The sequence below is a fragment of the Homalodisca vitripennis genome, chromosome 6 (genome assembly GCF_021130785.1).
Source record: "Homalodisca vitripennis isolate AUS2020 chromosome 6, UT_GWSS_2.1, whole genome shotgun sequence".
NCBI lineage: Eukaryota > Metazoa > Arthropoda > Insecta > Hemiptera > Cicadellidae > Homalodisca > Homalodisca vitripennis.
This window is the reverse complement of record NC_060212.1, coordinates 13,033,309-13,321,666: the sequence shown is the minus strand read 5'-3', so window position 1 is coordinate 13,321,666 and position 288,358 is coordinate 13,033,309. Positions and strand designations below refer to the sequence as shown.

The 288,358-nt window shown below is 34.4% G+C and overlaps 9 protein-coding genes across 12 annotated transcripts; 5 read left to right on the top strand and 4 right to left on the bottom strand.

Moving 5' to 3' along the window:
* Positions 1-118,970: 118,970 nt before the first annotated feature.
* Positions 118,971-145,347, top strand: LOC124364118 (irregular chiasm C-roughest protein-like). The gene is given in 12 exon segments (XM_046819323.1): positions 118,971-119,213; positions 120,254-120,486; positions 124,744-124,962; positions 127,977-128,060; positions 128,062-128,106; positions 128,108-128,231; positions 129,871-129,998; positions 133,818-134,090; positions 135,276-135,417; positions 135,972-136,085; positions 140,699-140,919; positions 143,980-145,347. Coding segments are annotated over 12 exon segments (2,139 nt in total). The 5' UTR covers positions 118,971-118,981; the 3' UTR covers positions 144,304-145,347.
* Positions 145,348-145,497: 150 nt separating this feature from the next.
* LOC124364117 (proteasome subunit beta type-4-like) lies at positions 145,498-161,756 on the bottom strand. The gene is made up of 6 exons (XM_046819322.1): positions 161,502-161,756; positions 155,750-155,956; positions 154,962-155,108; positions 152,847-153,045; positions 151,526-151,618; positions 145,498-145,592 (listed from the first exon to the last, which is right to left on the bottom strand). Exons 1-5 carry the CDS (start codon positions 161,630-161,632, stop codon positions 151,529-151,531), a joined length of 774 nt encoding a protein of 257 aa, XP_046675278.1. The 5' UTR covers positions 161,633-161,756; the 3' UTR covers positions 145,498-145,592; positions 151,526-151,528.
* On the top strand, positions 149,537-150,349 carry LOC124365299 (jerky protein homolog-like). The gene has a single exon (XM_046821268.1). The coding sequence runs from the start codon at positions 149,537-149,539 to the stop codon at positions 150,347-150,349; it is 813 nt and encodes a 270-aa protein (XP_046677224.1).
* A 6,063-nt stretch (positions 161,757-167,819) lies between the features above and the next one.
* On the top strand, positions 167,820-179,710 carry LOC124364115 (B9 domain-containing protein 2). The gene is made up of 4 exons (XM_046819316.1): positions 167,820-167,935; positions 176,365-176,490; positions 178,975-179,109; positions 179,531-179,710. The coding sequence occupies exons 1-4, from the start codon at positions 167,848-167,850 to the stop codon at positions 179,707-179,709; spliced, it is 528 nt and encodes a 175-aa protein (XP_046675272.1). The 5' UTR covers positions 167,820-167,847; the 3' UTR covers position 179,710.
* Positions 179,711-179,858: 148 nt separating this feature from the next.
* Positions 179,859-196,237, top strand: LOC124364114 (tectonic-3). The gene is made up of 6 exons (XM_046819315.1): positions 179,859-180,173; positions 181,022-181,252; positions 183,320-183,479; positions 187,245-187,426; positions 187,906-188,412; positions 195,063-196,237. The coding sequence occupies exons 1-6, from the start codon at positions 179,880-179,882 to the stop codon at positions 195,525-195,527; spliced, it is 1,839 nt and encodes a 612-aa protein (XP_046675271.1). The 5' UTR covers positions 179,859-179,879; the 3' UTR covers positions 195,528-196,237.
* Positions 196,238-196,608: 371 nt separating this feature from the next.
* LOC124365298 (putative GTP-binding protein 6) lies at positions 196,609-198,507 on the bottom strand (the record flags this gene model as incomplete). The annotated part of the gene is made up of 1 exon (XM_046821267.1): positions 196,609-198,507. A coding segment is annotated over one exon (1,620 nt), but the record flags the coding sequence as incomplete, so codon positions are not given.
* Positions 198,501-212,124, bottom strand: LOC124364116 (transmembrane protein 141). 4 transcript variants are annotated; one of them, XM_046819320.1, is made up of 3 exons: positions 211,966-212,124; positions 204,647-204,672; positions 198,501-199,137 (listed from the first exon to the last, which is right to left on the bottom strand). In XM_046819320.1, the coding sequence occupies exon 3, from the start codon at positions 198,893-198,895 to the stop codon at positions 198,560-198,562; it is 336 nt and encodes a 111-aa protein (XP_046675276.1). In that variant the 5' UTR covers positions 198,896-199,137; positions 204,647-204,672; positions 211,966-212,124; the 3' UTR covers positions 198,501-198,559. The 4 variants fall into 4 exon arrangements, with proteins under 4 accessions (XP_046675276.1, XP_046675275.1, XP_046675277.1 ...); XM_046819319.1 differs by lacking the exon at positions 204,647-204,672 and adding an exon at positions 203,812-203,983; XM_046819321.1 differs by lacking the exon at positions 204,647-204,672 and adding an exon at positions 203,812-203,980.
* Positions 212,125-216,793: 4,669 nt separating this feature from the next.
* Positions 216,794-266,565, top strand: LOC124364113 (kelch-like protein diablo). Its single transcript, XM_046819314.1, has 12 exons — positions 216,794-217,050; positions 225,421-225,472; positions 232,973-233,214; positions 244,346-244,530; positions 245,275-245,438; positions 251,122-251,280; positions 252,171-252,381; positions 253,468-253,651; positions 255,006-255,149; positions 258,844-258,977; positions 264,283-264,491; positions 266,105-266,565. Exons 3-12 carry the CDS (start codon positions 233,033-233,035, stop codon positions 266,294-266,296), a joined length of 1,764 nt encoding a protein of 587 aa, XP_046675270.1. The 5' UTR covers positions 216,794-217,050; positions 225,421-225,472; positions 232,973-233,032; the 3' UTR covers positions 266,297-266,565.
* A 5,559-nt stretch (positions 266,566-272,124) lies between these two features.
* LOC124365148 (polymerase delta-interacting protein 2-like) lies at positions 272,125-273,383 on the bottom strand. The gene has a single exon (XM_046821101.1). The coding sequence runs from the start codon at positions 273,164-273,166 to the stop codon at positions 272,174-272,176; it is 993 nt and encodes a 330-aa protein (XP_046677057.1). The 5' UTR covers positions 273,167-273,383; the 3' UTR covers positions 272,125-272,173.
* Positions 273,384-288,358: the final 14,975 nt, after the last annotated feature.

The following is a 288,358-nucleotide window of genomic DNA, read 5'->3' as shown; positions in this document are numbered from 1 at the left end:
CAGTACAGTTGTGGGTCAGGTACTGCTGGTACTGTGTTTGCAGTACATAATACACAGAAAGTAAGTGTCAGTACAGTTGTGGGTCAGGTACTGTTGGTGCTGTGTTTGCAGTACATAATACACAGAAAGTAAGTGTCAGTACAGTTGTGGGTCAGGTACTGTTGGTGCTGTGTTTGCAGTACATAATACACAGAAAGTAAGTGTCAGTACAGTTGTGGGTCAGGTACTGTTGGTGCTGTGTTTGCAGTACATAATACACAGAATGTGAGTGTCAGTACACTTGTGTGGGTCAGGTACTGCTGGTGCTGATGTTTGCAGTACATAATACACAGAATGTGAGTGTCAGTACACTTGTGGGTCAGGTACTGCTGGTGCTGATGTTTGCAGTACATAATACACAGAATGTGAGTGTCAGCACACTTGTGGGTCAGGTACTGCTGGTACTGATGTTTGCAGTACATCATTCGCAGAAAGTGAGTGTCAGTACAGTTGTGGGTCAGGTACTGCTGGTACTGATGTTTGCAGTACATCATTCGCAGAAAGTGAGTGTCAGTACAGTTGTGGGTCAGGTACTGCTGGTACTGATGTTTGCAGTACATCATTCGCAGAAAGTGAGTGTCAGTACAGTTGTGGGTCAGGTACTGCTGGTACTGATGTTTGCAGTACATCATTCGCAGAAAGTGAGTGTCAGTACAGTTGTGGGTCAGGTACTGCTGGTACTGATGTTTGCAGTACATCATTCGCAGAATGTGAGTGTCAGTACAGTTGTGGGTCAGGTACTGCTGGTGCTGATGTTTGCAGTACATCATTCGCAGAATGTGAGTGTCAGTACACTTGTGGGTCAGGTACTGCTGGTGCTGATGTTTGCAGTACATCATTCGCAGAATGTGAGTGTCAGTACACTTGTGGGTCAGGTACTGTTGGTGCTGATGTTTGCAGTACATCATTCGCAGAAGGTGAGTGTCAGTACAGTTGTGGGTCAGGTACTGCTGGTACTGATGTTTGCAGTACATCATTCGCAGAAAGTGAGTGTCAGTACAGTTGTGGGTCAGGTACTGCTGGTGCTGATGTTTGCAGTACATCATTCGCAGAAAGTGAGTGTCAGTACAGTTGTGGGTCAGGTACTGCTGGTACTGATGTTTGCAGTACATCATTCGCAGAATGTGAGTGTCAGTACACTTGTGGGTCAGGTACTGCTGGTGCTGATGTTTGCAGTACAATCATTCGCAGAAGGTGAGTGTCAGTACAGTTGTGTGTCAGGTACTGCTGGTACTGATGTTTGCAGTACATCATTCGCAGAAGGTGAGTGTCAGTACAGTTGTGGGTCAGGTACTGCTGGTGCTGATGTTTGCAGTACATCATTCGCAGAAAGTGAGTGTCAGTACAGTTGTGGGTCAGGTACTGCTGGTGCTGATGTTTGCAGTACATCATTCGCAGAATGTGAGTGTCAGTACACTTGTGGGTCAGGTACTGTTGGTGCTGATGTTTGCAGTACATCATTCGCAGAAAGTGAGTGTCAGTACAGTTGTGGGTCAGGTACTGCTGGTACTGATGTTTGCAGTACATCATTCGCAGAAAGTGAGTGTCAGTACACTTGTGGGTCAGGTACTGCTGGTACTGATGTTTGCAGTACATCATTCGCAGAAAGTGAGTGTCAGTACAGTTGTGTGTCAGGTACTGCTGGTACTGATGTTTGCAGTACATCATTCGCAGAAAGTGAGTGTCAGTACAGTTGTGGGTCAGGTACTGCTGGTGCTGATGTTTGCAGTACATCATTCGCAGAAGGTGAGTGTCAGTACAGTTGTGGGTCAGGTACTGCTGGTACTGATGTTTGCAGTACATCATTCGCAGAAGGTGAGTGTCAGTACAGTTGTGGGTCAGGTACTGCTGGTGCTGATGTTTGCAGTACATCATTCGCAGAAGGTGAGTGTCAGTACAGTTGTGGGTCAGGTACTGTTGGTGCTGATGTTTGCAGTACATCATTCGCAGAAGGTGAGTGTCAGTACAGTTGTGGGTCAGGTACTGCTGGTACTGATGTTTGCAGTACATCATTCGCAGAAAGTGAGTGTCAGTACAGTTGTGGGTCAGGTACTGCTGGTGCTGATGTTTGCAGTACATCATTCGCAGAATGTGAGTGTCAGTACACTTGTGGGTCAGGTACTGCTGGTACTGATGTTTGCTGTAAATCATTCGCAGCAGAAGGTGAGTGTCAGTACAGTTGTGTGTCAGGTACTGCTGGTGCTGTGTTTGCAGTACATAATACACAGAATGAGTGTCAGTAAGTTGTGGGTCAGGTACTGTGTGCTGTGTTTGCAGTACATAATACACAGAATGTGAGTGTCAGTACAGTTGTGTGTCAGTACTGTGTTTGCAGTACATAATACACAGAATGTGAGTGTCAGTACAGTTGTGGGTCAGGTACTGCTGGTGCTGATGTTTGCAGTACATAATACACAGAATGTGAGTGTCAGTACAGTTGTGGGTCAGGTACTGCTGGTACGGATGTTTGCAGTACATCATTCGCAGAAAGTGAGTGTCAGTACAGTTGTGGGTCAGGTACTGCTGGTGCTGATGTTTGCAGTACATCATTCGCAGAAAGTGAGTGTCAGTACAGTTGTGGGTCAGGTACTGTTGGTGCTGATGTTTGCAGTACATCATTCGCAGAAGGTGAGTGTCAGTACAGTTGTGGGTCAGGTACTGCTGGTGCTGATGTTTGCAGTACATCATTCGCAGAAAGTGAGTGTCAGTACAGTTGTGGGTCAGGTACTGCTGGTGCTGATGTTTGCAGTACATCATTCGCAGAAAGTGAGTGTCAGTACAGTTGTGGGTCAGGTACTGCTGGTACTGATGTTTGCAGTACATCATTCGCAGAATGTGAGTGTCAGTACAGTTGTGGGTCAGGTACTGCTGGTACTGATGTTTGCAGTACATCATTCGCAGAAGGTGAGTGTCAGTACAGTTGTGGGTCAGGTACTGCTGGTACTGATGTTTGCAGTACATCATTCGCAGAAAGTGAGTGTCAGTACAGTTGTGGGTCAGGTACTGCTGGTACTGATGTTTGCAGTACATCATTCGCAGAAAGTGAGTGTCAGTACAGTTGTGGGTCAGGTACTATTGGTACTGATGTTTGCAGTAAATCATTCGCAGAAGGTGAGTGTCAGTACAGTTTTGGGTCAGGTACTGCTGGTACTGATGTTTGCAGTACATCATTCGCAGAAAGTGAGTGTCAGTACAGTTTTGGGTCAGGTACTGTTGGTGCTGATGTTTGCAGTACATCATTCGCAGAAGGTGAGTGTCAGTACAGTTGTGGGTCAGGTACTGTTGGTGCTGATGTTTGCAGTACATCATTCGCAGAAGGTGAGTGTCAGTACAGTTGTGGGTCAGGTACTGTTGGTGCTGATGTTTGCAGTAAATCATTCGCAGAAGGTGAGTGTCAGTACAGTTGTGGGTCAGGTACTGTTGGTGCTGATGTTTGCAGTAAATCATTCGCAGAAGGTGAGTGTCAGTACAGTTTTGGGTCAGGTACTGTTGGTACTGATGTTTGCAGTAAATCATTCGCAGAAGGTGAGTGTCAGTACAGTTGTGGGTCAGGTACTGTTGGTGCTGATGTTTGCAGTAAATCATTCGCAGAAGGTGAGTGTCAGTACAGTTGTGGGTCAGGTACTGTTGGTGCTGATGTTTGCAGTAAATCATTCGCAGAAGGTGAGTGTCAGTACAGTTTTGGGTCAGGTACTGTTGGTGCTGATGTTTGCAGTAAATCATTCGCAGAAGGTGAGTGTCAGTACAGTTGTGGGTCAGGTACTGTTGGTGCTGATGTTTGCAGTAAATCATTCGCAGAAGGTGAGTGTCAGTACAGTTTTGGGTCAGGTACTGTTGGTGCTGATGTTTGCAGTAAATCATTCGCAGAAGGTGAGTGTCAGTACAGTTTTGGGTCAGGTACTGTTGGTGCTGATGTTTGCAGTAAATCATTCGCAGAAGGTGAGTGTCAGTACAGTTTTGGGTCAGGTACTGTTGGTGCTGATGTTTGCAGTAAATCATTCGCAGAAGGTGAGTGTCAGTACATCATTAATTTACAAATTATAGTCCACGAGCCGGGAGTCAAATTAAACTGCATAAGTACATGACCTAGTTCTTCCTTAAATCGATGTAAATATTTCATCCCAGTAATAAATCCTTCAGCCGCGCTTGTTTTTTGTAGCGTTTGAAAGAGAGGATATGGAAGGGTTAAAATATTAAAAATATATTTTCTTTCTTAGTTCTTGTGTTTTTAGCTGATCATATCTGAATTGAAATTTTTGACACGTAAATGAAAATAAATTATATCGTACCTGAAATTTGATCATCTCCGTCTCATTATTTTGTTGGCTCACAGCTATACAGCCACAAGTAACCCAACAAACTTCTCAGATGGTTTCCTCTCATCAAAATAATGAAAAAAGTTTATACAAACATACGAGTATGTCCGGAAACGCTTTGTTAGCGAGCTACGGCTAGTGAAAGACTTCAACGGATTTTCTAGGAAAGGACGGAAATGAAGCGAAACTGATGTTTTTATGGGTAACTGAAGTTTATCTTCAGACATTTCAAATGTATTAAGCTAAAACATGGTCTTGTTATTTTTGGGATTGAATAAATATGACTTCTTGTAATGTATAGGTGATTTTAATTATGATTTCTATTCCTAAAACATATATACAGTAATTATACAATCAGTTTTGTTTGTTGTTTCCTGTCTTACAATCAGCGATGGAAAATTTCCGAAATAGATTCCAGTTTCATATGCAATACTGAATTAAAATGAATTGTAACATAAATTAAGTAAAAAAAGCAAAGAACTGTATACACGTTGTAGTGGTGTTCTAATTAAAACTTATGAAGAATAAGTAAACAAACAATATAAGTATTAATAATAATAAATACTTGAAAATGAATTGTAAATGGTAGAAGACATGATCCAAGTGGTGTCTGTACATAAGTTTGGTATCCAGTTGAGAGCAGTTTAATCAGATTACAATCTAGAGTATCTGAAACAAGCATCCGCCTGCCTACCCTGTATATACACACAAGGATCTGTTGTTATTGAGAGCTCTTAAATTACCTGCTCCTGGTGTTTGATAATGAAAGGTGGGAGCGGTTCTTGGAAAAATATCCGGTGTTTGCTCTTATTCCAGTTTTGTTTGGGGAGTACCTTGCTTCTGGTGTCGATTTGACTGGGCGAATCACGTTCAACTTTGCATAAGTAGAAAGGTTTAAGAATTTAGATAGTTGAATTTTAAAAACAATATCACAATCAAAATATATACGGATGTACACTGCTTTTGCCGTATTTCAGGATTAATGTTGGGCGTTTAAAAATAGTGGGTAGTTTATTGCCATAGTATTAAAATAGCTTTTTGAATTTACAATACACTTACTATCAAATTCGGTGGTATCGAAGGTATAGAAATAAAAGAAAAATAATTTTTCTGTGATGCACTAAAAGAAACCACTTAAATACAAGTCAGGGACCTCGTTTGCATAGCAAAATTATTATTTAATATATTTAAAATTTAAGAGTGAATATAAAATTGATGTCTCTGTTTCAATGCATATGGACGTTTTAGACATTATACAACACTGAAAAGACACGTTCAAATTCGTATAATCGTTATTACATGTAAGGTAAGAGTAATCTACACAATTCGTTGCGCAACAGGCTTTAGAGGTTAAATCCAAAAAATTATAGTATATAGCTAATGTCATTATTGATAGGTAGAACGGCAGAAGTTATATGACAATTATTGTACATAATTGTAATTTCTAAGTATAATACAATGTTTCATGGCGATACTTTTAACGTGTCCTACGTATGAGTAAGGGTTTTGTCAGGGTAACGTCTGTTGAACTGATATTAGCTGGTCTTATCTAATCTCTCTCGTTATCTCCGTTTATCGCAGAAGATATTCGCGCACAATATCCTCATTAACGTCAATATATTGTAAAAGACACCACGTTTTGCTTACCGTTATGTGTTGACAGTAGTATGAGTTTGGTGGTTGGTTGACAATACACTTTCACAAATACTTTCATTTTGTCACAGAAGTGATTTTTTGGTGGATGGGGTGGTGCAGAGTGAGTTCAGGTAGGCATCGTAATATCCGTGATGTGTAAAGTAGACTGACCGTAAGTGTAATACGTAAGAACCAAAAGTACAGAATAAAATCCTCTAGCAAAGGGTGACATTTATGATTCTCTTTCGTCCTTCCTTAGGCTTTATGGAGTTAATCTAAAGCGATTAGCAATAAGAGATCCTGGTTGTCTTCATAACCTTTTTTATAACTGTAAAAATTATCTAAAACGTCTTAATGAGTTTAGACATGACACGATAACACGATCCCACTAAAAATGAATGTTTAACATTTTGTTGAACTACAATAGATAAAATAACATATTTTAAAACAAAACCTTTGTTAAAGGGGTTTTAAAATGAGAAGAGACTTAACTGTTATAAGCATTTAACTTGAAACTGTAATGATACTTCCAGACAATCTAATTAAGAAACCAAATAAACAAAATACTGTATTTCCAAAATGTAAATACATAATTAACAATCATATGTAACGTACAAAATACAATACACACTCATACAGAACGATGTTGTATGACAAAGTAATATAATGTTATTCGTCCATGTGGATATCCACCTCTTTAGCGTACTGCTGTGTAGAGGTGGTAACAGGGTATTATAATGTGCAATGTGCCAGAAACTCCCAACAAAATATCAAGAATACAACCATAGGCATAAACCAAGAGTACTAAATATACATTAATACCTTGTTAAACATTTTATCAGACTTAAGAAATAACTCGACACAGTATAAAACTTGAAAAAATAATTTAGATGTACATCAAAATAAGGATACTATATATACATATACATATATACACACATACACACACATAAAAAAACTGTAATCTGTTTAAACCATAAAGATATACATGACTTAACGTAAGAAAACTATGACGTAAAGAATAATTATTATCATCAGAAGGAGTAGTAATAATTAAAAAAAAAAAAAAAAAAACAGTAGGAACAATTTATTTATACTACTTATTCGTCCACTAAAGTGTAAAGCAAGAGATTTTGGAGCATCTTAAACAATTGTTCCAAGGTATAACGAATTTGGCTCTGAAGTTTTCTAGGAATAGTATAATAGTATAACTATAAACAACAAAATATGGTTGATTTTATTTTAGTTGAAATAATTATATTAGTATATACACTGTTACTAGAAAATATTAAATATAATTTTACTCAATTATAAACACATTCAAAGAAAAATGTCATAGAATTTGCCATAGCATGTTTTATGTAGGTTGTGCCCATTTAAAGTGGAATTTACCTCATCACCCATTGCCTTTGCAATGGATAAAAGTTTTGGTTATTACGGTGAAAGGTATAATGATTTTTACAAATCTTGAACTTCGTCCACTTCATGACGACTTAAACAAAAGTCTCTACCCGGAATAAACAAAAGCACAGGTCTAGGTGCGCAGATAAGCACAAATTTTATCATTCCAGATGTTACATTTTCAAAGACACTCAACGTTTACATATTGTTTACAGCTTTGATGTGACTGAAGCCTCTTGTGTGGGAAGTAAAACTTGTTATAAACATTGTTTATATTCACCGTATAAAATTTAATTTACGTCACAGAGCAGCTTCAAGGGAAGCACTTGATCCCATTATGTTAAAACAATATAAACAACGTCTTAGCTCGTCTCAGCAATTTAGGCATGTGGCGCCACCACTGCATGTGAATGTTCTGCAAACAGGAGATAATGTCAGAAAATATTTATCCAAGATTGATGAAAATAATCTTTTACACTAAATGTTATTAAATGTTTTTAAGAAACAATTTATTTATTGGTAAACCAAATGTAAGAGAAATGCAATTTAGTCTGCAATTATAACACAGTTATATTTTATAATAGTGTTTTTGAATATTTGAAGTATCTGAGATTATACATAAATAGGTATTTTGGATGGATTGTTCTTCACAATATTGTCATACATTAATCTAAGGAGGGTAAATTAATCTTTGAATTACACGAATCATTACACAAAAAATAAATTGTTTTTGTTAAAATACTATCGGACAAGAAAAGATCTTGCGGGACATATAATATTGTTAATTCAGTTGTAACGAATCAAATGAATCATGTATATCTCTATAACCTTAAAAAGTTATAGGTTTAATGAAAATTATTTGTTTGTATTAAATCAGTTGTATGACCACTGCTTCTTGATATTTATGTAGAAATAGTTGCAGAAGATCCTGAAAACAGTGTTTTTAGAATAACTCGTTCTCCTCAGTTTGGAGTCATGGATTTTAGAACACATCTAATGACGCGAGTTTCAAAACAAAATACACTGAAAGCTCAAACACTGTCCTACGCGAGGATCTTCATCCTTTCATCTCCATCCAACGAATTCTTCTCCGTCACGGCTCCCGAGGGAATAGCGTATTATTAAATACAGAAATACAAGGATTTAATCAAAATTCCTCCATCACATAACTCCATTCTGATAAAAAGTTAAGGCACTACGGTCAAAACGATTAGTGATATCATCTCAATAACTTGATAGTAACAGTAATGCTAATTGAATGACCACCATTAATCACAAGCAACAGTGTATCTGTACAGTGAAAATACATAACCGGCGGGCGGTGAAACACATTACAGAGTTTTCTCTTTGAATAGTTCAAAGGGAACACAAAAACTGCAACGGACCTCTCTACAGAAGCTTGTACAACAAAGCTAATTCACTTTGGATTTTGAAAGCGTCCTTTGTATGAACATTCACGATTGTAGCACAGCATTTGTTGTTACGACATTGTGCTACTCACATATACGGTTACTTCTTTTCATTCTTCCGAAGTTCAGGAGAAGATTACAACTGTATATAACTGTGAGTGGTAAAGTTTATGAAAGCTCTAATAACAATCTGGTGGACAACCATGATCCGCACTTTATGAATATCACAGCTTGTATAATACAGATGGAAACTATGTTCTATTCACGACCATTGACTCCTGTGTAGTGAGTGTAATATATCTTCCTTACCGATTTTCCCCTTCCTGCTGCTCCAGAACCTTATCTCCAACCAGTTACAGACATTAGGTACCTTATTTAGTTGCTTTTCCAAAACCTGTAGCACCGTTAACAGTTGAATGGAATATTATAGTTAAACAATTATCCTAATGACAACGGTAATAGTTACAGTTCCTCTATCGTACATTTAGCGAATTTGACACAAAAAAGTAAACTTGCGGATGGTTATAATTTTATGGAATTATCAAAGATTTTTAGTATGGTTTTTTTCTGATAAAGGTTTCGGAAAGTGTTAAAGGAAAATATTAGGGAGGTGAGCGCACACAGTGCGACTAATTTTTAACCCTCAGCTTGTTTCAAAATCTCAATAAATAAAGCAATACTGTGATGTGGGGCTACGATTCATTGAAGGTTTTGGTTGAGTATATACATTTGAAAAACAATTTAATCAACTAAATGTAACACCAACAATGTTTGCTTCTAGAATTAAGTTTTGGAATATACTAGTGTTAGTTGAAAACATAGGTTTAACATGTAAAATATACATAAAAGAAACAATACTTTAAGGTAAGGCGGACTGGGAAAAATGTGGCAGAACTTTAGCTCAATGAGCTACAGACTGTGTAACAACTCGCCTCAACTTTCTATATACTTGGTAAACTTTGTAACGTTTTTGTGATATGTTTTGTAAAGTATTAACGAGCTGGAAGAACTAGAATTGTTCTAAAAATAAGATAATATGAACCTTAGGTAAAAAAAAACTTTAACACACAGAGCTAAAAACTGTTTGTAACAACTCGCCTCAAACTTTCTATATACTTGGTAAACTTTGTAACGTTTTGTGATATGTTTTGTAAAGTATTAACGAGCTGGGAAGAACTAGGTAATTGTCTGAAAATAAGATAATATGAACCTTAGGTAAAAAAAAACTTTAACACACAGAGCTAAAAAACTGTGTAACAACTCGCCTCAACTTTTCTATATACTTGGTAAACTTTGTAACGTTTTTGTGATATGTTTTGTAAAGTTATTAACGAGCTGGAAGAACTAGAATTGTTCTGAAATAAGATAATATGAACCTTAGGTAAAAAAAAACTTTAACACCACAGAGCTAAAAACTGTGTAACAACTCGCCTCAACTTTCTATATACTTGGTAAACTTTGTAACGTTTTTGTGATATGTTTTGTAAAGTATTAACGAGCTGGAAGAACTAGAATTGTTCTGAAAATAAGATAATATAAACCTTAGGTAAAAAAATCTTTAACACACAGAACTAAAAACTGTGTAACAACTCGCCTCAACTTTCTATATAAAGGTAAAACTTTTGTAACGTTTTTGTGATATGTTTTGTAAAGAATTAACGAGGTGGAAGAACTAGAATTGTTCTGAAAATAAGATAATATGAACCTTAGGTAAAAAAAAAACTTTAACACACAGAGCTAAAAACTGTGTAACAACTCGCCTCAACTTTCTATATACTTGGTAAACTTTGTAACGTTTTTGTGATATGTTTTGTAAAGTATTAACGAGCTGGAAGAACTAGAATTGTTCTGAATAATAAGATAATATAAACCTTAGGTAAAAAAATCTTTAACACACAGAACTAAAAACTGTGTAACAACTCGCCTCAACTTTCTATATACTTGGTAAACTTTGTAACGTTTTTGTGATATGTTTTGTAAAGTATTAACGAGCTGGAAGAACTAGAATTGTTCTGAAAATAAGATAATATGAACCTTAGGTAAAAAAAAAACTTTAACACAGTAACTTTCACACACTAACTGATAAAAAGTAACATGTCAAAACCAGTTATTGGTATTCCCAGGACTTCCTAATGTGCTTCGGTCGGATAAAACAAAACCTAATAATGCTATGTTAATCATGGTTGTTGATATTTGTTGATTCTTGTAATAACTTGTTTTATGTTTTTGTATCCTAAATTATAAAAAATAACTAGTCAGTGAATGTTTTGTCTGCCTTACAATAACTTTAAATGTAACTTAAACCGTGGGGGTTTTATAAAACAATTCAAAATTTTATTGGGCACCAAATATGATAAAGTAGTATTGGAGACATCTAGTTTGCATCATCCTTCTTCTTTTTAAAGTAGCTTTAAAATAAAGTGTCACTTGCTAGGGGTTAATATTTAACAATTTTGACTTTTAAAATACCTACCCTATTTGGAATGTGGAGGGGGTGATTAACAATTTTCATGCGTCAAAAAGTCCTCAGTTGGTCATATAAACATCCCCAAAGTTAATGACTTAATCTATATTCATAAGAAAGTTAATAAGGTGACGGTCTGGAGGGGGTCGAGTGGGACTTTAAAGACACCCGGTATACACTATTTGAAAGTTTGCTAAAACTAATAACGACTAAATTACAGCATTGATTTTTTTCTGTAGTTCTATATAATTCCAATTTAATTTAATTATATTTAATGAAGTGAGAACATGAATATGCTTCAGTAGAGTTCTGACAAACTGGAGAATATGACACTCTGGAATGTCAATACATTCTACTTAACACACAATACTTTCCACTGTTTCTTGTTGATATGAACTTCCTACCTACCTAACTTTGTTGTTGGGTTGCAGTAAGTATGAACTTAAGAAGACAAGACGCTTTTCAGAGTTGAAATTTTAAGATGCAAAAATACTCTCACAGTTTTAGCATTAACGTCGCTGAGTGGCACCAACTTCAAGTCACTGAAGCCATTAGTGTACAAAAATTACATACCGTTATTATATGCTTGTATATTTAAGTAGAGCATTTAACCGCTACAGTGACCAATGACAAGTATATTATTTAATGTATTTGTGGAAGTTTCAGTACAGAAAAACTGTTGACCAAATTTATTATACGTCTATATAAATGAAAGAGTTATTTGAAATCAAACTGACTACCTATAAGTCAAATAATACGGTAATACACATCAGTAAATTTCATTCTTTTAATGTCGCAATCGCTTTATTGGTTTTATATATTTTTACTCCTAATTATAATTTAATAACAATTCATGAGTATAGTAGAAAATATTTAGAAAGTTCACGTAGTAATTAATGTGACGTGATGACAGGATTTGCCATCGTTATGTGTTACAAAATGTATAACACAACGTTTCGAGGATTAGAATCTATCTTCTTCGTCAGGTGGCAGAGGTATTAGTACATACAAAAATAAAGAACAGAAAGCAGGGAAAGAAAAGGGTTCAAACCTACCCAAAAGTTGCTTGGAGTCCAGTCCAGGCGTTGTCACTGCAGAGGATGCAAGTCCCGAGCACAAGTCACGAGTACGAGAAACACAATCACACATCACACCGGCACGGATGTAAGTGGGATACTGTAAAGTGTTATCCCTTTTGTAACATATAACGATGGCAAAAGTCCGAAATCCTGTCAAAGATCCCATCATAAATAACAAAATTTAAACAAAGAAAAAGTGCTTTGAATCAATAAAACAATTGATGACTCACTTATATTCCACAAACTTTTCTAAAACTGGAAAAAATAAATTCTAAAAGTAAACAATTACAACATTTCAGAAAAGTTATGTGATGCTGCTGCTATGCTTAAAAATTTTCGTCTACTTAATGGTTTAATCGACTAGAGTTTTTAATATTTAAGATTTAATAATATACAGTACTTCTTTAAATTTTTAATTTTCTTAATAAATTAGGGAATCTTATCTTTTACAATGACTTAGGTCATGTAATGACAAATTATCTTTACCCTTTACAATATGAGACAAGATAAGGAACCCAGTGCGTGTCGGGAAATGTAGATATAAATATTATATAAATAATTGACTTCATATTTAAGTAAACACATATAAGTGTTTCTTATTAATAAATATTCACTGTATAATGTGTCGAATCTTTGTTTTACACAATTTTATTAAGAACTTTTGCGTTGATTATTTAGTAATGTTACAGTAAATAAATCCATTAAAATAAAATCTCACCTTTAAAATATCGTTCGCCTTTGGTGAATTCAATTTTAGTGTATTATAAAAATTAACAGGGCACTATTTTGTACTAAATCGAGAAAGAAATCTCTGATTTTTTGAATATTTGTATTACAAGAACCTTAAAATGAGATTGATAGAAGTTTAAATTTTAACTTCCGCAAAAAAATAAAAGTTCCTTCATTTTAGGGTAGGGTTAATTAAGACAGGGCTTTATGGCCCTAAATCGCCCTTTTGTATATATAATACAAATACAGTCATTTGAATTTGAATTTTTTTAGGATCGGGGGCTGAAGTTTTCCATGTTATAACCCCCCCCTTCCATGTTATAGCTTGATATATTTCTGTTCAAAAGTTAATGATAGGGAGGAGGCTTTAGGGACACCAGGTATTTGAAACATTAAACAATTATATTTAAAAAACTTCGTCCCCAAGTACGTTTCAACTCAAATGCAGTTTATTTCGTAGAAACGAATTTACAGCATAATTATAAATATATAAGCTCAGTTTTAAGTTTATTAGTAGATAATGTCTATTATAACAAATTTTTTAATATTAAGTTAACAAGTAGATTAAGAATAACTTTACTGATTGAGCTACATCATTCTGTGAGTTTTTAAGTAATCAGCTGTTTTAAACTAAACATAATTACTCTCATAATATCATCACTGAAAATTTGGAAACCGAAATAACTTATGGTTTATGTTATGTATTACGAGTATGTATTTTCAGTATTTTTCAATTCTGATTAAAATATTAGAGAATGCTCAGAATAAGAAAATTATACAAAAAATACAGCAATTTAGTATTTAAATGTAGTGAAAACTACTAAACGTAATTGAAGCGTTTGAATAAATTTGGATAATTATTGTTTCGTTTTTGCTAAGCTTAGAAGCTGTTGTCATCTTCTACGTTTCCTGTTCAAAAAGCGTCAAAGCTCTACTAACACTAATACTATTTTCATATGTAATACGTAGTGAAGTAAACGAAAAACTTTTCTGAGCTATACACAAATATTTAAAAATAGTAAATAAGATTATTTAGTTACTCAGTCATATGACTTTTTAATCACCAGTGATAAAAACACGTATTGACAAACAGTCAGACACTAAATAAATCAAGATGGTATATCATGTTATCATAGTAACATTGACATAAAGTTATGTTATTTGTATCGAGATTGTATTAAGTGAACAAACAGGTAATAACAATTCATTAGAGCTTGAGAGAGGAGGTTAACACAATTACTACGTAACTTCAGATATAATACGTAGCCCTCCAAAACCTCAGTGTGGAGAGCAATCAACCACCCATGTTACACGGAAAACAATTTTCACAGAGAAACCGAAATACCTAGAATTAGTAATTATATTACTTAGTTTATTGAACTGTGACTGTCAGAAATATGAAAACACATACCAGCAAACATATAGATACTACTGTAATTAAATCGAGGGTAATATTAATTTCATGGCAAATGTATAATTATTTAACTGAAATGGACAATAATTGATATTTCACCTTAAAAGTCATCCTCAGAAACTCTTGTTCTGCTATCAGCTAAATGAGATTCCAACCTTCTGCTATAAATGTGTTTTTCAACGGACATGATTTAATTACTCGATCATCAGGTCCTCTGGAATTGTGATCATTTGTCTTATATATACTATTTCATTGGCACAAGCAAGTGAGCCGTAAGAACGGGCCAACAGATTTATGCTGACAGGGGGATCGTCACATCCTTGAAATAAAAAAAAAGATAATTCTTACGTCACCAATAATGCTTGAACTCTTTAATCTCAGGTCAACAGTTATGGATGAGGTAACACGTTATAATGTATGATACGATGCTACTTTATTTACTAGTTTAAAATATAAAAGGCCTAATATTTCTTTTACTACAAGGTACGTCACACCATGTGTTAAGGTTGCATGGAATCTTTCAAAATCATTCCCATCCATCAAATCATTCCCATCCATCAGATCAAAACCATTCGTTCATTTCATTCTCCTGCGGATGTTGTCCTGTGGACAGAAAATTAAAAAAAAAAAAGAATTTGATACAAAAATGAAGTATCACAGGATTCATTTGTGTAGAAATGCATTTTCAAGAAAAATTTTAAAATCTACACATAAACTATTTCCCATGATATATTAGCACATGTTTCATTCCCATTGTTGTTTAATAATTTGGGTTTAAATAATAATAGTCTACAATATCAAGTTGATCACCATCATAAAATGATGTTGTGTGTGTTAGAATAGTTGGATCGTGTTAATGTATCACATGTCTTTAGTCTGTTTGTCTTTAGTCTGATCTTTAGTCTGTGAATCTTTAGTCTGTCTTTAGTCTGACTGTCTTTAGTCTGTTTCCAAATGTATTTATTCTGCTATTTTCTCATTGTCATCATGTATACCTTTAAGGCCACTTTAAATATACTCGCTAACACTCAGCTAAACCCATGAGGTGACATGCACAATAATCGAACTTAGTGTTCCTCAGATACTGCACAAATGAAGCTTCAAGCAACATTTCAAGTTTGTAGGCTAGTTAGATAGACAGACAGAAAGAAATTAATCGTTTCAAGCCCTACGAGTGATAATGCTTCACTAACGCTCAGCATATAACACAAATTCTCTGTTTTATTGAATGTACCGAGTTTGAAACTCAGTGATGAAACACTTAGTTTATTCTTATTGTACCGTTGCCTCATATTAGTAACTTAAGTTTTACTTCTTTTCATCAGACCAATCACAACATTTTCTCCGAAGTATCAATCAGAAATAAACTCTAGAAGTCTTACTGACAAGATTTTTGTAGAGTTTTGACGTCTCTAAGTAAAATTATACACAATATAAGATGTGAAAAGTTCGGATTAGTTAGGTGATTGCGGTGTGACAGACATCATCCTCCAACTTATTCGAGAAATCACTGATACTTTTATTTATTTTTGTCGTCTCAGTGTTCCCCATTTAGAAATGAAACTTCATTGACAATTTCCGTTTTAGAGGTCAGTTCGTGTTCAAGAAATCGTGCGAACTAACAGACATTAAACTTGTCAAGGCCCACGATTTGGCTTCACTGAAGTTCAGCCAATTAACAACAAGTTGTGGTATAGAATATGATATAATTACTTTTATTCTACACTAAACAATCTATGCCCTTTCTATATCCATTGTAAGTTATATTTAGAGCTTTTGTATACTTTTGTACTACTTATAGAATAGAATATCCTACTCAGTTATAAGTTATCAACAGGAATGCATTTAATAAAGTATAGAGTTTAGTGACTCGAGTACGTTCTTATTATATTTTACTTTATAGTTTTGCAATTATTTGGTGAATATTGTGTAATTTATTGTTTGTAAAAATGCAAAATATCCTTATTTTCTGAAATATAAAAATAAGTAATGTCCCAGAAGGAGTTTATTTTAAGTGCTAGAACTTTTTAACTTGAAAATGAAGCTGGTAAAACGTGTTACGCTGCTAATCGCTGTAAAGCTCGGAGGACTGGGGGATATGTTGTACTCACCAGTAAAAGAAAGAAAGGCAGGCGAAAATTGTCTTGGAAGAATATATGAAGAGGATAATAAGGCGTAGAATATACAAGTTGAGCATTCTTTCTAACGATTTGAAAGTTACATACATACCTTGAGGAGAATATGCCTGATTTTCCTGAAAGAAATTTTGAGCAACCCTGTCCTAATAATAAAATCAATTGTCATTAGGGGAGTTAGAGCGGAATTTGTAATAATTATTAAAAGGCTCAGGAATTTAGGATATTCTATTAATACTGATGAGACTTGAAGTAGAGCTTACCACTCTATGAAGTACGAATGGCAAGGCAGACAGATAGACAGACAGACAGACAGGAAGGCAGAAGTGAAAGCTTCGTTAAAGCTCAGCCAATTATTGTTACTGTAGCACCGGACAATTGTTACTTAGACCTTTTGTTACAATACGACAGAAGAGTGAGAGGCTCATGTTTAGGACAATTAATTTATTAGTGTCAGTTAACCCTAGAGCTGGCAATGGTTGTTCCTGAAATGCCACAGTATTTTAGATTGATATGTAATGGGTTTTTTAGACAAGTATTTATACCAATCAACTTACTCCAAATGTAACATATTATACATGATTTTTTTCAGAAAAGACTACAGAATCTAAATATGCATAAAGAAATTAGATAAATTAGAAAAAAAACACAAAAATTTTGTTTTACTTTCAAAAAATTTTTTTTAAAAACTTTTTTACCAAAATATTCCGTTGCCTAGCAAAGTTCCTGTGTATCAAGTAAGAAATCTGAGATATACATTTTACTCCAAAATGTTATGCTTATTTCGGAAATATATAGTTGTTGCACTTTAAATGCATAAAATTATACTTATAGTAGTTTATAAAAAAATCCGTACCCGTATTTTATTTTACGAGGCACGTCCAGAAAGTAAGTGTACTGGTACTCTCACAGCTGTAGGGAATAATTTTTCGACATATTAGCAACACTGCCGCATAGCTTGACTACTCCCCTTCAAAACGAGGCCAATTTGAGGTTAATGTGTTGAAAATTCTTGACGCAGTACCATCTCTCGCGAAAAATGTCGATCGTATCTCCCGCCAAGTTCGAAATTCGTGCCGTCATTCGCTACCTCGTTGTGAAGGGAAAAGCTCCGGTTGAAATTTATAATGAGGTGAAAACTGTATAGACTGCTTCTTAGTTTCATAGTGTAGTGGGTAACCAAAGTTTCATCTCCAGTAACAATAGAGTAGAGAAAATCATCGCCTTCAAGTTCGTAGCGTTCCAAAAGCTCTTTGTAGCTCTGCACTCAATTCAACTTGTGCTGTTCTGTCAGCTGTTTTGGGACCCATCTCGCAGACAATTTCCGATATCCGAGTGTTTCTGTGATTGTTTCGTGTATCTGGGATATGCGGAAACATCGCAGAAAGTTCATCTAACGTCAATCTGCGATCGTCACGGACCGCAATCTCGTTTTGTTCCCAAGTTCGTCAATCACAATTGAAGGTCTTCCACTCATCTGATCGTCATGATTCAGAATCTAACTAAATAGTTGATTAATGAAATAAAAAAAAAACAAAAAAAAAAAAAAAACAACCTATACGAAGTATGCGGCAACGACTGATCAAATACGATGAAACAAACGTTGTGTAACAAGCGCTACAGTTGTCGTCAGCTGTCAACCGATTGACTAGTGCGGGGCGGAATAACATTTTGCATTTTGCAATGTACAAAGAGAATGTAACATAAAAGCAAAGACCAACAAAACCGGTATCAATATGTAGATTGATTCCTCTTCTTTACATTGGTGTGAGATAAAACGTGATTGGTTATTAATTACACGTTCACGAGTCATGAAAACAAAACAGTGCAAATGGACCGCATATGCGGCGATTGCCAGTTCTAGGGTTAAGAAACTTACAGGAATATATTGGTTTTAGGAATCCCTAAATACATTGTTGATTTGATTTAAATTATTTATAAAAAATTATTTAAAAGAACATTTTTTAAAGAAAAAATTTATACGAAATACTAAACCTCCATAAGCACAAATTGTTCGTTTATTGTTAATTTATAACATCGGTTGAATTCCAGCTAATTAACACATCTAAAGCAGTTGAACACAAAGCAATGAGACCACAAATATAATACAAGTATTGATGATTCGTGGAATACATGAGATGACTGTTAACACCGAAATGTAATCCTGTGTTCAATTCTGACAGATGTCGAAACCCACACAAAAACTCTTTCTGTAACGCTTTTTGGGCGTTTATTCCTAATTAATAATTCTGAGAAAATATTGTATATTGATTTGATGAAACGAAGTAAAACCAATCCTCATGTATAATAAGTATTGCCATGTGACGTAATGTGATTGACAATCAAATAATGTTTACGGTTAACAATTTCTTATGATTTATTTTTTTTTATTGTCGATGAAGTAGTACCACAACGCAATATTCTGAGAGTAAATAAAAAATAAGTATATTTTGAAATGTTTGGATTTTTCCAAGAAAACGTAAGTGTCATCTGCACGAATGTGCGAAGTTGCAGCGGAGTGCTCTATTTGTGTCAGAAACAGACTGTCACCAGTTTGATAGCATGGAGACCGCTCTACTCTCTATGCCCAATAACACAATTCAGTACATACATTACATTTCAATTCTGAACGTAATGATAGCATAAATTCAATTATGTCATTAAGAAGCAGAATCTGTAGAAATAAATCGAACGCCGGATTTGTAAAGATCGTAAAGATAACAAAGATTTACCATAATATTAATAACGTAGAAAAGTTTAGTTTCGTCATGAAAATTCAGTATATAATACTGTGCAATTCAAGTTATCCGTTTTTATTAAGACAAAATTAATATGTACTACTTTTATTGCAATTAAAATTCTAATTCACTTGTTTCAAAAAGTTGTGTGATAAACGTGTGTTTTTTTTTAGATTTAGCTGTCTTGTATTTAGACAATAAATAAGAAAATAAAACATTGAAATGGATTTTAACAGTGATAAACAACGAATATATGATTGAATATTTTCAGAACTTGTTTTGAGAATAAAGAAAAGTCACAAAGTGAGGGTCTATAATAAAGAAATCTGAAATAAAATCAGTCTTTTTGGGCAGATTATGTATTATCTAGAAAATACCGATAGGGTACCAAGAATGGTCCTGTTAATTACCTTTCGTAAAATTAACAACCTTTTCTAACGAATTTTTCTTTTTTATAGATAACACATTGATATATTGATAACACGTAGATTGCGCATCGGCCATACCTATCTATCTCACAGTTGCCAACGGCACTGTGTAGCGGGTACAACAGTTATCTTAAGATAACCGGATCAAGCAAGTTCGAGCGTGGCTGCTGCTTGGATGGGTGACCGCTGAGCGATCCTGTCCTTGGAAGCAGTCCGCCTGCCCGGCCGTTGGTGGTGGTTCGGAGGTCGCCTTTTAGCCGTTGGTCCTAAGGCCTAACTTCGCCTGGTAAAATAAAGTATCTTTACTTTAATTTTTACTTAGTTTCTTCATGAAACGTGGGGAATCTTCAGTTCTACTATCCTTTAACAGACAGAAGGATTTTTGTCAATTGCCATAAATATTAAAGAACTCCTTGGAGATGAAGTGACCAATATAGCGAAACTATTTAGATATCTTAAGCTTAACTCTTCAATCTCAAAAATATGCTAATTCCTTACCAGTACTTGACGTAGATTAGTTCGTATTGGGTTGGTCTCCTTTACAGTCCATCTCTAAAATCTATTGTTAATTATTTATACATTTTATTTAGTTATACATTTACGTATTTCACTTTACTGTTAATGGGCTAATTCTCTAAACATATGCGCACCGTGATTTAATACTCCCGTCACATGAGTAGGTATCAAATATGCTATCGGGCAATTGTAACCTCTGTGTTTTCGCCCCCCCCCCCCCAAATAAAAAAATGGTTATTCCTTATATTACATATTTTTACCACGAGCTCCTCAAATGTCCTGTCTGTCCAATTAGAGAGATAGTAATGGGGAACTCCTGTGAATTCAGTAAGGCAAACTGAATTGAATTTGTTAATCAAGCTAAAAGTTTTTCGGGCCTTGATTGGATAGTCAAACGCTCGTTCAAATGTTTCATACTAACATGCATATGGACTTCTAACTAGATCATTTACTACCAAAATTTACTGTCATGTCAATTTAAGATAATGGTATGACGTCCTTAAATATATTATGGTCCATATGTTTTTAACTGTCAAAACTTATTCAAATCATTCTGGAATATTATATCATGGATTACATTATATACTTTGAGTAATGCCTATGTATATCAAATAAATGTTTAGGACAGTGATATAATTAATTGTTAAAACAAATATTTATTGCATTACAAAATATGCATAACATACTTACATTTGAGATTACCCCACACAAGAGTAAAATTTAAACCTGTACAGAAAAAAACAAAATGAGAGGTGTCTTATTTTTGAGTTAAAATTCACTTATATTCTTAAGAATCAAAAAATATTTAGCATACACTTGTTAAGTAGAAAATTATATAAACGAGATATGGTTAAATAAAAGTATGTTTAATACTCACTCATGGGCAATCCTTAAGAGTATTCCTTTCTCTCAATTTAAATCGATTACTTATGTTTTGAAAACTTCTCTTCATTGCTCTCCCTTTAAAGTAGCGGGAGCATGTAAACTAACAAACGAACAAAATATGGTGATTGACATATTTAAATCATAACATAAAATACAGGACTTGTACGGCTAAAATCAAATATTGACAAGACTCAGCCCTGCTCAAAGGTCAGAATAAGCACAAATGAAACAACGATAAACAATGCCCTGATGCAAGCATCAAGCATTATGTGAGAGGAAATTTCAATACTTTATTGATTTTCTAATTCTTTCATATGAATGATTAAAGCATGGATGTCCTCTGGATATGCGTTTGTCAACAAAACATGTAAATCTTACCGAATGATTTAATAGTTAATATGAACTAAAGTATTAGATATGCAAAATGAAATTGAAATATTATTATATAAAGAATTCATATCACCAAACATAACTTTATATATACAGGTAATGTAACCACAAATGATGTACAATCCAAATCGCTGTGTCATGATGCAAGTTTAATTTTCACTGTAATGTCCATCCCAACAGAGAGAGTGGTGAAGCAGCGGTTTTGAGCAAACTGCTCACCCAGTGTCCAACGCCAGCTGCGAGTCAACAAACAAAGCTTCTCTCAGCAAACAACTGTCGCTTGCGGTGTATGTTTGGAGCTGTGCGACGACATACATCTGGTATCTTGCTGGCCGAGTAAAACAGGCGGCGCAGAAATATGCGCGCACTCAAACATGTATTTATAGAGCAAAGTTTGAGTGATTATTCTCACATCCTTGAGGCTAATTCAAGCGGATTCCCAAAAAATATTGGCAATAAGTATTTGAGTATTATTCACTAAAGTTCGTTATGCGTGGTGTTTCACAATTCTATCACAAAAGTCGTTCCGGCCCACAAGTTTTGTAATGTAATCTCTTATTACCAGTTACAATTGAAATAAAATCAATATTAATTTAATCAAACGGGCATAATGTGTTTGCATGAAAAATATATTGCTTGGAAAGGATAAAGTATATAACTTGAATACTCACGCCACACGGGACATAAACAAATACACAATGGTAAATTCACTAATCCTCCATCATCCTTAGAAAATTCTACAAAATTGCAGCGCAGGAATTAATTGTACAAGTTGGGTGCCTCCCAGTCAATTTGAAAATACACGTGTTAGTATGAGCTTATGAAATAGAGTAGGCCTAGAGTTTCAAACTGGTTTAGAGCCTTCGGCGTTTGTGCATTTTTATATATTCTGGTGGACTGTTGACGGATTAAGATGGCAAAATCTGAGAAGACAGGAGTCCATAAGCTATTGTTTGGTGTCTTCCAGTTACCAACCAGTGTACCAACTTTTTCCACTAGTTTCAGATGTGAGTAAGTCTCAACCTCTGGCCAAGGTGCATGTAGACAAACATAACAAAATCCATTATTTAGTGTCTTGGCGGAGTCTACAGTGAAAAATCTTTGAAAGCTATCTTATTAAACTCTCACTACTTTGGAGTTATACGGATCACCTTTTTAAGTTTGAATTCTTTGAGAATTGAAAGTGCAATTCGTGTTTGACGCGCTAAAATCTAGTTGACGCAGATAAAAATTTGAACAAACCATTATTTTGTCAAAGCGAAATTTATGTAAATAAGTCTTCTGAAAGACTTCATGTGCCATGAAAACCTATATCAAGGCCATGTTGTTGAGCTTACGTTGCATACACCAGACATTGGAAAACCTTTGTACCAAGAAGTACAATTCATTTCCTCCCGCAATCTGTACTTTAACAGTCAAACTAAGAAGAAATATAAAATATTGGACAGTACAGAAGTCTGACATATACTGACACTGTTCACTCCCTGGGGCAGATTGAAAGATTACTACAGATGTATCTTGTGTCGGTCATGTATGTTGTGATAAGTCCAACTCGGTATCATACTATCACAGATTGCCTGGATTCATAAATAAAAGTTTAGAATAATACTTTTATGCGAATTCTATAGTGAAGCACATTCAAATTACACGTTGTAACTGAAACAGTTTTCTTTCTAAACGATGATAAATACTAAAAAAATTAATTCAAAGTAGGCTACTAATGTAAATAAAAAAACGTTTTAGAATAACTGACTTAAAAAGCATAGTACGAGTATCTTAGCTGAATTAAATCAATAATATGGGGTTTTATTCTCATTTTACTATAATCGAAAATGGCCCATGTACATCTGTACAATGGATAACACTGTAATGAGCTTTATGTTCAGAATATTAATCACTTGATTCCTGTCTGTCGATTTCAGCGTGTAATATGAACTCATTGGGAGCGTTAATTACACCTGTAGTGTACATGTATTTGGTCATCAAACTATTAAACACATTTTTCAAATAACAGTTCTGGATGCTTTTATCTATTACCATGTATATTATATATTGAATATGTATCCCAATTTTAAATGAATTCCTCAAGCCCCTCCCCCCTGAAATTTTTAAAGGCATAAAATTGCACCTAATAATTTGTTTTAAGCTAAAACACATTTATGAGGACAAATTCAATAATATCATAGGAGTAGATTCCAGAACCCTTGTTTTTGAGGGGACCCCTGATTAACATTAAATATGTTAATGACTTATTCAATGCATCAATGAGCCTGTTTAAAATGTCCATAATGAAGTTGTATTTTTTTAATACGTTGAATGATTTGGCAATGTTATAGATTGATGTCAGCTATAGTAGACAATTAATTAATTAACAAAACTTGCTATTTGCTTTAGTTTTATCAAATTGTATAAATTTAAGGTAATATTATTGTTTTTATTATTTTTGAAATATTATACGTTTTATTGCTGTTACTCAGTTTTATATCTAATTATTATTGTTATTTCACTATCTTAACGAAGCCTTACATGAATATTTTATTGCGTCACCAATTTAATTAGAGAAATTTGAAAATGAGAACTTCCTTAGGGTAGCATTTTTTTAATATCACGTGAAGCAAGCTACAAAATTGCAAAAAATAAGGTAAATAGAGCACCCTGAAGCCAAAAAAATTACGGGTGTTACGTTTTATAATTTCTCAGTCTAGATAAAGTAATATTGTAGAAGTTAAGAGAACCACATCTCTGTAATTTACTTTGTATGGCTTTCCATATGTGGAACTTCGAAATTGATTCCTGATTATATACTGCTCAAGCCATTAAAAATGATAGTGCCAGCTCATTTAATAAAAAATTGATTCTGTAGATTCGGAAAAACACAAAAATGTAAAACATATCATATTGTACAGCCCTCCCATTTTGAACTCGGTTTATAAAATCCTGTCAAATATTCTGCTTGTTTTCTTGATCTTAGTGTAAAAATATTTAGGGTTATGATCAATTTTGTTTTTTGGAAAAACTCCAATCAAACGTTATGAATTTGTCTCAGTCTAATTTTTATTCAGGTCAATATGCTAATTTAAAGGGAACAAATGATTTTAATGCACAATTCTAAATTAGATATAGTGACAGATAGCCCAGCTAAATCGTTATGCTATAAGTGTTTAACGAAATGTAACATGTATTATGTATTGTATTTCGTTTATAAATAACTAAACTGTGATGTTCGGATTTATTAATAATTATAATAATACATTTATGTAATACCTTGCAGTGTTTTAGAGTCCACGAAGATTACAGTCTACTTTCCTTGCAGCAAAAGGTCGAAATAAATTCTTATATTTTAAATATAACATGGCAAGTAGTGATCCTCATTAGCATTATTTTTCTTACAGTTTGGAAGAGGAAAGACTCGGAGAAAATTCTCCAGTAATTGTGCATAATGTTATAAATTTAAACAAGGAACACTCTATTCGTGTTCATTATTAAACCGACCATTAATTATTCAGTGTCCATTATTTCATGTTGCCAATGGCGCAATGTAGCGGGTACAACAGTTATCGCAACGTAACCGGATCCAGTAACATCGAGCATGGCTGCTGCTTGGATGGGTGACCGCTGAGCGATCCTGTCCTTGCAAGCAGCCCGTCTGCCCGGCCGTTGGTGGTGGTTTGGAAGTAACTTTTAAGCCGTTGGTCCACAGGTTAAATGTAGAGAGGGCTTCTTAGCCCTGACTTTGCCTGGTAAAATAAAATGTCTTTAATTTTTACTTAGTTTCTTCATGAACGTGGAGAATCTCCAGTTTTAATGTGTGTGGTCCAGCCTTTAACAGATAAAGGTTCAATTCCTGGACAGCATGGCTGATCCCATGTATACTACCAAAACTAGTTTTTCTGCTTCAAAAATCTTTAGAATAGTGTTCTGATTCGACATGAACTCACTTATAAAGCCCTATGTAATTTAAACAATTAGGTTGACCTTATGTGAAATAATTTCGTTGTTGTGTTCGTGGAGACAAATACACGATGGTGGACATCGATGCCCGACTTCAACAACAACCTCATCGCCTCTTTGTGACTAGAACGGAGATTACGCAAATCCTCACTTATCTGTGGTTCTAGTTCGTGAGAACTCCCCTTGTAGCGATTGCTCTGAGCATTTACCTTCGAGGGCTTCTGATCGGTCGGGATACTAGATGAACAAGGCAGATGAGGGAATAGGCATCTAAAAGTTGCGTACCTAAACATGATGTCTCTAAATAGTGGGTTTGATTCAAAGAGCTCACTTGTACGTGACTGATTTTGATGTTCTTTCGGTTGGTAAAACATGGCTCAATGCTGTCTGGCCCACTAACAACTATAATCTACCAGGTTACAATATACTGAGGAAGGACCGAGTTGATACAAGGACCCAACATGACAACCGGTACAACATGAGGAATTGTACTTTGGCATGGATTTACTCCTGGTAGTGGTGTCATACATTTGTGGAGTTTATAGACCTCCTAGTTTTGACATACATTCTTCTTGAGCCTTTAATTTGCTCTTTCTTCGCTATGAGTTTCTTCATGAACGTGGAGAATCTCCAGTTTAAATGTGTGTCCGTCCAGCCTTTAACAGATAAAGGTTCAATTCCTGGACAGCATGGCTGATCCCATGTATACTACCAAAACTAGTTTTTCTGCTTCAAAAATCTTTAGAATAGTGTTCTGATTCGACATGAACTCACTTATAAAGCCCTATGTAATTTAAACAATTAGGTTGACCTTATGTGAAATAATTTCGTTGTTGTGTTCGTGGAGACAAATACACGATGGTGGACATCGATGCCCGACTTCAACAACAACCTCATCGCCTCTTTGTGAATAGAACGGAGATTACGCAAATCCTCACTTATCTGTGGTTCTAGTTCGTGAGAACTCCCCTTGTAGCGATTGCTCTGAGCATTTACCTTCGAGGGCTTCTGATCGGTCGGGGATACTAGATGAACAAGGCAGATGAGGGAATAGGCATCTAAAAGTTGCGTACCTAAACATGATGTCTCTAAATAGTGGGTTTGATTCAAAGAGCTCACTTGTACGTGACTGATTTTGATGTTCTTTCGGTTGGTAAAACATGGCTCAATACTGTCTGGCCCCTCTAACAACTATAATCTACCAGGTTACAATATACTGAGGAAGGACCGAGTTGATACAAGGACCCAACATGACAACCGGTACAAACATGAGGAATTGTACCTTGGAATGGATTTACCTCTGGTAGTGGTGTCATACATTTGTGGAGTTTATAGACCTCCTAGTTTTTGACATACATTCTTCTTGAGCCTTTAATTTGCTCTTTCTTCGCTGAATTTGCTGTTCCAATAAATCATTTAGGAGATAATACATACTTGCTCTCAAAAACAACCAATGAGGCTAAGTATTTAAACTGGCTTTTTGAGGGAAACAAATTCAAACATGTTAAGGCATCCTCAGACACTTTGTTAGACCACATTATCGTGGACAGATCGGCTGAGGTCAAGGGGACAGATGTTATTAATGCATATGCATCAAAGGTGAGGGGTTAAAGATGACGGACTTGTTCACTACACTATTGTATATTCAGAGGAAAGGAGAAACCAAAGAAGACAATGTACAGAGACTTCTGTAAAACAACTTTTTACAGATGGTTAAAGTGAATGATATTGAAACATTTCTTTGGATCAAAATATTGATATTGTATCACAGGAAGATATTAATTACAATAGTAACAAGGAAGAAGGCACTTTGAGAAAATATAGAAATAAATGTGAACATTTCCTAAAAAGCAAGCCAAGGAAAACATATAGGAAATCCAGAGACAGTACCTATTGGGGCGGATATACAAGCATAAGATACGAACTCAATATTTTGATCAGGCAAAGAAAAAGAGTTTCTTTCTGGTGCTCTTAGTGATAGTAAAAGTTAAAAAAATATGTGGGAATGCTTAAAGAAAGGTGATTGGAGCATGATCGTACTTCTAGATGACTCGAAGGCTTTTGATTCGATAAACCACAAGTTACTAATGGAAAAAGTGCATCATTATAGCTTTGGAGTGGGAGCAATTCAGTAGGTACAATCGTACTTAGCAAACAGAAGACGAAGTTCAAGAGTGAGATATCAACTGCTCTTAAGAGAGAGAGCGAGGTGTACTTCAGGGGAGCTGCTTAGGGCCTATACGTTTCAACCTTTATACATCAGAACTTGTGTCCAGAGCTGCACGCCACATTTATACGCTGATGATTGTCAGCTGAAATTCCTATGATCCTGAAAGATTTCAGAATGCCATTTTCCAAATTAACACTGACCTTGAAAAGATTTTGTTTTGGTCCTTCGAAAATAGCCTCAAACTACACATAGGGAAGTGTTCTGTGTTACATACAGCCCCACAAAACCACATACAGGAAATACAGTAATGGTGGTTTAGGTGTCACTTTTGGCGGCGGGAGTCTATCAATTTGTGATAAGATCAAAACTCTTGGAGTCGTTTTAGACAGTGAACTCTCTTTTGCAGACCACGTGTCTTATAATATGAGGGGTTTAGACGTTTGTTGACTGAGACTATAGAACTCCAACTCATGCAGTCTTTAGACATAAGTTTTCTATTATTGTTACCCTGCATATGGGTAACATGACGCTGAGGTATGTGTTTGCTCTGAGACGAAAAGATCATGTGTTACAGTATCGTGATGCTGTTAACATCCTTCGCATGGGTGACTTCTGCAAGCTGCACAAACTGCAGGACTCACAAAGTCCTCCTACTCAGGGAGCCCCAGTACCTGACTGAGAGACTGCGGTATCGGTATGAGGTCTCGCATCGTGTCAGCCGCGACCGGAAGCTTCACTTCAGTAGAGTTTGTAAAAATAATGTAAAAGATGGAGGTAAAAATTAAGATTTGACTTGAATTAGCCTAAAAACCAGTTTGTTACTGAGGAACCGCTTGTAAATAAAGGAATTACATTTTATCTATTATTTATTTAGTTCACATAAAATGTCAAAAAATAATACAGTTAATAGTTTCGCACACCTCAGCCAGTTCCGCGAACAAGGAGGGTGGGTGAGGGTGGCCGTGGGTGGCGAGGGGGAGGGGGTGTCTGAGGGAGGATACTGGAGGCTAAATATCTCCCGTCAGTGTAGCGCTGTTCTCCGTGGCGAGGAGCTGTGCTTTGCGGTACAAGTTTTAGCCGACGACTTACGTATTCTGGTGTAGTGATACCAAATATTCTAATCAGTGACGTAACTCCTTCAAGAATTCTTTTTAGTTTCTTGAATACTTACATACAATATTTAAGCTTATCAAAGTGGTTAAAATTAAAAACATTCTTTTTGTGAAACTATATAAATTGAGATAATAAATGTATCTATACTATCTAATTTTTAATAAAAATAACTATATTCATAACAATAATTCATTTTTTTAAATATTAAACTATTTGACAAAAATCAAAGTTTTTCTCAACATAGCAATACAGTTTATGTGAAGTAAATGATTTTAGCTACCAAGACTCAAAATAACAGTTCGTGGACGTCGTTTGTACGAAGAAACTGTGTTTCGACTAGTGATGGTTTATTAATTTACAATATGCAAAACCTGTGAACCTTGTATAATCAGTACGATTATGTTTTGACGAAAAAATGTACGAACAGTTTTTGTAAGTTTAGTAGACCAGACAGTAATGGTGACATAAAAAATGTAATTCATATAAAGAAAATTCATTCTTTCTTTCAAAAATTTATTGATGAGGTCTTGCAGGTAAATTAGTAATATCAATATGAGATTTTATTATAAAATGATGGATCAAGCCTCGTGCAAACTTAAAATGTGCCAGTCTACTACCGTACGATGGACTCAAGGCCTGGGGTAAGATGAGTGTACAGTCTTGGCCGACTGTTGTGATCTTGTGTCTGACTGTACTTGTGTTTGATCGTCTTTCAATTATCCACAGCCTCCTGGATAACCATCAGCATCAAGTAAGTAATCAGATCAGAGAAATATTGTATTTTTCATACTTAGCGTCTTATAGATGTATAAGATAAAGACATTTTAGTACTCTTAGAATAAAAAAATGTGAAACCTCCTTACATATTGTTTTATCCCCTTTATTTTTCATTCTTATTTAATCGATATGTATGATTAAAACAGTTAAGGTTTATACTGAAAAAATTGGAAATCCAAGATATTGCAAGTCACTCTCTACATTCTTGTACTCTCATGAAGAAAAATAACTAAACACAATAATCCAAATTCAAATCAATTTTTTATATCTAGTCTTGCTTTATGTATTGAGGATTACATTTTAATCCTATAGAAGTGAAAGATAAATAAATTGATTAACAAAGGACAAGAACAGATATTGTGAATATTGCGATTCAATAGGTGGATAAAACAGTTTCACAGGTAGAGATTATATTGTAAAATAACTACAATTAATTTAATCTAATAATTTACAAGTATAATTAACAATTTCATAGCGTTATTATAATAATCCCATCTCTGTTCTAAATCCGAGTTTCGAGAATTTCACCAGCTTACAATCTCAAGAACATGATTACAATAAGAGATTGTTAGCCTTTGTAAAATTATAATTTTAAAGAGTTTTATACATTTAGAATGCATACATAAGTGTTTTTTTTTTTATTATTTATTGATATCTCATAGGGTGCGTGATCTTCGTTCAGTTTAAAGTTTCAGTATGGCAACTTTTAAAAATAAAAATAAAAACATTTTAAGATATAATAATCAATATAATAATTTAAAACGATGGGCTGTTAAACTGATGTAATATTATAATCCAATTCTTTGTTTAAAGTTTGTTTTTGACGATAGAAGGATTGTTAAGGATACATGATTTTTCTGGATATTTGCCATTGTTCAGTGATACAAAAAATCAGTAACACTACGTTTTGAGATCTGCAGTCCGATCTCTTCTTCAGGATCGCAGAAGCAACTAAAGTTTTATTTTCATTGAATTTATAGAGTCAATTTCTGTGTTTCCTCTGTAAACATTTACTTAAGGACAATATTTTAAGATGAATGGAGCTTACTAAATACTTACTAAGCTCAATTAGTAAGTACTAATAGTACTAAATAGTGGGACGATTCTGTTCAAGAATAGTTATAAATAAATCAAACAATATTTTAATATGACAGACGTACATAATGTAAACCAATTTTCAGTGTATAACACAAAACCAGAATTATTACTGAAGAAAGAACTCGATCGTGAGCCACCGTACTTTTGGTGGAGGAAATTGAAAAGGTTAAAATATAAAATCATAATTATTTTCCATATTGTATTTGTTCGGGTTTTATATATTCAAAACCCGGCCGTCGGATACATAAGCAGTAGCTGACGCACAACGAGATATAGAGAGTGCAAGTCCCAACTGGGTCTGTATGTGGTTTGGTAACGCTGGTTTAAAATGTACTTACGTCTGTCGCTTGGATTTACGTATTCCTTTTGTTACCCTGCCGTTTCAAACTCCATCAAAGCAAACTACCAATTTATTCCTTTATCGACAAGTTTCTCTTTCGTTTAAAGAAAAATCCCTTTAGACAAAACACATTGGCTCTCGGCTCCTGAAATATTAAATCCACCTTCCTTCCGACTTCACCATATTGTTGATTTAAGTTAATATTTTATATAAAACAAATTCAAATTCAAAAGAGTTTATTTAAATTTTGGTAACAAAACTAGCTATGCTCAAGTAAACATATGAAACGTCAAATTAGCACCATTACATCATTTTGTAACAAGTCAATCATTAACAAATTCTAATGCTATACTACCTTAAGATACTAACGGTATTTATGGCTGCGAGTAAATAAAAACTTGAAATTACATTATTTTTACTCCTTTAAAAATTCCTCAACCGTGTAATAGGTCCGGTCAAGGAGATCGTGTTTAAGGGAAACTTTGAATTTGTTGTTGGAATTTTGAATTTTAAAATGTGGGGGAAGCTTGTTATAAAATTTCAGACCTGAGTAGTAAACCCCAGCTTCATATAAGGTTAATCGGTGGACTGGATACTGAAGGTCAATTGTATCAGCTGATATTTATGTTCATACTGGTTATTGAATTTTATTGAATATTTTATGTACATGCAGAGAGTTTCATAAATATATAGGGAGGAAATACAAAGTCATAATTCTACATTGAACAAACATGGTTTGCAGGACTGCCTGTATATCAGCTGAAACATTGTCCGAATAATTCTTTTTTGAAAAAGAAAATCTTATTACAGTCTACCCAGTTTCCCCAGAAACACCAATCCATATCTCAGGTGCTAGTAGACATAGGCGTAGTAGACAGTCCAGAAAGTTTCAGGATTAACGACTTGAGAAAATGTATTCATATTCAAAACAGTTGTATAACAAATTCATTATTGTTTCATTTCATAACAGTAGATAATCTCGTGTATAGCCTATTTGATGTAAGTTCAGCTTTGAAATAGTTCAGAAGAGATAATTATATTTTATTTATATTAATATTTGTTTAAGAGCATAGTATTTGCGATCGAATATAGTTGTACAAAATAACATAGAGTTGTGGTAATTATTACTAACTGAGTGATAAATATGCCTGGTGCCAAGTCTGTCACTTGAGTGATTCAGTTGTTGTAGCACTTAACAGCGAGGTAACACAAGAGATAGTGAAGTGCCTAACGTTGGTATAGGATTGAAAGTAAACCCCTTTACAGTATCGACTCTCCTTCACGGTAAACGTCATCAGTAAACAACATGTTTTTGTTTTCCCAGTAAAATTACTAAAGTGTCATTAACTCATATCAACTAAACTGAACGAGTACCAGTTTAAAGTGCCACAACACTAATATTCCTCATTAATTGCCTGAGCGTTAGCAGAACCTATCGCCTATCACTGGAGGGGTTGGAAAAATTAAATTTCTGTCTGTCCATACGCCTGTATGTTCGCAAGAAATGTCGAAAACAAACTCACCTCTGGATTTAAATTTTAGATTGTACTTCATTTCTATACATGCAACATCCAGTTCCATAGCGGTGCATGACACTCATATGATGTGGCTGAGGAACTATGGTGACAACGAGAAAATCGCAGAATCATTAGAGTTGTAAACAAACTGAGTACAATCATATGAGATTTTCACATATGGCGTAGTAACAAATGTAGCCTAAAAATGAGATATAGATTGGAAATTTTGTATGCAACCCTAGCAAAGCCTTTCGCGAGGAGTGTTGTGGGGTACTTTTACTTTTTAACACCCCTCCCCCAACCCAAACACCCAACACCCCAACCCTAACCCAAACATATACAACATCACTTGCAGACTTGGTGTGTAAACCTTTAAACCCATTATGAAACCCAACTTGATGAAAAAGCTTGTAAATATATCATGTAGCAGAATATCTCAACAAATCTTTCACCTCTTTTTGCTAACGTAAAATTTAGAATGAAACGTGATTATTAAATAGGCAAGAACATTGGTGCACATTAATTCATGGAATTTGGCTGATGGTAACTGATGCCTATCACTCAAAAATCTAGGACAGTTTATATTTTGTCTGTAGTAGGGATGTAAACATTTTCTGCATCATTGTTTGTACGTTTGTCCGCAGTACATCTCGAATATGAAATAAACTGAAGACTTGAAAATTTTGCATTCAACCTAAGTGAAGCCTGTTACGCAATACATGGTGTGTCATATTTTAATTTTTATTACGTCATACCAAATTAATGAGTTTTACAGAATGTTTATAAGTGTGTAGACGAATTATCAAATTCGAACTGTTCATCTAGGGAAGTCTCAATAAATTTATTAAAGTTTCATTTCTAAATACATTTTACATATATGCCACTTGAGTACATTAATAATGTACTAAGTGATGAAGGGGGTGGAGGAGTTAACCCGCTTCCTATTTTATAACTTTTTATGAACAAAAAGATTAATAGAAAATGTTTCTACCGCAAAGATTCATGTATCTGAAACAAACTGATTACAGATTAAGATATTGATAATCAATAATAGATGCTAGATAAATTAAATAAAAAAATAAATAAAACCACTAGTAATTTATATTTGCTAGAACAAAGATGACCATAATATATTCCTGTTTAATCTACTCAGTTATACTGTAAACCTAATGAATTCCTTAGAGACTTTCAACTTAGCTAACGCTACAATATCGAAAATATCGGCCCGGGTAGGTTATATCCGCTCAAATTCGTAATGAAAATACATTTATATGTAAATAAATATATTTTAGATTACACTCTAGTGCCACTGCAACTATAAATAATTTGTACGTATTTTCGTAAGAGTTTAATATAAATATGTTATAATTATAGAAGTACCATTGTCTTTGTTCTTCGGAATAATTTTCGGTTCCACAATAAAATATTCTACAATAAAAGAGTTTAGAGTTCAAATACCATTTAAACTTTGATCACAACGTATAATTATTAGAGAAAGTTTGAAATATTAATGGTAGACGTATTTTAGGTGAAAAATATAGGATAATTATACAAAATCTGGTTTTAAATATGCTTAATTAACTCAGATATGAGCTTTGAATACATAGCTACGACTTTTACATGTATCACGATAAATATAAAATAATAAGTAAGGCTCAATGTTAAAATTAGATATATTCAGAAAAATAAAGTGCAATGGCTATTAGAATCTCACAATTATAGTTTATACAATGAATGTTTTATGTTTATAAATAAAAATGATAATAGTAATATAAAATACAAGAAAAATATTTTACAACTGATTTAATAAAGAAATGATGGAGTTTAAAACATATTTTTTTACGATACCTAATAGAATCTCGGTCAGTTGCTATCGTTATATGTTAAAGATGTATAACACTACGTTTCGAGGATTGAAATGTACTCTCCTTCTCAGGTGTAAAAAACCTTATATATAAACATATACTTAAATCCTTATATCGTGCTGCAATACAACAAGTGTCATCATAACCAACAACAGCTTCAAGTCCAGACAAGAGAAAGTGAACCTGAACGTTGTCTCTGTAGAGAAGTCAAGAGCACAAACAACGCAGCACAAGCACACAAGTAAAAGTGGGACAACTAACAAGACAGTTCATGTCGGCATTTCCTTTTTATAGCGGCATTTATTCTCCAGGCGGCGATATCGCGGCGTGTTTCCGACATAACGAGACAGAAAGGCGATCGCAGGAGGGCAATTTTCAAGTGACAACTTCTTTTGGCGGGCTATGGATGCACGTTATGCCCGGGGAAAAACTTTCGTTTCACGTCACGGAGTGAAGCGTCACGCTTATTCGCTCTGTAGCCGCTAGGGTTGGGACTCTCGCGGCCATTTGATAGGACGGGCGTTTCTCCGTTCAGTGGCTATCAAGGCGTGCTAGTGAGAGGGTACTCTCACTCCTTATTGAAGATACTACTTCTTTTGGCGGGCAATGAATTGGTTTGAATAAATCTACGATCTACTAATTTATTTATTAATGAATTAAACATAAAGTTGATTAACTTACTGCATTATTTAATAGCAGTATTTAAATCTCAACAGATTCTAAATTGAATTTAAAAAATGTATTCATTCAAATAATAATGATAAATACAACTTATACCTGTACATGTTCATCATTAAAACAATAACGATTCAATGTCGTAAAAGAAACTGCATTGAACACAAAGCACCAGGAATAGATGGGCTCAGATTTACAGGAATAACAGAAATTTTACTCTTTTATAATATTTATAGAAAACACTGCAAACAAAAAAACAGATGTCAACCGTAAGTAATTTATTTCCAATACAAATAAAGTTTTCCTTTTAATAACTTGCAACATAATTATACACTACTTTAATGCACTTTTCTCGTAATAAAAAATAAGGGCTATTTATTTATGAAAAGTATTGTTGTTCTGGCATGGCATTGCACAAATGTTGGTTTCATTTAATAGCTGATAATAAATTAAGAGGAAACCAAACTTACATTTCCGTCAGCCAATTTACGTATGTCTTAAACATCAATGTATTTAGCTTTTCAATATTATTCTGTCTTCAATACCACTAAGTACTAAGTTTCAATTATATATTTTACCGTCACTGAATTATAACAAAACCTCATACAGACAGACAGATAGAACCTAGTCATGGTAGGCCTATACATTATAGGAGAAAATGATTTTATTATCTAAAGAGTAAGCTGGCAAAATAGTGGCTGATACTTACGTACCAAACAGTATATAGATTGGGATAGATTCATTACATTTGTATAAACGCGAATAGCCTAATTTAATTTCAATAACAATAAATTACCTTAAGTAAGCTACCAAGATGCACAACAAAATGCAAACAGACTGATTTTGTTTACCACTATTTTCCTAAAACTTCAATATTATTAGACTTTACGAAAACCTTTGTGTGCAAGGTAGTAGCAAAAGCGATGTGAAAAATACAAACAAACTCCACATACAAACCAATGGTTTTGTTTCTTGTTTATTCAAATCGGGTAAACAATGAAACGTGTTTTACTTGTCATATAAACTAAAGACTAAATATCTGTTTCTATTTGTATTTGAATAAAATTTTTACAGTTTTGCTGCGTAAAGGTATATGAAGAAATTGTTTTTCCCTAACAACTTGTTTGGTTATTATATCTATTTTATCGTTTATTGTTCTAAATTTTTACGAATATTTAAACTTGTTAAGCTTTTTAAATCTAAAACAATGCCATATTAATAAAATATTCCTTCGAAATTTATTCAACAATACCTACATAATTTTTAAAAGTTAAATGAAACTGCTAAATTTGTAATATGGGTCACTAATGTAGTTTAATTGAAACATATTATTGTAAAAATATTAGTAATACAAAAAGAAGTAATTTACTTTAGCACTGAAGTCATAAATATTTTTCTGTGTTTCAGGAGGTGAACTCGTCTGAAGAAAAACGTCTGGAAAAAAAGCAGTTCAGGTAAAACGATAAGGCACTAACAAATGTATTAGGTTTAGAACACGAGAAAAACTATGCACTTGCCAGACTAAAAGCAAGCTCCTGCACAAACGACGCGTCAATCCTCGTGCTCAAGAAAACTCCCCACTCCACCTTTTCCAGAGTTTCCGAAATAACTAATTGGACTCGGGAAAGAAGGAAAGATCTCTACCAATAATAATAGTCCTGTTGGCTCTCAATCTCAATCAACGTATCGAAGCATGGCACTAAACACAACTAGCAAGAAAAGTCAACAACAATTTATCACTAAACATCACACTGATGACTCACATGATATCTCGAAAGTCTGCTCGTAGCCATTTATCGTTCACATCCTCTAAATTCACACGGCTCTCTTAATTCCACCCAAACTTTTCCCATGAAAATATGAGTCATGCATTCAAACCTTTTTATATATATCCAACGAAGGCAGTAGAGATGACGTAATTAATCGAACTTAGAAGATAACATTCGTGCAGTTTCATTTTCTAAACAATATTATTAGAAGTTCATGAAGATATTATGTCAAGATTTTATAAAGGTGTCTTATAACATATGCGTGATGCTGTTGAGTGAAATGTCGATTGGAAATTTTAAAAGGTCGTGTCATTCCATTAAATAAATAATCACCAGGAAGCCTCCAAAACCGAGAAAGAAGTCGCCTACTGAACATTGCTAACCGGACATAAACTATATATGGAAGGAAGGGTTGATTAAATTATAATGTTGAGTTTATCTCCAGTTCATCTTCCTCTTATTGCAGCGTGTGCTCTCTGACGGTATCTCAGACTTGACCCCTGGCATCTGGAGTTACTTTCGTCTGAAGAAATTTAATAAAGTCGGCGATGAAAAAGCTCAAAACGAACCTTTATATCGTTTCGACAGTGGTGGCTTCTGCAGCTACACATCCGATGGTCTATATCCCCGGATAATCTACTGTTGAATATTCACTGATCACTATTATGGAATGTTTTTCTTCTGTTGACAGGTAACAGGACCAGCTCTAGACATAGGTTTGTTCCCGCCACGGTTGCCAGTGGTCTGACAGTGACGGCGGTAGTCTACCACAGTCAGCGGCGGCTTCTGCAGCTACACATCCGATGGTCTATATACCCTGGGTAATCTACTGTTCAATCATCACTGGTCACTATTATGGAATGTTTTTCTTCTGGTGATAGGTAACAGGACCAGCTCTAGACATAGGTTTGTTCCCGCCACGGTTGCCAGTGGTCTGACAGTGACGGCGGTAGTCTACCACAGTCAGCGGCGGCTTCTGCAGCTACACATCCGATGGTCTATATCTCCGGGATAATCTACTGTTCAATCATCACTGATCAATGTTATGGAATGTTTTTCCTTCTGTTGACAGGTAACAGGACCAGCTCTAGACATAGGTTTTTTGTTTACCCCGCTACCGGTTGCCAGTTGGTCTGACAGTGACGGCGGTAGTCTACAACAGTCAGCGGCGGCTTCTGCAGCTACACATCCGCTGGTCTATATCCGCGGGTAATCTACTGTTCAATCATCACTGATCACTATTATGGAATGTTTTTCTTCTGGTGACAGATAACAGGACCAGCTCTAGACAGAGTTTTGTTCCCGCCACGGTTGCCAGTGGTCTGACAGTGACGGCGGTAGTCTACAACAGTCAGCGGCGGCTTCTGCTGTGGGGGGGGGGGGGGGTGGGGAAACGGCGCTGAACGCTTCACGCTGAACACTGAATCAACCCCTCCCAACACCGTAGCTGCATTACGTGTAAAAACACATGAGTTAAACTGACATAGAATAAGTTTAAGTACTATATTTTAATAACATATGTCATTTCATATTATTATTTCATTATTTTTATGGATATCAGAACTATGAGTCCTCCCCAATCCCCTATAGGGGAGTCAGCCTTTTCTTAGAAAAATAAAAAATAATAGTAACATCTGTGATGTAAATGTTTATCAAAATCATTTTCCAGTGTTTTGACTTAATATTTGTAATTTTATATAGTTTATGACCCTTTAATTATTTTTTTAATAACGAGGAAAATCACGTAGTTCTAAATTAGACGTTTAAAAATATCCATTATATACACTAATATAACTAAATAGTTGCTTCTAGTACACTAAGAAACAGAAAATTTTCTCATACTTTCTTATATTACATACTCTATTTAAATGAGAATATAAACAATTTAAGTCTATTGAAATGCGTAGCTGTAAATAATATATGTATATTAACACCAAATATAGTTGTCTCCGATCTGTGCTCATATAATCCTCTTCATCACATTAATAGACCTTCCTTTATAATATTCTGTTTTATATCCAAAGAAATCATATATTAGTAGTTATGAGCGGTTTCAAACTTTAGATAGATGCAAGTTTTACTTTGCATCAATTAAACTACTTAAACTATTTTTTCTTAATCTGAAGAAAACACAGTTAGGTAAATAAATATAATTTGAAAATAATGTTAAATGTTAAAACAACGTCAGAAAATCTTTATGTTGATCCAATGTTACAAAAGCGACGTAGATGTTGGGCATCAATGATTTGTATATACGAGCAGTAATGGTACCGCCACTTGAATTAATGTGTACCGCATGAACTGCTTTCCGACTCTAAGCCTGTTTCTTTTATCGGTACACCTTTCTTCGAACTTGTCCCACATAAATAAATTTATCCTAATAAAATTATAAATGTGAGAATGGCGTTGTTTTTTTTCTTTCACGCGTAAACTATTCAACCGTTTGTACTGAAATCTTTTCATGGAAATCGTTGTGGAACCTGGGATGAAAGATAGGCTTATTATTATTTCTAGAATTCCTTCGGTATACGCCCCACTGGTCTTTAAAGTAGCGAAAAATCCCATCTTAGTCCATAAAGTTGTGAAATATTAATGAAATAACCTCTGTCACCTACTGTGTAAACATTTTTTGATGCCAGCACAATCAAATGGGTTCGAATCATCATCAGTTGGTTCCTTTTACCCTGTTGGGTGATTGCGTTTAAGGATCAAGAATATATTCACAACAAAATTATGATAATTTCATCATTAACTGCAGAAGTTAATTGCCTGTTTCCATCTGTTTGGATCTCTATGTGCAGATTCTTTACATACTACTTGGTCGTAATAGCATTAATGTGTACAAGTTAAACTCCAAAAATACCAACTAACCTTAAATTTGATAATAATTTAAAGATCTCCACCACAAATTAATTGTGTTTTTCTCTGAACGTATCATTCCAAAATATAAAGCACAGGATTTCAATGTTATAGATAGATATATTACAAAAGTATACTATGACTGTATTAGTAGAAAATGTAGGAAGAAAGGTTTTGCTAAAAGGATAATCTAAGAAATATTGCATTATGATCCTAATCTTCTTAGGGTGGTAAAATCCTCTTAGAGAAATATCATAGATTTGTATTATTCTAGCTTTGAGAAGGATTATCTTCAAACGCTCCTTAAGTCTGAACATTGAACATTCTAAGCTTTGTCAGCGTTACATGTATGTTTAATTGAGTCCTACACTGTTGTTGTCGTTGTTGCTGCTAGCTCGTGTTGCGTTCTCACTAACAGAGATAAACACATGATACACGAATATTTGTATATACTGCTATACAAAACAATATAATAAATTAGAACTAATAAGAAGATATTATCTAGAATACACTAATTTCTTAATTATTTGAATCACGAAAAATATGTTATTACTGCAGGAACGAACAATCCCTATTCTGCTATTTTGTCGTTATCATCATGTTACCCTAAAGACCAACGTAAAAATATTCACAAACAATCGATTAAATTCACATCTAGTAACTTGCGCCATCACGGTACTCAGTGTTCCTCATATATAAATAAACAATCACGAACAATTTCATGGCTGTAGGTAAGTTTTCGAGATATCCTGTGGACAAATAGACAGAAATCAAATGTTTCCAGTCCCACGAGTGATAGGCTTCGCTAAAGCTCAGCCAATAAATTATTTGTATCATTTTGTTTTTGTATGAACACCCCTGCGTTACAAACGTTTGAAATGTATGATTAAGTCCTTAATTTATTGTTATTTTGAAAAATTATGAATTAAAAACTATACTTGGATCATATTTTTGTAGTGAAAATCGATTTGAGGGTCACTATGGCTATGATATTTCAGTAATGTGTGGAGTAACTAGTCAAACTATATCGCTTTCATCAAATGTCACATTTCATAAGCTGCAATATGAAAATCTAGGTATGTGGCAATCATTATTAGACCTGCTGTTGTTATATGTGCTTACTGTTTTACAGAATTATATTTGTTATAGAGTGTAAGTCGCTTAGCCACTAGTACAGGCACTTAAATGAGGAAAATCTAACGCTTCGTCTCACGAACATATAGCGCCGGTTTTGAAGGACTTTCACCCCCAACACATCCACCGTCCAGCTCCATCGGGAGTGGTTCTTCTCAATGATATATTATGTCACATCAAAAAACGTCAAAGAAATTAAGGTACAATAGGGTGAAAGAATTTAGTAAGATATAAAATTGATTGAAAGAATTGATAACCACAATACTGACGTCTTTTACTTTTTTTTAGTTTTCCTGATCACACTAACAAAGCCAAAATCTTGAAATATGTTGTCTTCGCTGTTGGGAGCAATCAATATTCAACAATAGTAAACAATACCAATTCTTGTTATCAGTTTATTTAAAACGCTTCACTTTCGATCCACTGACTTTAGAGGCCGAGTGACTTGAAGATAGCTGCTTTACTAAGTGACACAAAGTCGTTGAGGGTATTGGAAAACTAAGGAGTTGGTAATGAGTTGGTAACCTCACACCCACGAGGAGTTGATGGACAAACTACGCGACTCTATGAACCACTTCCCAACTTCCTTCTGTCACACTTTTCCCAGTAGAAAAATGATACGTGTGTCTCAAATAATTCAAATATATATATATATATATATATATATATATATATATAAAAATGAATGTTTGTGTGTTTGTCTTTTATGGAATCGTGAACTATTTGACCGATCGTTATGAAAATTTGTATGTATATGTATTTTTTGATGGAGAAGGTTTATATTCTATGCCCATTGGTGTAATTCGCCACCAGGCAGTGCTACAAAACATAAAAGTTTTCAAAGCGCCTGCAAGTTATAAACTGCAATCACGACACAGTTACGTATATTAAGTAGCCAAAAACTATTTGAAGGCGCTAAGATGGTGTATATTTGTCTTAAAAATAAATTATTGATTGAATTTAAAACTTGAATAGAAGACCACTTTATAATAAAGTACATGTAAGGGCACAAATATAAAAACATAAACTATTGACAGATTTTCCTGATCGTGGCAACAAAGCCAAATCTACATCGGTGTTGTAAACATAATTCGCTTGAACCAGAAGTGCTCAACCACGGGCAAAGCCTACGATAAGCGTGCGAAGCCGCGGGAAACAGCTAGTTTGGTATAAATATGTGTTAGCTTTAACTCTGACTACGAAAACGTGACCACGGCGCACATTTTCAATTATTTCTGTTTTTTTTATAATTAGGATATACCGTACAACCAAGCAAGTTAATAAGGGAGCTATGACCGAGCGGTCTGAAACGTTAGACTTTTGACCTGGTTCAGAGATAGCACAGGTTCAAGTCATGTCTGTGACCAGAACACTTTTTATCAGTAACATCGGGCTTTTTTCCATACCAACCCTGCTCTTTTTTCTCTTTTGCAAAATCCTCGCACTGGCTCTTGTCATATCTGTGAGAAAGCACTTGTTATCAGTACCATGGGCTTTTTACTACCCTCCTCTTTATTCTATTTTGTAAAAGTCTCACACAGGGCAGACTAAGGCTTAAATTTATATCGGGCTCTTTTAAATATCGTTGGATGGTGCAAAATTTGTCATTTAATATCATACGCTCTAAAAGAACGAATCATAAAATATATTGTACACTATATAGCACTCGTAATATATTTAACTTTAAATTCAAAATTCTTGGAAATAATAATCATATTTGTGTGTATTAGTAATTGATAATATATATTTAAATTGAATAATCCCAAACAAATGAAACATTTAATTATGTTCTCAAACCAAAAGCCTTTGACACTATGGATTAATAAACATACTAAGTACCCAGGTATAATTTGTAACAGATTTATCTATGCATAGCTATTTGTTACGGAGCAACTTCTTGTCGATTTTGTAAGATTGTCACCTCTTGATGGTATGCTGAAATCTCATATGAAATAATAATTTCTTGATCTACTTCCTTCCCACACCAGGCGTATAGTGGGAACTACTTGGACATTGTTATAGTGTTCAGATTGCCAATAATCAACAGTACTCATTGGTGCTATAGTCGGAAAAATGGAAAATAGTTAGCTTTTATAAGATAAGTTATAGAATAGGTTTTATAAGACAATTATAATATTGCTGATAAAATGCGGTTTACGTGTAAGCATGAAACAATAGCGACCCGCAGAGAACAGATACTTGTGATTGAGTTATTTAATTTTCATGTAGGTGACGAACACTCAGGACTGTAGTGGTGTAGACATACTATTCTTCATTACAGAAGGAAATCGCAGTAAATAAAATGGTTGGAAAATTAGCTAAGACCAAATTTTATGTAGCTAAGGCGTTTTAAGATTTTGGAAGATTGGTTTAATAAAGTATCAACGATCATATTTGTTCTAGTTTACCGGCAGTCGTTATCGAGGATATAAAAGGATGAGCCGTTGGAGTCAATTGAGCGAGGCTTAACTGGGTTTCAAGTCTCATCACGGTTCTAGTTTTAACGTGACGATTGTTCTATTGGAATGGAACTAAGTTAACTTTACAACTAAGATTAAAGTTCCTTAACTACACGCAATTAGCTTTAAAACCCATTTGTTCGTCATCAGCAAGGATAGTTAGCCTGCGAAGTTTCCCAGGCTTTCTTCTTGCTTAAGACTTTGAAACTTCTACCGGATATCTTTAGTAACTTTAAGAACTGTATTACTTAAGAGTATTTTAGAGGTTAGTGCAGCTTTTAATTAATACTAGTTAATATTTAAAAAATAATACTGTATTTATATTTTAAGAATAATAGTATTATTCAAAATTATGATATTATCAATTTTTTTATTTTCTTACAGCGATTGTAAGCATTTAGAACTATTATTTTTTACATTTGGTATGAATCAAAAGCTCCTGCAATTTTGAGATACGTTTTTGGGATTTGAAATACATCGAAATACAGGAGATAACTTAAATAACTGTTGGGTTAAACCTACGTAGTTCAAAAGTGTCAATATTATTATTATGGGAGTATTTCTGATTGGTTTGATACATGTTTTATTAAAAGCAAGTTATACTAAGTCAATTTTACACAATCATTAGCCAATCAAATACCAGCTGATTGGTTACAAACATTAAATGCCTTTTTTAAGTTTTGTGGTTAAGTTAAGTTAAGATGTGTTCATTGAACACGAAAGGCCTCACAAAAATAAAATTTAATAATTATTGGAGTGTTTGTTTATAAATTAAGTATTAAATGCCTTGTGAAGTTGTGCTTTCCATACAATAAGTGTTGGAAAGATATTGCAATATTGTAATTAGCGGGAAAATAAATAAATAAAATAAATAAATAAATAACGTCTTTATTTGAAGTGATTTTCAACATTACATTGTTGTTTTTCAAAATAACTCAAGTCATACATTTTCAATCAAGGCACATACAAATCTATCTATCATCATCCGAGAAATACAAAATTAAACTAATCAAACAGATAATACATTACACTAAACGGCTATTTAGGGGTGAAACACTCCTCCTCCAAAGCCAGTCTGAGATTGTTTTTAAACGAGGAATATCCATAAGTCTTTAGACTGTGAGGGACGCTGTTGTATATCTGGGGGCCAAAGTATCTATGGGGAACGCCACTTTTATGCTATTGTAGTATGTGAGAGTGATATTTTTGTTCTTTAATTGAACACTGCTATGCAATTAAATTTAATTCAGTTTTAGATATAAAATAGTAGGTTTAAATCCCTACAACCACCATACAAAAGAAGAAATTCTCTTTTTAACATAAATTATTGTTAAACATGTTACAAAAAGTGTGTATTTAAGTTTCTTGAAATTGGCTTCCTTTGGAATTGTGAGGCGCTGGATAGCTGTAGGAATTAGGACAGAGGTACCAACCTCTTCCTCATTAGCACTGAACTAGCGTGTACCTCAAATATGGCTACTTCCGTTTAAACATTATTATGACCTAAAATATTATACTATAAAAGGTTTCTCTAAGAATATAACGATGCCGACTAGGATTACTGACCACTGGTATAAAATAGTTCATGCGATACTGAAATAGTTTGGGCTATTCAATTTTAATAGCATTTCATTTTGGATTGAAATTCAATCCAATTCTAAAATTACTATTGGTACCTGAATTTTGAGCCCAGGTACAGACCTGACACACTGCTCCTTGAACTTAAACAAATATGCATCCGGGAATTGGAATTCCTTCCAGAGACCAGCACTTACAGATTATGGAAGTACATTTGACTTGTATTAAATACTAAAATAACGCAGACTGTAACTAAATAACGTTCGAGGTATGCAAATTATATAACTACACTAAACACTATATTTATACTGTTTGATGATTGCCTTCACGTATATAATAAAAATGATGCTAAATTGTATAGTATCCTATACACGGAACTTTGACAACACAAACATGCAGAGTACGAAGCTGCTGTGTTTGGTTTCACCAAGATATTACTTCCGGTGCTGAGTTCAGCCACCAATTCAGTTGTGGTAGTTTCCGTTACAAACTTCGGTTTCACCTAGATATTACTTCCGGTGCTGATTCAGCCATAATTAAGTTGAGTGGGTTGTAGTTTCCGTTACAAACTTCGGTTTCAAACTAGGTATTACTTCCGGTGCTGAGTTCAGCCACCAATTCAGTTGTGGTAGTTTCCGTTACAAACTTCGGTTTCACCTAGATATTACTTCCGGTGCTGAGTTCAGCCACTAATTCAGTTGTGGTAGTTTCCGTTACAAACTTCGGTTTCACCTAGATATTACTTTCCGGTGCTGAGTTCAGCCACTAATTCAGTTGTGGTAGTTTCCGTTACAAACTTCGGTTTCACCTAGATATTACTTCCGGTGCTGAGTTCAGCCACCAATTCAGTTGCGGTAGCTTCCGTTACAAACTTCGGTTTCACCTAGATATTACTTCCGGTACTGAGTTCAGCCACCAATTCAGTTGTGGTAGTTTCCGTTACAAACAAACGCAGTTCTACATTAAATAAAATTTGATGAAACCATGCAATAGTTTATCTAAGAACTTAAACTAGTTGGTTTAATACTTTAAAATACCATTAAAAAAATATATATAGTTATTGAATATCAAAAAGAAAAATTAGAATTTTTTAACCCATTTTAATTATTTGACTGATAGGTGAACCAATTCGTATTTAACGTAAAAGATTACAGTCACATACACATTCAATCAAATTATCACTTTTAGACTTTTGTTGTTTTGTGTTAGATAGGAGTCCGCAATATAAGACGTTTGCGTAGTATTAGATTAGCGAGTCAGTTAGTACGTGTCCTCCAAAAAGCATATTTGTAGGATTGTATAGTAATGATCTGTTTGCTTTTATACAAACGCGTTAAGTGTACGCCATACAACGTGTCGTATAACAGAATTCACTAAGAAAGCATCATTAGTTTAACTTTATAGTTCATATCATTCTTTCGATATCCTGCTGACACACATACGGGTAAGAAATGTTTACATCCCCTCGGCTAAAAAGCATTGAAGCGCTAACAATGCAGTGATAGCCTACTGAGAGATAGGTTTCAATGACTAACTCATTCTTTTCTATTGTAGAAATAATGAAGCTTCATGTAAAGGCCTATAGGTCAGTTCTTTTTTGAAATATGGTGCTGACCGACAGACAGAAAAAAATTATCCAGATCCCCGAGTGATGGACTTCGCTTACGCTAAACAAGTAACTAAAACATTCAGATATGTACCACCAACAACATGGAAACCTCGATTTTCCTAAATATAGGGAAGGAATTTATTTATTTAAACGTTAAATAGGTTTTTATAACATTATTATAAATATTTAAATCATCACTACTATATAAGGGAATATACGATTGTTTTTGTAAAAAGGGTTGTAAGCTTCGATCCTTGTACCGAATGGACGAAACACAGGAGGCTGGATATCTCTGAGGATGTAGTAAACAATAGTCGATATTGCATAGTTTACGTATAAATTAATTGTGGTAAATAACATATACAAGCACCACTTTTAGATGTTAAATAAAAATATGACTTACCATGTTTGCTGGTAAAATAGGGTTTAATGAACTTAAATGATATTTAAGGTTGGCCTAGTTGTTCTAATGTTCTTTAGATTTTTTTTCTTACGAACTTATTAGTTTAATAAAACATTAAAATTGACTTCACTTCAGTTTGATGTCGACTAACACGTGAGGCGTCAGCATCTTGACTCGACAGTGCAGCTGTATTCGCAGAAAGGAAGATTAGAAGACTAGAACATGAATACTGGAAGTACTCGAAGTTGAACAAGAAGTGGAACAAGAACTTTATCTCTAAGTTATACTCAAACTCGCCTGAAACAAAATTGCGACGGGATTAGCCATTTATTGCGACAACTTATAATCACGACAACGTGGTCTCGTCAGAAGGACATTACAACAGCTAATACCCAATTTAATCTGACGAATAAAACTCTATCGCAGGTAAGTTACTTTATTACTTACAAATTTACTTTTTAGTTCATTGAAAATAGATGTCTCGCTTGAAAGGGATAATTTATAATACGAAACACTTAAATTTTACTTACGGACAAGGCACGCGAGGTGTTAACCGCGGTGAGCTGTTAACGGCAACAAAGTTCAAAAGAGAAAGATGATGACCCGTCCCAGTTAGGTTATTGATCTACCAAGAATTAAGTTCCTTGAACATCGGAGGAAAAAATACTAATCAGGAACGAATAAGAGGGTTGCGAATACCATTTATGCTCCGGGTGTCTTACAAGTTACACTCCCTCCCCCCATTATCTTTCTTATGAATTGAGATGAAGTGATTTACTTTTGGGACATGTTTATATGATCAAGTGAAGACATTTTTGAGGTATGGAAAATTGTTGACTCCTCTCTCTCCAAAATGGGATTGTCTGGGGCTAGTTAAAATTCTTAAATAGTAACCCCTATCAAACTAAAGGTATTATAAAAAGAAGAAGGATGCAACATACTAGAGGTCTGTAATGTTACTCTAACAAATTTGGTGGCCAATTAGAGTTTGAATTGTTTTGTAAAACCCCCGCGATTTAAGTTATATATATAAAGTGATTGTAAGGTAGAAAAAACATTCACTTACTAATAATTTTGTGAACTTTTAACAACAAATCGTAACACAAGTTATTAAAACTATTAACAAACATTATAGCTGACTTCTACTTTCCAGGTATAGGTCAAACTAGCTGAGCAGTTAAACTGAAAAGCCATAGGCTTTCAGCTTTCGGAAATGAATAATATAAAATTGACACGGTGGAAAGCCTTTGTAAAATTTAATTTTAAAGCATAAACCTCATGTCGCAGACACTGGAAATATAAATAATAAATAAATGTATTGTATTTCTATTGTGTAATTAATTGGGCAAGAAACAGCCGGCTCTTTATAGGTAATCATAATGGTTGCTGAGATCTCCTCTTAAAATACATAGAAGGTACATAAATATTACTCAAAGAGAACGAGCTTCTTATATTACACTTTATAACTCTGTAGGACCAGGGAAATACAATTTAATTATCTTCACAGCATTGAAAAATATGTTGGACAAGAACATAAATTAATCTTTCAAAGTCGTAAACAAACGAGTTTTTTAACGAGTTTCTGAACAAAGAGAAAACTGTCAATGCCTGTATCTTCAAAGTCGTATTAATGTTTAGCGGTTTTAAAAGCTATAGCATTATTTACACAGAAGCTATTTCGCTATACATGGCAGTGAAATTGCTGAGCGTGTGTGAGGTATAATTTACACACGCTAAGTACGTTTTAGACAAAGGAAGTAGGTTTCCGGGTATTTCTCATCGTTAAGTTAATATAAGAAACAAGAAAGATTATGTTTATAAATTTTCAATCTGATCTCTTCCTCAGATATGTTACTTAACATATATCTAAAACCTAGGTAAAAAACAAATTCTATCAGAGCATTATGCATGATAGGAAACTTAAGATCCACGATAAACATGCTGCGTGTCAACTTCACACTCACTATTTCTAGAACATGCACCTAATAAAACAAATACTATTTATTTATTAAAACGCATTGAATAATATAATCGTGATAGTTTTCAACTGAACAACCAACCACTTACTCTGACAGTTGGTTCATTTCAATGACAAGAGCCAATTATTTACAGAGGAAATTCAATTAAAGTGGTGAACCTTAGTTAAAGCTTATCCTACTTAGTACCAATAGCAAAATAAATATAATAACAGTTTAAGAATAAATTTAGAGAGTTATAAAAAGTGTGAAAATTAGCTTACGACTGAAATGTGATAATACTGATGCGAGAAAATCCTTGAATAAATTTAACAAGCACAGAAGCGGGAAATTTATTACATTAACAAAACAACCAGAACAAACTCACCTGTACACTTTTGTCAAATGTTTGACGAAGAATCCATTTATACAGGGTATAAATTACGTCCTGATACGCCTGGATATATTCCAAACAGATTGAGATATCAATGTCCAATCTTTTACCATTCTTATTAAATTACTTTTTTCGATTTTTTGAGGGTTGAAAAAGTTTAACCTCTTTTCAAAACCTTACAATTTTAAATTTCAACCCTTATCTCGTGATGTATCATATTAAAGGTCTGTTCAATGGAAACATAATGGCATTAAAAAAACATCTTACCACGATACTAGAAAAATTTATAAAACAAAGGAATATATCCTAGCTCATCAGGATTTAATTTCCACCCTGTATAAGAAATATTGAGTTTGGTGATGGTGAGCTTGTCACTGTGTGGGAGTTTACTAAGTATCGTTAGTAGTAGAGTAGTGAATACTATCATATGAAGTTATATTCGGTGGATTGGTTGGTAAGACTGTCATTACGTTTTATCGGACCCCTCCCCTATACTCCGTCTGATATCAGATTGTTAGTATCTAGACAAGATTAACTCAAATGTTGTTAGCTGAGTGTTAGCAAAACTCTTCAAATCAGGGAAATATCTCGAGAGTAAACTAATCTATTAACTTGAAATTTGGTTTATTTTCCTTATATAAGCGGTTCTGGAAAAGTTCTTCTTCTCTCTCTTCAGGCCTGGTCTCTCTCTCTCTCTCTCTCTCTCTCTCTCTCTCTCTCTCTCTCTCTCTCTCTGCCTCGTCTGTCTGTTTCCGCTGGATATCTGCAGACCAAAAAACTTAAAATTTTGCGTAACAGCGTAATTTATACAACATCTTATCTTGCTGCGTCGTGTTTGATAATGGAATCTCTATGGAATTTGGTTGAGCTTTTTCGCTTAACTAACTCAAGTCAATCTCGAGAACGAGTTCCTCAGTAAATTTTGGATGCATTTTATTTCTATACGTACAAGATTCATTTCGATAAATGTGCATGTATACCCATGGATTTGGCCGAGCGTCATTGAAGTCTATCGTTCAACACATTGGGAAGCCTGTTGTGCGACACATGGTGTGGCGTCCTACTACCATGTATTTATACAGGATTTAATTACAGTCTTTCAATATTTTATTGTAATACCATCTGATGATTTGTATTGTGTACATATATTAATACAAACCTTATTTATAGTTCAACATTTGTGTAACAAAACATTTTTATACGAACCTAAACTGTACATTTGATTAAATTACGGTTTGAAATAAACTATTTATGAAAAAAATAAAGAAAGTTTTTTTACATCGATATGACCAAACATAAACTCTGTAAGGATATCAAAACTTGTACTTTTTACTGTCCTATATTTATGTTGAAAAATAAAATAATATTTGCTATCATAATCAATTAATATTCTTTGTTTAAAAAGTTTCATATAAAGCAGAACTAAAAAGTCTATTATATTATAATAACACATTTAAAAGTTAAATGAATTGAAATCTTTGATTTAATTTAATTAGTAAGAAGAAACCAGATACAAGAAATAAGAGGTTATGTGATATGTTCATATGTTTGAGTGAATTGAAACAAACTAAACCACATTTCCAACTGTTCATTGTAAGAATGAGTCGGTTATTTGCTGAAAGTAAACGCTAGGTGAGCGTACGCTTGAAAGAAACCACTTTCAGTTTCCTGGTATTCATTGAAAATGCTAGAGCGCGCATTTAAACTAAACATCAAGTTTTACATTGAGTAAAGTTTCTTTTTCAGGTGTACCGACTGCTTTTCAGTGAAGCATGTTTCCACAATGAAATATCAAATCTATATAAATATCAAATTATCACAATCTTAAGGGGAAAAACTATACCAGATAATACTACAATGAGCGTTTGTGTTATGAATCGCACACAATCGAAATTAACATAAACTAGATATAATAGCCGTTAAATGGTTGCTTGCTGAAAAAAATACGATTAAGTTTTAAGAAAATCAAAAATGTTATTTAAGGTAAACAAGGATGTGTAACTTTTATAAGTTTATTCTTTATAATTGATAGAAGCATTTTCTGGTTAACGAGACACGTGTGCTTTTTTTAGGAAGTCAGAGAAGACTGACACACAATACATATTAATAATAAAAGATGAAGTATATAATTTTAAGAATCGTTTTTCAAGCAAGTTTTCAAAACTATATTAATTACATTTTTTTTAACATAGGGGGAATGCATTTGCGCTACTTCTTTCAGAAGCTAGGGGTCAGCCAGACATCCGTCTTCACGCTTCTGATGAAGGATAACATGTACATGAGTGGTGACTGCATTCCAGGCGTCCTCACTCTGCAGCATCATCTCCACAATGGTCTCTGCCGAAACAACGCCAACTGTGGTGGCGAGCGTTCGCATGGCCTCGGTGAAGCGTCTGCAAGCGAAGAAGGTGTGATGAACATCATCATCTTCCTCCGGGCAGTAAGCACACCGAGGCGACCTGACTTTTCCCATCCTTTAGAGGTACTTCTTAAAGTAACCGTGCCCCGTCAGGAACTGACACAGGTAGAAATCTATCTCCCCGTGGCCACGATCTATCCAGGATTGAAGCTCTCGAATGAGACGGAAGGTCCAGCGACCGTCCGATCCTTCCGTCCACCTCCGCTGCCAAACCTGCAGAGTCTCCACCCTGGCAGCAGCCAAGGCATCCTCTCTACCCCGCTCGGCAGCCTCCCGGAAGACGGTCTGTCTCGCGATGGCCAGCAGATCAATAGGAATAACCCCAGCCACGACCGCCACGGCCGAACCGGAAACGGTGCGATAGGCGCAGGCGACCCTAAGTGCCGCTCTTCTCTGTACCGATAACAGCTTTTGACTGTATCGCCTTATCCTCATGACACCTGCCCAAACCTCTGCGCCATACAGGAGGGTTGAGTTTACAGTAGACATGAGGAGGCGTCTCGTACTTGACTTAGGGCTTCCGACGTTAGCCATCAGCCTGCCGAGAGACATAACCACCCTAGAGGCTTTGTCACATACCGCCTGAATGTGCTCCCAATACCGAAGGCGGCAGTCGAGTAACACACCCAGGTACTTCGCCGCAGTCCTTGTCCGAACCTCGACACCCCCACATTCATAGAGATCAGAGTGGGGATTCTCCGTCGAGTGAGCATAACGATTTCGGTCTTGGCGACCGCCAGCTCAAGTCCATGGCTCGTCATCCAGGCATTGACCCGAATAATTACCTGATTAAGGCGTAACTGTGCCAAGTCCGGAGTCCTCGCCGTGATGACTGCAGCCACGTCATCAGCATAACCTACGAGGAAGACGTCGTGGGGCATCTCGAGGCGAAGCAAACCATCGTATGAAAAATTCCATAGGTCTGTGCCGAGAATAGATCCTTGAGCCGCACCGGCAGTGCCTCTTTCGTTTTCCTTCCGTCTTTGGTTTCATACAACAGCCGACGGTTCTTCAATTATGTCACATTAATTACATATTGCTGTGACATAATTTATTGACAGTCACGTGTAGTAAGGCTATTTGATATTGCTAAAAGAGTAATTATATAAGGCGTGGTCTATGTGAAAGAACATATACATCCAATACCAATATAGCTAATAACGAACTAAATTATTTTAATGTCTAATCTCAAAGTCTTTAAAAATAGACGTACGTTCCGACAAATCGATACACTACCCCTTTTAAAGTCTTTGTTTAATAAGTTCTTAAACTTTTCAGTTATTGAAGTTGTAAATTTTGTGAAATAAATAATACGGATTAGAATAAGCTAAGTACAGCAGAAGGCACTATTGCTACTATACTTATCAAAGATTTAATTACAAATAAAAAAAAATTTCAACCACGTATTTATAATTTAAAATGTACAAAGGTCTATTAAAGTTTAAAATGTTAAAATGCAGCTTTTACACATGAAAGATAGATTGTATGAGTGTGTTTGTAAGTATAAAAATGTTTTACATATATATAAATGTTTTATTTATATATATATATATATATATATATATATATATATATATATAAATAACATTCGAAATTACGTGGGTATAGGTAGTTAATTAAAAATGTCACTATTCCGTCGAAAAAGAAAATAAATTCTGTATTTGTTTCTTCTTTCTTTCTTTTACAGTAGTGGCATCCCAAAAAGGTTGAAACCCAAAATGTTTTATATCAGCAGAACTATATACTATTATATTCGTGAATGCATAGAGAATGTATCGTCATTTCTCATTAAATACAGTAGCACAAACACCTGCCCCCCCCCCACTGTCAAAGATTAACCGAGAATTGATTCCATATCTATCGGCCGACAAATGTACCATCTTCCGTTTCAGTTAACGATGTTGTTGATCTCATTGAAACCTTTCGTTTTTATCGATACGTTTAGTACTCGATCGTGCACTTTTCCAGTATATCGCAATGAATACTATCTTTAACATATATTTTATATTTCTCATAAAGACTAATTTACACACAAATAATGCGCTGAGAACTATTAAAATCCATGTAATATATTTAATTTACTCAGGCTATTGCTTAAATCTTAAAACTACAAAAGGGAAATTTCAGTAGAATGTATTAATAATGGGTTTAATATTTTTCAATACTATCAAATCCACGGTTTTCTATGCCATCGTTACATAAAATTACGTATTTTGTCGTACCTTACTTGACAACTAATCTCATTTTGAAGCAGATAGGGCTTCTTACTCACAATGACTCAGCTAGGCGGGGTCTTCCACTTTATTCGTATTTGCTTTTAATAACATAATACACGTACTGGAAATCCCTCCAGTACGTCCAATACAAACATCGATTTTATTGAGATTGCATAATATGTTAGCTCTATACGTATAAAAGTAACTAATATAATAATGGACATATACCTAGTTAGAACTTATCAAAGTTTATTACTAGTAAAAGTAAAATTATTCAGTGTAAATATAAATGTTAACTCAAATAAATTTTTTGTCATTCGTCAAATTAAAATAGTAAACTTTATATCTTGATAATGGTACTAAAATATTAGTATATTTTGGGTGTTATACTAGGTATTTAAATATATAGTTCTGCTGAATTAAATGAAGTAACAGGAAATAAAAGTAAATATATTTAAAATAAAAACCCCATTCAGTTGCTAATTAAATATAATCCGTGTGTATGCTAAAGTAATTTTCAACCACTAAGGAGGGTTCTTTCTGGCTGGCTTATACCTTCAAGTTGAAAATAAACTGGGAACAGTAAAATACGATGTACATCTGGGAAACTCGAATACGAAACTGCGTTTCTGGATATCAGTCCTGTTTTTCAGCCTCTGGGATGTTCTGATAATCTGATAAAAAGGGAACTTACCTTATCAATCCTTGTTTTTTATCTTTTAATTCGGTTTAGAGGTCGAAATATTATCAGTATTAAGATTATGGAAACTTCAGTTTTCCTTATAACATGAATTATTACACGTTTAAGCGTTTTTTTGCAGTAGAGAATTCAACGGAGAATTATAGGAATTCGAAGGGAGGGAGAGTGGAAGTGTTTCACATGAAATGACTTATGAGTTATGTAAGATCCACTTGTTTAAAATATCGCATTACCAGTTGCTACGTGAATTATTATTCCTCTGTTATTATTTCAATATCTATTATATTATTTCAAGTGGTAGTCCTTAAATTAGTATTAAAATTCAAATCTATCACTGCAGTAGTTTCTTTATAAACCGGAAAGTAAACGTATTAACGAATCCTGTTCTTTGTACGTTGCGTAAGGCTTTCTATTTGCTATTAAGACGACATTGTTATTAAAAATGCCATAAGTACCATAACAGAAGATGTTAGAAAAATATCTTAAACGGAAATAAAATTTTTAATATAAATTAAAAAAAATCACCTGTTATGCAGTGTTTATCGTAATTATAGCTCATTAAAAATTGTATTAAAACAGTTTAATTAAGAAGTTACTTACTTAATAACAAAATATATTGTTCTAGAGAGGTTGCTAGCTTCTAAAACTGTAAAAGAATGTTTAAATTTTTTATTTATATAATGACAACTATATACAGCTACTAATATTAGAGTTGGTAACCAAGAATGGCAGTTAAAAGATGTACTAAAATAGTTTACTACTGTTTAAAAACTTATTAAAAGATTTCCGCATTCAGTAAAGCACAAAGCAAGTAATTAGTCACTTACAAAGCCACCCTATTATCAATTAAGCCAAAAGGTGTTTAATTGACAAACAATGAAGTTTCATTACGCTGGACTTTCATGTTAACCCAATCAAACACTATGTCCAGAAAAATAGACAGAGACAATGAATGCCCTTTGGGTTACTTCAGCAATCAATTACATTTCTTACCTTCATTCGGGTTGAGACATTATTAATTAAAATTTTCACTGAACCATTGCAATTACTTTTTGTTTACAAACTGATTGAAAGTTTCTAACATTTTGATGTGAAGTATTTTAAACTTGCCTTTAGTTAGTGGTTCAAGAATGCATATGAAATCGAATAAACCAATACGGTGGAGTATCGAAAACCCGACAGAATGGGTTATCGCGCAGATCAACAGACAGCTACCCCAAACGTACTGACAGTCCGCCGAAGCGCTTCTTCGTCTTTCCCCGCTAGAGCAACCCAAGCGAAACCTTTCGTCCTGCGCTAGAGAAATCCGAGCGCCTCTATCCCCTCGCCCGCTAGGGCAATCCAAGCGGAACCTTTCGCCCTGCGCTAGAGATATCTGACCACCTCTTTGTCTTTCCCTGCTAGAGCAATCCAAGCGGAACCTTTCGTCCTGCGCTAGAGAAATCCGAGCACCTCTTTGTCTTTCCCCGCTAGAGCAACCCAAGCGAAACCTTTCGTCCTGCGCTAGAGAAATCCGAGCACCTCTTTGTCTTTCCCCGCTAGAGCAACCCAAGCGAAACCTTTCGTCCTGCGCTAGAGAAATCCGAGCGCCCCTATCCCCTCGCCCGCTAGGGCAATCCCAAGCGGAACCTTTCGTCCTGCGCTAGAGAAATCCGAGCACCTCTTTGACTTTCCCCGCTAGAGCAATCCAAGCGGAACCTTTCGTCCTGCGCTAGAGAAATCCGAGCACCTCTTTGTCTTTCCCTACTAGAGAAATCCGAGCGGAACCTTAGTTCTTTTACTAGACTCTTTCCCAACGCTTTTGTTTCCAAATTCCCATTGTTCATACTCCTCCTCATACCCTACTTGGAGCCTGGGCTGTGATGATACTGAGCGTTCGTATTGAGTCTCTGCTCTCAATCTGAGCCTTTGCTTTCACCATTCTAACTACCTTCTCCCGACCCCTGGAATACTTTACCCCATTTCACGACTGAGACTTTCTGGGTCGGTTACGATACGAAAAGTCGTTACAATATTATTATTCTACAATAATAATAATGTACTGGGCAAGTAAAATTATTCACCCTATGTTTTATATTAACTTATAATTAAAATATTAACAATAATAATTTTATCCGTTCATTGTTATCACTTGTTTTTATATATAGTTCATATTTAAATTCACACGCCAATTTTGAATCAAATTACATTTCATTCTATACGTTAAAAACTAATGCTGAAAATAAAATATAATATCATTGAACATATAATATAGTAATAAATGAAAATATTTGCAACCCGTGGCTTCACAAGCAATTTTAAAAATCAAAGGCTTCTCTTAGTTATAGCATTTATGAAATAATCTGATGGAGCTCTACAATTTTTAAAACATAAAAAGAAGGAAACTGGAATTTTACCAACATTTTCAATCGTTTAGAGATACAATACAATCAGTAACACTACGTTTAGAGATCTACAGTCTGATCTCTTCTTCACGTTAATAACTAATAATTCACAACTAACTAATTCATGACTACAATCTAGGTTAAAGTAAACAAACAAAACCAGAGCGTCCAATCCAAATCAGCCATTTTGTGTGTCTACTCCATGCACACTAACTCTAAAACATGCGCTTTATATAATCTAAACACTAATTATTGAAACTGAACCACAGAATACAGATCACAATAGGTCTGCTCTCACAGGCCAACTAAAAAGAACGGAAATTGAGGTTCAATACATTAGATTGTTTATACGTAATAGTAACGTTGTCTTTGCAATCATCAGCATAACGCTAAAGATCAACCATTGTAAAAGTATTCAATATATTCTAAAATATAAATGTAAACAAATGTTTCTAGCAGTTTCGTGAACTTCAATTGAAAGCGGAAACAGCTCTCAGGTAACTTTGAATTAAGTAGCAGAAACATAACACTCGTACCATTAAAAACACATTGGTAGCAGTAGCAACACACTCGTAGCAGTAGTAACACACTCGTGGCAGTAGCAGCACACTCGTACCAGTAGCAATACACTCGTAGCAGTAAAAACACATTGGTAGCAGTAGCAATACACTCGTACCAGTAGCAACACACTCGTAGCAGTAAAAACACATTGGTAGCAGTAGCAATACACTCGTAGCAGTAGCAACACACGCTAAAGATCAACCATTGTAAAAGTATTCAATATATTCTAAAATATAAATGTAAACAAATGTTTCTAGCAGTTTCGTGAACTTCAATTGAAAGCGGAAACAGCTCTCAGGTAACTTTTAATTAATTAGCAGAAACATAACACTCGTACCATTAAAAACACATTGGTACCAGTAGCAACACACTCGTAGCAGTAAAAACGCATTGGTAGCAGTAGCAGCACACTCGTACCCATAGTAGCAACACACTCGTAGCAGTAAAAACACATTGGTAGCAGTAGCAAGACACTCGTAGCAGTAGCAACACACTCGTAGCAGTAAAACACATTGGTAGCAGTAGCAATACACTCGTAGCAGTAGCAACACACTCGTACTTGTAGCAGTAGCAGTAGCAATACACTCGCACTAGTAGTAGCAATACTCTAGTAGCAGTAAAATACACATTGGTAGCAGTAGCAATACACTCGTAGCAGTAAAAACACACTCGTACCAGTAGCAACACACTCGTAGCAGTAGCAACACACTCGTACCAGTAGCAATACACTTGTAGCAGTAGCAAAACACTCGTACCAGTATCAAAACACTCAAAGCAGTAGCAACACACTCGTAGCAGTAGCAATAAACTCGTAGCAGTAAAAACACATTGGTAGCAGTAGCAATACACTCGTAGCAGTAAAACACATTGGTAGCAGTAGCAATACACTCTAGCAGTAGCAATACACTCGTAGCAGTAAAACACATTGGTAGCAATAGCAATACAGAGGCTATTTCAGAGTGATTGTTACTTATTAATTTTCAGCTTTATCCTGAAACCAGAGAAACATGATTACAAATCAAACTCGTTTAGTGTTGTTACTTAAGCAATATAAGGAGAGTCAATGCAGACTTGTCCAGGAGGGTATTTCACTGAATTTTATCTTGAATACATTGATAATAATGTTTTACTTTATATATTTCAAAAACAAAACGTTTTTATTAAAACTAAAATCTTATATTTATACAATTTTCGGAATACCTAATGCTTTAAAAGTTAATTACTGGTAACAGTAAAATCTGAATAAAAGGTATAAAATAGTACTTTGGCTAGTAATAATATATCCAAATAGAATTTCACTTAGTATAATATAAAGTATCCAACAAATAATTTGTTCAAATTAAATATTTAATGAAATCTAAATAAATCAGTTTGATACGTTTACACGAGCTGAATAAAGTACCAGGTACAATCAGCAGAATAAATATCGATGATTGATTTCACATTGTTAGACACTGATTGGATTGCTTTCTGTGAAATCTATGATTTCAGTTTTGTCTGAAATTGAAAATTTGCCATAATGGTCCTACATTCAATGTGTTCTTTATATTTGCTTCATTTCAAACGTAACATATAAAACAATGTTTAAATATTATAAAAAGATAAATTTTAATTTTTGAGGATCTGTTGGCTGTTTAATTTAAGGTGTATTTTGGACAGTTTGCATTATATTTCAGAAAAGGCCTAATTGATTGTGATACTGATACACTGAGATGAGTGAAGTTTTGTGCAAGTTTATTTCCACACACGTGTGACAGATTTGTAACCGAGTTGTCTTCTTAAATTGGAAATATAATAATCGATCCTTTGTGAATTATTAGTGTTAATTTGAGTCTACCGTTATTACAACAAATTTGCTATGGATCCATGAAGGCTTAAATAATTGATACGTTTGCTTCTGCGTGATTCTTATCAGAAAAGGTAAATGCAATTAGAAATTTTCGCACGCAGTTTTGCAGGTTTTGCACCTATATGTGCACTTCTGGTTCGATTGAATTATATTTCCAACACTAATTTTGAGTTTGCCTTGTTGCCACGATTAAGAAATTACGCCAAAAGGTTTTTAATTATGGCCATTGTAATTTACTTCGTTCTTAATATTTTTGGTTTTGTTTTCCTTTCTGGTCAAGAAAATATATAACAAATATCAGAGAAGCTTACTTTTTTCTAAGATGAAAGAGGTAAAAGAGAACTAAGATGGATTTTAAATGTCTTTAAATTTATAGTAAAAGTTCTGTTATATTTTATAACATTTAGAGCTAGAATTGGTACATTAATTCAAAAGTCCAGTAGACTTCCATAAAACATAATTCTTGCCTACTACTTCAAAGGGAGTCTTCGGTGTTAAATTCCGACCTTCTTATTTTTCAAGGCATTTCCTAAGGTAGATTAGTTTTCGCTTAATCGCTGAAATCTAAAACAGCATCCAAAATTAAGGTTACTTAATAGAACATTTATTCACTAAAAATGTAAACAAATGAAAATGATAGACAATGTTTACAAAGAACAGTTGATTAAATTTGATAAGCTCATTCAACTAGTATTACATAACTTTAGATACCGAGATGGGATTTTTTTTAAATTAAAAGAATAGCGTAATCCAATTGGATTTCCGAAATAAGCATATGCATATATTCATGCCAGGAGCGTCAAAAATCTCCATTGGCAATTTCAGTACAATCGGTTGAGTAGATTACGCGTGAAAACAAAACAAAAAAAGGCACTTTCGCATTTATCATATTATTAGGATATTGGTACTCCAATAAATTAGTTTTAATTATATAGGAAATCGTAATTCTGTCAATCCTTAACATATTTGGTTAAATTTTATATTCTAGCTTTCTCTAAACAGTGACCCTCATTAATTTATTTTGAATTAGGAAAATGTCTAAGAGTCCATAAAGTGTATCAAGATTTGAAAATTCCCGCCACTTTGAAAATACATGATGTAATATATCTACGCTAATTCACTGTTCTATATAATGGTAATCACAATGAGTGTGCCAAAAGTAATTTCCCCTAACATAAACAGAGATAGAAGCACAAAAAAGCATTTTCTGGTAAAGGATCCATTTTATATTTTTATTTTGACACTCAGAAACAATTTATGATATATTGGCAGCCAATTATAGAGTGTAAGCACTTAATACAACTCAAAAATGGGTAGATAAAGGAAGATAATAAGATTTGGATTTTATAATTTGAAACTAATCTAATTTAGTTTTATTAAAGTAAAATGCACAGATTATAACCATTTCTCCCTTGAAATTTGAATCAAACTGTTGTAGTAGATATCACCGGATGTGGTGATACTCAACTCTCTGAAGCGGTGTTTACAGTGTGAATCAAACTAAAGCAACTAACGACATCCGTTTGGCACTAGTAAACTAAACCACCACATATAAACTTTATTGCTCACAGCGAAAGTTCTGATAGCTGTCAGATTATAACTTTGTGGTCAAACTTTAGCTGTATCCCCATTTAACTTGCTGTTCGTTTTTCGAGATCGTTGCAGCGGTTTCCCATCTTCTGGTGAGAGTTCTGCAACTCTGTCACCCAGCTTCAGCTTCACCAATAAACATCTAACATAATCTAAATCCGTATTGATTCTCTCATCTGTGTTTTTATTAATGAATTTTGAGAGGCTGAAAGAGTTTGGTCATGTATTTCTTCATACCCATTTCTACGAACAGAAGACAAAAAAGCGTTTTCCTCAAACATGAGTCACACTTCCAAGACTACGAACAGCACGCGAACGAATAATGTCATTAGCAAGGAAAACAGTTTCACACCTTTCCTATATTGCAATAAAAAGGTTTGTAAAGATCTCAATATGAAAATAGATTTACGGCAAGTTTAACTTCAACTGAGCAGGCCGAAACGTGCAATCAGATAAGACAGGACGATGTAGATAAGAGGTCTGGACTCATCGGCGATTTGATAGTTATTCAAACAACTTGCAATTAAACACGCCAGAATATAACTATCATACATCAGTACATGTTTTGTTTGTGTTTTCAGTGCGTCATTTCCACTTTATAATTGTTTATGTGTGCCTGAGGGCACGTTTATTAGACTGGACCAAACCAATTATCAATCAAAATTGAACCACCTTCGGATATAATTAATTAATGTTAAAAATCATTCAAAATTGATATGGTGAATATTGAGTCAGCAAGGAGCGTTTTCAAAATATATTGAACACATTGAAAATATACTAAATAGTCTAATATTAATTTTTACATATTAATGTTTATTTGTTATGAAATACATTTTAACCAAATGTAAATACAGTATTGGATCAGATAGATTCCTACAGTATTGCTACAGTCGGTGATTCAGATGTCAAGAAGAACACTTTACCAGACAAGTTTGCAATGTTAGCACACAACTAAATGTCTCTAGTCGGTGTTTATGAGGTCAAGAAGAAACACTTTACCAGACAAGTTTGCAATGTTAGAACGCAACTGAATGTCACTAGTCGGTGTTTCTGATGTCAAGAAGAACACTTTACGAGACAAGTTTGCAATGTTAGCACACAAATGAACGTCTCTAGTCGGTGTTTCTGATGTCAAGAAGAAAATTGTACTAGACAAGTTTGCAATGTTAGCACACAAATGAACGTCTCTAGTCGGTGTTTATGAGGTCAAGAAAAACACTTTACCAGACAAGTTTGCAATGTTAGAACGCAACTGAATGTCACTAGTCGGTGTTTCTGATGTCAAGAAGAACACTTTACGAGACAAGTTTGTAATGTTAGCACACAAATGAACGTCTCTAGTCGGTGATTCTGATGTCAAGAAGAACACTTTAACAGACAAGTTTGCAATGTTAGCACACAAATGAACGTCTCTAGTCGGTGATTCTGATGTCAAGAAGAACACACTTTACCAGACAAGTTTGCAATGTTAGAACGCAACTAAATGTCTCTAGTCGGTGTTTCTGATGTCAAGAAGAACACTTTACCAGACAAGTTTGCAATGTTAGCACACAAATGAACGTCTCTAGTCGGTGTTTCTGATGTCAAGAAGAAAATTGTACTAGACAAGTTTGAAATGCTTGCACACAACTGAGTAATGATGCAAATATTGCAGCTTGTGTCCGACTTGTGTGGGGTTGTGTTAAAAAGAAAGAGGCTGAAAATAGCTGTGCAGAGCACAATACTGCTCAGTGTGGACAAGACTTACTTAGTTATGTCGCATAGTGCGATGAGAATGGAGGTTGAAGACATTTCATGGGACTTAAAAAAGAGATATAATTTTTGGCAAGACAAAATGAGTATGGTACAAGAAAGGAGACGTCGGGGAATCCGAAAAGAGAGGCAGGGTAAATGAAAATCTGAATTTCGGCCTTATTTGAGGGATGAAGAGATATCTGGCCATGGCAATTTCAGTTTGGAATTGGCGGAATATGGGTTGAGCGAGGAAATTTAATGTTCGTGGTGCAGTAAGGAAGAGAGCTCTGGACATGTATCATGGTGTATAGAGACGCAGGAGGAAATTCGGGGGGAAATTCGAGGGATGTTGAGAGAAAAGGAAGTGGAAGACTAGAAGTGTCCGTGGTTAGTGAAGACTTGCTCGAGTGTTTGTGAAAATTGGTGGCATGTGGGAAGTATAAAAATAACGAGAAAACCTTAATTGGCTTTCCAGATTCTAAGAAGTGGAAGTATGGACTTAAGTAAGTAAGTTGTTATGATTTAAAAGCAGGATAAAGCTAATGCTTGTAAGGACCAGATTAATGTTCCGAATCATTGATCAGCTTGCTTTAGGACTTGAATATTGTAAGCAGTGTAAGAATTCTCTGAATTGTGATGGATCAATCCTCTCATTGTGATTGAATCAGACCATTGATTGTGATTGAATTCTCAGAAAGCAGGCGTAAGCTTTGTAGAACACAAAGGGATTAGGAGGAAGCAAGGCTGAAGGAAAGGGGCTGAAATACAGTGATCAATGTATTGCAAAGATGATCACGTGACAAAGCTAGAGCTAGCTTATGATATGTATTTCTCTATTTACTAACATAGATAACTCGCATTGATGAACATATTTTTAAGTACAGACTAGAATTAACTACAGTTTCAGTCTAAATTACAGGTATATTGAAGTTAATTAAATTTTCTGTGCTGTTCAATGCGAAACGACAATAAACTAAATATTACTTACACTAGACTGTTTGTTGAAATGTGTTTAGGACTCGACTCAAAGTGACTGTAAATTGAGGACCATTACTGTCTCAAGGAAAACAGTTTATTAAATTTACACAACTTGCTCGTAACATGACAGTTGAGTTGTCTGTAATGAAATTACTATATCCAATATGTTTTGCATTTCAGAGAGGCTCACTGTAACATTGACAGTATGTTTACGTATGTATCATGTAATTATTTTAACTGAGAATCCTGGTACATCAAATTATTGAAATTTGAATATATTGATTTTATAAAGGTTTTGTGCAAATTGTTTAGAAATAGGTAAATAGCAATAATTGCTTCATGTAAAATAATACATTGGACAAATTTAATACGTTTTAGGTCAGTTTTGTTATTATTAAACTCTAGAAACACATTACAGAGAGAATTCTTCATCCAACCATATTCACTTCTTGTTGTTTTTATTTGATTAATTTGATTATATCGCAACTGCTGGTGTCTCAGTATTTATTTTGGCAAGAATCGAGTTTAAATATTTTATAATGTATACATTTTTGGACTTTCAGAAATGTTCGATGGCTAAATTTTATTATAATACGTTAGTACTAAATTAACAATATAATTAAATTACTTAAAAAAAAACACATAACACACACATTTTCACATAACCTCTTTTATATATATATATATATATATATATATATATATATATATATATATATATATAATATATATTATAATATACATTATATATATTATATATATTATAATATATATTATATTATATATATATTATATATATTATAATATATATTATATTATATATATATATATATATATTATAATATATATTATATATATACATTTTATATATATATATATATATCCTAATAAAGTCATATAGAACCTCTTGATTTACAACAAAAACTACTACAGGAAAATTGTTTTTATCGCTACCGACCATTAGTAAGCATTTTTAAAATACTTTCTTACCTTTTAAAATACACATGTCATTAATGCTGTATTTACTTGCTATTTCAAAATAAACTGTCAGTTCGCCAACGATAGGTATTCCTTTGTACCGCGTTCTTCATTGATTACGTTAAACAGGAATTTTATTTAATTCAAATATAATCACAAATTCCGGAGATTAAATCCATTCAAAATTTACTTTAATTTTGCATTTATTTCTGACTTATTCAACAAATATACAAATTTTTACAATTCTTCAAGTTTTAAATATAAAATTTATTCACTCATAAAAACTGTATGAATCGTCTGGCTATATTCCAAAATAAAAAATAAAAACATTCAACTAAACGTTTTTGACAAATTACTTCAACTGCTTTACAAAATTTGATCAAAGACTGTAATTTCTATTAAAATTTACTTTGAAAAAATAAAATAATAAAATTTAAATTGATTCAAAATTAAATACTAGTGAACATTTTAACAACATTTATAAAAACTATAAAATTCATTCAAAAGGCCAAATGTAAACGTTTTAAAAGTTCAACGAATTCAAAACCGAAAAGATCCAAAACGTTTAAAATTAAAAGGTTAAAAAAAATTAATTACAACGCTCTCCCGGAATCAAAGACTTTCGTTACACATTGACTATAATTATACGATCCAACGAACGATCCGCTTACAAATATTAGGTAGAAGTTCTTGCCTGATTCGAAGAAAAGGGTCTAGTCATGGCCCAATTTTCGCTACAATTTTACCATATGGAACGCATTCAAGAAATTGACTTTCCTTTTATGTAGCTGTCCTTTTTTATTGTCGTGTGCATTCTTGATGTTTGCCTTACACAAGCTGGAATAAGTCTTTGTAATCTCATCACTAGTATACTGAGTAAATATTACCAAAATCAATTTCAGAGCTTTAAAATTTATTTTAACTGCCCAGCTTTCCATACTACTCGTATAGCTTACAGATAGACACAATGTAATTAATTTTACTTTTTTAACTCTATAAGAAATATCAGTCCTCTTGTGATTTTTAATTAGATTAATAAATTAACGTAAATGATTTTACCCTCACTGGCGGCTCCTTAACAATAAACAAAAGTCGAATTTTCTACTTCTTTTAGTACATACTCAACATGAGCTAGCGCCTGGCTTAATAGGCAATTACAAAAATACTTTTTTACCGTCACATTGTCATGTGTTCAAAATAATATCATGTCAAAAATAAATTCTCATTTTAAATGGCTGCTTAATTATCTGAGAAGCATTTATGGAAAAGACTAGTCATATTTTCAGTTCTTTTTGTGTGCGTAGTTTAATTTAGAATAAACATTTCATGGTTTGTTAACCAACTCCAGCTAATGTATAGGTATAAGTTGTATATTATGAAATAACTAGACTCTAATAGTAGGAACTCAAGGATGTAAATCCCCAATAAACACTCTACACTAATAACTTACCAAAATTAAAAGTGTATTTATGGAATAAAAGATAGTAACACTCTAAAATGTTATTTAGATAAAAGAGCTTTGGTTGAAAGTATATTAAAATTAATTAAATTCTAGGATGGTATGCCACATCATGTATTATTTGTGAAATTGGTTTGAAATTGGATAGTATCAATCCGATTATATTTTGTGAAATGGAATGAACATATTGAACTTTGCACATTCTGTGAGTATTCATATGGGTTTGAAACTTTCCAATACTATACTGTTAAAAGTTTACCTAAATTAAACACTCAGTGAATATTGAATTCACTAAATATTTACTTATATTATAAATACATCTAAACATAAAAATATACAAACTTAAACCTAGTCTGGCTTAAAAAATAATTATATATAAATCTGTCACTAATTTACACGTTCACAATACCACTATTAACTATATAGTATGATTATTTATACGAGTCTATTTAAAAAATTAAAAAATATTAAAATATATATAGTATACAAAAAATTATAAAAACTATAGTAAAAAATTATTAGCACACTTTTTACTGTCTTGATCTCAAGTATTACCACTAATTCTGTCGCTGCTATCATGTTCACTTCTGGAGCTCAACTCACTCGCTGCGTTTCTAAAATCCCTTATATTGGCACTTAAAGGACATTCAAATTAAAGAACTTACTAGTCAAGTACTGGAAGGTAACAGTGCCCACCCACCACTCATGTAGCATGGGCGGTGACGAGCCTGATCGAAGGAACTGACCCAACCCACTGAGCGCTCTCTCTCCAACGAACCTATTCATCTATTATGCCTTTTTTATTGTCAGGGATCTCGAATTTTCGGTCACATACCCTTCTATTAGAGATTGGCCTGTTTATCTCGAACATTCTCCCACATTTTCGTACCAATACTTAGTAATTTATTAAATGAGGAGAACACTTAATTATTCTTGAACTACAACTATTACTGTACTTTTTAATGGTATATGTAACTGATAAAATTAATTGTGTTCAAAACTAATGTCAATATTTTTTCAGAAACAACGTTAGAGGACTATGTGAGGAAATTTGTTAATCAAAGTTCTCATGCTTTTACAAAAAATTTCAAAAGACTGAATTTCTAGAGTTACGTTAAATAGGGTGCATCTTATAACCTTTTGGATGCTGTGGAAATAAAAGTACATTAGTCTTACTTAGCATGTATAAATCCAAGGTAACTCTTTTTAGTGGTTTCTGCTTCTTGTTAAAATAAAAAAAACAAAAAACAAAACAGTCTATGCTCAACAATAAAAAGATCATCTTTGTTCTTGATTACAAATATACACTAAAATATTATCAGCTGTGTGTTAGCTAAGCATGTTCATTGACGGGCTGAAAATATTTAATCCCTATCTGTATGTATTTATGATATCTTTATTAGAGTTATATAATGGTGCACTTCTGTCAATTGGATTTGGCTAAGCATTAGCGAACATTTTTACATTGGTTTTATGTTTTTATATATACCGTGTAAGTATACCGAATCGGGAATAAATAAATTTGATAACAAATTGGCGAAAATGCGAAACAGTAACACAATATTGTAATGAAATGAGTTATATATACTTGAAATTTCCCATGAAACTCAGCGAAGTTATTGGACCATAAACATGTTCATATACTTAGCCGTCTTGTAAACTTATCGACTTGAGAACCCTTGGCCCAATTTACTTTATGGATAATGCTCAACGATTATAATACACGTCGAAGTCACAGGCACAACGGCGGTTTACCAGAAATCTTTTGTCAATGCACAATAGCTTCTTATAAACCGATGCTGGGTTAACAAGCACTGGTCGCAAACGGTTTGAAATTTTTGTCGACATGGCTGTAGAGACCGGAATTATAATCTTTAGATTACACCGTCAAGAAATAATATTCAAATACGACACATGAAAACCACGTTTAAAGTGATTTAAAATAGCGATATTATTTCTATATATACATCATAACCAGATCCGATGGCCGCCCGGTCTAAGTCTTCGGATTATGGATATAAGTTATTCAAAGAAAATGTTTATCCTGTCTGTTAATGAAATAATTTTAATTGACTGATCGTTTTTTTGGCAAATGGTATCTCAGAGTCAGCCTTGAAAATTGTCCTTCTGTCTGTCCTGCTTATTCGGAGGATATTAAGTGAACTAATTGATGATGGTATATGTTCCCCCTATCGAATTTGGTTCAGCACTAGCAGATATTTTGATTTGGGTAGTTTTCCAAATATATCTTCTATCTGTTAGTCCTTCTATATGAGGGGTGTCATAATTTCTTTTCTACTTGTTTGTTTGTCTGACCACAGTATATACGAAGATGAATGTGTTATAGGATGTAAAATTCCCGCATTATATTTGATAAGATACTTGCATATGCCAGAGGCTTACCAGGACAGACATTACGTGCTGAAAATTATTGTTTGGCGCTTTAAGGGTCCTTCATATGAAAGCGTGTTGAGTGAAAAATATTACTCTGAAATAGAGACCAAGGTTATGTTAATCATCAGCATTGCAAGTTTCATCAATAAGAAAGGAGTTATGTAGGTACAAAATGATACTTCAACGTTTTACTCTTTTAGCTCGATAAACTTTAGATCAAGTAGTTACGATTTATTAAGAGAAAAGGCGTTTTATACTCAAGTTATAATAATGATTTATTTATTTTACAAGGTTTGGTATAGCATAATACCTGTTAGGCAAATATACTTGCCCAATCATCCAGTATATGGACAGCAAGAATAGAACAAAATGTATAAGTATTAAGAGTTTAAACATAATTATATAAAGTATAATACATTAAAGCAAAGAGTCCAGCTTTACATAAAACATATTAAATGACGTTGGCATTCAGTGGCGTCAAAAATTCAATTATGAGTTTAAAGATCAATGATATTTCTCACACACAAAATGAGATTTAAAAATTTTGCTCATGACGCAGCGATGGTGGGAAGGTTTGATTCAATGCGAATTTTGAGTTTAACACCAGTTAAAGCACGTAAGAGGAAGGGTGAACTGGAGCTAAACTCAACATTTGCATTTACTTATGAGTTGTATTTTGTTACGATAGATCTTTGCTTTTTATAACTTTTTTTATACTTTTGCATTCTTTACTTTCATCATCAATGCTAGACTAGTCCGCATATTCTATTTAATTGACAAATGTTTTCAATTCTGTGAGAATTAAACTTTTAAAAGGATCAACGCACGTGTATTATAAGTCTAGACACTTAAAAAACTTACTACTTGTTTTGAGTTTTTGAACTCCTAATTAATATAAAAGAGTCAACAAATTTCCAACACTTGTTGTAAGTTAAAAACGTTAAAAAGTTAAAAGTTAATTTTTTTCTTCAAATTATTTTTACGATTTTTAATAGCAAGAAACACCTAGTGGAAACGAATCTTAGAGTATATGGTTGGCGTATTTTTCTACCTTTTTGTTTTCTGAACATTAAGAGCGTAATGTTTTCCTGGACAAGAGTTACTTTTAGGTTTCAAAAATAAATTGTATATACACGTAATATTTTTATTTAAGTTTTTGTATATAGTGTTTATAACTTGGAGAAGACATTTAGTAGATTTAGTGAAGTAAATCAGTTGTTTATTTATTTTTTGAATTTTTACTATTATCCTTAGATAATATTATTTATTAAAAATGTCACAGTGTGCGGCTGACTTGTTAATATCTGTAGCCCTGGCATGTCAAACAGCATGCCACCTGTATTAAACTGCATTTCATGCTTTAAGCCTGAGGTAAGATTAAAAAGCTTGTCTCATCTCATTCTCTATTAAGTCATACTGCCTACACGAGTACAAAGGAGCTCACTTGCAAAGATAATTCTTTTCAGCATCTTGAAATCTGCCTCCTTACCTCATTAACTTTGTTTATAATGGGGTCTTTTTAAAGGAAAATTACCAATTAACTTGTTCCTTAGAGCTCAAGATTGTTTAGGTAACCTTTATCCTGAATAACGTTTTGAAAGAGCTCTCTTGAACAATATCGTTCTTAGAGAATAATGTCCTTCCTAGGAATTTGAGTTGCACTAGTCACAAAATATGTACTTGAGTCACTAAATTGATGATGAAATGTGTTCTTATACATAATTTATATAGTATTATTTGTAACAATATAATATACTGGAGTGTGCAGTATTATAATAATCTAAAATACATTTGTTAAACACCTCCCCCACAAAATGTATTTCAGTTTGTACTAAACAAATTGATCTCTCATTATTTCGTTTAGCTTTGTATGTTTCTTCTATTCATGTTATGTTTTTTATGATTAATTTTTTGTGATAAGTTGAATTTGCCAAGGCACACAAGATTCCATCTTATTCTCTATGTCACTATACATTTTTTGACCACCATACTGAATGTATGACGCATAATTTAATTGCTATCACTCCATAACGCCCTTCGTGAATTGCGCTGAATTTCCTGTTTCTTCAAAGTGGATGGAACAAATTAAACGGTTCTGTCTCATTTAATCCGTATTTAAATTGATAGTTTAATTGTTTTCTCAGAGGAAAGAAAGATGAAATCTTCAAATACGTGTCTCTTTTCAGCCCATCCCCTCTCTCAACAAGCAATAATTTTTTTTATATAGTTAGCCTCTTCTAGAATGTCACTAGCAATTAATCTAGATCAAAGTTTATGTATTATATGTTATAAGTATGTTATGTTTGATTTATGATATTAGAAACCTCTTTTTCAAAGCTGGAGGTTACGGTTGTAGTGCTAGAATTAGCCGAGACAGCGCGTCTGCTGTTGAATTACTGCTTCCTGGAGTACACTTGATACCGTAATCAAAAGTACTCAAAGCTATACATAATCTGTTTAACCTTGAGCAAAACATTTTGGAAGTTCATGCTTATCAAGAAATATATAGTCCTAAGATTTGTGGTGGCAGAAAAGTTTAAGATTTGTACCATATAAAAACTGGTAGAACTTATCTACTCCAAACATTATGAAAAGAGCTTTTTTTCAATTACAGAATAATTTTTATATCAACCGATGATAAAGTTCTCGATGCCGCTGCTATGGGCTTCTGACTGCCATGTTTAAACTCGTCCATTATTATCCCTGCAATACCATGGTCTTATGTAAGTGAAAGTGATACGTCAATTTGTACTGTGAGCCTCGACCTTCTTTATACTGGTGGGAGGGGGGGTTAGCAATAAAACAAACCTCATTTAACAAAATGTAAATATGCGCCATGTCATTGAGATCTAGAACTAAAACATAGGTCCGGATACGGCTGTCCTTACACCCCCCCCCACCTTCCTGTCTTATTGTTTCAAATGACATGCTGAGATACCACAGGAAATGCCGACATTGGTGATCCTGTTAGTGATTTTCTTATTGACTTTCACTTCCGATGGTGTGACGTGTGTGTCTGCTCTTGAGTTCTGTGCAGTGACCTCACCTGCGTGCCTTGGTTTTAATTACGTGTTCATTATGTTTATGTATTAATTTCTGATACAACTGAAGAAGAGGGTTGATTTAAACCTGCGAAACGCAGTGTTATACATTTTGTAACATATAATTACGGCATCCAAAATCCTGTTACGGAATACTTTCTAACCCCCCATGGCCAATAGCAAACTTTAATCAAAGAAAGTGAGATTTTTATATCTATTGGAACAGCAAAGGTTGGGCCAAAGGCTTTTTAAGGCTTTGCTGATTTCTCGCAACAAAAGTTACCTCGACTCATTATGCTAATTAGGTAGTTTTGTTCTCCCAATTTGGAGAGTATATTTAATGGTTGAGTATTGCCTGGTCGATGTGGATTAATTTCAATAAAATTACATACGTTGTGTAAATAATAAGTGTATCTTTTATTGAAATTCATATTCGATCATACTGTTAATAATTCATAATGACCTGATAGAACAGAGTATCAAAGAATCCGATAAAGCATTATTACATACTTATCAATTATCAAACCAAAACCAGGGTTCTTTCTAGGACTAAGAGGAAAACATATACCAAGTTTTAATCTGTAAGTCCAATATATCAAGAGTTCTAAAATGGTCAATTGTCTTTTTATTGTATAAAAATGTTAATATAACTTGTTGTTACTGAATTATGAGTAGTACCAATAAGAAAAAGAAATTCTAGAGACAATTTATGTAACAAATTCCAGGTTTGCGATACACAAAATAAACAAATGAGTAATTATGGCAATGTGAATGTCACGTTATAGCAGTCTAATTGTGAAATTAATAAGAAAATTCTTAGCAATTTAATTATTCACCTCAGCTGATACTTTGATGTTGTAGTACCATCAGCCAAGCAAAAGCTAGGTACTTTAACCTGCTAGACCTTTCTGTGTAATGCTCAACTACCTTCAATCAAAGAAATAAGAAACAAGAAATAAATTATGACTGTGTCAAAATTACAAAACAAGTTAACCAATCCTATTAACATAGCTCATCTTAACACAGTCACAGTTTCTGTTAAACGGCTGTTTATTGAAATGAGAGGGTTAATTTCCAGTTACAACCATTGAAAATTAACTGTTACTTGTGCTCCAGTGCTAATCATTATCAAAACTTAGCTGTTAGGGAGAGCCCTAAGTATTTTTAAATATTTACTTACTGGAAAAATTTATTTTTGATTTAAATGTGTACGAAACGCAATTCTTCGTGAAAGCAATATAAATGATACACACGCATTATACAATATATTTTTACATTACATTTTTTATATTTTTAACATAAAGAGAGAGATACATTCACTGAAGCATAAATATCTGAGTATGTTAATAATGCTCTCACAGTTCTCGTACAATGCTGAACGTTTCCTCTGAATATCTGATATATGCCTGGAATTCCTGGAAATGCCGGACTGTGTATGGGCTGTCTCACTGATCTGTCAATATGTTGCGAGTGTCCAGCTGGCTTCCTGTGGTGAATAATACAACATTTGAATATTCAACGACCAAACTTTGTAATATGGACTGGTGGATAAAAAAATCTTTGTTTAAAGTTTATTATTGAATATGGATGATCTGTACGGATGGTTTAAATAATTCACCAACGCTAATGTTCAAAATTAAAAATACTTAGTTTTGATAGTTAAGAGTCCTCTTCAGTTATCAAAAAAGGCATAATGTTAAGTATTCAAATATAAGTAAGCCTTAGTATTTAATATATTAATATATAATATATTGTCCCGTAACTCTCTGGACAAAGGTATAATTTATTTCTCATCATTTCTCTGGTCAAGATCAACGCATTTCACCATTTGAAATTATGGATCTTCGATTCTTAGTTTCCCATCTGTCTGTCTGTATGCGTGTTTTTTTATTAAAAAATTAATATCTTAAAAACCAATAAATTAAATTATACCAAATTTTGACTCAAATGTTTATGACAACAAGGCCAGTTATTGAAAAACACAACCTCTTCACTGTCTCTTTGTAATTACTCTATACTGAGTATATACTGTGCCTACTTGACTGGTATATATGAGATAATTGATTAAATACACCCAAAGTCGTTCTATTCCGACCGATAAAGTCGCTGGTCTCACATCCAAGGTTGATGGCCTGCTCGATCTGCCCGTCAAAGTCAACGAGATTCAAAGAGTAATAACACAAAAAGAATATTACTTTAAAAAAAATGTGCGGAGATTCAGGCAGGCCGAAGTAATTTGAATCTCCAGCGAGTAGAGGGGAAATCTTTTACTTTGAGATCGGCGTTTGAGAAATATAGCGTAAACGTCCAGAGACTCCCGGAGAACCTCTTCTACTGGGAAAGTTCGTGATAAGAATCTTGATTTGGTTTTGTTCACTCAGTACAGACGGGTTGCAATTATTGCCAGTCATGAGAAACCCAAGCCTTCCCGGATCGTGCTTGATTCAAAGACTACAGATAATGCAATAATAAAAGATTTCTCCAGCTAAAATGTGCGTCTCATTGACTAAGTATTAGCGCTATTCAATTTTTAATAGAGATGAGATAAAAACAGTTGTATTCACTGAAAGTATTATTTAAAAATTTTAGCAAATTTAACTTGATGGTGTTTGTGTGTTATACTGCAAGTTTAGTGTTTCTGTGAGTATCTTCACATAGGATATTGGAATTTATCTTCCTTGACGTTGTAGGACCACTTGTTCACACAGAAATAACGAAGAGACAGACACTGGCGTGCCTTAATGAACCGTACTTCCTTAGGTTATGGCCCGAACTGACAAGACAGAACACGTGTATATTGTAAAATTTGTTATAGGAAATAATGAAGTAATAATAATGTTCCTAACCTGGAAACCTTTTGTCCCTAAGCCCTCAGGGCTCGCGCTATCTGGCCTTCGCAGAACTAATGTCTAGACCGCGTGACGGTCTTGATCAGCCTTTTTTGCGTAGAGGATGTCCTTGATGAAGTGCGACAAACAGGTCCAGTGTTTTTGATCCTCGAGCATCACTTGGCAGACCGAGTCTTCCAAAAAAGCTCCAACAGTGTGTGTTGCCTCGAGGCGGGGGCTTTCCCAACTCGAGCAGCGGAAGAAAGTGTGTTCCGCGATGTCGGGAACGCCCGGGCAATAGATGCAGTCTGGTGACTTGGTTTGGCCCACACGAAGCAAGTAAGCCTGGAAGTACCCATGTCCACTCAAGAATTAGGTGAGGTAGTAGTCCACTTCACCTTGCAGCTGTTCCACCCAAGGTTGAACCTGCGGGGTGACCCTTGCGGTCCATCTTCCCAGGGATGAAAGTTAAGGATGAATAAAGGGTTGCTCATTCCGCTTCAAGTGTGCTGCTTCGTATTAAAGGTTGATGCATCAGCTATTTCTATCTGTAAAAGCCTATATTATAAATTTAAACCGTCACAATAAAAGTTAAGGATGAATAAAGGGTTGCTTATTCCGCTTCAATGTGCTGCCCCGTGTTAAAGGTTAATACACCAGCTATTTCCATCTGTAAACGTCCATATTATAAATTTAAGACGCCACAATAAAAGTTAAGGATGAATCAACCCATATAATAATGCTGACAAAAAACAAACATGTGTTATTTATTTGTATGAATGTAATACAAATATTAGCCGATTCTTGATTTATTTGGTTTTTCTTCACGATTTTTAAAGTCATAACACAAGTAGAACGACAAATTTATTGAGGTTTCAAATGTTTTTTTACTCCTTAATGAAATTCAAGGAACTCAACCTGGGAATTTCTGGATTCTTCACAATCGTACACTGATACCCACACCCCGAGAGAGATTCACGTTTCGTTCGTTTAAAAGTGGTGAATATTTAAAACCTGTATTTTCTCCTCAGTTTTTCTTGGAGATGCGTGATAAAAGCACACAGCATGTCTAAAATTAACAATATTTAAATAGCCTATGAGTCAAACGATATTCTTTGTAAAAACGTGATGTGAACGAATATGCAAAAACCTGTTTTTCAGTTTAATCTGAATGAGTTGATATGTTTACTGATAAACACTCGTGGTTCAGGAAATTGACAATTGAAAGCGAATTGATACACATTCGCTCACATTTCTCGTTAAATGATAAAGTTTCTGCTTGAAAATGTATTGGATGCCTGAAATTCCAGGAAATGAGCTGAATCTCCCCATCGCCAATATGTTATGTTATCCAGCTGAATTCCTGTGGGACGAAGCATACAGATATTGAATCTGAACATTCTTCCTGTCGAACTTCAAGGGAATGGAAATCCAAACTATGGTCGAAAACCCATACTAACTTATTATTAACTTAAATTACCTTAATAAAACAAATTTTTACTAATTTGTGTTTCTAATACGTAGGTGACATAGTGCACGTGGAATGATAGTGAACGAAAAGATAACGATTATTATTTTATTGAAATATTTACTTTTAAAAAAATAGTCTATTCTGAAATTTTATCAACTTTAAAATCAAAAGAATTGATTTTGAGACTCAAAATATTTTAAGTAAACTTTAACACCATACAATTTTTCTTTAATGTCAAAGTTTTTATGTTGTGACAATATAAAACCTAGATCCCACAATTCAGTTTTGAAAAATAACCAATTCTAACCCAAGGGAATAACAAAACTTATAACTTTCAAGAATTTATATTAAAAAACCCCGCAATGATTAGAACGTAATTTGAACCGTCGTTTGCTGTGTGACAGGTTTTAGATGAAAATTATACAAATGTTTAAAACATTTTTACACTTCAAATCAAAATTTATGAATAAAATCGTTAGATTTATGGCTGAGTGTTAGCAAAGCCTTAATTGATTTGATAAGTTTAATTTCTGTCTGTCAATCCGTCAGCACATCTTTAGAAATTTTGCATGAAGTTTCAATTGTATATAAGCAGCATCGAGTGACGATGTTGCACGTCACTCCATTAAATTTGATTAATCAAGAAAAAATATGAATATGCCAAAATATTCTCTTGCTTCAAAATGTAAATGAAAATAGAGTACCACAATAAAATCAAGTGTTTACAGGGAAGTGATACTTACAAGATTATAACTATTAATTTCTTAAAATTGGTTTTGTTATACTGATGGCGAGAGAAAAGAAGTTACCTGGATTCTGGCCTATCTGAAATTTTCAGGCGCTACTACTAGTATGTTGTCGCGCCTTGTTTCTTAATTCCATTATTGTTTCACTGTTCCATTGCTAGGATAAACAATTCGCAGGGTTGGCTGTGGGGCGAAGCGCCTGAAATAATCGCGCGGCAACACATTAGTATACAGCTGTGCGCCAGCACGGGCCAGGTCGCTTCTTTTCTCTCGCCACCAGTATATAGGTTACAGATGGTGATGCTATTCGGTTTTGGGCAGAACAGTTCTGACTGAGGAGATTGTGCGCAAACTGTCAATAGTAGTGTTTCCACGTCTCGTTATTATTAATCAATAAATCGATATAACGGATTATCAAAGGAATAAAAGAACGTAACGAAAAGAGTTTGGCACAGAAGTACACCCTTTTACTTTTTAACCCCAAAATAAATAGTGTTCTTTGACCAAGAACATCCTACGTAACAAGTTTCAAATCTCTATGAATATTCTTGCACAACTAGACAAACGTATGAAAAACTACACGATTTTTTTAATGACTTATCGGGTTATTATATTATGTGGTTGGTCGGGGAATGCACACCTATTGTGAATTGTATCCTGTAGTTCAGTTTTAATAATTGATGTTGTGTTTTTCTTTTTATTAAGTGCATTTTTTAGAGTTAGCAAAATCTGATAAATGACAGAGTGGTAGTGATTCCTGACGTATGCATGTCACACAACGCTCTAATATGACTTGTTTATTTTAGCCTAGTTTGTAATTATGTGTTAGGTTAGTTATTTACCTAATGACGAGATCAGATTGCAGATCTCAAAACTTACTGTTACTGGATTTTCTTATCAATGAACGATGGCAAATGTCCGGAAAAAATCTTGTTTCCTTCATAATCCTTCCATAGTCAAAAACAAACTTGAAACAAAGAAAGGTGGTGAGGTTGCTGGAATAATTACCTACATACCCGCGTTAATGGCCGTCAATTGAATATTATTTCCATCTCTGTTATACAAGAGTCATTTGTTCAGAAAGTGTGAACATTATTGCCTATTGCTGGGCAAACACGTTGTTCGTCACCACAGCTTCATCATTACGTGAAAGCTTCTGTAGTGAGCTCTGCCGCAGCTTTACGGTGCCTTTGTATCCAATCAAAGAGAATACAATTCCACATGTTTCACAGCTCACAGAGTGCATGCTTTCAAAGTGAAAGTTTAGTTTTAATTCTGTGTTTCATAAACCAAATAATAAAAGCTATCTAGTTTCCTTTTCTATGAGAGTCGTGAAGGAGGAGAAGGTCTCCAGTCCCATTCACCTTGATTGCAGTCTCTTACTATTCTCAAATAACTTAACCTCGTATTATTCACGTATGCTATTCGACTAATTTAATCAGAAAATACAGTTTCTTACTTTGACTAGCATCATTCGTGGCTTTTAATATTTTATTACGATTGAGATTCCAAAAGAAAATTCGGTATATTTGTGTCTGTTGAGTACATTGAAACATTTTTCAGCAGAATATATTACTCCTTGAAGTTCAAAATTTAAATCACGTGTCCCATTATACTTAGAGAATGATAAAGGTAAAAACGATAATTTAATTTGTATATGTATATCATTCTTAAAACACTATGCTTATAAGTTAAATCTGGAAGTGAAGATCTTTTATTGAATGGAATCGTGTGCCTCAGTCACTTCATCTGTATAGAGAAACTTTATCTGCGCTCCATCTTTAAGTCTAACAAGATATAACAAAAGGGTGTTGCAAATATCTCAAAAACTGTATAACACAGACTTGATTTTTGACACTTACCTAACGTTAAATTTCATCATATTTTAATTCATAATGGTAGAATACTTTTTGAAATAACACATATTTCAACTGAAATTAACATTTTTCTTTTGATGATTCAAGGCAAAAATTATTGGATATCCCTCACCTCACTGATGCCAGATTGTCTTGGATATTCAAAAACTCCACAGAATACAATTAAAATACACGAATTTTCACACTGAAAATTGTCTTTGCTGTTTTAATTTTGTGATGCTATCTTCCCAGATATTATGCCTTAATAAGAAGATCCTCGCTAATAAAGTCACTCTTTTGAAAAATAAATGTACGCTTAATTCATCTATGCACTGGTTTACTCCTCCCTCAGTGATCACTGGAATGCAGTTTCAACTCTCTTATTCAACCTCATTCTTAACCATAGTAGCTTCACTAATCTCGTGGCTTCCACCTCACTAACTCGCGGAATTAGGAGTTTGGGCAGCACGAGTTTCGAGAATCCGCGATGACTATTGAGTTCCCTGTTTGTGAAGTTCGACCTTAAGGTTCGTTTTGAAGTGGTAAGCGGCGGTTGTATCTTCCAGTTTAGTATTAAAATCGGCGTAATATGCATGACGTTCTCTTTTTGTACAAGTTGCTCAACTCCAAATTTTACTATCCGGATCTTCTTGCCTCGGTGCATATTAGATGCTCCTGTCACACCCGTACGCAGCATCTTTTCGAGAGTTGTCATTGCTCTACATCCTACATACCAATGGCGCAGTGTAGAGGGTACAATAGTTATCGCAAGATAACTGGATTAAGCAACGTTGATCATGGCTGCTGCTTGGATGGATGACCGCTGAGCGATCCAGTCCTTGCAGGCATACCGCCTGCCCGGCTGTTGGTGGTGGTTCGGAAGTCACCTTTAAGCCGTTGGTCCCCAGGTTAAGGGTTTCTCAGCCCTAACTCCGCAATAAACATTGATTGATTGATTGATTTATGGTTAAACACTGGAAGTGATAAATCCATTCCAAATATGTATTTATGTATAATTAATACAATGCTGCTTACTATTGCATATCAAATGACAAATGTTTGAAGTTTGGTGCACCAATAAAAATAGTGTTTATTTTAAACAGTTTCAATAAATTTTAATCTAAAATCTTTTCGAACATGTTAATAGAATGTCTATTTGGAACTTAACAGGATAATATCTTTGATATTACGTTGCAAAGGTTTATCCCACGTTTGCATAACACATGTGTACATTGACCCAAGCATATGCATACATTACTGAGATAAGTTCTAGATACCTTGTTTATATTAAAACACAACGGGATCCTATATTTTCCCTACAGCCGTTCCGAGAGGTAAATTAAATTCCACACGGTGGATATCAATAACGTTAAAATGTTTTAAGTCCCCACATAAGAGGCTTTGGTCACAGCGGAACTGTTCCACCAAATCTACATCATTCCAACATTTTAATCAACATTTTACACATTGAATGTCTTCTTAAAACCAAAATATGTACTTATTTATCCATGCACTTAAAAGTAAGTTTTTAATTTTTCGGATAGAAAGCCGTAAAATGGTCGCACTTCATGATTTGTTTAAAGTGAAAAGGTACCCTATCATTTCAAATTGGCACAACCTAGGATAACATGGCAAATCATTTGACGTTTTCATTTTTTTTAATTTGGTAAAATGTTAAAAACATTGTGCCAACATTGGAGGGAAACTGCAATCAATGTTTTTTAATAAAAAAATTCATGAAAATGTCAAGCAAAAATAAAGGAAAATTCAAACATTTGTGTTGCTTGTAATTTAGTTTTTCCAAATTTCATATCTAAAATTTAAATTATTCTCGTCGTACTCAGACAAATCCCATAGAGGAACATTATCAAACACGACGTTACCTTGAGGAAGTTATGTTATATTCAAAAGTACCTAGATTTTTCGTTTTTGAGATATCCAGCGGAAAACAGATGAAAAGACAGACAGACAGTAGAAATGAAAATTTTCTTGCCTAATTCTAGTGATAGGCTTCGCTAACGCTCAGACGATAAATTCCAGGTGGTATTTCCAAATGATGCTTGAAGGTCTTGATCGGTTTGGATATGCAGAACATTTCCGAAATTTCTATCATAACTCCAATTGCTGTAATCTAATCTGTAAATGAAAATATACCAAAAACATGATTTATTTGAAATCAGTAGATCAAGTTTTATGCAGATAATATGGTGTATATGTCATCAAATACTGACAGAGCTGTCGATTGCTGATATCGAGGTGACGAAGTAGAAGCTCACACAATCACAACAGTTCAATGACAACGTCACAATAGAAGGCTCAACGTGTCACATGGCTTATTGAAACTGTTTCTGTAATTGCTTGATGAACTGTTGATTCAAACATGGGTACTGGTGTTAAAGTGCTTTTAAAGAACTTAAAGTGCTTTGAAACAAAAATCGCTCGTGTCAGAACCTTGAATTGGGATACAATCATTACGAGTTCTCAACAAATTCTTCAATACTATTTAACTCTATAATTGACTGTATGGTTTCGTTTACAAGTCCCACCATACTTCATTAAAATGTTGAATTCTATTCAAAAAAGGTACCAAAATCTATAAAGTATACAACAGATTCTTTCTCTTTTGTAAAAGATTGAGGTACGGACTTAAAATTTTTATTTTCTTGAATCTTACACGTTTGAATATACAGTGTTAGTTAAAAGTATGGATACACTTGTTCAGTTTTTGATGGATAAAGATGAAGAGATGGAACTCTTGAAACCTTTCTAGGAAATAAAAGTGAACTTTTCAGTCACTGATACAAACAACTTCGACCATTTCCAAATCAAAGCTTATTTTGGAGAAATGGTTAGCTTTGTTTCCTAGAGGGCCTCTCCACTGGGACACCTAGATAGCTCTAGTTTCCACAGTTCTTTATCAAGCAAGACCTTTCAATATATAGCATTATAACTATCAGTGCATTCAAAAGCCTAGAATTTGAGAACCAACGATTTTTCCCTAAAACTAAAAAATATATTTGAAAATTGACCAAAAATATATAGGTCGAATAGTTTGTCAGTGCTGAATCAATACAGGAGTTTCTGAAATCCGTGTTACCCTATATGTAACCAACATAAGATTCAACGGTATGGTTCATTTCTTATAGTTATTTACAGAAAAATTGTTTTTCTTAGTTTTCAACACTTTCTATCAGTTTTTCAGTGAAAGTATTTCATTTTTATTTAGAAAGTGTTTTGACAACTTGGCAATGAACCAAACAAACTTTAATAAAAGCAAACATATTTCCCACAGATTTTGGAACCTGGAATTTAAGAGATCTATGTTATCCCATATAAAAACATAAGATAACATTAACACAGTGTATTTTTTTATTTTTACTTGAAAACGTTTTGGTTTTATTCTGTTTTTCGGTCTGTGCTAGCAGCTAAAATACATTTATAAATGTATTGTACTGTAATTTTATAAATGTATTTTGATAGCTTCGTAAAGAAATAAGCATTTTATCTACGTAAAATTTAAACTTTAAACATTTCACAGAAATCATTAATTCAAGAAGAGCAGTATGCATATCTACACTGCAGATTATGCTATTGCTTGCAAAATTCAAGTTTCTAAAATCTTAAAATGTCCCATTTATGTAAAATTAAATGTGATCTTCCAGCCAAATCAACATGCACTTAGCATTTCCCAAATAAAACTAGAATACAAATAAATACCTAATAGAATACCAAACCCCCTCCCCCAGCCATAAATACCAATATCAATCACCGAGAGCACGTAGTTTGAGGGCTCTCATGAACCGTTGATCCCCGCGTATATTCTCTGTAAGCTCTGTCTCTGGCACTCCAGATTATAATCTCATGAAGCTTATTTCAGCTGGAAACACAGCATATGTATCAGCGACAAGAATTTGATCACGTTTCCTGTAATTTACAATTTATTAAAAAAATATGTATAATAATTAACACTTTTAATCCCTATTCATTTCTTTCATTATAGTAAGTTTTTATTTATATTCTTACTTTGATATTTATTTTAATTAATACGCTCTAAATTATTAAGATACTGTGTATTTGAACAAATAAAATCATATACAGAGGATTGGAATGCATCATCTTCTTCTAGTGTTCGAAATACCATATTTTCCTATGATTTTACATCTGATAAGGATGAATTTCAATTCTACAAACAGTGTTTTTGTTACTTAAAACGATGACAATGTCAGAAATGTGGTGTACCCTTTAAAATGATCCATTATTGATCATACACTTTAATATTATAATTAAAAAATTATATTAATTATAAAATAAGGGAGTTATAAAATTCACTTGTTTCATCCATATATGTGTACAATTTTTACTTAACATCGAGCAAAAATTTGTTTAATGGGATCAGTTAAACCAAACATTCTTATCGTCCCTTAAAATAACTTATTGAATCGAAACGTTTCCTATGAAGACAAACAGGATTGTTTTGAATTTCAATAAATTACATTGTGGGTGACGAACAAACACCCCCTTATCTGAGTCACGTGACAGTGTTCTGTGTGGATCAAATAGATTTTAAAAAAAAACAGGATATTACGATCTGATCCTTTGTGTCTCCATATACTGGTGAAGTAAAAAAAAATCGTTCACAGATTTTCAAACCATTAATCTATAGGGTTTTTTATATAAGGTGTCTCAAATCAATTGTGACATTACATATAATCCTACAATAGACATAAAATGCATCGCACTAACCATTTAAAAAAAAGGTTTTTTAAAATATTCTTTATAAGTTTTTAAGACGAACATATGCTGAAATCCTAATGTAAGGGTTTATACATCTAACATATATATAGTTATGCATACTAATGTTAAGCCTGTGTAAGCCAAATTATTTTATGAGAACAAATCTTAATTATTTTTTTCTTTAAAAATGGCGGCCGAAAATCGGGAAAATACAGTAGATATCACACCATATTGATAGTAGATGCAAAGATAAGTAGTTTGTACCGTTATTTTCTGACAAAATACAGTTTATTTTTTAATAAATATTACAATTTTACTTTGACAACTTTATTACCTAGGACCCGACTGCATTATTGAAATGGTACCGATGTCCGTCTGATTATAACTCGATTACAGGTGTAAGAGATTTGAAAAATTAAACATAGATTCCTCCCGTTACGAGAAAGTTCCTATTGATTTTTGAGCCAGAGCTGAAATGACAATTCATTAGTATGTCTGTATATCTATGTGATACCTCTTCATATATAAAGGTCATAGATACTTGAAAAATACATTCCTCTTGATCTCTAATGATTCTCCCTACTGGGATCTAAAGTTTCATATTTCGTAGATATGCTGGAAGGGGTTGGGCAATGCAGATGTTGACTTTAGTTCTTTTTTCAATTTCCTCTCGCATAAAGCAACGTTTAAAATTTGACGCTGTCACAGACTTTCTGGAATCTGGAGTTCACGTCCTGAAGAGATTCGAACAGATCAAGAAGACATGCACAGTGAACTGCTAACGTATTCGTGACCCCAGAATATCTAGACAATAGACAATAGACAATAGACAATAGACAATATTATTTATTTCCTTTAAGACATTTTACAATGTAATTGGATACGTCAAATACAAGAAGAGATCTAGAGCTAGACCTACAAAAGAGATCTATCTGAATTATCCAGTAGTCATCCATTGTAATCTAATGGAAGAGGTATTCTCATTACCTCTGCATCAGATGCACAATTGAGTGCACTATGAAACAAAACCTTACAATAATAGTCGCACAGAAGCAGATGCATTCACGTCTTTGAATGCATCAGTCATAGAGTCTCTAATGTATAAAACATTGTTTCAAAAATAACAAAAAAAGACTTAAAGCAACAGGAAAGTACTGTACAACAAAGGATGAATCAGAACAGAGAGAAAATAAACCACCTCCCTTTCTACTATCTACTGCAAATGTTACAACGCGTATGTAACATAGTAATATTGTAATTTCGAAAGTGTCTTTGTTTGTTGCTCACGCGCAAACTGTTCAACTGATTGTACTGTACTAACCAATATTGGCCTATACTATTTCGAAAGTCCCTCTGGGCTACGACCCTCTTGTCTTTCAAGTAGTAAAAACGCCATCTTCGTCCCTAAAGTTGTGAAATATTAAATGAAAGTGCCTGTCTAGTGTAGTCAACTGTTCTGTGTAAATACTGTTGTATAAGAGCACAAACACATTTTTTAATTAGTTTTAACCACTATTTTCAATTTGTTTACATTTATAGTGTGTCAATTCAAGTAGGGAGTAACCATTAGTTTTCACACCGTTTTTAGATTTCAGCAGTTTGATAAGTACTCATGCACCTTATAAAATGTCCTAAAACATAAGGTCTGAATTTGACATCTAGTCTCTGATGATGTAAATGAAAGTTCTCTGGGCTCTGTTTTTGAACTAATGTACCAATTCAAGCTCTAAATGTTCTGAATTATTAAAAACATCCTTCAGTTAAACAAGAAACAAACACCTTAGAACACCTTAGTCATTGTTTAAATACGTTTAACTGTACATTTTTAACAAATATTAAGTATATAACACCAATTTACAATAAATTTTACTATAAATTTTAAGACTTTTATACAAACTATCTTAGTGTCTTTTTACAAACGTAGAGTTATCAGATATGTGTATATATGTATATTTTGTTGATCGGGAAACAAGGCAAAAAACAATCAAGTATGTAACAAAAATATTGAAAAACTAATTAAATTAAAATAGCCATAAGTAAACACCTTTTCAAGTATTTTTTTGATCTTAGCAACAATGCAAAATCAACATTGGTTTCTGAAATATAACTCACTCGAATCAGAAGTGCTCCTACAGGCGCAAAACCTACGAATTTGGGTGGGAAGCTGCGAGTAACTGATATTACATTATAAATGAGCATTTATTATACATGAATTATAAATTTAACCTCTGACGTTCCTTATTATAGCGACGCGACGGTACTACCTCAGGTATCCACGCATCAGCGTTTCGTTGTACGAAGGACGAGATAAGCAGGGCTGTAATCAGTGAGTTAATAAATCTCAGCAAAAACCGGACGAGGATAATTTTAACAGCAGCAGGTTTATAAAATACAGTGTAGTGTTTCTGCCAAGCACTATCTAGGACAAACGGGTAGATCAGTCAGAACTCTTCTTAAAGAACACTTTTTATATAGTACTGCTACAGTTGCTTATACAATGTGGACACAAATGCTGCAGTAAAATTCAAAACATAGAAATAATACAAAAGTCAAATAAGCACTCCCTCTTTTATTGTAGATGATTGCTTTCTGTTGTTTTGTACTAGAGTCTTTCCTCTTGTGTTGTATGAGTGCCTGTTTGTTTGTATTAGTACCTGCTTATGATCTTTCACATCCCTAGCTGATCGAATAAGGTGCAGCCCATATACGGTCTTTACTTTTTAGTCCTGATATAACTCTAATTACAAGTTTTTTAAAGAAGAAGATTCTTATTTATTTTAAATTAAATTTATTAATATATTGATTTTTATGTACCACGTAAGAGGAAATACCATAAGAAATATGTGAGTAAATATGTGAAAAAACATGTTTCTCTTGATAGTTGCAGTATTAAATAAATATGACATATTCTTAAGAGCATGTAAACCTGAACTTATTTATAAACATAAAATTTCTTCAAAAATATTCCTGTATAAGTTTGTTGATATCCGATAGGCTAATTGGGATGTCTCAGCCACGAAGCCAAATTGCCGCGATTTATATCCCCAAGGATTAATTATGCTTAAGATAATAATAATTAATCCGAGAATTCCAGTAATTATTAATTTTTAATGAATAATAAATTGCTAATGAAAGATATTTAGTTAATTCCTTTCAATTTCCGATAAATAATACCATTGTAAAGTTGCACTTGCACTTCTTGTAAAGCAGTTTTTATTTTATTAATTATTGTCCCGTCTCAAAGCTAATTTAAGGTTAGGGTTGTTTAAGGTGGGTTTGTGGTAAAGATTTTCAGAAACAATAATTTGTGCCTGTTTCGTCATAGTCAAGATCATTTCAAGCTTATCAGTTTACATGGTTATCAGTAGTTAAAAGAAGGTATCTTCTTAGTTTTGACACTTCAACATTTTAAGAAGGAAGTGGTTAGGAGTAGGACTGTAGGAGCATGGTTTCAAAAGGCTGTGTCTAATCTCAGTCAGAGATATATTTTCTCTTGCATAGATCGGAACACTGGATTGTTATAATACATGATTGTTATCAGCTCTGAAGAATAAGATTCATTTATTAGTATAACTTTACTTCGGTGTAATCACAATCACGTTAACTTAAACAAAGGAGTCCAGGACATAGCTGACACAGGATAGCTTACATAGTATTGCATAAGGCACACAATTAAATTTTTGTGACGCCACGAGTAGTGAAAAATTGTATTTGAGAGGTACAATAGCTGTTGCTGACATTGCAATCCGAGCTCTAATCATCAATACACAAATCTTTTTCATAGCACAAGAACGAGTGAAAAATTTATATTTTATAAGATAAAGCCTATTTTTACACGAATTGATATATAATTTTCCGTAGAAGAATAAAACAACAGATTTGGTGGAACGTTGAAATAGAAGGTTGCAAAAACGAATCAAAATAATTATAAATTAATTGATTCATATATTATACGTTATAGTACTCCAACCTACAGACACGTAAGTAACAGTTAAATCGACGTCAGCCAGCAAGTAGAATTCAGTTAAATTATTTTTTCATGCTAGGAACATTTTTCTTTATGCATGTTCAGCTAAACTCCCATGTACTCCTTGAGGTCCACGAGAATTTTCTTTACTTGGGGAGCTCTTAGATTGATTTCAGGAGGAACTAGGTAATTTGCTTATGTATTGTAAATAGACTCTTTGCCCCATGACTATGGTAATGGTAATGTTTTACTACTGTTTACTTGTCAGAAGTAACCACACTATACCCTAACTACTATTTTGCAGTGCTCGGCGAATTCTTCCAAAAATACTGATAATTAAACACTCAACGAATAGTAGATAACAATATTTAATACATTTGTAAAGCTTCATCATCACAATCCCTTCTGGAAAAACAATTTACATTCCCTTTTCTCTAATATTATCTTTTGTCCTAATACTAATGTTATCAAAATTCCTTTCGTTGGTCATGACTGATTGTGTGGAGTAGCTACATAACATTTGTAGAAATTTCTCAGTTTCATTTTATATGTAATAATTTGTTCTATATTTATTACTTCTAAAAAATATCAATGCGGAATAAAATATGTCAAGTAAAATCGTCAATTGCTCCGTGTTTTTAGAGACACGAAAGGGCTATAAATTGTTTGAGCTCAGTAAACACAGTCCCCTCTTGGGTTCCGAGAAATTCTTATCTACTCGCATTCTGACAATTATGTTCTGTAGTACTGCAACATCAGTAGCATCATAACTCAATGATGTACTATAGTGCTGCAATATAAGTAGAATCATAACTAGATGATGTACTATAGTACTGCAACATCAGTCGAATCATAACTAGATGATGTACGATAGTACTGCAACATCAGTAGAATCATAACTAGATGATGTACTATAGTACTGCAACATCTGTGGCAGCATAACTAGATGATGTACTATAGTACTGCAACATCAGTGGCAGCATAACTCGATGATGTACTATAGTACTGCAACATCAGTGGCAGCATAACTCGATGATGCACTATAGTACTGCAACATCAGTAGCAGCACAACTCGATAATGTACTATACTACTGAAACATCGGTAGCAGCATAACTCGTTGATGCACTATAGTACTGCAACATCGGTAGCAGCATAACTCGATGATGCACTATAGTACTGCAACATCGGTAGCAGCAGGACTCGATGATGCACTATAGTACTGCAACATCGGTAGCAGCAGGACTCGATGATGCACTATAGTACTGCAACATCGGTAGCAGCAGGACTCGATGATGCACTATAGTACTGCTACATCGGTAGCAGCAGGACTCGATGATGCACTATAGTACTGCTACAATCGGTAGCAGCAGGACTCGATGATGCACTATAGTACTGCAACATCGGTAGCAGCAGGACTCGATGATGCACTATAGTACTGCTACATCGATAGCAGCAGGACTCGATGATGCACTATAGTACTGCAACATCGGTAGCAGCAGGACTCGATGATGCACTATAGTACTGCTACATCGGTAGCAGCAGGACTCGATGATGCACTATAGTACTGCTACATATCGGTAGCAGCAGGACTCGATGATGCACTATAGTACTGCTACATCGGTAGCAGCAGGACTCGATGATGCACTATAGTACTGCTACATCGGTAGCAGCAGGACTCGATGATGCACTATAGTACTGCTACATCGGTAGCAGCAGGACTCGATGATGCACTATAGTACTGCTACATCGGTAGCAGCAGGACTCGATGATGCACTATAGTACTGCTACATCGGTAGCAGCAGGACTCGATGATGCACTATAGTACTGCTACAATCGGTAGCAGCAGGACTCGATGATGCACTATAGTACTGCAACATCGGTAGCAGCAGGACTCGATGATGCACTATAGTACTGCTACATCGGTAGCAGCAGGACTCGATGATGCACTATAGTACTGCAACATCGGTAGCAGCATAACTCGATGATGCACTATAGTACTGCAACATCGGTAGCAGCAGGACTCGATGATGCACTATAGTACTGCAACATCGGTAGCAGCAGGACTCGATGATGCACTATAGTACTGCAACATCGGTAGCAGCAGGACTCGATGATGCACTATAGTACTGCTACATCGGTAGCAGCAGGACTCGATGATGCACTATAGTACTGCTACATCGGTAGCAGCAGGACTCGATGATGCACTATAGTACTGCAACATCGGTAGCAGCAGGACTCGATGATGCACTATAGTACTGCTACATCGGTAGCAGCAGGACTCGATGATGCACTATAGTACTGCTACATCGGTAGCAGCAGGACTCGATGATGCACTATAGTACTGCAACATCGGTAGCAGCAGGACTCGATGATGCACTATAGTACTGCAACATCGGTAGCAGCAGGACTCGATGATGCACTATAGTACTGCTACATCGGTAGCAGCAGGACTCGATGATGCACTATAGTACTGCTACATCGGTAGCAGCAGGACTCGATGATGCACTATAGTACTGCAACATCGGTAGCAGCAGGACTCGATGATGCACTATAGTACTGCTACATCGGTAGCAGCATAACTCGATGATGCACTATAGTACTGCTACATCGGTAGCAGCAGGACTCGATGATGCACTATAGTACTGCAACATCGGTAGCAGCATAACTCGATGATGCACTATAGTACTGCAACATCGGTAGCAGCATAACTCGATGATGCACTATAGTACTGCAACATCGGTAGCAGCATAACTCGATGATGCACTATAGTACTGCAACATCGGTAGCAGCATAACTCGATGATGCACTATAGTACTGCAACATCGGTAGCAGCAGGACTCGATGATGCACTATAGTACTGCAACATCGGTAGCAGCAGGACTTCGATGATGCACTATAGTACTGCAACATCGGTAGCAGCATAACTCGATGATGCACTATAGTACTGCTACATCGGTAGCAGCAGGACTCGATGATGCACTATAGTACTGCTACATCGGTAGCAGCAGGACTCGATGATGCACTATAGTACTGCTACATCGGTAGCAGCATAACTCGTTGATGCACTATAGTACTGCAACGTCGGTAGCAGCATAACTCGATGATGCACTATAGTACTGCAACATCGGTAGCAGCATAACTCGATGATGCACTATAGTACTGCAACATCGGTAGCAGCAGGGCTCGATGATGCACTATAGTACTGCTACATCGGTAGCAGCAGGACTCGATGATGCACTATAGTACTGCTGCTACATCGGTAGCAGCAGAACTCGATGATGCACTATAGTACTGCTACATCGGTAGCAGCAGAACTCGATGATGCACTATAGTACTGCTACATCAGTAGCATTATTACCCGACCCTCACGTGTCGTGATCATCACTTTGTGAGATTGTCAAAGGCAGTGTGGTCTCCGTATTTACATCTCACAACTGGTTCAGTCATAACGTTTCCCTACATAAGTATGTATAATTACATACATAAACTAAAAATTAATGATTTCTGGTACGTAATATTTATTTGGTACACTTTAATATCAACCCTTAAACCATTTTAACACAAATTACGAAGAAGACAAAATAAAAAAAATAAAACTTTGTCCAAAATATACAATAATAAAAGGGTTTTAGGTCCTTTTCATTACATTACTAATATATATATATATATATATATATATATATATATATATATATATATATATATATATATATATATATTATGTACGAGTATTTGTACATGAATTGAAACATATGCATTGTTATTTTCTTTGTTTTTTATAAAGCTTTCACTTGACCTAAGGTAGTAAGATACTGTAAATTTACAAAATATACACAGCTTTGTATTAAACAAAAAGACCATAACATATATACAATTATTCATAAAACAAAGAAGTCTCTTTATATAAATTTAAAGTATGTACTGCGTATTTAGTACGCGTATCCATTTTAGTGTTTTGGTGAATTCCTTGACCGAGAGGAATATCAGATAATGATGAATTGTTGTCACTATCACTATTTGTGTCTTCACAACCCAACTCATATTCCTCTAGTTCATAATCACCCGTGCTACTTGACAAAACTAATCTTCATAGTATTGTACCGAATGGGTACATTACGTCACTTTTATCATCATAACTAATATTTTCATCATCGATAATGTGATAATGATTCATGTATACCACTTGAACAGCAAGGGTTACCTATTTAACAACATAACAATGAATCATAAACAACTAGCCTGCATAATAACCTAGCAACAAAGAACGTCAAGGCCGTGCAGCGCGTCACCAGCTGCATAGTCCGTCAGCTGTATGCCGTGCGGTCTGTCAGCTGACAACGAGTAATACTACGAATATAAAACTATTAATAAATAAATTATTGGTATTTATAAGTAGAGTATTCGAATGGTGCAAGTGTCTTTATAACTTATGTCTAACTAATGTCTTTATAACTTATAAACAGTTTTGCGTAATAATTGTAAAAATTTGACCAAAGTCAAAATTTGACCAAACAAACGATATTGATGAACTTCGGTCATCGGTCAGAAAGCTAAATGCAACTTTAGCTTCTTTTGTAAGTTTACAAAATCAATGTGTTAATTGTATTGAATTTTCATGTACAATCACATAAAATTCACATAGTAGAATGTAGCTGATTCCATTATCATTGAATGTATCATTAACGTGACTGGAAATTTGATGAGCTTTAACTGTCCTATTTCGATAGAGATGTTCCAAACAATACTCAATTACAGATGGAACATGGATGTAAAGCCATGTGTTGGGCTACGATCTATTATCGACCAAATCATTCTGCTAACTACGGTTTGTCATGCACGCGAGGGACTGGTGACGTAATGAATTTCACCATTGTCACACAGATAATGTGAATATCGTTGAATGCACGAACAGTGAATATTGAAATGTGTCGTAATACCGTCTTAGTTCTCTTCACAGAAGACTGTCTACTGGAATTACCTGAGCATACATTTTGGCCCTGATTATATCTAAACATGCAGCAAAATTCCGAATAAGTTTGGATCATAAGAACAGCTTTTACCGTTGAAAATTCATTTTTGCATAATATAATCATGCGTTTTAAATTGCAAAATGGTATTAGGACATCACAGGGTAAAATATTCGAATCCTTGAAACAAATTGTGGTATAAAAGATTTCTTAAATTATATTTACTTACTAACAAACCTTAACTTTAAAGGAACGTCCTTTAAATACTTAAGGTTTAAAAATTTCAAACTTTAGAAAGATCCTATAAACTTTGATATCCTACAACAAGTAATAACTCCGAAATCCACTGCAAATCCCTCAGGAAACTGCTAACGAGTTTTTTTACACGCAAAACACAATACAAATAGAAATTTTAGACAAATTTCAATGTTTTCTGTACAGCCAGGTCCATAGAACTCATTTATGAATCCTTCAAAATCATTAATAAGTCCGAGCAGATTTTCCATTGTGATTTTATTTATGAGCATTGCTGAATTATTCACAAAACATATTGAAAGTACAGCCTGTGTAATAAAACGAGATCTGAATTATAGAATGTAAATAGAACGTCAACAGGTTAGTGTTCAACCTAAACAGAAAACTGTCTCTTGCCATTCCCAAGTTAATTTAACATACAATGAGTTACGTGGGTGCAAATGGGTTTTTAAAAATGGTGCAATGTGTGTTTTGTCAGATTTTTATTTTTTAAATATTTTAGTCACAGTTTTCTAGGGCAGAAAACGAAAATATATTTCATACCATAAGGAGTTATTGGTGTTCAAAATAGTATTTTAGGGCAAACTTTCGCTCTAAAATAATAATTAGGAATAAAGGCAAACTGATTATCATTATAGTATCAGGTTTACAGCATGTATAAGAAAGATGACAAAAAGAGAGAAAAAGGGTTCCTTTTGTATTATTTTATAAAACAAAATCCGTTTCCAAATAAAATTAATAAAATATTTGCAATTTCCCTGAAACTAATAGTGTATGAATGTTGTACAAAGTTTAATTAATGATGTGAAATGAAACGAAATGAAAAATGTCTTTTATTTTAGGCGGATTTAGGACTATAAAGTCCTCTCTACCACTTAACCTCGTAAAAAAATTAAGCTAACATATATAACTAAAAATAAATCTATTTATTTACCTTGTGCGTTAAAAGAATCTTAGCTTTAAAAAATCTATAATTAATGTAACTATGTACATATTTACATACTATAATGAGACACACACGCATTCATTCAACTTTCATTCAGTTGCCCTAAATAGGCTACCACATTCCAAAGCCGCCAACCGCTATACCCCTTGAGCCCCCAGCATTCCCTGACCTCCGCCCCAAAGCGAGCGTGCTTATCAATGGCTCTTACGTTTATAGGTAAAGCATTCCACAATAGAGGCAGAAACTGTAAACTACTTACTAAAGGTAGTTGTTCGATAAATTGGGATAGATAATAAGGTTGTATTCCTCCTTATACTTCGTTCACGTATTTCTGACATAAATTGAAAGTTGTTTGAAAGATAACTGGGGCAATTTGTATCTCGAAGATCTTGTAATTTTAGGATAGATAATTGTTTGAAGTAGGGCGTTACGTGATCATCACGTCTGAGATTGAAAATGAACCTAATGCAAAAGTTCTGAGCACGCTGGAGTCTATTTGAAAGCTCCACAGTCATGTCATTAAAATGGTAGGAATGGTACAGAATATAATGAAATTATAATTTCACCTCGTCAAATATAAACTTTAGAAGTAAATATTAACATCTCATTTAATTTTACAGCAAATTTAGATTTGTTTCTCTTAGAATACCTTATGCAGCTTTAATCATATCTGCTGTATTCCACTCGACGTATACATAATCGCGAAACTTAGTTTGTATGCTATATGCTTAGTTTCCCCTCAACCAACTGCGTTATTCATCAAATAGGAACGGCGCTGGGATGAATGTATTGTTCTAATTATGTATTCCATTTCAAATGCACTAACATTATAATTTCATTACTGTAGTCTGCCTTAAATAAATTTGCAATTATAAATAAGTTTTATATATTTTCTGGTAAATAATTTAGAGTAACACACACTCGTAAATCACTTTTATACTTATTCAACTCAATGTAAAAAATTAAAAAATCATGTAATTTGATCCCGTATTTTTTATCGCAAGCTCTCTCAAGAGTTTTTAATTAAAAAAAACTAATAAAACCATAATCATACAAGTAAATTTTCTTCATGTTTTTTGAGTAATATAGCGAAAATAAATATTTTGTAATGTTTTTGCTAAGTATCTAGTAACAGTATACATAAAACTGGACTTGGATAGCCTACGCTTGCAAAATATATTTCGTTGGCCTTACCAAATTAAGACAAAGGGGGATTTTTTAACGGTATTATTTTTATGTGTGCTCTACTCTTGAGAAACATACATTAAGATGAACTTGTGCTATGAAAAAGTAGTTTGATCTATACCTTCAAACGAATCTGGTTTCAATTGTCCAGAACTTTTAATATTTTCTGCTCACCATTTTCAAATTTCAATACAGAGATTCCTGGAAATTTGAATAGATGACAATGTAACACCGTAACAATAAAAATGAACATGAAGACGAGATATTCTAAAAAAGAAATGTCGGGAAATGCAAAAGTACATGAGAATACAATATTGGGATGAGAAAGCAACATTTGAATATGAATACAAATCTTGGCTCGTATGTATCCAAGCATGTGTGTTATATGGGTTTATTCAGGTTTCCTTGAATATGATATGCTTCTATGCTCAAGAGTGTTCCATTTAGTAAAAAAAATGAGTAACGGTAATAGTTCTGAGAAGCGATCAATAAAAAAAAAAAAACAAGTAACCAAACAAACCTAATAAAACCATATCAGTTGTTCTCTCAGTAATGTGCAACAATTTGTATAAATGATTCTAGTTAAATTATATATGTGACAGGTGTATTATTCCCTGCCATAGTCCACCTTTATTTAAATGTTACAAAAGTAATGGGATTACTATAAGTTATAAATTGTTTCGAGTAAGTTTGCGTTTTGCAGTACTTTACATTATATGAGTTAAACAAATCTTGTTTTAAAAGGATTTTTCATATATAAACACGAAATATGCCAATTTTAAAAATAAAACTTACCATGGGGAAAATGTTTCATATTGCTTAACACGTTTTCATAAATGCTATTTATAAAATTAAATACATGATTATTTTAAAAACATCATTTTTACTATTATTTATTATTATGTTGAGTGGTCACTTCTGGAGAGGAGTTTATACAGTTTACAGTTAAAACCTATGTTGCTACTTTCTTTAGGACAACCAAATGGATCATTACCATCAGATCACTAACTGCAAGTATGGATGTATTTACATAGACGCTATTTTTATTTGTAGGCATATTGCAGCTGATGGTTAGTAGAGTCTAAACGGGAGAGAGAACCATCCCTTGCATTATTTTTAACAGAGGGCTTATCCTCTTCTTCCAGGATTTCCAAAACCCCAGTTCACAGTGACTGTACCATGGGATTTCGGCAGGAGAATAAACCCTTACCTATCCGGAATATCCAAAATATCACTTCAAGAGCCACGCAGATTTGATAAGTTTAAGAGCAGTGATATCTTTCCTTAGCATATCCATGTCCTGTTGAAACACAAAAAATCAGTGTATGGCAATAGAAAAACATCAAAATTATACAAATTATAAACATATTCTGTGGAATATTTATTCATAAACCGAGTTTCATAATATCTGCAGTCTTATAATCTTTATAACGTTTCCGAAGATTGTACCGAAGTCAAATTCCAATCCTTAATAACTTCTTTATAATAATTTTCAGTTATATATGTTTGGAAAGCTTTATTGAGCCAAAATATTATTCAAAACGAAATTCACTGCGTTTAATTGTATGCTACAAACGATGTTTTAAGAGAAAAGGGTTTAAGATAGCGTAATTACATGTAAAATTGTGCATTTAAGTACAGATGAACGAAAAATTGCTTAAAGCTGTTCCACACCACCAGACACATGGCCACGTCCTATGGTAATCGCATTATCATGCAAAAAAGAATTTTCCAGGCACAAATTAATTTCTTCAACAGAAGTTCTTTAATCACATATAAGAAATATTTAAACTTGAAATTATTCCAAAATTTAATTTTTTATCAAAATAATACTGCCTCTTGCTGTCTATGGTGATGAAAAAAAAAAAAATACATGAGGAAATAAAAATAAAGTAGAAAAAGACGCGAAAATTATGAATAAATAATTGAAAGTTATTATAAATTTACATAATAATCTTATTAAAAGCTTTATTATGTGTTTTTATGATTATTTTCAGTACTTATATGTAAATATATGATGCATGGCATAATTTATTGTATTCCATTTAACAATTAGTGCGCGATGTCCTCCTAAAAGGAAAAAATAACTTCCATCTACTGGAAATTATATAACGATATTACAGGTAGAGAGGTGCGGCACGCAACTAATGGATATGAAAATTCAATTAATGTTCTCTTATGCCTAGCAATAGTTGTTGTTAACACGTGTATTGTGTAAAATGAATTATATATCTGTAGAACGTTCTAGGAATTTCACACAACAAATAAAGAGTATGAAAATTGCAGGATATTGAATGATCTGAGGTGTGCATAACCGGAGGTAAAAAACAAATCTAACTTTCAGTTTGGACCAAGTCGAAACGTAGTTTTTCGTTATATTCTTAAACTGTTTCACCTCTGCCATAGTGCCGATGGCCGAGCTGTCTAATTCGTTGGACTTTGGGTCTGAGTTACTGATAGCGCAGGTTCAAATCCTGTCTGTGACCATTGCACTTTTTATCAGTACCATTGACCTTGTACTCTATCGACTCTCCCCTTATTCTGTTTGATAAGATCCTCGCACAGGCCAGTGGCCTATGAAGGTGGGCCGAATAAGGCTTAAAAGGGGATCGGCCTCTCCTTAAAAATTAAAAAAAAATAGTCAGCATCTATCGAGTATTGCGTCGATATTAGTAGGCTGAGAATATCGATTTATTTTTTTGGGTGATGATTTGTCTTTATTTTTATAAACTTCAATTTACTAAAGGTAGATTCACAGGCAGCGTAAGTTGATGCGAATGTGCAAAGAAATATTTTCTTTATAAACACCTTGGAGGGGTAGGATGGGTTTGGTTCGGTTTGATATTTTTATTCCAAATACGAATGAATATTAGGTCTATTCTAAATGTATCTTTAGTTTTCCAGTACTGCTTCTCGAAATATTAAACATAAGGGCTGATATATATTTCTTTGTTTCAGAAAAAACTCATTTTCCCAAAACAGATCATGAACTTATTGTAATGGATTTGTACTTGATGCAGTGTCTGTGCGCATTGCAATTCCATCAGTAGAGTGCTTTTTCTCTTCGCATCTGCCTTATTTTTACACTTTCAGAAAAACCAAGTTAAAATGGCTCTAACTTTCCTGTTACATCTCAATCATTAGGTTCTGTTTCAGTAAAATGGACAACAGTTATAACGTAAATAGCTCAATATTTTCTAAATCAAACAATTGATCTATTTTCTATATTGTTTTTGATAAATTCGTTATCTTTAACATAATCTGTTGTTTTACGTCTGTTATATTGTCTTTGATATGAATTTATCAACATTTAAATGTCACAGTTCATGTACTTTCGCTCCAAATGATGTGCTAATTGGTTAATTGAGCCAGGTTTTGTTCTGAAACAGAATATACATACTGACGATTTCTGATTTGAAAATTTGTTCTCAATATCCAGGTTAATTTTATCACGGTAATAAGCATGGGAATGTAGAATTTTAATAGACATGTAAAACCCTATCCCCAACTGCATGTAAACAAGTAATCATTGACTTACTAGTGTTAAAATTCAGTTAGGAATGTGTATTTTTTTGGCTAAGCGTTATATTGTCTACTATAAAATATCACTAAAGTAGTGCTCTTTTAATTAGATTTTCAGGTGAATTTTGGAATAAAGATAATGAGTTGGTAGGGCTAGTTGTACAAATAGCCGACCGAGAGCGTAGTCTCTCAAACTTTAGCTTACGTAGAGCTGGAATACTTTCATTCATGTCTGTCTGTCAGGCCCACATTTCAAAAATAAACTGACATATAGACTTGATAGTTAAGCTGGAGCTTCATAAATGAAGCTTATAAATAAGTAACGCTAATTTCTATGATGGTACATAGTTAAGTTGCAAGTTGAAATTAACTCTTAAAGTGGCTACTTTTAGCCTCTACACAGCTGGTGGTGATATAAATACTATTATTTATCTCTTGGTTTTAAGTGTACAATACTAAAAAAAAATAATTTCGGGAAGAATTTATCTTTTTTAAATTGTTAACCTTTTTTATACCTTCTGATTTTTATCTCCGCCATAACCGGGCATAGCTTAAAATATATATAATTTTTTGGAGCAATTTTATCAATTTAGAGGAAAACTCAGAAGTACAAATTGTCTCTCAGCCTCTAGAGTATAACATAGTATAATATAAAAAACCCGTATAAGAATCCTTAAAATCCTTTGTGAGAAATTTATAAAATACTGGGTTCCGTTTACTTTAACTTTAAAAATTTTACTTGACCTTTGATAAGTACTAGTTAAAGGATTTAATTTTATTCAGTTTTAAAGCTCTGGTGCTCTGGTCTCTTTTAATTTCTTTTTTAATTCCGGTAGTTTGAGGTATTAATAACTGGTTTAATAACTGGTTTAATAACCAGTTTGGCCAACTGGTTATTAATACCTCAAACTACCGGAATTATCGATAGATTTAGAATCTTTGACTTTACAGCAGAAAGCTAAAGTTTTACTGACCACTTAGATACATTATTAGGTGTTTAATAAAAGGAACATAAGGATAACTACTTTTCTCTCCTAATATATTAGAAAAACTCAATCACACATAATTAATTAGACGTTAGAGATTAATTAATTAGAGATTATATAATTATAATCATAATTAATTAATCATGACATAAACTATAGCACGATGGTATATCAATCGAAATGTAACTAGATTGTATAATGACATTACAAACCATGCTTAACTAAACTTGTGCAAATGAAAAAATCTGTGATATTCCCGGAATTTTGCTATCCTTCTTCATCAGATATTTGCACATGTTGTTTGTTTGGCCAACAGGAGCGTGAATATTTACATATCCAGACAGAAACACGGTGGTTTTATGTAAACAAGATCAAGTCCTTTTTGTCACAGAGTTTTTTGGAGGTTTGCGATTTAGATGTAACATTTATACTAACAGTTGCAAAACAGAGTCTTTCTTAATATATTTTTTTATTCCCAAGTAGATATCATTGATGACCTATTATTTAACTCGTTTCTATAAATTTTTTGCAATCCATGAGTTACATTGGTGAGTATGTAAAACTCTGGATTCAAAATAAAAACCTTTAATTAATTTTGTTTATGGATTAACTTTGACTTAAATTTAAATCTCTTAAAATCAGTAACACTAAAAAGTATATATCCTTTTATGGTGTTACAATATAGTATGCCAATGTATAAACCCGTAATTTTTAAGGTTAAAGATTTCAAGTTTTTTCATAACTTCAATCCACATAAGTTTCTTCAACATTTTTATCCTTCTACTGAAACAGGATAATGGAAACGCATTATGTATTATAGAACACTCGTAGGTTCTAATACTCCTAATAAATGTGGTCTTATAAATATAAAATACTAGCAAAATTACATTAACTAGCTACATCTTTAGTTCAACACCGATGATCAAATCGTGTAAGAGATTTATATGAACTGAGCAATTCAATTACAATAAATACGCATTACATGAAACGAACGTGTTTTCTCAGGGGTGATAAAAGCTAATACTGTGTTAAACCTTTAGTTCTAGCGAGAAGTGTGGTGTTATTGGTTTTGGCTTTAAATTAATAACATGATATGGTGTAATTAGTTCTAGCTTCACATAAATAATAGTGTCTGGTGGTATTGGTTCTAGCTTCAAATGAATAATAGTGGTTGTTGTTATTGCTTTTAGCAAAATAATAAGAGAGCCAGGTTTTATTGGGTTTAGCTTCAAATGAAAAATAGTACTAGGTGTTATTAGTTCTAGCTTCACATAAATAATAGTATCTGGTGGTATTGGTTCTAGCTTCAAATGAATAATAGTGCTTGGTTTTATTGGTTTAAGCTTCAAATGTTAGTTGGCTCAGAGTATTTAATATTAATTTATTATGATCATATACGAGTACAGAGTCTAATCATCGCTTCAAATGTGGTATTCATTTAGACAAAATATTCTTCCCTATAAAAGCTAAGTAATACAATTTAAAACTGTTTTATTTTTCAGATTTATTTTAATACATAGTGGTCGTATTTTAATCGCTATAAATAAGGCCAATGTAATAAAAACTACGTTTTAGTGTTATGTTTTTACTAGTTGGTTTGGCAAAATATGAGCCATTATTTACATCTTGATTATAAAATCTGTTTTAAACTAAGTGCCCATTTTCTTGGTATATTGAAACGCTGAGTTAATAATTTTTCTTTAATTAGTTAGTTGAACAATAAAGCACAAGTAATATTACTAATAAAGTAATAATATTATGAAAAAATATTTACAAATCAAGATAAAGTTCTCAGATTTATTTACGAATAATATTTATCCCAAAGCACGAAATCCGATACAGAAAGAGGTGTAACACTCACGATCCTTCTCCAAGGATTGTGCTGAGTGTGCTTTCAGAGAGAGTCTCCACTCTTCCATCATAATATTTATCCCAAAGCACGAAATCCGATACAGAAAGAGGTGTAACACTCAGGATCCTTCTCCAGGGATTGTGCTGAGTGTACTTTCAGAGAGAGTCCCCACTCTTCTATCATAATATTTATCCCAAAGCACGAAATCCGATACAGAAAGAGGTGTAACACTCACGATCCTTCTCCAGGGATTGTGCTGAGTGTGCTTTCAGAGAGAGTCTCCAATCTTCAATCATAGTATTTATCCCAAAGCACGAAATCCGATACAGAAAGAGGTGTAAAACACTCACGATCCTTCTCCAGGGATTGTGCTGAGTGGGCTTTCAGAGAGTGTCTCCACTCTTCTATCATAATATTTATCCCAAAGCACGAAATCCGATACAGAAAGAGGTGTAAAACTCACGATCCTTCTCCAGGGATTGTGCTGAGTGTGCTTTCAGAGAGAGTCTCCAATCTTCCATCATAGTATTTATCCCAAAGCACGAAATCCGATACAGAAAGAGGTGTAAAACTCACGATACTTCTCCAGGGATTGTGCTGAGTGTGCTTTCAGAGAGAGTCTCCAATCTTCCATCATAATATTTAACATTTCAGATCTGTCTCGTCCTTACTATCGATTGAATAGGAAAAGAAACTTATAACAAACGTACACATTAAGTCTAAGCATAAAGGACTGACTAAATGCGATGCAGTAATTTAAAACGTAAATTATGTTTGGTTCTTTTTCAAAGTTAAAGGATATAAATTGTATTATTAATATATCTTAGCTATTTATTTAATGAAAGTCGTGTACAATCGAATACGTTTATTTATGATACAACAATCACGAATTCATCCAAATGCTGCATACATTTAAATTAATGGAGTTCTACATTTTATACAGATATGATTTTTGTCTTGCAATTTATAACATAGAAACGTCGTTGGTAATTTAAATTGATATTTCCTTAATCACAGTACTATCCTATAACTATGCCTAATTTTTAATCAAGTTTAAAATGTTTAATCGAGTGTGTTGTTTTAATATGGAATGGCCTTATTTATGTGGATTAATTTTCTTTAAAGGGTGAGTTTTATTTTTGTATCTTTTCTGCTTGGTTTCTTATTCGTGCTCTGAATACATGTACGGTATATAAAGTAAAACTGTAAACATAAACATTTGACTAATAACATTTTTCCTTTGGATTAAACAAAAAATTGTAAGTTTGTTAATTTACAGGGAACTTTATTAAGTTGAATTTGAAATATTGCGTACTCTATTTGCTAAAATGTGGTGAATACATAATTTAGCTCCTAAAATCGCTTGTAAATTATACAGTTAGCTAGTTTACGAGGATGCTATTTTACTCATTTATACACTAATCATTGGATCTACTATAAAATAAAAACTAAAACACTACAGATTAACAGATCACGTGATCTCAAGATCTCAAGAACTATCGTACGGCTTATGAGAGTAATGATTTATTCCAGCATTTAAAATGCACAGAACAAACTAAATGAAAATATTTCCCTGGAAAACACTGACCACTCTTACAAGTATTGTGGTCAGTGATAGTACTAAATAAAAACTAATAAAATTCTTGAGTCCATAAATATTTCGTTGCTACCAGTTGAGCCGCACTTTTTGGCGTCTGTCAGACACAGCTGACTTTTATCTTGCTAATTAACAAACTAAAAAACATAATCATTTAGACTAAAGACAAAATATACTTGAAAAGCTGTAGTACTTTTTCTAAACAATATTTTACTGTATGCTTATAATAAACAAAAAAGTAATACTCACAATGTTTAAAAGAAAGATTTTTAATTAAAAGTTATAATTAAACACAAACATAAAACAACTCGCCCCATATTAATATAGAAGAAACTTAAATATGTTGTAACAAATAAAAATATTTCAGCTATACAGCTTCCCTGATACAATTAATCCTTAAAATTAGAAACATCTGGTTGAGAAACAACCAGTTTTTTTCAATTTGAGATTATTCTTGAGATGAACGTAGGCAGATCTTATGTAATCTAAACTATCCTGAAGATAGCTAAATAATGGTTCATATCTTTATTTCAAGTTACAGTGAAACCATTTTAAGTTGTTCCAAGACACTCACCTATGATGTACAATGCAACTTAAAATTACTTTACCATTCTACGAAGGGATTAGTTTTTTTTTTCTCAAAGATAATCACTAAATAGGGGGAGATAGTGCGAGTATATTGGAGGATAACACTTCATTAACTATAATTTACAAGTATTGCCACTTCAGAATTTATCTTGTTTACAAATAATATATTTAATAAAAGGTTCAGTTTTTGTGGAAGAACCTTTATCCATCGCATAATGAGAGAGCAAAGGTATATACTCGTGTGTCCTAACCCCCACACTGATCCAGCCTGGGCAGATTGACTCCCAGCAGCACCTGATTACTTGCAATTCTGCACTCTGCATCACAAAGCTTTGACTGTACAGGAGCTAACCCACTGATCCAGCCTGGGCAGATTGACTACCAGCAGCACCTGATTACTTGCAATTCTGCACTATGCATCACAAAGCTTTGACTGTACAGGAGCTAACCCACTGATCCAGCCTGGGCAGATTGACTACCAGCAGCACCTGATTACTTGCAATTCTGCACTCTGCATCACAAAGCTTTGACTGTACAGGAGCTAACCCACTGATCCAGCCTGGGCAGATTGACTGCCAGCAGCACCTGATTACTTGCAATTCTGCACTCTGCATCACAAAGCTTTGACTGTACAGGAGCTAACCCACTGATCCAGCCTGGGCAGATTGACTGCCAGCAGCACCTGATTACTTGCAATTCTGCACTCTGCATCACAAAGCTTTGACTGTACAGGAGCTAACCCACTGATCCAGCCTGGGCAGATTGACTACCAGCAGCACCTGATTACTTGCAATTCTGCACTATGCATCACAAAGCTTTGACTGTACAGGAGCTAACCCACTGATCCAGCCTGGGCAGATTGACTACCAGCAGCACCTGATTACTTGCAATTCTGCACTATGCATCACAAAGCTTTGACTGTACAGGAGCTAACCCACTGATCCAGCCTGGGCAGATTGACTACCAGCAGCACCTGATTACTTGCAATTCTGCACTATGCATCACAAAGCTTTGACTGTACAGGAGCTAACGACCAGTCCTCATTGATGCTTCCTGGTATTAATTTGGAAATTCAGGTTGTGTGCCGCGGATGTACACCGCACATCAAATATATGAACGAATTATTATTTCCGTATAATTGACAAATTCATTGTTGTTAATCAATCATACGTGTTATGCTTTATCGCATGTATTAAACTATAATTATTTTTTTTTCTACTTTGATAGGTTAAGGAATAACTTTGTAGGTTAGTTCTATCTTACGGACAAAAAGTGTTAAGATATCAAATATCCAGGCAGAATTCTTAACCACAAAAACTGACAAACAAAAGAAAATTATAGTATACCTTCAATCATAAAATGATACTATATAAACATTTTTATCCACATAGATTATCAAAATAGATAGGAATAGCACCAGCAGGTAAAATATTGCATCTAGAAGAAAAATATAATATAGAACACTGAATTTTAAAAACATTTTTCCTAACAAAAGCACATTTTAATCAGGATATAAATAAGAGATACACAAATATAGTAAAATTGCTACAATAAAGAAACATAAAGGCAATAAAGTAAAGTGGTTTTAGAATGGTAAAATGGTACTTTGCATGGTGTAAGACATACGTAAAATTATTAGTATAACAAAATTCATAGAATCAATGTACAGATAGTTGCTGGAAAGGAAGTCTTGTATTACAATTCAATACAAACATCCTCCGGATGTAAGTGGATATACGCACATCCGCCCCAGACACCGATGATGAACAAACAGGAAATGCTTGTTTTAAAGCAGCGGAAATGATTATTTATAAAAATCATGCGACGATGTAAGGGACAACCATGCTGATATGAAAAAATGGTACTCACCAATTATGATGGAGAGATTTGGCAGAGGCGTGGTCATGAGCTGGCGGGAGAACAACATCAAAACTGAAGAACAAGGAGGAGAGGAGGGGATTCGAAAAGCGACTTTCGGGAGTGCCCAGTGCTTGTGTTTCGTGTACAGGGAAAACTCTTTTAGGCGTAATAAGTGTCAAGTGCAATAAAATGTAAGTAATTTTAGGAACGTTGTATTATATATGAGGGTTCATTAATCATTTACAATTCCAAGGTACCTGTACCTAAATAATGAAAAGAAAGGGATTATAATGTGTAGAAATCAAATGAATAGTTTTAATATTGGAATTAATATTTTCTTATTTCATATATTTAATTTAAATGTCGAAAAGTCACTCATTGTTTTAATCATGTAAATTTATGTAAATGTTTAGATATTTTAAAAGAAATTTTTCTCACGTTAGTTCATGAATACATGTTTGTTGCAACACTACAAAAAAAAATTACTAATAAATGTTATAGTTAATTAAATTAAACATACATTTTAATGAATAATTTAATATTAAACATGTGTTCAAAGTATTAAGGTATTAAAATTTGTGTTCAATATGTTGGTCGATGATATCCATTGTTATATACAATTTTAATCAATATAATGCTCTTTTATGAGATGCTCTTATAATGCTCTAATGAGAAGCTATCACAAATAAGATATGTGTTGGTTCGTTTGAGGGTGTTGTATTGCCAATCTAACCTATTATTAAATCCTCTCACAGCAGCCCTTACTCACAATACATTATAATATTTCACAACCTTAATCTAAACTAAACGAACCTTACAAAAACCTTACAATGGCTAACCATAAACCCAGTTCATGAAGTTGAAAGATCTTGGGACTTGCAAATTTCCAATATCTGCAAGCTCAAGCCAAGTCAGACTTGATACAAAACATATAAAACGTCAATCGCGCATATTGAAGTCATACAAATTAATTGGGCAGTTCATAATTTTCTTTGTTCATTAAAGACAAAAGGCGGAGAAACCACCACAATGCACCTAGTCTTAAAAGGGAGTGATTCTGCGCTTGCTTCAGTAGTGATTCGATTTTCCAGAATGGATAAAGATGGTGGTAGGGGCCCCATGAAGAAAGCTACCGGGCTCTATATATTATTTATCTCACCACTGAAAAAGGGGAAGCCGTGCTTAGCCTCAGTCAAAGCGGATAGGGAAAGGTACTCCTAGTGTTTTAGGTCAGCAACAGCTTTTCGACAACACTAAGGGAACTCTAACCACCCCCAATGCCATCACTCTTGGAGAGGTTTGTTGATAAACATGAGAATTAACAAGAGAATAAACATGAAAACTAACATGAAAATAAACACGAGAACTAACTAGAAACATATACTGACATAAAAAAAGCATGAAATAATAGTAATCTAGAAAACGCAGTACCTTTTCTAATATTGTATTCTTATAACAACTCTTTGTCTCCGAACTTTGAGGCTACCCTCTCATTATCACGAGCTTATCCTTGTGTTTATATTATTATTTTTATCTATAATATTTTAGGAAACTATATTTTGTTCCCATATTTTTATTTTTATTACTTTAAAAAGCCTGCACTCAAAAAAGTGTCTAGTAAGAAGTTATTTCACATATAAAAATAAACTTTCTAAAGTGAAACGCAATGTTAAACTACGTAGGTAGTATATGTTCAACATATGTTTAAAAATTTCCCTTGCTGACTGGAATTCATTCCATATAAATTTTGAAATTATTTTTATCATTCATTAATGATATCTGGAGGTGGTTAAATTTTTATTGATAGTTGGTTTGGGTCCAGTCTAATTAACATGCGCCCTCAGGCGCCCACAAGTAATTATAAAAATACAAATGACTCCATGAAAACTCCCCCAAAAACACGTACTGATATAAAAATGTTTTACTCTGGCTTATTTCATTGCAAGTTGTACAAATGCCTATCAGATCGCCGATGATGTGTCCGGACCTCTTATCTACAAACGTCTCGTCTTATCTGATTGCATGTTTCGGCCTGCTCAGTAGAGGTTAAACCTGCCGTAAATATATTTTAGATTTAGATTTTTCTAAACATTTTGTTGTTGTTTTTTGTTGCAATATCGGAAAGGTGGGAAGCTATTTTTCTTGCTAATGACGTTATTGTGAAGTGCATTGAATGCAATCGTCTCTTTCAACCTCACGTTTTCACGTTCTGGTTTGTCACAAAACTTCAGGAAGGATAACATGTCTTGGAAGTGCGACACATGTTTTGAGGGAAAACGCCTCTATGACTTCTGTTCGTAGCAACGAGGAAATGGATATGAAGTGTAAAACGATATGAAGTATGAAATACATACCCGAAACTCTTCAGTCTCTCTCTCTCAGGTGAAGATGGACTTTTAAGGTCTAAACTACACGTGAACTTTTCTGCTTTTCGATTAAGGCATATAATTTTCTAATTTCATGTTCCTCATCTGATAAGAAGCAAACGTATCAATTAGTTAAGCCTTCATGAAAACATAGAAAAGTTGTAATAACGGTGGACTCAAATGGATATAAAATAGTAAATTATATAAAATAGTAGTATACTTTGGCCGTTCCTGGGACAAACGCACCCGAGACCGGTTTCTGGGACAAACCGTGTGAGACCGAATCTGGGGACAGAATTTTTTTAGAGAGCGACTAAGAGTGTGAGTACGGGTAGTCCAGAACCGCGCCGCGCGAATCACCACGCATGTCATCGCTGTCCCACCACCGCGCAGACACCACGCGTTGTAAACTGTAAGTATACAAGCAATCCCCTAAGAGAAAAAATTGTAACTTTGGGTATTGATGTTTGTGGGCTGCAGAACTTGTTGTAATGATTAGGTTTTCAAAGTAAAATTATGGATTCAGATACATACTTAATGTAATTGATACGTTTTCAAAATATGCGTGGTCAGAACCAATTAAAAACTAAAAAGCTCACAAGAGGTTACTAAATCGTTTGGTAAAAAATTTAAGATGAGCGAAATTGGTTGGTCACAAACCCCCGAACCTTCTTCACACGGATAAAGGACGAGAATTTGTTTAATAAGGAATTTAGAGAGTTTTTTAACACAAAAATCAAATAAAGTTATACCATTCTGAAAATGAGGAAAAAAGTGCCATTATAGAGCGTTTCCATAGAACTATCAATGGAAAAAATGAAAGTGCACTTTGAAATTCAAAACTCTTTTAGATGGGTGTCACTTTTACAGAAGCTTCTACGTCAATATAACAGTAAATTTCATAGCACTATAAAGATGAGCCCATCAGAAGTGAATTCCAAGCAATGAACAAACTTTAAGAAACATGTACGCAAACCCCGGACGAATGTCTAGTATTCAGGACCCAGAACTTTCGGTTGGGCAGACCGCGTAAGAATTAACTATAAAGAAAGATGTAATTTGGAAATTAAAATAACCGCAGAAATTGGACAATAGACGTAGTTTTTTTATTCCTTTTCGGTGATTGTGGCTGTCCAACAAAAACTTGCCCTGTTAACCATACAAAGATCGCAAGACCAGTACCCTTGGTGAGGAAATAATAGAGAATCGAGTATTTATGAAAAAGAGTTACAAAAAAACTATGTTCTACGAGTATCAGAGTTCATAATTGTATTAATAATGCTCTCATCCTTCCTTCCACTCATCCCACTCACCCAACCCCCTCTTCCTACTCCTCTTCCTATTCTCATCCCATCCATACCTCATCCTTATATCCCATCGTCAATCACCCATACAATAAGTAGAGTAGCCAGGCTCTATAATAATTGGTAGTTTATACTCCTGCTCAGCCAAGCACAACAGCAATTTCACACTCAATGCCTACGTGATGGTCTTTCTTCGAAGATCATCAGTCAAGAAAATGTCCGAATTGGTGAGAGAAGAGGTTTACTGCAAACTAACATATCCCGCCAACCTAAACAAACAAAGAAGTGTATCCATACCCTCATCCTTTTCCATCGTCATCATCCGCCCATACAGTAATGAGCGCTAGCCAGCTCTGTAATAATGGCGTTTTCACGCTGACTAGCAAGCAGCAAACCAGCATTTCTCAATGCTACGGATGGGTCTTTCGAAGAATCATCAGAAGAAGAAATGTACCGAATTGTGGAAGCAGAGGTTACTGGTCAATCTAACCTATCCCCGCCACCAAAAAAAAAAAGAAAGTGTATGTCATGCGGTCAAATCCACCATCCTATGCTTCTTCCCAACGGATTTCAAATGAAAAAACCGTCCTTCGATGAAACGAAGTATGTTCAGAGGTGGTGTGGTGCTGGAAGTCAGGAACTCCTCCATGTCCCGCCAATAAAAAAAACAAAGAAATGCATGTCCACGTTAGACAGACAAGACTCCGGGATTTTGATATGTCTTATGTGTTGGAAAAACTACTACTGATGCCTGTGAGTGACAATCAATTCCAGAACGACGTGATTGGCTGATTTTTGATATGACTGATGTTGGCCAGAATCCTATTCAAAATCTCAGACCTGAAGAACAAGAAAAGACGTGATTGCTGATTTTGATTTTGTCTATGTTAGACACTCCAGATTTTCTATTTCCAAAATTAGAACTATAATTTGGTCCCATCTACAGCTGACGCTCCAAAGTTTGAGAACCACCAGTAAAAAGGATACAGACCCCCCGATTCATTGAAAAATTAAATCAATACTTGGTTCCACACCACACCTTTTTGAAGTTCCGGGATAAGTCAGAATATTCACTGCATATAATACCTTATTAAGTCCTGTTTAAGCCCATTCACGCACTTACATATCCCAGAGAGTACCAACATACAACGTGCTTAGTTCCCGAACCGAATGGTACGAGCTTCAAATAAAACCCCAAGAAGAAACCATGGTCCAAAATTGCAGTAACGGAAAATTAGACGGTTTTTCCAACATGGCTCGGCACCAAAAATCTCAGAAATGTGCCAAGACACAGAAACCAGCATGGTATGACCTTATATAGACGAAAACGGTCTGAAAAAAGATGGAAATCAAACCAGCTTCCTAAAAGTAAAAATGTGTTGGATACAGGAGTGAAAATATTAACCCATTACGAGACTGACACCAAGACTGCCGACACACCTACTACCTACTCCAGACATCAAACCATGCTGGTTAAAGAAAGAAACTACCCAAAACGACCAAGGGAAGTCAAACAAAAGTACCCGTGAAGGTCAATACAAAACGATATAGCTCTTGAAGCGATGATACCCGAAAAAAAAAAACCGAACTAGACCACAAAAGAATTCCTAACAGGTGTTGAAAAAGATTATTAAGTAAGACGAACCCTACTGAGTACAATTAATTAGTGAGGAATTCGATTAACCCTTCACCATGGGAAGAGAGACCAGCCTTCTGTCTGAAACCAGAATCACCTTCAAACACCCTCATCTGGTTCCGGTACGTTTACACTCCAGAAGGAGTCACAGACAATACTTGATTGAAATATCAGGAAGTTCCAGTCGGCATTTCACGGGAAGAGATTTGAAAACGTATGTGGATTATGAACAAAACGTGGGATCAAAGATCCAAAAAATGTTTCTTGAGATATGCAAAAACCACCTCCGTTGGTAGAAAAAAACTTCAAGGGAAGCTGTAAAAGAAAAAAAAAAAAGAAAAAATATTCTTAAGGATAAACATGGTTTATCATGCTGAATTCAAGAAAATAATAAAACGAATGTGGAGGTGACTCAAGTCAATGAACTTTAAAACAAAAAATTAAATTCTTTAACTCCGACAACGTCTTCTGTTCCTGAACTATTATAACTCTCAGCAAAACCCCTTAAGATGTTGGTTGAGTATGGAGGAGATTTGAGGGCAAAACGGTTCTCAATGAGTCACTAAAAAGTGTGAAAGACATTTGGAGATCAAGAGTCAAAACCGATATACGTTCCTTTTCAACGGATCCCAGCTATGGTGGGTTCTACCAAAAACAGTTTCAAAATCCAAAAAGAGCTGTTATTAATGTAAAAACACGAAGATCAGAAATGTTTTTAAATATATGTGGTCTATTCCTGGACAGGCTTTAACATCCAGCCTTAAACGGTTCATCCCAGAAATGAATCAGCAATTACGAACCTTTCAAACGATGAGCTGCTTCCATGCACCTGGCAAAACTTGCGAATGCCCCATGAAACTTGAATGCATATTAGCAAAGTTTGAAAGACGTAGTGGAATTTCTGTTAATATGTGCTTAATGCTTTAATGATGGACAAGTACTCGGATATTAATTCCCGCTGAGAATAACTTCATAACGAGAATGGAAAAAAACATGGTTAATCTACTGTTTTAATCAGAGACAAAAACAAACACTCACTAACTGCTGGATCTATCAAAGGATATGGTCCCGTGGTGGTTAAGTTCGACCAGATCATCACGAAATGAGGACATAAATGATGTGGATATGCAATAGGTGTTTTTGCAACATAAACTTTACGATGAGAGGATTTACTTCATGAAGCATCAGAGAAGACTGTAACCACAACAAGGGGAACCGGAAATCGCTATGAAATTGAGAACTGACCAGAAGCCAGGAGAACTGTAATTAAGATTTAAAGATTTCTAATTGCTCCAAATGAGAGTGCCCTTTTGTGTATTACGGCAGTACTACTTTGAATTGCTGTCTAGTCACCTATTTCAACATGTCAACCGTGTAAAAGTGGATTGTAATGGTAATCATCAGTCCCGGTTCACTATTAAATATATCAGAAACATAAATGCCCATTTCCTTCTGTATGTAATGGGGGTGTCAGAGGAAGGACGGGCTTTTCCAAACCACCAAGATTAAATACTTTGGAGAATCGATGCTCGCACATGTATTTGTAAAATACATTGATTGAGGAGTCGAAGAGGATTAATGAACTTTACCAAAGAGTGAAGCAATAGTCCTCCCATGCAGTTGATGACCAAAAGAGCAAACATGGAAATGTTTGAATCTACTTACTACGTGTCATTATCTGTTGTAAATTTATCTTGGTGATGACCGGTGTTAGAGACCATAAACCATTTGACGGGTTTTGTTTTAGAGGAGCAGCTTCTCACAACAAGTGTAACATCAATTTCAAAAAAAAACCTAGGTTCTTTCCTTTTTTTTCATTTCATAATTTTAGCAGGATTATCGACACTCAACTCACCTATTCATTAAAGAGTTTGGAAAGTTTCCAAAATCGCATATCATTTTGATACCCAACAACGAGGAAGTGGTACATTTCCTTTACGGTCAGTGTGGAAGGTGGAATTGAACTACGTATTCATTCGATTCAATTTAAAATTCATGTCACAAAGTCTCGGATAGGGTAGTAGCAAAGAATCTTGACTAGATCTCAATTCAAACAAACACATCCTCATACATATTACAATGGTGAAGGGACTCTCAATTTATTTGCTACGAAAAGGAGTTTACACCTTACGGACTACATGGAAACGAAAATATGTGATGATGTTAGTATGATGGAGGGTTGGGGTGTGAGTATGCGGCTCTGCGACAATATCTAGACATGTAGTATAGGGGGATAAATATATAGTGACCTAAACGCACATCACTAGTAGACCTAGTCAAGAAACCCATAGACCCGCCCGCCAATTATTACAATACGACTGAATAAACAACACATAACAAATGAAGATTACAAACATGCGATGCGATGTTATGGACCCGCCTTTTAACATTCAGAACATGAAAGAATATACAAATGCTATATAACGAAACACGAATGTCTTGCTTCTATTGCAGAGATGTTAATGGAAAACTTCAGGGATGTATGTCCCCTCAATACATTACAAAATTAGATCCTGCATGGTATTTCACAGCACCTGGGTTGGCTTGGAACACAATGCTAAAAATTACAAAAAGTCAGAAACTAGTCCCTATTGACTGACATCGAGAATATGGTACTCATGGTTTGAAAAGGGTATTCGTAGGTGGTATTGTCATCACAGTGTTTCCTACATCGATATTAGCGAAGGCAAACAATTCCCTACATGAAAGGACTACGACAAATCGAAACCCAAACAGCACTACCTCATGTACTTGGATGCAAACAACCTGTAATGGGTTGGGGCAATTGTCTGTAAAACTACCATTATGCAAACTTTTCAGTTGTGAAGCAGTACAGACATCGAATGTACATGAAAGTAAGTGACCGATTCCACACCACAGGCTACCATATTAGAAGGTTGATTTAGAATATTCTGAAAGAACTACACGACGTACACCTCTGATTCTACCTCTCGCTCCAGAACGTAGAGTCCTCACCAGGCGATCGAAAATGGTCAAAGCTTTCTGACGAACCTCTCTACGGCAAAGTAAAAGTATGTCGTATCCACTTTACAAAAATTTAAAGCTTTATTTGAGTCTGGGTATTGAATCTAAAACATGTTCATCAAGAGTTCTTTAGTTTCAGGTTCAAAGCAATTTGGTTTGCAAACCGTACATTAATCGTGAATACCATGGAAGCGTTGCAAAAGGGCTGAGAAAAATGGATTTTGAGGAAAGGCTATTTTCAAACTTATTGAACAACTCAGGTTTTTTGGAAAAACTAGGGAAAATATATGAGAAATCGTTCGTGGACATTCGTTTGGGTACTAAGTCCAAATTAGTGGAAAGGATGGGTTAGCAAACCGAACTTTAAAAGGAGGTCGAACCATCTTTACAGAAAACCTAATTGCTTGTAACATTTTTAGTTAACGGAAAAAACTTTTGTTGAAATTAAACCTATTTTACGTAGGGTATGAGTATATCGAGAACATATCAAAGAGGCACTGATGTATCGATTTCCACTACAATGTAATGAGAAGAGAGAAGTATGGATCGATAATATAAAAAATGGTGTAAACACCTAGATACCGATTCCCTGATATATGACATCAAAACGAAAAACTTCTATGAAGACATGGTGGTGGGGGGGGGGGGGGGTGGGGGGGGGGGGGGGTGGGGGGGGGGGGGGGTGGGGGGGGGGGGGGGTGGGGGGGGGGGGGGGTGGGGGGGGGGGGGGGTAAATTACTGACGGATTCTTTCTAAAGTAAATGATACGTATATATTTGATGTAACGAACTTTCCATAACCGCGCAATAGGTACGACTCAGAGTTTTTTTTATAGGACTTTAATACACTGTGTTTATATTATATATAATACAAAATCAGCCTGTTGCAAACTGTCCCCTAAATAGCGCTTACCGAAAAAAAACATATATTTTCATAATTCCATTTATTATATATAAACACATTATATAATAATATATATTTACACGTACAAAATTGTAGAACAATCTCCCGAAAAAATGATATTTTTCATAGACGTCCTAGAATAATTTTTTAAAAAGACACCCAAATTAAAAATAACAGTAGTTTATCCCAAAATATATTCTAAATAACGACGACAATCGAAAATGTTTAAACACAAATGCAATCCATGCGATATGCAACATTATGCAATCGACAAACTGTCACAAAAGCTGCATTACGCAGAAAAATATTTTATTTGCATAAGAAATCATTTTGTAACAGCGAAAATCCTAGTTTATAATTATTTATCCTGTCAACATTGCCCCTAAAGACTACATTGGAGAAACATCGATATCACTTAGGCTGAGGATGAACAATCATCGTGCCGATGTTCGACATCACAATTTACTTAGACCCTCGCCTGCACACGCTGTGTAGCACAAATCAATCCTTTAAACATTGTTTCTCTCTCTAATTGGCACCAAGAAGTTCCAATATTTTAAAATAAAAATGATACAAAATGTGTTGTTAAGAAAGATGTGAACAAGCCAAAATATTCTATATACCACTATGTTATTATCGATATTTCAACATCGAAATGGTATTAATTCTTTACTACTAACTCTATATTTTTAGACGTGTTCTATCTTTCTTTCTGCAATATTGTATTTTTGTATACAAAATTTTTTTTTTAATGTTCATATTTATTATGAATCACAATTTTATATTGTTCCGTCATGACGCGAAGATACATGAGATATGTAACAATTATGCGGTCGCATTTTCTGAGTATATTAAGATTTATGAAAAAAAATTAATTTCGTATCTCGGTCCGTATATGACGTACAACTTACAATTACAAATGAAACTGCAATTAAAATAGGACGTTCTTTTGTTAACATATTATCAAAATTTTTAACTTTAATTTAATAATGGTACCTACATCTTAGGCTAATGTCATACTTTCGGAATTTATATTTTTGTATTTTATACACGTCTTAGTTTTATAAACCAATCCCTTCATTGATCGTTTCAAACTACGGCCAATTAACTTAGACCAGGCCAATCATATGGCTTGGAATAACTGGCCATCACAATGAGCTCTCTCTGCCTATAATTTCCCTTCTTCATCCGTTAGAAATTAAACTGCCTATTTAGGCGCTTAAAAATTTCACCTCTTCGTAATTTCCGCTCAAATTGATCCGTAGGGCGTTGATGATATTTTGGGATTATTTATAAGAATACCTATGCTTTAAAAAACGAAAATATTTTATTTTCAATAGAAAAACTTTTTTTTTATTTTTAATAAACTCTCGCCCCAAAAATGTAAATATGTTTTTTAGGTATTTTTTGTTTTAGGGGACTTATTGTACGTATTTTTACAAATGACAATACAATTTGTGTTTGCAGGTTCTACTTTATTTCCTTCGATAAAACTAATTAAAACATTTTTAGTTTTATATTCTACTTGGATTTATGAGAGAATTTTTTTATTTTATGAGACATTTTATTATTTACACAGTTATAGTTTGACGAATGAAAATACAGTTTTGGTAGTGATAATAACTTTCCTTTTCCTCGAGTTGTTTATTATATTATTTGATCACTATAAATTACAAAACTTATGCTGACAAAACCCCCCGGCTAAAAAATCAAAGCAACTTCTAATTTTATTTTTGGTTGTAGGCAATTCAAAAGGTTTTTCTGTTGTAAATAAGTTATAATACTATATGGAAATATATGTTATTTTTTAACAATCACATGATTGTTTTAAGTTTGCTGTTTTGTAAAATATTCAACAATAACAGTTTTGTGTTTTTCCCTGTATATTTTCTTTTATTTAATATTAATAATTATCACGAATGGGCAAAACAATTTTGCAACGAGGATTCGATGAACACAAAACTCTTGTAGAGTTTGCAAAAACGAAAAGTCGAAATTATCAGACGAGGTTAGGCTAAGAACCTGGAGACCAATGACTTTTAAGGTGACTTCCGAACCACCACTAACATTTCCTTTCTATGAAATATTAAATATAATTCAGTGTCACATAGATCTAGTCGCACAGCACAATACCAATTACTAGAGGCGTCCGGAATTAATAGATCTGTTTGTCCATAATTATGAGCGCCCAGTGTTTAGGGACAGACCCGAGACTAAACACATGTCTTGCATTATGGGCTGCAATGGTGGTGGTGTGGAGGGGGTGGGTAGGAGAGGGAGGAGGAGACAAGTTGACAAAAACTCACAGACACCAGACTCGCTTCTCCTGATATCTCACCTCTATTTATAGTCCTGTATCTCGGTACAACCCAGAGGGCAGCCCAGAGTTTGACCCTTAAAACCTTTACTGTATCTATTTCTGCTTGCGGTTTAGCATTCTGTTCTGCCCCAGATCAGGTTTCACGCTGGGCCTATATTCCTCCCCTGAGGGCATCCCTGCTATTCCGGGTGTGACAATTGGAGGGGAAGTGCTAATAGTTGCTCGGCTTCGGTAATCGAAAAGTCTGAATCATGGTTCTGGAAAGTGTGGCTTACTTTCTTCCAGTCTGTCTTTACCCGAAGTGAAAATAGAGAATTATTACAATGTAGAGATTGACAACTTATTGCCGTCTAAAAGGTTCAATTAAACTACGGTATCGTGAATTCAAGATGAACTTAATTATTTTATGCTGTTTTTATTGGTACGCCTGATGCACTAATTCGTGTCATAACATATATTGAATTAAGCACCAGCTGTAGTTAACGGCCTTTCTATTTTACACCATAAGAACAATGTTAAACTTCGAACACTCTTAATTTCTTATTTTTAGTCATATCATTATTGCATTATTTATTTATTGACAGTGGTAAATCCACATTCTATTTGCATATTACTAAGAAATGTTATTCTAAGACTAAAGAAACCAAGGGCGTATAGTGTTTGAAGGTTAACCTCTCCTTATCGGATTAAAAATCAAGATGGCTCCCAGTAAAGCCGGCGCTTGATACGCATTTAGTTTCACTAGAAGACAATTGTTACAGACTCGCTATATTTTGCTTTAATAATAGCTCAATATTAAACACTTATTGTCAACACAAGCTCGTAAACTAATTCTATGTAGTCATAATCTATTAAGTTATTATCTATGTCCTTGATGGATTAGTTTACTGCTGTATCTACGTTTTTATTGTACAGGTGGAGTGGTTAGCAAACCCGTTACTAAACTTCATATTTCATCTTCGGGGAGGAAGGAAACAGTTCAATTTTTTTAGTATTATATATACGTGGGTCTACATGGTGTAAGGGAAATATTGACAAAAATTACGATAAGTGTTAAAACGGGTTAGATTAAACTAAATTTACCTGAGATTCGTGTGTGTTCCATCATAATGTTATGTACCAAAATATCCACGCACTTGCCATAAACAAACGATGTCACATTTGGCCTTGTCGGAGTAGAATGCACAATTTGTTTGCAGAAACATACAATTCGTTGGCAACACTGCAAATCATATGTTCCTTACATTTTCTTATGGCATGTAAGAATATTTATAATATCTAATTATATTTATAATATATCATTCTTTTATAATATCTAATTATATTTATAGATTTGTGTTCAGTGCCATGGTTATCAATTTGTTACTCGTTGTGTAATAAAGTTGTTACCGGTATCATTGATTATGTAACAGTCTATGAGAAGATACTGTATTCAATGCTAAAACCTTTTACTATTTGAAACATTGTATTTTTGCGCTATCCAGCGGCAAATAAAGTAAACAATGAGTAGAAATACTTTTCAGAAAAGTATTAGATTTGCTATATATAATAGAATAAATTCTAGAGAAGTTTCAACTACGCCTGCTAAAATGTGACATTCTTAACTTTACTTTTTAAACTCTGACTATAATACAAAATACCCAATATTTTAAATTAACAAAAGTGAGGTATTTTTCTTTTTACTATAAGATTAAAATAACTCTAAATAATGGATTTACTGTGTTTATCTGCGCTTTAGGAGATTAATGGAACAAAAGTTCTAGCACACAATCCCCATATGGATGAAGGACTCTATTCTGTGAAAATTCAAAGTCGGTATTCAGCTAAATAAAGGTGGGTTTCTCATTTATTATAGTTATAATTGTCTGTAGTCTTGATCTTTAAAACTTGAAAATCCGTGTAACATACAGAAATATTAGAGTTATTAATAAAAACTATACCTTTGGCAGAAGGATATATTTTGTCTGGATGTTTAAGGAGGATCCACTGAACCAAATCATGTGTAAAAAGAAGACTTGAAATGTGCATAAATAACTTGTAAATTAATGTTAACTCTTGTCACTGTGAAGAGAGCTGAAATTTTTATTTTGTCCAACAGTTGATTTAGAGGAGTTTATTCCCCCAAAAAACACTACATTACAAATAAATGATTTTTAATGGGTTTATTGTAAATCATTGTTGTACACAGTGATATCCAAAAAAAAGGCATTGAACCTAAGACTGTAAAACAAATTATACTTTACTGTGATGCAAAATTAATTATATCTCAGTATTTGGTAATCGTTGGGAAGACACAGCAACAAACAGTTCAAAACAAAAGCAGAGTTTTTATTTTCATGCTGTTTAGCCATTTTATTGTACTAGTTGAAATGTTTCTATAAGTAACAGAGCCTTCCAAAACATTAGACTATATTTTGAAGTCCTGCAACCCTCCCTGGAATAGATTACAAAATACCTTAGTTTTATTAACAAATGTAAAAATATTGTTTATTTCCATACTGGACAATTACAGTAGATAAAAATATAAAATTTTTGGTCTTGGATTTTTTCAGTGACAAAATGGTGCTAAGGTGGTTGGTAGCACTGCTACTGTGGGCGAGGGTGGAAGCCCTGCAAGAACAGAAGTTCGCGATGGAGCCCCAGGACCAGACAGCGGTAGTCGGCAGCAGAGTGACTCTTCCTTGCAGAGTCATCAACAAGTCAGGGCTGCTGCAGTGGACCAAGGACGGCTTCGGGCTGGGCAACCTCACCGGTTATGACCGATATTCAATAGTTGGCAGTACTGAAGAAGGTTTGTGTTTGGAATTAACAAAAAATTATAAAATGTGTTAATTACACATATAGCTGACAAAAAGATATTAAAAATTAATGAAATATTACAGAAATAATTAGTGTAAGGAGATTGAAACACCATTGGCATCGATACAATTAGGTACACTCTCTAAATCAAAATCTGTGTTTAAAATAAATAATAATCAATTTTGGAAATCCAAAACTTTGGAGTCCTGGCCATCTTTAGGTGGTAAAGGGATGAAATTTAGCATCTGAACATCCTGCGAGTACAATCATAACCTCAATGATTAAGATCATCGTTGTTTATATTAGTCGTAAAAAATAACACTTCATAAGAAAAACCTGTTCATACCTTTGTTTGAAGTTTGGTTTTGACGATAGAAGGATTTTTCCAGACTTTTCACCCACCGTTTCAGTGATATAAAAAATATGTAATACTAAGTTTCAAGATCTGTCAATCTGATCTCTTCCTAAGGTGAATAACTCAGGCAGTTGGTATTGCGTGTGACCTGCATTCTTTAGTTCAGTATGAATAATTAGTGCTTTGTTTATATTAAGTGCATGTTTATAGTATGCATAGGGTAAAACACCCCATCTTTGTTGTATGATTCCTAACTTATGGGTGTCACAATGCTCTTATTTTATCCTATATTGTAGTTAGTTTAGTTATACACCTGGAAAAGAGATCGGATTGTAGATCTCAAAACGTAGTGTTACCAATGTTATGTTTCACTAAATGATGGCAAATGTCCAAAAAATCCTGTTCTTATCAGATCTAATAACAAGCCTATACCTCATTAGTCATTAATCTCATTTCATTCAAATGTCTCCTAAAAGTCACCATCACAGGTTCACCATTTGATTGATTAAATAGCTGATTACCAACCAGGCCATTTGGTTAAAATTAGATTTATTTAGTTACACTTTAACTATGCATCAATGTTATAACTGTGAACGAATGAATAGAAATGAGCCTCAGTAAGTTGGTGGTGAATCATCATTCTTTTGTTACTTATTAAAACACAATACTTGCTCCAGGTGACTACTCGCTAGAAATCTACCCGGTAGTGTTGGACGATGATGCCATCTACAGCTGCCAAGCAAGTGCAGGACCCGATGGGGAGCTGCCTATCCGCTCCAGGGTCGCCAACCTTTCTGTGTTGGTCCCTCCTGAGCCACCTAGTATCATTCAGGGCAGCCACCTCCTCACCACCGAAGACAGAGAAATTGAACTGGAGTGCATCTCCATTGCTGGGAAACCACCAGCTGAGGTACAATTTTGCGTCAAAATAAACTTCACCAATAACACAATACTTGCTTTCATTTTGAATTTTCAGTGACCAGCTCCATAAGTTTTAAAAAATAATAACCTTTTCCTTTTTGTATAGATTTTTCATATTTTACCTCATATTTTTTCCTGATTTTGGTGCTTCTAGAAGTCATAAAAGAGGAAAACAGGAAAAAAAAAACTGAGAAAAAGATAATTTAGTTACAATTTTCTTATAGAAAAAACACATCAGGTGGAGCTATAACTATGAACCAGCTGCTGATTCCATTGGTAGCCAAGCAGAAGTTATTAGGTTTCGAACCCTTCCTCTCGATGTCTCGTATGGGGTCCCAAAAAATATAACTGAAGTTTCTCTGTAAAGTGAAATATGATTTGGTGCAGTAGCAACATTACTGGTCAAATAGCTGATTCATAACTGAAATAACTCACAATCATTGGTTTTTTTTCTGAGTTTGTTCTATGGTACCAAGGTGAAACCTCCTTTTTGAAAACCCCTAGCCGTAAGTTTCTTAGAAGAGAAATAACTTCTCCAAACTAGTCTTCCTTTGGCTTGCCTTTTCACTATGAGTCAGTTTTTTACTTTATTAGGAGTTTCGGTTTTGTAAGTGTTACCTTGTGCTTTGTAAGTGTCCAGATCAATTCAACTCAAATCCAATGTTCATGATATTCCTATTGTGGTACATTTACAGTGCAACAGTGAGAGTTGTACACAACTAGAACACTATGTTCCCAGTCCAGGTCCTCCTATTGTGGTACATTAGCAGTACAACAGTGAGAGTTGTACACAACTAGAACACTATGTTTCCCAGTCCAGGTCCTCCTATTGTGGTACATTAACAGTACAACAGTGAGAGTTGTACACGACTAGAACACTATGTTCCCAGTCCAGGTCCTCCTATTGTGGTACATTAACAGTACAACAGTGAGAGTTGTACACGACTAGAACACTATGTTTCCCAGTCCAGGTCCTCCTATTGTGGTACATTAAACAGTACAACAGTGAGTGTTGTACACAACTAGAACACTATGTTTCCCAGTCCAGGTCCTCCTATTGTGGTACATTAACAGTACAACAGTGAGAGTTTGTACACGACTAGAACACTATGTTTCCCAGTCCAGGTCCTCCTATTGTGGTACATTAACAGTACAACAGTGAGTGTTGTACACAACTAGAACACTATGTTTCCCAGTCCAGGTCCTCCTATTGTGGTACATTAACAGTACAACAGTGAGAGTTGTACACGACTAGAACACTATGTTCCCAGTCCAGGTCCTCCTATTGTGGTACATTAACAGTACAACAGTGAGAGTTGTACACAACTAGAACACTATGTTTCCCAGTCCAGATCCTCCTATTGTGGTACATTAACAGTACAACAGTGAGAGTTGTACACAACTAGAACACTATGTTCCCAGTCCAGGTCCTCCTATTGTGGTACATTTAACAGTACAACAGTGAGAGTTTGTACACAACTAGAACACTATGTTTCCCAGTTTCAGGTCCTCCTATTGTGGTACATTTACAGTACAAACAGTGAGAGTTGTACACAACTAGAACACTATGTTCCCAGTCCAGGTCCTCCTATTGTGGTACATTAACAGTACAACAGTGAGAGTTGTACACAACTAGAACACTATGTTTCCCAGTCCAGGTCCTCCTATTGTGGTACAACCAGAACACTATGTTCCCAGTCCAGGTCCTCCTATTGTGGTACATTAACAGTACAACAGTGAGAGTTGTACACAACTAGAACACTATGTTTCCCAGTCCAGGACCTCCTATTGTAGTACATTTAACAGTGCAACAGTGAGAGTTGTACACAACTAGAACACTATGTTTCCCAGTCCAGGTCCTCCTATTGTGGTACATTTACAAGTACAACAGTGAGAGTTGTACACAACTAGAACACTATGTTTCCCAGTCCAGGTCCTCCTATTGTGGTACATTTACAGTAACAACAGTGAGAGTTGTACACAACTAGAACACTATGTTTCCCAGTTCAGGTCCTCCTATTGTGGTACATTTACAGTAACAACAGTGAGAGTTTGTACACAACTAGAACACTATGTTCCCAGTTCAGGTCCTCCTATTGTGGTACATTTACAGTACAACAAGTGAGAGTTGTACACAACTAGAACACTATGTTCCCAGTTCCAGGTCCTCCTATTGTGGTACATTTACAGTGAAACAGTGAGAGTTGTACACAACTAGAACACTATGTTTCCCAGTACAGGTCCTCCTATTGTGGTACATTTACAGTGAAACAGTGAGAGTTGTACACAACTAGAACACTATGTTTTCCCAGTCCAGGTCCTCCTATTGTGGTACATTTACAGTACAACAGTGAGAGTTGTACACAACTAGAACACTATGTTCCCAGTTCAGGTCCTCCTATTGTGGTACATTTACAGTGAAACAGTGAGAGTTGTACACAACTAGAACACTATGTTTCCCAGTCCAGGTCCTCCTATTGTGGTACATTTACAGTGAAACAGTGAGAGTTGTACACAACTAGAACACTATGTTTCCCAGTCCCAGGTCCTCCTATTGTGGTACATTTACAGTACAACAGTGAGAGTTTGTACATAACTAGAACACTATGTTTTCCCAATCCAGGTCCTCCTATTGTGGTACATTTACAGTGCAACAGTGAGAGTTGTAACGCAACTAGAACACTATGTTTTCCCAGTCCCAGGTCCTCCTATTGTGGTACATTTACAGTGCAACAGTGAGTGTTGTACACAACTAGAACACTATGTTCCCAGTCCAGGTCCTCCTATTGTTCCCCCAGACAGGTCTAGAATTCATTGGAGTTCTACTAGAAAAATATTTATTTTACTAGCGAAACATCAAATTCTCCTAGTGAAATAGTGCAAACTTACGGACAATGGTATAGAGTTTAAATTTAAGATGTTTATTGTAGTTTGACTTTTAGATTAAGATATTCGTATATGCAATTAGTGCTACTGTTTGTCTACAAAGAGTGTAATCTCTTAAAATTAATGCCATTTATTAGAACATTTAATTCTTGTTTATGAAAATTCAACGCAAAAAGTATTTACTAATATCAGCGATAGATCTTCCTGTAATCTAATATGAACAAAACATTTTCAGTAAACCATTCTTTATTAATACTGAATCCTACAATTTTTTTGATAAGTGCTATTATGTTTGATTATTGAAGAAGAGAGAGAGGAGTACATTTTACTTTATTAAACACTGTAAATGTTAAAACAGAGAGAGGAGTAAGGCAGGGAAGCATATTGTTACCTTTCCTTTTCAATATTACAATGGATGAAATTATTCTAGAAGTACAAGGAAACAGAGGAGCAGAAGAACTTAAGACGATAGCATATGCGGATGACATAATGATATGGGAAAATAGGGAAGAAGAGTTAGAACGAGAGTTGAACAAATGGGCAAAAGTGGCGAAGAAATATGGTTTTGGAGATGAACATACAAAAATGTAAAATAATGAAAGTAGAGAGAAGGGAAGGAAATAACAAAGACGTGTTAGTTGAAGGAAAAAGACTTGAAAAGGTGAAGAATTTCTGTTATTTAGGAAGTATCATAACAGATAGGGGCACAATAAGAGAAGAGATAGGAAACAGAATATGGAAGAGTTGAAAGTTTTTCAATATGGTGAAGAAGATTGTGTGGAGTTGGAGCATTGGGAAAGAATCAAAAGTATTGATGTATAAATCTTATTTCCAACCAATTTTATTATATGGAGCAGAGACGTGGACGTGGACTAAAAATGATTTAAGCAGATTGCAAGCTGCAGAAATGAGATTTTTAAGAGGGATAGAGAAGACTACAAGAAGAGATAGAATAAGGAACAAAATAACCAGAGAAAGATTGAAGGTAGTTTCACTGCAAGAGACAATGGAAAGAAGAAGAATACAGTGGATGGGGCATGTGAAGAGGATGGGAGATAATAGAATGCCTAGAATAGCACTGGAGAAGGAGGAAAGAGGAAGAAGACCAAGAGGAAGACCGAGAGGAAGATGGGAGGACCAAGTGTGGAAAGACATAGAGAGAAGGGGACTACAGAAAATGCAGGTGGAGGAAGAGGAGACCTGGAATGACAGACAAAAGTGGAGGAGGCTGTGTACGACGACCCGTGATAACGGAAACGTTAGAAGAGGAAGGAAAAAGTTTTATTTCTCTTTCCACTCCTTATGTAGATACTATAACTGTGTTTTTTATTTCATGGATACAAAACTCTTTGTTACACAGATAACGTGGGTAGATGGTGTGGGGAACCTGTTACGAGATGATATAGAGTACCTTACGGAACTTCAGCCTGACCAGAAGACGTACACGGCAAGGTCAATATTGAAGCTGACGGCCAGGAAGGAACATCACAACACGACCTTCACGTGTCAGGCGCAGAACACAGCTGACAGGACGTACCGCAGCGCTCGGCTCAGGCTGGAAGTCAAATACGCTCCGAAGGTGACAATAAACAATTTCTTTACTTACATGATTATTGAGATTAGTAATGCATCATTTTGTCACATTAATGTTCAATAATTAAAAATGGTGTCTTCTGTCTATGTTCCTTTTTTCAGAAAATCATCCAATTAGTAGAAGTTTCTCTTAAATAGCCAATGGTGGGTTCTTTTGGCAATATGTTGAACAGATTAGCTCTAGCATATGTATCCGAAGATTTCTATTTATTAAATAAAAGGAAATCAGAATTCTGACTGGACTCCAGAGACTAGAGACCTGCAGAGATGCTTTTAACTCACTTGCAATCTTAATCTCTTTATACAAGGACCATGTACAGCTAATGGCGGAGTGCAACAGGTATAGCAGTTCTCGCAAGATGACCGAATCAAGCAAGGTCGAGTGTGGCTGTTGCTTGGATCGGTGACCACTGAACGTTCATGTTCTTGCAAGCAGCCCACCTGTCCGGTAGTTGGATGGCTTTGAAGTCAACTTTAAGCCTTTGATCTCCAGGTTGTGAGAGAGGGCTATAAAAGCCCTTTTTGCAGGAATAAAATGACATTCTTTACTTTACTTTTTTTATTTCACAAGGAGTTGGGAGTGACGTGGTAAAAAGGTCTAAGAGTTGGACTTTGGATCCAAGTTAAAAATAACGATGGTTCAAATTCTGTCTATGATCAGCCAGTGAGGGGGTCCAAGGAGTCCGGACACCCCCTAAATTTGCATTTTTTTCAATGACTTTTTTTGGAAACGATTATTATTTAAACAATTTAGGATTATTTGACATGTACTGCTGGAAGATCGTTCTCAACATATAAATGGGTCAAGAACGTTTTAAGGGACAAAATGGGGTCTTACTCTCTGTCCACTACGGGCAAATATCAGTTGTCTGGATCCCCCCAAATATTTTCCTGTCTACGTTCTTGAACCAAAGCACTTTTTATCAGCACCATCGACACCTCGTACTGTATCTCCTCTTATTCTGTTTGTAATATCCTCACACAGGCCAGTGGCCCATGAGGACAGGCAGAATAATGCTAATGCTAATAAAGTAGGAATTGACCTTGCTTTATTAAAAAAGTTGTAATGCATGCTGACGGACAAACATGGTAAGAGGCTGTGATATACACATGCACAACAGTTCCAGCACTCCGCTTAACATAATATGAGGAAACACCAACATATAAAGGTAATAAATTCTTCAGAGACCTAAGAACATCAAATGAAAAACTGAGGTCAAGGTACGACACCTGCCTTTCAACCAGGAGAGTTCCTTCAACATGAACAGACTATATCACATCAAAACTCTTATTTGGTACTTAACAAATAATTCCTAATTGACCTACACAATCAATAATTTTATTGTAAAACTGGCAGAACCTTTGTCCTTTGTAATAATGGATATTTAGATTGATTATGTTGACTTTTTTCACACAGACTAAGGTGACAAGGTGGTAGGACAGTTTGAGGCATGTCTTGTGTTATGGTTGTAAAGAAGATACTGTGTGGAGGATAACTTCTTGTATATAAAGTGTCAAGGTAGAATCTCAAGTTCAAGAAACGTAGCTCAGCAGCTCTCTTGGAATCCAAGATTAGAAGACTTCTAACAGCTCTATTTTGAATTTACAGTAGGGATCACCAGAGAGTGCAGTTGAGGGAGGAGCCTATTTGGAGCGTGACCTTGGAGCAGCCAATGAGGAGTAAGCGACGTTGCCGAACTTGTTCCTCGCTGTAACCGCAGCGCGCCGTGCCGGGCTGTTGGGGACCTGCTGAGTGGCAACATCGCGCTGGCCTATCCTTTCTATTGGTCGCCGCCAACTGCACTCTTTCGTGACTCCTACTGTAGCTCCAGTTCACCTTCCTTTTATTGCAGCATCTGGTATCTGACTGTTTCAGACTTGACTTCTGGAATTTGGAGTCATGTTCATCTGAATAGATCCAAAGCAAGTCGACGACTCAGAAGCTCGAAACGAAATATTTACATCGTTTGACATCAGAGAAACCTATAAATAGGTGTGATGGTAGTCTCATTGTCTCATCAGGTGCACATTTGAGTACACTACGATGTTTCTGACACTATCTCTAAGCACGGCGGAGCAACCGAGTTTTCTACACATAACATAGATAGCTGTGTTAAGTGTCAGACGAAGTCTCAGCCTTTGTTTTGTTTAGTTTTGAGCTTCTTCGTCTTTGACTTTCTTTGGATCTCTTCAGACGAACATGACTCCAGGTTCCAGGTGTCAAGCCTGATACAATGTCAGATACCAGATGCTGCAATAAAAGGAAGGTGAACTGGAGCTAAACTAAAAATTCAGTTGAATCAACCCTTTCTACCATAGCTAAGCTTTATTTTGTTGAATAAGGACTTTTTTTCCAAATTTTTGGAAGCTGTTTTCCCCTGAGAAGTTATGCCATATCTTCCAGCTGCCTCTGAAGTACATACTTACTTGACCCTACATATGAAGAAGGTTCCTGAACAGAGGTTGTCTTGCATACCTGGTCCACATGTGGTTTCCATGATAGACTGGTCTCAGTTATAATGCTGAGTTACTTTTATGTTCATTCTAGAGTAGAGTAGAGTTGCCAGCTATTCCTAAATCTGTGTTCTTGTTTTTAGTTTTGAATACTACCTGGACTATTTTTTCTTTGTTTAGGACTAACTGGTAGATAACATAGTATTTCAAGTCCAATTAAAGGCTCTTTCTGTGTTAATTATCAGTTGTTCTTTAAATGTTTCTACTACAAGTCTAATGATGGTGTCCCTAGTGTATTTGATCAATGGTCTCCGATGATGACAATTTTGACACCATTGTCCGTTATATATGTACTAGATTGAGGCAATAAATGAAAATGTTATTAACTGACTTATAATACAGGCTGAACAACACCTGAAATAAATAACAGCTACAGAAGTTTATAGCTTCAGACCAGCAAGTGCATACCTGTACTTATGGTTAGTACAGGACAGTGTATTGTATCCATTACTTCACAACTGAATCGGAATGAACTTTGATCACCAGGTGCGAGTGTACATAGTGGGGAACGGCTCCAGACTTGTGGAGGGGCAGGACGTCAGACTGATGTGTTCCGCCACGGCTAACCCTCCCCGACATCACCTACCGTTGGTTTGTCAACAACCAGCTGGTTGCTCGACGACCCTACCACGGAACTGGTGCTCAAGAACATCTCCCAGGCACACCACAAGTCCGTGGTCAGATGTGAGGTGCACAACTTGGTCGGCAAGAGCGAGGAGTCCGAGACCTTGGACGTTGGATGTAAGCAAAACCTTCCGTTCTTTTATTCTACACAGAAGCAATTCAGTAATCAGGGAATACGTGCAATACTTTCACATATCTAGGACTCCGAAATTTCTTTTTATGTACACATTTTTTACAATTTTTCATGATATATACATAGACTTTCGGTTGTATTTTATACCTTAAAAAACACTTGTTGATTTTTGTTGTTTCAATGATTTAACCATGCGCTGTAACAAAAATTGAGTTTTGTCAATCTGTACTTTCTATTTTAAACTACTATGACAGAGTAGTTATTTTATTTTCCATGAATTATTGTTGAATTCTGATCATTAATGGTTTGGAAGGATAACAAGATAAATGACATACTTTTTTTGTAAATAGTTTAAAATAATTTACAATGACACACATTTGCAATTCTATTTATCCTAAGCAAGTTTAACATTCTAAACTTGGTATTTTTATAAATTACAGCCTTATGAAAATGAAATCCAACAAGTCGCAGTAATCGTGTGCCAAACAATTATCTCCTGATTAACAATGCACAGTCACAAGAAGTCTTTATCCCATTAATAATGTATGAGGTTTTGAAAAGAACTGTATCATACAAGATTAAATACGACTCATTATCTAATGGCTGTAATTAAGATGCATACATTTTTTAACTTCAATATCTTTGCAGTGTTTCACCTTTTAGCAGAATTTCATTTATCTTTGTATAAATATTACAGTAATTCAGTAATTGTCTCGCATAGACTCAAACAAACAAATTAACTTTTTAATGTGGACTTAAATATTATGTTAGTTTGAGTAATAAAAATTAGACCATATCTAAAACTAACCAGATGCATCATAAAAATAATGTTTAGTAACTCAATTAATGCACCAACATGTTTCAGAAGAATTTTGTTAACTATTTTTTAATGATTCTTACAAATTTATTAGCTTGTGCAACATTTTAATATGCGTTTACTACACAAAGATAGAAGTATATTTACAAGTAGTACATAGGGACATATCAATCAATCAAGCTTTAATTGTTACTCACATTATTTTAACAATGTACGATAAAGGTCAAAAGATTTCAAATTAGGCTACATTATTTTTAGACATAGTCATGTAAACCTAAATATTCTTCTACACTGTAGATACAGTTCTGTAATAGTATTTTTTTAATACAATGCTTGAATAAGTTCAAAGATAGAACCTGAGTGTTACATGGTAAAATACCCAGATACTGATAGCTCTTCTGGGTCAAGCTGTATATACACCTATCATTGATTAGCCTATGTTTGTTCCTAGTGGTATGATTATATACAGCAGTATAATCCTGAAAAGTACCTATATTACTTTTCACAAACAACAAAACAGGTAAAATATACATAGATGGCAGTGTAAGAACTCCAAGTTTGATAAAATGTGGTTTACCATGTTCACGGGAAGGAATATTACAAATTATTCTGACAGCCTGTTTTTAAAAATAAAGAGTCTTGGCAAGATGGAGAGGGATATGGATTTAAAATTATTTACGCTATTACAAAGAATAAATTTATGATTCAAACAATTTTATCTTGATTTAAACGTAGGGTCATATATTTTTCTTCTCTGTGGTAACAGTAATTTCTTCAGAGTACCACCACAATATGATTGCTTGCAGATGGTCCGAGGTTCAGAATCAAGCCGTACAGTGTCCAGGCCGACGTCGGAGCATCAGTCACGCTCACGTGTGACGTGGACGGCAATCCTGCTCCCAACATTGTCTGGATACACGAGGACTCAGGCAGGGTGATTGCCTCTTTATTTCCTTTTCTGTGTTACTAACTCTACAGTCACTAACACATGTAGGATTTGCTGACATGTTATTAGCAAGCAATGTTTCAATTAGGCCTACTAAAAAATATTTACTAATACGTGTGCACTATTGGTGGCTCATGGGTAAGTATTAATTAAATCCACTAATAGCCATAATCACTTAAAATTTGTATGACTTTTAATTACATCAGGCGTGTCACATCAGGTACTTTTTTTAAGTTTTGGAAATGTTTCCCCTTGAAAAGAATTAAAATATTCTGTTAAATTCAAAACAGTGTAATACAGGATAACAGGTTTTTGGACATTTGCCACAGTTACGGTTACAAAAGTTAAGTTTCAAGGTTTAGAATCTATCCTCTTCTTCAGGTGGGAGAGGTATCAGTGCATACAAAAATAAAGAACAGAAAGAAGAAAAGAAGGGAAAGAAAAGGCATTTTCATACGTGTCGGGGTGATGTGTGATTGTGTTTCTCGTACTCTTGACTTGCATTCTTTGCAGTGACCATGCCTGGACTAGACTCTGAACAGCTTTTGGGTATGTTTGAAAATGCAGAAGGTTACTTGCCTTCATATAATTGTGATACAACTTGCAATACGAATGGTGAAGCTCAGGTTACATCTCTGTGTATTAACAGTAGATGAATATGTATATATGAAAATGTTTAATTTAAAGCTAATAGATAAAAAGCCATTATGTTTATTTCACAATGTCAATATTATTAAGGACTCAGCAGGGCCTTGTCCGTCTGTCTGTCTGTCCATCTGTGCGATTTTTTTAGACTTAAACAGGAATTCTGTTGATTTTTATTTTAAAAGATCAAAGAGCAGTCTGTCTATCTATCCATCAGAAATTCCACAGTAATTCTTGGCTCTTCACGTGGTTGGTCCAATACAAGTAGTCTTATGTAATTTAACCAACAAGAAGCTTAGAAATTGCATGAAGTACTAAAAGGATCTTTGTGCTGCTTCCGGAGTGGCAGCATATTCAGGATGGGTAAGGTTGAGAGTAGGGGCTGCCTCCTGTCGAGATCCACTAGAAAGAATTTAGGGCATTAATCTCAAGTCATGTCCACTCGGAAGAAGTGGAAGCCAGCTCTGAACCAATCTCTCCAGTCAAAGCAGGCAGGGGGTGACACACCCTTCTGTCTAGACTGGAAGACCCTTTGACACTTAGGAAACCCCACCAACTCCAATAGTCATCTCCCGCAGTAGACTAGATCTATCAAACTACCCTTGCATCCCAGAATCTCGATATTTGTGGTTAGTGATGTGCCGCTCCTGGACATCCTTAAGTTGCTTAAATGTAAGTGACATATCGGTTTTTGCTGTCCCCAATGTGGGTTCAACTGTAAGGTATAAACTGGTTAGAAGTGAACCCTCTTGAGTTTGGCAGTGCTGTTAGGTTTTCTCTTTATCTCTATTATAATTTGTTTTGTCTTATTTCATCTTATGTTGTCTTAACATAATAAATGTCTCACTATTAACAATTTTGAAAATAACTTAATTAGATTTAATGTCACATCGAACCTAAGTTGAATGTAAGTTATTAAAATATAAATAAGAACTTAGTTTCCTGGTTGATGTACTGAATGAAGCTGACTGATAAACAGAATCAGTTTCAACGGTGAGGGATGTAGAGTGGGTTAACTGTAAAATTAAGTATTAAAATTCAACATATATTAACTGTAGCATTTGGAAGTATCATGTAATTTCAGACAGATTGTCACAATAATTAACATAACGTTGGTACAATATAAAAAAAATGAAATAATTAAAATTCAGTTCTGTCACAGTTTATAATTAAATATTTGTCAGTGGTTAAAAAGCTTTGACAGTGAAACAGATGTTTAGTTTCTTCTTCAGACTTGTTACTAGGGCATTGAAGAATCCTGCTTCAGTATAGAATGCCAGAATGTAATACCATGGACAAATATGAGTATCTTGTGCAGTAATGATGCTTATGTTTAAATCTTGGTAAGTTTTCCTGTACGCTTACAAAATATATATATATATAAAATCTCTTGGTATAGTTCCAGATAATATGCTTATACCACCCTTTTGTACAATTAATACTCTCCCCTCAAACCACTATTACATAGCTCACACATTAAAACAAAGCATAATATGCTAATTTAACTGGGACCAAATTGGAAATCGTTCTTGTTATTCTCATTATAACAAATTCCACATGAATAATCCTAGACAAGCAGTCATATAAAATAAAACTAAGATGTTCTGTTGGGGACACTTGTTGTAGATCTGGCAATGCCGTTAGTTTTCTCTTATATCATTGAAACTATTTTGTTTTTATACTAGTAGTATTCCTGAGCAATGTTCATGGGTATCAAACTTTTAATTTTCAATAAAACAGTATCATCAGCAAACATTCTGTCTGACTGAAGTCTTGAATATATATTGAAAGATAAGGATGAAGAACATAAACAAGACTGGTCCTAGGACAGAGCCTTCGGGAACACCTCTCTCAGATATAACTCAATTCTTGTTCCTCCATTGTGGTTTACCTTAATTCACTATGCTGCCACACTGGTCACTTCCAAAGCTTTACAGAATTAAGTCATATCCTAAACAGAAGTTAGAAGCTTTGCTCATGCCCTAAAATATACTGGAAACAGCGTTTCCCATATCTAGATCATTTATTATGATTCTACAAGTGCTGTGTTTGTAGATCTGGTACTTATGATGGATGACAGATCCTGATAGCAAAGATCTGATGAATGCTAAGAATCACATTTACCATACAGTAATATTGTCAGGGCTAGAAAGTTAATAAGGTCATAAATTACTTTATTTATTCCATATTTCTCTGTGGATGCCTATGGTGAATTTTCTACTCATATTTATGTCTATAAACTGTGTTAGTCATATGCGTTGCTTTTCTGTGAGATGCACTTCAACACACCTATCTAAAAGATCTCTACGTCCCGCCTTTATGTCATTTTCCAATAGAACCAATTTTTGCCGTTTTGAATTTGTCAGCTTCACTTAATAGCTATTGTGCACTCAAGGGAGAAATATCTTAGTGCAGTAAACATTTTTATACACAAATTAACAGGATTTTTGAAATGTACAAAACACATCACACCACTGTATACTTCTCAGAAATTCAACTCGCTAATAAAGTTTTAAAAACTGTACAAAAATATACAAATTACTGGAATTTGGAATTAAATGCACTGCAATCTAAATTTTTTGCCCAACCATAGGCAGAATTGAGAATTACGTCTTATTCCCAAAGCAGTGTTGTCAATAATAATTCCGTACAACTTATTGCATTTGTTTGTTAAAAACATGAAAAAGCCTTTGTCACAACAAATTGTGTGTATAATCTGTGGTTGGTTGGAGACCAAAATAAAATTATTAAAGACTCAGGAATGTGTATCTCCTACCAAAATTTAATACCCAACAGAACTCGTGTTACTGTGCTTGGCTTTACTCAGTATATCAGCTGTGAAAAGAGAATTCCTTGTTATATTTGAGTTACATTGTATTTTCAAATAGCACAGTAGTTGACTTTAGTGAGATTTAAACTCACATCACTTTGATGTACTATAATAGTTTCAACTGTCAAAAAAGTTTAATAATCAAAATAAAGCAGGTTTCTCTTACATTAGCTACTATACATTTTTCTCTTCCCATTGTTAGCATCCCTTCTGTCAAGTTCCCCATTTCCTTCCTCCCCTTTTGTTATATTCTGTCTCTTCTCTGCTCCTGTCTAAGCGATTGTGTTGTTCTCCAACAGCGAGGCAATGTACTAACGTTAACGTGGGAACAGGTGGTGAGCACGTCCCCCAACCTCACTGTGAACGTCGCTCCCGACACGGCGGGCCGCTACTTCTGCAGAGCCACCGTCCCGGGGTTCCCTGACGTCCGGGCTGAGGCCACCATCTACATGAAGGGTCCACCTACCATAGTATCGCATAGGACACAGTATGGCATCCCAGGAGACAATATCAGGCTGGAATGCTCTGCCTTCTCCATCCCCACTCCGCAGAAGGTTGTCTGGAGTTTCAAGGGTGAAGATGTTGGCTCGGATCTGGCTTATTCTGTAAGTTACTGTCTTCTGATGAATACAACCATCGTATTGTACGTACTAAACATATCACAACACGTAATGGAAACAATCTATTACGTTCATCTTGATGTTTTGAAGATTGTTTATTTTAATCTAATTTTTTTTAAAGTTATTAAACAGTGATGTTTTAGAGATATTTTGTTCTTTTCAAAAAGAAGACTGAACTAAACCGAGAGCAGGCCAGACCAATTGATTACACAGATTGAAATGGAGCCATATGGGCGTAAGCCAAATTTAGGCCTCATCTGAAGTAATGTAAAAAACAATCCCAGATTAGATCCTTAAAGAGTAGAGGAGGTTTCAGTGAGTTACCCGCCTAGAGGAGTACCACACTACAGCTGGCCACCTGTGTGCATAAAGCAGTTTTCCCCCTCTACCTCAAAGAAAACATGTATCAGTGACCAATAAATAGAACACAGTTTGAATTCTCAAAAAGATTTTTTTTACCAAACCTCATTAGAACTTGTTATAAGAATTAGATGCAGCAGCATTGTTTTGTTTGCTGTGCAGTACTCTTTTAACCCCGAAATTTCAAGACGTTGATGTCTTATGATTAAACATAAAAGAATTTTTAGTGCCTAGGAACAGTGGCATTGTCACCTAGAGTATATAGAATTAAACCTTTTAGTATGTATTAAAAGAATATGAGTACATGACATTCAACACTGTGTGCTATGAAATGAGCTAACATAATACAGAAATGCTAATTACAAAATATTGCACAATGTACTAAACATTTTGTTCTGAGCAAATTCTGACAGTAGTAACGAAAAGCACCATTCCATTCAGATGATAAAAATTAGGATGTATACTTCAAAATTCAGAAAGGATTTTATAGCCTAGAGCAAAAGATTTAGCACGTACTGTGTACACATTGGTCGTTAGTAATGATCAATCCTCATATTGATTCAATGTCTTTTCCTTTGTAAAGTTAAAGGCAAATTTATAAAACCAGCCAATCAGTCAGTACATTAATTAAGTTATAAGAGTCCAACATTTAGGAATAAACAAAAAATTTAACAACAAAACTATAATCCATTGACGAGTTGTGAATCTGAAGGAATGGTAATATCCCAATACCCGATATTTGCATGAATTTCCCTTTAATTTTCCGTTGAGTAACTATAACCTAACTCATTACTAAATTCTTATCCACAGGTGCTGGAGGACCAGATAACAGAAGGGATCAAGAGCACTCTAATCATCCGGGACTCAAGACAAGAGCATTTCGGGATCTACAACTGCACTGTGTCCAACCCTTACGGCAGCGACATCGTCGAGATCACTCTCAAGGCCCAAAGTAATTATTAAATGAATAAGAATTTGCAGAAAGAGGTCCTTTAGAGAGTTATAACAAAAACTCTGTTTTAATGCAGTCCAGAGTTGTAGGCTTGCTGACATGGTTAAAATGTGCATGTAATTGTCTTGATAATTCCCCTTGGATATTAAGAATCATTTTATTTCATGTTTAAGTGCTGTTCTTTCCCAGGAGGGTTCAATTTTGGTTTATATCATCGTGTTGAGTCTACACTGCCTAGCTACGCACCAAGTTTGACTTCAAAATGTGTTACAAAAAATGAGTTTCCATAAAAAATGTTTTGTCTTGATCCTGAAAAACTTTACATTTTTTCAATTTCCAACCGACCACGAAGTGTTATGAATGCTGTTGATTTTGTAATTCCTTAAATTTAAGAACAGTAACATTAAGAAAACAAATAAAAAACCCAACACATTTTAGAAAATATTGTAAAAAATAGTTTTTGTTAATATAATATTTAGAAAAATATATCATCGATTGATATTTCAGCATTGTGAGTAACAATAATAAATCTTTTTTTTACTTTTTTGTTTTAGAAAGTTTCCCTCTACATTCCACCCTCATCGGAGTTATGGGAGGTATTGTGGTGTTCGTAGCAGTGACCACTGTACTCATTCTCTGTCAGCGGACCAGAGTTGCAAAGCCACAAGGTACGTTACGTTTCTTGTTTCCACACAAACGTTATGTTATCCGACTATAACGTTGCGTGCTTAACACAATTATTGTACACTTCTATCAGGTACACGTTGGTAAATTATGGAACTTAAATCATTGAATAACTTTTCTAGTCATAAATAACACGGTTAGTGAGTGATATTTTATTCTTTTGGTTTTTTTAATACCCTGAATCAGTTAGTGTGATGATGTCAATGTTTTTCTTCTCTAAAATACAAATGTTTCAATAAAAATAATTATTTATTAACAATACAACATGATAATAGTATATTTCAATATTGTACAGTATAATATAATAATATCCCGACACAGTTTTGATTTTCCAATTATCCAGACATAATAAAAATCAATAATCATCTTAGAACCAATAAAATGTTTAGTAGACCACAGCACAGAATAAACGCTGATCCCCAAACATGCTCGTACATTCATAATTTATGAATTTTATTTTACTAACATGCAAATTTGTCTTTTCTCATTAGTACCCTACTAGCAAAACTGTGTCAATTTGTATTGGCTATTTTTTACATATATCCGCATCACATTTAATAATAATAATACTCTAATTTTTTCTTGAATTAATGTATTTACATGTTAAATTAATAAGTTAAACAATAATGATACAGTATTTAATAAAATTAAGAATTAGGGAATTATAAGACACCTCAGCACAAGCTTACTTATCAAGTTATAAATATTGTAGGAGAGACAAGGGACGTCAGAATAAAATTAATTCTATTCATGATACAAGCTGGTAAATTGCATACTTATCTAAATTAATAAATACGTATAGCTGATAGAACAGTGCAAATTCCATCTTACCTTAGGCCTTAACCTTTAAGCCTTTGGTCCTCCGGTTAACTTTCAGAGAAGACTTCTTAGCCCCCAACCTCACCTGGTAAAATAAGACATCCTTTACATTTACTTTTTTTAAGGGATTTTGTCACAGATAGGTTTTTTATTTGTAACCTGACTCCTATTTTGTTCTGTTAGTACTTAAAATTGGCTATATAAAAATACGGGTTTTGTACGTACTTATATTGTTTACTTCGTAGATGCTCTCTTACAAAGTACGTACCTAAGACATTTTCTTTTTTTTTTTTAATGAAATTTTTATGAAATATTCCCACTAAGTACATACAATTGACAAATATACTTAAAATTTGCAGGAATTAAAATATATTTTCCGCTTCATATTAAAAACTTTGCCACAATAATACTAATTGTCTTATTTCAAGATAAAATAATACTGCTAAGTTTGGCCAAAGAAAATAAAAATGAATACTGATTATGTTAGTAACTGAGAGTGGTGATATTAGAACCGATGAGGGAACAAGGCACGAGCTGGAAGTGTGAGAGCATGCTCATGTGCCACGTGTGTACGCACTGTACACATACCAACCACCAAGAGACAACAATGGCGTTGTACACGTACCACAAGCACACACTCCACACTTCACAACTTGCACCATGGTCGGATATTGTTGTGAAATTCTCAGCTCAAATGTAACTTGTTTAACTCTAGATCTGGTGCCACAGCAAAAGTTCAAAATGGTTATCCTGTTTCAGCAGTTTGCAAGCATGTTTAATACTCGTATGTTTTACCTGTCTAGTTTATTGTCAGGAATTGTACTGTATATTATAAATGATAATGTAAGAAATTGTAAATAATAGAAAAACATTATTTCTAAATTTAAACTCCCCTATTGATATCACAATTTCTTAAGGAACTAATATAAGTATATAGTTATTTAGTAATGAGTGGGATATTTTTAGCAACAATAATTTCATAGAAAAATTCATAAACCACAAATAATACCTATACATACAATATATTTATTGTGTTTCTGTAGAAAGAACTGTATAATTCTTCAAAAATGTTTTTGTATAGATAGTACATTTTGTTTTTAAGAACAAAATTATTTTGTTCTAGTATTCCCTTTTTAATTTTTATTTGAAGACGCATAATAACTTTTGTTGCAGAAACTAACATTTCCGTACTAGAAAAATTACAGTAGAAGCAGTTAGATTGGTGGAGTGAGAAAGCAAAACCTATTTTTTGTGTTGTTATAAGTAACCCGGTATTCACAGTTTCGAAAACTATCAAACCAAATATAAAATTCTATTCACATTCAATGCTAGTGAAACTTAAAAAAAAAATATGAATTAAAAATATGTACACTGTTCATTCAAACGTGAATTGGTGCGCAAAACCTATTGATTTTGACACATTGGAATCTTATCTTTACATTGGTACCAAAAAACACTGCATTACTCAGTTATAAAAGTTGTCTTATTACCAACACTGAACTTGTCCCATGTGATGTCACATGATGTACATGTGTCTATGTTGTCACACAGATTAAGAGAGTAATATGGTTACATGTAATTGTGCCCACACCATATCTAGGGTTCATTCCTATTATGTTTTCTTGATATACCTCATACATATTCCGTTTTTGAATAAAATCATTAGTTTATAGTGTGACTTAGTTTTTACTTTGAAGTAATTTTTTTAACTTTTCCCAAAAATTGATTAAATTATTTCCTTTTTTGAAATAGCATACGAAAACATTACACGAAGCAAATAATGAATTTAATTAACATCAACATCTTCCGATTCACAACGCATTGAAACATCTTTTGCAAAATTAATTTCTTGAAATATTTCAACGTCGTTGTAGAAAGGCACCTTCAGTTAATATATGTTAAGCTGAAACTGCCAATAATCACTAATCATCTGTATAGGTGATTTGGAGCGGCAGGGCTTTATCATAATTGAAATCTTTGGAACCATGGGGGTGCCGATGGCCGAGCGGTCTGAGACGTTGGACTTTGGGTCTGAGTTAGAGATAGCGCAGGTTCAAATCCTGTCTGTGACCGTTGCACTTTCTATCTAGTACAATCAACCTTGTACTGTATCGACTCTCCCCTTTATTCTGTTTGATAAGATCCTCGCATAGGCCAGTGGCCCATGAGGACGGACAGAATAAGGCCTAAAAGGGAATCAGCCTCTCCTTTTTATCTAAAAAAAAAAAATGGCTGAAGCTTAACCAGCCACAACCAGTTATTAAGGTTAATATAGCTTCCGTATCACAGGTTGCAAACTTTTAGACAATTTCACACTATCTTTTTTGTTGAAATTATTTTCGTCCTTGATTTTCTCTTATTACCCTTGGATAATAATAGGGAATTAAGCAAGTACTTTTGTTTTCTTGAATTCTACCATATATTTAGTTTTGAAACTGTGTTCTGCCATGGTTAAGATTTTCTATTAAAAAATCAATACCTAAATATGTTTCTTTGCATTTTTTAAAAGTTGATTATTGGCTACTTGAGAATAGTTTGTATACAAGACAAAGATTCTCAATTTTTGAATGTTTCAGCAGGGGTACCACAAGGTTCAGTACTGGGACCCTTTCTTTTTTTAATTTTTGTTAATGATTTTAGTTATAATGTTTCATCTTTTTCTGTTCTATATGCAGATGATACAACCATTACTAACTCTGGTTTGGATATTTTAGATGTGAAAATTCAACTTAAACATTCATTAAAACAAGCAAAACAATGGTTTCTAGCTAATGATCTGTTAATAAATGATACTAAGACTGAACAAATAATATTTACTTTAAAGAACCATTTATCGGATGTAGACTATGACTTGTTCAAACCTGTAAAATTGCTTGGTATTCATTTAGACAGCAAACTCTGTTGGGACGAACATGTTAATCATCTCTGTAAAAAACTGTCCAGAGTTACTTATCTTTTAAGAAAATTGAAGGATTGCGTGAATCTGGATGTTCTTGTCATGATATACTTTGGCCTTTTTCATGCACATCTGAGCTATGGTATACGTCTTTGGGGTGGTTCTAGTTCAGCAAAAAGAGCCTTTATTTGGCAGAAGAAGGCTCTTAGAATAATAAACGGACTAGCCATGTCGGCTTCATGTAGAAACACTTTTCAACAACTTAATATTATGACTCTTGCATGTATCTACATTAGCTGTAACCTGATTTATGTTAAGAAAAACATTAGTAATTTTAATCAAGCAAATTCAATACATGATTACAATACTAGACAAAAGAAAGATCTTGTTAAACCTAATGTTAGGCTTAATAAGTGTTTAGATAGTTTTAAGTATCAACAAATCTTGTTATACAATAAACTGCCGATGTCCATCAGGTCACTTCCTTGTAATAAATTTGGTTGTACTATTGCTAAGTGGCTTAAGAAGAAAGCATTTTATACTGCAGAAGAGTATATGAACTGTGATATGTTGGACTTGACACCTTAATTTTGTTTATAACTTCTTGACGATGCCTATTGTGACTTGTTTACTTAATGGAAAATAAAGTTCTTGATTCTTGATACTAGAAAGAAAAAAATAGATTTTGATTCAAATTAAAAATTTATTTATGAACCAAACATTATATAAACGTTGCAGACAAAATTTTAAAAGTATGTTAATTTATTTTAGTTGTATGCATTCATGATTTTAAATACACGTTTGGCACTGCCAAAATCTCTTTATCTTTCTCTCTACCTCTTGCTGTTAATGTGATGACACAAATGGGAATGTTTGCTGCAGTTGAGAAGGCCGAGGAAGTAAAGCAACCGAAGGAGAATGACCTGGCGTCGAACATCTCAGACCTGAAGTTGGAGCTTGAGTACAGTGGGAGCGAGTCAGGCAGTGAGAGTGCAGGGCCCCGAGCAGGCCTGCCACTCGCTGGACCTGTACCACTGGACACTCGCTACTCACACTGCTACACCCCCTCAGAGCTCTCCGACAGCTTTCCACCTCAACAACTAGTGAGTTTCTGGGAGTACTTGCTTATAGTTTCTGATAAATACAGGGAGTGTATAATCAATAGTTTCTGGTAAATACAGGCAGTGTATAATCAATATTTTTCTGGTAAATACAGGAGTGTGTAATCAATAATCTCTGGTAAATACAGGGAGTGTGTAATCAATAATCTCTGGTAAATACAGGCAGTGTATAATCAATACTTTCTGGTAAATCCAGGGAGTGTGTAATTAATAATTTCTGGTAAATACAGGGAGTGTGTAATAAATAGTTTCTGGTAAATACAGGCAGTGTATAATCAATATTTTCTGGTAAATACAGGCAGTGTGTAATCAATAGTTTCTGGTAAATACAGGGAGTGTGTAACCAATAATCTCTGGTAAATACAGGCAGTGTATAATCAGTACTTTCTGGTAAATCCAGGGAGTGTGTAATTAATAATTTCTGGTAAATACAGGGAGTGTGTAATAAATAGTTTCTGGTAAATACAGGCAGTGTATAATCAATAGTTTCTGGTAAATACAAGAAGTGTGTAATCAATAACTTCTGGTAAATACAGGCAGTGTATAATAAATAGTTTCTGGTAAATATAGTGAGTGTATAATCAATTGTTTCTGGTAAATACGGGAGTGAATAATCAAAAGCAATTTACTCTCTGGAATGTATTATAGAGATAAAAATAAGAATACTGCTTTGTTAATTATTCAGAAAATGCACCCCCTTCGGGTGTATGGACCCTTTACAATTTTTTAACAGTAGGTCTGCACTATTAGTCACATAGTATCTAATTAGGGTTTCCTCTTTATTACAACAGCTCCTTGGTGTTATAGTTATAATATCACAACAGCATTCAATTATGTTGAAGAAATGTTCTGGAGGATGCACATCATCGTATTTGCACAATACTTTCGTTATTTTGTATACATCTTAGTAAAAAGTTTCAATTTTATAATTCTTAATGAAGAGTCAAACACTTAACAACATCTTTTTGAAATTCTCTAGTTTTCTTGGAAAGCCAATTTTTTCCCACACACACTACCTTGAACTCTCTGAACACATATAATAATATTGTTTAAACATTGAATTAGTTTTTCTTGACTAACTTATAATATAAATACCTGCTTTGTAACCATTAAATATTAAAAATCAAATCAAGTTTGCTTACAAATCAGTGGCTTAGTTTTATGAGGCAATGACCATGAGTTACTCACTCATAATGTTAAATTGTCTAGGACATTTAAACCCACCTGAATTTTATCATCAAGTATATTTTGATAGGCACAACCATCATCATCCGACCATCTCAATTGTGGTAGTAGCTGACTATGCAATACATCTAAATCGTGGTTGTATCAGTAATACATCTCAATCTTGGTTGTAGCAGTAATACATCTCAATCGTGGTAGAAATTCTAATATATCTAAATCATGGTTGTATCGTTAACACATCTCAATTATGGTTGTAGCAGTAATACATCTCAATCTCGGTTGTAGCGGTAATACATCTCAATCTTGGTTGTAGCAGTAATACATCTCAATCGTGGTAGAAATTCTAATATATCTAAATCGTGGTTGTATCGTTAACACATCTCAATTATGGTTGTAGCAGTAATACATCTCAATCTCGGTTGTAGCGGTAATACATCTCAATCTTGGTTGTAGCGGTAATACATCTCAATCGTGGTAGAAATTCTAATATATCTAAATCGTGGTTGTATCGTTAACACATCTCAATCATGGTTGTAGTGGTAATACATCTCAATCTTGGTTGTAGCGGTAATACATCGTGGTAGAAATTCTAATATATCTAAATCGTGGTTGTATCGTTAACACATCTCAATCATGGTTGTAGCAGTAATACATCTCAATCATGGTAGAAATTCTAATATATCTAAATCGTGGTTGTATCGTTAACACATCTCAATCATGATTGTAGCAGTAATACATCTCAATCGTGGTAGAAATTCTAATATATCTAAATCGTGGTTGTATCGTTAACACATCTCAATCATGGTTGTAGCAGTAATACATCTCAATCGTGGTAGAAATTCTAATATATCTAAATCGTGGTTGTAGAGGTAATACATCTCAACCATGGTAGTAGCGATAATGCATCTCAATCATGGTTGTATCGGTAATACATCTCAATCATGGTTATAGAGGTAATACATCTCGTTCGTGGTTGTAGCATTAATACTTCTCTTATCCCTCTTAACACCTCTGAACGTCAAATTTACTTTTATCGATAGATGATCTGATCCAGTGGGACAAACAATTCAAAATCTTGCAATATGCTCAAACATTTCAGAACACGCAGCTAGAGCAATGAACCTCTGTTTTAATTAATAAAAGTAAATTCACCATTCTTATCACTGTGAGATCTCCAAATTAATATAATAATCCTTATTTTTTGTACAACATAGCAAAAATGATCACATTTAAAAAATTAATAATAATGCTTAGTAAAAAATTTAAGTTAATTTCATAATCGTACTTAGCATCATAAAATATAGTACATTTCAAAGGAGCATTACTCTTAAAAAATCTTGTAAACTTCATGAATGATTTTCTGTCAGCATCTGAATAATTTTGCACTATTAAAGACCTAGAAACTCAAATTTTGTGTTATTTAACTAAATAGGTACCATACTTGATACCTGAAAAATATAACTCAATCTTTCATAGGCTCTAGATCTTGCCGATTTTTTATATTTAATGGTCTTATTTATTTAATCTACAGAATACTCAAAGAAAACTTCATAAGTTCACTTCCTCAAACTCAAAGAATGTCAGTGACCAATTACAAATAAAATTCTAAACTATATAATTAAAAAAACAATTTTACTTTAGCTAAAATTAAAAACACCTTAATAGAGATTACTTAATTGCATGTTTATTAAGGAGCCTCAGAACAATTAAGTACATAAAATTTAGATTTTGAATAAAAGTTAATACTTAAAAGTATGTTCTCTTCATCTGACAAAGAGGATAGATTTCCATCCTCAAAATGTTGTGCAATATATTTTGTAACACATTACGATGACAAATGTTTTGCTGTTTTGACAGAACGGACAACACAACGATGGCTATGTACCGTACGTGGACTACGCAAGAGACTACAACCCTCCAGTGCCCCTCCCAGCAGGGGTTTCTCCCGTCCCGCCAGCAATCCCCGAGACTACAGAAGTGGACCCTAGGTACTCCGCAGTGTACGGCAACCCCTACCTGAGACACACGGTCAGTCCTCAGCTGCCGCCCCCTCCCAACCCCCAGTCCGCCCTGCCCCCACCCCCCTACAGCATCCTCAGGAACAGTGCGACCCCCCAGACAAGACCTGCAATACGACCGACCCCTCAGACGAACAAACCCACCCTAGCGACACACGTATAATACAACTAGAACTGACCACCAAGTTCCATGCTTTTACCAAAACGAGTTAAGAGTTGCTGAAATTCCTATGGTAGTTTAGTCTAATATTATAGGCGACGTTACGAAGACTGAAATCTGTAGTTTTTTTAATACAATGACAAAATGCGAGACTTCACCAAGGTCTGTTTTGTTATCACTAAGATTTACAGTTAGTTTCTGTGTAGGTTAGTCATCTAGAAAGTTTTCTAACGTATTTTTTATACTACTACAAAACGTATGCTCAGTTAGAAAAGTGTTTACTTTTAGGGAATGTGATAGCTTGTAACTTATTACTGTACAGATTAAAGCACTAAAATTGAAGCCAAAGCTTTCTTACATATAGTTAACATGCAATCTTATTTCTGAAAGGGTCTACATGTAGTAAAGTTCAATATAGACCAATATCAGTTTTGTCTAACAAAACCAGTAATGTTGAACTACGAAAACAAGAAAAACTAAGTATTGTATAAATATGTGCTGAAATAGAAAAACACAATATGGCATCAACATTGTTTCTGTATATATAAAATTTAGTTCCTGAAAATATCATGAATCTTCTATGGTTATGCATGTACATAATTAATTTCGCTTCCAAGAATTAAATATTATCTATAAATTCTCTTCATAGATAAAGTACTAATGTAATTTAATTACAATGTAACCCTACAAGTGTCTTTAAATGTGAGTATGTTCCTGATAACAAAACACTAATAGAGGTCAAGTGGATATGTTATTTGTTACATATAAAATATGAACCAAAGTGTACTTAATGCGCCGTCTAAAGGTGAGGTAACTTATATGTAGTGAACGCTAGGAAGCTGATAAACTGTCAGTTCTCTCTTCTTAAGTTGTTATTAGTTTTTTAAGAAATATAAGTTGTATAGAGCACATTAATACAACACAAATACCATTCATTGTTTATGTATAGTTTGTTGTCTACCAATGCTGCATTTACATTCTTTATGTATGTTTTACAACTGTAATCTTGTAATTTCATTCTGAAGATTAAATCTATATAAATTTCTATTTCTTTGTTTTATTTCTTGCGCCTTTACCTTTAGCTGCACAAAATGCTGGTCTTTAACCTTAAAATAGAATTTGTCGAATGAAATACGAGTTGAAGAATGCAACCAAGATGAATTTTAAGTCAGAAGGTATAAATGAATACAGGTTGGGTATTATTTAATAATTTATTAATATAAAAGTTGAAGAGAAATTAACGCAGGAAGTGTTCAGCAAGGATGTTGAATCTGAGACTCCTGATGATAAACCTGTAAAACAAACAAAGCAAATGTCAGTAAAACTATAACAATTCTAATTATGAAAATAAAAATGTACAATACCACTGATTTACTTCCAATACAATATGTATGGAAAAATCATATTGAATGAGTCCTGTTAAAAATAACAAAACTTAGAAGCCGAGCGCCAAATTTGCACTGTACAAGCAAACAACCTAGTTTTTTTTAATTGATAGAGAAATATTTCCTGACAGAAATTGATTGTCAGCCGTGCTATTTTTAGTGAAGGTCAAAATGGGAGGGTCTAAACAAAGTTTAAAATATAAAATGTTAATTTTGTCTCAGATGATATTTTTCCTAGCTTAATACACTTTGTTACACACCTGAAATGTTACAAAATGTGAGACACAGTTTTGAACCCAGGCTTTATTTTTGTCAAGAAGTACATGGTAGTCATTTCGAGCATCTCCTCTGAGTGAAATTGAGGTGAGTTTTCAAGATTTTTACCATTTAAATTCGTTACAAAACTATTTACAAGCAATGGAGGTTTATAAATAAGCGAATTCAAACTTTAAGTAGCCACCAAATTTGATAGGGTAACATTAGAAACCTCTAGTTTAAGCCATTCTTCTTTTCTCTTTAATACCTTTAAATGAGGTGTCACTTGCTAGGGGTTCGTATTTAAAGATTTTGACACCCCCAAAATACCCCACTTGGAGGGGGGGATCAAGAACTTTTATACATAAAAAAACTCCTCAGTTGTTGTTATTAACATCTCCCGAAGTAAATTACTCCATCTCTATTCATAGGAAAGTTAATAGAGGGGGGGGAGAGAGACTTTTAATATACCTGTTACCTATAAGCAGGACTTCTTGCCACGCACTTAACCCTCAAGGAACTTATGTGCACTCCGAAAGTAGACCAAAAGGCCAACCGGTTTACGATTTCAGCAGTTCTACAAACCGCTGAAAACACCGATCAGGTCCCCTTAGGGAAATTGACCACCCTTGTCCAGACTACCAAAGATGGTGTAGCACTCCCTTGCTATTGCAGAGAAGTCAAAGCAGGTGTTCAACAGTTTCCTCCTGCTCGTCACACATTCTGCAGCATGGATCTTCCCGAAGAATGCTGACTCTGTAAAGATGCTTCCTCAGGTGACCATGTCCCGTAATTAGACCCACAACCTGAGAGGACACCGATCTACATAGGCCTTTGACTGGTGGGTTTTTTTCTCAGTAAGAGTGCCCTAAAAAGTGAGTATTTTTTATTTTCGATTTTGTTTTATTAGGTGATTTTGGTTTACTGCAGTAGATGTGCTATCAAAAACACTCAATTAAACGTTTTTTTAAGTTTTTTTTTTTTTTGGTATTTATATGGAAACTAATTATGCACAATAGTTATTATATTTACAAAATATGAGAATAAGATAAAATATTCAGTATTTTGTCAAAAACATAAGGTAAAGTTTAGGTGCAAGATAGTAACAGTACACAAGCCTCCTCAGAAATCTTTGATGGTTTGAAAGGCGCGAAAAACTCGGAAACACAAAACAGAAAATTGGAATCCTGGAACATCGTGTCCTGGCACTGACGCTGGCCTATCTGCACACGTGACATGCTCTCTTCGGCTTTTACAAGCCGAGCAGTAAGTCTCAGGAGAGCATCTTAGGCAAACATTTTTCTGTATGTCTTTCTTGCCCCATTTTATATAATTAGTAATTACACAAACATCCAGGTTTATTTACTCACAATAAACACAAAAAAGCTTACAATCAGGGCAACCGGTAACGTAAAAGTGAGGTTAAACCTGTATTGACTACTAAAACAGAAATAGAATCAGTTGATTACTTGGAACAACCAATTGAATACCGTCATATGGCCTCAATACTGTTAATTGGGTCTGAAAAAAAATAAATAAAAGAACAACTGCGATCTAGTGGGAATGACGAAAACTACTCGAAACTGTTTCTTATTTGTTTCGCTAGACCGCATTCGTATTCAAGCAAGAGATTTTTCGTTACGAAACATTATTGTGAAAACGATTACCACCCTAGCGCTTCCCGCACAGCTATCGAGATTACTGCGGGTGGCAAATAGAGCGCTCCCGAATTTGTTGCAGGGCTAAGGGGATTATTATGGGGATAATTACTAGTCAAAGGGCTAAGGGGAAAAGGTCAGACACCACCCTAGGGAAAAGTGACTATAGTACCATTCTGCTCATACTCAGACCCGGATGGAGTCTCCACCTTCTCTCATGTTGAGCCTGAATCCACTAAACAAAACTTCTCTGTTGAAGAGGATGATGACTGGATTCTAGACCTCTAGTCTATTTCAATCTATTTTTTTAGCATGGCTTTGTTGGAGCTGTAAAAGAGACTAATAGATATGCCCAACAATATATGAAAAAAATCAGTATATGATATCTGTTATTGAAGTAGTTAGCCTACCTTGCATTGCAAAGAGAAAACACAATTCAAAAAAGGGAAAGGATTTTCAAACCTCCCGGAAATAGGAAATATGTTTGTGCTGTTTGCAACAAAAAACGCCTACAAAGAGGTGGCAAGATGACAAATTCTAGAACAACTTGCAAGAAGTGTGAAAGATGATTGCAAGGAATATGTTATCCTTACAATGTGTGCTAAATTAAACGCTAATTCATTTTTTTATTTTGTAAATAATTGGTTCTTTCTCACTGTACTGAAATAAGAGTAGGCCTATCTGGAAAAAATTTGGTTTAGTTCACATGAGTCCAATTTTTATCCATCCATTGTTGGAAAACGTGGTATTTAGGGTTTTATACAAACTGTATATAAATATTTAATATTCCTAACTGAGAAATTTCGTGAAAGCCATACTTTTTGTAGCTTCACGGTATCCTTTACATCAAGATATCGATAGTATCAGACGATTTCCAGTATCCTTTACATCAAAATATTGATAGTATCAGACGATTCACGGTAGCCTTTACATCAAAATATTGATAGTATCAGATTCACAGTATCCTTTACATCAAGATATCGATAGTATCAGACAATTTACGATATCCTTTACATCAAGATATCGATAGTATCAAACGATTCACAGTATCATGTTCATCAAGATATCAATACTATCAGACGACATACAATATCCTTTACATCAAGATATTGATAGTATCAGATGATTCACGGCATCCTTTACATCAAGATATTGATAGTATCAGATGATTCACGGTATCCTTTACATCAAGATATCGATAGTATCAGACGACTTACAGTATCCTTTACATCAAGATATTGATAGTATCAGACGATTCACGGTATCCTTTACATCAAGATATCGATAGTATCAGATGATTCACGGTATACTTTACATCAAGATATCAATACTATCAGATGATTCACAGTATCCTTTACATCAAGATATCGATAGTTTCAGACGATTTGCCGTATCCTTTACATCAAGATAATGATAGTATCAGATGATTCACGCTATTCTTTACATCAAGATATCGATAGTATCAGACGACTTACAGTATCCTTTACATCAAGATATTGATAGTATCAGACAATTTATGGTATCCTTTACATCAAGATATCGATAGTATCAAACGATTCACAGTATCTTGTACATCAAGATATCAATACTATCAGACGACTTACAATATCCTTTACATCAAGATATTGATAGTATCAGACAATTTATGGTATCCTTTACATCAAGATATCGATAGTATCAAACGATTCACAGTATCTTGTACATCAAGATATCAATACTATCAGACGACTTACAATATCCTTTACATCAAGATACAGTAGAGTCCCGCCAATCCGAACTAATTGGGACCGAACCTTGTTCGGATTGACGGGAAATTCGGACTAGGCGGATTTTTGTTAAATAGTACCATTTATCAACTTTCAAGTGCAACCTCGATGTTTTAAAAACATGAATATGAACGCTCTGCCGGTTTACTATAAAAACCAAAAGAAAGCTTGGATGGATCGTGCTTTGTTTCAAGAATGGTTTGAGAAACAATTTGTGCCCAACGTGAGAGCCTACAATGAAGAAAATGGACTGCCTGATAGATCGTTGTTACTCATAGATAACGCTCCGTCCCATCCGGATGACTTAGAGCTGGTTATTGGTGATATAAAAGCCATTTTTCTACCACCGAACGTTACTTCGATCATACAACCAATGGACCAAGGAGTTCTACAAGCGTTGAAGCAAAATTATCGGAAAAAGCTGCTCCGAAGCCTGCTTGAGGAAAATGAAGACCTCACAATTCTCCAAAAGCTTAAGAAAATCACGATCAAAGATGTAATTTTCTGGGTGGCAGAGGCTTGGGAGAACACAAGCGTAGGAGCTCTGCAGAAATCTTGGAAAAATCTTTGGCCTGATCTGCAGTTTGTTGAAGAGGTTGTTCCACCGGTAAATGAATGCGAACTTCTTCCTCTTGTAAAAAAAATACCGGGATGCGAAAATGTAGAGAAGGAGTGTGTTGATAAGTGGACGGCTGTAGATGACAAAGGCTTCGAGGAGTACACAGACGAAGACATCGTGGCACAGGTGCAAGGAGTCCCAGCTGATGACTCATGTAGCAGTGAGGATGAGGGAGACGCCCAAACTACCGATATTGTTCCACACAGCGCAGCTGCAAGTGCCTTTGACCTCGCTCTACGCTACGTCGAGCAACATGCCGCTGCTACTCCCAATGACGTAATGTTGATTCGGCGTTGGCGAAACATTGCATCGTCCAGTCGTTTTAGTGTGTTGCGTCAAAAGAAGATCACTGACTTTAGGTCTTAAGAAAGTGTTGGGTTTTGCAGTGTTTTGTTTTACGTTTTTATCCCTTATTGTGTCCAAGTTAAAGTACAAATTATTTGCTAAGCCTTGCGTAGGGGTTTGTACATTATAAATACAGTACAGTACAGTACTATGTTTCATTTATTAACAGTATAAATTCCGTACAATGTATGTATCATCTAACGTTTCAAATGTAATTTCAGTTTCTATATGTCAGTAAGTAAATGCTTTGAGAAATAAAACTTACGTTTTACTATAATAACTGGTTTTAATTTATTTTCCTGCCTTTTTAGCAATTTTATATTTTCTCCTAGCCGTGTTCGGATTAGGCGGATTTTCGGATTGGCGGGGTTCGGATCGGCGGGACTCTACTGTATTGATAGTATCAGATGATTCACGCTATTCTTTACATCAAGATATCAATACTATCGGACGACTTACAATATCCTTTACATCAAGATATTGATAGTATCAGATAATTCACGGTATCCTTTACATCAAGATATCGATAGTATCAGACGACTTACAGTATCCTTTACGTCAAGATATTGGTAGTATCAGACGATTCACGGTATCCTTTACGTCAAGATATCAATAGTATCAGATGATTCACGGTATCCTTTACATCAAGATATCGATAGTATCAGATGATTCATGGTATACTTTACATCAAGATATTGATAGTATCAGATGATTCACGGTATACTTTACATCAAGATATCGATAGTATCAGATGATTCACGGTATACTTTACATCAAGATATCGATAGTATCAGATGATTCACGGTATACTTTACATCAAGATATTAATAGTATCAGATGATTCAGGGTATCCTTTACATCAAGATATCGATAGTATCAGACGACTTACGGTATACTTTACATCAAGATATCGATAGTATCAGATGATTCACGGTATCCTTTACATCAAGATATCGATAGTATTAGATGATTCACGGTATCCTTTACATCAAGATATCGATAGTATCAGATGATTCACGGTATCCTTTACATATTAAAAATCCTGCATTATTCACTCATTCAACGCTTAATTGTTCATAAAATGGGTATATTTCTGTGAGCTCAATAATCCATGTGATAACATTCTTTAGCTCAACTTACAGATTTGAAAACTAGTCCAGACACATATATACATAATTGCATAAACCTTTAACTTACTTTCTAGTAGGAGTTGGCCAGATTCCAGTTGCCAACGATGGACAGAGGCTCAGTTATTTCGATACCACTTGAAGTTATCGTCGCAATTTGATACTGAAAATAAAAATTTTGTTAGAAATTTAAATTAATTATGTCTATTTAGAACATTAAATCACCAAGTTTACATTCACAAGGGCAGAAATAAAAACATTGTTACTAACACTATGTACAAATTAATCACAAAGATGCACATAAGTGGTCTCGTAACACAGTTAAATAAAAAAGTGCCAGCTATAAAAAGTTTTATCTGAGTACTTGGATAAGTTCGTTTTTGGGAATTTGTATATTTGCATTTCATAAATACTCCTAAAGTTGTAATTCTGAATTAATACATATCCATGCTGTTAAACTCAGATTTTGTATCGGGCTGAAAACTGACCAGAAGGTTACCAGTCTTCACCTACAATCAACCCTTTAATTGATTAAAAAGCATTTTTGGATGGAATTCAAAAGAAAACAAATAAAAGTAACATTTATATGAGTTAATTTACTGTAACTGACTATTTAAGATATCTAACCTAGAATCCGACAGTCTGCTGGTTTCCGGTATTAGGCATAATGTAAGGACATTCATACTTTTTCGTATTCTTTACTTGATAATATAGCACTTAGAACTACTTATTATAACTAAATATTTTGGAAAATTCAGTAAATTATACTGTTTTATACAATTGAGTATTAATATAATGCTGGACATTTTAAATAATATTAGAATATTTGGAAAAAACCATAACAGTATTGAAATACTTTGTTAAGATTTGTTTTTGATAATCAAAGGAGAGTGAAAGTAACAGGATAATTTTAGAAATTTGCCATTGTGCACTGATTTATTACATCATTGAATGATAAAAAATAATTGGAATAATTTAAAACCTAAATTTCCTTATACTTTCATTTTTGCCATCAATGTTTATAATAATACTGGATACACTGTTACATTACTTTATGATTATTGTGTTGTCAAATACAGAAGACTATTTTGCTTAGAAAAGGGGTTCTTCTAATTTTGTTTTTTGAGTTATTAAACTTTTTGCCACTCCAACCATGACCTTGTCCCATCAGGCTTGGATATGAGACGAGTTCTACTATGTTACATTTTTGATACTTGGTTCATGTCTTTCGCTATTCTTTTAATGTTTCCATTTTCTACTTTAAACTTGAAGTTGTTTAATGTAAAGTGTAGTGAGTTGATGACAAGAAATTGTCTTAAAATAATTTCAAAACAAACTACAATTCAACTAAAACCTGCATACTTATCACAGTGTTACACCTTAGTACGTACCTTATTGAAAGCTCTACCATCTCTGTAGTACAAGACCTCCATGCACTTAACCAACAGCTGATAGGCCTCTTGTTGGCTCATGTTAGGTTTTTTTTCGTAGGCTTCCCTCATCAGTGGCAGCGCCATGTAAGCTCCATAGCCAGTTCCAACCGTAGAATCCTCAAAAGCCGTTCCAAGCATATTTACTCCACCAAGGAATCTAAAACACCATAAAATTCCAATTATCCACTCGTAAATTAATGACAAATAAAATACACTTCTATGATTTAAGATAAAAATTTTCTACAGATACTAACTGAGGAGTGAGCAAGTCCATATGTCAAAATTATACTGAAACAAACGGAATGAATAAACCTCTTATTCTGACCTAAAGCTCTTACAAATAAAATATACAATATATTTATTTAATTTGAAACACCCCTTGACCAAAAATTAAAATTAATTTTTTTGCCAAAATATATGATAGTGTAATACACCTTCACAGTTTTAAAACTGACCTTAAATCATACTTAAACAAACAAAAAATGAATCTATTCAATTAAAATTACATTAAAACATCATAAATATTCAAAACAAAAACATTACTCACCACTGGGAAAAAGGGAAAAAGGTTCAAATAAACTGGAATTCTCAAGAAAATTTCCGATTTGAGGGGGGGGGGGGTTGAGGCACACTTTTCATGAAAGGAATGCAGTACTAATATTCATTTGAAGTAATCTTTGCTAGTGGTTACCAAATCTCTAGAATGATTTAAAACACATCAATGTTAAATTAATTTAATATTGTTTATCACTATAGTAATATAAGGACAGAAACACTATGATCAAAAGAGTCAATTCTGCCTGGCCAAATTTGACGTGTTTATAAAAGCAGTTTTTTTTTTAACTTAATCTTTGCTGAATTTCAATGTGTCAAACTACACAATTGTTTTTGGGCAAACTGAACCCTCATCCATTGTGTGTTCTTACAACCAGGATCAAACTGGAAATAATTTTTGCATTGCATTTGTCGAGTTATCTGCATGATGTGATGAAATTTGATCTGCATAACTTCGGCCTAACATTTTGTATCCTATTTTTATTATATTCCTTAGGTTGCTCTACTTCCACAATAAACACTACATATATAACATAATATGATATGAATAAAGAACAACAAAACCAGACAAAAGAAAAACTCTTGTTTGTTTCATAACAAGATAACAGTTTGTTATGTTTTGGATTGTGGTTCAGTTCAAAACCACCTAGTGCTCCGTTGTACAATGACGCAAAGTTCTACAGGATTCAGCTTGTATAATCAGATACACAGATTTTTAGCTCGTCAAATTTATGCATAGCTTGGCATAAATGTCAGCTGTCTGCTTGTTCCGGTGTGAAAATTTCTGTTCATATAGTATTCACTGTAAAGTAACGTTAGTCCTGGCCTGGTAGCAAAGCTTTTCTGCCACCGACTTTCGGTCACGGTTTTTTGGATGGAATAGTATTGCCCTAACACATATACAAATAAGATAGAGTAAATTCAAAAACGAAACATGAACACCTGCACAGATAATAGCCAATCAAAAATGTTGAAGTTATGTTTGCGAGCAGTAATCACACATCCGTCATCTGGACATAGTTAATTTTTTTTTTTCTAGTTTGATAAAGTAGAATAACAGATAAACACGGAATTAATTAAATTAAAATGATATCATTAATATTCTGGAATTAATATGAATAGTTTGCAGTCATGCCACCTCAAACACAATTAATCCCAAAAAATTGTTCAGCCTAGATTGAACGACCATTGCTCAATAAATGTTAAAACGGAACAGATGTTAAGCAATGTTTGAACACAGTGTGAACTAGAAAACTTGATGAGTTATAATGATTGCATAACTTGAGAACTAAAATTAATTAGGACGTTTTAATTAAATCATGTGTACAGTAATCAAACCTCAGGTGCTGTACAAACCATGTACAGTACACACACTATACACATTATTACAGTAACACACCTTTAGTTTGAGTATACATTTACTCTGTCCATGGATGTGTGTTCTTAAGGTTACGTAGGAAAGACATTATTGTTAAAAACTAAACAAGCTTAAGAACTGTTATGAAACAAAAAACTTACGGTTCGCCATCTTGAAGACCAGCGACCACGTATGTATTCCACAGAGGGTCAAACTTTGACCTGCGGTTGTACAGGACTCGGGTCAGCCAGCAGTAGAGCGACTTGGGTTTAAGGTTGAAACCATCGTCCATACAGTCTTCATCAATTCTGAAAATGTATATGTTTTCTCTTTTACAAAATGTACAAACTATTTAAAAATTACAACCCAAAGGCTAAAAATATAGCTATAAAAAGTATTTTACTTATTGACAGCTATCCCTTAATAAGAATAAAGGATAGAGAGTTTACATTACATACATTTAAGGCCTATTAAAAAAAAAATTAATGCATTAACCGACCAACATACCCAAGAGCCAACCACCACGCCATAGGTGTGGTACATCTGGGTACAGGTTGGTCCTCTCAGGTTGGTAAGTTTTGCTCTTGGATAGAGCGGTTGGCCCTCAGGTAGGGTGTTTGACTCTCAATTAAGGTAGGTTGAATCGAGCACGTGATTCAAGTAGTTAGGTTAAGAAAGTTTTAGTTATCTTAAATTGAGAACATTCAAAAAATAAGTGTCGTTATAAGTACCCATACATAAATGTTTTTTGATGGTTAGAACGTATGTGAAATGATAAAAAAAGTCTTCTTCGATATTATTGAGTTTAAGTCAGAAGCCTTTGTTGTTTGAAAAGTACATAACAATAAATTACACATCATTTATAGCAAATAAAACAGTAATATTTAATTTTGTTTTAAAGGTGATTAATTAATATAATTAACACAATATTTACAGCACAGGAACTTACATTTTTTGCTGAATAATGTCCTTCAAATACTGGAAGTCCGCATAATCTCCACTGGCACCGATTAAGATATTTTTGTTGACTCTGACCAGCCTAGGACAGTTTGGAAAGCGAGCAAGACTTCCGTAAGATCCCAGCATATCAGCACTCATGATGACTCCACCGTCAAACTTCATAGCCAACACAGAGGTGGTTGTGGTTATAGGACGTCTGGAACAGGAATACAATGCTTACATTACGGTCAGTGTTTTAAATATGTATGTTCTGTGTGGGTATATAATATGCAAACTGCTTATTACATTAAATACAACTTCAACCTTTCAGTTATTTCTCACTCTTGGATCCCTTACACTTACTGCCACCATGCTATAATAGTAAAACCCGCTATCAGTAATTACAAACCCAAAACCTACCCTGACATTGCCTCAATGTGAGCGGGGGAGAAAATTGTGCTGCTTACCATCTGTAGTGCCAGTTCCACCGTTCTCATATCACCATAATCTCCATTAATTTTCCCTGTTGTGTGTTGTATGTGTGCTTGTCGGTGCGTGTTTAGTATATCGACACAGTGTATGTGTAACTAGTTCAATGGAGGAGGATATTGAACTCATTGAACATTTTTTTTCTGACAAAGAACAATTCAGTTCAAGCTCAGACTGGTTTTGATGATGACATTTTTTAACATTGTATTTATTGTTGGGGAGAGGGAAGAGTATAAACAATTTTAAACAAACTGATTTGTAGGTGCCAGTCGAAGTGGGGGTTGAACACAAACAGAGTATTGAATACCGACTGGACGAAGACCAGCACCAGTGTCGGCAGGCTGGAATTCCAGCCCTGTAAATAACGTAAACTGCAGTCAACAAGGGTTCCCAGAGATATTCAATTAACTTTTTGAATATCCTGACGTAATTTTTTGTTGAGTATAACAATTTCTATATTCTCGCATTTTAAATTTGCCTCATTACTCAGCAAATCTGTTATGTCACCTAGCTCCTTACACGACTGAGACACTTGTCCATCGTGGAGCTCTTAGTGCTCTTAAAGGTTACGTTTAACTATGGTACTACTAGTAACATATTTACGCTAAACCTACTTATATCGCATAATAAGACTGCATTGTGTAATATTTCCATTCCTAACCTCATTGCTTGCACGAAATGGCCTCGGCTGGCACTGGTTACCAAGTAACACAAAACTGCCAAACCAAAAAAAAATCATTAAGAGAACAAATCATTATTCAGCTCAGCTGTTACTGGAACAACATATCCTGGTAATAGGTTACCGCTGAATTAACTTTTACTGAAACTAATACTACAAATCTGTAATGACAGCAAGTGCAGTGGTTACGCACATGTTTTATTTCTGTCAGACATGTTTAACCTTCCAAATAGTAAAAAGTAAGTAAATGTTTTGTTTGTTATATTTTATAAATCCTGGTTTGTTTTTGATTCACCATAACCTTTTAAAAAAATAACATTGAGTTACTTTATGAATTTTCAAGTATAAACGTGACTGCTTGTGAAACAAAGAAGATACGTATGTCACTGTTCTTGCCGCCATTAGTCAATAATGATACACATGATTTTAATTTTTAATGTACTTCCAAACACGATTTTACTTTGAATTAATTTTGTGCGAACTGAATTAAGTTTTATGCTTTTAAAATCGTATTATGGTGAAGCTACACTTTATTTTAAAAATAAATGTATTTGGTTTAGATTGCATAAAATAACTAAACTATATTTAAACAACGTTTGAGCAGCGTGGTACTTACGATTACTTTAGCCAATCTGAAATGGTATTTCTGCAGGTACTGATGCCGTCAAATGTACATTCATTAATAATTAAAATTCATAGTTTGTTTGATTTCAACTAAAATAGTAAATGATTTTTCATTACATTCATAACCAAATTTAGACTGTTCAAAAAAGTCTTCTCAAGATCGTTTTAGGATACGTCAAGTTTGTTCTTACTTTTCTTGTGATTTTCATCTTTAATTCTAGTTGTAATCTCGTGAATACAAACTGGACAATTCGGATTTAAAGGAGCAAGGTCATTATCTTGTAACCATTTAAAACATTGCTCAGTGTAATTATTGTAAGCCAATATCTGCATATTCATCGCCATTGTGCCTGTCGTTGTCACTAGCCTTCTCCTACATAAACGAAATAACAACAGCTGGTAATGACATCATTAGTCTAAATAAAGCTGGCAATGATTATTTATTACCTTCAATTCCTTCAACCTAACCAGATTGACTCTCCCTCCCACTAGAATTACACCCCAGACACAAAGATCAATAGACTGAATATGTACGAACATAGAAAACCAACACATAGAAACTTCAGTGGTTTTATCAGGACTATCAGACCACACAGCACTAATAGCCAGATTGAAATTAAAAGGAGAAAGACCTGTGCCCTTAAATGTAAAAAGAAGAATTTTTAACCCCAACTCAATGAATCAATTTAAAATCAAACTTCAAAAACAAAACTGGGAAAGTGTGTACTTGGCAGAGAATGCAAACACGTCTTAAGAACAATTTCATAGAACTGTGCAAACAACCCTGAATGAAACTTGCCCTGTTAGACTAACCAGGAAAAAGCTAAACAAACAAAACCCATGCTGGGATGACGAATGTACTAGACTACGAAATCTATATACACAGGCACTGGAAAAAGAACTCTGCACAGGTCAACCAGAAGCTAAAGCTGAAACACGAGCTAGAAAGAAGGACTACGACCTAAAGCTAAAAAACCTAAGGAAAGAGAAAACATCTTACTTCATAAGCAGAGCTGACAATAAGTCAAAAGCACTCTGGCAAGTTATAAACAAAGAGAGAAGATCAAAACATGAAACTGACCACCAATGGCAGCTTGTGACAAACAATGGAACTATGGAAGATCCTACAAAAATAGCAAATCACTTCAATAACTTTTTCGTTACTATTGCTGAAAAAACTCTTCAAGACAACGGCATTAACCCAGACACAAGCGACCAGGAAATATCCCTCTAAACTGCAAATGCTAAGTCTCACTTTGAACAAGCTACACAAGAAGAGATAGAAAAGGCAATAGATACGTTGAAACCAAAAACATTGTCAGGCTTTGATGAAATATCAGCTAAACTTGTAAAATTCTGTTTTAAAGAACTGAGTATGCCATTGGAAAATATAATTAACAAATCACTAAGCCAAGGAATTTTTCCATCTCTGCTCAAGCTTTCTAAAGTCTACCCAAAACATAAAAAAGGGCCCAACAACAGACACAAGTAGTTTCAGACCAATTTCTCTTATACCAACGTTTTCAAAGGTTTTTGAAAAAATTGTCCTCAACAGACTCCTATCCCACCTAGAGCAACATCACCTTCTTACTTCCCAACAGCACGGCTTCCGAAAAGGAAAGTCAACCACAACGGCACTGATCCAACTTACAAAACACGTAATTGACCAACTTGAAGACAGATGCCTAGTCACCAGCTTCTTTCTTGACTTTAGTAAGGCGTTTGACTGCCTTAGTCACAGCCGCCTACTTAAGAAACTACACAGTCTGGGCATTGATGGAATGGAGGCGCAATGGTTCCACAGCTACCTCAATGACAGACAACAAATCGTCGAGCTAAGCTTTACTAATAATAACGTACAGAACAAAATATTCTCAGAAACAGCCAAAATAGCAAGAGGCGTTCCTCAGGGATCGGTACTTGGTCCTGTACTCTTCCTCCTGCTGACAAATGATCTACCATTCCTACTAGGTGACCATTGCCAGACTATCATGTATGCTGATGACACAGTCATCACATTGGCAAATAAGTCAGCAGAGGCACTGCTCCTTCAAGCGAACACAACCATAAACAAAGCCAAGGAATATTTGCCCTTAACAAAACCAAAACAGTCCAATTAAATTTTAGAACAAAAAAAAACAGAATATAAATATCCCTATTGACAGAATTGACACACTAACTGAGACTAAATACCTTGGCATAACAATGGACTCAAAACTCTCCTGGAAGCAGCACACCAACCAGCTCTGCAAGAAGCTCTGCTCTGGCACTTATGTTATAAGAAGAGTACTACAAGCAAGCAACTTCGAGACAGCAAAAACCGCATACTACACATTTTTTGAATCGCACCTCAGGTACAGTATAGCAGTATGGGGAGGATCATCTAATAATAACCTTCAAAGAGTCCTCATTCACCAGAAAAGAGTGGTGAGATGTCTTTCGAACCTCGGATTCCAAGACAGCTGTAGGGAAGCATTCAGAGAGTTGAAAATCCTTACAGTATTATCCCTCTACATCCGAGAAGTAGTCACACATGCTGTCCTCAGTCAGAAGACTAGACATCAAGACCTGCATGAACACAACACAAGGAACGCTGCCAACTTTGCCCTCCCGATACACCACCTCACCCTGTCGGAAAAAAAACCAACCTACAAAGGGGCCCTCTTCTACAACCACCTACCAGACCACCTAAAGAAGGAACCTATCAAGACCTTCAGGACAGCTCTCACAAAATGGCTGCTGAATCGCCCATACTACAAAGAAAGGGAGTTCCTGGAGGATCAACCCATCTAGCAACATGGACTCTCAAATTACGCTTGCACTTGTTTTGTATTTTGACGATGTACTATTCTCCAAGAATATGTAATAAAAGAATATTGATTGATTGAATATCTATAGGTCAAATGTCGTATTTGATAGTATCAATATTAAAAATTGATAATCATAATCTAATTGTGTTGGTGGCCACTTATTATACTGTAGCCATGATTTGATATTATTGATCATTCGAGTGTTATACTGCAGCCTACACATCTTCCAAAATCATGTTGTAAGGTGACTTTCTTAGATTGTTTAAGTTAACATAATTAAACATTATCTTATTTACATATCCCACAGTCAATGTGTTAAAAAAATAATACAATGCTGGAATTAATTGGGAGAGACTTTATTAAGCGGCCTACACTCGTTATCCAATTGCTATTATCGAACAACTCGATATATTATCCAACTTCAATGTATGTAAAAATCGTACACAATAAGAGTTATATTATAATAAATTACCGTAACAAGAAGAATCTATACATTAACAATTTTAAATACACAAATTCTACAATAACATTACAAAACCGGTCTAGACTTAAATATCAAAGAAAGCTTACAATATTTATAACTTGCTCAGCTTGATATCAATAAGTAACCGATTTTGTGTGAAATGGAGGAAAGAATTCTTCCCATTTGTTACCAGGAGCCAAACCCACATGTTGAAGCTACGCATACTTAAACAAATCTCGTCATTTGTGAGAAATATCTTAGGCTTCATATTTTCCTCATATTCATCGCCATTTTCAGTCTCAGAATTAGTTACTTCTTGTTATTTATTGTTCACATCAAAATTACTATAAGTAATAAGTTGTAATGATATAAGTTAAATAAATTGTAATATCGAATTATCCTTCCGATAAAAACAAACAAACCATTCGATAATAGCAATCGAATAATGAGTGTAGGCCCGCATATTAAAGTCTACCCATTACTTGTATTTCACTTAGTCATGGGAACCTAATACTTTACTCAGTGGTGCAATAACTTGACATGCCAATCATGATTACATCTACAATTAGGCTATCAGTACTTTTGATAGCCTAGTATGACTAGAAACAATATTTTATCACCACCCACAGATCAACATTTAATTTAATACAAATTAAATCACAAGCTACTACATATAACCTCAAAGTGGAAAACTTACTGTGAACGCTGGTGAAATCCACCATCATTTGGTTTAGATAGATTGGCTTTCGGAAAATCGTATAAGCATCCAGGGGAAGGGCCATTATTCCAGAAGGGAACATCAGATGAAAACGGTCCTGAAAAAGCCATTATCCAACGATATAGTACTAACCAAACTAATATTCAACAAACCCAACTTTAAAACTTTCCTAAAATTTTACAAACTCACTCCCATGGAGGATTAATTTCAAATACTTTCAAATTCGTAAGAGAATCACAATAGTCATAGAGGAAGGACGACTTTCACACGGTTCATATCACTTTTCAAAAATTTGTTCAAACTCGTACCTTAGCCCTTGGATTGTAATATTCAATATTTTATATTTACGAAGGTTTACTACATATCTTTATGCAGCAATAATAAAACAATACTGAACTCGTTTTTAAAATTGCACGGTTTTTCAATGTTGTCATTCAAACGGAAAATCCATTTTTATAATCTGCAATCATAGCAAAGTTTACAAACATACACGATTTTACACACATTAACTACATTCAATTCAAATCTGAAGGGTCATAGAAGTTAATAAAACTATTTATAAATCAATATTCGAATGAGTAAAAATAGCCCTGAAGCCGTCTATTCCCTGAAGCTCCTCTCGCGCACACACCACACCACACACACACACACACACACACACACACACACACACACACACACACACACACACACACACACATAATCTCTTTGAGAGGTATCATTACTTTACATCCTACTTTATATCAATCCACAGTGCCTAGATTTAATTGGTTGAGCCTAAGAAAGTTTTATCGGTTGAGTCCATAGATCCTGAAAATCTAATCTCAAACCCTTATAGTTTATACAAAAAATGTTAAAAAATTCTGTTGACTTACCTATATTAAGAATTCACTATAAGTCTTTAGATGATCTTGTAATGTATCCAAGCAGAGGCGAACCGACGGGGAAGAACGAACGGGACTTGATCCATCTAACAGCATTTTATTTCAAAAATAGATCGCTTAATAGTCTATTATCTACTAAAATAACATTTATTTTGGAACTTTGAAATAAATCACAATAAAATTCAAACCTTACAGTTATTTTATTTTACAAAATACACGACACTGCACATATAATTTTTTTTAAACCCCTAATAATATTTGAGTTTCACCGTCACGCTGTAACCACGAAAGTGAGAGTACCGTAGTTTTTTACTATTTCTCCTGCCTTCTACCTATATACTTCAGTAACCATATACCAAATGTACTCGTACTGATTTAGAATCACATGTTACAGAATGCTTCTAAAATAGTAAAAGTACATGTTCCAAAGACTGTTACTGCTTAACTAGACAATACTGCCCTGGTCACTCTGGCGATTGCGCGTTAAAACGGGCAGTTACCGGTTACGGTGAATTAACAAAACTTGCTTAATGTAATCTGTGTTGAAAATTAAACGTTCCAACTAGTGATTAACAAAATTACACACTCAAGATAATGACAAAGCAAAGCTCCATAACGTAACCAATTTTGTAAACCATGCCTTCAATAAAAAAAGTTAAGATGGTAATAAAAACGACTTTTACATACTATTCTTAAATTTACCTAGTACAATTACAGTACACTTTTACCTCTCTTGTATAGATATTTGGTTTTAATCGGATCATAAATTTCTGAGCTATGCATTTTTAGAGTTGGAGTTTGGTTGTAAATCGCCAAAATCTGGTATTTTCGTTGTTATTGATATAAAAACTTTCAGTAAAATAGTAAGTATTAGTTAACAGTTTGATACGTAGAAACGCAGAGATACAAGATAATTGTAATGTAACTTCAGTTATTGTATCTATATTAGTTAGTTTGTGGTCAACTTTTAAACTCGGATATGTGTACTTTTCGAGAGTAGACATCAAGATTTAGCATTGGTCTTGATTTGTGATTTAAATTTAACTATTTCGTTCAATATTTTATTGGTGTTATGATTAAATTTTGGTTTAGTTAAATACACTTAATATAAACTATATTTGTTACAGAAGATTGTAATTTTCCCTGTGTAAGCTTCCCTTGGTACATAATTGGTAGTAGAGTGGGTTTACTGTAATCTTTATACACTCTGACCTGATATTTGCCCTCCTTTTATTAATTCAGAAGTGCTATTTTTAACGATTTATGACCTAGTGTTTAAAGAAATTTTCCCGAAAGAGGACCCAGAGCCTCACTAGTATGAGGGTTTTCCATACCCCAACTCGACGGTCTTTCGGACACTCCCTAAAGAAGATCTTTTGATTGCACCAATGTATTCACACATTATGTTCGTTCGACTGTATATTTTATCTACATATGGCTTCCACACGAAAGACAGAGATTCATTACGATGCCAATAATTTCATTAGAACGACTCTGTTTATTGAACTGTCCATAACAGGGTATTGAAAATGTTCAAGGTAACCATGGCTAAAGGATATCACTGCACATTCTCACATTTGGTACCATTTAACTTGATAGAATTGTTCAAACATCAGTCCATAATAGAATGAATATCACTTTGTACGCCATTGACGTAGTTTATTATGTAGACCTTAGAAACATTTTTTACATCTTCAGCAAAGAGCAGAACATTGGTTCTATGGACCTTAGGTAAATCATTTATAAAAAGGTTAAACATGATGTTTTCTAATGTGTGAACGCCTGAGAAAGGAAGAAATGGAACTGACATTGATCGAGCAAAGTTTACAATCAGCCTCCGAATGGACAATAAGCTCCTGAACTAACTATTAGTAGGTGTTCTTGAATGCCTTTAGCACTCAGTTTAACAACAAAATGAAAGTATATAGTTTACTCCATCAAAGGCTTTGGAATAATATAAATAATGATTAATCCCTCAAATTTAATTATGTTTCAATATAAATTTCTAAGAAAGTTCCCCAAGTATGATCTAGAGGGCTATTGAAACTATTATAACCGTAAAAGCTGATTTAAGTGCAATACAGCTTAAGGCCAACACATTGTGGATCCGGACAAACCGGTGTAGTAAATTAATACTCGTATATCAGATGCCAACATAGCGTACTCAGTATGTATGTATGTGAGCTAATAATCAATATGAATACTCATTCGAGTATTAGAGCGCTAGAGCTCAGTCTAAGGCCCTTTCATTTCTTAACGTTGTGTGGAGGTAGTCAAAACGGTCGTCCATTCAAACACGAGACCGACTTTGAATAGAAAATTTCTTAATGAAGTAAAAATTGTTGAAATAATAACATTATAACGTCGTATCTTTCAGCAAATGCACATGTATGTATTTATTCTTTACTTACATCGCATATATTCTATGACAGTGACGCTTATTACTTTCGTGAATATCACTTTCACATACAATAACAATTATATAACAAACTCTAAGTATAAACCTTACATTATTTTTTTAATACAATTCAAACAATATATAAACTTGTTCATGTATATAAACTTTGTAATCGAATTTACAGTTTTCTGGCGTGTTACATCTGTTATAGGAGTATTTACGCACATTCCACCCCCTCTCTTGATACAACTTGAATTGTTTGTGCGTTGCATAGCAACACAGCGCGTTGGTTTTTTGTTGCTAACGGTGTATACTAAATGGCAATTGACAGTTTGTGAAGTAGACTATTTAACCAATATTAATAGTTTTATGTTCTATTTGAATATAAGTTAAGCTTTCAACGTACAAGAAAGCAAGTATAAGTATAATTAAAACTAATTAATGACTTAATTTTAAATCAGACTATCTGAGATTGTGCTTAACTTTTTCAGGCAGGGCAGGGCATATTTATTGAAAGTTATTATAAGGAACATTTAACATAAGAAGATGTGTAACATATCAGATTTTAATCTTCTCATTCAAACTAGTTTTTATATATTTTTCAAATAATACTTGATAATCTGATGAAAGTTGTTTAATTAATTAAATTTTTAAACTGTATAGCTACGATATACACAAAGTTCAATTAGCTTCAAATTATAAATTAATACAAAAAAGAATACTCAATAGATTCTTTAAGTATGAGCTAATTTATATGTTTGATATTAAAAAAAATCTGCAATATATGTCCACCTTTCTTAATTTATAAAATGTTATCCCAAAAAAAATGCAATTACAACAAATCTTAATGTCAAGATTGCATTTAACTTCATGGTGGTTCTCTAAGAAATGTGGGTGATGCTGTAGTGTCACTGTATTGAAAAATAAAATAGGTAATTATAGGTCTTGTAAGAATTATTCCTTTCAATACAAATATATGGATAGCCAGATATTTTAAAAACAGCATTATAAAATTTTATAAATATATAAAATTGTATATCAGCTTATGTATCAGTTACTCAATTAGCAGATATGAAAGTAGAAAAAATATTTAGTTGACAATTAGTATTTAAAAATGATGAGGCAATAATTTAGAATAATCAAGAACTTTTATTTAACCAAAACTACTAGACACGTTGATAACATATTTGGTTTCAATTAAACTATCAATGTTTAATTTTTGTTCATGAATTTGAATGTTTTGATTATACAACACAAGAATAAAATCAGGTTGATAGTTTATATTATAAAATGTTTAAGCATTAAAAATCAATTTATGCCTTTTTGAAATTTACTGCATACTGCATAGTCGGCTTCAGGTTTTTTACTCACTGGAGTATCGATTTATAAATATTTTGATTCAATTTATGACTGTTCAGGTTTTAGTTTATGCTTGAAAATTATTGCTTACTGGCACATTATCAATCTGCTTCAAGCCTTAAGAGGAATTCCACAACATTTCGGAGTACCACAAGGTTCTATACTTGGTCCTCTTTTATTTGTGATAGTAATTAATGATTTTTCTTTTCATATTCCTTGTCAATCAGTTTTATGTACAGATGACACTACCCTTTTAAATTACCATAAAAATCTGGTTGACCTAATTAGTCTAGATTATCAGTTTTTGAATATTGTCCCTACTTGGTTTGAAATTAATTGTTTTGTAGTAAATACTCTTTAAATAATAAAATCTGTAATTACAACAACACAATAACATTATTAGGCATACATCTTGATAATAAATTAAATTGTCATTGTCACACTCAACAATTGTGTTGAAAAATATAAAGGGTAAATATTTCTCTTGCATAAACTGGTGGTACTTATGTATAACACCACCACAGCAAAGATTTAATGGTTATCAAGTGCAGAAATCTAAACCTAAATTTTTGGTGAGAAGATACAAAATAAACATTTTATTTAACATCAAAACACTTTAGAAGTCCAAAAAAACTTTGGATGGGAAATGAACCGATACAGAATTCAAGATAGATCCAAAATAATATAAAAGTCAAACCGAATAACATTGTAAGTATTTAAAGTTATAGTTCAGATTTGTTTTGATATTGATAAAACTAATAATGGTACTTTGGTATTATCTGAAGGCCATTATCTTTTTAACAGTTTCTCAATATTAAAGTTTTGCTACAGTGGTGTTAATATGTATTTGATATGGCAAACAATGTGACTTTTAACATGTGAATAACAGCTTACTTTGCATTTTTTTCATTCACATTTAAGGTATAGGATCACTCAATGGGGCAATAGTACAGGTTCAAAGAAATTCTTTGTTTGAAAAAAAAAGCACTGAGAGTCATAAAAAATATACAAGAAAGATTAATGTAGACCTAATTACAAATACAAATACTGACTTTGTCAAGATTATATATTTATTGTTGTCTAGCTGATGTAAAAACATTGCTTAGTGACTTGATAGTTGGAAAAAAAATACACTAATATTGCATTAGAAAAATCTACCTTTTAAATTTAATACCCGCTAGACTAGGAAAAACCAAAAGCAGTCATATTTATATGAAAATTAAACTTTTCAACTATCTCCCAGAAAAGGCATGGTCTGTACCCACAAACAAATTTCAGGCAGGCTTAGGAGGTGGTTAAAACAGTATGTTTTGTATTCTGTTCATGGCCTTTAATATGAGTAATCTTAACTTAACTCATAGTGATACTATGTAAATTTATGTGTTTTATCTTGTTTGTTAACTAGTTTTAGTTTGTTTTTAATTGTGATACCACTTTTAAGTTATTGTTAATTCTTTATATTCTTAGGTACTTCTAACTTTACATTGACTTTGTTAATTGCATTATTGTAAATGCTTAACAGCAATAAAATTTCTTGGATCTTGAATTAAAGTAAAGTTGGATAAAAGTACAGTCTTACTCATATTCACAAACACTAATTAAATCTGAATTTACTTGACTTAGTTTTATTGAATGCATTTTTATTTACAGGAAGTGAGTTTTTGTTAGCCATTGATGGCTTCATATGGCTGAGCTGTATGCTATTGGCCAAATCATCGGGGCGGACCGATTCCCAAGATCAACATTATTCTGTAAATGGAGCATCTTTGCAGGTGAATAGAAATAGCTGTTGTGGTTTGTGTTGAGCATTTAGTTAGTCTAGATACATTTCATTGAAGGAGTAGCTCTTCTTAATGGAAATAATATATTATAGTAAAAGAAACACACAATTGTCCAAAAATTTATAATTTTTTGCACAAGGTCTTTTAACATCAAACATACCACATCAGGTGTAGAATAGAATAGAATATATTTTATTGCGTTGACAATATATATATTACATTGTATTGCAATAGTCAATAATACCAACTTTTTACAGTATTTATCTTAAAAACTAAATCCATTCACTCGACTTTCCATACAGTTACACGCAGGCACACGTTCATACACATACAAAGGAACAAAATTCATAATTTGTGGGATCAACCCCAGGATTGCAACACCGCCGCGAATATCAATCCCAAGTGTGCTCCATGAACTCGCCAACTGAATAAAAAGCACAACACACCAGGTAGTGTTTTAATTGGATTTTTTTATTTTTTGTTTCTAAATTGAGTGTTTCAGGGAGATTGTTAATGAATTTGATCCCAGCTTGAGAAGGGCTCCCAGCTACTGTTATGTTGTCGGGCTCGAAAGCGCTCCCGAGCTCTTGTCTCGTATCTATGTATGTAAATTTCCTATCTGGAATCTTCTCACTTACCATCTAAGTTCCAATCTGAAAGAGCCATTTTTACCCCCCTCACCCCCCCAACCTGTCAGCAATCATCGAATCAAAGGTCCAAGGAGTGATTGCTACCCAGGTCTGCAATACCTATTGGCCAAATCTGGAAATTCAGCTTGCCAGATACCTTGCTCATGTTCCCTTTTAGTGGGATATGCTAGATACATTTGTTGTTGTTTGGTCAAATTAGTCCTGGTGTAATGGTGAGTCTAAAACATATATTATAGACGGATACAAGTATAAATGTATCCTTACCTTACTTTTATTTAATTAATCAATGCAATACACATTGAGTTTGAAGTGCTAACATGGTCTAAGCTAGAATTCAGATACTATTTTGAGGGATGTTTTTAATTTTAATTGTCAGAAGTGCTGGGTGCCACTGAAGTTCACACTGATGGTCAGGAGCATTTCTAATCGTTACTTTCTTGTGCCAAACCATTCAATAGACAATAGACAATAGACAATATTCTTTATTTGTTGTTTCTTTAAGAAATTACAATTGCGTCAATAGTAAGATAATAACAAAAACTTAGATTAATATTTCTTGCTTTACAAATATTGATGTGGTATTTATAGAAGATCGAAGAACTCCTTCAATGAATATACAGGTCGTATCCATCAGCCAGTCTCGAAAATGTCTTTTCAGTTCGTTCCCTTTCATGTTCTTGAGATTTGGTGGTAGTGCATTAATGATTTTGCGTCCAATGTAAGAAGGTTTTTTTGCTGAATTGCGATGTGTGGTGTACAGGGAGAATGTAGTCCGTTGCTCGTCTGGTGTGGTATGAGTGAGCATTTTCATTTCTAGGAAGATCCATCTGGCTGGTGTAGATGACGACTGCATGGATGTATAGTGCTATGACAGTAAGAAAGCTGCAGGGATTTGAAAGCTTCTCTGCAGCTTTACGTAGGGCTGAGGCTATAGAGTGCCCTTACAGCTTTTTTCTGGAGTATCAGGATTTTGTTGAGATTGGTTTCAGATGTTCCTCCCCATGAAATTAAGCCATATCTGAGGTGGGACTCCACTACAGCATAGTATGCTGTCTTTGCCGTCTCCAAACCTCCTATCCACTTCATTCGCTTTACCACATAAGTGCCAGATGAAATTTTTTTTGGTCAGATCGCGTATGTGATCTGTCCAGGAGAGGTCAGCATTAATTGTTAGGCCAAGCAGTTTTGCCTTTTTTTCAACTAAAATATTAGGTATTTTTGGAATCTGCTCTTGTCTTCTGCTAAAATTTATCTGGGTGGTTTTGGATTGATTTATGACCAGATCGTTTTGAAGGCAGTATTGGAGTGATTTTTCTGTTGCTGATGAAATATCCAAAATTAGATTTTGTGCTGTGTTATTTGTAAACAAAAGAGTTGTGTCGTCTGCGTACATAATGGTTTCTACAGAATTGTCATTGATAAAACTTGGAAAATCGTTTGTAAAAAGTATGAACAAAAAGGGGCCTAAAACTGAGCCTTGAGGCACTCCTCTACTTACTGTGAGTTGTCTTGATCTATACACGCATTTACTCCCATTTACATTTTGTTGAATCTCAACTATTTGCTTGCGTCCTTTCAGGTAGCTAGTCACCCAATCTTTCGCCAAGCCTTCAAAACCTAGGGCTGAAATCTTTTTCAAGATAAGATCATGATCTAGACAATCGAAAGCCTTACTGTAGTCTAATAGGACAGCTGATACGTGTTTGTGGTCTTCTAATTTATCTATGACATATTCAATTAGATTAGTGACAGCTGTGGTGGTAGATCGTCCTTTGAGATAGCCATGTTGGTTCTTTGTTATTAGATTATATCTGTCCAGATGTTGTAACATTCTTGAGAGTGCTACCTTTTCTATTATTTTTGAGAAAGTTGGTATTAGTGAAATGGGACGATAATTTTCGGGTTTAGTGATGGATCCTTTTTTTGTGCTTTGGGTATATTTTTGATATTTTTAAGGGGGATGGAAACTGGCCTGAGGAAAACGATTGATTTATTATGGTAACCAGTGGTGGTGCTAGTTGTTTGGCACAGTGTTTTACTAATTTTGAAGGAATTTCATCAATTCCACATGATAATTTAGTTTTCAGGGAAGCTATCACTCCCAAGACTTCTTTAACAGTTGTTGGTGTTAAAATTAGTGATTGACAATTTCTTTGTAGAAGCAAAATCGGATGAGTTATGGCTGTGTATTTCAGATGTTCTCTATTTTCGCCTAATGTGGAATCTGCTATTTGGGAAAAGTATTGGTTGAAATGTTCGGCTATTTCGGCGGTGTTGTCTATTATGTTTCCTTCTATCTCCATCTTCAGTGTTGAATTTTCTTTCTGTTGCTTACTTTGCTTTTCTGAGTTTTTATATGTCCCAAACGGCTTTAGACTTATTGTCAGAGTTAGTGATGTAGTTAGCAGCCATATGTTGTTTGAGACTCCTAAGCTTGAGATCGTAGGCTTTCTTTTTTGCTGCCATGGATGTTCTATCATGTTCAATTTCTGGTGAGCTGATATCTTTTGTAAGGCAATTAGAAAATCTTCTTTTAGTATTTTGGACTCTTGGTCATACTGAACTTTTTAGTCTGCCCCCCTCGGCTTTGCTCTTACTTTTTTGCTAGGGCATATATGGTCCAATATTTGTCTCACAGTTGTCTGAAATGTTCTGTATGCCTCTTCAACATCAGGGGCATTGTGTACCAGTTCCCACTTTTCCATTTCGAATTCCTGTTTAAGCTATTAAGGTTTTTTTATTGAGAAAATTCTTTTTTGTGTAACTTCTTTTTTAGGGAAGACTTCTCTTTCCACTGCAATAGAACAGATTTGGCCAGATCCGACATTCCACCTTGGATCACTGAAAAGTCGACTGCATCTTCAGGTATGTTTGGTACAGATGCAGTCTATTGATTGTTGTCGAATGATTAGTAATTCTTGTCGCTGGAAGGGGAAGCCGCCTGACTCCAAAAACCAGCAGTTCATCTTCGAAAATAGTATTATTCGTGTTAACAGTTAGCCTGTCTATGTTGATGTCGCCCATTAAGATAAGTAGTTTTGCCTCAGCTGTAAATGAGGTAAGTATATCTGATATAATGTTGATAGCTACATTAGCTTGTCCTCCTGGTGTCCGATAAACCCCTAGAATGTAGAGAGTTTTTTTCTTGATTTTTATCTTTGTTAATGCAGCTTCGCATATCAGTTCTTGACAACAGTTTGCTATGTTGATTGCTTCTGTTTTTGCGGTTTCTGTTTCCTTAATGTAGATTGCAACTCCTCCCAATCTATGGTCTTTTCTACTGTAGTGTGTAATTAAATTGTAAACCACTAATCTTAGTGAGTAATAGTTTATCTGAGTTTTAATCCATGTTCAGTAAGTATTAATATGGTTGGATGTAGGTCACTCAATAGATGGTTTACTCTTTCCACCTTTTTTGATAGTCCTTGAATGTTCTGATGAAAGATGGTGATAGGTTTTTTCCTTGTTTTCTTTAAGTGGTGTTTTGGCTTTCTTGTATAATTTCTAAAAAAGTATTTGAAGTATTTCCAGGTACGATATCTGAAGGAGTGCTAGTTAATGGAGTCTTGGTCATGCTGTCATCTGGTGAGCTGTTTGTTTTTCTTGAGATTTTCTCCATATGTTCTTTCAAAAAAATCTTCAAAAGTTTTGTCTTTAAGTAGAGTTGCTGTCCATTGGGGGTTTGTTATGTACTCGAAAGTTACCGAAAGTTTTTATGTTTGCACGAACTATTGTTTTTTCGGGGTCTGTGTCCATCTGTCTTTGTTCTTGTAATTCTTTATTTTTGGCTATCTGTAGAGAGACACTAAAATAATTTCCTTTCTTTGAACTTGAATTTTTCACAGCCCTATTCAAGCGGTTTGGTGTTTTAACTTGCTTAAACAAAGGTGTTCTACTAGTAGGCTTTGCAGGTGTTGTATTAGTTTTGGTCATGCAGGTCATGTTGATAGGAATTATTTTGAAAAGTCTTCACTGTTGATTCTAGGTGGTCCTGTCTGCACTTAAGTTTGGTCAGTTCGATCATAATTTGTAGTGTGTCTCTTTGTTTAGTGATATTAGGGTTGTTTGTTTGGGTTTCGGAGTCGATGGCATTAACTTTTGATTTCAGTGCAGCCACTGTTATCTGTTCTACTCTGTAGCATTTTAATGGTATTTTCGAGCTGCTTAATTTTCTCTTCAAGTCTGCATATTATTTTTTCTTTAACTTAGGTCTTGTTCTTCAAAGGTGTTTTCTAGAGCAGCCTGTAGCTGCTTTTCTTTTGAGAGTTGGTTTTCAACTTCGGTAAATTTTTCAGCTAGCAGGGTGTTTCGGCTGTGTAAGGCTTCATTTTGAGCTTCTAGTTCTTCTATCTTGGCTTGATAGGTTAGCTCTGACAGAGTGTGTTGATCGGTTATCTGTTGTGCCAGTTTGGAGTTCCTTAGAGAATTCAGGTCCTGCTTAAGTTTACAGTTTTCCGCTAGTAGGGCATTGCCTGCTTCGGCGGCCAGTGTCAGGGAAGTTTCTATAGGTCATCAACGTCATGAAAATGTTGTATCTTAGTATGGACAACCTCAACTAAATCCTTGCTATTGTTTAACATCTCTAGCTCTTGTATTAAACTCTCATTTGTTCTGGAGCTACCTTCAAACTCTTTGTGCAGTAATGCTGAGGTCTAGTTCTTCGCAACCTGGTGATCTATTGTGGCTATTGTCTATTATAGGTTTACTTAGAAAGAGAGGTTTTTAAAAACTTGTTCTGCTTCTCTAAGGGCCTCGTTAACTTTTTATTTTTGAAATTGTCCGTTTTTGGCTTTCCATGAATTAATTTATATTCTGCATACAGGCACATGTCGCTTTGTTTGATGAAGGCAAGTAGTATTGTCTCCAAAGAATGTGACACTGTATTTAGTGATATTGTCAATTTTTAAAAATGTCTTGTATAACTGCTGGCCAGTAAGGATGGCCTCTTATTTTGGCAAAAACAATAACGCCCACATCATACAAAGTACCATTGTTTGATGCCATTTTCGGGATCTGGGGAAAATTAATTGTTCTGAGTTGTTTAGGTTATTTTCAGAGAAGTAGATAAGGAGGTTTGGTAATTGAAAATACTGTTTTTTTTTATCTTGGTTTGCCAGACTCCAAGTTGTCAGAATAGGGTTTCAGTCATAATTGTTGTTGTAAGGGTTAAAAACTTGCTCTTGTAAGGGGAGATAGTCAAAAATAGGGGCTTGTATATTAGTGAGACTATACAACAATGTCAAAATTACAGGTTGCAGTTCCTTCAATGGAAGTGATAGGCAATACCTGTTACACTTGAGGTGCAGCTGTTGCTTCCGTAAGTTGAAGGTGTCTCTTGGTTGTTATTAGTACATTTAGCAGACTTCTCTGTGTTGTTATGGACTGTTTTTTATTACGAGGTTTGGCAGGCTCTCTGTGTTATGGTATTTTAGTGTCAGAAGTTTGAAATTTACTGTTTTTTATTATGAGGTTTGGCAGGCTCCTCTGTGTTTAAAATTTGTTATTTTTTGAAGTCATAAATTGCAATGGGAACTGTTTTTTATATAGAGGTTTGTCAGTCTCCTCTTGTTAAGTTTCAATGAGTGTTTGTGGGTCGGCTGTATATTAATGATGATATACAACAATGTCAGATGTATTTAAAAAAAAAAATTCTGAGTTTTCAGTAGTCTGTCAGATGCTAGATCAGTGCCCTACTGAGAGTGTTTACATTAGTGTTTCTGACAGCATTACCTAAGATCAGTGTTGTTGACATTGCAGAAGTGCCAGTTGTTGCTGAGTTGGGTGACTGATGTTTGTCTTGCTAAGTAGGTCACTCAATGATAGAGCTGTTCTTCACTACAATTGTTTCAATTAAATACTTTTTAACATGCTTATATTTTTTTTTTGCAGAGAGGATTTTTTTATATTTATATAAATAGCATTAGAGTGATTGATATAGTTGTGTGGAGTAAAGTTATTGAATTTTTAAAGACTTGATCTTAATCCTTTACTTGCTTTTGTTAGAGTTTCAATATTAAACTTTAGTTTCTTGATAGTGTTTTAAAGTCTTCATGAAGGAATGTTAGCTTATTTAGCTTCAATAAATGTTAGCTTCAATGTGACCTAATCACAGGAAATTATCACCTTTGGCACCACCCACTACTTTTTACAGGAAAAGAAAAACATCCTTAGAAATAGACAAACTTCTTTATTTACATATTCATTAAGAACAGTTATAGAGTCACATAATATTATTACATAAGTATGGATGACGAATGTTTCCATTCGTATCTAAAGATCTAGTATCTAAAGATCAAGCTCAGATCACATGAACACCTCAATCCCTCTTCAGTTTGAAACTGTCTAATTGTCACACTAAAATATGAATATAATTGAATCTGACCCAATAATTTCTCAAAATTACCAGTGCAGTATTGTGCCACAATGTGAGTGGTATGGAGACTTCATATTTTTATATCATACATAGTTTCTCAGCAAGTCCTACTTTATTTTTCTTTAAATTTTGTCACCACTATACTATGTGTAATACAAGTAAGTATATAGATTGAGCAGCTGTATGGCAACAAAAAGAATTGCGAAAGGATCAGTATGTTTTTTTTATACTTTTTTAAGAGTTGGTATATCTTCTAATTGTAGTGTTATCCATGGCAAGTTTGTACGTTAATACTGAGTTTTGTAGTGATAGCTTTATTTTGTGCATTTTACTATATTCCTTGAGCTGAACTCATAATGCATTACAGGGAGGAATAATATATAGTCAAAGAATGCTCCTTCATTACGAAATTCATCTATTATTGGCCTCTGAAAATATAGTTGAAAAGTAGTGTTCGTAACTCCAGCATGGTAAATGTAAATAACGTTTCTTTCAGATGACATATTTCATGACTGTTTCTTAATTCCAATTAATGGTAGCCCCATGTATGATGGGCTAAACAGAAATGTGTTTAGAGAGACTAGCATAGACTGGACTGATATCTGAAACAAGTAACAGCTGAAGATTATGGAGAGTTATTGTTTGGCAATGCGTATGTACTTAGCTACTTCATACTATTACATATCCATATGTCACTTTCTTTATTCAAGTCATGGCCTGCACCTACATTGTGGTTCAGAGCAAAGATTTGGATGATGAGTCTAAGGGATAAAGAGTAGGCTGCAAGCTTGTTAGAGGTAGGTTTCCGGGGAGCAGGGTTGGATTGGCTAAAAGATACAGGATAAGGAATGAGGTCATAAAGAGAATTCGGGAGGAAACAGTGTTAGAAATGGTTGGACATTTAAGAGGATGGGGAAAAGTAGGCTGCCGAAGAAGATATAAGGAGACAGAGAGTAAATCTAGAAAGAAGAGGGAATGGACTGGTGGAGAATGCTTTAAGAAAAATGGTTGGATGTGATTATGTATTGGAGGGTTTTGTGCCAAGAATATCCAGTGATGCTGAAACCAGCAAGGATAATAGTTGATTTTAATCTTTGGTATTTGGTTTTAGAAGATAAGTTTGACACATATTTTCCATTTGTTATTTCAGCACTGTATTCCTCAAGAAATTCTATAATTTCTGTTTGTCAATTTTTGTTTTACGTGAAGAAAACAAATACCAGTTCTCAATTTTTTTTACTTTTTTTGTTTATTTACACAAATTTGGTTGCAAACATGATCCCCAAAACACATTGTTGAAGTATTAAGGACAACCTTGTTAAGGATAAACAATGACCTATTTTGACAAATAAAACACTGTAACTATATTGGCCTGTGGCTCACCTTGTACTTTACAGGTAGTGGTTGGAAACTCATAGAAGGCCACAAAGAGGGTCAGACCCAGATAGATAACCCCGATTTTGAGAATTTCACGTACTGGTGCCACCCTGTTGACGTGCATTACGCTACAAAAGGTATTCAAGGTGAGTTCTAGTGTAATTTGTCTAATAACAATAACATATGTACCTTTGTCAAACTGTAGCCATAATGGAGTTAATATCTTCTGGCAGTGGTGTGTCAATCAATATTAAAAGCGATGATTACCCATCTAGAGTATTATAGTTTAAAATCTACGAACACAGCACAAAATACAAAGAATAAATAAATAATAATGGGAAATACAACATTTGATAGGCCTATCACACACGGAAAATTAACCTGATATAACATTGCGGCTGGCAGAAGAGAGGATAACTGACACTGGGTGATGCCAGTGTTCATAGTACAACTATGTTATCTGCTGATCGGTCGGTTGATGAGAAACTGGTGCGATGGAGTAATATGTTTGAAGAAATAATGGGAGCTGAACTGTAGCTCTCATTGAACACGAGTTCCTCTAATGAATTCTTTTTAAAATCTTTATAAATGTTGTATTCTTCAAGCGTGTTTAACTTGATGCCATTGCGACATTTATGGTTGTCATCTATCAAATTTTGAGCGAACAATGAAGTCTGCTTTTATAATTTATGTTTCGGGCAATACTCTTTAAATCTATGGCTAAATAACTTGCCTGTCTGTCTGAAATAAAACTAGGGTAATCGGAACAAGATAGTTTATAAACGCCGGTTTGAGCGTTTTTGTCCGAGTTCTGAGATTTACATCTCAAAATTTTCCTGGTGTGTTTTGTTGTCTTCAAGAGTAGGTCTAAGCCATGGGATTTAAGGTCTTTTTTAGTACAATGCTGTATTGTAGGGCTATACTTAACGCATATGTACTTGTTGTTTTGTTTTGTCCTGTAATGTATTTTTTAAATGTAACGTTATTGAATACAGTGTTTTATTCTATTAATTTAGGATGATTTCAATATTTTTATCCTGTTACCGTTCAGAACTTGTGTTACAGTAAATTTGTATTTGCAGACGTACTGTACTGTACCCAACAAAATTTACTGCACTATATTTTGTGCCCACCTTAGTGTTGAAAAGTGTCAAGGCAGTAGTTAGTTCTTTGTTTTATAGTTTATTATTATTGATTGTTTAGTTCAAAGGAAAAAAACAGAGTTACTGTATACGTTTGTTAGGCATCCTTGATCATTATGCGTTTATAACATAAGTAATATTGGAAACAATCTTGTTATCTTTCTTGTTAATGTTGTCAGTTGTCTTAATTATAACAACACTCTTGAGTCAAGAGTCAAGAAGCTTTATTGTCATTAAATACAAAATTGTACTGTATAATAGACACAGTCATAAACATAGTAAGCATGTACTATAATACTAATATAAGCTAGATTACACTAAAATGTTTTCCTTTAAATTCTTAACAAATTTGTGGTCTGAAGAAAAATATTAATCTATATCTAGTGGTAGAAATGAAATATTTATCAAATAAAATATATAATTTATTAAATAAAAATGCACAAAAGAGGAAGATAAAACAACTTAGTACTATCAGTGTGACTAGAAAGCTTCAATGTTAACACTTAAAATTAAAACAATTAAAATGATCAATTAAATAATACTAATAAATAACAAAACAAAGTTACAGACAGATAATAAAACAAATTTAAAAACAACAAAGTTTACAGTTAAAATATTAAGGTACTTGTATCACAGGCAAAGAAATCATTAACAGTGTATAAGGGAGTCATCTTAAGCCAATTCTTAAGAACAATTTTAAATTTATTGATAGTTGTTGTCCATGCACTATCAGGTAACTTATTGAAAAGCTGAACCTTCATAAAGCAGTGACTTTTTTTAAATTTCTCAAGTCTTACAGGAATTAAATTCAACATATGTTTGGCTCTTGTGTTGTAGTTATGAATGTCATGACGCATCTCATACTCATTCAGATTTTCTCTAACTTTAACTAAACAATAATATATATACGTACATAGATGGTACAGTCATTATTAAAAACTCTTTAAAAATTAGTCTACAAGATTCTCTACCCTTCACATTCTTGATCAACCGCAAAGCTTGCTTCTGCCACAGGAAAACTCTTTGGGCTCCACTACTGTTGCCCCACAGAATTATTCCACATGACAGAAGTGAGTGGAAAAAGGCAAAAATATGATGTTAATAACATATATCTATTTACACATAAACTTAACCTACGCAATAAAAAAGTAACCCTAGATAACTTTGTACATAAACTACTTGTGTGAGTATCCCAACTAAGCCTGTCATCAAATGAAGCCCCAACAGCTTAACTGAGTTATTGATATTTGTTACAGCAGAGCTTAAACTAAAATAAATATTTTCAGTTTTATTAGTGTTTATATTTAGATAATTTGCCCTAAACCATTCAAAAGCAACCCCCTTGAATCCAATATATTCCAAGAAATCATTAGGGGTGAAGTTAGCTGAGAGATATCTTTACAAGACTAATGTGTATTTTAAACTCTTACATTTTACGATGTTCATAACGAGCGGATGTTCAACATCTCATGTAGTATTATATTTCAGGCTGGCCAAAGCTGCACTTCCAGGTGTACCACTACGATGAGCATGGCCGCAGCGAACTGTGTGGCTACGGAGTCTGTCACTTGCCCACAAGTCCTGGTACTCACAGGCTAGAGTGCTGTACTTGGAGACCAATTGGTGAGATTTTCATTTGGCAAACTAACAAAGAAACCTAAAGTATCAAACAGATTACAGATTTGTAATAAACCAATTTGGAGTCACAGTATGGTTTTGAGAAGTTCATCTAGATTGAACCAATAATTTAAAAAGACCCACTCCCATTTCCTCTTTAGTTGCCATCTTATTCTGCCATGACGATCACTATTTACTATTGGCCTCTGGTCAGTTCTATGTGGTTGGTCAGTCAGTGCAGACCTATTGTGACCTGTATTCTTTAGCTCAGTTTTAATAATTAGTGTTTTGATTGTATTTAGCGTATGTTGTAGAGATAAGAGTACATACAATTGACATAGAGCATGATGAGTATTGAGTTCATGTTTTTCTTAAGAAATAATGAATTATTGTGTTTTTGAATTTCCTAATGTTGTGTTGTCCACAGGTACTTATAAAGAAGAGTTCCAACAATACTTTCTCGGCGGTGGAGTCCAACTGCAAGACCCTGAGCTGGTTTATTCCGGCTGTAACCGGTACAAACTTCACACTCAGACAATGGGAACAGTTCATGTGGAAATGAGTATAATACTTAGGAACTTTGAGAAGTTTGGGATAGAGTCATGAGATGTATTTGTTTCAAGTTGCAATTCCTAACTTAATTTGAACTGACAGCATCCGCTTATAGTTATAAAGTGTAATTGTTGCAAACCTTGCTGGATGGTTTTTTTCTGCTTATTGACTTCTTAAAACACAGTACACATCACATAGAGAAGTATTTGATTGAGACCTTCACTATGGAAGTAGTTTTAATGTTTTGTCTTTTGGTTATACCCTTGATCTCTCAAAACGTAGACCAAGTGGGCGAGACTACTACGGATCTGCTCTGTAGCAATGGAACGGAAGACAGTTGTGAAGCCTTCAACAGTACAGAGATTCCTACGACTTCGGCAGCCGAGGTGACCACTGCGACGACGTCCTCTAAGAAATCAAAGACTCCTACTGCCAAGACCGTGAACAAGAAACCTTTACCTGTCTTCAACAACACAACACCCTCCCGCCCTCAGCCGGACTGCACTTGTGATTTGACTGTGAGTAAAGTTCTTTATTTTAATGTTGTTGGCAATCCTAACCAGGTCTAATCTGGTAGTAAAGTAGACGTGTTTTACAAATTACAATGAATTTTAATTTTTGGATTTGCAGAGATTATCTATCCATGATTCATTCCATGATTATCTATATCTTTTGATATCTCCATTATTTCAAACTCACAATGTGTTTGAAAGAGTATATAGATAAGCTAACAACCTAATATCTGAAACTTTATTTTTTTATTTATTTTATTCCAATTGACATCTTCAATTTTACATAATATCTTACTTACATAGTTGGCTTAAGTTATTTCAATAAATGTTCTTTTTTATATGTAACACAAATACTATTACCACAACAAAATGATTGTACCATGCTATAGTATAACTAATGATTCATCATTATTGTGCGATAACTGTAGTAGATGTTAAGATAAACCTAGTAAGATAATTAGCAATAAAATAGATGCAGTAACAGAGTAACAATATGTTAAAATGAAAAGAGAATAACAAGCAATGTAACACACACAGTAACAATTTGATAAACTACAAAGAAAATAACAAGCGATAGTGGGTGTAAACAAACAATTACACACAAGCAGTAACAATGAGAAGCAGACAACAATAAATAAGAAAGGAAAACAAATAACAAGACAATAATATTAATAATAAATAAACAATTTAGACAAAGAACCCTCTGAAAAAAAAACCTCCTGAGTGTTTCAACTTAGTTACAATTACCGGTTGTTTATAGCATTTAAGTTTAACATGGTTTTCTCTAGAAACTAATATCTCTTTTCATGCTGAAAGTTCAAGTAACATGTTCAGTAACCTTGACTTTGCAACAGCGTGGAGGCTGTGAAATAAACTGCTGCTGTGACGTAGACTGCGGTCCAGAACACCGCGCTGTGTTCACCCACTGCATCGCTTTACCACCGATAGTGGACTCGGACTACTGTTTTCCAACACAACTGTTGTACCGCAACAACTCCAACCACCAAACGGTAGAGACGGATCCTGGCGTACTCTGTGTGGTCCAGCAGAACACATTCGCATCCACTGATTTTACAGATATTCCTGTAAGTAGCTTTCCAAACGGATGTGTTTTTGTTATAATATTCTAACATTGCCTTGTTGCAGTTGCACCCAGTACAGCACCAGCACTGCCGTAATCGGTCACTCTTGTATCCAATCATTCTTTGGAGGTTGAAAGTCTGACTTTATGTCCTATTCCATCTCAGTGTACTAGGCCCAAAAGAATTCCCCAGTGAGGACAACCCTTAAATGCGCAGCAAGCACAGCAATTTGCTAGCATACAAATCAAGGATGATGATTGGAAAAAATCCCAATTTCTGCATCTTTCCCATTTCACTGTGACAGGCTCAGAAATTCTGGACTTCATGGTTTCTAGAATAATATTAGAAACCACTAGATTTCACTAGGTTTTTACAAATTTAAAGATAGATGGGATGTAATCCTAATGCTGGAAAAAGCAAATGTTTCTTACAAGCACCTATGAACTAACATGACTCTATTCCATGAATTTGGTTCAGTAGTTTCTGATATTTTGGGTATTTTTTAACATCAGGATCAGTGAGGCGAGGTATGACGGTTTGTTAGTAACCATCTAAAGGTAACAAAAATTTATCACTTAGTTAGAAAGTTTTACTGAATATGTGTCAGTAGAATAAAGATTTGCCACCCTAGGGGAAGGTGACTATAGAACTATTTTGCTCAGACTCGGATGCCTCCACCTTTTTTCATGTTCAGCGTGAACCCATTTCAAGACAGTGTCGAAGAATTCACACCTAGAAATGTCACAGAACGGTTGAGGTCCCTTCATATTGAAAGCTGAGTCAGGTTTACCAGAGCATCAGCTCTTTCGGTCCCAGAGATCTCCTCATGACCAGGAACCCTACAAACAGTCGTACTGTTGATTCTGGCTAGGGAAGAAACGACTTGACAGCAATCCCAGACAAGTTTGGAGTTGATCACAAGAGTTCAGCACCTTCAATTCTGCCTTTTTTTTCTGCCTGGTTAACTGTGAAATTGCTAATTAATTGTCTTAGCCCTATAACACAGACAAAGATTCTCATGAGCACTCCATAGTGGCTGTGACTTCTACCTTAAAAAAGTGTAGGATAAGGACCCATAGGGATCACCAGCTCTCTACATGGTCTCAACCCGACAATTCCGGCTGGCGCCTGTGCCACTTTTTGTGTTAGATGCGTCTTTACACCATTCAAGTTCCGCTGGTGAAAGAGGTTTCTTTCCCTCCGACCAAGTATCCATAGAAGGTATAAAAATCCTGAAGGGCTTTTTGAAGGAAAATCTTTGTGGCATCTGATCTAGGGTTCCTGTATCAGAGTCATGTGAAAATCTTCTGCCAAAAAGTATCTGCAGAACACAGCTGAAGCCGTTTCACTGTGTTGCAGATTGATCTGAAGGACCTTGATTCCCATTATCAGCCACCACTCCTCGCGTCCTGCTCTAACCCAGTGAACTTCCTCCAGTTCCTCAATTTAAGAGTCGCTGCAGACTGTTCATTTACCAAAATCTTTGGACCTCTCATGTGGACCTTCAAGTCAGCCACAGGTTTGCAGAATCCTTCCCGCCCACAGGATCGTCAACTCTGAAGAAGACCTTGATAGACGTTATTAGGTCTCTGTAGTCCCTAAAGACCACACCTACCCCCTCAAGAGCCACCAACCCTCAGACCCCATAGTCAGACTCTAGTCTCTTCATTGCCCCATAACATGACGAGAGCTCCTCTTGAACTGCAGACACACATCTTCTGCTGAGAAAACCTCATCAAGGATGCGCCCTCTGTAGCTCTGAGGTCTCCTCCTCTGAGAAGCGCCTTTCAGGAAAGTTCTTGGGCACCAAAGCAACTTGGTTTTATATAAAAACATTATTCCATACATTGTTAAGGATATATAATATATTTTAAGTATTTTATCCTCTCCTTTTAAATATCCTGTATAATAAATAAGTATTTATAATTATTTTAACAATTCTCTAGGTTGTTAAAATGGTTAATAATAGAGCAACATTATTTTTTTGCTTACCTTGATAATGTAACAGCCTCAAAATATAAAATAACCTGTTTTTACATTTAAAAATCATCCAAAATTTCTCTGTTGAAGGTGATAACAACAAAAACTGCTTTTAACAAAAAGCTTGGACGACGCAGATACTACTCATGGCCCAACCCCTCCCTTCCCTCCACTGTGTTCGATACGGAGACTCCATTCAGGGATGGGTCACCAGTATGGATAACTGACAATGTCACGATCTCTCGTTTGGGTGTGTTGTTAAAATTACATATGAAATGTTCGGTAACACATGAAATTTATTGATTTAACTGTATAGTTATATTAAGTGCTAAAGAATATGTTTACAAATTACAAGTTATGTATTTTATAATATAATTTTATATTTTAAGATCTGCTTCATGGCAAAAAATATGTATTCTAAATACTAGTTCTAGTTTATGTATAAGTCATGAGCAAAAAATAAACAAATTACTAAAACTAAAATAAATTTAGAACATTTAACCAAAATCTTAGAACTTTCTAAATTATTTACTTAAATGTCTTTCCTAGGTATATCCCCTCATCTTTTTTATATTTAGAACTAGTTTTTATAAATTTGACTCTCAAAGAAAATTTGTTGTATTTATATTTTGGAGTTATATTATACATCATAGTATCCTCTTGTTCTTGAGAATAAAATTATATTAAATAAACATAGGTATACACTAAGCAATGATTTCTTACAAATTTTATGAACAAAATCTGAAAATCACCCAAAAACAGCCTGATGTTAGAGGAAAATGAACTGCTGGTTAAGTGGACAATAACAGTTATAAAAAATGCTGTTGAAATATTTCTAATGTTGCAGAAATTCACACACCAAAAGTCAAAGTTAACATAAAAGAATTTTAATACAAGATAGGATAAAAATTACCAGAAAATTCCCCTAATATATTTTTTTAATACTTGACGCTTTTTTACTTGTGTTTTTAAAATAAATTTCTTTAAACGTTTTAACTTTAATGTCCAAAAAATGACCTGAAAAACGACTTTGTGTCAAAATCTTATGTTTATTTTGTTTCAGTAATTTACAAGGTGTCCTGAAGAATTTTGTTCAATATTTTTAACCATACAGCCATTCGTCCTTGCACTCAAACTGTTGAATATGTCATAAAGATGGTACTATTGATCTTCATAATACTCCCCAGATGTAATTTTTCTATGAGCTACTGTTTTTATAGTTAGCATGGAGGGGGTAGAATGTTTATCACTTTATACAGTAAGCTTTTGAGTGTGGTGGATAAAATTCCTTCCATGGGATTATGTAAAAATAATATTCATTATATTAACATTTCCTTTACATTCCAGTTTTTATGAAGCCTTCATGGATAAAAAATTACCGTTTTAATTTTAAAATGTCATCATCATCATCATCATCGTCAGACGTTTCCGTTCTCACGGGTCGTCGTACACAGCCTCCTCCACTTAGTCTATCGTTCCAGGTCTCCTCTTCATCCACCTGTATTTTCTGTAGTCCCCTTCTCTCTCTATGTCTTTCCACACTTGGTCCTCCCATCTTCCTCACGGTCTTCCTCTTGGTCTTCTTCCTCCTTCCTCCTTCTCCAGTGCTATTCTAGGCATTCTATTATCTCCCATCCTCTTCACATGCCCCATCCACTGTATTCTTCTTCCTTCCATTGTCTCTTGCAGTGAAACTACCTTCAATCTTTCTCTGGTTATTTCGTTCCTTATTCTATCTCTTTCTTGTAGTCTTCTCTATCCCTCTTAAAAATCTCATTTCTGCAGCTTGCAATCTGCTTAAATCATTTTAGTCCACGTCCACGTCTCTGCTCCATATTAGGAGAAAATTTACTGGATTTTTTGTTTAAGGAATGATATAGTGATAGGGAACACCTGGAACAAGAAAAGGGATAGCCACAAATACACAAGATACAATTGGAATGGTGAACAGCCAAGTTTAATAGATTATATATTAGTGAGGAAATGCCTGCAGCCATACATGGCAGATGTAAAAAGTTATATACCCAGTGAAAGTATGGGAGGAGATCACAGGCTGGTGGTAGCTGATTTTCAAAGAATGAGGTTTGGAAAGGATACATGCAAAAGACTAACAAGAATCAAGACATGGAAGTTAAAAAGATACGAAAGTTAGAGAGGAGTTTGTAAATAACATTAGAGGAACGATACCCAAGGGGAGGTCAAAACAGGAGAGGAGGAATGGACAAATTTCTCAAGAATGCTATAATCAAAGCTGCAGAAGAAAGAAACATGTGGACGAACTTCAGGTAAAAGAAGGGATAAAGAGACCCCTTGGTGGAATGAAAAGAATTGCTGAAGCAGTTTAAAAACAAAAATAGAGCTTGGCGAGAATGGTTTAAGGATAGGTCAAACGAAAAAAAAGAGGGATAAATGGAAGAGACTTGCAAGGGCATCAGCAAAGATGATGAAGGAGGCAAAGGAGAGAGGACATGGGAAGGATTTTGAAGAAAAACTGAAATCAAACTTCAAAGGAAATAAGATTTTTTATGGGGTGATAAGGAACAAGACGAAACCTAAAGAAAATGTTGACTAAGGTGGTGGATGTTTCAGGGGAAATCAAATGGGAGGAGAAAGAGGTTTTGAAGACGTGGAAAGAGTATTTTTAAGGAACTACTGGAAGGAACAGAAAATGAAGAGGAAAGAAGAGATATGACAGAGGAGACAGAAGATGAAGAGGATTTTAGTATGTGCGAATTGGAAAAAGCGGTTTAAAGAGATGAAAGAGAGGAAATCTGCGGGAATAGACGAGCTGACGGCTGAGATGATAAAGGCGGCGGGGCCCATTGGGAATTCAATGGTTGTACAGAGTGATGAGAGTGATTTGGAAGGAAAAGAAGATACCAGAAGACTGGAAAATGGAATAATAGTGCCGATTTTTAAGAAAGGCAATAAGCAAAAATGCGAGAATTACAGGGGAATAAACTTTGTTGTGCCATACACAAAAAATTTATGAAAAAATACTGTTGCAGAAAATTAGACCAGTACTGGAAGAAACAGGAAGAGAGGAGCAATGTGGTTTTTAGGAAAGGTAGGTCAACGGTGGATGCTATTTTTGTGATGAGACAAGTGTTTAGAAAAGAGGTGGGAATACGGAAAAGATACAATGGTAGCGTTTATAGACCTACAGAAGGCATATGATAAGGTACTGAGAGAAAGGATATGGGGAGAGTATGAGAAAGAGAGGATTGCGTGAGGGAATAGTAGAAAGAATAAAGAACCTGTACGGCATATGTAAAAACAGGGTAAGAATTGAAGAAAAATATACAGATACTTTTAAAACAGAGAGAGGAGTAAGGCAGGGAAGCATATTGTCACCTTTCCTTTTCAATATTATAATGGATGAAATTATTCTAGAAGTACAAGGAAACAGAGGAGCAGAAGAACTTAAGACAATAGCATATGCGGATGACATAATGATATGGGAAAATAGGGAAGAAGAGTTAGAACGAGAGTTAAACAAATGGGCAAAAGTGGCGAAGAAATATGGTTTTAGAGATGAACATACAAAAATGTAAAGTAATGAAAGTAGAGAGAAGGGATGGAAATAACAAAGACGTGTTAGTTGAAGGAAAAAGACTTGAAAAGGTGAAGGAATTCTGTTATTTAGGAAGTATCATAACAGATAGGGGCACAATAAGAGAAGAGATAGGAAACAGAATATGGAAGAGTGGAAAGTTTTTCAATATGGTAAAGAAGATTGTGTGGAGTTGGAACATTGGGATAAGAATCAAAAGTATTGATGTATAAATCTTATTTCCAACCACAATTTTATAATTTTAAAATGTAATATTTTTATTTCATGTATTGTATGTGTGTTTTGTTTAGCTGAAATCTTATATTATTACATTTAATTATGGTACAATAACTAGGATACAACTGTTACTTCACTTGTCAATGATTATTTTTATTACTTATATTATAAAAGCATAAAAATCTAGAATGAGTAGTACCGTTTGTATATTCATATTTACTCTAGGTGTGCCAGTTTCTATTGGTCACAGCACCTTGTGCCACGGCACAGTGGAGGTGACGTACCTGACAGATACAGAGACAAGTTGCACGAAACCGCTCACGACAAAGGCAGAATGTCATGCTTCCACAGAAGCACAGTTCTTTATCATTTCATCCCCTCACAGCTACAACTTTACCCAACCCCAGGTACATGCTTGTACTTTCTGTAATGTCATTGTAACATAAGTTTGTTGTTTTTACAATCAATAAAACCTGACTGTGACTGGTGATTTATATACAGTACAATGTCATCTTTATTCATTATTAAATATTGTATATTTCGCGATAATTGAGTACCTTTAATAATGTGCACAGGGCAGTTTATTGAACCAAAACCTGACACTGAAACTGACAATTTCAGTGTACTTAATTTATAAACAAACGTTCCAATATTTATTAAATTTTATTTTTGTGAGGCCTTTTGTGTTCAAGGAACACATCATCAGACCCACAACTCATGATGCATTCCTTGAACACAAAAGACCTCACAAAAATAAAATTTCATAATTATTGGAGCGTTTGTTTATAAATTATTTGATTCCAGTAAGAAGAAGCTGGTAGAATGTAATGTCAGTATAATGAAATTTTAGAAAATACATTGTTATAAAGTAAAATTTTCGTTATAGGACTGCACAGAGGATGTATGCATTCCATTGCACAACTACATTTGTTCAGACGCCTGCATCGAGAGGACCTTGCCTAAACCAGTGTTCAACGATACAACCAACATTTGCCACAACCTAATTGACACCTTGGAATACAAAATATACCACAACGGATCTCGAGGCATAGTGGACGTAAAAGGTTATTATACGCTGCGAAATCTTTCCGTCCACCGAGACCAGCTTGTCCGCAAGCGTTACAAAGTAACGTATCTGTGGGCTGGTAGCAGTGACCAGCAAGTGTTCAGGCGTAGTGGCAGCCCTGGGTACGACCGGGGGAAGCCTGTGATATCAGGCAGGAGGTCTTTGAAAGCGGTGACTTATAACTTCTCCACGTCTGATTGGATAAGTGTCGGCGTCGCAGGGGGTTCAGGCTACTGTCGAGACAGGTACAATCTGCTCTTTGGAGAAAATATCCGTACACAATGCTCGCTTACAGTTAAAGGAACTTGCAAGCAGATACAACAACAGGTTTGTCTTCAATTTGCATTATTAGAAGTACTAGTGTAAATAGTGGAGTTGTTCCTTTAAATGTACAATTTACGATCATCATAAAATAACTTCAACATTTCCTGCTATATTTTATGTGATCTATCAGATTATGAGAATAAAATTTGTTAAAAGTTATGGGCAATAAATAAGTAATATTAACTAATTCATTTCTAAGGTCATATCCACAGTATATAAATAATACTGATAGCTCTTTATTAAAACATTGTTCTTATTTATAAGAAGTAATAAAGGAACGATATTTACTGAAACTCATCATCGTTATACAACAAGATAATTATGGTTATTGCGTTCCTAGATTAACTCATAGTTCTGAAATTAGTAATTCATTTTATCTGGCCCAAATACTGTATCGAAATCTACCTAATGAAATTAAAGAAGCAGAGAGTGACAGCGTCATTGTGTATAAGCGGAAGGTGACAGCATGGTTACTTCGTGTTGGATGGTGGGCTGCAGAGGCGTTGTTGTTGTCACCTTGCACCTAAATTACCAGTCCAAAGCTCTGTTAATGAATTGTTGTATGACTATTGGTTATTAATTTAATTTTTGCATAAAACTTAGCACCTGTCAATTTCAATATGTAGCAATTAATTTTCATACTTGGGCCTGCTTTTGTTTGTTAGACAAGTTTTTGTATTAGTTGTAATCCTTTCTTTTCAATGCTGTTAGTATTTTAGGTTATACTTTTAAAGAAATTTTATTTTTATTCTGTCATACATTAATATAGCTTTTATGTAATGGTATGTAAATTTAAGAAAGAACTCTTCCCAGCACTCTGACCTGTAGTCTTGCTGGGAATTTTCCGTACGAATAAGCTTTGTCATTTTCTTGTATATACTAAGTATGTGGAATAAAGTGATTTGATTTGATATAGCAATACGTTCATTCAGTGAACTGTAACTACCAATAATTTAAGACCCACATCTAAAAATACAACTTTAGTTCCTTCGAAGCTTACAATAAATTTAATTTTTATAAACTAATATATATAAGAAACACCTTCATAAAAAGTTTATACAAAAGAAACAGAAATTTATCACAGCCATCTAAATTTTGTCTTTCCTTGTGTACCAAATAATTGCAAACATCCACTGTATTAAAGTATTAGATAATAGGGAAAGCTGTCTTAGTGTTTTATTAATTTTTAGTTGTTTTTTTAAGTCACACGTGCACATGTTAACACACAAAACAAAGAAAATCAGTCTTATTATTGTTATTACTTTTTCGTAGATACAATACTTATGTTGTGAACACGCCCTTCATTACTCTTTTGAGATCAAACAGATATAACAGTCAATACTTTTTTGTAACCAATTTCTCGATAGATTAAAAACAGTTTTAAATAACATTTTGTGACACTCTCTTTAAAACTTGCAAATCCATTAACATCTGTATATTTTGATGACATATATCATCAGCTTATGGATCAGACCTTGTGTTTAGTGTTCCTCAAAGTTTGGTGAAATTTAGTGGTAAAATTTTAAAGATATTAATTAACATTTTATATCAATATAAAGAACACACTTTTAATCTTTTATACAAAATACAGTTTTAACATTTTTTATTGGTGATAATTATTTTATTGATTGTTTTAATGTTTTATTCATGTTTTATTTGATATCAAGAGGAGATTGAATAAATGATAAACTCTGAGTTAGCACAGCCAGCAGGTGACCCTGAGTTGGACCTTTGGACTCTGTCTCAGATAAGATATCTCTACTGAATTACTGATTATTGAACTCTAGAAATATTATTTCTCAGGACTCTTTAACCTGGCAATATTTGACCAGACTCATTTTATGCTTGTCTTGATATTTACTTTGACATTGATGTGTAGATCAGATAAAAGACCTCATATAGGGCTTGTCTAACCTGGTCAAAGTCGACTGGTAAAAACTCAACAGATCATCTTGTGCAGGATATTAAACTGTCTTCTGCTTTGTTTATAAACAAACAGACAGCTCAGCATACCATTTTCTTTAAACTAATACAGTTTCGTTTGAATATTTATAAGTTGTACATTAATAGGATTATTGTCATACAATTAATAAAATGGTTAAAAATGTCCAAATAAAATATCCTTGTAGCATATGTAGTAAAAATGTCAGGTAAGTGTAGCAAGGCTTTGTTATGTAAGCAGAAACTGTTCCAAATGGACTCATTTTAAATGTTCTAATCTAAACTTAGAAGAATACAACAAATTCTCAAAATCAAAAAATTGGGTTTGTGAAAATTGTTTAGAACCAAATGAAGAAGAACAAGAAGCAATTTTTATCACATGATATAAACTAATACATTGTTAAAAGAGGTAGAGAGTTTAAATAAAGGTTGTAGTAACCCTTAACTGTGATTTGGAAGAGGCCTTTTCAAAAAGTACAAAACCTTCAAATAGAAAAAGTTACACTGGAAAATTTGCTATTAAAAAGAGAGGAAGAAATAATTAAGTTTAGAAAGTTTAATTAATAAAAACAAAGGTTTCCTTGAAACAGAACATTACTCAGCCATCGGAATTTATCTTACCTTTGAGTAACAGTTTTCAGTTGCTTGGTGAAAATACGGATATGTGTAAGTCAGCTGATTATCAAGAAAGTGATTTCCCTCCTCTACAAACCCCTAAGTTCATCTCCAGAAAGCCGCAACGAAATAATCTAATCCCAAATGTTTATCAGGGCAGTAGCTTCCAAACACAAGGGCATAAAAAATACTGTGGTGCCTGCGAAAGAGGCAAGAGACATCCTCTCTTCAAACAAAAGTACAAGGGAAAACAAAGTACCCTCGAGGAAGTGCACTGATAGTAACTATCAAGCAAATATTGACAATACACTAAATAGAGTTAGTTAGTATGAATGACCAAAGTAAATTTTTGATTTGTTCTGACAGTCATGGGAGAGATTTGGCTTGGTACATTAACAAGAATCAAAGAACCCGAACTGCTGTTGGGTTTGTGAGGCCAGGTGGTAGGAGCAGTGAAATTCTAAATCACAGAAATATTACAAATGAGTTAAAAACCAAGAATGATGTCCTGGTGATTATTTGTGGCTCTAATGACATCTCTAAAAATGAGGCTGATGTTGCAATAGATAGTATGGAGAGTACAATAAAAAAAACTGGGAACAATAAAATTATTCTGGTTGACTTGCCAATTAGATACGACCTCCCGCTGTGGTCAAGTGTTAACAAACTGCAAAGAAAAACTAATATTGCAATAAAAGAGCTATGCAGTAAATATGATAATGTATCTATTGTGGAAGTAAGCAAAGCAATGAGACAGCTTGCACACTCGTCATGGATCACATCTAAACTCAAAGGGGAAAAAATGGCTAGCCAAGCAAATTTGTGACGCTGTTGTGGAAGTACATGAGGAAATTTCAACACCTATTAGCAGCAGCCCAGTGACCATTGAAGAGGTTCTCAGAGAAGCACCTACACCATCACCCCCTACCATCATCCACCAGTCCAGTCATTACAGCGAGTACACCACAACTTTTTTTAGAAACTATAGCCAACAAGATGAAAGAAACCTAAACTCGGCCAATTCAACCTATGTAAGAACTTTAAGTAATGATGTTCACAATTTAATATTAGCACCCCCAAATAATGACAAGATCTCAAGAAATTCATTTAATATCTTATTTGGAAATGTTCAATGCTTGACTAACAAAGTCCTAGAAATAGAAATGTGTTTAAAAGATATAAATTACTCGGTACTGTGCATAGTGGAGCATTGGCTTAGTGAAGACAATTTTGAACTCTTTAACTTCACAGGTTACAAACTCGCTACAATATTTTACAGAGTCTCCAGTAGTCACGGAGGTTCTGGTATTTATGTAAAAGAAGATCTAAAAGTAAAAAGAAGTTGATGTTAAAGAATTTTGTGTCGAGATGCAATTCGAAGTTTCTGCAGTCAAACTCAGTGACCAAAAGTTATTAATAGTATCCTTGTATAGGCCCAGTGGTGGAAACAATAACATTTTTTTTTTTAAATTGGAAAATCTACTGGATTATTTGATTAAATTTAAGATTGACATAGTGCTGTGTGGCGACCTGAATATAGAAGCAAATGGGAACAATACTACAACTGTAAAGCTTCATAATCTCTTGAGAACTGCTGGCCTTTATTGTTCCAATTTTAGCCAACAAGAGGCTTAGCCTGCATTGACTACACAATAACAAACATTAGACCATCAGACTACAACGTTAATGTTCTTGATCTTTTAATATCTGACCACAGTTTTTTTATCCTTTAACATTTATGACCGGCTAATGGCAGCTTCAAAGAAAGAAGTTACACAGGTTTTCAACGACTTGAAAGACCTTTCAGACCATTACCTGGGCCTGCAGTTGAAGATTTTAAACTTTGTCTACAGAATATTGACTGGGGTGTAAACTCTTAAAGGATTAAGTGCTGAAGAAATGTATAATAAGTTTTCACAATGTGTTTATAGGCTGGATGAATATTTATTTGCCAATGAGGAACTCAAGAACAAATAACTTCAAGAATTACCATAAACCTAAAGGTCTGCGCAACTGGTTTACACTCCTCAGTTGGCAAAAATGAAAGAAATGGTTATGTCACTTTTTAATATTTCACAAGCGACTGAAGATCCCAGGGATGCTAAAAAATTATAAATTGGCCAAGATCAATTACAAGAGTGCTCTAAAACAAGCTAAATTTCATGCTAACCCAAGAATTTATTCAGTCCTCAAGCAACACTTGCAAAGCTGCGTGGCAAATTATAAAACATGAGACTCAACCGAAACAACAACAACATGCTACTCCGGATGCTGATTCTTTCAACGAATACTTCATTTCGGTAGTGGATGAAATCCGAGAGAAAATCCCCGCAGCAAAATACAAAGCCAGATGAGCTCCTAGAGGTGCAACACTTACCTTTACATCAGTCTTTCGCCTGGCAGCCTATAGAGTATAGTGATATTGTGAAAGTAATTTTAAAGTTAAAAAGTTCCAAAAGCTGTGATATTTATAATGTTTCAAATAATTTAGTGAAATTGGTGTGCAGTGGAGTGAATATCCCTCTCACCATGTGTCTAAATGCGATGCTTAAAGAGGGAATCTTTCCTAGTAAATTAAAAGTGTCAAAGGTTGTGCCAATCTTTAAGAAGGGTGATCATAGGAGTGTTAAATCGTACAGGCCTATCTCTCTGGTACCAGTTTTTTCTTAAAGTCTTTGAAGCCATCATTAAAACCCAGGTTAACTTATATTTTGAAACAAATAATCTCTTTAGTTGTAGTCAGTTTGGTTTTAGAGCCGGGATGTCGACAACCGATGCAGTTGGGGGACTTGTTTCGGGCGTCTTGGCTGGTTTCGATGCAGGCTTTGACACCTGTGCAGTTTTATGCGACCTCTCCAAGGCCTTCGACTGTGTCGATCACGACATCCTGTTGAGAAAACTTAAATTCTATGGTGTAACAGGCATTCAAAATTCTTTGTTTAAATCCTACCTCAGTTATCGGCAACAAAACATTTTTTACTAATGGCAATCTTTCTAAATCTTCTGAGGTAAAGTTTGGCTGCCACAGGACAGTTTCTGGGCCCTACTTTATTTCTAATTATGGTTAACGATCTTGAGTACAATGTGAGTTATAAATCAGTAATGTTTGCTGATGATGTCACTTTTTTTACAACAGTAAATAATCAAAATGAAAGAGAGCTTAAACTAAGATGTATGATCGATGAAGCAGATGAATGGTATAAATCAAATGTTCTGTTGTGTTGAATTTAGAAAAAACTCAAAATATGGTTTTCTCCTTAAGAGTCCAAGCTGATTGTAATGATAATGTGGTTAATTTACTAGGTATCACTCTGGATTCAAAGTTGACCTGGCATTTCTCATATAAATAATGTATGTAAAAAAATTGAGCAGGGTCATATATCTCTTGTACCATTTGAGGCACTGTGTAGACAAACACTATCTTAGAATGGTTTACTTTGCCCTTTTTCAAGGTGTAATCACATATGGGACTATTATTATGGGGTAATTGTAGCAGTATAAATGAAGTATTGATTATTCAAAAGAAAGCAGTCAGAATTCTCAACAACGCCCATTGTCTTGAGCACTGTAGACCCTTCTTTATTTGCAGTAAAATACTAACTGTTATAAATCTATACATTTTATCTTGTCTACTTTTTGCAAAAAATAATGTTAATAATTATGTCCTCAATGAGCATGTTCACTCTTATGCTACTAGGAAATTCTCACCAAATTCATGTACCTTTTGCTAGGTTAAGTAAAACTAAATTATCTTATGAAATTGTTAGCATAAGGTTATTTAATAGACTGCACATTTCTGCTCATTATAGTAGCTTTAATAGTTTTAGAAATATTTTATACGATTGGCTGTTGAACAATCCCTTTTTACAAAATTGACGAGTTCTTTAAAAGTGATATATCTAGTCTAGTCTTCCAAAGTTAGTCTGTAGGTAGTTTTAACTGTATATGTTAATTGCTTTTATTTGTATGTATCTGTAATGACGTAGCCTATTGTACAAATATGTATTTAATGGCCAAATATATGACTTATGACAATAATAATACAGTCTCTGTGTTTATAGTGTTAGTCTTGGTTTGTAAACATTGCACCTTTTTAGATCTGGCAGCAAATTTTGGGTCCGGTAGCGAATCTGTCTGAAGCAGTTATCTCAAGCTATGGAGACCCAAAGGAGGGAGAGGTAGAGGCCTGGGTGCCGTTGCTGTCAGCTGAGCCACCCCCGGTTCCGGCACTCACCACAGCTGTGGACATTATTATCGTCTACTCTCTCGTGGGACCTATGGCCAGACCTCAAGCCAAGATAATTGCAGCCTACCTGGACTTGTTACCATCAGCAAACACGTGTGAGTCTAACCACACCACAGTGGTAGTTGAGACGTCAGTGAGATTTATTGACAAGACTACTCCTGCTGTCACCAAGTTTGCACAGCCTCCTGTATACGAGATCAAACTACCACAGGATTTCTTTTACCCCTTCCTATCTGCTGGTAGTGGAATCCATCCCAGTAAAGAAATTATGTTGTTGGTTGTGATATTTTATAATGTTGTAGGGGAATATTTTTAGAATACAAACATGAAAAGGTTTAGATTTAAACGTGGAATATCAAATGGTAATTGTAACTAAGTAGTATATGTTACTTGTTTTTAATTAATCAAAATACTGTTCATTTAAGAAACATACTTGTAAATAACTTTCTTAACCTTTCCCATGCCACTAGTAAGCCATTTTGAAGGCTTTTTGTGAATGAACAAACTCTCCAAGAGACACAATGTAAAATCAGAAATAATCGTATTTGGAGTTTTGTTTAGATTCGAATATATCCATATTAAGTGTGGGTAATGTTAATGTTAGTTAATTTTGTTATGACCTCAAATCTAATTATGCTATCTGGTTCACTAAATTAATTGCTGATAACTTATTTACTCAAAACCCTTAAGTTTTAATCTCTATTTTTTAGACTGCTGTGCTTATCCAGAGAGTAATGTTAAACAAATTAATACAAAGCCAATTTCATTTATAAATGAAGGAATATAAACGGTTTTCTATTGTTTGTTCAGGTAATATAGCGAGTGACAATCATACCCTAACCATCCACAAAGAAATGTTCCATCAGTAATGAATGCAATTTTGACAGTGTTTTTGTGATATTGTAGTATATTAGTATTCTTCAGTGAGTTTAGTTTACTGTTGGCTTATAGTGTATTAATAATGATTTATTGTAAATGTTTTATAGATTTCAGTTTAATAAATATTTTTCCAATTTTCGTATTGTACATTTTGTTAATTTATTTTCCAAATAAGAATAATTTATTGTGATGTTAGATTTAAAATTACATTTAAACACTGTAAATAACCACCTACATTGCCACCTATAAATTTGCCTAAGTTAATTGCAGTCATACTTACCACATCCAAAACCAGGCAATTAAATTAGTCACAAAATTGTTTTTTACTGGATAGTATTGGTGTGTAAGGACAATGTATGCTTCAATGCATTTAGTCAACGTTATATTGTGGAAGTAATAAGATGATTTAACATTTTAACAAACAAGTGTTATAGTAATTTAAACTGATTTTGTCACAACAGTAAAAAATGTAATGTTACACCAATGTAAGGAAGATGAATCACATAATAGGCTTGCAATATTCTTAACAAAGCGATTGTTTTATTCAACAAAACAAGTATTGTACATTTTAAAACTAAATAGTAAAAGCACCTGGTGCTTTCAGTTCATATTTACAACTACTATGAACATCACTAACAGTCAGTACATCAAAGTTTTCGAGTTCAAAAATAACATTTCATAAATTCATTTATGTCTTCAACAAAGGTGTATTTAATACAAGTTCTATTCTTACTGCTATAAGATGCATGGTAGAAAGATTACTCTTACAATGCTCCTTTATTTCAACAACAGTAGACCTATCCCTTATTCCTTTTGACTTTAGAGGAAATAAATATGTGTTTGAACCTGTTCAAATTCGCTTCACTTATTAATGTGTTTAGTACGGCAAACTGATTATCCTTCTCATCTGCCGTAACCTGAATAACTGTTGCCTCTTTAAACAACCAACTGTACTCTGACCCACCATTGGGAACTCTGATTTTAATAAAAATCTGTCCAGTGGCCTTAATAATCTTCTGTTCCACCTTCCTCTTCAGCTCTTCTATGCCAAATCCAGATGTTGCAGACACCGGTATACTTGTGCCAAGATCTGGTAAAGGACCCGAAATCAGATCTATTTTGTTCCCTACAGTTATCATATTCTCAAGCAAGTTTTCGGGCAATTTAATGGATTTCAACGTTTCTATTACGTGATCATTTTGTGCTCTCAAATCTGGATGGCTGACATCTTGAATATGAATAAGAACATCTGCTTGCACCGCATCTTCTAAAGTTGCGACGAAGGACTGGATAAGATTTGTCGGTATGTCAGACAGGAAACCAACCGTGTCAACAAACAAAACTTTAAGACCTGACGGCAGGATTCCACCGTGTACTGTTACATCGAGTGTTGCAAACAATACATCTTTAGGTTCCAACGTTTCCTCTCGAGTCAGGGCCTTGATGAGTGATGTCTTCCCAGCATTCGTGTACCCTACAACGGCAACAGTGGGGATGTTCAGTTTCTGTCGTCTGCTGCGCAACAGTTCCCTCTGAGTTTTCAACCTCTGTAGCTCATTTTTAAGTTTCCGTTCTTTATCTTGAAGCAATCTCTTTTTAATTTCAATGTAAGACTCCCCTGGCCCTCCTATTGTTGCGCCTCCTCCCATCTTGTCACTCATGCCTTCGTGATCGTGTTTTAGCCAAGACCACATATACGGAATTTCTCCAATGGCAACTTGAATCTTTGCAGCTTTGGTTGTGGCGTGCAGTTTAAATATTTGGATCACTATCATGTACCGATCGTATACAGGTACCTTGAACGCTTCTTCCAGAGCCCTGTGTTGTTGTGGGCTTAACATATTTAGGCTAATAAACACAGCAGTTATAGCTTTATTTTTTGTTACTATCTCTGACAAAATTTCCAAATTTCCTTTTCCAAATATTTTTGGTTTATTGAAATTCATCATTGAGACTAGCCTTGTTGATACTACATTCCACTCAGGCAAGGTCTTAATGAGAGCTACTGCTTCGTCTAATTGTAGTTTTGGCGTTGTATTAGTTCGTTTGGAAGGCCCCCACTTAATGTACGGTTGAATTACAAACACCTGATGTCCTACATCTGACATTTTAAACGTTTGTCTCACAAGATCCTTGTAATTTGGATCTTCCAGTTCTTCTTCATATTCATCATCAGACTCATGCCTATTGTTGCTCTTACAAAGTAATTTATTTGTAGAAAAATTCCTTGATATTTGATATTCAACATTTATTTCTCTAGCATCTCTTAAAAAATATTTTGTACAGCTTAAATAATTAGATTTTTGTTTAAAAACAAAATCCGTGTTTAACTTACCAAAAAAACAGTTCTTGACTATATTCTCTTGATTGCAACCTAAGACTGGATATGGCAAACCGTGTCTAAGTATGTTTTCTTGCTACAAAACTATACATTTTCACTAAGCAAAGGCGGTAGTTTGAAATCTACTCTCAGCTGACAGGAGTTGGTGAAGTTTTTTCGAGTTCAGTAAAGTAAGTACTCTTATCTTCAGCTGCAAGCCAGGCTGCCTGACACACTTGACTCCTTGCCTTTGACACTTTGTACGAAAAATATGCTGCTACGACTGTTGATGATAAGACATAGAATTTTGATGAATACGGCAGTTTATTCTTCAATATACTCTGAGCTATATATGTGGACGAAAAAGCAATTGTAAATGTAGCCAGTCCTGTGAAATTTGCTCTCGTCATACACTCAAGGTAAGAACCAAATCCTGGGTGGTCATCGCCGTATAATTCCAAAAGTCTCTCTTTTCCTCTACTCATCTTTAAATTTACAAAATGTCTAATTTAATTAATTCTCATATTTGTTTTACTCTTGGTTACCATTCAAAAGTTGTCATTCCAATATCCTTCTTTTGGATATCACTTTATTAAAACTTTGCTTATGTTGAAATAGTTTCCCTTTTACTGGCTGTAACTCATCTGTGCTCAAACAAATTTATAACTTTCTTTATCTTGGATTTTCATTATCCGTTATTCTTCAATCGTTGACTCCAATCCTCCGCCTACAAAAAAAAACCAAAAATAATATTGAAAACAAAATATTTAGATATGTTTAATGTAAATGCACAGATAATTGAAATTTTAGATCTTGGTGAAAGGCAGAACAGTGTAACGAATAAATATATTAGAAAATTTACACAGAGTAATATTAAGTCATTCTTAAGCAGCCTAGCAAATACGGCATGGTCGGATGTCTACCAAGCACCAGTGCGTATGAAATATGATGTGTTTTATTCTATTTTTAGTTATAATTTTTGAAGTACATTTTCCTAAATTGATAGTCACCAAAATAGAAAATCACAAAAGTAAATGGATAACTGATGAAATTAAATACAAGCAGTGTAAATTGATAGACTTAGAAAAAAACTGTAGGATACTTAAGGATATAAAATTAAAATCAAAAGTTAAAGAAATGAAAAAGGAATTGAAAAATGCTATATATATTGAAAAAAAAGCAATACTTTGATCAAAAGATGAATAATTCTTGCAAAATTTCAAAATCAACATGGCAATTAATTAAAACAGAAATAAATAAAAAACCAGTTTGTAAAAAAAAATATTACAGTTTTTAGAGATATAAACAAGGAAGTTGTAAGTGATCCAATACAGGTTGGAAATATATTTAAATAAGTATTTTTGTAAACGTAGTTGATAAAAAACAGTATTACCCAATTTACCTTCTAGAAATGAAAAACAATTAAATTTTCCACATGCTCATACGACAAATAATAGATTTAGATTTATCAGATTTCAGAAACTCATTTAAAAAAAAATTTGTCCATGTCTTTTAAAAATAAACCATCATCTGGAAATGATGAGGTTTACTATACAACTAATAAAACAATCTCTTCCATTCATTTTACAGCCATTAGTCCACTTAATAAATTCATCTCTAATTTCAAGCTATTTTCCGAATCAACTAAAGATTGCCAGATTAATCCCAATTTTCAAAAAAGTAACCCAAATGACCCCTCATGTTATAGGCCAGTGTCTCTTCTTCCTGTGTTTTCTAAAATATTTGAAAAAGTAGTTTATATTCAATTAGTAAAATTTATTTAGAAAACAGTGAATTATTAGATAAGCAACAACATGGCTTTAGATCGGGAAAGTCCACTACTACCGCTGGCATTGACTTTATTCAGTCAATAATCAACTCTGTGGATAGGGGTGAAAAGGTAATTGGAATTTTCTTGGATCTCACACGGGCATTTGATAGCGTCTCACACCAAGAACTTCTAATCTCTCTTAACAATCTAGGTATTCAAAATAGAGAATTATTATGGTTTGAATCATATTTAACAGAGAGGAAACAATACGTGGAAATAGAACACACATCATCTAAATTAAAACCGAGCAGGTGTCACATTATAAGAAAATATAAGTCTGAAATAGAAACCATTAAATACGGAGTCCCTCAAGGATCCATTTTGGGCCCATTACTTTTCCTCTGTTACATTAATGGACTACCTAAGGTGGTTCCGCAGGACTGTGGCATTTGTTTGTTTGCAGATGATACCAACATCACCATATCAGGTAATTCAGAAGAAGATATAGAAATATCTTCTCACATTAGTCTAAATTTAGTTAAACAATATTTAGATAACAAACAATTACTCTTAAATTCAACTAAATCAAATTTTCATTTTGTTTTCCACTCAACAATCAAGAATAACACCCAAATTTGATATTAATTTAAATAATAATGATATATCCCAAGTTGAGCACACAAAATTTTTAGGACTCATAATTGACGAGAATCTGTCATGGAACAAACACACTGAGCACGTAATTTATTAAAATGTCTTCTGGTATCTATGCACTCCGACAGATGTCGCAGATTTGTAGTGTACAGACATTGCGGACTATATATTTCTCACTAGTACATTCACACTTAGCCTATGGAATTAGTATATATGGTGCAACAACAAAGAAAAATTTAGACAAAATTTTACGCCAACAAAAGAGAGCTCTTAGAGCAATGTTTAGACTAAAAAAAAAAACAGAATCTGTCAAAAATTTGTTTTCAGAACACAAATTTTAACTGTTTACAGTCTATACATATATGAGACAGTGATATATATATATATTTCACCTATAAAATTTTTGTAGGTTTTGCATTTCTCTCATTTTGTTATATATATATATATATATATATTTATATATATAATATATATATATATATAACAAATATATATATATCATATATATATTCATATATATATAACAAAATGAGAGAATGCAAAACCTACAAAAATTTTACATCATTATAATACTAGATTTAAAAGAAATGTCCCTCAGCACAAACTAGAATTTTTCAAAAAAAGAACTGATTTTATGGGCCATAAATTTTTAACAAAACTACCAACAAAAATAATAAATGAACAAAATTTTATTAAAATGAAAAAAGAGTTAAAAATATATTTGATATATCTGGCTCTGTACTCCCTGATGAGTTTTTGGGAGGGAAGGTAGATTGGGAATGCCTGGTATGTAATTTTAGTATTTCATGTATATAAGCTTCTGGATTGTTTATTTCTTATTACATTGTATAATTTTAATTTTAAATGACATATAGATTAATTAGTATATTGTAAAAAACTTAGTGACACTATTCATGTACACGCTGTACTATGTACGAATAAAGAATTTTTGAATCTTGAATCTAATAAAACTAGGAATAGTATATTGTACTTAAGTACTTTTTATCCTTAAGTTTGTAAATAATGTAAACTAAAAATATTGTATTATTCACTAAACACGCCCTAAAATAACCTCAAAAAAACTAATTCTTTCTATTATAAAATACAAAACTAATTTTTGCCAGATATTGTTTCTCTTTCCATCCTAAAAATATTATGAAGTAGGAGTCTGCCACACAACATATCGTAACAGGCTTCGCTGAGGTTGCATATTACTGCATTAAATTGGGTTTCATATCGGTGTTTAAATGAGTCTTATCACGAACTCGCAATAAAATAATGTATGTGTTGGGACAGTTGGACTACATGCTTTAATATGCCACATGTTTTAATCTCTTATAGGTTATTGTGTTTGATTACAAAATTATTTATTCTGCTATTTTCTTGTTGTCCAACCAGAAAATACGATTGGACCTATTTTTACATAATACCAATATAAAAATATTCGCTAACGCTCACCCAAATCCAATAGAGTGACATGCACCATCATCGGACTATGTTCCTCAAATACAAATGAGGCTTCATGCACGATTTCAAGATGTCATGCAAACACAGAAATGAAATTTTTCCCACCCCACAAGTGACAGGCTTTGCTAAGGTTCAGCCACTTAAAGTCAAGTCTACACACCATCTTTGTGAATCCCCCTGTCATCGATATTATAGACTGGGAATACACTACCTTAATAATTACAAGTCCAATCTTGTCCGCATCTTGCCAGGATTGGTTTGGAATATAAACTTTGCTAGCAAGCCATGAAGCAGCATCACATCAACCTAGTCTGCCATCCTTATTTTAATGAATATAACAATAAGATCTCAAATTTTAAGTATACTTCATTACTGAAAATGGAGTATAAGATATCATTAAGAGATTTATGGGACACTATGAAGTTATGATAACACAAAGTATGTGTGATGTCTTATAGATATCAACTACCTTAAATTTGGATATTTGCCTCTATATACAGGCCTTAGGAGTGTGATTGAGGCATTTTGGGATCAGTACAGATTAAATAAGAGAAAGGGAAAGAGAATTACTAATTTAACTTTGCTCAATATATTAAATTATTATTTTTAGTTTTATTCACACAGTTTCTCTATCCAACATGTGTAATTGTGTTAAACGTCATTATATTGCAATAGTAAAAAAATTTTAGTTGATACAGTAATTAAAAACAATTACCCAACCACACGGTACTTTCAAGACTGCTCTTGGGGCAAAACATCGGCAAGGACCCCCTTCCCACATTTCTAATCTATTTTTTTTTTTTACTTACAAACTCTTACTAGTTTTACTCATGTCCTACTAAAATGAGTGTGTCATTTACTGGTTGGATATATAAAATGTTTGTAAAGAACCACAATTTCTTTGTAAATCACTACAGATTTGATCTTGACCAATTATTGGTTAAAAATAAGGTAATTATGCATTGCTCTCCACCTCCCAAGGTGACGTTAAGTGCAACAGAGTTACTGAAATGAGTAATTACTCAGTTACAGACCCGAATTTAATTAAAAATTTATAGTTGAGGTATAACATTCAGTCTCCAGCAAATTTTGAAAACAGGGCAATCCAGATGAAAGCAGGTTCCAAAAGCGAGTTGAACACTCGTACTGCTCAGTCAGAGGTTTTGGCTTTTTTACATTTAATTTTGTCTCATGGTGATCTTTTGGCCTATCCATGGTTGATGAGGTTAAACGAAGTTGAAACAACAGAAGCACACTTCCCTCCTGACGAAGGTAATGGTTCAGTACAAGCGTGTTAATAAGTCATCTTGGAAGGTGGAGAGCAAGGCACAATTTAAAGAACAATCTCTCCAAACAACATCAATACACCAAATATAGTTGTAGCAGATATGAAAATGTTATCGTTAAGTACTTTGGTATTATCCGAAGCTCATTATTTTTCGAAGAGTTTCTCTTACCGGGGACCTAAAAAACTACATTGTTAATAAAAACAGACTTTATTTCACTTACTGTAAAAATGACATGTCATTGTAATGATTGGTTCGTGTTTTCTGCATCCCAACATGATATGATGTCAGAACAGTTAGACAATCTGGGACGTGATCTGAGGTCAGGAAAATATGATCGGAAATGCCCCCTGGTCATCAGTGGGCTTTGGTGTCGCCTTTGGCACCCTGCACTTCTGGTGATAAAAAAAAAAGAAAACATCCCTTGAGATAGTACATAAACACAAGCTCAAATTACGTGAGTGCTGCTTAACTGTTTTATAATACATACATAAGTATTTACCAACTTATAAAGTCTAATAAACAGTAGTAGATAGGGACAGAGTGGCCTTCGGAAGGCAGGAAACAAGAACTGATCATCATAATGGCATGTAATTTTCACAGTAACGCAAATAAAGTCTGTTCTTTCAAATAATGTAGTGTTTTTAGGTCCCTGGTAAGAAAAATTCTTCCAAAAATAGTGGCCTCCAGATAATTATGTTGTAACATGTAGAATATAACAATTTAATTAACTGACTGATGTTAAATTTAAACTGATAAACTAATCAAATTATGACTGGTGATCTGATGTTGGATGATCTGTGACATGATCTGAGATTAGGATAGTATTAATCAGAAATGCCCCTGGCCATCAATGTGTAGCCTACTTAGGTGGCGACTTGAAAAAAAAGAAAAAACATCCCTCGAGATAGTACCCAAATTCAAGCTTAGATCACGTGAGCGCTATTAATTTTGGTACTACTAATAACATATTTACGATATACCTTAAACCAATATGTATATCACATAATAACATTCCATAGTGTAATGTTTCCATTCCTAGCTTCATTAAAACTTACCTCTGCTCTTGCTGATTATTGAGTAACTGAAAACCAGAAAGTTATGAGAACACCAAATCATTCAGCCTAGCTATTACTTAATTAACAGTATCCCATTAGTAGGCTACCACTCAATACCCGGGCAGAGTACGATAAGCGGACCTGGTTTTTATATTGTTTATTACAATCATCGATGATACTTTATGTATCAAATATCCTTGTTTGAACTATCAATTGATATGAACGAATTTAAAACTAAATTAAACTCATATGTTTCAAGTTAATAGAAATAATTAAATAATTACGTAATGTCATAAATAATAGAGGAACCTAAACCATTAATCAAACAATAAAATTAAGATCGGTGATAGGAAAAATGACATTTAAATAATAAAGAAAATGTGACAAACAAAATCTTAAAACCAAGAAAGACAGGGCAAATCATCTTTTAGTGTTCTTTTGTATAGTTTTCTTAAGTTTACTATCTTTTTTTATTTAAAAGAAGTTACTTATAGAACAAATTGTGTTTAGAATATAAAAATGAGTGTATGGTTGGTGCAAATGATTACCGTTTATTGTTCAAATTAGTTACCATTTATTGATTATATTGATGGTTATAATAATTAAATATAGCTTGATAATTTCGATATAAAAACCGGGTCCACTTATCATACTCTACCCAAATAACCTGTTACTGACACTAATACTTTCCATCTGTAATAGCAGAAAAAGTGCAATGGTTATGTATATTTCATTAATTTGTGTCACAAGGTACCCCGACACGTTTACCCTTCAAAATAGTAAGAAGTAAGTAAATGTTACACTGTTTTGTCTGTTATGTTTTATGATAATACTTAGCCTAGATAGTTTTTTATTCACCACAATATTATTAGGTACTTTTTATACTGTAATTTGAAATACCTATAATGTAATTTGGGTAGGCTACATTGATTATTACAATCATTGATACTTATTATTTATTTATCAAAGCCATAATCACAATCATATTTTAAATTAAAATAACTAATATAATGCACAAAGTGATCTTATAAATAATAAATGAGCTCTAACGATTAATTAAACAATTAGAACTGGAAATAGGAAAAATTCAACAAGTTAGTTATTGTTCAAAAATCAGTATCGGTTAGTTATATCGAAAGTTATAATTAAGTAATATCGTTTGTCAATATCGATATACAAAACCAAGTCCGCTTATCATACTCTACCCTGTAATTTAGCTCAAGTAGTTATATTTGGGATTCTTTAATCATGAATATTGATCATTCCAGTGTTGGACTATTATTATACTACAGCTGCGGTTAGAACTCAAAGCTGATGAGCAGTGTGAAACTGGCCATAGATTCCATCCATAAAAAGAACTAATCGCTGACTTGAATCTAACCTGGTTTCATGTACTGCTCCTGACCTAGTTCCTGAACTACCACTAACCTAGTTCCTGAACCAGTTCAATCGCTTCAGGATTAAATTATATTATTAAAATTAAATTTTATAATTTAAAAAAAGAACAAATACAAAAAATATCTATAGATTATACTTAATACATTACTTTGAATACATGGTCTACTGTATTATATTACTACCCTCATTTTAGACCTCTCCTATTTTTGGACAAATACCAATCTATAGATGGCCATATCTCAAAAACGTACGAGCCAATTTTGATAAAACTTTCTGTACAACATTCACTACATGGTCTACTACACTAAAAATACAAGCCTCATTCTTAGGCCACGCCTATTTCCGGAGCCACATCGATTTTACAGGCCAAGTGCTGACAAAAACAAATCTATGGACAGCCATATCTCGAAAACGTACGAGCCAACTTTGATAAAACTTTCTGTACACATTCACTACATGGTCTAGTATACTAAAATACAAGCCTCATTCTTAGGCCACGCCTATTTCCGGAGCCATATCGATTTTACAGGCCTAGTGCTGACAAAAACCAATCTATGGACAGCCATATCTCAAAAACGTACGAGCCAATTTTGATAAAAACTTTCTGTACACATTCACTACATGGTCTAGTATACTAAAATACAAGCCTCATTCTTAGGCCACGCCTATTTCCGGAGCCACAATAACTTTATAGGCCAAGTGCTGACAAAAACCAATCTATGGACAGCCATATCTCAAAAACGTACGAGCCAATTTTGATAAAACTTTCTGTACACATTTCACTACATGGTCTAGTATACTAAAATACAAGCCTCATTTCTTAGGCCACGCCTATTTCCGGAGCCACATCGATTTTACAGGTCAAGTGCTGACAAAAAACCAATCTATGGACAGCCATATCTCAAAAAACGTACGAGCCAATTTTGATAAAACTTTCTGTACACATTCACTACATGGTCTAGTATACTAAAATACAAGCCTCATTCTTAGGCCACGCCTATTTCCGGAGCCACAATAACTTTATAGGCCAAGTGCTGACAAAAACCAATCTATGGACAGCCATATCTCAAAAACGTACGAGCCAATTTTGATAAACTTTCTGTACACATTTCACTACATGGTCTAGTATACTAAAATACAAGCCTCATTCTTAGGCCACGCCTATTTCGGAGCCACATCGATTTTACAGGTCAAGTGCTGACAAAAAACCAATCTATGGACAAGCCATATCTCAAAAACGTACGAGCCAATTTTGATAAAACACTGGATACTTGAAACCAGGCATTATTTCCTTACTGTTCACGTTTTAAATACTAGAACTCTAAATCAGTATTTCATATTTGTAACGTTTTAAATACTAGAAGACTTTAAATCAGTATTTTTAACGCTGATAATACTGAGTATATCAAGCTCATTTTTTTCAAATTTAAAGAGGTTGATGAAAGAATTTTAAACGATTGTAATGGCTTTTGAAAACAAATTCTCAACAGGAATTGATGATATACCAATTACCCTCATTAAACAGTCTTTTCCGCTAATCTCCAAACCATTATTACCGCTTACCAACAGCATTTTTCTAAAATTAAGAATCCTGGGTACTTTGGGATTATAACCGACCACACCAGTATGAAGAACACAAAAATAGAAATTTATAGAAACAAACATGATAGAACGAAAAAACAACTCTTCAATTACAAAATTACAAACTTACAAGCATTTCCAGGTATTGTGATCGGTATTGTTGTCGCTGTTATCTTATCTTTCTCGAGAATCCTGATTACGGCAGGCCGCGCGGCATCACGTGATTTTGCACGGTACATTCATTGCCTTTCCTTACAATTTCAATTTATATTTCTGATTAGCCCCTCTAGAATTTGATATTTTAACTGATAGGTACTATCTCGAGGGTTGTTTTTCTTTCGTCGACATCAGCGCGGGGCAGCACCGAAGGTGCTGTCGAAGCCCGCGACTGATGGCCGGAGGCCACTCGCATTTTGGGTGGCGGAATGTGATCAAGAATAAAAACAAGTTTTGAGTGTTTTTTTAATAAAAAGTTTAGTTTGGTAAATGTTTGTTTTTGTTGAATTTTTGTGTTTGGAGAAATGTAGAGGTAAAACACGGAAGTACAACAAAGCGATGCACCAGCTGAACGGGCGGCGAGACTCTGCAATCACGTTATCTACTAGACGCTCGACTTTGACCTCTGTCTGAGGATGGGGAGGTGTTTGCGATATAAGACAATTCCTGTTTTATATTGACGAAAATATTGTTCTACGCTAATCTAGTAATCAGTAGAAACGAAATGTGTGAAATAACGATTCATGTCTGGGGTGTGGTCGGTATAATCCCAAAGTACCAAGAATCCTTACCGTATATGGTCTATATTTTTCAAACTATCATGCTTGTGAAATCAAATGAAGATAGTATACATAACTTAGAAACTTTTTAATAAAAAAAACCCACAGCTATAGGATCCAAATTCTTGTTATTTCTTAATTTTCACAAATTTGCATATTTAACGAAGTTTAAAATCATTTTTAATTGAAAAATCAGTATACCCATTTAAAGAATATTGTGAGGTAACTTAGCTCATCCAACAATATATTAATTAATATGACATATTATAAATAGTAGCAAAATTGTAAAATCAGTGTTGTCATTTACATAACATTTTGAGGCAAACTTCTTTATTTAATGATGTATGTAGTCACTAAATGGATATTGTTAATGTAATAGTTAACGCTATTCTGTATTTATCTATATATATAAAAATGAATGTTTGTATGTTTGTCCTTTATGGAATCGTGAACTATTGGACCGATCATGATGGAAAATTTGTACGTATATGTATTTTTCCACGGAGAAGGTTTATAAGCTATGCCCATCCCTTTCCCGATTCAGGATTCCGCCCCACTGGTTACAGAAATACCCATAAGAAATGCATTGCAGCAAACATATGTTAACGTCTTTTTCAAATTTTTTAATCAGCTGTTCTTTGTAAACATATATTACACTTATAGTTTTAAAGCATAGAGTAAGCTTAAGAGAAACGACAAATTTTGTTTAAACTGTTTTTGCAATCACTGTTAAACATAGACTTTACTATCCAGATAATACAATTCAAATTTGACGTAAAAATTCACCTTTAACTGCAATATTTATTTAATATAAACCATGCTCATGCTTGATCAGAAGAGTAATGCAGATAATCATAATATACTATCTTACGTTGGCTACAAAATATAAAGAATGTTATAAAATCAACCTTAGTTGTTTTTTTTGACAGAAGTATGGTTCTCAAAACTCCGTGTGTACATATTCTCTCGATCGAGACAACAAAGCAAGCTCAATCGTGGCATCGGAGATATAACTAATTTAATCTAAAATTTTTATAGTAAAAAAAAAAATTTACTAAGTAATATAAGGACTTTCGGTTCTTAAGATTTGCGTGCGAAGCCGTGGGTAACAGCTAGATAGAGGCAGGAATATGGTACATACCTTCATAATACGCCCAAGAGGCTCACGATGGAACGACTATCAATTATCTCAGCAATGTTTAGAATGTGATAGAAAAATGAATAAGTGAATATAGTGTACTGTTTTCAACGGGAAATTGCGTTGCGAAGCCGCGGGCAACTTTTGCAAAAAATTATTGAAATGCGCAGCAAAGCGCGCCGGGCCCGCTAGTACTATATATAAAAATTCCTAAATGTACTGTCTTTGTTCAAAACATTGATGTTAAAATCTCTGGCTATGATATATTCTTAAATTTATCATTTAATGTATTACATAACAAATCAAGTTACTCGGCGATACTGAGTAAAACACTGGATACTTGAAACCAGCATTTATTTCCTTACTGTTCACGTTTTTAAATACTAGAACTCTAAATCAGTATTTCATATTTGTAACGTTTTTAAAATACTAGAAGACTTTAAATCAGTATTTTTAACAGTGAAAATACTGAGTATATTCCCTAATAAACACTGTTTATTTAATTAAAACACAGTTTATGAGTACTTCTGGACTAGTAAAGTAATCCGTACGAGAAAATATTTGTACCTTGTAACAGAGTACTAGATACAAAGTATCTGTTGTCTGTATTTTTAGTTCTCAGTAACCGTTACAGATACTGTAAGAAAAGTAACCGTTATACAAAGTACTGATTACTGAAATACCGTCTCTCCGCTAATGGACAGTGGTTAGGTAGCTCCGGCATTTAGCAGTGAACCGTCTTGGCGTAGGTTAAATGCAATTTATTCTGCACATTCAATATATTATAATGAAAAACTGGCAGAAGAAACCGTATGGAATAGTTGTTATTAGTTGTTTAGTGTAGTGTTTAAAAAGTGTAAAAGTAGTGTGTTAAAGTAAAAGTAAAAGTTAGTGTGTTAAAGTAGTGTTAAAAAGTGTTTACCTACAAGTAAGTTTATCTTACAGTTACTTCAAATGAATGTAAAGTATGAATGTAAGAATGTATAAAGTGGCTACAATATGTATGCGAGGATTAACCTAAATATGCTCTACGATTTTCCAGGTGTGTTGATTTAATAGATTAGATTTTTTTAGCACATAACCTAGATAGATTGGTTTTTGTCAGCACTTGGCCCTGTAAAATCGATGTGTCTCCGGAAATAGGCGCGGCCTAAGAATGAGGCCTGTATTTTAGTATAGTAGACCATGTAGTGAATGTGTACAGAAAGTTTTATCAAAATTGGCTCGTACGTTATTGAGATATAGCTGTCCATAGATTGGTTTTTGTCAGCACTAGGCCTGTAAAATCGATGTGGCTCCGGAAATAGGCGTGGCCTAAGAATGAGGGCTTGTATTTTAGTATACTAGACCATGTAGTGAATGTGTACAGAAAGTTTTATCAAAATTGGCTCGTACGTTTTTGAGATATGGCTGTCCATAGATTGGTTTTTGTCAGCACTAGGCCTGTAAAAATCGATGTGGCTCCGGAATATAGGCGTGGCCTAAGAATGAGGCTTGTATTTTAGTATACTAGACCATGTAGTGAATGTGTACAGAAAGTTTTATCAAAGTTGGCTCGTACGTTTTTTGAGGTATGGCTGTCCATAGATTTGTTTTTGTCAGCACTTGGCCTGTAAAATCGATGTGGCTCCGGAAATAGGCGTGTGTGGCCTAAGAATGAGGCTTGTATTTTAGTGTAGTAGGACCATGTAGTGAATGTGTACAGAAAGTTTTATCAAAATTGGCTCGTACGTTTTTGAGATATGGCTGTCCATAGATTGGTTTTTGTCAGCACTTGGCCTGTAAAATCGATGTGGCTCCGGAAATAGGCGTTGGCCTAAGAATGAGGCTTGTATTTTAGTATAGTAGACCATGTAGTTAATGTGTACAGAAGGTTTTATCAAAATTGGTTTGTACGTTTTTAAGGTATGGGCCCTTTTATAGGGTTTCTCAAAACTTGCCTTTTAATTGAGTATAGTCTTGAAAATTGCTGCTATAAAAGGGGATTATTATCATAAAAGTACTGCTTGTTCATTTAAAAATCTTTATTTGTAGTATTATCCGTCACGTTATTAATTAAATATATAAATTTTGTATGGTTTGAGTTGATGAACTAGGTTAGGATTCATTTAGGAACTAGTTCCCCGGTACTCGTTCTTTTTATGGATGGAATCTATGGCCAGTTTCACGTCGGTAAGCTGATGGGCCTCCACCTTAATCATTAGGTCTGGCATAATGATAAAAAGAACCCAGCCCATACCAATTTTAATATTAAAAAGCATTTGGTTCAAGAAGACAGGTGAAATAAATCAATAACAAGCTGAAATTATAAAATTGGCAACTTGGCTAATAATTTCACTGATACCCAAAATAAAGAATTAGGGTTAGGTATATAGAACATTTGAGGAATACAACTAAGCATGTGAACAATTATACGTTAGGCTTACCTAAATGATTATTGACACTAAAAATTCCTCTTTAAATCAAATCTAGCAATTACTAAAACCAATATCAGAAAAAATTTTGAAATTCAGTCATAAACAAACACTTTACCCATAACCATAACCTTAAAAAGGCTACAACTTAAATCCAAAGCAGAATAAATAAAAAATATTGATCTCAAACCATCGATATATCGAATCTACGAAGATATTGAGATATTCTTGACAATTTGATAATATGTTTTATTATATGCTGAGTTTTCAAACCTGTTTACATAAGGTTTAGAAGTTTGCTTTAAAAAATCAACAAGAAATGATAAATACTCCACAATTTGTTTAGCCAACATTTTTACACAGTATTTCTCTTACGATTTTGCGCTTATTTAATCTATCCTTTCAAATTGCATATTATGTTTCATTTAAATTAATTTTGCATGTGATCGTCACAAATTTGTGAACCCACTGTTTAAGAAAAATAGCGAAGAAGATATCTTTAAGTTATTTAATTACTTTGAACAAAACTGTTAATTTTCTGCAATTCCAGAAATTAGAAACCAATTTTAAGCGTTTATAAATTCATTTCCCCCACTTTTTCCATTTAGAACTAGGCCCCCAACCTGCATTGCAATGCCTAGTTTGAACTAAGCTCCCTCCTAATTTCTCGAATATTAGTGTGGCTTGCATCTGTGGGTATTTTGACATGCCCTATATTTACAGAGACGGTACCCAGCCATAGGTAAAGCAAAGAAGAAAAAACTCTCCCTTTATAAAATATTTACGGTACCCAAAAACTGCCATAATGTACTTTAAATCCCTTGGATTCACTAAAGTTCGTACTAGAATTCTTTCTGATTGTAAATATGGATAATAAAATATTGCGGGTAAAGACGATGTATCTGTCTGTCCCGGCTGTAATGTTAAAGTTAATGATAGTGACAAGGCCTTCAGTGTGAAGGTTTTTGTAAACCCTGGTATCATAATATGTGTTGATATTTCAACCAAAGAATACAACATTATAAATGTAGGAAGTGAAATGGTTCTGTGTGCCGTATGGACTGAAAATAATTAGCATGGTTTCAAATCACTGCACTGTGGAGCATTTCATTGATATCAATGAAACTGTGAAAAAACTATTTGACTTAACAAAAACATTATACCGCCGATATTGTTCATAAACTTCACGAGGTATCGTCTGAAAACTGAAGGTTAAGGGCTGAGATGACTTCCTTCAAACAGGAGATTAATAAACATATATCGTTATCAAAGACAAACTTATCTACTGTCAATAACGAGATAAGTGAAAGTGAACACGTAAACAGTGTTTTGGAAAATAGTTCCTTGAACGGTTTGAACAGCCAAGTTTCCAATCAAAATGTATCAAACCAAACTGATAACATATCAATATGGGCAAGTGGCAGATTGGGTATTGTGGAACAAGTAAATGAGGCTAGAAAACATAGCAACAAGAAACGGGTTGTCAGTAATTCACAAGTAGAATGAATAATTATAAAAATGGTGTGATTGTGATAATAGACCATCAAATTATAGTTTACACAACAGGTTTAGGACATTATTTTATAAAACTACTCCAAATTTGGAAAGAAAATGTCCTAGTCTACCAGAACTTTCAACATCGTCAAACAGCGATGTACAGAATCGTACTTCGTACATTGAGGTAATACAAGCTATAGTAACAAAAATAGGGTTATCCACGGCACAAAAAAAGGTAAGTGAAAATACCTTACTCAAACCGGGTAAGCGTTTGTTTTAGTTGTGTATATCTGACTGGAAAATGACGTTGCTCCTTACTCAATTATCAATTATCTGAATAGCTTAAAATGCTCCCCGTTGTATCAGTGTGAAAAATTAAGGACTATATTCAATAATTATAGTTCCTTTAAGTGGGTGTACCATTAGAATTTGGTGAAGAATTGATGCACTCTACCCAATGGTCTCAGGGAGTTATAGTTACTAAATATTGACCTCCTAAAATTAGAAGTACCAATGAAAGAAATAACTCTTTTTTTACAGAACCATCGAATATAAAAAATAACCTAGGTCTTATACGAGTTGTAAAAAAGGGATTTACAACAAATATTTGCGCTTTAAACAATCAATCCCTGAGAAATAAACTGCATCAATTAGAAACTATTTTGACTCTAAAACAAACAGATGTTATTTGACTTAATGAACATTTGCTTTGCAAAGATAAAATGGAACTCTAAATTCCAGAAGGTATTGTATTGGCGGGGTTTTTCAGCAGATATCCTCCTTATGATGGTTTCTCAATTATGGTGAAAAAAGACCTTATGTTTCAAATGTATTGATGTATCCACATTCTGTAAAATATCTATTTTTTAAGCATCTGCTATTAAGTTAAGTGTAATAATACATTTTAATAATTCTTTGTTTGTTTCATACAGCAGATTCTAATTTTAATCAATTTATGGAGAGCCTAGAAAAGTTATTGAAGTTTATCACAAGTAACACTTTTAGACCTAAATATCTAGTTCTTGCAGGTTATCTAAATGTAGATATTTTAAAAACAGAAGTGACTAACGTCCAAGATTATTTAATTATTACGCTACTTTGATATGTATTGCACTAATGACTCTCCAACTAGAAATAATGCTTGTCTAGATAATGTAGCCAATAACATGTAAGTTGTTTAGATGTTTCTTTGCCGAAACAAAATATAATTTCGGATCATGCAGGTATTTGGGTTAGGATGAGTTTTACCAGTGAAATTATTTATTGTCAGGATAGACATTTAGCTATCAAAAAGATTCTGTCGAAACATATAAAACGACTTTTCTCTTAAGAGAGATTGGATCATTTAAGAGAAGGTCTGAGTAATACTGAATGGAAAGAATGTCACCATACTAACAATGTAAATATTGCTGTAAACGTCTTTTTAAATATTTTTACAATGTTTTTAAATATTTATTTTTCTATAGCATCTGTGATAAACAAACCCAAAAAGAAAATAGGTGTAAACTGGTTTACTCCAGAATTGCATAAGATCCGTAATCAACTATTGGCATTACACAATAAAATGTAAAAATACTGCAAATATAGATGATAATAACTGTTTTAAACATTTTAAAAACATTACATACATTGTATTAAAGAGGCTAAAATAGCAGCTAATGATAAATGCTTAGCTAGTTCTAAAAATTATTGTAAAGTTGTATGGGCAGTTGCAAAGGAAGAGTGTAGGCTTGAGTTTAGGATAGAACCAATAATACCACTTTCTCCTGTTGAGTTAAACAATTTTTTTGTAAACGTGTTTAGCAATACTGATCTGTATGACAGTCCAAGTGCACATAATGAAACTTATATTGAATACTTAACATATCTTAGTGATATTCCGTCTTTCAAATTCAAACCTATTAATATAAAAGTAGTGAAGAATGTTGTTTATAAAATGAGTAATCCACGCAGTAAAGATCTCTATGGTATTTCAAATTGTTTGATAAAATAATATTATTGATGTGATTTTGTTTCCTCTTACTATGTTATAAACTTAGTTATTGTACAGGATTGTTTTCCTGATTTTTTTAAAGGTCTCCAAAGTCACTACTATTTTTAAATAAGGGGAAGCAATGCCGATAATTATAGATCTATTAAAATTGCGCCAATCATAAGTAAAATAATAGAATCGTGTTTAGTGAACCAGCTCTATGAGTACTTTTTTAATCATGGCTTGCTTTTAACTTTCAGTTTGGCTTTAGACCAAAGCTTGTTGGTATCTATCGTACTATCACTAGTGTAACAAATTCAACATTTTCCAATATATAAAAAATTATATATTGGAAAATGTTGAATTTGTTTATACTAGTGATAGTACGATAAACCTTTTTTCCAATGCTCCAAGATTCTACATTGTTGGTATCTATTTATATACCAAATTCTATAAATATATAATCAATCTGTGTAGGAAATTAGCAAGAGTATCATTTCTTCTAAGATAACTAAAAACAAGTGTACGTTCAGGAGTTCTAATCATGGCATACTTCGGAATGCTTCATGCTCATCCAACGATCTAACCTGTGGAATCCGATTATGGGGAAATTCAGCATCAGCCAAAACAGCATTTATGTGGCAGAAAAAGGCACTTGAATTATCACTGGTTTATTCCTAACTGACTCACGTAGACAAGTTTTCGCTCATTTTAACATAATAACTATTGCATGTACTTATATTAATCTTAATGTTATTTTTATAAAGAATAATCTGGATTTATAAAGACATAAAGGAAATCTAATTAAACCTAGGATTTTACGAGCTAAGTATTATAAAAGCCATAAATATCAACAACTTTTGTTGTTCAATAAATTACCAGAATCTGTAAAACACCATTGCAGAAACGTAGCATAGTTTTGTCTACCTGGCTTAAACAAAAGGCTTTTAGTACAATTAATGAATATCTGACTTTTGATACGGATAAATTAGAGATTTTAAATGTATAAAGTAATTTTAGTTATGACGATGCCTATTGTAAACCTGTTTTATTTAATGGGAAATAAATCTTCTTGATTCTCAAATAAACATATAATAAACACCTCTGTAGTGGTGACAGATTTTCAAAGTCTTCTCACTAAACCATAAAATTTTACGTTTGTCTCTCAATGACTTAACTAAAAACATATTCTATTTCATATAGTAATAAAAAGAAGGAATGTATTTTCTAATTTTTATTTTGATACTATCTCATCCTAATTCGATATTTAAGTAATCGGTTTTATGTGGTTCAGAATATTGCTGTTATGTATTAATTGGGGACTATTATAATTCCACCATTGGTCGTTGAGAAGGAGAATGGCAAGAAAAAAAAGTAGTTTATGTGAGAAAATGGCAGGTGATATGGAAGTTTTGTAGATTGTCGTGTTGAATAAAAATATTGTCAAATATCTCTCAGCATAATGAAGGTTTAATTTCATTTTTAATTTTTATAATGTCAATGACGATTTTTAAATCAAGGCCTAATTCTTGTTTAAATTGTGTTCATTTTACCGAGAAGAGGTAACTGAGTGATTAGGTCGTCGACTTCCAACTTGAATTAAAAACGTTGTTCTATTTTAATAAGAAGTAAGTGCAACTGTCATTTGGTGTTATTATTTTAGTGTAAAATTTAAAATTAACAATATGTAGTATAACGAACAGTGTATTAGTGTAGCAACAACTCAAATAAAACCTATTCTTGTGTAATCCTGGCATAAGCTGAATTTAGATAATTTAAGGAGTTAGCCTACTGTAGTGGAGGTATTCCTGACAGCTGTAACAGGACTTATAAATCATCCCATAAGTAGCCATGACTAAACCATATGTTGCTTTTTACTTTTGAATAAGTTATCCATTGACTGCTCATTGAGACAAGTGTCAATATCAGTTTAGATGTTATTTGTGACTGATAAGGCCTAACAGGCATAAGGTAGCCTATACTATTTGTACACAATTGTGGTGTCCCCAAGCTCTGAGATAGGTAGGCATACCAAAACCAATTATGTTACTAGTAAATATTAAAAAAGATCTTTGATTGCCACAGCTCAAAACATTTTTCTGATATGTTTACTTAAAATGACAATTTCTTTGGTACTTAACCTATATTTGGTACTCAGTATATTTTGTACTAATTTATGTGTAAAATCATTGGCTGAATATGAATATAATGTCATTTTCGGAAAGGCGAATAATAGCCTAGATAAAAAAATGTTAAATGTTAACCCTTTTAGCCCTGACGTCCGTACTATACGGACGTCGTAAAAATGGCGTCAACTCCCGACGTCCGTATAGTGCGGACGTGCACTTTTTATTACTTTACTGGCCACCTATTTCACCAAATGCTTTAAAATTTCACAGACTTGTGCACAAAGATATTTTGCATCGAAATATATTAGTTTGTAATGGTTTGACTTCGTATTTTGTCAGTACCTGTGACTGAGCAATTGCAGTTCGTCTCGACTGACTGCTCACGCTTGTTGCAGACAGCTGTATATCACGTGGTTGTAAATATTCCGTTTTCTTCACAGTTTTAGGTTAAAGCAGTGTAAAGTACAGCAGTTTAGTTTAGTTTATTATTTGTTTGATTTCAAAATGAGTAAAAGACATCGTTCAAAGTCTCCCGTTAGTGAAAATACACTAATTAGTAACCTAGTTGCAAATGGTGTGGATGTGCACCTAATTGTTTTGGTGACCACAAGTGCTAAAACATTTTGTAGTGATGTAAATATTGTTTTAAAACTTTTGTAAATTTAGATTATGAACAGTTTTAGTTATTTTGTCAGAAATAACTTTGGTTTTATGCTTATTTTAAGTACTGTGAATTTCAAAGGTCTTGTTACATTGCCTTGCCCAGAAATGGCAAAAAGAAAAATTTACACAGCTTTACAAAAATTGATGTTACTCCACTTGTAAATAAGGGTACGGTCCAATAAGCGGACCCGGTTTTTTATATCGAAGAATATAATCATCGATACCTAATATTCGCATATCGAATCATAGACTATCAATCGATATAAAAGTAATAACAATCATATGTTTAAATTAAAATGTGAATTTAATGATAACAAATAATAAATGAACATAACCATAACTCATAACTTTAACTAAATGAAACAGAACGAAAACGTTTTTACTAAAGTTGTGTCCACCATTACCTTCTTTTTTTTGCATCTGAAGACGACCATGTTAGCTCCTCTGACAGTTACATTTGTTACCTTTCCACAAATATCACATAATGGATTCTTAGGTACTAACCCAACATCCTGAAGCCATAAAAAACATATTTTATCGTCTTTTAAAGCAATTTCGTGAAGCTTCCTAAGATTGACGGCCATTTTAATACACAATGTTACGTGAAATTTAAAATATTACCTTAATTGTATTATTTGAAAGTGTTTACAGCTGTTCATATAGATTATTTAAGTTGTTAAAAATAATTCATCAGTATCGATTGATTATATCGATGGTTATGATTAAGTAATATCGTTTGCCAATTTCGATATAAAAAACCGGGTCCGCTTATTGGACCGTACCCGTAAATAAGGTAGGCCTATAATTTTTGTTTCCTTTTATTAAGGATTAAATATATCATAAAGTAAATGGATATTTTTGTGTCAAATATTTTTTTATCTATATGGTTTCCATGATCAAACTTGAAATTTTTTCATTTTTATTTATTTTTTATATGCCTATGTATATGTATGTAAAAAAATTAGCCTACTTTCAAAATAATAATTTTATTTGTATATGTCTGTAAGCTACATGTATAAAGAAGTAAAACAAAAAAAGAATTACCTAAATATTTTAAAAAATAACTGAGTTATGAATTTTTTACAAAACCCTTACATTTTGTCTGAAAATGGCTTGGGATTTCTGGCACATCACTTGATTTAATGGCCGGGGTTAAAAGGGTTAATATTAATTCACAAGCGTTGATGTGATCGTAGCTTGAATTTTGACATTATGTTGAGGGATATTTTTCATTTATTGGCTGATCATTTTGGACGATCTGGCACGGGAAAGGGGTAGGGTACGATAAGCGGGCCCCGTTTTTTATATCGAAGAATGTAGTCTTCGATAGCTAATATTCGCATCTCAAATCCTAGACTATCAGTCGATATAAAAGTATCTATAGTCCTCAGTAACAATCATGTTTTAAATTAAAATATGAATTTAATATTTACAGTGATCAAACAAATTATTATAAAAAAAATATTTCACATAGTGGAGTTTTCGGTAAGAGTCGCAACATGTTGAAGCCACAAAAACAATATATTTTATTTATGTCTTATCATCTTTCAAAGCAATGTCTTGTAGTTTTCTAAAATTGACTGCCATTTTTAATAATTAAAATTACTTATATAAAATTGAAATAAATGAATAAATGAATTTATTTCCCATAAGTACAAGGCAGCAATACAATATTGGAAAAAAGCGAGAAATTAATCTGGCCACTTTATCCAGTAGCGTGACCAGTTGAAACTATACAAAATATAAAATACATGGACATAGTATATCATAGTCTAGCATTTAGAATACTTATAAAAGAAAATCACCAACTGTAAAATCTGTGAGTTTAACTACTTACAATAATTTGGAAAGAAGAAAATAATATTAGTGGATGTATAAGTAATATGATGTAAGTTAAGTAATACATGAAATTAATTGATAATGAATATGAAAATATTTATTAGTCAATAAATACATAAAATATTTAATAATAAGTAGGTAATAAATATGCCTAATACATGGGTTAAAGTTAAATCTTATATCAGAAAACTACTAGTAAGAAAATAACAATTATTTATACTACTTAATTATGCTAAGACATAATTAAGATATTCTACATCTTGTTGTGAAGAAAGCCAAGTGATTGTTTCTTTGCAAAAGTGTTTGAAATTTTTAATAATTTTGATTTGAAGTGGCAACTGATTGAAATATTTTGGACCTAGATATTGAAAGGAGTGACGAAAAATAACTTTGTTAACTTTGGGTAATTTAAAACAGTTATTTACAAGACTTCTTGTATTGTGAAAATGGTTTGGCGTTGTGTTTTCTCTATTCCCACTTCTGATATAAAATAATCTCAAAACTTTAAAAAGGAAAAGATGCTGAAAGGGTAAAATTTCTAATTGTTGAAATAATGGAAAAGAAGTAGTTCTTTTGGTTTTTTAAGAATTATACATAAAAAGTAATTTTTAGTGGTTCTTAACTTGTCTATTAATGTTTTGTATGTTCCTCCCCAGCATGGTAAAACTTATTGCAGTCTTGAGTTGACGAGGGCAAAATATAGTGATCTCAAGAGTGTCAAGTTACAAAAATGTCTAAAAAAATAAAATTTTCTAATTTGTGATCTTAGTTTTGCGTGTAAATCTAATATATGAGGTTCAAAAGTCAATTTTTCATCGAGCAAAATTCCCAAATATTTAATAGTTTTTACTTTTTCTAAGGGCTGGCAGGTACATATTTGGAAATTACAGGATGTGGAGTGAAATATCAAGGGGGAGGGTAGATCAAAACCAAAAAAATCAAAAGTTATAATCTTGGTCTTATTTACATTAACCTGCATTTTATTTGCAGAACACCATTTTCTGAGTATTAAAAGATCATTGTTGATTAAAATGTCTAGTGAATTAAGGTCTTTGTGAGTATAAAAAAGTGCAATGTCGTCTGCAAAAGCGATAATATTTCCATGGAAATTAAGGTTCAACAAATCATTAATAAAAATTAGAAAAAGGGTGGCTGAGGTCACAGAACCTTGAGGGACACCCGTTTGGACAATTTTTGAATCACTAAAAGTGTTTTTACTTGTCTCCTTTCTTTGATAAAACTATTGAACCAGTTTAGAGCAACACCTCTAATTCCTGCTAGCTCTAATTTTGTTAGAAGAATTTCATGATTCACTATATCAAATGCTTTTTTAAAATCAATAAAGAGGCCAACTGTTTTAAGTTACGAGTTTAAACCGGTGAAAATATAATCTGTTACTGCAATTAATGCACTTTCAGTAGATCTCCCTTTAATAAAACCAAATTGTTTACTGCTTAAAAAGTTCGTTCTCATTAAAAAGTTATTTACCCTAAAAATGTATAAGTACCCTACGTGTATTATTTTAAAGTGTTTACAGCTATTGATATAGACTAAGTTAACAATTCAAAATAATTAATCAGTATCGATTGATTATATCGATGGTTATGATTAAGTAATATCGTTTGCCAATTTTGATATAAAAGCCGGGTCTGCTTATCATACCCAACCTGGGAAAAGTACTGATTAGAAATGCTCTTGGCCATCAGTGTGGGCTTGCGGCATTAACCACACTTGTGGCATTAACCGCACTTGTGGCATTAACCGCACTTGTGGCGAAATTTAAACATTTTTCGGGATAGCCTAGTATTCTACCTCAATTCAAACTCTGATCACGTCAGCACTTGTAAAAACTAACTTTAAATTTTTTTTGTACTTTGGTATTTTCCGGAGGTTACTATTTTTGGACGAGTTTTCCTTATTAGGGACCAAAATAAATTTTATTATATGTTAATAGTACTTTCCTTGTTGTATAATGAATTGAAAAATACCTGATGAGTACTTTCTGTTGCCAAATTGCCTAAATAGGCCTAGGTGAGTGACCCTTCAAGTAGGCCTAGACACACAAATTACTTGTGACTTTCGAATAGTTAATTGTTGTTCTTTTAGTTTTTATTTTCATTGATTGTCATGCGCTTGATTCATTTATAATTTTATTATGAATAATTACCTTCTCCTCTGGGATTTACCTTGAACAGAGGAGGAAAGTTTTTTTTATTGACAGAATACATGTGGCGAATGGGAGTGGTGGTTATTGGGGGAGATGGATTCACTGATGGCCAGGGGCATTTTCAATCAGTACTTTCCCAATCTCAGATCACATCACAAACCGTCCAATTTTCTGATGTCAGATCATGTTGGACAATCTGGCACGTGATCTAAGGTCGGAAAAGTACCAATCAGAAATGCTCATGGTCATCAGTGCGAACTAGTAATTTTTACATTAAGTTAATACAGTCTGTTTTTTCTAATATAGTTTTTTTATGCAAATAAATAAATATACATGTCTGTCTATATTTTAAACGCATTCTCGTTCAAAATAAAATACAAAATATCTAAAATGACGGGTCAATCTATATGAAGTGGTCCTATAAGGGTTGCTTGACTATTTTAAATTTTTTCATTTTTTTATATGTTTTTACCATACTAATAACAGGTTAAAAAATGACTTTTAAATGACGTTTATGCATGGTGGCAATTTTAGTTTACGAGAATCTTGCGATATTTGGCTTTGTAGACATTAGCGTTAAATTGATTACACTGGATTGGATTATGCTAGAGCTTCCAAACCAACACCATTCTTTTCAAAAAGATCCTTCTGCAATACTTGTTATCTTCTTTCTAAAAGCAAATTGTAACTCCGAAAATTGTCCCCAAAGTTAGGTATTAAAAATTGGCAAATTTCACTATTTGGAAGCTTAAAGAACAAAGAAGGGATGATTTATCACAGTTCAAACTTTTTTTCAGTTATATAGCTTACCTTACTAATATAAAATAGAGTGTTAGCCTTAAAACATGTTTCCTTGATTTTTATGACGTTAGTATCAAGAGTGATGGGTGGTTTAGAACACTCCTCTATAGGTAAACTGCTAGCAAAAAAACCTTGGTTGATTTGTTCACGCAGGGTGGGGTAAATACCGTCGCCCCTTCCAAGTATCCCCACCACTGATCGGCGCTTACTCAATTTGATCAGCTGACTAATCCGGCTCAGTCGGTATCGTTCACCGCTGTGACCCGTTCAGTTGAACCGGTCAGTACAGAGTTACTGAACCTTCCCGCTAGAGCGTGTTATACCGGTCATCGTGTTTACTGAACAAAATGAACAAATGAACGTAAGGATCTTCTAGTAAAAAAGTATTCGAATAGAGGAAGAAACAGCATATCGTACAGTGAATGGATAGATGTATAATAATAAAAATGTATTATTTCAGGAATCTATTAAAACTTATTTAAAAAATGTAATTGTAAGTTACCAGATTTATTGCTAAATATTTTAAATGTTAATACTTATAATCAATGGACTTGGTTGATTGATATGCCTTTGATTTATCATAAGGGAGACTCCCTAGTCCCCCTTTTGAGTTATACGATTACGGGTTTATTCTTAATCGGTTAGCAGTGAACGAAAGTAACGACTGAACAATTTTAAGGACTTAGTGTAACGTAATGCATAAACTCTATATTTTTGTAGTTATTTCCATATTACGATGTTAAGCTATTTTTCACGGATAAGTGGTTTTAAATGAACTTAATAATAATATTATAAGTTTTAAACGATTATTTAAAATAATATATCTGGTTTGAAACAAATATCAAACTTATTCAATTGGCAGGAAAAAGTGAACAAAACGTTCTAGGTGAACGGGTCTTTTGAAACATTCTAATCTGGATCACTTGACTACCCGTTCGAATTGAACGACACATCTCTAATGGCCACTGCCACTGCATGGCTAACCTCAAAACAAAATGCAAGCTTCCTCAATACATCTATGGCTACATTAATCTGTTCAATTAATATTTTACGCTTATACTGCGACACTTGTATATGCCTATACAAAAAATATATAGTTATAGAACAGGTAAAGTAGCTGCAGTGTAAACAAAACTGTGAGAGGGAGACACGATCCACACAGCTGATAAACAGATACAAGAAGGTGCTGACTATCTGTTATTGTACTATTTATTATTGAGTTTTTTTAATCAATTTATTCTCTCATAAATCAGTTAATAATTTACTTTCTGTTGAGTCTGTATTAGTACATGTATTTATTGTTAATTATCTACGCTTAGTTAAATGTAAGCTAGTATTGTTTCATCTCGGCCAGTCAGGTTTTTCACTTGAATTAACATTATACTGTGAGCTAATATTTTATTGAAGATTTGGTGATGTCAATGCATTTTAATGATGTTAAGATGACTAATAAAAGTTCTTGATTCTTGTAAATTTAGAGAAAAGAATTGAAATTTATGCTAAAAATCATTCTACATTCACACACTTTAATTCGAATTCTCCAATTAAAGTGTATGGTTTTGAATTTCTCCTTTTTGAAATTTGTTAGTTTTTTCCTATTACTTAGAGCTAAGAAGAATGGAATAGAATTGTATAATTAAGATTTAAAGAATTGATTTAGACGAAAATAAATACAATTTTGTTTAATTTAGAGAAATAAAAGATAACTTTGGGTCTAAAATCATAGCAGAATTAGAAGGTTTTTAAAGTACATTTACTAAATAGATTTTTAAATGTTTAGGTGATGTAAAGATTAAAGAAATAAATTAAAAAGATAATTTACATTGGATTATTGGAAAAATGACGAGTATAGATAAAGAATGCAAAGAATGTAAGAATGTAAAGGAGTAATTTTGTAGAATAAAGATTTTTCATTGAATTTTGTTTTCAATTTTCTAGATTTTATGTTCATTTTGAACAAGTTTTTATATTTTGATAAATTTCAAATTCATTTTAACAAATTTTGGATTTTACATATTTTACATTTATTTTCACCAAATTTTACTTACATTAGCATTTTTCTACATTACTTGAGCTGTTAAACAATAAAAGAGTTTCAGATTTTCTGTTTGTTTGTGTACAATTATTCATGGTACCGTACTCAAGACAGTAATTGTTCATTTTTGGATTGCTCCTAAAGTGTGCCAGGAATGACGTTTTTTAATCTACTTGTGTACATTACATAGAATTGAGAAATATAAATTTTATCTTAATATATTTAAAACAGACTTTATATATTCACAAGCATTTCACTGAAAACCAGTTTATACAAAACTTGTGACATGGGATTTTACATTGCAAAAGTAAATTTTAATGTGATACAGGAGTGTTTATTGACAAGCCTTTATGATATGTTACAGGTAACAGCGGAAACTGCAGTTTCCTCTAAGGCAGGACTGAGGAAGGTTAAAAGTAAGTTATAAAATTAAAATATTGAAAAGTATCTTTATATTTTTATAGTTCAAAGTTTCAATATAAAAATGTAGTGATATTATTCAAAACTAACAGTTACCTGTTGCTTCACATGCAATTTTCAAAGTTTAAGGACCTAGCCTTCTTATTGAAAGAATTTATGATGAAATATATTGGAGCTCTATGTCATTTTTCAAATATAAATAGGCATATATTATAATATTATATTTCAGTGTTCATGGTTTCAAATTTCAAAAGTGTATGAAATTTTTACTGGTACTTATTGTATGTTTAGCTAGTGTAGGAGCATACATTTCTGGTTCGAATTAACTTCGCTTCTGATGCCACAGTTAAGTTTGTCTGTACTGATGCCCCTATCAAGAAAATGTGTATAGACATAAAGGTCTCATAAATCTACTTTGGTCAAAAAGTGTAAACTTCCGGTTGCTTCATTTTCAGTTTAAGGTATTTCAAGGGCCATGATTGGGTTTGCATTTTTGCCTCGATCAACAAAATATTTACCAACAGAAACCAATTTCACCCGAAAAGCGTTACGTTCGGGTTTGCTGCATCGGGCACCTGGACTTTCGAGAGATTGTTGTTCTGGCTCATGGCAGAATGATATTGCAGCAGGTGTCGTGCTGGTGTTAGTTGGTTATATTCTCTGTCAGGTAGTCATAATGCTTCACCATGTGGTTCTTGTAGAACGTGATATTCATTTGTGTTGCAAGAGCTATGTGATGTTGTCTACAAGCTCTCATTTTTAGAGATACACTGAAGCCTTATTTTTGTTTGAGTGCCTACGTATTTTGGGGCCTGAGTTGAATTGTATCAGGATAATATTGAAAATGGTTCTCTAGTGTCTTTTTACAGAGTTCTCAACTCAATCTTGTCGGTTTTTTAAATTCATCATGTCCTTTATAAGATGGAATTTATCTCTATCCAGAATCATGTGTTTTCTGTGAGTTTCAGAAATTTTGTGTAAGGTGATTTCTTTGTGATTAAGATTCTTATGATTAGACAGTTCCAGAGTTTTTTCTGGGTATATTTAATATTTTAACCCTTTGCACGCCAGCCCATTTTCTAAAAGTACCAGCCAAAAACGCCAAGGCATTTTTCACCCTCTTCGCAAGGTTTCGTATAAACCTCCATATGTTTTTTATTTTTCAACATATCTTAATGATTTTTGTACTGTTCTTTTTCTTAATAAATTCTCTTTCAAATAAAATGGGGTTTAATATTTTTTATTATTAGTTTATGTTTGTAATAAAAAAAGTTACACTAAAAAATATTTTTTAATTTGTAAAAAACATTTTTTTGCACACTTAAGTGATTTTCAAAAAAATATTTGGTGCTTTTCAGTTACACAGCACTAAATTATATATAATTCTTAACCTAATTATACAATTTCAAATGCTTACCTTATGTACTATTGTGATTATGACGTTTTCCCTAGAAGTTGACATATATGTAAATTTGGTCAGATGCAAGTAAAGTATTATACTGTATATATATTTGTAAATTCACTATGCTCAGAACTAAAAATGTCAAACACACAAAACTAAATCACCATTAGTTAGTCTTTTACTTATAAACATCACAAAACTAACAATTCACTGAGCTATGTACATTATTTACACTTTATTGACTAAGGCTTTTTAGCATCTGTGTTCACCAAAACAAAGGGGGTGAACACCCCTCTTACAGTTCTTACAAATAAGTCTTGATTTCTTCCTACGCCCTCCAGCTGCAGTACTTATTTTACTACATACAGCACAGTTCCTCTCCATATTCCCTGGTAAATGTTCTAAACCAAAACCATTTGGTCCGTCTCCTCCGACCATATTTCGGGGCTGATTATTTTTATCAAGCCACTCTTGAGAAAGGTCCTCAATAATACTAACAGTGAACTGAAGCCTTGACATTTGTTTCCCAGTACAATTTTCCTTATATATTATATACGAATTCAGGATCATTCGGGCAAACACATTAAATGTGACTTTCTTCCAGTATTTTACTGTCCTTCGTTCATCTAGGTAGCAATACAACATTTGGTCTGACCCATCAACACCTCCCATGTAGTGGTTGTATTGGTCAATCATTTCAGGTTTTGTTTTTGTTTCTTCCCTATTATGCCTTTTTCTAGTTTTTTCAACAGTCCTAGGAGTACCCTTTGTAGACAGTAATATAACAGGTTTCTTTTGACTTTTTTTGTCTCTGTAAGCTAGCATAAGAAGATTCTCATTTCTCATATAAAGTGATTGACCAACATCCAGTTTTGCCTTCATTGGGTCAGGTATTCCCTTTCTGTTTCTCCTGATGGTTCCTGTTATATAGGTAGATTTGCTGAACAAAAATTTTGCAAGAGGTATAGTGTTGAAGAAGTTGTCTACAAATAAGTGGTAACCCTTTTCCATGTATTGTCCAATTTGTAGTAATGTTTTGACAACTTTGTAGGCTAGACCATTTTCATTGTTACCATCTGCATCTCTTTTCCCTTTATAGCAGGTAAAAGCCAGGCAATATTTAGAGACAGAGTCACATAACATCCACAACTTGATGCCCCACTTGTGGTGGTGTTTGTTTGGTAAATACTGAATAAGTTGAGAGTGACTTTTTGTCCCTACGAGACTTTCATCAATAGAAATCTCCCTATGTGGAGTGTAGTGAGTCTTGAATAGCCTATTGACATGTTCTAATAGGGGTTGAAACTTTCCTGCAGGATCATAACCAGGCTGATCAGGTTTAGATAGAGTACGATTATCAACTATGTGGAAAAATTGAAGGATTGCTTCAAACCGATTTCTACTAAACATATCTCGAAACCAAGGGCTAGCCTGTGACTTCATGGTTGACCAGTAACTATTTATTGTTGGTTTTTTGTTGAGACCCATATTTAGGATGACTGCTAGAAAAGCTCTCATTTCTGAGAGTGAAACAGGTCGCCATTTGTGTACTCTAGCTCCAGGAGACAAATTTGGATGGCTCTGCATGTATGCTGTTGCATATCGATTAGTTTCAGCAACAAAGGTTTGCAGCAAACCCAATGTAAAAAATAAATTGAAGTACTGGACCGGCTTTGCATCACTTGGTGGACAGTGTTTTGGTCCAGGAATTTCAGAAAAAACAAAGGATGTGGTATTGCCTGGGTCCCCAATATCATTTGTGATTTTCCATTCATTTAGGCCTACATCAGGAATTCCTTGGTTGACATTTTGTTGGTTGGTAGTGTTATTAGGCCTAGGTCTGACCAAATTATTTTGATCCAAACCAGAGGCAACAGGCACAACATTTGAAGGCCTACCTCTTTTTGTACCACTAGGCCTACCTGCAGACGTGGAGGGCAAGTCTAGGTCGTCAGAAGAATAATCCGCATTATTATCGGAAAGTACAAAGTCCGGGTCTTCGTCCGTGTCATCTACTGGATCACAAATATGTTCTTCACCACCAGAATCTGAATCGGCACTGGAATCCTCTGACTGAGAAATGTTGTCAACAAAATCGTCACTTAGTTCGTCTTCCAAAACGTTAAATCCGGCTTCAACTAATCCACTAAACAACGTATTTTCACTCGCCGGTGACCTTTCCCGCTTTCTTTTACTCATTTTACTAAGTATAAAACAACAATAAACAATAAAACAGTTATAAAAACGAAAGAACTGTGTAAAACACGACGTGTAAACAAACAGTACGATCGGCAGCGCAACCTCGACTGTGACAAGTAATCCAACTGCCGCACAGCTGAAATAAAACACAAATACCACCGAAGTAAAGACTCCATAGAGTATTAAATCGTTATAAGCGTATAAAGCAACTAATAGACAATCATTAGATCGAATATCATGCCGATCTGATGTACTAAAACAAATTAGAAAGAGAAATTCGTGACGTCCGTGTCACACGGCCGTCGGCGTTTTTCGATTGAGTACCCGACGTCCGTGTCACACGGACGTTGGCGTGCAAAGGGTTAATAACTTTTTCATAATTTAGTATTGCAATTATCGTGTTCTTTAAAAGCTTGTATAAGTTTGGTTTGTGATTTTTTATCTTTAGCAAACTGAAGTTCAGCTTCATGTAAAGTTTAAACTAAACTGAAATTCTTATTTATTAGTACTTCAATCTCAGCTACAAGTTCTTCATATTTTATTTTGCCAATTTCATGAGTGTTCTTAATGTGCTGAGTCAGTTGTTCAGTTGTGAGTTCTTCATTTTTATATAGCTTTTTTAAGTTTGCTGTTTTTAGCTAACAGAGTACTCTCAGCTTCAGCAGCTGCCGTGAGAGATGTTTCTAGATCATTGGAATCTTGATGGTATTTAATCTTTAGCATGGACTTTCTCCAATACATAAGTATATACTTACAGTGCGAGATTCAATTTTGTTAGTCATTGATAGAGATTCAGCTTCAGAAATGTTATTTAAAGTCAAAATCTGTGCTGTGGTAAGCTTGGAAAATCATCTTTACGGTTGTTGCATTTTCAATTACTTTATTGTGGTAGAAGTCATTTTGTTTAACTTTTTCTCTGATATTCCGACAGACACCATGATGCCACAGCTCACTAGAACCATTGCACTTTAACAATTGAGAATGTGCCACAGGACTTTTTTGTGCGTATTCTGAATGATTAAAAATAGCAGTATCAGGGGTTTGATTTTAAAGGTAAATTCTTTGTCAATTATTATGATATAGCTGCAAAATGACACAATGCAGTTTTGTCAGCCAGGTTTGCTTGATTCATGTTTTTATGAAAACGGTACACAGTTTGTAGTTGTTCCAGCTTTGCCTGGTCGCTGTTGTCTGTATAGATAAAAGCTGATTATGTATCTCAATTTTTAAAGATTTTTTTGTATAGATTTTTAAAGTTAAATCTTAGGTAGTTGATTTGGTCAAGTAGTAGGTGTGAGGTCTGTTTATATATAGACTTTTTTCTTTGTCAATATGCAATAAATAGTAGCTACAGCAATAGAATGTATGCCATAGTAACAGTATTGGTTGGAGTGACAGTGTCAAAGGTCAGTTCACTGAGTGTATGTCAGCAGCTGTTGCTGTCAGGGGTCAACAACGCCTGACAATAACACACTTGTCTGTCTGGCAACAGTTTTGGACTTGGTTCTGACGTCACTGTCCAGCTTGTCAGCATATTACTTATATAAACTAAATATTACTTTTGAGTGTTTTATGGAGCTTCTAGTTAGTTATTCTTTAATAAATGAAGACATTGAGTTATGTGCTTTCTAGTTTAATCAACATCACTATTAATTAGATATTTTAATGTGTGTTGGTGCCATCTATAATGAGGTCACCCTGTGAGTATCTTCTTTGTTGAATTGTTTTAATCTTGAAATAGTTGTGTTTTCTTTCACTTTAACAGACTCACGGTTGTTAGTTAGAGATGGTGTTTGTAGAATTTCAATTAAGGTTCCCTTTCATGTATATAAAACTGTTTACCAATTGTCACAGAGGCTAAGCGTCATCAAACCAGTAAAGAGTACTAGGATACATGTTCTGATTTCTTTTTCAGTTACCATTTGCTGTCTGTGGTTGGTAGGTGAAATGAAAAGTAGGGATTTCCTGTTAAAACATTCTGTCAAAACTTGGGAAAGTCACAGTCTCAATTTTGGGTTTTGTTGGCTGAGAGTGACATATCCTGTAACAAATTTCTTGAAATCCAGGAATTGTACACAAATATGTTAGTTGAGGTGTAAGACTATATTTTTCATGTTAGCATTAGTAAAGTATTGATTTATATTGTAACAGTACAGTAATTGTCAGTCACCTCCATATGATGTTAGTTGAATTTTTTTTAGGCAAGTATGTCCAAATTGCTAGGGAAAGAAACATTAATTGTAATAGTGTTTAATCATTTAATATTAAATGCTTTTTAAACAATAAAATATTTTTCTTTGTAATCTAGTATTGTATTTGAATAAATTCTAGAATTTAGCCTACAAAATTTTAATCACAGAAATTGTGACTTTGCACTGTTACAAACGAGTTCAGTTGTCACATCTGTTATTTTTTGTCAGTATCAAGTGCATTAGAGAGGATAAGTTGTACACATTAATGATTAGGTCTCCTGTTTGTTTGATAACAATGTGATATTTTTTATGAACATTTACGATTACTTCTTTTACTTGTATTTAATAACGGGTCTTTAATATTAATGTAATTGATGAAGATAAGTGACATAATTTGAAGATAAAGTGATAAGTGATTAATCTTAATCAGATTTCATTCAGGGGTGAGCGCTTTTACAAGACGTTATTTCTATCGTACTGTACAAAATGGCAAATTTAGGGCCATAAGTCTTTCAATTAACCCTTCGATTAAGAAAAAACATTCTGTTAAGAGGTAAAATTTTCTCATACACCACTAAACCAAGCACAATAAACTTCTACACTGTCTCAAGATAGATGTATACCTAATTATATATAGGTATTATTTTTTTCATATACAAAATAAAAATTAAAAAGACTTTTTAATATAATAATTAATTTGATTTTTTAATTTAGGTAATAGCAAACTGATACGTTTATACAGCACATGTGTGTAAAGTTGTTGTACACAAGTATAAACATTTCATATGGCTATGTCGAATAGTCCTTGAAATAAAGTTTACATAAGTGTATTCTTGGTTACACAAAATTAATGTAAAGAAAATATTCAAGAAGCATTTCTGTGAATTGTACGTTTCTTAGTAGGAGTTAAAAATACTCCAGGAAAATATTAATGTGTTCTTTATTTTCTGCTTCTTAGTTTTTTTTGGACAGCCTTCTTGTTATCCTTTTTAAATTTTGACCCTACCACTCTGGCAGCTTTCAAAGTTGACATTCTGATGATGTCTTTTTAATCCTTAACCACAAACTTACCAGGTTGAATATCTGGATGTCTTTTCAGGACGTTCACTTTAGCTACTCATCACTCATTAAAGCATAAATAACAGTTAATAAATAATATAATAGCCTAATCTGTTATCATAGCTGGAACAACAGCTGAAGCTAATGCAGATTGAAAGAAAACCAGAGTAGCCAACCCACAGCAAAAAATGTAATAGTTGATATATTATATATAGTAAAACTGTTGTTATATTGCAATAGTATATGACTGTGACAAGTATATAATTAATTTTAAGTTGGTAAATAGAAAAGAACTACCCATAAAAACATTTATTTTAAAGAAACATATATATATATATATATATGTTTCTTTAAAATAATGTTAAAACATAAGTTAAAAAGTACAGATTTTTTTATTACTTTTCGAGTATTAAATAAATATACCCATAATATAATGGAATCAGTGACATAAATTGCATGCATAAGTCTTACTCATGATTTATAGTAACAACGCTTCCATAGGTGTCGTTAACTAGATCATCTGTTTTCGGAATTCATGACAAGTCCTGCCATTTTATGTTTAAATGGACAGATGAGCAGAAATTTGTGTATGAGTATATTTAATTCCCTGGTCCTCCTCCGCTAAGCGCGATGGAATGTCGCAGATTGACAACGTGTGGGGCTGGGCTTCCCCTCCTCTGCGACTGCAAGCGCCACGCAGTAGGATGGGAGAGCTGGTGTTGGACAGAGACAGAGACAGAGAGCGGGCTCCGTCGCCGGCCAGACTCGCACACACGTCAGAGAAACATCCCCGTGGGACACTCACCGAGCTGAACGTGCTCCGCCGGCACCGGGAACTGTGTGATGTCGTCCTCAATGTTGGCGCTAGGAAGATATTTGCTCATCGGTTAGTGTTTACTTACTCAAGTTAGTTATTAGAAATAACAGTTCTGTATTGTAGTGCATTATTTAAAGGACAAATACAAAATAATTATTTCGTAGATGGAAAAAGTCTCAATAAGACAGGGAAATAGTGATGTAAATTATGTCGTCATTAAATTCATAATTATTATTACTTCAATAGTCAGTTTTACCTTTTCTTTGGGTTGATTATTTATTTCTTTTTTATGATCCAATGAATTTTTCTAAGTATTTCCTTTAAGTACTGTACTTCAGGCAAAATCAATGAAACCTCATTCTCAGTGATTCCTCCCATCAGATTTAACCCTGCAACTGGCTTTAAGCGATGATTGACGCATTAACTACTGTTTCAAATAGTACTAAGCTATTTTTGATGCATTAACTATGTTGTAATATGATCTCTCACAGCAAGTCTATTTTTACTTTGAACTAAAACATACTAACTTTTAAGATAAGGATCAAAGGTTTCATATTATACCGTAACACATTATATAGTTACATTGTAGTTTGTTCGTAAAAATTCCCAGTTGAGAGGTGACGTTCTACACGATCGTGAGTTACGTTATTAAAAAGAGTGTGTTCTTGTCTTTTAGAAACATAGTTTCAATAACCTGTAAGCAAATAAATGTTTTTACAATAGTTGTTTGAAAATGTTATGTTTTGCAAAATCCAAAATTGGCTAATGCATCGAAAATAGCTTTATTATAATTTTTTAACCCTTTTCACGCCAACCCTTCTACACGGACGTTGGCCATTTTGGTGAAAACGTCCAGCATCTGCAATACTAGTACGGTCGTTTTATTTGCGATAGTTGGATAATTAAATCGTTTGAAATTCGACTATTCGATAGTTAAATAATTGTATCATAAGTTATAAATTATTTTAATACTCTTTGGAACAGTTATTTGCTTTGATTTATAGTATTTGTTTTGACTTTGGTGGTAGCAGCTGTTCCGATGATCAGTCTGTGTTGTAGTGTAACAAGCCGTCTGCATCGTGCTGTTTATGTTTATATTTGTTTGTTTATATTGTTTTCTGAAGAACATTTTATGTTTATTACTTATATTTATATTGTAAAATGAGTAAACGAGGGCGAGATAAGTCACCAGTTAGGGAAAATAACTTTATTTAGTGGACTAAATGAAGCGGGAGTGAATGTTTTGGATGACGATCTCGGTGATGAATATGTAGACAATATTTTAGAATCTGAGGAATCAACTGTAGATTCTGATTCTTGTGAAGATGAACATATTAGTGATATTGTGGATGATACCGATGAAGACCCTGACTTTGTGCTGTTGATAATTTAGGTTATTCATGAGATGAAGAACAGTTACCATCTACTGTAGTTATGATCTACATGTAGGCCTAGCGGTAGACCGAGGGGTAGGTCTCCTCATATTCTGCCAGATACTTTTGTTGCCGATCAAAATAATTTATCTAGCCCTAGGCCTAATAATATTACAAATCAACAATAGAGCCCAAATAGGCAATCAAGCCATTCCTGAAGACTGTAATTGGAGAATAACTAATGGAAATGATGACCCTGGCAATAGTAAAAACTTTGTTTTCACTGAAATATCTAGCCCAAAACACTGTCCTCAAGGTGATGCAAAGCCGTTTCAATATTTCAATTTAATTTTTACTCTAAATTTACTCCAAACCTTTGTTACTGAGACTAATCGCTATGCCAATGACTACATGCAAAACCACCCAAATTTGTCACCTAGTGCTAGAATGCATAATTGGCAAACTGTTTCACTTGCAGAAATCAGGGCAATTTTAGCTGTCATCTTGAATATGGGACTCAATAAGAAACCAACAATAGACATTTATTGGTCAACACTAAAGTCGAAGTCAAGTCCTTGGTTTCATGAGATGTTCAGCCGAAACCTTTTTGAAGCCATCCTCCAATTTTTTCATTTAGTTGATAACCATACTCTCTCTAAAACTGGTGAACCTGGGTATGATCCTGCTGGAAAGTTTCAACCATTGTTAGAACATGTCAATAGACTGTTCAGGACTTTTATACTCCACATAGAGAACTTTCTATCGATGAAAGTCTTGTTGGAACAAGAAGTCATTCACAGCTGCTACAATATCTCCCTAATAAACACCACCATAAATGGGGTATCAAGTTGTGGATGATATACAATTCTATTTCTAAGTATTGCCTAGGATTTATATGCTACAAGGGTAAAAGTGAGGATGGACATACTGAGCATGGACTTGCTTATAGAGTTGTTACAAGGCTACTGAGCATCGGACAATACTTAGGGAAAGGCTACCACTTGTTTGTAGACACAATTTTTTCAGTTCCATTTCATTAGCTAAACATTTATTTAGCAAATCAGCTTATATAACCGGGACTATTAGAAGAAATAGGAAGGGGATTCCTGATCAAATAAAGGCAAAGTTGAATGTTGGTCAAGAGATGTACATGAGAAATGATAACGTACTTATGTTAGCCTATAGGGACAAAAAATCTCAAAAGAAACCTGTAATCCTTCTCTGCACAAAAGGTACAGTAAAATCTGTAGAAAAGGTAAAAAAGAGACACAATGGAAATGAAATACAAATGAAACTTGACATGATTGATCAGTACAATAAGTACATGGGAGGAGTAAATGGATCAGATCAGATGTTTTACTGTTACCTGGATGAGCGAATAACACTCAAATATTGGAAAAAAGGTTACTTTCAATGTATTTGCTGCCCGCATGATTTTGAATTGTTACATACTGTACAAAGAGAATTGCACTGGGAAGCAGTTGTCAAGGCTTCAGTTTACAATAAGGATAATTGAAGACCTATCCCAAGAATGGCTTGACACAAACAATCAACCCCGAAATATGGCCGGTGGAAATGGAGTGAATGGTTTTGGTATGGAACACTTACCTGGAAATAAAGAAAGAAACTGTTGTGTGTATAGTAAAATTAGCACTGCAAGTGGAGGTCCTAGAAAGAAATCTAGATTGATATGTAAAAATTGTCAGAGAGGTATTCATTCTCTCTGTTTTGGACAGCACCGGTGTTAGGACATTTCAACCTACTTGTAAATATGACTATTAGTGTTAGTTTTTTGTTTGGAAAGGACAAAAAGACAAGTAATATTGTGTAGGTGTGCAATTTTCAGTTTTTTAACTTATTATAATATATGCTACAGTTCTATTAGTTTCCACCAACATCACATCTGATTATACGTATAAGATTTTTTGAAAAAACAAAAAACATACTTCCACATAAGGTAAGCTTTCAAATTTTGTACACTAATAGGTTATTAAATTTAGTTTATTGATACATGTTGATTTTTTACAAAATATGTGTTTCTTGACCACTTATTTAATTTAAGTCACAAAAAATTTTTTTGTTTTAATTTTGTTGTGTCAAGAGGATTTTCAAATACATGTACATTTATGCTAATAATGTGTGTGTGTGTGTGTGTGTGTGTGTATTCCGAATTTATGTTTAATGAGATAAACAACAGTGAAAGAATCATTAAATTATGTTAAAAAATAAAAAAGTTATGCCACATTATGTAAGCCCTTGCAACAGGTTTCAAATTTGCCTTGGCTCTTTAGGCATGTACTTATTGAAAATGGGCCGGTGTGCAAAGGGTTAAATATATTGTCTTGAAGTAGTGAAAATCGTATCAAAACAAAAAAGAAATGCACTAAGCAACTGTATCATCATTGAAAACAGTGAACCACTCTATTTTTGTTTTGTTGCACTTATCTAGTAGATAAGAAATAATCATCTTCTGGTTGCTGTGGTGATTTCTTGGTTTTTATTATACCATTGTCAATACTAGTGTATTGTTTGTTATTTATTTGGATCTTTTAGACTTATCATTGTTTAGTGTATATAAATAAACATTTGTGTAGTATTTTATAAATAATTGAAATGAAAAATGTAGAAGTTTGTGTAAGGTTTTAATTAATTGATTGGATTTTTGTGGAACTGTAAGTTGACCTATGTTCATATAGGTTCAATATTTGTATTGTTGAGTAAATACATTACAAATTTCACACGAGTTTTAATTTGAACAGAAGCAACATTAGGAATGTAGTGGGTAATGAATTAAAAGACGATGCTAGTGTTGTAGTTGTAGTAGAAATCTTATCTGACTTGGATGAACCATTGCCTAATAAATAATAATAATAATAATAATAGTGTCTGATCCTACCGACAGAAAAAGAGGTGAAATACATTTTTGTAAACTTATGTTTAAATGTACTTTCCAGATAAAAATACATTGTTGTAAATTTTTGTAAACTTATATTAAAACATACTTTCCATTGGCCTATGCATAATTTTTACATTAAAGCAACATTTTTATCTGAAAAACTAGGCCTTTATTTCACAGTTTTTATTTTTGTTAAAAGTACAATTTTTCTACAGAAAAATTTTATAAAACCAACTTCTGTAAATTTTTTTCTTCTACGCATTTCTTTTAGAAAATATTAGTTCATCCAATAAAATTCAAACTGTGAAATAGAATTACATACAAAATAGTGCAATCCGAGATTTTTGCAGTTTTTGTCGTTGTTATAGATATATTTAAAACTTTTGTATATTTTAGATTTATTCAAATAAATTTCAAATTGCATACTAGGTTGATATACTTTGGAGAAAAAGATTTTCATTACAGATTTTGTATGTTATAAATTTATTTTTAAAGGTAAAGTTCAAATAATTCGATATTTTATTATTTGTTGTATGTATCTTTAAAAATAGATGAGCAGTGAATAAAATAAAACCCCTTACAAAATCACCTAAAAGTGCCTGCCATTTTGGGACAAATGATGGTCGGTTCCAGGGTTAACCTTTTGAGTAAAGTGGCCATTTTCTGAAGTTACATGAGTACAGTGACAATTTCCTGAAGTTACATGAGTACAGTGACAATTTCCTGAAGTTACATGAGTACAGTGACAATTTTAATTTACAAGCATTTGGGAAAACTATTGTACAGTGTAACTACCCAAAAGATTTCATAATTGCTTTTTTTTAATTTTAGTAATGAAGTTAAAAATGTTTCATACATTTCTGTTACAGCCGGAAAAATTAATAAAGTAAAAAGTATATTGTGTAACTTTGCAAGTTTGTTAGAAAACTCAAATTTGTATGATCGTTATGTGTAATATTTTATACATGTTGTTCCTTGCAATAAAATAAATATGGCATTGTAATACAAATGACTTCAGTTATACCTTTTACTGCTACTGCTATGGACTGTACCACACATCTGTCTAATTCATATATTTCACGGTCGCCATCGGGAGTTTTGTCTGTCTGTTATTATATAATTGCTTCAAATTATAAGTTGATAGGAGCAATAACTGATATGCGAATGTTGAGTTTAGCTCCAGTTCACCTTCCTCTTACATGCATCACCTGGAATCTGATGCTATTGCAGACTTGATTCCTAAAATCTGGAGTTGAGAAAGAATGAAGAAGCTGAAAACAAACTCTTTGCATTGTTTTGACATCAGAGATACCTCGACTACAAAATGTAGTCCAATCTAGGTGAAGAAGTATTCTCATTGGCACACAATTGAGGTAATGAGAATTCCTCTTATTTAGGGTTCTTTGTCGCTGACTATTGATTGGATCTCCTTAGACGAACATGAGTCAGATTTCAGGAGTCAAGTATAGATGACATCATCAGATTTCAGATGCTGTACTTAAGAGGAAGGTGAGTGAACTGGAGCTAAACTCAACATTCACATTAAATCAACCCTTCCCACCATAGCTGCATTATGTGTAAATAAGTGATGTGTAAGTATTGTTCCTTTGGATTAATAAATAACTACTAGTTTTCACATTGAATGAACTGTCTCATTGTTGCTTTATATGACAATAATAATAATAATAATAAACTTGTTTCATCATGGCACCTCATTATTGGCATATAAGCAACATTTAAAAGTACGTTCAACCACTATGTCAGCTGTGAACATAAAAGCATTGTCTGGGTGACAAAGTTGTTGACTAACCAAAGAATTATGCTCTGTCTGACCCCACAGCATACCAGTTGAAAAAGGACTTCCTCAAAGCACAAAACATCTATAATACTACAGGTAGGGAGGAACATAGGCAAACTGCCATATTATTAAAGAAGGAATAACGATCTCCAACTACGTCTCTTGAGGAAACAAAAACACAATATCAACAATTGCAACGGCTGAAAACAAAACAAAATTCAATATGGAATTTTATTAATCTAGAAAGAAAAGCAAAATCAGACAACAGTGCCTTAACACATCTCAACATAAATGGAAACATAGTATCTGAACCATTGGAAATGGTAGACCACTTAAACACTACTTTATTAATGCAGCCGATCAAACAATAGCAAGTAAAAACCCAAATACTAACCACTTAACAGAACAATCCCACAGGGAAATATTCCCAAACTTAATCCTAAGCCCAACTGATCCAGAGGAAATTTCCAAAATTATTAATGAACTTAAACCAAAAACTTCCTCAGGTTATGATGAAGTCTCCTCTAGGCTATTAAAATTGTGTAAAGACGACCTTATAGAGCCTTTAGTTCATATTGCTAACAAATCATTCTCTACTGGAACCTTTCCATTAGCTTTGAAACTTTCAAAAGTATATCCAAAACACAAACAAGGATGTACAGCACAACCATCTAATTATAGACCGATATCCTTAATTCCAACCATATCAAAAGTTTTTGAAAAAAATAGTTCTATCTCGTCTTTTAAAACACCTAACAAACAATCAACTTCTGACAAAATACCAACATGGTTTTATGCCTGGAAAATCCACAACCACTGCTTTGATTAGTCTGGTGGAATTCATCATTGACCAACAGGAAGAAGGAAATACAACTACTGCTATTCTGCTTGACTATAGTAAAGCTTTTTGATTGTCTTGACCACAAACATCTCCTTAAAAAGCTGTCATCACTAGGAATTCGGGGGGGGAACAACAAAAGAGTGGTTTAAAAGCTATTTAACAGACCGAAAACAACTGGTGGAGATAAAACACTATAACAATGGAAAACTAGAATTAGTAAGATCACATCCGAAGAAGATCACAAGAGGAGTCCCTCAAGGATCGGTTCTAGGCCCTGTTCTGTACATACTCTTTACAAACGACTTTCCTAAACTCCTTGAGCTCTATTGCAACTGTTTAATGTACGCAGATGATACAGTGTTATTACTTGGCAGAGAAAACACAGAACAACTAGAAATTGATTCCTTCACAGCCATAAATATGGCAATCCAATACTGCCACAATAATGACCTTGTCCTCAATGAAAAGAAAACAAAACAACTAGTACTAGGAAGAAACAGGAAAGTTGTCACACGAATACCAGAACTTGATGAAGTTAGCTCCACCAAATACCTTGGAGTTACAATTGACGAAGACTTATCGTGGACACAAACACATCAACTTACTCTGCAAGAAACTTAGCACAGGACTGTATGTGCTGAGAAGAGTGAGAAGTATAAGTGACACCACAACTACCAAGACTGCATACTATGCACTCTTTGAGTCACACATACGCTATGGAATAGCTGTACAGTAGACCTCCCGTAAGTTCGGCCACCTCGGGGACCGGACCCTAGGCCGAACTTTAAAAGCGGCCGAACTAACCGATGCCTATTTAAAAAATGCCCATTTATTGTTTGCAAGGGTAATTTTTCAATAAAAGTTATGAAATAACCGTAAAATTAACCTTTCCAAACATTACCAACACAGAATTAACTACTAAACTAATTTTTAAATTTGTACTTACCAATAAAACACGGTAATACTGCATATGTTGGGAATCAATGCGTGTAGGAATCAAACACTTGCACATAGAATACAACACAGAGTAACGCTTTATTTACAAAAACCACAGACCTAATGAAATAAAATAAAATAATACAGTAACTGCACTGTACATTGGTGGTTTAGCTTCTTAACACTTAAAATAATCTGTCACTTTTTTCTGAATTTTTTTGTTTCTAATGATTTTTTATGTGCAAACTCACGCCACTTCTTAATAAAAAATTACATCGACTGCAGTTGCTTCTTTTTGCTGTTCGATGTAAGTAGCTGCCAGTTGCAAAGCTGCTTTTCCTTCAGCGTGGCTCATTTTATTTTCTTCGTCTTCCTCTTCAATCTCAGCACCATCTGCGTCGTTATTCATCTCGTTGTCCTGGCGAATGACACACTCGACGATTTCGTCATCATTTCAGAACCTCGTTGTCTAGCTCCTTTTCCATGTTGATCCACTCCAAAACATCTTCTTCAACAATGGGACCACAGTTCGTAGTTGCTGAAGGTCGTGCAATAGAGCTGCATTGTCATCAGGTTCGCCATCAAGAATGTTGTTTGGCTCATCTGCTGTTGTGTTGTTTTGATCTACGCTATCTTCTATATTTGGCCAAAGTTTTTTCCAAGACTTTACAAACGTGGATGGTGGTATTTCGTCGTATGCCTTGGCCGACATGTACACAACATCCTTCATGTTAACTGACTTCAACACTTTGGTAAGGTCTAAGCTGTCATCAGTCTCCAGTTTGGAAAGAACTTCCGAAAGTAGCTTTACGACGATACTTCCTCTTGAAGCACTCAATGACCCCTGGTCCATCGGCTGTTGAAGACTGGTTACATTGGGTGGTAGGAACAGCAGTTTAATTTCTTTTTCATCGTCACACTGAAGATGTCATCATGAGTAGGCGCGTTGTCAAGAAGTAGAAGTGCTTTGGCGGGGAGTTTTCGATTTTGCCAAATGTTTTTTCACTTTGGGAACAAATTCGCATACAAACCATTCTCTGAACAAGTACGTGTCCATCCACGCTGATTTCTGTGACCGATAATACACTGGGAGAGCGTCCATGTTTATGTTCTTAAACGCTCTCGGTTTTGCTGCTTTGCCAATGACAAATAGGGGTAACTTGTGAGTCCCCGAAGCATTTGAACACAAGGCGACTGTTATCCTGTCTTTGCTGGTTTTAAACCCTGGAGCAGACGTTTCTTGCGGGGTGGCAAATGTTTTTCTAGGCAGAAGTTTAAAATTTAACCCAGTTTCGTCAATGTTGTATATTTGCTCTGGGCAAAAGTTTTTCATCATCGATAATTTTTAAAAATCTTGCAGAAAAGTCGGTGGCCGCTGTTGGGTTTGCTGATAACTTCTCACCACAAACTCCAATAAAATGTACGCCGTGTCTCTTTTTCCAACGAGAGAGCCATCCATCACTAGCCACGAACGCCTCTTCTGGTTGAAGCTTTGAGTGTAAGATCATGGCCTTTTCTTTTAATATTGGTCCACTTAATGGCGTTCCTCGTCTTCGTTCTTGAACGAACCACAACCATAGAGCATCTTCCACCAATTCGTGTTTGGCCTTCCTTAGTGTGCAACCGCTTTTCTAGAACTTTTTCGGTATCAATTTGTGTACAAAAGCCTTTCAATACTTTTTTCTGTTGCGTCGCCAGTCGTTGACTGTACTTTTGCCCACGTTTAAAATCCTTGCAAATACTTTGCACGGATTCTCCTTTGTCTAATCTCTCCAGAGCTTGTAGTCTCTGTTCCATTGACTTGTACTTACGTTTACGCATTTCACTCATTTTAAAAAACAGATTAAAACACGATGCAAAACAGTTTTTGTTCAAACACACACGCACACACACAAAAACTATGAAAACAACAGTACTGTACATACACAAAAGAAATCACAGAAACCCACGAGTAAATAAACAACAGTACAAAACGCAAACTAAAAGAAAATAACTGACTTTGTAGGTCTACTGTAAAAATGACGAGCACCACCCAGTAATGAATGTTCGAGACGAACTGATGAGCTGTTTGACAGAGCAGTAAACTAACCAAAGAATACAACGGCACTGTTAGTAGAGACGTGCTGCCCGCTTTCTGGCTGGCGCCAAGTGCGTGTGACTCATGCTCAGCCGACCGGCCCGACTAAGCGGCGGCCGAACTAACCGAGGCCGAACTTACGGGAGTCTACTGTATGGGGAGGAACAACTAACACTAACCTACAACGTGTCTTCTAAAAACAAAAAAGAGCAATCAGAATTCTAGGGAACCTTCAACCAAGAGAAACATGCAGAGACACTTTCAAGAGCCTGAAGAATCCTCACAGTCATAAGCATCTACATTCTAGAAGTTGTGACTTATATACACATCAAGGCGCCAGACGCGGCAAGAAATGGAGCACAGATCCACCACCATAACACCAGGCACGCAAACCAACTACTGCCTTCCTGTGCATCATCTTAGTAGGACTGAGAAGAAACCCAGCTACACTGGCGCCAAAATGTGGAACTTCTCTACCAGAAGACCTTAAGAAGACAGAAGTACAAAAGTTTCCACGCCGCCTGAAGAGTTGGCTTCAGGACCGACCCTTCTACAGCCTAGCAGAGTTCTATAACTGGAAACAACAATTTCAACTAGCACTAACTTGAAATTATTTTACCACTTTGATAGAGCATTTTAACACAAACTTTGACATGTCCATTTTTAACTCCAACTTGTTTCGTTTTGTATCATCAATGTTAACTTTAGATTTTTTCATTCTATTTCATATGTACATTTTTCTCTGTAGAAGTTTCATATGCAGCCAGATTGTATTCATTTAAACCACTGCTTTATTTTTAATGTTTAACAGTTTTAACATTTGTGTCAAGTAATAATCACTGATCATGTAACATTACATGTTTTATAATATGTTAATTAATGTTCTACACTGTAATAGTTTAGTAACTTTGTATTTTGACGCCATTACTAATCTTAACGATTATGTAAATAAAGAAATTTTGAATCTTGAATCTTTGAATCTTGAATCTTGAAGAAAAATATAAAATTCGTTTGTTGATAGTTTAGAACTGAACACAAGCTGCAAAATATTTGAGTGTAAAAAATAATGTTGTGCTATAATTATTAAACTACACATTGTCAAAATTAGCAACTGTGGCACTTTATTCACTTTTTTTATTGTCAAAATTGATGGCTGTGGCTTAATTTGCCAATTGATGAATATGAATTTTTGCTCTTTTGAAAACCACTTATAATTAATTAGTTACAAGTCTACTGTAACAGTTTTCTGCACACTTAACAACTGTTCTGTGTAATTCAGGGTCATACTGTCGGCATGCAGTCCATATTTCCGAGCCATGTTCACCGGAGAACTGGCAGAGTCAAGGCAGACCGAAGTGACTATCAGGGACATTGACGAAGTGGCGATGGAGCTTCTCATTGACTTCTGCTACACTTCGCAGGTCGTCGTCGAGGAAGCTAATGTACAGACGCTTCTGCCTGCCGGTACGTTTGTAGTTAAGTTACAAGAGTTAGAACAAAAAGGTGTCATCATCCATATTATTGATGATCATACAGATCATAGTAAGGTCACTACAAAAAACTATTTAGCTTTCTTTAACTATAAAGTCTAGGGAATGCACATACCGTCGCTCTTGTTTTTAATTTACTGCCTGCGTGTAGTGTTAGCTCCACTTTGTGTGTCCGACCGTTTTTGTGTCTTTCATACCATCAAAGATTAATGAGGGGACTTGTGCACTGTTACTAACTTGTATCTAACGTGTGTCTGAGTATGTTTATTAGAAAAGACTGAATATTTTATTTTATTCTCATAATTTGTAAATATAATTAGATTAATTTCTGTATAAAAACACATAAAAATGCTAAATTGAGAGTTTTTAATAACACTTCTACTGCAGTAAACCCAAATACCTAAAAAAACTCAAACAAAATGAAAAACTCACTTTTTAGGGCATTCTTACTAAGAAAAAACCCACCAGTCATAGGGTTGAAACCAGTATAGGAGTAAAACACAAAAACACCAAAAAAGAAACTGATTCAGAGGATGTTTTTTCATTATCTAACATTAATAAATTTAGCATTTTTTAAATTTTTACAAATAAGTATTTTCAGAGTAGTTAATTGTTGTTTGTTGTCCTCAATATTGTCATGTCCAATAAAACTATTATTCTTATATTTTATACATACCAGGGTTTGTTAATTTTTACAATTTGTGATTTTGTGTGACAGCCTGTCTACTTCAGTTGGCGGAGATTCAAGACATCTGTTGTGAGTTTCTGAAGAGACAGCTGGATCCGTCCAATTGTCTGGGTATCAGGGCGTTTGCGGATACTCATTCCTGCCGCGAACTTCTCAGGATTGCCGACAAGTTCACACAACACAATTTCCAAGAGGTGAGTACATTTCCTTTTCTACTTCATACAGATTGTAGAACCAATTGCCTGGGAATCAGGGCGTTTGCGGATACTCATTCCTGTGGCGAACTTCTCAGGATTGCCGACAAGTTCACACAACACAATTTCCAAGAAGTGAGTAATTTTACTTTCTCGTTCTCGTATAAGCGCTTCGCGCACACCCCTCACCACCCAAGCCGAGGCCCAACAAGCCTAGCAACCAGCCTGCTGAGTCTGACGTAAGCTGTGACATGTTCAATCCATCTCGTCGTCTTCTCGCGAGTGGTGGTGCCATTGTGCTATGCTTTTTGAAGACGAGTAGTGAGTGACATGGTGTTAGGATGGCTCCAACGCCCCCAAACATCAGAGGGCACAAGCGCACGTGTGTGAGGGCAATTTTCACCTTCGAAGCGAAGCTGCAAATTTTGAAGAAAGTCGTTGAAAATCCTCTAAGATCCAAAGCTGATCTCGCCAAGGAGCTGCATATCCCTGTAACTACACTTCAAGAAATCATCAAGAGCAGGGAGAAGATCCAGACCGCTGCCCTTACGGGAAACACGAGGAGGTGGAAAGTGAAGAACTCTACGAAATTCCAGCGGCTTGAAGAGGCGCTCAGAGTGGATCGCCCAGGCGAGAACCATGAAGAAGAGGGTACCGCTCAGTGGCAAGGTTCTGAAAGAAAAGGCTAAGGAACTTGCACTGCGGTTGAAAATTGACAACTTCGCTGCACCAGACGGGTGGCTTAGCCGCTACCGCACGCAATTCAATGTCTCCTGGAGGAAGGTTATGGGTAAGGTGGCCGACGGCAACGAGCAAACGGTGGGAGTGTGTATAAATTGGAGTCTGCCCAGGATCCTGAGAGGATATTCATTGAGAGACCAGTACAATGCAGATGAGTTTGGCCTTTTCATCAACCTTCTGCCTGACAAGACAATGTGCATTGATGGCGAGAAAGTAAGCAGCAATAAGCAGAGTAAGGCTCAAGTGACAGTTTTGCTGTGCAGTAACGCCGATGGCAGTGACAAGGTGGTGCCGTTGGTGATAGGCAAGTCCGCCAAGCCACGCTGCTTCGCAAACATTTGGACTTTGCCTTGCACCTATGCGAGTCAGTGCAAAGCTTGGATGACGGGCACGGAATTCTGTGCTTATCTCTGAAAATTCGACGCCCGGATGAGGATAGAGAAGAGAAGAGGCATGTCATCCTCACTGTGGACAATTGTTCAGCCCACCCAGTAACATCTGAAACCCTACAATTGACCCACAAGTCTTAAAAGGTGGAAATTAGTTCTCAAAAGTGGTGTTTCCTCATTTTTCTAGGCTACTGGTGAAATATAGTTTACATTTAGTTTAGGGGAGCCAAAGGGGGCGGTTTTTTCCGAATTTTCGGGTATAACGTTTCCCGCTTATAACGTCGGCGGGCCGCTGCAAGTGGGGGCGACGCTATAACCGGATTATACTGTATATGGTTTGTTGTTTTATAGCTTGTTTTACAGTCTCATTTCAATAATGTCCAAAATTTTGCTGATAGGTAGAGAATGTGTTGAGCTGTCAGATTCAGACAACCTAGCCCTTGACAGTGACACCTAGGTTTCTCTTTATGCTTTTCAGGAACCCCCAAACTAAGCCAATATTTTAGAAAAAATTAAAAATTAGTATGCATATATTGTAAACTTAACCCTTATAACGTCACAGACGCCGTATGGCGCATAGACAAACTATCTCCAAACGGCAAAGACGCGGTACGGCGCATCGACACAAAACTGCGTCTCTAGCAAATTTAAGTTCCTTTTAAATCCGATCAATGTCACTAACAGTATGCGTCAACCATGTGTGTGGGTTATTGACCTATGTCAAGCGTCAAAATATAGCTGTCGCGTTACATTGTTTGAAACAATAGACACTCTCCCCGCCACACGGCATAGACGCCGTACAGCGCATGCGCTTTTGTTTGCAGTTTGGCTTCAGGTAGTGCGTGTCTAACCATCGCTGAGTCGGTTTCCTTCGTCGTGTTTTCTGTTTATATGGTTTTTATTTATTTTTAATTTTATTATGTATAATTTATTATAAATATAATTTATTTTAATTATATTTATATAATTGTCTGGTAATGTTTATAGTTTAGCTAATAAAATTTTGTGTGCCTTTTATTTTGACTTTATTTATATCTACAATTTAATGTCCCATACATATATGTACGTACAAGATAATTTTAAAATTTTTACTTTTTTATACTTACCATAATTATAGAAAGTAAAAATAAAAATAAAAATGAACTTTACACATTTAAATTTTTTTTTTAATATTGTGCCGTTTGCTGGAAGTCGTGAAAAGATATACTGACGTTATAAGGGTTAATATATTAAAAATCAGTGGAATAATGCTGTATAACAATTTATATGAGAAGACATTTTTGATTTATCGAAACCTGTCGCTCTCAACACCACTTAAAAAAACATTAAAAATTGGTATTAGTTTCTTTATTATTTTGTAGTGTATGTGGTTCTCTACATTCTGGTATATTTTGGAAATATTTAGTGTAAGAATTTTATTTTTTGTAAATAAAAAAATAATTGATCAAATCAAATCAAATCAAATTATTTTTATTGTTGAAGACATTTACATGCATAACAATCGTCAGTGTACATTAAAAATGAACTAGCCTAGTTTCTAAAATAACTAAAGGTCCTTATCAATCAGAAAACAATTAGTACTATAATATTCCTTTTCAGATAACAAGCACTTTATCTTCCTCCTAAATGATATTGAAGTGTTGGCCTCCTTGAACCCAGATGGCAAGTTATTGAAAAATTTTATGCAAGAGTAAAGGGTTTGTTTTTCAAAGAATGTTGTTGAATGTTTTGGGAGAGTTAAGGAATTTGTACGGCGGAGACTATAATTTGACTGTTGTACTGGAAAAAGGTGTTTGTTTTTAAAGACAAATGTCAAACTTCCAGTATATATAGACTAGGAAACGTCAACAATTTATTTTGTCTAAAAAAAACCTCTACATGACTGAGAACGATTGAGTCCATATATCACTCTTATGGCTTTCTTCTGGAGGGTAAACAAGGCTTTAGTCTTAGTGGATTCATGACCCCATATGATCAAGCCATAACTCATGTAAGTGTAGAAGCACCCATAGTAAGCTGTCAGCAAAACATCTTTACTAGAAAAAGTAGCCAATCTTCGTAAGATGAACAGACTGCTGCTTAATTTTTTAATTACTTTGTCGATGTGATTGTGAAAGGACAAATTACAATCAATTACCAGACCCAGAAAATCAGCGCTGGGACTAGGACTAAGACGAAAGTCGCCAATGACTATATCAGAAGAGTTTGCATCTGTTCGAGACGATCTTAAATAGAATTCAACAAGTTTTGTCTTCTTTACATTTACATGAAGTTGGTTTTTTTCCAGCCATTGCAACAAAGAACTACTCTGAATAAATATATCAGTTTCTAGTCGCCCTCTGTTTCCATTGGAAATGCTGAAGGATGTGTCATCAGCAAAAAGACATAAGTTACCCATATTTACAGCTGTAGGGATATCATTCACAAATAAGAGAAAAAGTATAGGTCCGAGAACGGAACCCTGTGGCACACCTGTCAAAGTAGACAACTCCTTCGACTCGTATGTGCCCAGGCAATCCGAACTGTCAATATATGGAACAGCCACCACTTGTTTTCGGTTGAGCACAAAAGATGAAACCCAATCATAAGCCTTGCCTCTAATACCGACCTGTCGGACTTTTTCAAGTAACAAATTGTGAGGTACTACATCGAACGCCTTACTTTGGTCCAAAAACAGAGCAAAGGTGTACCTGTGATCATCAAGCGAAGAAACAATCTCTGATACAAAATTAAATATTGCATCTGTAGTAGAAACACCCTTTCTGATTGTACCTTGATGATTGTACCCATAGTAACAAATTTATCCTTTCATGTACTGTTTGTGTTTTTTGCAATATATTTTTTTGTCTTCAATATAACCTAGATATTGTTATATTTGATGAAAATAGGTAAAAGAAGAATACATTTTATTCCTTAGATTGTAATATTTTAAAAATTATTACACTTTACAAAGTGCAGTTCCACCACTTTACAAAAAAAAAGAAAACAAATATATATAGTTGAAAATGTTTAAAAAGTTATTGTTACATAATTTTTGTATACCATAATTATCTCCAAAAAACCACTTTTTGCTAAGCAACAGAATGTAAAATTTTAGTTTTCCCTTAAAATAAGCAATTTTATGCAAAAAATTAATAAAGTTTAATATTTATATAATTATTTAGTATTCCTCTATTGGCCGTAAAAATACAGGAAACAATGATGACAACGTTTTTATATTAGTTAAAAGTTAGCATCTTTGTTTTGTTTTTTATTAGGTTTTTCAATTCAACAATCAAAGTATTGAACAACTCTTTTCTGATAAGTGGATATGACTTGAGAGTTGCTTGAACAACCCTTTTCTGAAAGATGGATATGACTTGAGAGTGTATATTATGCACAAAAAGATCACATCCTACTTCAGATGAAAATGATATATAGCTCCAACAAAAAATAGTCTGAGCATTGATATGGTTGTACTTAATCTCCTAATGATGTAGGCTGTATCACAATTTCTAGGAACTGAACAGTTTGTACAGCACTATTACTACAGAGAGATAAAACAAGATCTTGAGTTTTATCTACATATAAGGAGAGCAAATTTGCATTACACCAGTCACTAACTAAATTGACTTTTGCTGTCATGATGTTATCAACTAAAGGAGTAGATCATACACTTAAACATAGGTCATCGGCATACATGTAACACTTGACCATATCATCTTGCAAAGTAAAAGGTAAATCATTTACATACATGTTAAAAAGTAACTGTCTCAGAATAGATCCCTGAGGTACACCTGATTTACTAACCTGACACTACAATACTCATTTTTACAATACACAAGTTGAGATTTATTTATTTAAAGGTGTTACTTAATGAAATGCATTGGATTTTCATGGGAGCCTAATTAATGCCTCAATGAGTAGGTGAGAGTGTGTCACAGTGTTGAAGGACTTTGATTGAGGGGTCTAAGAAACCACAAAAAGAGTTTTCCAAAGCCAGTTACAAAATACACTATATTTTTTGTCAAATAGTTTTATATTTATTTGAAAGCCTAGTTTATTTTTTTAATGTAGTGAGAATTGGAACCTTTGTTAAGAAATATACATCTAAAGTTTCCCCTGAAACTATACATTTTGAAATAGTATGACACAATAATTAATTCAAAGGAAATGATAAATTAAAAGGTACTAAAAGGGTTGATGTGTCACATTCTGTTGCTATAGTAAATTGAGAAGCATTAATTATTCAGTTAGTTAATGTATAAAAAAATTAAAAAAATTGTTTTAAAACAAGATTTTTTAATATTTATTATTTATAATGTTAAGAAAATTGAACTTGAAACATAGCTTGTCTTTTAATCATCAATAATATTTTACCATTCCTTTTTAATATTATCATTGGCCAATTCACCACCATTATTATTATTTTTATTTTTTTTGCCATTTTTTTACTTGGCTCTCTAAAAAATTTTGATTAAAAAAATAAATTAAAAGATGATATTTTTTCTCTGTTAATTTAGAAACCTGTAGAGTCAAATTTCTTCCCTTAATTGAGGGTTGTTTGTGTGCAGGTCATGGAGAGTGAAGAGTTCCTACTGCTGCCTGTGGGTCAACTGGTTGACATAATATCCAGTGATGAGCTGAATGTGAGGTCGGAAGAGCAAGTGTTCAGCGCCGTCATGTCGTGGGTCAAGTACAACGTTTCCGAGAGGCGACAGCATCTTGCACAGGTGTGTGATTAGCATGTCCAGTTACACTAGCTATTTCAACGTTTCTTTGTACAAATGTGTGGTTTTTTAAATTTGTGATATATTTCAGATGATTTATGCGAGTCTTGCACTGCTTTGTTTTGTACTGTGTTTAATTTTATTCGTATATATGTTCTTGATGTGATTATTTTAATTTTAATGGTCATTTCATGTGACCAAAAAGTTTAATTTGTGTTTGGATTCACTTGTTTGGTTGCTTTTGAATAGTAGGCATACCATCTCTTTTATTAACCCTCAAAGTGCTGAAGAAAATTTGACCTCTGTTCAATTAGCATGCATTTAGGGAGTTAAAAAATCTGTTTTTGCCTAATTTAAAATTTATTTTTATTTCTTGAAAGAAGAAATAGCAAACAACAACATTTTTTAAGAGTCCTAATTGGTTTTACATGTAGAAACAACGTATACATGGTTATACCGTTCGTTTATATCCACTTGCCGCATCTTGCATTGGAAGACAAAACGTCAATAAAATAATTTTAATAATTTTCGCGCAACATGTATTTCTATTTGCTTCCTGACTGTCATAAATCAATAATTTATTATGCATTCCTACACATTTGCAGCATTTTCATGAATTATAATGTACACAATAAACTAATGCAATAAGAGATATTTCCTTATACCGCATTTAGCACAATTCCGATGGTACAGACAAATCTGGATGCTACGTTTTAAGGTTTATGCATTAACTTATTGTAACAGGCTTAAGACAGTTAAGTGACATAATTTTCGACATGCATTGACCCTGTATTTAAATTTACTCAAGTGAAATGTTTGTGTTATACATTTCCAAGTGTATAACAGTGAATACAGTATGTTTTAACATTAACAAGTCGTGTGCTTGGTTGTAGGTCCTGCAGCACGTAAGACTTCCACTGTTGAGTCCCAAGTTCCTGGTGGGAACGGTGGGGTCAGATCTGTTGGTGAGGAGCGATGAGGCGTGCAGAGATCTGGTCGATGAGGCCAAGAACTACTTGTTGTTGCCCCAGGAGCGACCACTCATGCAAGGGCCCAGAACCAGGCCCAGGAAACCCACCCGGCGTGGAGAAGTCCTTTTTGCAGGTTGGAATTTAAGCATGTTGAATTAGTTACTAAACACATTAATTACCCAGCAGTGATCAGTTCTGGCTGGTTTATACCTTCCAGTTCAACCTACCACTGGGCACAGCAAAAACCGATGTGTGACTTAGATCTGGGCAACCTTATGGATGTCTAGGAGCTGCACATCGTTAACCACGAATGTCGAGATTCATGGGCAATTCGATAGGTCTAGTCTACTGCGGGAGATGACTGTTAGAGTTAGTGGGGTTCCCTAACCTCAGAAGTTCTTGCTAGCCTCAACAAAGGTGTGTCAAAGAGGAGGGGGAGGGGGAGGGAGAGGAAGAGAGAGAGAGAGGGAGGGAGGGAGAGGGAGGGAGGGAGAGATGGAGGGAGAGAGAGATGGAGGGAGAGAGAGAGACATTAGTTTGCATTGAAGATTCTTGATTTCCAAAGGTTTATAGATATTAATCTCTGTTTTTGATACATCATTTCATTTTGAGTATCCTGGTATAATTCCAGATATATGATCATGTTCTTGTAAGTGATCACTTTTAGGATAAGTATGATTTTGTTTGTTTCCACCAATTTTTAGATATTAAATTTTCTTCTGAAATATAATTTATTTAATTATTTTTATTGTGTAGCATATATTTAATTTGATGTACATAGATTACTGTACATTCGCTCAGTTGTTGATTTGTTTTATATTTATTTTAATCTTAGACAGTTTGTGTTCTAGAGGAATTCTCTCTAAACGTTTAAGAAACTTGGTTACTTCACCGTGCTGAGAGATCGTGTCAGACACATAGTGCACATAATGTGATATTAAGACTGCCACTTCACTATATTATTTTATTTTGTAGTTCAGTTGTTTCTGATGTCAAAATGATGTAAAGGTTTGTTTCGAGCTTCTTCATCACAGACTTATCTGCATCAGTGTGTTCAGTAGGCTGTCGTGGTGACTCAATGGTTATTATATTGTAGAAAAGAAATATGAAACAATGAGAAGGTGTGGCAACTTATTTCTGTTGCCCAAACATGTAATTTAGGGTGTAATATCTAAAATAGTTAAGACAGACAATGAGTTCATTGCCCTCTTTTGTTTAGTGGGCGGGTGGTGTAGCGGAGATGCCATCGCGTCTGTGGAAAGGTTCGATCCGCAAACAGTCGACTGGAAGATGGTTGCGCCGATGAGCAAGAGACGTTGTGGCGTGGGAGTGGCAGTACTGAACGATTTGCTGTATGCAGTTGGCGGCCATGACGGCCAGTCCTATCTAAACAGCATTGAAAGGTAGATTTTCAGTAGCTGAAGTGTATTAATATACTAGTAATTTGGAGACATGTTTAGCTATTTTAACTTTTGTGAGCTGCATTTTACCACAATTGAGTTAAGATATCATTGCTATCTAATTCATGCTAATGTTATTTTGTTTTCTTTATGTTGGTCACAATTAGTTTCGGTGCATATCACTGCTACTTTTAACCCTTTGAGTTCCATTGACATTTTCCCAAGTCATATGCATAAAGTGCCGGGCTGTTCTTTTTGCATATTTGTAAGCTTTTAGTAAAAAAGCTGTCGTAAAATAACTATACAACAAATTTTCATAATTTTGTTGTTGTTTTTATTCTAAATGAAGAATAAGAAACCTATTTTTACAAACAACATTATTTTGTTTGATAAAAATTTCAGTTTTTACTAAAAAAGGGTTTTTAATTTTTTATAAAAAGTTAAGTTTCAACTCAATTTGAGTTTATACACTATTTTAAAGATTTTTTCTTTATACCATGATAATATATTTACATTGAGCACTTGGACACAACTCAAACCACTGCATTGCTTTTATGAAGAAATACTGTAAAACACTGTATGTAACTGTAAAAAAAGTTACTATTTTAGTTTGTATTTACTCAAATGCCTGGTTATCGGCACACAAACAACAAGAATGGTTGTTACGCAACACGTTGTCGTGACTGGGAGACAATTATCGCATAGGTACTTCGGTATTATTGCAGCCCACTATTTTTGGACTAGTTTTCCTTATTGGAGACCAAAATAAACTTCATAATATGTTCCTAGTACTTTCCTGTTCCATAATGAATAAGAAAATACTCGACGAGTCATACTTCTTGTCCCCAAATCGCCTGCAAATAGGCTTAGACCCATGAATCACCTGTCACTTTTTATAATAAATTGTTGTTCTGTTAGTTTTTCTTTTCGTTGCTTGTCGTAATGACTTGTACATTTTAAAATGGGTTAAAGTCTGTTCTTCTTTAATAACGTAATTTATTATTTTGGTCCCTTGGAAAACTCGTCTAAAAATAGTGGGCTACGATAACACCAAAGTACCCAAACATCATACGTTTCACAGATCAAAGAGTAAGGAAAACAACATAAAACTATTATTTATTGTTAGTTTGCAGACTAATGAATGCAGGTATCTGGTTATTTAACCCAAAATAACCTCGTACTATATGAAATATTATCGAAATATAAAATGTCAAAATTAGCGACGCTGCGGCACTTAAAGGGTAAATATTCATATGGTCGTGATTTAAAAGATAAAATGTTTAAAGATCATCCTGAGCTTTTTGTGTGTGCACCTTTCAAAATGAAAATATGTAGGCTAAGGTTCATGATATCGCAGGTACGACCCCCAGACTAACCAGTGGTCATGTGATGTGGCTCCTACTACATCCTGCAGGACCAGCGTAGGAGTGGCAGTCTTGGATGGATTCCTGTACGCTGTGGGAGGTCAGGACGGAGTGCAGTGCCTCAATCATGTTGAGAGGTCAGTTCTAAACTGATTCGTAATATTAGCAATAAATGTGACAAGGATTACAAAAATTTAGATTAATAAGTTTGGTATAATTATTTTTAACCCTACAGCTGGCATTGCCGAAGTAGACATTTACAGTTGTTATTAAAATTATAAGCGTTTAAGGTTATATAAATGATTTTTATATGGTATATTCTGGCAGAGCATTAACTATAGTTACCGATAGTTACTTACTGATTTATTATTCTTACTTTGATTATCGTACAACATTGAGCATTGTTCTCAAGGACAGCTGATGTGAACGTAATACGCATCATTCATATTGTTGCCATAACTGTTGTGAAACTGTAAACAAGTATCGGGTTTTGTGATTGGATTTATGAAGTCAATAGTATTTGTGGGAAATTGTATTTTATAGTGTTTTAGTGTTGTTATTACTTGGTTTAGCTTTCTTAGGTTATAGTTTTAGTTGTTCATTATGGGTGGGTGAAAACTTTAGAGACCGATCTGTAATCTTAGAGAGCTGGTTTTGGATTATCCTATTTCTAGTGGTGACAAAGTTTATTCTGAGATTCAGGTAAACCTGATAGACAGTGTACTCTCACAGTTATGTGAGTCAGACAGAGGAGTTGTTGTTCCTCCTGGTGATGTCCTTGCTCTCTAACACGAACAGCTGTGTGAGTCAGACAGAGGAGTTGTTGTTCCTCCTGGTGATGTCCTTGCTCTCTAACACGAACTGTTGTGTGAGTCAGACAGAGGAGTTGTTGTTCCACCTGGTGATGTCCTTGCTCCCTAACACGAACAGTTGTGTGAGTCAGACAGAGGAGTTGTTGTTCCACCTGGTGTTGTCCTTGCTCCCTAACACGAACAGTTGTGTGAGTCAGACAGAGGAGTTGTTGTTCCACCTGGTGATGTCCTTGCTGCCTAACACGAACAGTTTTGTGAGTCAGACAGAGGAGTTTTTGTTCCACCTGGTGATGTCCTTGCTCCCTAACACGAACAGTTGTGTGAGTCAGACAGAGGAGTTGTTGTTCCACCTGGTGATGTCCTTGCTCCCTAACACGAACAGTTGTGTGAGTCAGACAGAGGAGTTGTTGTTCCACCTGGTGATGTCCTTGCTCCCTAACACGAACAGTTGTGTGAGTCAGACAGAGGAGTTGTTGTTCCACCTGGTGATGTCCTTGCTCCCTAACACGAACTGTTGTGTGAGTCAGACAGAGGAGTTGTTGTTCCACCTGGTGATGTCCTTGCTCCCTAACACGAACAGTTGTGTGAGTCAGACAGAGGAGTTGTTGTTCCACCTGGTGATGTCCTTGCTCCCTAACACGAACTGTTGTGTGAGTCAGACAGAGGAGTTGTTGTTCCACCTGGTGATGTCCTTGCTCTCTAACACGAACTGTTGTGTGAGTCAGACAGAGGAGTTGTTGTTCCACCTGGTGATGTCCTTGCTCCCTAACACGAACTGTTGTGTGAGTCAGACAGAGGAGTTGTTCCACCTGGTTATGTCCTTGCTTTCTAACACGAACTGTTGTGTGAGTCAGACAGAGGAGTTGTTGTTCCACCTGGTGATGTCCTTGCTCCCTAACACGAACTGTTGTGTGAGTCAGACAGAGGAGTTGTTGTTCCATCTGGTGATGTCCTTGCTCCCTAACACGAACTGTTGTGTGAGTCAGACAGAGTTGTTGTTGTTCCACCTGGTGATGTCCTTGCTCCCTAACACGAACTGTTGTGTGAGTCAGACAGAGGAGTTGTTGTTCCACCTGGTGATGTCCTTGCTCCCTAACACGAACAGTTTTGTGAGTCAGACAGAGGAGTTTTTGTTCCACCTGGTGATGTCCTTGCTCCCTAACACGAACAGTTGTGTGAGTCAGACAGAGGAGTTGTTGTTCCACCTGGTGATGTCCTTGCTCCCTAACACGAACTGTTGTGTGATTCAGACAGAGGAGTTGTTGTTCCACCTGGTGATGTCCTTGCTCCCTAACACGAACAGTTGTGTGAGTCAGACAGAGGAGTTGTTGTTCCACCTGGTGATGTCCTTGCTCCCTAACACGAACTGTTGTGTGAGTCAGACAGAGGAGTTGTTGTTCCACCTGGTGATGTCCTTGCTCCCTAACACGAACAGTTTTGTGAGTCAGACAGAGGAGTTGTTCCACCTGGTGATGTCCTTGCTCCCTAACACGAACTGTTGTGTGAGTCAGACAGAGGAGTTGTTGTTCCACCTGGTGATGTCCTTGCTCCCTAACACAAACTGTTGTGTGAGTCAGACAGAGGAGTTGTTGTTCCACCTGGTGATGTCCTTGCTCCCTAACACAAACTGTTGTGTGAGTCAGACAGAGGAGTTGTTGTTCCTCCTGGTGATGTCCTTGCTCCCTAACACAAACTGTTGTGTGAGTCAGACAGAGGAGTTGTTGTTCCTCCTGGTGATGTCCTTGCTCCCTCACTCGAACTGTTGTGTGTGAATGTAAAAACCTGATAAAGAAAACCAATTTCTTTTGCCCTGGGTGTAATTGTGAAGTTCACTCAAAGTGATCGGAGATCATCTGATCGAACACTATGTCGGACCAGTTGGACAGTGAGGCTACAAACCCAGGCTGGAATCCAGCGATTCTGAGTGAAAGATAAAACTTTGTAATATATACAATAAACTTGACTTACTAAAGTATAAATGCAGTCATAAAATTATGTTTACCCATGAAATATATTATTTCTCTAGAGATCAACATATTATAAAAAAAGTAACCATGTTTTTTCATACAAAGCCATGTAACAAATAAGTTGTGAGGTAAATGTTAGATAACTATATATTTTTGGAATCAGTATAAAATGTTGAATAAGTTTTACATTTACAGTTTTGATATAAAACTTATTGCTAAGCAGTTGCACAAAAGAATATTTACAAAACTATATTTTTTTAAATTTTGTAAAAAACAATTATTTACATGGAAACAATAGATTATTGTTATTCTACAAATATTTGCAAATAAATTTACATATAATTGTTTACATTTGGACTAAGAGTCATGAAATGGGATTTATTATTTAAAAAATCTGCGTGGCTGTTGCAATAGAGCTTTCAGTACCGAGTGATACCTTTGCCAGTTGAAGAGTTAACATTTTTCAAAGATGTAATTGAGTTCAACTGTTGTAGGCACGATGCTGAGTCACATTTAGCCATTTTACCAATAAATTTATTAGCAACAACTTGACAGCGATCTCAAGCAGTGAAATATTCTGATGTTTTTTGAACAATTTGGAAACTGTTGAGTGATATCGTACTATTTACTAAGAAAGTAACACACAGTTTGTCATTGACAATAGATAATTTGAAAGGATAATAGGATTTTGTACAATTTGCCCATGTTATGTGTTGCAAAAGGTATAACAGTACATTTCAAGGATTGAACTGCATTCCTTCAGGTGACAAAAAAAACTGAAGTACATCACACAAAAAACTAAAAACCTTGAAGTTCAGCAAGAGAAAATGGACTGAAGCGATATCACTGCACAAAAGCAAGAGCAGAAACAACACATTACATACACCATCGAAAGTGGAAGAATTTTGTAAAATGTAAAGATGGGCATTGTCTGAAAACCTTTTATCCTTTTAAAGGTTGTTTTGTTTGTGATGATCCATTTTTCACCACTAAAAAGTAGCTTACTATGTAAATGGGGTTGAAGGGTATCTGTACTGTTGCTCTTATTCCAGATATGACCCTAAGGACAACAAATGGGGCAAGGTAGCTCCGATGACAACAAGGAGACTTGGAGTGGCTGTAGCTGTCCTTGGAGGGTATCTGTACGCCATCGGAGGATCTGACGGCCAATGCCCTCTCAATACAGGTATAATAATGATGAAATACGTTTATTGTCATTAATCAACAGTGGTCGTAATAGACATAGTACAATTCACACTTAGGCTTGACATAGCTGTAATCTTAGGTATTAAAAGTTACATTTCAAATTAACCCTTTGTGCACCGCCGCTCCCGCGCGCCGTCGTTCGCTACATCGCCAGACGTTTGAGCACCGCACGGATCCAATACCGCCACGGCAAAATCACCCATTTTTGCATGGTCACATATTAAATTACATAACTTTCGTAAATTTTGAGTTAGCCTTTTAGTTTTGGTTTTGTTTTTGAGGGGAAGAGATGTACTTTCAGTTGATGTAATAAATTACAGTTTTATTATTTTTTTTACATTTGTTTAGTAGTATGTATGCCTGTTGTAATAAAAAAAATAAAAAATCTTAAGTTTGAGGTCCAAGAACACACTGAATAAGTAACTTGGGCTCAAATAACGTTTTTTTAACCTAAAAGTACGTATTGTTTTGAGCATATACTGAAAGTTACAAATATATTCCACAGAAATTGCATAAAATAATGTAATTTAAGTAAAATTCAAAAAATTTCAAAAATTCCGCTGTAGGATGAAGATACACTTGTTACTATAGAAACAAGTAAATATCAATATTTTATAGTTGAAATGAAGCAGAGCAATACAATTCAAAGTTGATATAAATATATTTTATATATATTATGTTTAAACTATAAGGACAAAGACGTAAAGTTCACAGAGCCACTATAGTGGCGCGCGGCGCTCAAGGTACCGCATACGGTGAGCCACTATAGTGGCCCGCGGCGCTCAAGGTACTGCATACAGCGAGCCACTATAGTGGCTCACGGCGGTCAAAGGGTTAAATGGGCGAAATGCAAAATAATTAAAATAAAATACATTTTATAGTCAACGAAAATGAATAAGTACAGTATCTACATTTAAAATGCAAACAATACAAGTAATAGGTAAAAATATAAATAAATTAAACACAAATATAGATATAAATATTCAAGTAAGAAACACATTTTTACATAACATCTTGGATTAAACATTTACAGAAGAAAAGTTCTTATTTTAAAATTCAGTTACACTATAAAATGCTTGACTAATCAACCAATTTTTAATTTTTGTTTTAATAATATTAATTGAAAGGTTTCTAATGTTTAAAGGCAATGTATTAAAAAGTGTTATACAAACAAAGTTAAAAGACTTTTGGGTTTTACTTCACGTAGTATACGAGGTCCAATCAAAAAGTATCCGACCTCGTCATGTATCGCGGCTTCTGCTGCCAATAATGAGATAAGATTTGTTGCGACAATAGTTCCTACTATGATAAGGAAAGGTACAAAGTCTTATCTTGATCCCCCGACTGGTTCGCCGGAGACGGGTCAGTATGTACTGATAAGTTAAGTGCGCGTATCGGTTTTCTCTAACTGTGAAGATGACGGAAAAAGTGGAACAACGTTATTGCATTAAATTTTGCGTGAAACTCGGAGAAAAACAAAGTGAGACCATTTGGAAAATTCAGCTAGCATTCGAAAATGAGGCAATGAGTGTTACGCAGATTAAAGAGTGGTATAACCGTTTCAAAAGTGGTCGAACCTTGGCAGAAAGTGACGCGCGTTCGGGCCGACCAAAAACAAGTCGAACTCCGGAAATCATCGAGAAAGCAAAAGTTTTGATCTGTGAAAATCGTCGAATGACTGTGGAGGAAGTAAGTACTGAGTTAGATGTCAGTTTCGAATCAGCTGAAGCAATTTTAACGGATGACTTGGGATTGCGCCGGGTAGCCGCAAAATTTGTGCCAAAATTGCTGACAGACGAGCAGAAGCAACGGCGATTGGATGTTGCCGAGGACATGCTGCAATGTTGTGAGGATGATGCGGACTTTTTGACATCGATAATAACTGGAGACGAAAGTTGGGTCTATGGATATGACCCTGAGACCAAATTTCAGTCATCACAATGGCAGTCTCCCCAGGATCCTCGGCCAAAAAAAGCAAGGCAAGTTCGAAGCAATGTCAAAGTGATGCTTACTGTTTTTTTCGACCACCGTGGAGTTGTGCACCATGAATATGCCCCTGAGGGTCAAACTGTGAATGCACAGTACTATTTAAGTGTCCAACGTCGTCTCCGAGATGCGATTCGCCGCAAAAGACCTGACTTGTGGGCGTCTCAAAATTGGTGGCTACACCACGACAATGCGCCAGCTCATTCAAACTTTTTTGGCATAACACGGCACTCCGCAAGTTCCTCAGCCTCCGTACTCTCCAGATATGGCTCCATGCGATTTTTGGCTCTTCCCCCACCTCAAAAAACCATTGAAAGGCACCAGATTTGAAAGTCGAGAAGCAATTATGAAAAAAACGACGGCTGATCTCATGGCGATGCCGAAAAGTGATTTTCAAGACTGCTTCCAGAAGTGGAAACGTCGCTGGAATCGTTGTGTTGCTTCTCAGGGTGCTTATTTTGAAGAAAATTAACGCCAGCTTTTTTCAGGTAACTTCAGTTTTACGTTGCACCAAAAGGTAGGATACTTTTTGATTGGACCTCGTATGTTATATCTAACAGATCTTGAGCTCTGGTGTTGTAACAGTGGATTGAACCTCTTGAAATAAATTATAGTGCAAATTTGGCGCTCGGCTCTTAAGCATTATTATTTTTAACAAAACTTATTTAATATGAATTTTCCTTACCTATTGTACATCAGGGGTACGATGTATTGCAAATTTTGTTTTCATAATTAGAAAAATTTTTACATAATTATATTGACATTTGCATTGTTTGTTTTACAGATTATATTACAACATTCAGGAGTTTCATATTCAACATCCTTGATGAACACGCCCTGCTTGAATTTCTTTTTAACTTTTATATTATAAATTATTAAATAATATCCAAACTGTATTAATTTATGCCTTCTGACTTAAAGTTCATCTTGGTTCAACTTAATGTGATAATTTCTATTTTTTGTAGAATGCTATTAAAGAGTGATAAAAAGTTCTTGACAATATTTCTTTTTAATTTTAATGGTGAAAATGAAACTTGTGGTTTGTTATTTTAGGCATTGTGACCTACTTTTTGATGTAATAAAAATATTTGAGGGTTTGGTGTCTCCTTAAACTAAATGTTGAAGTTGTACCCAGCTCTCATGGTTGATTTTTAGAAATTGTTCAAAATAAGAATTCTGGGACAGAATGAAAAATTTAACCTTCAATCTGGCTGTTGAAACACCTTTCTTTCTTGGAGCAGTTAAATAAATCAAAATTAATGCTAGCAGCCAAGTAAATCGGATCCTCGTTAGCCTAAAATGGCTAGTTTTAACAGCTTACAAAAATAAACGACTGTTTGCAAAAAATATAACAAGTGTTAAACAAAATATAGAGACCTTTCTATTGGTGTAAATAAAATTTCCAAGAAGTATATTGTACCATTAATTAGTAAAATTGGAAATTCACTGTTTTCTCTTACAAGGGCTGTGCAGAAAGTATATTACGTTTTGATATAAAAAAACAAACAGAAAAAGACAAATTTGTTTCATATACATTTTTGAGAGTGACACTAAAATAACTTTTTTCAACATAATCACCATACACATCTAGGCACTTATCATAGCAGTGAACTGGTTTTGAAATTCCAGTTTTAAAAATTTGCTGCCTGCGACAAACTAGGTAGTCACACCCTCCTGCAATTCCACGTCGTAATCAAAGCACTGGCGGGATTAAGTTGCGTCACACATTTTCAACTGCTATTGTCAAACAACGGAGTGACAGTAACCTTTCACTAGCATGGCTGGATAGCCACTGAACGGAGAAACACACTGACATCAAAATGGATAGTCCCGCCCCTAGCGGCTACAGAGCAAAACGTAAACTACTTTCTGGATAGCCCTTATATATATTCAAGAAACAATATTGCATTCAAAATTTTAATGTAAATCATTGGAGGAAAGGGATTAACACGAATGTGTGATATAATTATATTCCTAAACCTAAACTGATGGCAAATTATACATACAACTAAATTTAAATAAATTTTGTTTAGAGCGTTCTTACAAACTGAACAAATTTATGGTGCAACATAATAAAAATTACATTTGTGTTTTGAAATAAATGTTTTAAATTCCAAAATAATGTTGATATCTCCATGGATATACTTAATCTGATTTATTTTGTAATATTAAGAGATTATTAAATTCTAGAAAAACCTTTGTAATTGAAAATTTTGCCATGGAACATTGAAAACAATTCCATGTTGTAAATATTAATAAAATGGTTGTTGTTATTATCTTGTAAATATATTCTAGGTGATTCCATGTGTTTCTTACTGTGTAATTTTAAATATGTTTTCTTTGAAAATATGATTTTTTTGGAATTTCCATTTTAGAATGTTGTTTTTTTTTTTAATTAGTTAAAGTAAATAAGTATGTATAACTCTAAACATATACTTTCTAGAAAAAGCAGATTAAGTGTACTTTTCAGTAACATTACATGCTTTTGACAAACTTTTATTGTCAGACATAAAATTAAAAGAATACAAATGTATCTAAGAATATTTTAAAAATTATTTTGTAATTTTTGTTGTGGGTATACAGTAGTCTTTGTAATTCAAGGTAGACAGGACCAAGAGTATCTCGAGTTATCAAAAACAAAAATTACGTGGAGCATCTTGAGAAAAGGGGGTGTTAATTATAAGTACTGTTTGTAGGTTAAGTAATGAAGGATTAAATTTTATTTAAGTAAAATGAAAGTATAAAAGAGAAAGGACAGTAATATAATTTTATGTACAGTAGACAAGATTTACTTAATAAACTGCTAAAAGTTTTTTTGTTTTACAACATTGCAACGCTTGCGAGCAGCGATATACTGCCAGCATCGAAGTAATATTGGTTTTTATTCTTAGTGTATCAAATAAAAAATGTACAAGAATTTTACTATAGCTTTGGGAATGGATGGCATTTGAAAGAATCAAGAAAAAAGGGGAAAAATTTGTTGGCCGTCAACATATCCAATGTGTTCCTGTTCATTCTCAGGCATTTATAAATGCTAATTATATTGATTAGTTTATTGTAAATGAACAAGATCGGTCTATAAATTTTAACTACCATGCTGAAAATGATCTTTTTAATATACTAAAATGAAATATAATAGGAATGTATAGCTCATCTAAATATTTTATTGTTTTTTTTTTTTCAATAAATAATATAAAAGTGTTGTAAAAGTTTGCATTTATAAGGCAACTTTGTTTTCAAATAAAAATAATTATCATTTAGACAATTAGCAAAATATTGAATTTATTTAATGTTGCCAGTGGAAAGGTACGACCCCAGACAGAACAAGTGGACACCCATGTCTCCAATGTCTACGCGGCGTAAACACCTAGGCTGCGCAGTGTTCAACAACCTGATCTACGCGGTGGGCGGCCGCGACGACTGCATGGAGCTCTCCAGCGCAGAACGCTACAATCCTCACAGCAACACTTGGTCTCCGATAGTAGCCATGACGTCACGGCGTAGTGGGGTAGGTCATGGTTACCTTGCTTTGGCTTTCTGTCAAAAATAATTAATTTTGCATCTTGACAATATTAATATTATAATTTAATTAAACATGTAACTGATGAATCAACAATGGACTAAAAAGACTACTTTTTTGTGTAATTAATGGCTTTTCATTTTCTCATAGGGATCTTAAATTTAAGCACAAGTCGTACTGTATGATTTTCAAAAAAAGTTTAAATAAGAAAAAAATTCAATTTTGAAAATTCAAACTAAAATGGTTGCATTTAAACTCTTTGATTGTTAACACTGACTTTATCGGACAGTAAAAGTTGATAAAAGTCCATTATTCCATTGGCCTTATGGGATAATGAGGGATAAAACAGTGAAGGTTGTGTGTGCGCCAGTTTATGAGGTTGAACTTAACATTTGTACGTACAAAATGTAACATTTATAAACAAAAAGTTCAAGTTTTGCAAAACAATGTGAGATGGCCAAATGTTGCTAAAGTTTGTCTTTAGAACTTTAAAAATAAAACGCCAATAAAAACTTATATACAACAATTATTTTCCCAAATTGTGAATGGTCTTCAACTTTAAAGCATAAGAGTTGTCGAAAAGTGTTAGTGTAATCAAACTTGTCACTTATTACGTAATATTAATGTGTATTAAAAACTGTAATATTTTGTCTATTAGTAAATAATTATTGAATTAAAACAGCGCAGTGTTGAATAATATACAATAATATTGCGGAAATAGTGGTGAAATGTCATAATTTCTAGTCAATTGAAACCACATATTTACTGAGACAATACACACGGATTAGTTACAATACATAACTCACATAAATTCTCTACCAATAAAAGACTCTCAGCCAATAGAAAGTTTAAAAATGGTTACTATCCACATTGTACAAAATCATGACAATGCTATTGTATGACCATGCATTCTATAAATATTAAGTTTAAATTATTGTCTAGACAAATGACTAGTTAATAAGTTTTAAAGTTAAAAGCATTTCCTGCTATCCTTTCAAATCTTTCATCAACCATAGTCAATAATCAATTTGAAACAAACCATGTATACACTTATTTTAATCTTTGTCGTAAAAACTGAGATTATTTTTTCATATTAATCCAATACAGTATATTGGGAATTGTTATAACAACAGACACAATACAATTTTTGAAACTACGTTAAGAGGTCTTATTTCTCTTCTGGCTTAGTTGGAAGAAAGGTAGATTTCACATGTGCTGCTATCTCGAATTATTTTAAAGATTGAATTTTCTTGTATACTTCTAAAACCTTTGAACACCTGTTTTTATGGAAAAAATATTAACAATAAAATTAGTTATGAATTGCTTAAAAATGTCTCAATTTTAAACAATTGTCTTATTCTTTTTTTTTTTTAGTAAACCAGCCGGAATATGTATTCTTAAATCATATATATATTTTAAGCAGATTGTACTCTAATGCAGTTATGTCATACTTGTAGGGTGTCACTCTTTTATATGTATTAAGAATAAAATCCAAATAATTATTACCTCAGCAGGAGGTTGTGGTTTCGATTATTAGCCCAACTAACAGTTATAATGTTATTATGATTGTCAGTATAATATAAGTGTTGCTGTTTGTCCAGGTGGGCTTGGCGGTGGTGAACGGACAACTGTACGCAGTGGGAGGCTTCGACGGCACGGCGTACCTGAAGACCATCGAAGTGTACGACCCGGAACAGAACCAGTGGAGGTTGTGCGGTGCGATGAACTATCGGCGGTTGGGGGGAGGGGTCGGTGTGATGCGGGCACCACAGACTGAGAACTACTTCTGGTGATGTCGGTTGGCCATCTACGTGATAATCATAAGCCAACAGAATAGCTTCCTGTGTTAATAAAAACTGTTGTCTTATTTTAAAGAGCTGTGTATATTAAAATTTGCTATATCTAAGTTATTTAGCTTGGCGTGCAATCACCGAATTAAAATTGCCTGGAGAACAAATACTACTAATTGTTTTTTATGTGTATTATAGGCAGATTGATATTAAATCAAGTACTTTATAGATTACTGTAAAATAATGCCGAATTATATGTTTACTTGTTTTCATATTTGTGGATTTATTAAATACACTTCAATCGATCCATGGACGCAGCTCTGGAACGGTTTGGAGTTCCTCCAGATGATGTCAAAAGTTCCTGCTTGTTCAACCTGTTCTGGAAGGTATCAGGATAAAACACTGTCGCAGTCAAGTATCTGGTCGTTGTCCTGGATGAGAGGCTGACCAATATATTGAGAACACAATATTTATAGTGACAAAGGCCCTTGGGACCCACAATCTTTTACGGGTCTGAAACCAAATCAGGGACTGAAACCAAAAATGATTTATTGTATCTATGAAGCCATATTAAAACCAACGGTCACATTAGCGTGGTGGCTGTAAGTAGAACAAAAAACAGCTGCCAAGGGTTTACAAAGACTTCAAAGGTTAGCTTTCATAGTGCGGTTCTGGGATACACTCCTCTGGAGCAGGAGGTGATGAAGACAGCCGCTCTAAGTGCAATGAAGCTTCTGGGAACATAAGATTAAATCTACCTCCTCAGAAGGGCACATGGAAGTAACCCAGGAATTTCCTGAGGCTGAAATGATAACCAATGTTTCAGAAAGAATGGTTTAAGAAAGTAGTAAATGGTTTCAAAGTAGTAACTTTGAAAAACCACACAGTCACTATTGAAGAAAGGGAAAAATGGAGTAAAAGAGGTGTCCAGAAGATCTATACAGATAGTTCGTGCCTTGACTCTAGGGCAGGATTTGGTATTTATGGGCCAGTAGTTAACCTAGCTGTGCCCCTGATATAGCTCAGTTAACTCTCAGGTAATAGCTAGGTATAGTTTGAAGGAGAGATGTTTCAAATCATACATGCCTTGGAATATTACATTGTTAAAAAAAGATAATTAATTAACATGTTCACCACGACGCCTTATTTCAGGAATTTTTTATTTGCCGTTAAATTTTTTAATAATAATGTCAAAAAACCATAACGGTTTTTTAACATTAAACGTCTATATAAAATGTATGTAGGCTTCTCAAAATTTTCACAAAAATTATTTCAAAATTTTAAATTTTTTCTCCGTGAACCTCAAGGGGCACCTAAAAATTAAGCAATTGTGGGCCCAACGGTGTACAAGATAGTCTAAGGTATTTATTTAAGTGTGTTATCACATTTAACAAACCTCCAAGAAGACAATAAAAACACAATATGGAAATGTATAGCAATGTGTTTATGAAATAATTTGTTTATAAATAAAAGACGTATTACTTCATCTATTTATATTTAATATACATACAGAACAAATTTTTTAATATTTGTCTTGAAAAAAGTTTTTGGGGTCTGATTTTAAAATGCCCTTAAAGTTAGCATTGTAATGCTTACAACTCCCCTTGGAGTAATCAAAAACCTTTTTTTTTCTTTTTTACTTGTCTTCAGAGAAGATATTTAAAGAGGGTTTTGTTAAAAATAAAAAATATTTCACTCGAAAACCAATTGTTCCAACGTTTAAGCTAATGAAAAGCTTCTTGAATAATCATTATTTAGTTTTTAAAATTGTTCAGAAAATGATCATAGAGAACACTCCAATATGAGTCATCGTCTGACACTGCTTGACAATGGTAAGGATAATTTTGTAGTTCAGCTTGCCATTTGATTGGTCTATTCACATTGTCATTCTTAATAATTTGTGTTCAGAAGTGCTGGCCACTGTCATTACTGCTGGAATTTATAAAGAAGCTACTAACATACAAGGGCTATTCAGGAAGTAAGGAGCGTTTTGGAATTTAAAGAAACTAAGTAGAAGGAAAACATTTTATTATTTACATATGAAAGAGGGATTAAAATACTACTTTTCTACGTAATCACCATACAAATTTAGGCAGGTTTCATTTACAGGAACAAGTGAAAATCACTTGGAGCAAGATCAGGACTGTAATAAAAAATTGTAATCAATGTTTTTTTAAAGGGATTTGTAAAGTACCAGAATATTTCTCCAAAATTCCACTTGACCATTTAGAACAAGCATACCAGTTGGTGCTAAATTAAAAATGCCATTTGGTCTAAATAAGGGATAATTTTGTTACTGTAATGTAAATATTTGTGTTCAATGTTGCAGACACTATATTTTAGACTAAATTTATTTATCTATCAGATTCATAAAAAAGTATGAACTTGTACCTCCCTACATATTTTGCAATGAGCCATCACTTTTGTAACCTTGGCAATACATTCAGTTTCAAAAATAAATTTTTATAATTCAATATATAAAATTTGCAAACAGTAATAAATTATTAAATTAGGTTTAGTATGTTATTAACTCCACTTATAGGGTTATCTATTTATATTAATGTAATGAAAATAACTAAAACCCTTTAAATTAAAACTTTTTATTACATACACGTGTTTCGGTTTTTAACCATCTTCAGTGTACATTAACCTCTAAATAAATAAATAAATAATAAACAATGAGATATACACATGTGGACCTTTTAAAATCTGAAAAATAAGACAAATCCAATTTTTGAAAAAATTAAAATATTAAATACAGATTACTAATAAGAAAATTACAACTGTGTCATTTAAATTTAACATATGTTTAAAAGGTCCACATGTGTATATCTCATTGTTTATTATTTATTTATTTATTTAGAGGTTAATGTACACTGAAGATGGTTAAAAACCGAAACACGTGTATGTAATAAAAAGTTTTTAACTTAAAGGGTTTTAGTTATTTTCATTACATTAATAGGTTTAGTATGTATTTCATCTCAACACTGGGATGAAGTTATTCAAGAGAAAGATGTAAACATTGCTTATACTCAATTAATGAGGAGTTGATTGCAGGATCATCTTTTAAGATTTGTTAAAATTTGGTAGAATGTTGAGTATGCTTAATTTTATCGAGTGTTGAATTTTTTAGTATGTGTTTAAGTGTCAAACTTTGAAGTTGAAATAAAGCAAAAAGATGAGATTTTATTGTTAATTTTAATTTTTTTAACGTTTTTGAGAACGTACAATAACACTGTGACAGACACATATCACTACTACTTCGGTGTTGCATATTTGTGTAAAGAAATTATAAAAATTGGCTAATAAATAATGTTATAGCATTTTATATTATGAGTACGTAAATTTGTGACTAATACTTAAAAAAATTCCTGGCATTAAAAAAGTAAAATTTACAGCAACAAAAAATAATTACAATTTACAAGAACAAGTTAACATTCTAAGAGTACAAGAAGATAATAAGGTTACACGCCTACTACAAGTCAGGCCAAAACTATAATAAAAGCCAAGATCTCAATCTTGTGCTAAAAATTTTAAAAGAAATATGATTAATACAATTTGATAACTTATAAAATATTTTAGACTCCAGTAAAAAGTGGAAGAAACTATTTTATTTTGTCTCCAAAATAATTTATTGCTTTCCTGTTTTGCTGGCTGCATTGCCACTGGAAATATAAGTATTTTTGTCCTTACCTTAACTTTATGTATAGATTTCAGTGTCTAAAAAAAACCTTTCACTGGTTACAGCAAAAACCGATGTGTCACTTAAATTTGTGCGACCTTATGGATGTCCGGGAGCGGCACATCAGTCAAGGAAACATGACTGGTATTAATACCCAATAAATATCCTTGCTCATGGATCTTGAAGGAGACGGCTACTACCCTCAACTTTACCTATCCAGAATATCCTGTTGCTTTGGAAGCAGCACAAAGGTCCTTTTAGAACTATAAGAAATTTCTGAATCTTGTCTTAAGAGAAAAAGATGAAAATGGATTTTCCTATTAGAAAATGTATATTTATTATGAATGGTGTAAACCATTAGTTTTAACGTATATTTAGCAAAGCTTTAGCTTTCAAACACTGAAAACTAAGTTTCTGTAGTGAAACATTTCCTATTTATAGCACAGTTTTAAACTTCATCCCCATGTTATGAGCTAAGTTTGAGTCATCTCACTGCATCTTAAGATGAACCAGGGCGTGACTTTTGATTACTCATCTTAATTATTTGCTTTGCTTTTAAAGTACATAGAGGAAGTAGTTATATTATTTTTTACAGTGTAAAATGAACATTTCATGCCATGGAGAATAGAACAAATAGTTACTGTATTTGTTCAAAGAAATATGAATACTTCTATATTGCTAAATTTTTTGGTGAAAAACTTTTTAGTTGTAAAATTCAAGCTGAAATGTTTTATTATGTCCCCATTTGACTATGAATTTCTGAGTATAATGAAGAATATGTTGAAAAGTAAAGTAACATTTACTGGACATGTTTAGTAAAATAATGAAAATTGAATTTTTATATGTTTTGAGGGATACTTGATTGTATATCCTGAAATATTTAAATGACAAATACCAGGTACTTTAAAACAGTAAGGATGTCGCCAGGAAGGGGGTTCAAAGGTCCGAACCCCCTCCCACACTTTCAATTTTCAATTACTTTTTGAGCCATTAATTATTGTTATTTAAATAATTCAGTATTACAAGCATGCACTGCTCTGAAAGATCGTTCCCAACATTGAAAAGCGGCAAGAACGTTTTAGGGAACAAAATAAGATATGATCGGTTGGCTGCACTTATTTTCTCTCCACTACGGAAAAATATCAGTTTATCCAGAGCAAGTACTAGGTACTATGGGTCAAAAGTCAAGAGAATTTTACTTTTGTAAAAACTCACAATTATTTCTCAATGTGAATTTGTATAAAGTGTACTGTGTTTTGCAGACAATAAAAGCATCTTTTTTGTAATTGCATTACCACATTAGTCTAATAAATTTCAATTATTAATCCTACACAGCCTACCAAAGCAGTGCCTCCACAATTATGAATATCAACTGTCATTACAACATATTCAGAGACGTAAAACTTTGTGCAAAATTCACTATTTAGCTTCTTAAATTTTAAAGTTTCAAAAAACTTGTCTGGGGGAGTTCCCTAATTTCGTCTCGACAACCCCTAAAATTTTGTTCCTGGCTACGTCCTTGTAAAACAGCACTTTCTACTTTAATTAATTTCCTCTGTTTTTTTGAGGTGCCTATTTTTAAACAATTCAAGCTATTCGTATTACTTGTATAAAATGTGTTTTTTAAAATTTTAACTCAACCCACTCCTCGAAAAACGTTTTCAGGTTGTTTTTAATGTAATAAAGTACACAGTTCATAGTGAGCATATAAAATTTTGTGTAATTTGTTTATGCATATAGAATAGGAATTTAAAAATTCCCTCATGCATTTATTATAACATATTTTAGATGCTTCGATCTCTATAAATCAATTCTAAAATAAAAAAAGAAATTCCTGTAATTTTTTAAAATGTAAAGATCGATTCCCTTCAAGCCTTACTCTGCATGTCCTCACGTTTCACTGTCCTGAGCGAATATCTCATCAAACTGAATAAGGATGAGAGTTGATACAGTATAAGATCGATGGTACTGATAAAAGTGCCAGCATTTGTACCTGCACTGCAACTCAGATCCAAAACCGATGTCTAAGACCGACGTGGTCATCAGCTTTCCCCAAAAATGTCCAAATTTTAAGTCTGACGGGAAGTATCCAGACTTTTATGTGAATGGTTGAGCGAGAACATAATGTGTATTTAAGTAAACAACTAGGCTAATTTAACAATATTTATTATGAAGATATCCAACAGAAAATTTAGAAACTAAAATTTAATGTCCGGCATCGGTGCGCTCTCCAAAGCGAACGGTGGTACTCGGCAGTCAAAAGTGAGTCCATTCTTCCTCTCCATCTTGAAGGTGCCCCACATGTGACCGCTGGGGGCCTGCAGACTCACGTGGCTGCTGTACTGGAAGGCCGGTGACTCCCTGCTCAGTACAGGCTCCTGGCCCACCACTCCGCGACCCCTCACCGTCTCCAGCACCCCGGACAAGCTGAATATCCTCCAGTGTCGCTCCCTCAGCTGCACCGTGTCCTCCCCGAGGTTCTCCAGGCAGACACGGTATCGCCACCAGTAGGTCTCGTGCCCTCTGCAGCCCATGTAGAACGGGATCACGGTCACCTGCACGTTCTCTGTGGTCTCCATGTAGACGTCCGACAGCTGGAGCCAAGGGCGGTTCCTCTTCTGCCAGACTTTGAGCGTGCTCTTGGCGTTGAACTGGGGCTCCTTGTTGGGGTCGTAGTCCAGGAACTTGTCCCACAGCTCGTGCTGCAAGGGCTCGTCTTGTGTCGCGGTGTAGGGTAAGACGTGGTGGTGAGCGACGTAGTCGAACCCTGGAATCGCGTAAAGACTGTTGCTGCTCCCGTATTGTGCGATGAACGTCACGGCCTCTGATTGCGACCTGATGAAAGGAACATCTCTGTTGTCGACGAGGGCGGTGTAGAACGTTTGCTCCTCTCCCTTGGCTTCTTTCCTCGTCGACTCTGAAGGCTGAGGTTGTTCTGAGTCTGCTCTGGTCCTGCGGCGACGGTTGCGGTTGTAGACTACGGCCTTCCAGGGAAACAGAATGACCCCACGGTAGCCGAACAGTTTGTGGAGGAACATCTGCCCGGTCTTATACTCCTCTGTTACTTTAGGAGCAACCAGGCGACCGACTTCCACCAGTCTGGTGTGGCTGGCTCCCCGGATACACATCAATGCACAGTCTTTCAGTACATTTTTGAAAACGCAGTTAGTGAGTTTAATTGGTATATTCATCCTCAATGTTTAATTTTCAAATTAAATTACCTCTATAGAGTGAACTCACGTTCGAAAAAAGCTGGTAGTAATTACCACAGTTTCTGCTGTTTTATACAATAGGTTTTAAGCACAATTTATCACTGAAGAATACACAATATTAGCATAGAGAAGAGAAAACTCACATAATAATACAAGATGGATTAGTTAAGCAGAATAAAACGTTGCTAACATTTACCAGCTGTTGAATAAAAATATATTTTGTAGATTCTTTATTTGATAGCACAGAGGAAAACAAAACATGTTGGTAGGCCTAGTCACAAGTTTCTCTCTAAACTATGTACAATGAACATATACATTAAAGTGCTATCATTAAGTTTTGGGTCAAATCTTCCTTGCCTACACAGTACGGGAGAATATATATGAAATAATTTTTATTGTGATACATAATTTTATTTTGAGAAGCATAAGTGGAAATATCGACATTTTGGTACTATCCGGAGGCTACTCTGTTCCTATCTACTACGAGTTATTATTAGGATGGGATATAGGGAGGTAGATTAGGTTGTAATAAATATGTTATTAATAGTACCAAAGTTACAGTCCTGTCAGAGAAGAAAAGACTTCTCAAGATATTAGCTGAATTCAAGCTCAGATGTTATTTATTTAAATGTTACAATACAGATTTCAAAATCCAATTACATTGTAACATATTAATATATTATTCATTGATATATTATTACTAGCAAATTATACAGAAAAATCACTTAAAAAATATATTTTTAAATCCCAGTCCATGCTCTTCATGTCTTCCTATATTTAACAAAAAAATTTTTATTTTTTATTTATTTATTTATTTTATTTATAAACAGTTGTTTTACATAGTCTTGGCCTCACCAAGTTCAACAAAACTTGTCGGTGAGGACCACTTGAAAAAGTATATAGAATACATTGATACAAATATTCAACTTTAACTTTCTTTTAATTTACTAAACTATAAACTCAAATTCGGCGGTTTAGGGCAGGCACTAGCTTAGATATCTTGGTATGTGTGGTAAATTTGATCGAAACAGTACATTAAAAAAAAAAATACTTAATAGTAATAGTTAAAATCAAACGCACATTTGAGTCCCTAAAAATCCTAATTAATTCTTCCCTCAGCAACGATGAATGGCAACCCTGTTATCAGGAAATCTGACAACGCCGGCTACCGGAATTCCCAAATCTCCTTATCTCTAAACAAATAAGCAAATAAAACCTGCCCTCAGTCAAATTCCAATATGTTTCTAGAGTGGACAGTGCGGTACTCAATCCGCTACTCGCTTTAACATGACTGAGGAGGTACGGGAACTCGGCGCGCGGTACTGTGTGTGTGCTCCCCTTGTAGTGTTCTCGGTGTCGGTGTTTGTGTGCGTTAGTTATAGTGTGTGTCAATGCTAGTGTGTTTAAATTATCCAATTAGGTTAAATACGTGTGTGCGCAACACCGTGCTGTTGTGCTCCCTGTGAGGTTTATAGCCATTCATCACCACTAACAACGGAGAGAGAAACAGAAACCATAAATAACATTCTTAAAAAACTAATAACAATATGAAAACTAACATGTAATTAATTTATTTTTAAAGCTAGAGTATCAACGGTACAACAAAATCTAACACCAAGCATAAAATACAGATAAACCACTAATTAACAATTTACAATAAATATTTAACATATAAATAACAATGTCAGAATAACTTATTTACTTCCAAAACTGTGCTCTCAAAGCTTTATATATCAGTGATTAACGCTATGATATAATTCAAATAGCCAACAATATAATCTATAAATAGATAACAAGTAACAATAAATTATCAGAGAAAATAACAATGTTAACCACTAATTAACGATTTACAATAAATATTTAACATATAAATAACAATGTCCGAATAACTTATTTACTTCCAAAACTGTGCTCTCAAAGCTGTAAATATCAGTGATTAACATTATGATATAATTCAAATAGCCAACAATATAATCTATAAATAGGTAACGAGTAACAATAAATTATCAGAGAAAATAACAATGTTAACCACTAATTAACGATTTACAATAAATATTTAACATATACAGTAAGTAACAATGTCAGAATAACTTATTTACTACTTAAACTGTGCCCTCAAAGCTTTAAATTACAGTGATTAACATTATGATATAATTCAGATAGCCAACAATATAATATATAAATAGATAACGAGTAACGATAAATTATCAGCGACAATAACAATGTTACAATTAATATAACAACCAGTTTAACTGCAGGTCCACGATACACAGTGTTCAGTGTTTGTGTCACTTAATAACTTAATAACAAATAAATAGACCCTATTATAATAGAAATAAATTATCGATAATACTAAATTGCACAATGCCATTCATTAAAACAATAGACACACTAAGAGTAATAATACCGTACACGTTATGTTAAGTTATTTATCCAGAAATCACAACGCCACGTAAGATTTTGCTATATTCACAGGAACATTTTATCCACTAGCCTATGCATTAAAATTTTGTTCTGCATTTATTAATGTATAAAAGTTATAATACACTTTATCAAAATACACTGTAAGGGTTAAGAACACATAGTTTAGTTATCGTAGGTGACTATTGATTTTTACACCCTGTTTGTCAATATCTCAGGTTACTTGACACTATTTAGGTGTTCCTCACAGTGTGTACATTAGCCTCTGGCGCTACAAATGTCACGAACACGGTTTAATTAGTTGACTATTGCATTTTTACACCCTGTTTGTCAATATCTCAGGTTACTTGACACTATTTAGGTGTTCCTCACAGTGTGTACATTAGCCTCTGGCGCTACAAATGTCACGAACACAGTTTAATTAGTTGACTATTGATATTTACACCATGTTTGTCAACATCTCAGGTTAATTGACACTATTTAGGTGTTCCTCACAGTGTGTACATTAGACTCTGGCGCTACAAATGTCAAGAACACAGTTTAATTAGTTGACTATTGATTTTTACACCCTGTTTGTCAATATCTCAGGTTACTTGACACTATTTAGGTGTTCCTCACAGTGTGTACATTAGACTCTGGCGCTACAAATGTCAAGAACACAGTTTAATTAGTTGACTATTGATTTTTACACCCTGTTTGTCAATATCTCAGGTTACTTGACACTATTTAGGTGTTCCTCACAGTGTGTACATTAGACTCTGGCGCTACAAATGTCAAGAACACAGTTTAATTAGTTGACTATTGATTTTTACACCCTGTTTGTCAATATCTCAGGTTACTTGACACTATTTAGGTGTTCCTCACAGTGTGTACATTAGACTCTGGCGCTACAAATGTCAAGAACACAGTTTAATTAGTTGACTATTGATTTTTACACCCTGTTTGTCAATATCTCAGGTTACTTGACACTATTTAGGTGTTCCTCACAGTGTGTACATTAGACTCTGGCGCTACAAATGTCAAGAACACAGTTTAATTAGTTGACTATTGATTTTTACACCCTGTTTGTCAATATCTCAGGTTACTTGACACTATTTAGGTGTTCCTCACAGTGTGTACATTAGACTCTGGCGCTACAAATGTCAAGAACACAGTTTAATTAGTTGACTATTGATTTTTACACCCTGTTTGTCAATATCTCAGGCTACTTGACACTATTTAGGTGTTCCTCACAGTGTGTACATTAGACTCTGGCGCTACAAATGTCAAGAACACAGGTTTAATTAGTTGACTATTGATTTTTACACCCTGTTTGTCAATATCTCAGGTTACTTGACACTATTTAGGTGTTCCTCACAGTGTGTACATTAGACTCTGGCGCTACAAATGTCAAGAACACAGTTTAATTAGTTGACTATTGATTTTTACACCCTGTTTGTCAATATCTCAGGTTACTTGACACTATTTAGGTATTCCTCACAGTGTGTACATTAGACTCTGGCGCTACAAATGTCAAGAACACAGTTTAATTAGTTGACTATTGATTTTTACACCCTGTTTGTCAATATCTCAGGCTACTTGACACTATTTAGGTGTTCCTCACAGTGTGTACATTAGACTCTGGCGCTACAAATGTCAAGAACACGGTTTAATTAGTTGACTATTCCATTTTTACACCCTGTTTGTCAATATCTCAGGCTACTTGACACTATTTAGGTGTTCCTCACAGTGTGTACATTAGACTCTGGCGCTACAAATGTCAAGAACACAGTTTAATTAGTTGACTATTGATTTTTACACCCTGTTTGTCAATATCTCAGGTTACTTGACACTATTTAGGTGTTCCTCACAGTGTGTACATTAGACTCTGGCGCTACAAATGTCAAGAACACAGTTTAATTAGTTGACTATTGATTTTTACACCCTGTTTGTCAATATCTCAGGTTACTTGACACTATTTAGGTGTTCCTCACAGTGTGTACATTAGACTCTGGCGCTACAAATGTCAAGAACACAGTTTAATTAGTTGACTATTGATTTTTACACCCTGTTTGTCAATATCTCAGGCTACTTGACACTATTTAGGTGTTCCTCACAGTGTGTACATTAGACTCTGGCGCTACAAATGTCAAGAACACAGTTTAATTAGTTGACTATTGATTTTTACACCCTGTTTGTCAATATCTCAGGTTACTTGACACTATTTAGGTGTTCCTCACAGTGTGTACATTAGACTCTGGCGCTACAAATGTCAAGAACACAGTTTAATTAGTTGACTATTGATTTTTACACCCTGTTTGTCAATATCTCAGGCTACTTGACACTATTTAGGTGTTCCTCACAGTGTGTACATTAGACTCTGGCGCTACAAATGTCAAGAACACAGTTTAATTAGTTGACTATTGATTTTTACACCCTGTTTGTCAATATCTCAGGCTACTTGACACTATTTAGGTGTTCCTCACAGTGTGTACATTAGACTCTGGCGCTACAAATGTCAAGAACACAGTTTAATTAGTTGACTATTGATTTTTACACCCTGTTTGTCAATATCTCAGGCTACTTGACACTATTTAGGTGTTCCTCACAGTGTGTACATTAGACTCTGGCGCTACAAATGTCAAGAACACAGTTTAATTAGTTGACTATTGATTTTTACACCCTGTTTGTCAATATCTCAGGCTACTTGACACTATTTAGGTGTTCCTCACAGTGTGTACATTAGACTCTGGCGCTACAAATGTCAAGAACACAGTTTAATTAGTTGACTATTGATTTTTACACCCTGTTTGTCAATATCTCAGGCTACTTGACACTATTTAGGTGTTCCTCACAGTGTGTACATTAGACTCTGGCGCTACAAATGTCAAGAACACAGTTTAATTAGTTGACTATTGATTTTTACACCCTGTTTGTCAATATCTCAGGCTACTTGACACTATTTAGGTGTTCCTCACAGTGTGTACATTAGACTCTGGCGCTACAAATGTCAAGAACACAGTTTAATTAGTTGACTATTGATTTTTACACCCTGTTTGTCAATATCTCAGGCTACTTGACACTATTTAGGTGTTCCTCACAGTGTGTACATTAGACTCTGGCGCTACAAATGTCAAGAACACAGTTTAATTAGTTGACTATTGATTTTTACACCCTGTTTGTCAATATCTCAGGTTACTTGACACTATTTAGGTGTTCCTCACAGTGTGTACATTAGACTCTGGCGCTACAAATGTCAAGAACACAGTTTAATTAGTTGACTATTGATTTTTACACCCTGTTTGTCAATATCTCAGGCTTACTTGACACTATTTAGGTGTTCCTCACAGTGTGTACATTAGACTCTGGCGCTACAAATGTCAAGAACACAGTTTAATTAGTTGACTATTGATTTTTACACCCTGTTTGTCAATATCTCAGGCTACTTGACACTATTTAGGTGTTCCTCACAGTGTGTACATTAGACTCTGGCGCTACAAATGTCAAGAACACAGTTTAATTAGTTGACTATTGATTTTTACACCCTGTTTGTCAATATCTCAGGTTACTTGACACTATTTAGGTGTTCCTCACAGTGTGTACATTAGACTCTGGCGCTACAAATGTCAAGAACACAGTTTAATTAGTTGACTATTGATTTTTACACCCTGTTTGTCAATATCTCAGGTTACTTGACACTATTTAGGTGTTCCTCACAGTGTGTACATTAGACTCTGGCGCTACAAATGTCAAGAACACAGTTTAATTAGTTGACTATTGATTTTTACACCCTGTTTGTCAATATCTCAGGCTACTTGACACTATTTAGGTGTTCCTCACAGTGTGTACATTAGACTCTGGCGCTACAAATGTCAAGAACACAGTTTAATTAGTTGACTATTGATTTTTACACCCTGTTTGTCAATATCTCAGGTTACTTGACACTATTTAGGTGTTCCTCACAGTGTGTACATTAGACTCTGGCGCTACAAATGTCAAGAACACAGTTTAATTAGTTGACTATTGATTTTTACACCCTGTTTGTCAATATCTCAGGCTACTTGACACTATTTAGGTGTTCCTCACAGTGTGTACATTAGACTCTGGCGCTACAAATGTCAAGAACACAGTTTAATTAGTTGACTATTGATTTTTACACCCTGTTTGTCAATATCTCAGGTTACTTGACACTATTTAGGTGTTCCTCACAGTGTGTACATTAGACTCTGGCGCTACAAATGTCAAGAACACAGTTTTAATTAGTTGACTATTGATTTTTACACCCTGTTTGTCAATATCTCAGGCTACTTGACACTATTTAGGTGTTCCTCACAGTGTGTACATTAGACTCTGGCGCTACAAATGTCAAGAACACAGTTTAATTAGTTGACTATTGATTTTTACACCCTGTTTGTCAATATCTCAGGCTACTTGACACTATTTAGGTGTTCCTCACAGTGTGTACATTAGACTCTGGCGCTACAAATGTCAAGAACACAGTTTAATTAGTTGACTATTGATTTTTACACCCTGTTTGTCAATATCTCAGGCTACTTGACACTATTTAGGTGTTCCTCACAGTGTGTACATTAGACTCTGGCGCTACAAATGTCAAGAACACAGTTTAATTAGTTGACTATTGATTTTTACACCCTGTTTGTCAATATCTCAGGCTACTTGACACTATTTAGGTGTTCCTCACAGTGTGTACATTAGACTCTGGCGCTACAAATGTCAAGAACACAGTTTAATTAGTTGACTATTGATTTTTACACCCTGTTTGTCAATATCTCAGGCTACTTGACACTATTTAGGTGTTCCTCACAGTGTGTACATTAGACTCTGGCGCTACAAATGTCAAGAACACAGTTTAATTAGTTGACTATTGATTTTTACACCCTGTTTGTCAATATCTCAGGTTACTTGACACTATTTAGGTGTTCCTCACAGTGTGTACATTAGACTCTGGCGCTACAAATGTCAAGAACACAGTTTAATTAGTTGACTATTGATTTTTACACCCTGTTTGTCAATATCTCAGGTTACTTGACACTATTTAGGTGTTCCTCACAGTGTGTACATTAGACTCTGGCGCTACAAATGTCAAGAACACAGTTTAATTAGTTGACTATTGATTTTTACACCCTGTTTGTCAATATCTCAGGCTACTTGACACTATTTAGGTGTTCCTCACAGTGTGTACATTAGACTCTGGCGCTACAAATGTCAAGAACACAGTTTAATTAGTTGACTATTGATTTTTACACCCTGTTTGTCAATATCTCAGGTTACTTGACACTATTTAGGTGTTCCTCACAGTGTGTACATTAGACTCTGGCGCTACAAATGTCAAGAACACAGTTTAATTAGTTGACTATTGATTTTTACACCCTGTTTGTCAATATCTCAGGCTACTTGACACTATTTAGGTGTTCCTCACAGTGTGTACATTAGACTCTGGCGCTACAAATGTCAAGAACACAGTTTAATTAGTTGACTATTGATTTTTACACCCTGTTTGTCAATATCTCAGGCTACTTGACACTATTTAGGTGTTCCTCACAGTGTGTACATTAGACTCTGGCGCTACAAATGTCAAGAACACAGTTTAATTAGTTGACTATTGATTTTTACACCCTGTTTGTCAATATCTCAGGCTACTTGACACTATTTAGGTGTTCCTCACAGTGTGTACATTAGACTCTGGCGCTACAAATGTCAAGAACACAGTTTAATTAGTTGACTATTGATTTTTACACCCTGTTTGTCAATATCTCAGGCTACTTGACACTATTTAGGTGTTCCTCACAGTGTGTACATTAGACTCTGGCGCTACAAATGTCAAGAACACGTTTTTAATTAGTTGACTATTGATTTTTACACCCTGTTTGTCAATATCTCAGGTTACTTGACACTATTTAGGTGTTCCTCACAGTGTGTACATTAGACTCTGGCGCTACAAATGTCAAGAACACAGTTTAATTAGTTGACTATTGATTTTTACACCCTGTTTGTCAATATCTCAGGTTACTTGACACTATTTAGGTGTTCCTCACTGTGTACATTAGACTCTGGCGCTACAAATGTCAAGAACACAGTTTAATTAGTTGACTATTGATTTTTACACCCTGTTTGTCAATATCTCAGGCTACTTGACACTATTTAGGTGTTCCTCACAGTGTGTACATTAGACTCTGGCGCTACAAATGTCAAGAACACAGTTTAATTAGTTGACTATTGATTTTTACACCCTGTTTGTCAATATCTCAGGCTACTTGACACTATTTAGGTGTTCCTCACAGTGTGTACATTAGACTCTGGCGCTACAAATGTCAAGAACACAGTTTAATTAGTTGACTATTGATTTTTACACCCTGTTTGTCAATATCTCAGGCTACTTGACACTATTTAGGTGTTCCTCACAGTGTGTACATTAGACTCTGGCGCTACAAATGTCAAGAACACAGTTTAATTAGTTGACTATTGATTTTTACACCCTGTTTGTCAATATCTCAGGTTACTTGACACTATTTAGGTGTTCCTCACAGTGTGTACATTAGACTCTGGCGCTACAAATGTCAAGAACACAGTTTAATTAGTTGACTATTGATTTTTACACCCTGTTTGTCAATATCTCAGGCTACTTGACACTATTTAGGTGTTCCTCACAGTGTGTACATTAGACTCTGGCGCTACAAATGTCAAGAACACAGTTTAATTAGTTGACTATTGATTTTTACACCCTGTTTGTCAATATCTCAGGTTACTTGACACTATTTAGGTGTTCCTCACAGTGTGTACATTAGACTCTGGCGCTACAAATGTCAAGAACACAGTTTAATTAGTTGACTATTGATTTTTACACCCTGTTTGTCAATATCTCAGGCTACTTGACACTATTTAGGTGTTCCTCACTGTGTACATTAGACTCTGGCGCTACAAATGTCAAGAACACAGTTTAATTAGTTGACTATTGATTTTTACACCCTGTTTGTCAATATCTCAGGTTACTTGACACTATTTAGGTGTTCCTCACAGTGTGTACATTAGACTCTGGCGCTACAAATGTCAAGAACACAGTTTAATTAGTTGACTATTGATTTTTACACCCTGTTTGTCAATATCTCAGGCTACTTGACACTATTTAGGTGTTCCTCACAGTGTGTACATTAGACTCTGGCGCTACAAATGTCAAGAACACAGTTTAATTAGTTGACTATTGATTTTTACACCCTGTTTGTCAATATCTCAGGCTACTTGACACTATTTAGGTGTTCCTCACAGTGTGTACATTAGACTCTGGCGCTACAAATGTCAAGAACACAGTTTAATTAGTTGACTATTGATTTTTACACCCTGTTTGTCAATATCTCAGGTTACTTGACACTATTTAGGTGTTCCTCACAGTGTGTACATTAGACTCTGGCGCTACAAATGTCAAGAACACAGTTTAATTAGTTGACTATTGATTTTTACACCCTGTTTGTCAATATCTCAGGTTACTTGACACTATTTAGGTGTTCCTCACAGTGTGTACATTAGACTCTGGCGCTACAAATGTCAAGAACACAGTTTAATTAGTTGACTATTGATTTTTACACCCTGTTTGTCAATATCTCAGGCTACTTGACACTATTTAGGTGTTCGTCACTGTGTACATTAGACTCTGGCGCTACAAATGTCAAGAACACAGTTTAATTAGTTGACTATTGATTTTTACACCCTGTTTGTCAACATCTCAGGTTACTTGACACTATTTAGGTGTTCCTCACAGTGTGTACATTAGACTCTGGCGCTACAAATGTCAAGAACACAGTTTAATTAGTTGACTATTGATTTTTACACCCTGTTTGTCAATATCTCAGGCTACTTGACACTATTTAGGTGTTCCTCACAGTGTGTACATTAGACTCTGGCGCTACAAATGTCAAGAACACAGTTTAATTAGTTGACTATTGATTTTTACACCCTGTTTGTCAATATCTCAGGTTACTTGACACTATTTAGGTGTTCCTCACAGTGTGTACATTAGACTCTGGCGCTACAAATGTCAAGAACACAGTTTAATTAGTTGACTATTGATTTTTACACCCTGTTTGTCAATATCTCAGGCTACTTGACACTATTTAGGTGTTCCTCACAGTGTGTACATTAGACTCTGGCGCTACAAATGTCAAGAACACAGTTTAATTAGTTGACTATTGATTTTTACACCCTGTTTGTCAATATCTCAGGCTACTTGACACTATTTAGGTGTTCCTCACAGTGTGTACATTAGACTCTGGCGCTACAAATGTCAAGAACACAGTTTAATTAGTTGACTATTGATTTTTACACCCTGTTTGTCAATATCTCAGGCTACTTGACACTATTTAGGTGTTCCTCACAGTGTGTACATTAGACTCTGGCGCTACAAATGTCAAGAACACAGTTTAATTAGTTGACTATTGATTTTTACACCCTGTTTGTCAATATCTCAGGCTACTTGACACTATTTAGGTGTTCCTCACTGTGTACATTAGACTCTGGCGCTACAAATGTCAAGAACACAGTTTAATTAGTTGACTATTGATTTTTACACCCTGTTTGTCAATATCTCAGGCTACTTGACACTATTTAGGTGTTCCTCACAGTGTGTACATTAGACTCTGGCGCTACAAATGTCAAGAACACAGTTTAATTAGTTGACTATTGATTTTTACACCCTGTTTGTCAATATCTCAGGCTACTTGACACTATTTAGGTGTTCCTCACAGTGTGTACATTAGACTCTGGCGCTACAAATGTCAAGAACACAGTTTAATTAGTTGACTATTGATTTTTACACCCTGTTTGTCAATATCTCAGGCTACTTGACACTATTTAGGTGTTCCTCACTGTGTACATTAGACTCTGGCGCTACAAATGTCAAGAACACAGTTTAATTAGTTGACTATTGATTTTTACACCCTGTTTGTCAATATCTCAGGTTACTTGACACTATTTAGGTGTTCCTCACAGTGTGTACATTAGACTCTGGCGCTACAAATGTCAAGAACACAGTTTAATTAGTTGACTATTGCATTTTTACACCCTGTTTGTCAATATCTCAGGCTACTTGACACTATTTAGGTGTTCCTCACAGTGTGTACATTAGACTCTGGCGCTACAAATGTCAAGAACACAGTTTAATTAGTTGACTATTGATTTTTACACCCTGTTTGTCAATATCTCAGGTTACTTGACACTATTTAGGTGTTCCTCACAGTGTGTACATTAGACTCTGGCGCTACAAATGTCAAGAACACAGTTTAATTAGTTGACTATTGATTTTTACACCCTGTTTGTCAATATCTCAGGCTACTTGACACTATTTAGGTGTTCCTCACAGTGTGTACATTAGACTCTGGCGCTACAAATGTCAAGAACACAGTTTAATTAGTTGACTATTGATTTTTACACCCTGTTTGTCAATATCTCAGGTTACTTGACACTATTTAGGTGTTCCTCACAGTGTGTACATTAGACTCTGGCGCTACAAATGTCAAGAACACAGTTTAATTAGTTGACTATTGATTTTTACACCCTGTTTGTCAATATCTCAGGTTACTTGACACTATTTAGGTGTTCCTCACAGTGTGTACATTAGACTCTGGCGCTACAAATGTCAAGAACACAGTTTAATTAGTTGACTATTGATTTTTACACCCTGTTTGTCAATATCTCAGGCTACTTGACACTATTTAGGTGTTCCTCACTGTGTACATTAGACTCTGGCGCTACAAATGTCAAGAACACAGTTTAATTAGTTGACTATTGATTTTTACACCCTGTTTGTCAATATCTCAGGTTACTTGACACTATTTAGGTGTTCCTCACAGTGTGTACATTAGACTCTGGCGCTACAAATGTCAAGAACACAGTTTAATTAGTTGACTATTGATTTTTACACCCTGTTTGTCAATATCTCAGGCTACTTGACACTATTTAGGTGTTCCTCACAGTGTGTACATTAGACTCTGGCGCTACAAATGTCAAGAACACAGTTTAATTAGTTGACTATTGATTTTTACACCCTGTTTGTCAATATCTTAGGCTACTTGACACTATTTAGGTGTTCCTCACAGTGTGTACATTAGACTCTGGCGCTACAAATGTCAAGAACACAGTTTAATTAGTTGACTATTGATTTTTACACCCTGTTTGTCAATATCTCAGGCTACTTGACACTATTTAGGTGTTCCTCACAGTGTGTACATTAGACTCTGGCGCTACAAATGTCAAGAACACAGTTTAATTAGTTGACTATTGATTTTTACACCCTGTTTGTCAATATCTCAGGTTACTTGACACTATTTAGGTGTTCCTCACAGTGTGTACATTAGACTCTGGCGCTACAAATGTCAAGAACACGGTTTAATTAGTTGACTATTCCATTTTTACACCCTGTTTGTCAATATCTCAGGCTACTTGACACTATTTAGGTGTTCCTCACAGTGTGTACATTAGACTCTGGCGCTACTGTAACGGACGAGACGGGACTTGGGAATTAGGTAATCAGAAAACTGTTGGCCGCAAAAATCTGATTTTAATTTAACCTTTCACATTAATAATTATTACAATACTATTCACATTCCCTAAACTGTAATTTTAAAATATATTAATCACTCATCAGCGAAACAGTAGGTTACGAATTTAAGATTTTAGAGGGAAGGGCAAACACGGAGCGACGCGTTACGTGCGAGTACCGGCGATCAACTCACCCCACGCACGTACTTTTTCGCTACAAATTTTTGTTAAAATGGCGGACTAGACTCCGTACGGTGCTGCTCCCAAACGATTTACTTGGGCGTAACAGAGTCTAGAAACGACACAACTTGGCCAGACACAGGCTGGAGTCAGCAGAATCAGCAAATTCCTCAGCCAGCTGCAGCTAAAGCTGCCACGGGTATCGGGCTACTTCCGCTTAACAACTCAGTTGAGATCAACTAGAATATTCCGAGCAACTATTACTTGGACTTATATCTTACTAAATAAATATATAATAATCACTGTTCCTTATTTCCTTTTAATAATTTAGGTGACGGTAGATATTTTGTAAGTAATAGTACTTACATTTTACTGTTAGGAACAATGAAGAATCGTTGGTTGGTAATACTACAATATAAATACTGTAGTACTTCACTGGTCAATAATAATATTGACCTCACAGTGTCAAATGGTCAGGGGCTTTCTTAATGGGCCGTCACACACCCCTCACCCTTAGACCATGCTGTCCTCAGCATGAGGTAACATAAAACGGTAAGTCCAATGTTCTACAGGTGTCCCTTGTTTTTTTGTTTTTTTTTTTTTTTAATTGATTCAGGAATTTGTTTCAGCTAATCTCAACTGGTATTTAGATATTGAAATAAAAAAAAAGAAAAAAAATGTTGGATGTCCTTATCTGGACTCTCTTTCGAAGTTAAATTTGTACTAACATATCTTGCTAAAAATCGATGGAAACTTGCAAACATACGTCGCTCGGGTGTGCCTCTCCCTTCACAGAAAGTCAATAAAACAAAAGCTTCATTAATTCAAAAATAAACTTCAAAATTCAAGGTTGACTAACATACTCAGCAATAACAAATTTCGTTTCAGGAAACGAAATAAAATTTAACATAAATAATTAAAGTAACATGGTTGTTGAATAGTGACATCTATAATTAATACGCTCACAACAAGAAAGACACTCTAACACTAGGCAACCAAACATGTTTTAAACAACAACCCTTAGTGACACAACAACTATTTGCGGGATTATGGAGAAGGAGGAGATTGTTAATTTTAGTTTCCTACCCCTTTTTTTTTCTTTTTTTTTTTCCACCACAGTGGATTGTTAAGGTCCAATTATTACAAAAAAAGGTATTTAAGTGTGTCGATTAGGAAATTTTAACCGCTACTTGCCCAGTATAGGTGAAGCCGCATGGGCTTTCACTCGGGGCCGCCGTAGGTCAGTCACCCCTTTAAAATTGAAACAGTTGTTAAGTCACAAGGTCTTACTACTAAAACGAGAATACATTTTAAGTTAAAAAATACCAATATACAAATTGACATATACACTGCCAGTAATAGCCAAAACGAGGCAACTAAAATCCTTACAACAGAACCTAAAGTCGTTGGCATTGCCATACACCTAGTAGTGCCAAACAGTGTTCACTTGATATTTTCTTAATCTAGCATTTTGAAAACTAAATTTAGAGGCATGCATACGATTAACATAGCAACACATTAAAACAGCAAGTACTATTTAGTTCACTTGAACAGCAAAAATTCACGAATTACAACCTATAGTTTCCTTAAACAATCATCTATATACTATTGGCGTTTGAGTATTATTCGTGAGCTAGTTTAAAATAATATTAAAAGTGCTTGCGTAACATTTTGGTAGGGCTGGCAACGGTACAGCAGTTGTCTTGCTGATGGGGCCCGGGAGATCCCACAGCAAGGCATTTACCACAGTCTTAATTGCTGTGTGCTCATCATGTATTAATAATTTAATAATTTATTTATTTTCTTTAGGCATCCACAGTCCAGTATTGGGAAGCGATGGGAATGGGTATAAGGGGAAGGGGGTGCCGGCTTTACCTTTCTGCGGACACCAGATATCACTCATTGGATATTGATCATAATATTAATTTATGAAAAATTCTCCCTTACCAGCCTCCAACGAAACCCTACGACTACTCGTTACACATTAATAATACAACGTTAAATTTTTACAATGTTACAAATTTATACTATGACGAAACATGG

Coding starts and splice junctions, on each gene's coding strand:
- LOC124365148 (XM_046821101.1), bottom strand. CDS start 273,166: ATGAATATACCAATTAAACTCACTAACTGCGTTTTCAAAAATGTACTG.
- LOC124364115 (XM_046819316.1), top strand. CDS start 167,848: ATGGCTGAGCTGTATGCTATTGGCCAAATCATCGGGGCGGACCGATTC. Junction 167,936..176,364: donor TAAATGGAGCATCTTTGCAG/GTGAATAGAAAT, acceptor TGTACTTTACAG/GTAGTGGTTGGAAACTCATA. Junction 179,110..179,530: donor CTGTACTTGGAGACCAATTG/GTGAGATTTTCA, acceptor TGTTGTCCACAG/GTACTTATAAAGAAGAGTTC.
- LOC124364117 (XM_046819322.1), bottom strand. CDS start 161,632: ATGGCTTTTTCAGGACCGTTTTCATCTGATGTTCCCTTCTGGAATAAT. Junction 155,109..155,749: donor GACATTATTCAGCAAAAAAT/GTAAGTTCCTGT, acceptor ATACATTTTCAG/AATTGATGAAGACTGTATGG. Junction 151,619..152,846: donor ATGGTAGAGCTTTCAATAAG/GTACGTACTAAG, acceptor TTTTATTTTCAG/TATCAAATTGCGACGATAAC.
- LOC124365299 (XM_046821268.1), top strand. CDS start 149,537: ATGGATCGTGCTTTGTTTCAAGAATGGTTTGAGAAACAATTTGTGCCC.
- LOC124364114 (XM_046819315.1), top strand. CDS start 179,880: ATGGAAGTAGTTTTAATGTTTTGTCTTTTGGTTATACCCTTGATCTCT. Junction 187,427..187,905: donor ACAACTTTACCCAACCCCAG/GTACATGCTTGT, acceptor TTTTCGTTATAG/GACTGCACAGAGGATGTATG. Junction 188,413..195,062: donor GCAAGCAGATACAACAACAG/GTTTGTCTTCAA, acceptor GCACCTTTTTAG/ATCTGGCAGCAAATTTTGGG.
- LOC124364116 (XM_046819320.1), bottom strand. CDS start 198,895: ATGAGTAGAGGAAAAGAGAGACTTTTGGAATTATACGGCGATGACCAC.
- LOC124364113 (XM_046819314.1), top strand. CDS start 233,033: ATGGGAGAGCTGGTGTTGGACAGAGACAGAGACAGAGAGCGGGCTCCG. Junction 233,215..244,345: donor AGGAAGATATTTGCTCATCG/GTTAGTGTTTAC, acceptor TGTGTAATTCAG/GGTCATACTGTCGGCATGCA. Junction 258,978..264,282: donor CCAATGCCCTCTCAATACAG/GTATAATAATGA, acceptor TAATGTTGCCAG/TGGAAAGGTACGACCCCAGA.